The 288,358-nt window shown below is 41.0% G+C and overlaps 6 protein-coding genes, 2 non-coding genes and 3 pseudogenes across 47 annotated transcripts; 6 read left to right on the top strand and 5 right to left on the bottom strand.

Moving 5' to 3' along the window:
- The first annotated feature begins 18,614 nt into the window (after positions 1-18,614).
- LOC705919 (CKLF-like MARVEL transmembrane domain-containing protein 6 pseudogene) lies at positions 18,615-19,171 on the top strand (annotated as a pseudogene).
- Positions 19,172-92,061: 72,890 nt separating this feature from the next.
- On the top strand, positions 92,062-93,248 carry OR10AD1 (olfactory receptor family 10 subfamily AD member 1). Its single transcript, XM_015151566.3, is given in 2 exon segments — positions 92,062-93,037; positions 93,040-93,248. Coding segments are annotated over 2 exon segments (930 nt in total). The 5' UTR covers positions 92,062-92,178; the 3' UTR covers positions 93,111-93,248.
- Positions 93,249-109,554: 16,306 nt separating this feature from the next.
- Positions 109,555-111,902, bottom strand: CCDC184 (coiled-coil domain containing 184). The gene is given in 1 exon segment (NM_001194183.2): positions 109,555-111,902. A coding segment is annotated over 1 exon segment (585 nt). The 5' UTR covers positions 111,353-111,902; the 3' UTR covers positions 109,555-110,767.
- Positions 111,903-124,839: 12,937 nt separating this feature from the next.
- LOC705550 (prohibitin 1 pseudogene) lies at positions 124,840-125,646 on the top strand (annotated as a pseudogene).
- An 11,686-nt stretch (positions 125,647-137,332) lies between these two features.
- ASB8 (ankyrin repeat and SOCS box containing 8) lies at positions 137,333-145,383 on the top strand. Of its 9 annotated transcripts, none has more exons than XM_077952620.1 (6): positions 137,333-137,423; positions 137,590-137,725; positions 138,230-138,317; positions 139,702-139,859; positions 141,931-142,035; positions 143,238-145,383. In XM_077952620.1, the coding sequence occupies exons 4-6, from the start codon at positions 139,731-139,733 to the stop codon at positions 143,868-143,870; spliced, it is 867 nt and encodes a 288-aa protein (XP_077808746.1). In that variant the 5' UTR covers positions 137,333-137,423; positions 137,590-137,725; positions 138,230-138,317; positions 139,702-139,730; the 3' UTR covers positions 143,871-145,383.
- A 1,664-nt stretch (positions 145,384-147,047) lies between these two features.
- PFKM (phosphofructokinase, muscle) lies at positions 147,048-193,128 on the bottom strand. Of its 29 annotated transcripts, none has more exons than XM_077953980.1 (27): positions 192,461-192,792; positions 190,820-190,910; positions 190,056-190,178; positions 179,176-179,271; positions 174,197-174,304; positions 169,905-169,997; positions 162,353-162,426; positions 161,401-161,478; positions 159,783-159,972; positions 159,360-159,525; positions 158,564-158,608; positions 158,010-158,118; positions 157,801-157,896; positions 157,456-157,548; positions 155,289-155,414; positions 153,767-153,831; positions 153,208-153,271; positions 152,257-152,406; positions 151,727-151,797; positions 151,280-151,367; positions 151,041-151,193; positions 150,175-150,339; positions 149,302-149,363; positions 148,963-149,074; positions 148,017-148,116; positions 147,830-147,935; positions 147,048-147,585 (listed from the first exon to the last, which is right to left on the bottom strand). In XM_077953980.1, exons 1-27 carry the CDS (start codon positions 192,533-192,535, stop codon positions 147,441-147,443), a joined length of 2,844 nt encoding a protein of 947 aa, XP_077810106.1. In that variant the 5' UTR covers positions 192,536-192,792; the 3' UTR covers positions 147,048-147,440. The 29 variants fall into 29 exon arrangements, with proteins under 29 accessions (XP_077810106.1, XP_077810107.1, XP_077810109.1 ...); XM_077953981.1 differs by lacking the exon at positions 192,461-192,792 and adding an exon at positions 191,960-192,059; XM_077953983.1 differs by lacking the exons at positions 174,197-174,304; positions 179,176-179,271; positions 192,461-192,792 and adding an exon at positions 192,852-192,989.
- On the bottom strand, positions 159,973-160,040 carry MIR6505 (microRNA mir-6505). Its single transcript, NR_128334.1, has one exon. It is a non-coding gene; the product is annotated as a microRNA mir-6505 (primary transcript).
- Positions 191,991-252,721, top strand: SENP1 (SUMO specific peptidase 1). Of its 4 annotated transcripts, none has more exons than XM_015151558.3 (18): positions 191,991-192,243; positions 196,908-196,955; positions 200,332-200,462; positions 202,031-202,115; positions 207,940-208,099; positions 213,096-213,267; positions 221,623-221,726; positions 221,809-222,095; positions 224,698-224,752; positions 229,575-229,613; positions 230,825-230,909; positions 231,285-231,440; positions 232,671-232,802; positions 246,426-246,629; positions 247,533-247,612; positions 248,547-248,631; positions 249,154-249,249; positions 250,559-252,721. In XM_015151558.3, the coding sequence occupies exons 2-18, from the start codon at positions 196,952-196,954 to the stop codon at positions 250,619-250,621; spliced, it is 1,938 nt and encodes a 645-aa protein (XP_015007044.2). In that variant the 5' UTR covers positions 191,991-192,243; positions 196,908-196,951; the 3' UTR covers positions 250,622-252,721. The 4 variants fall into 4 exon arrangements, with proteins under 4 accessions (XP_015007044.2, XP_015007045.2, XP_015007042.2 ...); XM_015151559.3 differs by having other exon boundaries at positions 192,238-192,358; XM_015151556.3 differs by having other exon boundaries at positions 192,238-192,869.
- Positions 211,303-211,773, bottom strand: LOC107000847 (V-type proton ATPase subunit F). The gene is given in 2 exon segments (XM_077954000.1): positions 211,303-211,745; positions 211,747-211,773. Coding segments are annotated over 2 exon segments (360 nt in total). The 3' UTR covers positions 211,303-211,412.
- On the bottom strand, positions 215,116-215,224 carry LOC114671152 (U6 spliceosomal RNA). The gene has a single exon (XR_003721047.2). It is a non-coding gene; the product is annotated as a U6 spliceosomal RNA (small nuclear RNA).
- On the top strand, positions 239,536-240,089 carry LOC114670837 (large ribosomal subunit protein eL37-like; annotated as a pseudogene).
- Positions 252,722-288,358: the final 35,637 nt, after the last annotated feature.

Genomic DNA, 288,358 nt, shown 5'->3' with positions numbered 1-288,358 from the left:
ATTTAGCAGGAAGAAAAGAGGGATGAATAGGTGGAGGATGAATAGGAATTATTCTGTATGATACTACAATAGTGTATACATGCCATTATATATTTGTCAAAACACAGAAAATACAACACAAAGAGTAAACCCTAATGGTAAACAAGGGACTTTAGCAAATAATAAACTTATTGGTACTGATTCATCAATTATTATATCTCAATAAAGAAAAGGATTTGGGGAAAGTTTTCCATTACTAAACTATCTTTCCATCCTGCCTCCCACATAACTATAAAACCCTGGCAATGCCATATAAAATATTTATTAAATCCTATCAAATGCTTGCTGAGCTTTCAAGAAAATAAGAAAAGTCCTCAGTGGGCAAAAAGAGAAAAAGCTGAAAGTCAGAATGACAGGTGCTAACGCCATTTTGTCAGGAAATGTTTGCAGATTTTAACAAATAAGAGGTTACAGATGATTATGCTAGAAGAGGAGGCAAAGGCATAGACCTACATAATGTAAGGAGTTGAGATACTGAAGCTTGTACACTCAAAGGCTTATACACCCAATTAAAGAATGGCCAAAATTTGCTGGGCATCGTGGTTCATGCCTGTAAAGCCAGGGCTTTGGGAGGCCGAGGCAGGAGAATCACTTGAGGCCAGAAGTTGGAGACCAGCCTGGGCAACATAACATTTGTAGAGACCCCATGTCTACACATTTTTTTAAAAAAAAATTAGCCAGTTGTGACAGCATGCCTGCAGTCCTAGCTACTCAGGAGGCTGAGGTAGGAGCATCACTTGAGCCCAGGAGTTCAAGATTACAGTGAAGTACATTTGTGCCACTGCACTTCAGCCTGGGCAACAGGGCAAGATCCTATCTCCAAAAAAAGAAAAAGAGGCAGAAGACTGCCCATCTTGCCATTGACAGAGGGAAACAATGTGGAAACTTGTCCCTGTTGGCCAGTGTTCTGGGGAAAAGAAATTTCCCTTGAAAATGTATAACCAGAAACCTTCTCACATGAATTTACACTTTATGTATGGTCCCAGAAATGTTAAGCCAAATAATTATTATAAGGTAGTTCTGAGTTGGTGTCTTTCTGGGATAGTTGGCAGAAGCAAACATAAAGCCTCTCACAAAACAGACTGCACAGGACTTTTATATCTAAAGTCCAGCCAACCACAAACTAAGAATCCAGAGTTACAAAGCAACCACTTTGATCAACAGTTAAAAGAAACAAGAAGCAACAAATTAAACACCTCAGACAGCGAAAATTTTTGACTTAATTTTACAAAACAAGTAAGCTTAGGATGTTTCAAGAAAGCAAGACTGAAGTTGAAAGCATGAGAAAAGAACATGATACTACCAATGAAGTGAGGTATATTGAGAAGAAACAAATAGGACTTATAGAACTAAAATATAACGTTTGAAATAAAAAAACTTAACAGACATTTCAACAGTACATTACACATAGAACAAGAAACAATTAGAAAATTTCTAGTTGTTTCTAAAAAATTACCCAGCTGCAGCTCAAAAAACAGTGATAAAAACTAAAATAAAAGAGAGTCAAGAGATGTAGAAGATAGAAAAAGAAAAAATTAACACGTGGTAATGACCAAAAGAATGAAAAAGGAACTATTAAAAAAGATAATGGCTGCGTAATCTTTTTCAAGTTAATGAAAAACATTTGTCCTTAAATTTAAGAGGAACTACAAATCTTAAACAGGATAAATAAAAATAAAGAAACAATTTGGTAAAATTTCAAAATACCAACTATAAAGAGAAAACATAATTAGACCAAAAGAAACTTTTCAGTAGCAAAAATAGGAACCAAAATGGCTGGATTCTGGCTAGCCAAGGATAATGATGGCTACCTAAAACTGAATCTCTCCAAATGTACTCCAAAAGCAATATAGGATTGGAAGGAAGGAAGGAAGGAAGGAAGGAAGGAAGGAAGGAAGGAAGGAAGGAAGGAAGGAAGGAAGGAAGGAAGGAAGGACGGACGGACCAGTGAATAGATAAAAAAAGACACAAATTTCAAAATAGCTCTAAGTAGAAAAATAAATATCAAATCCAAACATATCTATCACTCATGCTCCTTTGGCAGCTTTTATGGTGCGTAAAGGCCATTTAGAAGAAGTGTGTGGAAAAAAAGAAGAGGGAAATTAGTGGAGTACCTAAGATTTATCTAAAATCACTTCCACAAAAGAAAGGCCACTCTAGGTTAGAAAAGACTGAAAAGGAGTTATGGGATTGTGGGAAATGCAGTTTGGAGACTGTTCTTTTCTCATTCCTATAATGGCTGCTTCTAGGAAGCAGGTGTCAAGTGGAACCTCTTAACCTCATATCCAGAGTTCCAGGATGGGAGTATTTCACGTCACGTAGAATTATACCATTTTTTTGGAACCTTAAGTTCTCAAGATCCCGCCACCTTGATATCCCAACGTTTTAACATAATTACTGTACATCCTCATTTCACATTTTTCGGTGCTGATTGTTGTTGAAGTAGGGGAAGTCAGAGGAAATCACTCTTGTTTGGTATGATTCTCAGCATTACAGGCAATTATGCTTATTTGAGTTTATGCATGAAAGAAAAATAGACAGATGAAATGTAAATATGTCACCCTAAAAGCCTTTGTACTGTTAAGGTTAAAACTGAGCTTCAGTGTCTGAAAGTTCCCAAGAAACAGCAAATGGAGCTAATTTCACATTCTAAGATGTTTCTCTATAAATGGGAACCAATTGATATACGTTAAATGGGGAAAAAGGCTTTCTTCACAACAAATGACGTGCTGAAAAATGCAACCTATAATTTATATTTGACAGTTAGAAAAGAGATCAAAAAGTAAGATGACTGGAATTTGCATAAGTAATATTTCATAGTTTTGAAAGCACATGAAATAGGAAGAAAAAAAGACTTCCTAAAATATTAGAAAATCACTACCGTTCAGTTATAATCACTGCCTACTAAATTGTTGAGAAGTCTTTTCTCTGTATTTTAATTAAATACTTGTTTTGTTATCTCCCAAGTTAATATTGTACTTGGATGTCAAATAGAGCCAGTCAAAAGTGGAAAGTTTCACTTCCTTAGAGACAAAACATTTAGAAAATGTATTCAATGTATCTATTAATGAAATAGAGAAAATATTTAATGTAAAAAACCTTTATATTAACATTGAAATGGAGAAGATATTTAATGTAAAACAAAAGCCCAAAACTAAAACCTTTATATTGACTAGCTGAGTAACATCCCCATGGTGAGAAATGCCATATTAAATATAAACTCATTGTGTTGTTGAGAGAGAGAGAGAAACAGAGAGAGGATGTGTGCTCTGATGGATCACAGCAATGATTACAAGGAAGCAACTCAAAAATGCATGCAATTGAGACTGACAGTCTTTGAAAGGCATTGCTTATATGGGAGAAAAGACCTTTTATAAATATGAGCAAAATGAAAAACAGATAAAAGGCAGAAATTTAGAGTCTCAAAAGACAAAAAAATAAAGAAAAGAAAAACCAAAATAAACAGAGTACTCAAACTCCTCATTTCCTCCCACCATGACCACCAAAAATAAAAATCTATCCATTTCAAAAACAAAAACAAAACTTATACTTTACTCCACTGATAGGAGAAGATGTTTTTCAGCCAGTAATCTTGTAAATCACCATAAATCCACAAAATGAATAGGTGAAGCACCCTAAATACAGACATGATTACTACAGGATAAACACAGAAAATAAGAATCAAAACATTTCAGCTTATAAAAAAGTAATTCCCTTCAAACAAGCAAAAAGCAGAAGAAAACTGTAGCACAAATTTTAAAATTAATTAAATAACCTCAAATGATCATTTTTTAATATTAAAAACCAGCTTAAATCAGAAGTTATAAAACTTAAGAAATGGACAAAAAATAGGGCTAAATGAAACTAGAACTAAGTGTACTCAGAAGAGGAATGTAAGAAAAAGGCAAAATCACTTCAAATACAGGGATAAAGTTACAAGTTGCCTTAGGTATAATAGATTCAAATAAAAACATAATAAAAGGTAAGACAAGAAAACAGCCAAGAAAATAAAGGTAAAATAAATACAAAGAGTTAGAAAAGTACTGAAATGGAAGGATGGTAAAGAAGATACAACATGCATATAATTGTAGTCTCTGAAAGAAAGAAAAATAAGACAATGAAATAGAACACTTATTTAAAATCACAAAGAAAACCTTATAGAAATTTTGAAAAATCTGAATTTACATACTGAAAGAACCTTAGAGTACCAATGGTCAGCTAGTAGAAAAAGTGTAAACTTTAAAGATCAAGAAGGAATACTCAGGGCCTCCAGCAGAAGGAAAGACTAAATAACCTGAAAAGACAAGAGAATTAGGCATTAAACTTCTCAAGAGCAACTTACAAAGCAAGGCAAAAATGGAGTGGCATTTTCGAGAAACTTAAGAAAAGAAACTGTGAGCCAACATTGATATCTAACCAAGTTGTACTTCAAGTATCAATGTTATAAAAAAGCATGTTGAACATGCAAAATCTCAGGGGATACAGTACATTTGAGTGCTTTCTGAGAGACCTACTAGGGGGGAGATTTATTCAATCAAGGATAAACAGTAAAACATCATCAAAAAAACCTGATGGGGAGTATTTAACATATTTAATTGTAAAACTAAGGAAAAAACAAAGGAAACTAGAAAGATGTAAGAATAATGCAAAAAAAAGAAGAAGAGAAAGGAGAAGGAAAAAAGAGTAGAATAGACTCACTAATAGTTGCATAGGCAACAGGTGAGAATCAGACTATCATTAAAACTGAAAAAATATAATAAAAGGTAAAATAACCTCTAAATAAAAGAACAAAGAAAACATTTACATACAGAAAAAAACATAATACTCATGAAAGACATATAAAATAATTGCTTATCAGCCTTATTTATAAATGTGAATGAATTTAAATTATCTATTAAAAGAAAAATATTTTAAAATTGGCTCACAAAGCAAGACCTAACTCTATGGTATATGTAAGGGACACACCTAAAACAACATGATTCAGAAGGGCTAAAAAAAAAAAAAAAAAAAAGGCTGGGAAAATATATAGCAAGCAAAGAAAAAATATATATATATATATTTATTAATATAACATTTATAAAGTAAAATCTGTAGGAAACATAGATTGAAACACATAATACAAGATTTTAACAAACTCTTCTCTAGTGGACAAAAAACAAGTAAGAATACGTATAAGACTTACTGATAAGTTTTGGATTTGTGTCCCCACCCAAATCCCATGTCAAATTATAATCCCCAGTGTTCCAGGGGGGCCTGGTGGGAGTTCCCCCTTGCTGTTCTTGTGACAGTGACTGAGATCTCATGAGATCTGGTTGTTTAAAAGTAGGTAGCCTTCCCGTTTCTCTCTCTTCCTCCTGCTCCAGCATGTAAGACATGCCTGCTTTCCCTTCACCTTCTGCCATGCTTATAAGTTTCCTGAGGCCTCCCCAGCCATGCTTCCTGTACAGCCTGCAGAACCATGAGCCAATTAAACCTCTTTTCTTTACAAATTATGCAGTCTTGGGTAGTTTTTTTATAGCAATGTGAGAAGAGACTAATACACTTACGCAACTTAACAAGTAAGTAGATCATATGGAGACATATTGGAGTACATCCTAATAATAGATACTACACCTTTTCTCTAGTAAAGAGGGAAATTCACAGAAGTTGATTATATATTAGATCATAAAGAAAATATTAAGTTAAATAAAGTAGAAATATTACAAAAATTACTTTCTGATCTCAACATAATAAAACCATAAATAAGTAACAATTTTTAAAAAGTTCCGCTAGAAAATTTTAAAACATTTTATTTATTTTATTTTATTTTATTTTTATTTTTAAATTTTTACTTTTTGAGATGGAGTCTTGCTCTGTCACCCAAGCTGGAGTGCAGTGGCACTATCTTGGCTCACTGCAACCTCTGCTTCCTGGGTTCAAGTGTTTCTCCTGCCTCAGCCTGCTGAGTAGCTGGAATTATAGGTGCCTGCCATGCGCCCAGCTAATTTTTGTATTTTTAGTAGAGACAGGGTTTCACCACGTTGGACAGGCGGATCTCGAATTCCTTACCTCAGGTGACCTGCACACCTCCATCTCTCAAAGTGCTCAGATTACAGGCGTGAGCCACCATGCACAACCTTAAAACATTTTATCCAACAATTCCAGGGTGACATACAACCAAAATAACAAGAGTTTCCAAAAAGTAATTATAATAAAAAACATGAAATTTAAGAATTTATGGAGTACATTTAAAGCAGTGATCAGAGAAAATTTTATGGCTTTAAACATATACATTAATAACAATGAAATATTGAAAATAAATCAATTAAATTTATAATTTATAAAGCTAGAATGATAAAGTAAAAGAAAAAGCATAACAAATACAGATAAATAAAAAGTAATGAAGAACAGAAAAGATATATTTACTTAATAAATGAAAATTCTGATTGTTTGAAACAAAATAAGCTATTTACCTAAACCAACTAAGAAAAAAAAGAGAAAGAATAAACATATCAAAAGAAACAATAACTGTTAAAACACAGGAAATTTAAACAATCTTTGGAGGTACATTGAAGACCTCAAGAAAATAAATTTGAAATATTAGATAAAGGTAGACTTCCTCGATCTAACCAAATAAATCTACCAAAAAATAAATAAACAAAACAAAGAAACACACATATATTTCACATCATACTTAAGTTAAAATGTTAAAAACTTTTTGCCTCAAATGTGGAATTTTTAAAAAGTATATTTCCACTCTTGCATTTTTTATTCAATATTACACTGGATTTCTAGCCAATGCAATAAAGTAAGAAAAAAGAAGCTGCAGTTGTGAAGAGTGTAAAGGAAGAATAGAAACTGTCTTTAACTATAGACAACCTGATTGCATTCATATAAAGTCCTAAGCAATCTACATAAAGCTATTAGCAGTAATGAGTGAATATAGCAAAGTCACATGATGCATTATTTATATATAAATTTCTATGGTATTTCTATGTTATAGCCACAAACAATTGGGAAATATTGGATAAAGAAAACATGGCGCATATACACCATGGAATACTGTACAGCCATATGTCTTTTGCAGAAACGTGGATGGAGCTGGAGGCCATTATCCTTAGCAAACTAACGCAGGAACAGAAGGCCAAAACCACATATTCTCACTTATAAGTAGGAGGTAAATTATGAGAACTCATGAACACAAAGAAGGGAACAACAGACACCAGGGCATGAAGAGTGAAGAGTGGGAGGAGGGTGAAGCATGGGAGGAGGGTGAGGAATGGAAAAAATAACTACTGAGTACTTGGCTTAGTACCTAGGTGACAAAATAATCTATACAACAAGCCCCCATTACATGAGTTTGCCTATATAACAAAGCTGCACGTGTACTCCCAAATCTAAAATAAAAGTTAAAAAAATTACAATCTCATCCAATAACATGATATATTTATATATAAATTTAACAAAAGATATATAAGATCTTGACATTGACCTATGAAACACTGCTGATATAAATTTAAAAGACCTAAATAAATGAAGAGAAATACATTGTTTAAGGATTTGAAGACTCAATATTATTAAGACATCAATTTTTCTAAAATTGCCCTATAGAATTCATGCAATTCCATTAAAAATCTCAGCAAGATCTTTTGTTGAAATGGACAAACTAATTTTAAAATTTTTGTAGGAAGCCAAAGAACCTAGAATGTTTAGAGTCATCTGGGAAAAGAACAAAGTTGGAGGAGTTACACTACAGTATCAATGGAACAGAATAAAGAATTCGGAAGTAAACCTACATATATGTGGTCAATTTATTTTCAACAAAGGTTCCAAGACGATTCATTGAGGAAAGGAAAGCTTTTCAATAAATGGTAGTAGAACAGGTTGACAAATGCATAGGAAAACAAATCAATCTTGGCTCAATATTGACATCCTTCTGAAAATAAAAATTAATTCAAGATGAATCATAGAAATAAATGTAAATCTGAAATGTTAAAATTTTTAGGTGTATACATAGGAGAATGTCTTGCAACCTTGAGGAGGCAAAGATTTCTTATAATAGACACCAAAATAATAACTAGAAATTAAAAATTGATACATTAGATATCATCAAAATTAACTTTTGTTTGTTTGTTTGTTTGTTTTGTTTTGTTAGAGTCTAACTCTGTCACTCAGGCTTGAGTACAGTGGCATAATCTCGGCTCACTGCAACCTCTGCTGCCCAGGTTCAAGTGATTCTTCTGCCTCAGCCTCCTGAGTAGCTGAGATTACATGCACCTGCCACTGTGCCTGGCTAATTTTTGTATTTTTAGTAGAGACGGGGATTCACCATATTGGTCAGGCTGGTCTTTAACTCCTGACCTCATGATCCACCCGCCTCGACCTCCCAAAGTGCTGAGATTACAGGCGTGAGCCACTGTGCCTGGCAAAAATTAACATTGTTTGCTGTTTGAAAGATACTTTCTTTCTTTTCTTTTTTCTTTTTTTAATTTTTTTATTTTAGTGGTTCTTTCCTTTGATCAACAGCTTTGATTTAAGATGTTATTGGTGTGGTAATTTTTTTTTTATATATATACTTTAAGTTCTAGGGTACATGTGCACAACGTGCAGGTTTGTTACATATGTACACATGTGCCATGTTGGTGTGCTGCACCCATTAAGTCATCATTTACATTAGGTATATCTCCTAATGCTATCCCTCCCCTATTCCCGCTACCCACAATAGGCCCCTGTGTGTGATGTTCCCCTTCCTCTGTTCAAGTGATCTCATTGTTCGATTCCCACCATTGAGTGAGAATATGTGGCATTTGATTTTCTGTTCTTGCGATAGTTTCCTGAGAATGATGGTTTCCAGCTGCATCCATGTCCCTACAAAGGACATGAACTCATCCTTTTTTATGGCTGCATAGTACTCCATGGTATATATGTGCCACATTTTCTTAATCCGGTCTGTCACTGATGGACATTTGGGTGGATTCCAAGTCTTTGCTACTGTGAATAGTGCCACAATAAACATATGTGTGCATGTGTCTTTATAGCAGCATGATTTATAATCCTTTGGGTATATACCCAGTAATGGGATGGCTGGGTCAAATGGTATTTCTACTTCTAGATCCTTGAGGAATTGCCACACTGTCTTCCACAATGGCTGAACTAATTTACAGTCCCACCAACAGTGTAAAAGTGTTCCTATTTCTCCACATCCTCTCCAGCACCTGTTGTTTCCTGATTTTTTAATGATTGCCATTCTAACTGGTGTGAGATGGTATCTCATTGTGGTTTTGATTTGCATTTCTCTGATGGCCAGTGATGATGAGCATTTGTTCATGTGTCTGTTGGCTGTATGAATGTCTTCTTTTGAAAAATGTCTGTTCATATCCCTTGCCCACTTTTTGATGGGGTTGTTTGTTTTTTTCTTATAAATTTGTTTGAGTTCTTTGTAGGTTCTGGATATTAGTCCTTTGTCAGACGAGTAGATTGTAAAAATTTTCTCCCATTCTGTAGGTTGCCTGTTCACTCTGATGGTAGTTTCTTTAGCTGTGCAGAAGCTCTTTAGTTTAATTAGATCCCATATGTCAATTTTGGCTTTTGTTGCCATTGTTTTTGGTGTTTTAGACATGAAGTCCTTGCCCATGCCTATGTCCTGAATGGTATTACCTAGGTTTTCTTCTAGGGTTTTTATGGTATTAGGTCTAACATTTAAGTCTCTAATCCATCTTGAATTAATTTTCATATAAGGAGTAAGGAAAGGATCCAGTTTCAGCTTTCTACTTATGGCTAGCCAATTTTCCCAGCACCATTTATTAAATAGGGAATCCTTTCCCCATTTCTTCTTTTTGTCAGGTTTGTCAAAGATCAGATGGCTGTAGATGTGTGGTATTATTTCTGAGGGCTCTGTTCTGTTCCATTGGTCTATCTCTCTGTTTTGGTAACAGTACCATGCTGTTTGGTTGCTGTAGCCATGTATTATAGTTTGAAGTCAGGTAGCGTGATGCCTCCAGCTTTGTTCTTTTGGCTTAGGATTGTCTTGGCAATGTGGGCTCTTTTTTGGTTCTGTATGAACTTTAAGGCCGTTTTTTCCAATTCTGTGAAGAGTCATTGGTAGCTTCATTGGGATGGCATTGAATCTATAAATAACCCTGGGCAGTATTACCATTTTCACAATATGGATTCTTCCTATTCATGAGCATGGCATGTTCTTCCATTTGTTTGTGTCCTCTTTTATTTCACTGAGCAGTGGTTTGTAGTTCTCCTTGAAGAGGTCCTTTACATCCCTTGTAAGTTGGATTCCTAGGTATTTTATTCTCTTTGAAGCTATTGTGAGTGGGAGTTCATTCATGATTTGGCTCTCTGCTTGTCTGTTACTGGTGTATAAGAATGCTTGTGATATTTGCACATTGATTTTGTGTCCTGAGACTTTGCTGAAGTTGCTTATCAGCTTAAGGAGATTTTAGGCTGAGACGATGGGGTTTTCTAAATATACAATCATATCATCTGCAAACAGGGACAATTTGACTTCTTCTTTTCCTAACTGAATACCCATGATTTCTTTCTCTTGCCTGATTGCCCTAGCCAGAACTTCCAACACTATGTTGAATAGGAGTGGTGAGAGAGGACATCCCTGTCTTGTGCCAGATTTCAAAGGGAATGCTTCCAGTTTTTGCCCATTCAGTATGATATTGGCTGTGGGTTTGTCATAAATAGCTCTTATTATTTTGAGATACATTCCATCAATACCGAATTTATTGAGAGTTTTTAGAATGAAGGGCTGTTGAATTTTGTCAAAGGCCATTTCTGCATCTATTGAGATAATCATGTGGTTTTTGTCTTTGGTTCTGTTTATATGCTGGATTACATTTATTGATTTGCATATGTTGAACCAGCCTTGCATCCTAGGGATGAAGCCCACTTGATCATGGTGGATAAGCTTTTTGATGTGCTGCTGGATTCGGTTTGCCAGTATTTTATCGAGGATATTTGCATCGATGTTCACGAGGGATATTGGTCTAAAATTCTCTTTTTTTGTTGTGTCTCTGCCAGGCTTTGGTATCAGGATGATGTTGGCCTCATAAAATGAGTTAGGGAGGATTCCCTCTTTCTCTATTGATTGGAATAGTTTCAGAAGGAATGGTACCAGCTCCTCCTTGTACTTCTGGTAGAATTCAGCTGTGAATCCGTCCTGTCCTGGACTTTTTTTGGTTGGTAGGCTATTAATTATTGTCTCAATTTCAGAGCCTACTATTGATCTATTCAGGGATTCAACTTCTTCCTGGTTTAGTCTTGGGAGAGTGTATGTGTCCAGCAATTTATCCATTTCTTCTAGGTTTTCTAGTTTATTTGCATAGAAGTGTTTATAGTATTCTCTGTTGATAATTTGTATTTCTGTGGGGTTGGTGGTGATATCCTCTTTATAATTTTTTATTGCATCTATTTGATTCTTCTCTCTTTTCTTCTTTATTAGTCTTGCTAGTGGTCTATCAATTTTGTTGATCTTTTCAAAAAAAACCAGCTCCTGGATTCATTGATTTTTTGGAGGGTTTTTTGTGTCTCTATCTCCTTCAGTTCTACTCTGATCTTAGTTATTTCTTGCCTTCTGCTAGCATTTGAATGTGTTTGCTCTTGCTTCTCTAGTTCTTTTAATTGTGATGTTAGGGTGTCAATTTTAGATCTTTCCTGCTTTCTCCTGTGGGCATTTAGTGCTATAAATTTCCCTCTACACACTGCTTTAAATGTGTCCCAGAGATTCTGGTATATTGTATCTTTGTTCTCATTGGTTTCAAAGAACATCTTTATTTCTGCCTTCATTTCATTATGTACCCAGTAGTCATTCAGGAGCAGGTTGTTCAGTTTCCATGTAGTTGAGCAGTTGTGATTGAGTTTCTTAGTCCTGAGTTCCAGTTTGATTGCACTGTGGTCTGAGAGACAGTTTGTTATAATTTCTGTTCTTTTACATTTGCTGAGTAGTGCTTTACTTCCAACTATGTGGTCAAGTTTAAAATAAGTGCGATGTGGTGCTGAGAAGAATGTACATTCTGTTGATTGGGGTGGAGAGTTCTGTACATGTCTATTAGGTCTGCTAGGTGTAGAGTTGAGTTCAATTCCTGGATATCTTTGTTAACTTTCTGTCTCATTGATCTGTCTAATGTTGACAGTGGGGTATTAAAGTCTCCCATTATTATTGTATGGGAGTCTAAGTCTCTTTGTAAGTCTCTAAGGACTTGCTTTATGTATCTGGGTGCTCCTGTATTATGGGTGCATAAATATATATGGGTGCATATATATTTAGGATAGTTAGCACTTCTTGTTGAATTGATCCCTTTACCATTATGTAGTGGCCTTCTTTGTCTCTTTTGATCTTTGATGGTTTAAAGTCTGTTTTATCAGAGACTAGGATTAGCAACCCCTGCCTTTTTTTTTTGTTTTCCATTTGCTCAGTAGATCTTCCTCCATCCCGTTATTTTGAGCCTCTGTGTGTCTCTGCATGTGAGATGGGTCTCCTGAATACAGCAAACTGATGAGTCTTGACTCTTTATCTAACTTGCCAGTCTGTGTCTTTTAATTGGACCATTTAGTCCATTTACATTTAAGGTTAATGTTGTTATGTGTGAACTTGATCCTGTCATTATGATATTAGCTGGTTATTTTGCTCATTAGTTGATGCAGTTTCTTCCTAGCATCGATGGACTTTACATTTTGGCATGTTTTTGCAATGGCTGGTACTGGTTGTTCTTTTCCATGTTTAGTGCTTCCTTCAGGATCTGTTGTAGGGCAGGCCTGGTGGTGACAAAATCTCTATGCTTTTGCTTGTCTGTAAAGGATTTTATTTCTCCTTCACTTATGAAACTTAGTTTGGTTGGATATGAAATTCTGGGTTGAAAATTCTTTCCTTTAAGAATGTTGAATATCGGCCCCCACTCTTTTCTGGCTTGTAGAGTTTCTGCCGAGAGATCTCCTGTTAGTGTGATGGGCTTCCCTTTGTGGGTAACCCGAACTTTCTCTCTGGCTGCCCTTAACATTTTTTCCTTCATTTCAACTTTGGTGAATCTGACCATTATGTGTCTTGGAGTTGCTCTTCTCGAGGAGTATCTTTGTGGCGTTTTCTGTATTTCCTGAATTTGAATGTTGGCTCTCCTTGCTAGGTTGGGGGAGTTCTCCCGGATAATATCCTGCAGAGCGTTTTCCAGCTTGTTTCCATTCTCCCTGTCACTTTCAGGCACACCAAGCAGACGTAGATTTGGTCTTTTCACTAATCCTATATATCTTGGAGGCTTTGTTAATTTCTTTTTACTCTTTTTTCTCTAAACTTCTCTTCTTGCTTCATTTCATTCATTTGACCTTCAATCACTGATACTCTTTCTTCCAGTTGATCGAGTCAGTTACTGAAGCTTTTGCATTTGTCACGTAGTGCTTGTGTCATGGTTTTCATCTCTATCAGTTCGTTTATGGACTTCTCTGCATTGGTTATTCTAGTTATCCATTCTTCCATTCTTTTTTCAAGGTTTTTAGTTTCTTTGTGCTGGTTACATAGTTCCTCATTTAGCTCTGAGAAGTGTGATAGACTGAAGCCTTCTTCTCTCAACTTCTCAAAGTCATTCTCCATCCAGCTTTGTTCCATTGCTAGCGATGAGCTGTGTTCCTTTGGAGGGGAAGATGCACTCCAATTTTTTGAATTTCCAGCTTTTCTGCACTGCTTTTTCCCCATCTTTGTTGTTTTATCTGCCTTTGGTCTTTGATGATGGTGACGTACTGATGGGGTTTTGGTGTGGGTGTCCTTTCTGTTTGTTAGTTTCCCTTCTATCAGTCAGGACCCTCAGCTGCAGGTCTGTTGGGGTTTGCTTGAGGTCCACTCCAGACCCTGTTTGCCTGGTTATCAGCAGCAGAGGCTTCAGAAGATACAATATTGCTGAACAGCAACTGTTGCTGTCTGATTCTTGCTCTAGAAACTTTGGATCAGGAGTGTACCCAGCCGTGTCAGGTGTGAGGTGTCAGTCTGCACCTATTGGCGGATGTCTCCCAATTAGGCTACTCAGGGGTCAGGGACCCACTTGAGCAGGCAGTCTGTCCATTCTCAGATCGCAACCTCTGTGCTGGGAGAACCACTGCTCTCTTCAAAGCTGTCAGACAAGGACTTTTACATCTGCAGACGTTTCTGCTGCCTTTTGTTTAGCTATGCCCTGTCTCCACAGGTGGAGTCTACAGAGGCAGGCAGGCCTCCTTGAGCTGCAGTGGGCTCCACCCAATTCAAGCTTCCCGAAGGCTATGTTTACCTACTTAAGCCTCAGCAATGGCAGGCGCCCCTCCCCCAGCCTCACTGCCGCCTTGCAGTTAGATCTCAGACTGCTGTGCTAGCAATGAGGGAGGCTCTGTGGGTATGGGACCCTCAGGCAGGCGTGGGTTATAATCTCCTGGTGTGCCATTTGCTAAGACCCTTGGTAAAGTGCAGTTTTAGGGTGGGAGTTATCCAATTTTCCAGGTGTTGTGTGTCTCAGTTTCCCTTGGCTAGGAAAAGGAATTCCCTTCCCCCTTGCACTTCCCAGGTGAGGTGATGCCTCGCCCTGCTTCAGCTCTCACTGGTTGCGCTGCACCCACTGACCAGCACCGACTGTCCGACACACCCCAGTGAGATGAACCCGGTACCTCAGTTGAAAATGCAGAAATCACCCGTCTTCTGTGTCACTCACGCTGACAGCTGGAGGCTGGAGCTGTTCCTATTCGGCCATCTTGGGTGCCCTGATACTTTCTTTTTTTGAGATGGAGCCTTGCTCTGTCTCCCAGACTGGAGTGCAGTGGCATGATCTCGGCTCACTGTAACTTCTGCCTCCCAGATTCAAGCTATTCTCCTGCCTCAGTCTCCTGAGTAGCTGGGATTACAGTTGCATGCCACCATTCCCAGCTAATTTTTGTACTTTTAGTAGAGATGGGATTTCACCATGTTGGCCAGGCTGATCTCAAATTCCTGACCTCAGGTATTCCACCTGCTTCAGCCTCCCAAAGTGCTGGGATTACAGGCACAAGCCACAGCACGCGGCCAAAAGACACATTCTAAAAAATGAAAAGGGAAATCACAGACCTGTTGAAAATATTTGCAATCTGTTTGTCAAATAACAGAATTGTATCCTGAACATTCATAGAATCCTACAATGACAACAGTTTCAAAACATTGGCAGAGGACTTGAATAGACACTTCACAAAAGATCTAGAGGTGGCTAAAAAAACATATAAAATGGTTCTCAATATTAGTTGCCAGCAAAATGCAAATTAAAATCATAATGCAACACCACTTCTCACCCACTCTGATATGTTACTGGTGGGAGTATGAAATGGTACACTCACTTTGGAAAACTGACAGTTTTCTGTAAAGTTAAACATACACCCACTATATGATCCGGCAAGTCTACTTTTAGGTATTTACCCAAGAGACACAAAAACATACATCCACAAATGTTTACAGAAGTTTAATTCACTATAGTGAAAAGCTGGAAACTACCCAAATGTCTATCAACAGCAGAATAAATGAACAGTTGTGATATATTCATTTCATGGAATACTATTCAACAATAAAATAAAAAAGCATACACATAACGAAATTAGCTGGGCATGGCAGCATATGCCTGTAATCCCAGCTACTTGGGATAAAAGGTTTTTAAAAAGATAAAATGAAAAATAATGAATTTCAAATACAAAAAAAGAAGATCTAACACAAATATAAGGATTCTTACCTGAGAGGCCACAAATTCTGAAGGGATACCTACTTAGAAAAAAGGGGGTCTGTGAACTTGGATGAACATTACATATTCATTTTCACTTAATCTAACTGAAATTTATCATTTTATTTAATTACGACCTTAGCTAATAAGCCACAGTAATATTAGCAGAACCTCTGACTTTGTCACCAGATATTTTTACATCACATTGCCAATGCTGCAGATGTTTTAAAATATTGTTTAGACTCATCACTACTTCAAAATTCTGGTAATTATGAGACTTGCCACTAGATCACATGTTACCGTAGATACCTGTGTGTAATCTTGTTATTAATACATGTAGTCTTTTTATTTAATACATATAAAGAAGCATACATGTTACATATACAAATGTGTTTTCTATTTTTTTAAATTGTGGTAAAATATGCATAGCATAAAATTTACCATTTTAATCATTTTAACTGTCTGTGGCACTAAGTACAACCTGTGTGCAAACATCTATCCAGCTCCAGAACTTTCTTATCTTTCCCAACTGAAACTCTGTACCCATTAAATAATAATTCTCCATTCCATCTCCTGCCAGCCCCTGGCAACCATCACCCTACTTTCTATCTCTGTGAATTTGACTACTATCGACTATTTGACTATTATACCACAAATAAGTGAAATCATACAATATTCATCCTTTTGTGATTGGCTTCTTTCACTAAGCACAATGTCTTCAAGTTTCATACATGTTGTAGCAGAATTTCTTTCCTTTTTAAGGCTGAATAATATTCCATTGTATGCTTATACCACATTTTATTTGTCCATTGATCTATTGATGGCCACCTGGGTTACTTCCACCTTTTGGCTATTGTGAATAAGGCTGCTGTTGAACATGGGTATGCAAATATCTTTTCGACCTGTGTTTTCTGTTTTAATAAAACTACATTGCAGCATATAATTGCTTTCCTTTCTAAATTTTGTGAATCCTTTTTTTTTTTTTTTTTTTTTTTTTTTTTTTTTTTTTTGAGATGGAGTCTCACTCTGTCACCAGGCTGGAGTGCAATGGTGCAATCTAGGCTCACTGCAACCTCTGCCTCCTGGGTTCAAGTGATACACCTGCCTCAGCCTCCTGAGTAGCTGGGATTACAGGCATGTGCCACCTCGCCCAGCTAATTTTTGTATTTTTAGTAGAGACAGGGTTTCACCAGGTTGGCCAGGCTGATCTCAAACTCCTGACCTCAGGTGATCCACCCACCTTGGCCTCCCAAAGTGCTGGGATTACAGGCATGAGCCACCGGCCCGGCCTGTGTTTCATGAATTTTAAAACACTATTTTTTATTTTTTATTAGTGCTATTCTTAGAGACAGGCTCTCACCCTGTCACCCTAGCTGGAGTGCAGTGGCATGATCACATGGCGTAAACATATTCCATGCAGTGTCAAACTCCTGGGCTCAAGCAATCCTCCCACCACCATGACTGGCACTTTTTTTTTTTTTTTCTGTAGAGATGGGTATGTTGCCCATGCTGGTCTCAAACTCCTGGCCTCAAGTTATCCTCCCACCTCAGCCTCCAAAAGTGCTGGGATTACAGGAGAGACTCACCACAACCCAGCCCTAAAAACATCATTCTAAGAAAGGGATTACAATCTTCAAAGGTGGTTCAAAAACTCCCTGGCATAACAGGAATCCCCAAAGTAGAAAATTAAAGCAATGGAACATAAGAAATCCTAAAAACTATAACAACAATAAAAAAAGTTTCCTAAAATAAAAAAATTACTTCAATTTCCATATAAGAAGAAAATACTGTGTACCTGAGAAAATGGATTCAGAATGGTCACTATCAAGACATAGTCTGTAAAATAATAAGATTTTTAAACAAAAAATTTTTAAAACCCTCTGGGCATCCATACAAATAGACAAAGTCACTTATAAGGGAAAAAAAAAAAACAGATTGTCATCACATTGTCAGTAATAATGCTGTACACCAGAAAACAATAGATTAACGTATTTTAGGCAGTCAAGATAGAAAAGGTGAGCCATGAATTTTTTATCTAACCAAACTGACCTTTAACTATAAAGATAACACACAAGCTCTTATGTATGCAAGAACCCAAGATAATTTTTTGCTGAGGAATCTATAACAGAATAAGCTTCAGACAATCAAAGTAATTGGAGAGGTATTGATGTAAGGACTGGTAGGTAATCAAATAATTGATGAAAGGAAGTTTCTCTCTAAAGTCAAAGCTGAAATAATAGAATTACAATATCAACATTTTACAGCCCATAATGAATTCCTGGACCTAACAAGAATTATTAATAGCTGATATCACAAAAAGAGAGAAAATCAGACATTATATGCTTCCTGGTGGAAGTATCCAACACCAATTATAAAGCAGTCTTAGAAGAAAAAAATCAAACATGAACCTGATAAGCCTCTAGATCTAATTGCCAATTTATAGAAAATACAGGGCACAGAATAATGTTAAACATCACCACAGAAAGGCAATCAGCAAAATCCCAAGTGTGTAACATCATTCAGGACAAATAATCTGATTTATTCAACAAAAGTTAGAATAATAGGAAAAAAAGATGGCAGAAGAACAATATAGATTAAGAGACTTACAGATACAGCAACCAATCACACTATATAAGATAATTAGGAAATATGGACATTGACTGGACTTGAAGTTATTAAGAAATTTTAAAGTATTTTTAGGATAACGGTGTGGTTGTGATGCTAATTTTAAGATTTCTTATCTTAGAAATACATACTGAAGTATTTATGCATGAAATTGTATGAAGAGGCCCAGGAAGTGATGGCCACCTTCCCGCTACCCGGGACTTCTGGCGTCTGAGAAGTCAGCCGCCCGCTTGCTGCGGCCGCCGTGCTCACCTGCCCGAGGTGATGGAGAACGGAGCGGTGTATAGTCCCACTACCGAGGAGGACCCGGGCCCCGCCAGAGGCCCCCGGAGCGGCCTCGCTGCCTACTTCTTCCTGGGTCGGCTCCCACGGCTCCGGCGCGTTCTCAAGGGCTTGAAGCTGTTGCTCTCTCTGCTGGCCTTCATCTGTGAAGAAGTTGTATCACAATGTACTTTGTGGGGGACTTTATTTTTTTTGAGTTTGTAAGCGACAGTGCCTTTCTTCTGAGTCTCCTTATACTGATTGTGTATTACACTCCATTTTATGAGAGTTGATACCACAAAAGTAAAATCATCATATTTTTATATTACTTTGGGAACAGGATGTGTGTTTTTGTTGGCATCCAAGATTTTTGTTTCCACACATGACAGGACTTCAGCTGAAATTGCTGCAGTTGTGTTTGGATTTATAGCAAGTTTTATGTTCCTACTTGACTTTGTCACTATGCTGTATGAAAAACGACAGGAGTCCCAGCTGAGAAGACCTGAAAATAGCACTAGGGCTGAGGCTCTCACTGAACCACTTAATGCCTAAAGACTCTGGGGAGCAGATGTTAACTAAGGTAGTGACTCTGCGCTGTGGTGCCTGAGCCCTGGCAGAAGCTCTTGTAAAATTTGTGTAATTGTTTAAACCACTTCTTTTGGAGAGCAAGAGGAAGGTCAAGAAGGCAGTTTTATCAATATTGTGTCAGTCACCACAAATTAGGCCAGATAAGTTTTTAAAATTTTTTTAAAAATGATTGAAACTTATCTTAAATGGAGATTTTGGTGGGAGGAGGAGAGAACAATTGTTTTTTAAATCACACAGCTCAACGGTTCATAAATGATTGTCATTCTGTTACAAGTCATTCTTTTACTAGGCTTAGCTTCCAAATTATGCTTTATAGCTGTATAAACATCATGATTATATTCATCTACTGAGAAATTGTTTTATTTTAAAATTAATTTGCTTAGCTGTTTGTTTTGATGCTTAGATTATGTTGTGTTAATGGGAATTTAACGTATTTAAGAAACCAATATTTAAAATGTTGGTCTAGGTTTTTTTCCTTAACATATATTACCAGGCTTTACTGTATTTCACTCAGCCTTAAATGTTACAATATTTTTGGATAACTGTTATTAATTCTTTCTGAGACCTTGGTTATAGCCTAAAAACGTATGGAGATGTTGGTATTTTGTGTGTATAAAAGCAACAATATCAGCAACTTCGTGTTTATACTGCACCTTGGTTGTTGATGTCAAGTGAGAAAGAGATTGTTTTGTAACACATACAAAAATGGAAGAAACTGATACCACACCTAAGTGCCGGAGATAAGAAAGACTTTTTGCCCAAGACAGTGAAAGTAATTATAACAACAAGCTTTGACCACTTACCAAGTATCTGAAGAGATGAGTTCATACTGTGATTTAGAAAGTGGTTCAATTCTCGTGTTGGCATATGATTATTTGTACTAAAATTAATACAGCTCTCTGGGTCTTCCTTAGCGTTTTCTTCGAAGCTCGTCTGTTTTTTTAGGACCCCAGCCTTTCGTTTTTCATAGTTCAAGATGCCTCTTTTCTGTCGCCTTATCAGATGGAAATGGAGCTATGTGCTGCTGCTTCATCTAGCAGAGGTTGGCCTCTGGCTCTGACGCTTACCTTTTGTCAGTTGTCTTTAGGTGGTCCTGAATCTTGGGCCCTTTTAATTGTGAATACTGTGTAGCAGGATCTTGAGAGTCCTTGTTCTTACATAGGCGTTGCTCTAGTTTGTCTTTGGCAAGGAACATCTTAAGAAAGTAAATATCCAGGAGACCCTGCCCAGACTAATCCTGTTGGTGACATAAGGGAGAATCAAGCCATTCTCAAGAGATAACTTCATAACCAGAACTGTCTGTTGGCTAGCAGCTATCACAGATAGGCAGGGCACTTGGGATACGACCTTTCTGTCCAGGTGTTTCACAGACTAGACCTTTCTTATCCTCCTCCTAGAGTTTTGACCTGGGACTCTAGTGTTAAGATCATGAGCCCGTACATCAGGTCCTTCTGCACTTTGGTAGAAGTCTCCCAGGGTAGGTTTCCTATTTGAAACAGTGGAATCATGTTTCCAGGAAAAAAGTTTAATGACTTCATCCTTTTTTTTTTTTTTCCTCATCTGGCATTTGTGTGTCGTAGATGGGTTTTAGTTTCATGAATGTGACTAATGTGGTTCTCAGAAATTGGTCAGTATGGCCTGACATAGCTTCTGCTCTGTCTTACTGACTCAATACCTTTAGGATTTGTGTCAGTTTGGATACTAGTGTTAGTGGTGATATCACCACTACTTAATTGGAAGATAATGAAACCAATCATAGATGCTGTTTTTATTGGGCATGTCATCTAAGAAAGGAGAAATAGCTGAGTCTTGGGTCTAAGAATAAGGACTGATTCAGAAAACTAGTTTATGATAGGTAGACTAGAGTTTCACATCAAACTGTACCATTGTGATTTTTAATGTCATCTAGACCTATCTAAAATTCAGAGCATATCATCTGGGCTACCTCAGGGTCACCACCCATGCATTGGGCTTAGTCAAGATTGACAGATACGTTCTCAGCGGGCCTGTCATATAGAACATCTTGTCATTGAGCTTAAGCTCTGCTTGTTCTGAGGTTTCACTTCCATGTGTTTCATTGGTGCAAAAATGGATCTCTTAGTCGGTCACTTAATTCTTTCTTTTTCAGAAAGACAGTATGTTCACTGGTATATTTGGTCACTCTTAGAGACTTCTTTCACATTGTTTTTTATGGGACCCATGAATGGTTAGCCTTTCTTTTCTATTGTAGAAGGAAATAGGAGTAAAATGACCATTGTAGTAAATACGTTCAAGGGGAACTTGGGACCAGAAACCACTGTTATGTACAAAAAATGGCAAACTCAATAAACTCAAATTTAAAATAATTTTTAAATTAATAGTTATAATACATTTAATTTTATATTTTATACAAATAGATTGCTTAGAATAGTTCTCAAGAATTATAAGGGAAATGAACTCACAGTACAAAAATTTTATAATTACTATACTTAAATTATGTTTTGTTTGGAAGCTGGGAAATGTATTTTTACATTGTAGCCAATCGTTTTTATATTTGTCAATTTAAATCTTATGGGTCTTTTTTAAATCTCTCTTGATGTCAAATTTTGTAGTTTTAAAAAATAAATCCATTTAATTAAAATGTTAAAAAAAGAAATTGTATGATATTTGGAATTTGTTTCAAAATAATTTGGTGGCGATTAGGGAGTGAGTGAGGGTATAGATGAAACAAGATTGAAGATGTGTTGTTGATCACTGTTGAAGCTGAATGATAGGAACATTGCAATTTATTCTATCTTATTTTTTGAATATTTGAATATTTCCATTAAGAGCATTATTTAAAATAAAATTAAAACATCAAGATAAAAAAGTTTTCTTGGAGAGATTGGGAATAAATTAAAAATAGATATGCAGAAAACTAACCAAATGAGAAAATTTTGAAAGTATACCACCCTGGACAACAAGGTGAAATACATCTCTAGACAAAAAATAAAAATAAAATAAATAAAATAAATAAAGTAAAATTAACCAGGTGCAGTGGCAGGCACCTGTATTCCCAGCTACTCAGGAGGCTTAGCAGGGAGGATCACTTGGTTTCAGGAGTTCAAGGCTGCAGTGAGCTAAGTTCACACCACTGCCATCCAGCCTGGGTGAAAGAACAAGACCCCGCCTCTAAAAAGGAAAAGAAAAAGGGATTTACTCCAGGAAAAACAAAAAGCTTTACAACCAGAGAATGTCCTATTCTATTTGGCTCAATTAGGATATACATTAACATAAAAACTAAATATTAATGTAAAAGAAAAATATTACTAATATATATAAGTACAAATTTTGTTATATTATTTTCCACAAAAAAGAAAAAATAGATAATTTGGTCTTTACCGTAGTTCATTGAAATCCATTTTTTATTATCAACAGTTCAAAAAAGATTTTTCAGCTTCATGGATCCAGTTATTATATCCAGTAATGTCATGTAAAATTTTTAAATGGATGTCAAATTTGAAAAAAACTCTCAATTTTTATGATATGTTGCACTATGAAATGTAAAGGCTTTGCAAGTTTTCTTGTGTAGTGACTAATATTTAACACTCTTTTACTGACATTGTCATTAATGTTCTTATTGTGGTAGTATAATGAGTTTAAAATTATCTCCATTGATGTCAATTTTTAAAATACTCTTTTAATATACTAAGAACATTAAAATACTTTTTAAATGTATTAAAATATTGCTAATACTTTTAATGACATTGTCACTAATATTCTAATTGAAGTGGTGTCATGTGTTTAACCTTATCTCCATGGACGTCAATATTTCTCGTCAAATTAGCAATATATTTCAATTATTTCCAGTTTGCTCATATGATTTTTTTTTTTTTTTTTTTTTTTTTTTGAGACGGAGTCTCGCTCTGCCGCCCAGGCTGGAGTGCAGTGGCCAGATCTCAGCTCACTGCAAGCTCCCCGTCCCGGGTTTACGCCATTCTCCTGCCTCAGCCTCCCGAGTAGCTGGGACTACAGGCGCCCGCCATCTCGCCCGGCTAGTTTTTTGTATTTTTTAGTAGAGACGGGGTTTCACCATGTTAGCCAGGATGGTCTCCATCTCCTGACCTCGTGATCCGCCCGTCTTGGCCTCCCAAAGTGCTGGGGTTACAGGCTTGAGCCACCGCGCCTGGCCATGATTTGTTATTGTGTTATCAAATAATCTAAAAGCCTAACTATTTCTTCTATTTGAAATTTGTCTCCTTCTGTTAATTCGTGCTATTGTATGATCAGAATTTTTGTTACAGTTAGCATCTTGATGTCAAGATAATTTCTATTGATTTCATCTTTCATCTTTCTCTCTTGTGTTTCATGGTCTTAATTTTTTTACTGAATTTCCCCTTGGTTCTTTAATTTAAAAATTTTAAGTTAACAGAATAAGAAATCCTTCATGTATTTCCATATCAGGAGTCTGTAATATTTCACCTTGCATTTTTGGAAATATTCCAAATTACAGTTAATTTGCTTTATTTTTTTAATTTTTAATTTTTGTGGGTATATAGTAGATATATATTTATGGGATAAAGGAGATATTTTGATACAGGCTTGCAATTTGTAATAATCACATCATGGAAAATGGGGTATCCATCTGCTCAAGCATTTATCCTTTGCATTACAAACAATCCAATTATACTCTTTTGGCTATTTTTCTTTTTTTTTTTTTTTTGAGACGGAGTCTCGCTCTGCCGCCCAGGCTGGAGTGCAGTGGCACAATCTCGGCTCACTGCAAGCTCTGCCTCCCGGGTTCATGCCATTCTCCTGCCTCAGCCTCCCGAGTAGCTGGGACTACAGGCGCCCGCCACCGCGCCCTGCTAATTTTTTGTATTTTTAGTAGAGATGGGGTTTCGCCGTGGTCTGGATCTCCTGACCTTGTGATCTGCCTGCCTTGGCCTCCCAAAGTGCTGGCACAGGCGTGAGCCACCACACCCGGCCTCTTTTGGCTATTTTTAAATGTACAATTAAATTGACTATAGTCTCTCCGTTATGCTATCAAATACTAGGTCTTATGTATTCTTTCTGGGTTTGTTTGTTTGTTTGTTTGTTTGTTTTGATAACCATTAGCCACCCTGACTTCCCCTATGTACCCCCACCCCCACTACCGTTCCTAGCCTCTGGTAACCATCTTTCTACTCTCTATCTCCATGAGTTCAATTGTTTTAATTTTTAGATCCCACAAATAAGGAAGAATATGTGATGTTTGTCTTTCTGTGCCTGGCTTATTTTACTTAACACAATAACCTTCACTTCCATCCATGTTATTGCAAATGACAGGATCTCATTCTTTTCACTGGCTGAATAGAACTCCATTGTGTACAAGTACTACTTGTTCTTTATTCATTCATTTGTTGATGGACACTTAGGTTACCTCCACATCTTGGCTATTGTAAATAGAGCTGCAGCAAACATGGGAGTGCAGATACCTCTTTGATATACTGATTTCCTTTATTTGGGGTATATACCCAGCAGTGGAATTGCTGGATCATATGGTAGCTCTATTTTTGGTTTTTCTGAGGAAACTCCAAACTCTTTTCCATAGTGGTTGTACTAATTTACATTCCTACCAACAGCGTACATCTTTCCTCCATATCCTCTCCAGCATTTGTTATTACCTATCTTTTGGATAAACACCATTTTAATTGGAATGAGATGATATCTCATTGTAGTTTTAATGTCCATTTGTCTGTAATCAATGATGTTGAGCATCTTTTCTTTTTTTTTTTATTATTATTATTATACTTTAAGTTCTAGGGTACATGTGCATAACGTGCAGGTTTGTTACATATGTATACTTGTGCCATGTTAGTGTCCTGCACCCATCAACTCATCAGCACCCATCAACTCGTCATTTACATCAGGTATAACTCCAATGCAATCCCTCCCTCCTCCCCCCTCCCCCTAGGCCCTGGTGTGTGATGTTCCCCTTCCCGAGTCCAGGTGATCTCATTGTTCAGTTCCCACCTATGAGTGAGAACATGCAGTGTTTGGTTTTCTGTTCTTGTGATAGTTTGCTAAGAATGATGGTTTCCAGCTGCATCCATGTCCCTACAAAGGACACAAACTCATCCTTTTTTATGGCTGCATAGTATTCCATGGTGTACATGTGCCACATTTTCTTAATCCAGTCTGTTCATATGCCTGTTTGCCATTTGTGTGTCTTCTATTGAGAAGTGTGTATTGAGAAATTCAGATCTTTTGACCATTTTTAAATCAAATTAGATTTTTTTCTATAGAATTGTTTGAACTTGTATGTTCAGGTTATTAATCCCTCAGCAGATGAGTAGTTTGCCAATATCTTCTCCCATTCTGTGGGTTCTCTCTTCAGTTTTTTAATTGTTTCCTTTGCTGTGCAGAAGCTTTTTGACTTGATTTTTGCTTTGGTTTCCTGTGCTTATGGGCTATTACTCAAGAAATTTTTGCTCAGGCCAATGTCCTGGAAAGTTTCCCCAACGTTTTCTTTAGTAGTTTCACAGTTTGAGGTCTTAGACTTAAGTCTTTAATCCACTTTTATTTCATTTTTTCATATAGTGAGAGATAGGAGTCTAGTTTCATTCTTCTGCATATGAATAGCCAGTTTTTCCAGCACCATTTATTGAAGAGACTGTCTTTTCCCCAGTGTATGCACTAGGCATCTTTGTTGAAAATTAGTTCACTGTAAATTTTTTTTCTGGGTTGTCCATTCTGTTCCATCAGTCTCTGTGCTTGTTTTTGTGCTGTTTTGGTCACTATAGAACTGTAGTATAATTTGAAGTCAGGTAATGTGATTTCTCCAGTTTTGTTGTTTTTCCTCAAGATACCTTTGGCTATTTTGAATCTTTTGTGGTTCTGTATAAATTTTACAGTTTTAAAAACAATTCTGTGAAGGATATCATTGGTATTTTGATAGGAATTGCATTGAATCTGCATATTGTTTTCAGTAATATAGACATTTTAAGAATATTGATTCTTCCAATCCATGAACATGGAATGTCTTTCCATTTTTAAAATGTCCTCTCAATTTCTTTTATCTCTGTTTTACAGTTTTAATTGTAGAATTCTTTTATTTCTTTGGTTAAGTTAGTTTCTAGGCATTTAATTTTATTTGTGGCTATTATAAATAGGATTACTTTTTTGATTTCTTCTTCAGATTACTCACTGTTGGCATATAGAAATGCTACTGATTTTTGTACATTGATTTCGTATCCTGCAACTTTACTGAATTTATCAGTTCTGATCATTTTTTGGCAGAGTCTTTAGGTTGTTCTAATTATAAGATTATATCATCTGCAAACAAGAATGACTTCTTCCTTTCCAATTTGAATGATCTTTATTTCTTTCTCTTGTCTAATTGTTCTAGCTAGGCCTTCCAGTACTACGTTGAAAAACAGTGGTGAAAGTGGGCGTCCTTGTTGTGTTCCAGATCTTAGAGGAAAGACCTTCAGTTTTTCCCCATTCAGTATGATACTAGCTGTGGGTCTGTCATATATGGCTTTTATTATGTTGAGGTATATTCCTTCTATTCCCAGTATTTTTAGGGTTTCTACCATGAAGAGATGCTGAAATTTATCAAATGCTTTTTCAGTGTCAATTAAAATGATCATGTGTTTTTTTGTTCTTAATTCTATTGATATGGTGTATCACATTGATGTTTGTATGGTGAGCCATCCTTGCATCTCTGAGATAAATCCCACTTGGTCATGATGAATGATCTGTGTAATGTATTGTTGAATTTGGTTTGCTAGTATTTTGTTAAGGATTTTTATATCAATATTCATCAGATATACTGGCATGTAGTTTACTTTTTTAATGTGTCTTTGTCTGGTTTTGGTATCAGGGTAATACTGGCCTTGTAGAATGAGTTTAGAAGTATTCCCTCCTCCTCTACTTTTCAGAATAGTTTGAGTAGGATTGCCGTTAGTTCTTCTTTAAATGTTTGGTAGTATTCAGCAGTGAAGCCATCAAGTCCCAGGCTTTTCATTACTGAGGATAATATTTATTATGACTTTGATCTCATTACTTGTTATTGGTCTGTTAAGGTTTTGGATTTCTTCATAGTTCAATCTTGGTAGTGGTATGTGTCTAGGAATTTATCCATTTCTTCTAGATTTTCCAATTTATTGGCATATTGTTCTTCATAGTAGCCACTAATGATCCTTTGGATTTCTGCAGTATCAGTTGTAATGACTCCTTTATCATCTCTGATTTTATTTATTTGAGTCTTCTCTTTTTTTTCTTCATTAGCCTGGCTAAAGGTTTGTTTATTTTATCTTTTCCAAAAAAAACAACAAATTTTTGTTTTGCTGATCTTTTTTGTTGTTTTCTTCATTTTGAATTCATTGATTTCTGCTTTGATCTCTAACATTTCTTCTAGTAATTTTGGGTTTAGTTCTTGCTTTTATAGTTCTTTAAGATGCAGTGTTAGGTTCTTTATTTGAAGTTTTTCTTCTTTTTTGTTGTAGGCACTTAGAGCTACAAATTTCCTTCTTAGTACTGCTCTCACTGTTGCATCCCATAGGTTTTGGTGTGTTGTGTTTTCATTATCACTTCTTTCAAGAAAATTTTCAATTTCTTTCTTAATTTCTTCATTAACCCACTGGTCATTCAGCAGCATATTACTTAGTTTCAGTTTTCTACTTATTTATTTTCAAAAATTCTTTGTAGAGAGGGGGTTCTGTCATGTTACCCAGGCTGGTTTTTGGAGTTTTGTTTTGTTTAAGACAGGGTCTCACTTGCTCAGACTGGCGTGATCATGGTTCACTACAGCCTCAAACTCCTGGGCTCAAGCAATCCTCCTTCCTCAGTTTCCCAAGTAGCTGGGACTTAGATTCACACAACCATGCATGGCTAATTAAAAAAAAAAAAAAAAAACTTTTTGAGATAGAGTCTGGCTTTGTTGTCCAGGCTGGAGTGAAATGGCACAGTCATGGCTCACTGCAACCTCCACCTCCCAGGCTCAAGTCATCCTTCCACCTCAGCCTTCAACGCATTTGGGACTACAGGCATGCACCACCATGCCAAGCTAACTTTTTTGTATTTTTAGTAGAGATGGGGTTTCACCATGTTGCCCAAGTTGGTCTTGAATGCATGAGCTCAAAGCAATCCAACTGCCTCAGCCTCCCAAAGTGCTGGGATTACAGGCATGAGCCACCATGCCTGGCCCATATTGTTGAGTTTTCATGTGTTTGTATAGTTTCCAAAATTCCTCTTGTTGATTTCTATTTTTATTCCATTGTGGTCAGAGAAGATTATTGATATTATTTCAAATGTTTTAATGTTTTAAGACTTGTTTTGTGATCCAATATATGGTTTATCCTTGAGAATAATCCATGTACTGAGGTGAAGAATGTGTATTCTGCAGCCTTTGGATGAAATGTCCTATAAATATCTATTAGATCCATTTGTTTTATAGTGTGGAGTGAGTCTGATGTTTCTTTGTTGAGTTTCTGTCTGGGAGATCTGTCCAATGCTGAAAGTGGGGTGTTGAAGTCTCTAGCTATTATTGTATTGGGATTTATCTCTCTCTTTAGCTCTAATAATATTTGCTTTATATATCTGGATCCTCCAGAGTTGGGTGCATATATACTTACAATCATAATATCCTGCTGCTGGATTGACCTCTTTATTGTTATATAATTACTTTCTTTGTTTCTTCTTACAGTTTTTGTCTTGAAACCTATTTTTGTTTCATATAAATATAGCTACTCCTGCTCTTTTTTGGTTTGCATTGGTATGGAATATTTTCTTCCATCCCTTTATTTTCAGTCTGTGTGTATCTTTCTAGGTGTAGTGTGTTTCTTATAGGCAACAGATCACTGGGTCTTGTTTTTTCATCCATTCAGCCTCTTTGTATCTTTTGATTGAAGAGTTTAGTTCATTTACATTCAGTGTTATTATTGGTAAATAGGGACTTACTCCTTCCATTTGATTATTTTTTTTCCAATTGCTTTGCAGCCTTCTCTTCCTTATTTCCTTCCTTCCTGTCTTCCTTTTGGTGAAGGTGATTTTCTCTGGTCGTATGATTTAATTTCTTGCTTTTTATTTTTGTGTATCCATTGTATGTTTTTTGATTTTAAGTGACCATGTGGCTTGCAGATACTGTCTTATAACCTATTATTTTAAACTTATGACAACATTGATTGCATAAACAAACATGCAAAAAGAAAACTAGTCAAATCTTTACATTTTAACTTAATCCCCCTACTTTTAACATTTTGTTGTTTCTCTTCACGTCTTTTGGTACTGTCTATGTCATGAAAATCTGTTGCAGTTATTCATTTTTGATTGCCTCATCATTTAGTGATCTTTTACCTAAGATAAAAGTAGTTAACACACAATTACAGTGTTATACTATTCTGTGTTTTTCTGTATGCTTACTATTACCAGTGAGTTTTGTGCCTTCAGATGATTTCTTCTTGCTCATTAACAACCTTTTCTTTCAGATTGAAGAACTCCCTTTAGCATTTCTTGTAGGACAGGTTTGGTGTTGATGAAATCCCTCAGCTTTTGTTTGTTTGTGAAGGTCTTTATTTCTCCTTTGTGCTTGAAGGATATTTTCACTGGATATACTATTCTATCATGAAAGTCTTTTTCCTGCAGCACTTTAAATATATCATGTCACTCTCTCCTGGCCTGTAAGGTTTCCACTGAAAACTCATTTAATCTTCAGAATAGCCCTATGAGGTAGGTTCAATTATGCCTTCCATTTTATAAATATACAGGGGTACTAAGAGGGGTAGTTACTTGTCACACAGCTATTAAGAGGCAGAGCTTTGATAGCTGAGGATCATGGCAGATGGGAGGCAGGACTAGATTGCAGCTCCCACACAGGCAGACAGAGCAGTGTGTGGAGATTCGCATAATGAACTTTTGCTGCAGAACTACTGCAGGAATAAACGAGGAAAGCCGAGAGAACCCACAGACCCTCTAAAGGAAGTGGATAGCTCCTACAGGACCTGGGAGACACTTCAAATACTGGGAATGCTCAAGCTGTGGAAGTGAGAAAGGGGTATTGTTCACCCTCGAACACACACCCTCATTGGGGAACCTGAAGACCTAGATCATGGGAGAAAATTCTGACCTTACACAGAGCTGCGTCAATTTAGAGAATTGAATGAACTACAAGTGTAGAGGAACCAGCAGGAAAATCCCTGTGGGCTCTGTGGGTCCCCTGGGAAGCCATTTTGGTCTTGTCTCACAGGGGTTCTTGGGGAGGGCTGCCAGAGGTACTGGGAAAAGACCACAGGGAGAAGGAAACCTCCAGCTGAACTTTGTAACAATTCCAACCAAACGTGAAGTCTCCTGGTCAGAAATCAGAGCAAGGCATGAAGCTGACATGCAGACTCCTCAGGCGGGGAGGCACGAAAGCCCTGCCTTCTTTCACAGCGGGGAGACTGGTTGCCTGGGGCAAGTTCTCAGCCCTGTTTGCCCACTGCCTGGAAACAGACTCTGTGCTGTTGGGAGGTGGGCACAATGGGAGTGAGACCGGCCTTTTGGGTTGTGTGGGAGCTGGGTGAGGCCTGTGATTGCCTGCTTTCTCCCACTTCCCTGACAACTTGCATGATGCAGCAGAGGCGGCCATAATCCTGCTGGGAAAATAACTCTATTGACCTAACAACCAGACCCCCATCCCCAGCAACAGCCACAGCAAGACCCACCTAATGAATGTCTGAGCTCAGACACATCTAGCCCTGCCCCCACCTGATGGTCCTTCCCTACCCACCCTGGTAGCTGAAGACAAAGGGCACATGCTCTTGGGATTTCTAGGGCCCTGCTGACCATCTGATCCTCACTATACTATCACAGCTGATGCTCTCTTGAAAGTGCCACCTCCTGGCAGGAGGCCAACTAGCACAAAAAGAGTATTAAACAACCAAAACTAAGTACCTTCACAGAGTCCATTTCATCTCCCTGCCACCTCCACTGGAGTAGGTGCTGGTATCCACAGCTGAGAGACCTGCGGATGGTTCACATCACAGGACTTTGTGCAGAGAGCCCCCAGCACTAGCCTGGAGACTGGTAGACCTGCTGGGCAGCTAGATCCAGAAGAGAGATGACAACCACTACAGCTTGGCTCTCAGGAAGCCACATCCCTAGGAAAAGGGGGAGAGTACTACATCAAGGGAACACCCTATGGGACACAATAATCTGAACAGCAGCCTTGAGCCCTAGACCTTCCCTCTGATATAGCCTACCCAAATGAGAAGGAAGAAGGAACCAGAAAAACAATTCTGTTAATATGACAAACCAAGGTTCTTTAACACCCCCCCAAAAAAATCACACTAGCTCACCGGCAATGGATCCAAACCAAGATGAAATCCCTGATTTACCTGAAAAGAAATTCAGGCCGGGCGCGGTGGCTCAAGCCTGTAATCCCAGCACTTTGGGAGGCCGAGGCGGGTGGATCACGAGGTCAGGAGATCGAGACTATCCTGGCTAACATGGTGAAACCCTGTCTCTACTAAAAATACAGAAAACTAGCCGGGCGTGGTGGCGGGCACCTGTAGTCTCAGCTACTTGGGAGGCTGAGGCAGGAGAATGGCGTGAACCCGGGAGGCGGAGCTTGCAGTGAGCCGAGATCACGCCACTGCACTCCAGCCTGGGAGACACAGCAAGACTCCGTCTCAAAAAAAAAAAAAAAAAAAAAAGAAATTCAGATCAGTTACTAAGCTAATCCAAGAGGCACCAGACCAATTTGAAGAAATTTTTAAAAAATGATACAAGAAATGAGAGAAGAAATCTTCAGTGAAATAGCATAAATAAAAAACAATTGAAACTTTGGGAAATAATGGATGCACTTAGAGAAATACAAAATGTCCTGGAAAGCCCCAGCAAAAGAATCAAACAAGCAGAAGAAAGAACTTCAGAGCTCTAAGACAAGGTTTTCAAATTAACCCAATTCAACAAAGACAAAGAAAAAATGAACAAAGCCTCCAAAAAATTGGGATTATGTTAAATGACCAAACCTAAGAATAATTGGCATTCTTGAGGAAGAAGAGAAATCTGAAAGTTTGGAAAACATATTTCAGAGAATAATCAAGGAAAACTCCCCTGACCTTGCTAGAGACCTAGACATCCAAATGCAAGAAGCTCAAAGAACACCTGGGAAATACATTGCAAAAAGATTATTGTCTAGGCACATTGTCATCAGGTTATCTAAATTTAAGATGAAGGAAAGAATCTTAAGAGCTGTGAAGCAAAAGCACCAGGTAACCTATAAAGGAACACCGATCAGAGTAACAGCAGATTTCTCAGCAGAAACCCTACAAGCTAACAGGAATTGGGACCCTGTCTTCAGCCTCCTTAAATAAAACAATTATCAGACAAGATTTTTGTATCCAGTAAAACAAAGCTTCATAAATGAAGGAAAGGTACAGTCTTTTTCAGACAAACAAATGCTGAGGGAATTAGCCACTATTAAGCTAGCACTACAAGAACTGCTAAAAGGAGCTCTAAATCTTGAAACAAATCCTAGAAACATATCAAAACAGAACCTCTTTAAAGCATAAATCTCACAGGACCTATAAAACAAAAATACAATTTAAAAAACCTAGAGTATGCAGGCAACAAATAGCACAATGAATAGTATAGTACCTCACATCTCAATACTAATGTTGAATGTAAATGGCCTAAACGCTCTACTTAAAAGGTACAGAATGGCAGAATAAATAAGAATTCACCAAGCATCTGCTGCCTTCAAGGGACTCACCTAACACATAAGGACTCACATAAACTTAAGGTAAAGGAGTGGAAAAATACATTCCATGGAAATGGACACCAAAAGTTAGAAGGAATAGCTGTTTTTATATCATACAAAACAAACTTTAAAGCATCAGCAGTTAAAAAAGATGAAGAGGGACATTATATGATGATAAAAGACCTTGTCCAACATGAAAATATCACATTTTTAAATATATATGCACATAATACTGGAGCTCCCAAATTTATAAAATAATTACTACTAGACATAAGAAATTATATAGATGGCAACACAATAATAGTGGGGGACTTCAATACTCCACTGACAGCACCAGACAGGTCATCAAGACAGAAAGTCAACAAAGAAATAATGGATTGAAACTATACCCTGAAACAAATGGACTTAACAGATACTTACAGAACATTCTACCCAACAACTGCAGAATATACATTCCATTCATCAGCCATGAAAGTTTCCCCAAGATAGACCATATGATAGGCCACAAAACAAGTCTCAGTAAATTTAAGAAAATTGAAATTATATCAAGTACTCTCTCAGAACACAGTGGAATAAAACTGGAAATCAACTCCAAAAGGAACCTTCAAAGCTGTGCGAATACATGGAAATTAAATAACCTGCTCCTGAGTGATCATTGGGTCTAACACGAAACCAAGATGGAAATTTAAAAATTCTTTGAACTGAACAACAATAGTGACACCACCTATTGAAACCTTTTGGATACAGCAAAGGTGGTCCTAAGAGGAAAGTTCATAGCCCTAAATGCTAACATCAAAAAGCCTGAAAGAGCACAAACTGCCATTCTAAGATCACACTTCAAAGAACTAGAGAAACAAGAACAAACCAAATCCAAATCCAGCAGAAGAAAGGAAATAACCAAGATCAGAGCAGAACTAAATGAAATTGAAATATATATATATATATATGTATATATAAAACAAAAAGCTGATTCTTTGAAAAGATAAGTAAAATTGAAAGACGATTAGCAAGATTAAGATTAACCAAGAAGAAAGAAAATCCAAATAAGCTCAATTAGTATCAAAATGGGAGATATTAAAACAGACACTACAGAAATACAAAATATCATTCAAGACTACCATGAACACCTTTACATGCATAAAGTAGAAAACCTAGAGGACATGGATAAATTCCTGGAAAGATACAACTCTCCTACTTGAAATCAGGGTGATATCCTGAACAGATCAATAACAAGCAGTGAGACTGAAAGGGTAATAAAAAAAATTACCAACAAAAAAAAGTCCAGGACCAGATGGATTCACAGCTGAATTCTACCAGTCAAAGAAGAATTGGTACCAATCCTATTGACGCTGTTCCACAAGATAGAGAAAGAAGGAATCCACCCTAAATAGTTCTATGAAGCCAGTATTACCCTAATACCAAAACCAGGAAAGGACATAACAAAAAGAAAAAGAAAACTACAAACAAATATCCCTGATGCACATAGATGCAAAAATCCTTAAAATACTAGCTAACTGAATCCAACAATATGTCAAAAAGGTAATCCACCATGATTAAGTGGGCTTCCTACCAGGGATGCAGGGATGGTTTAACATACACATGTCAATAAATGTGATATACCACATACACAGAATTAAAAACAAAAATCACATGATCATCTCAATAGATGCAGAAAAAACATTTGACAAAATCCAGCATCCCTTTGTGATTAAAACTATCAGAAAAATCTGCATACAAGGGACATACCTCATTGTAATAAAAGCCATCTATGACAAACCCATAGCCAACATAATACTGAATAGGGAAAAGTAGAAAGCATTCCCTCTGAGAACTGGAACAAGACAAGAATGCCCACTCTCACCACTTCTATTCAACATAGTACTGGAAATGCTATCCAGAGCAATTAGACAAGAGAAAGAAATAAAAGGCATCCAAATCAGTAAAGAGTAAGTCAAACTGTTGCTTTTTGCTGATGACATGATTGTATACCTAGAAAACTCTGAAGACTCCTCCAAAAAGCTCCTAGAACTGACAAATGAATTCAACAAAGTTTTAGGATAAAAAATTAATGTACAGAAATCAGTAGCTTCTCTATATACCAAGAGTGACCAAGCTGAGAATCAAATCAAGAACTCAACCCCTTTTACAATAGTTGCAAAAAGCAAAACAAAACAAAAACAAACAAACAAAAAAACTTAGAAATATACCTAACCAAGGAGGTGAAAGACCTCTACAAGGAAAACTACAAAACACTGCTGAAAGAAATCAAGATTAGTCCAGGACTTAAATCTAAGACCTAACACTATAAAAGCTCTGGAAGATAACATCAGAAAAGCCCTTCTAGATATTGGCTTAGGCAAGGATTTCATGACCAATAATCCAAAACCAAATGCAATATAAACAAAGATAAATAGGTGGGACTTGATTAAACTAAAGGGCTCATGCACGGCAAAAGGAATAAGAGCAGAGTAAACAGGCAATCCTCAGAATGGGAGAAAATCTTCACAATCTATACATCTGAGAAAGGACTAATATTCAGAATCTCCAAGGAACTCAAACAAATTAGTAAGAAAAAAACAAATAATCCCATCAGAAACTGGGCTCAAAACATGAATAGACAACTCTTAAAAGAAGATATACAAGTGAGGGGGCGCCCAAGATGGCCAAATAGGAACAGCTCCAGCCTCCAGATCCTAGTGTGAGTGACACAGAAGACGGGTGATTTCTGCATTTTCAACTGAGGTACCAGGTTCATCTCACTGAGGTGTGTCAGACAGTCGATGCAGGTCCGTGAGTGCAGCCCGACCAGCGAGAGCTGAAGCAGGGCAAGGCATCGCCTCACCTGGGAAGTGCAAGGGGGAAGGGAATTCCTTTTCCTAGCCAAGGGAAACTGAGACACACAACACCTGGAAAATTGGATAACTCCCACCCTAATACTGCACTTTACCAAGGGTCTTAGCAAATGGCACACCAGGAGATCATATCCCACTCCTGCCTGGAGGGTCCCATACCCATGGAGCCTCCCTCATTGCTAGCACAGCAGTCTGAGATCTAACTGCAAGGCGGCAGTGAGGCTGGGGGAGGGGCGCCTGCCATTGCTGAGGCTTAAGTAGGTAAACATAGCCTTTGGGAAGCTCGAATTGGGTGGAGCCCACTGCAGCTCAAGGAAGCCTGCCTGCCTCTGTAGACTCCACCTGTGGAGACAGGGCATAGCTAAACAAAAGGCAGCAGAAACGTCTGCAGATGTAAAAGTCCTTGTCTGACAGCTTTGAAGAGAGCAGTGGTTCTCCCAGCACAGAGGTTGCGATCTGAGAATGGACAGATTGCCTGCTCAAGTGGGTCCCTGACCCCTGAGTAGCCTAACTGGGAGACATCCCCCACTAGGTGCAGACTGACACCTCACACCTGACACGGCTGGGTACACTCCTGATCCGAAGCTTCCAGAGCAAGAATCAGAGCAACAGTTGCTGTTCAGCAATATTGTATCTTCTGAAGCCTCTGCTGCTGATAACCAGGCAAACAGGGTCTGGAGTGGACCTCAAGCAAACCCCAACAGACCTGCAGCTGAGGGTCCTGACTGATAGAAGGGAAACTAACAAACAGAAAGGACACCCACACCAAAACCCCATCAGTACGTCACCATCATCAAAGACCAAAGGCAGATAAAACCACAAAGATGGGGAAAATGCAGTGCAGAAAAGCTGGAAATTCAAAAAATTGGAGTGCATCTTCCCCTCCAAAGGAACACAGCTCATCGCCAGCAATGGAACAAAGCTGGACGGAGAATGACTTTGACAAGTTGAGAGAAGAAGGCTTCAGTCTATCACACTTCTCAGAGCTAAATGAGGAACTATGTAACCAGCGCAGGAAATGAAAAACCTTGAAAAAAGAATGGAAGAATGGATAACTAGAATGATCAATGCAGAGAAGTCCATAAACGAACTGATAGAGATGAAAACCATGACACAAGAACTACGTGACAAATGCAAAAGCTTCAGTAACTGACTCAATAAACTGGAAGAAAGAGTATCAGTGATTGAAGGTCAAATGAATGAAATGAAGCAAGAAGAGAAGTTTAGAGAAAAAAAAGTAAAAAGAAATGAACAAAGCCTCCAAGAAATATGGGATTATGTGAAAAGACCAAATCTACGTCTGCTTAGTGTGCCTGAAAGTGACTGGGAGAATGGAAACAAGTTGGAAAACACTCTGCAGGATATTATCCGGGAGAACTTCCCCAACCTAGCAATGAAAGCCAACATTCAAATTCAGGAAATACAGAGAATGCCACAAAGATACTCCTTGAGAAGAGCAACTCCAAGACACATAATGGTCAGATTCACCAAAGTTGAAATGAAGGAAAAAATGTTAAGGGCAGCCAGAGAGAAAGTTCGGGTTGCCCACAAAGGGAAGCCCATCACACTAACAGGAGATCTCTCGGCAGAAACTCTACAAGCCAGAAGAGAGTAGGGGCTGATATTCAACATTCTTAAAGAAAAGAATTTTCAACCCAGAATTTCATATCCAACCAAAAATTTCATATCCAACCAAACTAAGTTTCATAAGTGAAGGAGAAATAAAATCCTTTACAGACAAACAAAAGCATAGAGATTTTGTCACCACCAGGCCTGCCCTACAACAGATCCTGAAGGAAGCACTAAACATGGAAAAGAACAACCAGTACCAGCCATTGCAAAAACATGCCAAAATGTAAAGTCCATCGATGCTAGGAAGAAACTGCATCAACTAATGAGCAAAATAACCAGCTAATATCATAATGACAGGATCAAGTTCACACAGAACAACATTAACCTTAAATGTAAATGGACTAAATGGTCCAATTAAAAGACACAGACTGGCAAATTAGATAAAGAGTCAAGATCCATCAGTTTGCTGTATTCAGGAGACCCATCTCACATGCAGAGACACACAGAGGCTCAAAATAAAGGGATGGAGGAAGATCTACCGAGCAAATGGAAAACAAAAGAAAGGCAGGGGTTGCAATCCTAGTCTCTGATAAAACAGACTTTAAACCATCAAAGATGAAAAGAGACAAAGAAGGCCACTACATAATGGTAAAGGGATCAAATCAACAAGAAGTGCTAACTATCCTAAATATATATGCACCCATATATATTTATGCACCCATAATACAGGAGCACCCAGATACATAAAGCAAGTCCTTAGAGACTTACAAAGAGACTTAGACTCCCATACAGTAATAATGGGAGACTTTAATACCCCACTGTCAACATTAGACAGATCAATGAGACAGAAAGTTAACAAAGATATCCAGGAATTGAACTCAACTCTACACCTAGCAGACCTAATAGACATGTACAGAACTCTCCACCCCAATCAACAGAATGTACATTCTTCTCAGCACCACATCGCACTTATTTTAAACTTGACCACATAGTTGGAAGTAAAGCACTACTCAGCAAATGTAAAAGAACAGAAATTATAACAAACTGTCTCTCAGACCACAGTGCAATCAAACTGGAACTCAGGACTAAGAAACTCAATCACAACTGCTCAACTACATGGAAACTGAACAACCTGCTCCTGAATGACTACTGGGTACATAATGAAATGAAGGCAGAAATAAAGATGTTCTTTGAAACCAATGAGAACAAAGATACAACATACCAGAATCTCTGGGACACATTTAAAGCAGTGTGTAGAGGGAAATTTATAGCACTAAATGCCCACAGGAGAAAGCAGGAAAGATCTAAAATTGACACCCTAACATCACAATTAAAAGAACTAGAGAAGCAAGAGCAAACACATTCAAATGCTAGCAGAAGGCAAGAAATAACTAAGATCAGAGTAGAACTGAAGGAGATAGAGACACAAAAAACCCTCCAAAAAATCAATGAATCCAGGAGCTGGTTTTTTTGAAAAGATCAACAAAATTGATAGACCACTAGCAAGACTAATAAAGAAGAAAAGAGAGAAGAATCAAATATATGCAATAAAAAATGATAAAGGGGATATCACCACCGACCCCACAGAAATACAAACTACCATCAGAGAATACTATAAACACTTCTATGCAAATTAACTAGAAAACTTAGAAGAAATGGATAATTTCCTGGACACTTACACTCTCCCAAGACTAAACCAGGAAGAAATTGAATCCATGAATAGACCAATAGCAGGCTCTGAAATCGAGGCAATAATTAATAGCCTACCAACCAAGAAAAGTCCAGGACCAGATGGATTCACAACCGAGTTCTGCCAGAGGCACAAGGAGGAGTTGGTACCATTCCTTCTGAAACTATTCTAATCAATAGAAAAAGAGGGAATCCTCCCTAACTCATTTTACGAGGCCAACATCATCCTGACCCAAAGCCTGGCAGAGACACAACAAAAAAAGAGAATTTTAAACCAATATCCCTGATGAACATCAATGCAAAAATCCTCAATAAAATACTGACAAACCGGATTCAGCAGCACATCGAAAAGCTTATCCACCATGATCAAGTGGGCTTCATCCCTAGGATGCAAGGCTGGTTCAACATATGCAAATCAATAAATGTAATCCAGCATATAAACAGAACCAAAGACAAAAACCACATGATTATCTCAATAGATGCAGAAATGGCCTTTGACAAAATTCAACAGCCCTTCATGCTAAAACTCTCAATAAATTCGGTATTGATGGAACGTATCTCAAAATCATAAGAGCTATTTATGACAAACCCACAGTCAATATCATACTGAATGGGCAAAAACTGGAAGCATTCCCTTTGAAAACTGGCACAAGACAGGGATGCCCTCTCTCACCACTCCTATTCAACATAGTGTTGGAAGTTCTGGCTAGGGCAATCAGGCAAGAGAAAGAAATAAAGGGTATTCAGTTAGGAAAAGAAGTCAAATTGTCCCTCTTTGCAGATGACATAATTGTATATTTAGAAAACCCCATCGTCTCAGCCCAAAATCTCCTTAAGCTGATAAGCAACTTCAGCAAAGTCTCAGGATACAAAATCAATGTGCAAATATCACAAGCATTCTTATACACCAGTAACAGACAAACAGAGAGCCAAATCATGAATGAACTCCACTCATGACAAACAGAGTCAAATCATGAATGAACTCCCATTCACAATAGCTTCAAAGAGAATAAAATACCCAGGAATCCAACTTACAAGGGATGTAGAGAACCTCTTCAAGGAGAGTTACAAACCACTGCTCAGTGAAATAAAAGAGGACACAAACAAATGGAAAAACATACCATGCTCATAGATAGGAAGAATCAGTATCTTGAAAATGGCCATTCTGCCCAAGGTGATTTATAGATTCAATGCCATCCCCATTAAGCTACCAATGACTTTCTTCACAGAATTGGAAAAAACTGCCTTAAAGTTCATATGGAACCAAAAAAGAGCCCGCATTGCCAAGACAATCCTAAATCGAAAGAACAAAGCTGGAGGCATCACGCTACCTGACTTCAAACTATACTACAAGGCTACAGCAACCAAACAGCATGGTACTGTTACCAAAACAGAGAGATAGACCAATGGAACAGAACAGAGCCCTCAGAAATAATACCACACATCTACAGCCATCTGATCTTTGGCAAACCTGACAAAAACAAGAAATGGGGAAAGGATTCCCTATTTAATAAATGGTGCTGGGAAAATTGGCTAGCCATAAGTAGAAAGCTGAAACTGGATCCTTTCTTTACTCCTTATATGAAAATTAATTCAAGATGGATTAGAGATTTAAATGTTAGACCTAAAACCATAAAAGCCCTAGAAGAAAACCTAGGTAATACCATTCAGGACATAGGCTACTTCTGGTGGGAATGTAAACTAGTACAACCACTATGGAAAACAGCTATGGAAAACAGTGTTGGGAAAGTAAACTAGTAAAACCGCTGTGGAAAACAGAGATTCCTTAAAGAACTAAAAGTAGAAGTACCATTTGATCAGGCAGTCCCACTACTGGGTATCTAGCCAGAGGAAAAGAAGTCATTATACGCAAAAGATACTTGCATACGCATGTTTGTAGCAACACAATTTGCAGTTGCAAAAATGTGGAACCAACCCAAATACCCATCAACCAATGAGTGGATAAAGAAACTGTGTTATATATAGAGAGAGGGTAATACTACTCACCATAAAAAGGAATGAATTAATGGCATTTGCAGCAGCCTGGATGGAACTGGAGACTATTATTCTAAGTGAAGTAACTCAGTAATGGAAAACCAAACATCATATATTCTCACTCATAAGTGGGAGTTAAGCTATGAAGATGCAAAGGCATAAGAATGATACAATGGACTTTGGGGACTCATGGGGAAAGGGTGGGAAGGTGATGAGGGACAAAAGACTACACATTGGGTTCAGTGTATATTGCTCATGTGATAGGTGCACCAAAATCTCACAGATCACCACTAAAGAACTTACTCATGTAACCAAATACCACCTGGTTCCCCAAAAACCTATTGGTAAAGAGGATAAACTAGAAATCCTAGAGGAGATGGATAAAATTTTTTTAAAAATTAAGAATAAATAAATGCTTATTGTAGAAAAAAAGAGGCAGAGCTGGAACACAGCTGTTAATATGCAGCTCCCTAATAGTTCATTTCAATTCAAAGATAACATATAGGTTATTTGGAGGAATATAAGGGTTCAATGTTAAGATGATGTGGGTGAGAGAAATGAAAAAATATGACAAGAATAAGCGTATTGAAAGATTATGCAAAATTATTTGAAAAATATACTTTGCTAAGATGACTATAATGAGCAGACTGTAAGTTATCCACGCCCTTTCTTGGTGCTTCTCTTGGTGACAACACAGTCCAGCTCTGAACACCAACCTTTTCCCCCAACAGTGCAATATTTTCATGATCTTATGCACTAAAAAGCAGTACATTTTTTGCTCCTCCTTTCAATGCCAATTTCTTTCACCTGCACCTGGCATCATGGGTAACACTTCTGTGAAAGAGATCTCCATTTTAGTAAAGAAGATGGAAGGAGGGACTACAGAAGAAAGGGCTGGAAGAAATATTAAATATTTAATATTTTATCAAAATATGATGACAGATTTTTCCTTTTTAATTCTTATTTTACAAAATGAGTATTGGACTTTTAAAATTTTATTTCAGTTACTTTTATCCCTAGCCATGCTCTAGCCATAATCTTGGGGCCTGTCATCGTTCCAAAATTTCCTAGGGATGAGGAAAATGTGTGGAGAGGACAGGTAAAGAACAACTAAATGACAAATGATCAGGGAGACAGGATGCATGGAAAGGCACTAAAGAGAAAAGACTTGGGGTGGGCTACAAGAGTGTGTTGAGCAGTGAGGGTTGATCTCTCATTGACCTTTTCCAATTTTCAAGAGATTCATTATTGTGAAGAATTCAACTCAGGTGAAGCAAGCATTTCTCTTGAACATCTGCTCAATCTCAGTCTTTTCCCAGACCCAGCCACTGTTAACAAAACACTGGTGTGTGTTCTTCCAGGTCTTTTGCATGTGTTTAAATACACATACAAAGTAGACAGAGATGGCTTTGTATTATTCATGGGCTCTCTTTTATACACGTGATATGATTTGATATGTATTATTCTGCAACATGCTTTTTCACTTAGCAGTCTGTCTTAAGAGAATCTTCTCTGCCATTCTTTTTCATGCAATTAATAGAACATTCTTTAGTATAAACAGGTAATTCATTCAACAATTAATGGTGATTTCTGTGGTTTCCAACGTTTTGCCTTCAGAAACAGTGCTGAGTAAAAATGTTTGTGAATACTTTCTTACACACTTGTGTAGGAATTTCTTTAGGGCAAATAGTCAAAGTAAAATTCTGGGTTGAAGGGCATGTTCTTTCTTTAATTTTAGTAGATATTGACAAATTGCCCTCCAAAAAGGCTGTTTTAATTTACTCTCCTACCAACAACGTAGACTTTTGCCTACCATTGCTATTATCAGTCTTTTTTCTTTTTTCGAGACAGAGTCTCCCTCTGTCGCCCAGGCTGGAGTACAGTGGCGCGATCTCAGCTCACTACAACCTCCGCCTCCCGGGTTCAAGCGATTCTCCTGCCTCAGCCTCCCAAGTAGCTGGGACTACAGGTGTTCGCAGGTGTCTGTGAACACGCCTGGCTAATGTTTTGTATTTTTAGTAGAGATGAGGTTTCATCATGTTGGCCAGGTTGGTCTCAAACTCCTGACCTCAAGTGATCCTCCTGCCTCGGCCCCAAAAAGTGCTGGAATTATAGGTGTGAGCCACCGCACCTGGCCTTATTATCAATCTTGATAATATTTTCACATCTGATGAATGAAAATAGTTTCTCGTTTTAGTTTGCATTTCCCTGATTACTTGCGGGTTGGGGATCTTTTGATATGTTTACTTTCTATACATATTTCATTTTTATTGAATATTCTATTTAATTTCTGTTGCTTATTTATATTAAGTTGTTTCTTCTTACTGACTGATAGATATTCATTGTATCAATCTTACATGAGTTACATATGTTGCAAATACTTTCCCAGCCTACATCTTGTTTAGTATTTTGATTATGATGTCTTTTGTGGTACAGAAGACATTTCATTTGACTTAATATATTGTCTTAAACCTTATGGTGTTTGCATTTTGTACCTTAATTAAGAAGATCTTTCTGACATCAGGGTTAAATATATTTTCTCTAATACTTTAAGAATCTATTTTATGTTTGGTTCTTTAATTCACTTGGAGTTTGCCTTGCAAATGGTAGAAATGCTACCTACAATGCAAATGGTAGAAATTGTTCCTAATTGAATAGCCAATTGCCTTGATATCATTTGTTGAATTAATCATTTATTTCTCCATTGATTTGAAACACTACATTCTCATATGCCAAATTCCTATATATACATAGATCTGTTTCTGTACACTCTATTCTGTTTCATTGTTCTACCTCTTTGCCAGTGCTACACTGTTTTTATTGTTACAGCTTTATGTGTTTTAGTACCAGGGAGGGTAAATGCTTTCTAACTGATCTTTTTTTAAAAAAAAAAAAAAAGTCTTGTTTATCCTTGCATGTATGCTTTTCCCAATCCATTTTGAAATTGGATTACCAAGTTCTAGAAAAAATCTGGTGATATTTTAATTTTGTTTATTGCATTCATTATTATAATTTCAAGAGGATATGGTATAGTGCTCTATTTATGCGTGCCCTTTATGACCTTCAGTGAAATATATAGATTATTTCCTGTGGGTCTTACATATTTTACATTAAGATTATTCTTAGATATTTTATAATTAAAGTTCCTCCTTTGTAATGGGATCCTTTTTATTATATTCTAATTGCTTTATTTCTGTTGCATATTACAGTTCTTGATATTGTTATATAAATCTTTTATCTGACTATCCTACTGAATTCTCCTGTTTTGGCATTTTTAATTGATTTTCTAGGCTTTAGCAGGGCAAATAGTTTTCATGCTTCCTAATTCATTTATCTCATATTTCTTTCTTCTTGTCTTATTGTGTTGCTTAGGATCTCAAATACAATATTGAATATTAACAGTTATAATGGACATGCTTGCCTTGCTTGTCTTATTTCTAATTTTAATGAAATTTGTTCTGTTTCCAGAGTATGGTTTTATTATTATTTTTTCTAGTAGGTATTCTTTATCAAGTTAAGGACTGTTTTTTCTATTTCTGATCTGCTGAAAGCTTTTATCACACATGCCTATTGAATTTTACGATGTATTGGCATTTATCAGCTATGCTAGTTATTCTGTATATATATATGTGTATATATACATACTAATGGCATATGTGTATATATTTGTGTGTGCCATGAATTACACTGAAATATTTACTACTGTTTAATTATCTTTAAATTCATGGAATTAAATCTACTAAATCATGATGTATTTTTGCATCTATGTTCATATGGTTTTTAAAATAGATTTCTTGTGCAGTTCTTGTACTGTATTATAGTAGCCTCATATAAGATAACTTTTCATCTTATTATGGTGCTTGTAACAGTGTATTAATACGTGAATTCCTATGTCTTAAAGCTTTTCTAGAACTTCCTCCTAAAACCATCTGTGCCTGGTATCTGTTTTAGGAATATTTTACTACCTTTTCAATTTCTGCTGTGATTAACGGGCTATGTAAACTTTCAAATTATCCTTGAGTTCATGTAGATCATTTACTTTTTCTCAGAAAAATTTGTATTCAGTTTAGATTTTATTAAGCTTTCATGTAAGTACTGGGTCTGCATCCCGCCAGTTTTGATATGCAGTGCTGTCATTGGTCATTCATTTCTGAATATTTGAAAACTTTATTTTTATTACCTTTTTTGGGCAAAATATTAATTTCATTTTTGTTATTGTTTATTTTAAACCACTTTATTGAGTTATGACTGACATACAAAAAGCTGTACATATTTAATATATACAACTTGATGAATTTTGGAGATAAGTATACACCCACAAAACCAACCACAATTGATGCCATAAACATATCCATCTGTTTTTTATTTTTAATTCTTTTATTTTTGTGTTTTAATTGTATTGCATTGTGATCAGCAGATGTGACCTGCTTGGTTTCTGTTTTGGGAATTTGCTGATACATTCTGCCTGGTACATTCTCTGAGATTCTGATTCATGAGTTCTGAAGCTGGACCAGAGAATCTACCTTTTCAACAAGGGTCATTGTTGGATCCTGATGCAGATAATCCAAGTAGCATTCAGAAAAATAATGCTACCTAGAAGATACTAAAATAAGTTGTGAATGCATCTTTCCTGGCAACCTCTGAACAAGGAAGAAAGGGAAAATTAGCCAGATGTAGTTGAAAGATTATGACCCATGGCCAACCTGGGTGCAAAGCCTTGCTATGTCTCCTCTTACTCAGCTGTATGATACTAGGCAAGTTACTTGATCTTTTTGAATCTTGGTATGAAGATTAAAAGAGATATGTAAGGAAACTGGTACAAAGAGGATTTAATCAATAATTTTTTCAAAGACTTTTGGTAGTTCCAAACAGCTAGAAAAGTTTGTCTGGAGCAACCTAATGGGAAGATGAAAGAGTTGGTATGGATTATTCAGATAACACAGCCTCCCAAGTTCCTCTGCTCCTTTTTCATGTCCAGAGAGAGAGAAGCACTACATGGTAATGTATTAGTAAATTTACTATCCTTTGCAATTTCTGGAGTGCCATGTTAGACTACATCTCCCTAAATGCCTTGAGTTGGGGATCAGGGTGATCAGTTCTAGGCAGGTTCTAATTCTGCAGATGGGAGTTTTTTGTCTAGCATATGGGGGCAGGAAACATGGAAATAACCTGAATCACGGTTCTTTCAAACAGCAATCTTGGGTTGGGAAAAGATTCTGCCTGGGAAATCTGAAACTATCTCAGAAATTCCAAGGTCCTTTGCCAATGGACAAGTCTCCCTGAGGATCCTAGGGTTGGTCTAATCTGCTTGCACCCCTGAGATCTGGTCATACTAAGGTGGACATCCAGAAAGGATTGTTCATCTGTTCTAGTCACTTTCCTATCAGTGATCAATGAAAGGCATCTTCTACCTCCCTGCTGGTAAGAGCACATTGGATGTCTTGCTGTGTGTGTGTGTTGTGTGTGTGCAGGCACTCACACCACTATAAATGAGCAGCAGAACTCACTGCACCTTCACCCTGAGTCTGACGTCAGCACAACCAATGTCGTCACCAGCCTGTGCAAAAGCTTGTGAACAAGGTCAGTGAATGTGCTCGCTGCTGCAGTGAAAGCTGATCCTGCATCTGTGAGCAACCCATGTGATGAACACTCCCTGGCTCCCTCAGCAGCCACCTGTGTTCAGATCACACCAGGACTCTGAACACTGTGACCATGGGGGAGATGTCACAGATCTTGACACTGTTGACCTCCTCACTTGCTCTATTTCTCCCTGTCTGCTGTCCCAACTCTCTCTGGTTAGTTGCTTCTGCCTCTCTATCTCCCCTCTGGGTTTCCATCAGGATCTGTCCCACCACTTCCCCTCCTGTCTCTGGCTGAGGGTAGATGGCTTGGGTGTGACTGAGAGGGCCAGTCTGGTTTTGACCTATGTACAGGGTAGAAAGAGCCTGAAAAGACCAAGTGTTCTCAGAGCCACCTGGCTGAGGTGAGAGGATTCCCGACTCCTGGATTGGGAAGCTGATTCCTCATGATCCAAGGACATGTGCCATTATGCTCATGTGGGCCTCTCAATCTGTCTCCTATTTGGCTTTTGCCTTTCTGGTTTTTTGTTTTGTTTTGTTTTGTTTTCTGTCTCTTGTTATAGCTCTCTGTCTGCTTTTCCCATGTCTCTCATCTCTCTAGACACACCCCACCCCCGCCACCATTTCATCTTCTTTCAACAGGAATAGTAAAAAGGGCACTGTTCTAGGAGCCAGGTAATTTCTTTTAGTTTTAATAATTTATTCTTAAATAGCCTTGATCCACAGAGGTTTTGATACTAAAAAGCCATAATTAGAGTCTTGCCTCTGTCCCCCTTTAGTTACTTGACAAGTTGCCTGAGGTGCCACTTCCCTATCATGAAGACACATTAGTAGCACCTTTTTAGAGCACCAACTCCTTCACAGGTTGTCATGAGGCGCATATGGGAGGATATAAACCTTGGAGAGTCACAGAAATGGGAAAGATTGTCACAATTATTATGTTTTTCACAACCTAGCCTTGATCTCCTCTTATTTCTAACTTTCTCACCTTATTTCTCTTTTACACTTCTTCTGTTTTCTGCTCACCTGTTTTATTTTTTCTTTTTATCTGCCTCATGGTTTCTTTGTTCTCCTTCGTTCTGTCTTTCTTTTTTAAATTTGTATTTTTTATTTGACTCCAGAAGAGAAAGTGAGACAAGCCAGACCCCTCCATAAAGATACTATAGTTCCCTGAGAATTCTTTTCCTTTTTCATTTTTAAAATTTTGTATTTGTCTTTTTCTCCTTTCCCATCTGTACCTTTCTCTCAATCCATTTGCCTGCATGAATAGTTTTCCTGTTTATGCATTTTCCTTTCCTGCTCCTTTCAGAAAAGATGGCTGAGGTGTCTCAAAGAGGTTTGTGGATATACGACAAAATAAGATAAATAACGTGAAGGTCTAGTTGTTCCTATTTTCTATAAGATATAAAGAATAAATAGAATTAAAAGGAAGTAGGATGAGGAGTGGGAGAAGGGACAAGAACTTAATCTGCTACATAAAAGAATTTCCTGATCTGGAAAAGTGATCTCTTTAAAATCATAGTTTCTACCCAGTAATTTTTCATGAAGTAGAATATTGGTCAAGACCTTAAAAGATCTTTTCCAACATGTGTGGTGCAAAGAAGAAAAGAAAGGAGAAAGGGGGTAAAGGAGAAGGTAATGAATACGAACCAAGCAATTACGGCTTGTCAGTCACATTAAGTGTATTATTTCCATTATCAGTTCATCTTTACACAAATTGGCAGATGAAAGAGGTTATCCCAAAGTGCTAGTAGTAACTGGTAAAGCCGAGACAGTACTGGTTTATCTAATTCCAAACCTTGAGCTTTTTCTACACATCTGCCACATATATATGGATTTCAAATGTAGATGTTAAGTCTCAAAAAAGTATAGGCATACCTTATTGCACTAAAGCCAATATCTCAATAAAGAGTCACACACATTTTTTGTTTCCAAGTACATATAAAAGTTATACTTATATTATAGTATTTTAAGTGTGCAATGGTATTATTATTAAAAATTAATGCAGATACCTTGTTTACAATATTTTATTGCTAAAAAGTGCTAATGATCATCTGAGCCTTCAGCAAGTAGTAATCTTTTCGCTGATGGAAAGTCTTGACTCAATGTTGATGGCTACTGACTAATCAAGGTGGTGGTTCCCAAAGGTTAGTGTGGCTGTGGCAACAAAGTAGTTGGGCATGGTGATGCATGCCTGTAGAGTCCCATCTGCTCAGGAGGCCGAGGCAGGAGGATCACACAAGCCCAGGAGTTTGAGGCTGTAGTGTCTATGATAGCATAGGTGAAAGCCACTGCACTCTGGCCTGGGCAACATAGAGAGACCCCTGTCTCTCAAAGAAGACAACAAAGTTTTCTGCATCAATTGACTCTTTGATTCACAAAAGATTTCTCTGTAGCATATGATGCTATTTGATAGCAATTTACCCACAGTAGAACTTCTTTCAAAATCGAAGTCAGTCCTCCGAAACCCTGCTCTACTTTATCAACTAAGTTTATGTAATATTTGAAATCACTTGTTGTCATTTCAACAATGTTCACACCATCTTCACCAGGTGTGGATTCTATCTCAAAAAAACCTGTTTGCTCATCCATAAGAAGCAACTCCTCATCCATCCAAGTTTGATCATAAGATTGCAGCAATTCAGTCATATATTCAGGCTCCACTTCTAATTCTGATTCTCTTGCTGTTTGTGCCACATCTGCAGTTACTTCTTCCACTGAAGTCTTGAGCTCCTCAAATTTATCCATGAGGATTGGACTCAATTTCTTCCAAATTCCCATTAATGTTATTTTGACCTCCTCCCATGATTTGCAAATGTTCTTAACGGCATCTAGAATGGCAAATGGCTTTCAATTTTCTTTGCCCATATCGATCCAAGGAATCACTATCTATGCCAGCTATAGCCTTATGAAATGTATTTCTTTTGGGGAGTGGGCAATTTTTAAGATACTTTTTAATTGCTATGAGACTGAAGTTGAAGAACAGATGATTTAACTGAAATGTTTTACTAAAACGGGGTAGATAAATCAAATACCCTGAATTCCCTTAATATCTGTTATCATTTTGAAATCTTATTTTTAAGAAATTGCTGAAAATTTGACAAAACTAATGTGGATGGCTACAATTGAACTTAACAATATCTATATGGAGGAAGAGGTAAAATTTACATATTTAGAAATGAATGCTCCCATCCCACCCCAACTACATATTCAGGTGAAATATGTGCACCTCCTGTTAGCTAGAACCTGTTTCTTTTCTTTTTGTTTTGTTTTTGTTTTTGTTTTTGTTTTTTGGTTAGGGTCTGATTCTGTTGCCCAAGCAGGAGTGCAGTGGGGTGCAATCTTGGCATACTGCAACCTCCACCTCCTGGGCTCAAGCCATCCTCCCACCTCAGCTTCCCAAGCAACTAGCACGCCACCATGCCCAGCTAATTTTTGTATTTTTTCTAGAGACAGGGTTTCACCACATTGCCCAGGCTGGTTTTGAACGCCTGATCTCAAGCAATCTGCCTGCCTTGGCCTCCCAAAGTGTTGGGATTATAGGCGTGAGCCACCGCACCCAGCCTGGAACATCTTTTTCTAGCTTGTTGTTCCTCTTGGCTGTTTTTCATTTAGATTTCCTCTATCAGGTCCCAGGCTTGTCACCATAGCCAGGGTCTGTTAACCATCAGCACTGATTCTACATTAGGTAGGACATTCCCGGCTAAGCTAATAGCTCACCTGCTTTTCTGATTGATTACAGTGATGCTCTCTGTGGCCACTTATCATGCAGCATCATTTGAGACGGTGCTGTTCTTTGTTTCTATCTTGGGGTGGAATTGGTTTGTTTCCTGTCATTCCTGGAATTGCATGTGAAAAGACAGGGCTTATTATCATTTCTATGGAGCAGCTGTGCGATGCTTTGCCTATGCATCCATTGGACAAAGAGACTGAGTCTCAAACATGAAATTCGCTGTGTCCTTTCTGCAGGAACTCTAAGTATGGTATGTGGTGATTCTCTTCTTCCTCCACTCTTTCTACTGGTTGTGGCAGCATCAGATAAACACCCCAAGAGAAAGAGAAGCAGAGAGTCCTTGGAGTGATTTCAAGTTTAAGGCTTCTTTGTAGTCTTCAGAAGCCATCCTTCTGGAACTTGCTATGCTGTTAGGTGTGAATTTACTTTACCAGCTTACTATCAAGGATATTACAAACAATATCAATGAGCACCAAATGAAGAGATGAATAGGGCAAGGTATGTGGGAAGAGGCATGAAGCTTCCATACCTTTTCTTGGGGTAGTACCCTTGAAGGACCTCTGTGTGTTCAGTTGTCTGGAAGCTCCTGAAATACATTTCTTAAATAATAAGACCTGAAAGTCTAAATGACTCCTTGATCCAGGGGCAGCAGCATGGATATTGTGTTAGCAGCATGAAAACAACATTCATCTCCTTGTACATCTCCCTCAGAGCTCTTGGATGACCAGGTGCATCATCAATGGGTAGTAATATTTTGAAAGGAATCTTTTTTTCTGAGCAGTAGGTCTCAACAGTGGACTAAAAGTATTCCGTAAACCAGGCTATAACAGATGTGCTGTCACTTAGGCTTTGTAGTTCCATTTACAGAGAGGACAGATAGAGCAGATTTAGTGTAATTCTTAATGGCCCTACGATTTTCAGAATTGGCTTCAACTAAAAGTTACCAGCTGCATTAGCCCTTGTGAAAGAGTCAGCCTGTCCTTTGAAGATTTAAAACAATGCACTGACTTCGTTTGTATAGCTATGAAGGTCTTAGATGGCTTCTTCTTCCAATATAAGGATGTTTTGTCTATATTGAAAATCTTTTGTTTAACATAGCCACCTTCATCATTGATCTTAGCTAGATCTTCTGGATAACTTGCAACTTCTCCAACAACACTTGCTGCTTTCCCCTACACTTTTATGTTTGTTCTTCTTTTCAGGCCATTAAAACATTCTCCCTATTAGCAATAAGGCTGTTTCACCTTTTTATCATGTGTCCACTGGAGTAGCACTTTTAATTTCCTTCAAGGACTTTTCTTTGCATTCACCACTTGGCTAACCGGTGCAGGAAGCCTAGCTTTCAGACTTTCTCAGCTTTCAACACGCCTTCCTCACTAAGCTTAATCATTTCTAATTACTGACTTAAAATAAGAGATGTGTGACTCTTCCTTTCATTGGAACACTTACAGGCCATTGTAAGGTTATTAATTGGTCTAACTTCAGTATTGCCATATCACAGGGACTAAGGAAGCCAAGGAGAGGTAGAGACGGTGAGCAGCTAGTTAGTGAAGCAGTCAGAACAAATACATTTATTGATTAAGTTTGTCTTCTTAGATGGTTGTGGTCCATGGTGCCCCAAAACTATTACAAGAGTAACATCAAAAATACTGAAGGCAGATCACCATAACAGATAACAATAATAGCAGTAGAAGTTTGAAATATTGTGAGACCTACCAAAGTGTGACACAGAGACACAAAGTGAGCACATGCTGTTGGAAAATGGTGCCAATAGACTTGCTTAATGCAGGGTTGCCACAAACCTTTAATTAGTAAAAAACACAATATCTGTGACGTGCAATAAAGCAAAGCACAAAAAACAAGGTATGCTTGTAACAATTTCACTTCCTAATACTATTTGTGTTGTTGATCAGGTAACTCTTTAATGCTTTTCAGGATTTCCCATATGATTACAGTATCTTATCCCCTTATCTTTGTTTCTTATTTTTACCATCACTAAAATTTTTCAAGACAACATCAACAGCACTGTAGTTCACATTAACTATAGTCCTGCTAAGACTATTGAAAAGATCCAATCTAATGCTCAGTCTTGCCATCATCAATGATAAAGTCCTTCTGTACAATTTCCTACAAACCCATCTTGTACAAATAACCACATTTTTAATATACAAGTCCTAATCTATGTGTGGATTAACTGGTCACCTTTCAACTACGTTTTCTCTATACGTTTTAGGGTGTTTTTTTCTTTTTGGTGACAGAGTGGGTATTTTTTTGTTTTTTCAAATTATTTAAAGCACCTTCTAGGGGTGGCTATTGTCAGGAAAAGGAATCTTGGGGTTTGTTTTATTTTTAATTTATTTGTAATTTGGATTGGGACTCTGGAGGGGAGATGATAAACAACTATCAAGTATTTGGGTGGAAAGAATAAGTGGCTATGAGATCCATAAGCTTATCTGCTGTCTCCCACTCATGTGGATGCTGGAGAAGTTTCCTTGTGAACAGAGCATGTGCTTTTGTCTTGTCTATAGTAGTAAAAATGTGTCATGCCAAGCAAAAGCCCTCAGAGTGTCAGTCAGATCATCATTAAATGTGAAATGTAGTTCAGGGCTCCTCAGTGGCAGAGATACGGAGAATCTGCAGTGGAAGGAACTACAAAAGGGAAAAATCTAGAATTGATGGAGAAAAGGGAAAGAAATCATATTTACCTCAAAAAAAGATCTAGATGATACAATAGAAAATACTATTATAAATTGACAAACTTGCCAAATTTGTCCATCACATGGTAAACAAAAAGTTAAACATAAATATCAATCTTTGGTGAGGCTGGGACAACATAAATAAGACCAGAAGAAATGTAGGCTAGACCTAGTCAGATATTTGATACCAGTATCCTTTTAATTTCCATAACAATCGCAAAAACTATTTAGATATTAATTCCATCAAGGCCTAAAGGGAGCAAAGTATCCTAAAATGAATCCTCTTGTAAGCCTAAGTGATTAATGTTTCAATATGTATATAATTTGTGTATAAATATAAAATCACACTTATTAAATTCATTACATCTTATATGTGATTAGATTATTTCAGTTATTTTAGAGTTTTCTATTTTTGCTTTTTTTATTATTCATTTCCTTATTATGAGGGCTAATGTTCAGAGTGTTAAGTACAATATATGCTGAAAGAAGGTAAAGGAGATGTGATTTTCAATTAAATACATAAAGTATGTTTAAAAACCACTGGCATGATCTTAGTTATTATTTTTTTAAATTTTACTTTAAGTTCTGGGATACACGTGCAGAACATGCAGGTTTGTTACATAGGTACTTTTGCATCTGCTTAAGAGCCTGTCTTTATTTCTCTTAATTTTAATATTTAAAGAAATCATCTCAGAATGTGACTTCCAAAGTTTGTATATCTAAGAATTATTAAATTTGATGTATTTTGGTTAATTATACCATGAGTTTAAGCCTTCCAAGTCCTTACATGTAATATCACTTTCTACCTTAAAAACGTGAATTAAAAAGTATACAAAACCAAAGAATGCTGAATTTAAAAACAAATAGAAAAGAGAGAAGAACATTAAAAAATAAATCATTTATACCTCCACTATCTTCACATTTTGGCTGACTTCCTTCCAATCCTTTATCTAATCTTCCTTCCAAAGCAAAGGGAATTTCTTTTCAATTATTGTAATCATGAATATACCAAATATACTGGTATATATTTTGCTTTTTATTTCACTTAAAATTATGATTTCAGCATTATTACACAAAGTTCATAAACATAATTTTAATGACTGCATCACATTTCATTAATTTCATTTTCTATGAAATAGCTAATCATTATTATAGCTCTTAGTTTTTTGCTATTATAGATAATACTATAATATGCAATTTTGTGCATAAATCCTTTTCTCATCTGGTAGCTTCTTCAAGTAAATTTTTAAAACAGATAAATCTATTCATTTAGCAAACTTATATTGCACCACTCTTTGCTAGGCACTGTTCCAAAAAGTCCTATTATTTATTTAATCATCATAATAATCCAATAATGTAAGTACTATTATGATTATTCTCATTTTAGAGATGAGGAGATCGAGATGTGCTAGTTTACATTACCCCTGTTTACACAGTCGATGAATGGAGGAGTAGGGATTTGAATCCAGGCCCTTGGACTCTGGGATCTGTATTAGTATAGGGACTCCACATTAAAGGGAATAAACATTTTGAAAGCTTTTGGTACATATTGCCAAACTACTTTCCAGCCAACAATAGAGTATTAGCATTGATGTTATAATTTAATTTTTTAATTTAATGGATCAGAAATTATATATAATTGTTTTAAAACTACTGCTTGATTACTAATGAGTTTGAATGCTTTTGGATGATGTTTCCTCTTCTATCAATTCAGTTCTTATCCTTTTGTCCCTTAAGATATTGGTGTTTTTGATGAACTCTTGATATCATAAATTTAATATATGGTTGACTCTTGTATTTGCTCATTTTTCTTTTACTTGTTAAAAATAAGTGAAGTGGCTTATTTTTATATACCAAAGTTTTCCACTTGAGGTTAGTCAGATATGTCATCTTTCTTTTCATGACTTCTATAATGTAGACAAAGTCCACAAGCTCAAACTCCTACAGTGGTCAGAGAGATAATACAATGGGCTGATGTGGGCCTGATACAAGACAATAGGGAGTCTTGAAACTGGGAATAACTTGCAGCTTGTCCAAACAGGAGGAACACCACTAAATTCCAATTTGTTGTTGATAAGAATAGGCCCACTGTGGCAAGATCTGAATTTTTCCAGAATCCAGATTATTACATACAACATCTTTCAAAGGAAACACTGCAGGCTTAATAAAACATTGGGGTGGGACAGAGGGCTCATAACTTATCCCATTTGCCTCAGAAGTTCTCCTTCATTCAAAATTTTAAATCAGCATTTAATTATATTTCCTTCCAGTTTTTTTAGTGAGTTTTTTATATATTCAAATTTTTATACTACTTGTACTTAGTATTGTGGTGTGAAGCAAGCATCTAGTTGCTTCTATAAAACCAAGAAAAGGAAAGAGATGGATTTATGTTTCTCAGTTCTCTTCCCTTGTCCTCAAACTTTTTTCCTTCTCAGAAAACAGAAGGATCAATGAAATGATGGAGAAATATTAAATGTTATTATAGTGATTTCTCTAATTTTGAAGAAAAAGTTGTCTCTTTTTCTCTGTATGATTGACTTATACTGAACACTCTCGTTTCCTGATTAATAGTATATAATTTGCTTGTTTGCTTGAAATTAAGGCAGAAGGATCCATAGGTACATTGGAGTTTAAAACTCCTTGAAATGCTCAAAAGAAAACTAATAGAAAGGGGAAAGTACCCAAAGTAATGCAAAACTTTCACAGGATTAAAACAATCAATCTAATCTTGCATTAAATATTGCAAATTTGATAAGTGTGAATTTCAGGCAGATTTTAGTTACTGGGCTTATAGTTAGAAAGTGATTAACAAACATCACGCTGTTTAAATATTCATTTACTTTCTCAAAAATCATTAATCAAAAGCTTACTCTGTGCTGGAGCAACAGTAGATGTTTTTGTCCTGCTATTACTATTTTGTAGTTTTTTTTACCCTCACTTTGGTCCTGGGAGCACTGTGATTCTGTGTTAATGAATACAAACATTAAAATTAGAATTATAAAACTGAGGGGTCAGTTTGGTCAGGTCTGCCTATCCTGCTTGCTTTTGGTCGCTTGCTTCTTGTTATTTTTTCCTCTCCCCTTGAAGTTGAAATCTGCAATTGCTGAAGGGCATGCCACTGAATGCTGAAACATAACCTTCACCTGCTACTTTATAGGTAACATTCACAGGTCACCATGGTAACAGTTGCTTCCGTTGTTTTTCAGAAACCTGGACCCGCTTCCGTCCAGTTCAAACTGGTTGAGACCACTGACCTTTGAACTGAGTCTGCGCAAGTGCTGGAGAGACGGCCTTTTGATATTGGAGGGTCAAAACTCCATCCTCAGTCCATGCTAATGCTGCCATTTTCTGTACATAAGTGCTGTGGAATGCCACGAACTCCAGCTAGGCTGTTGCAGAATGAAACTGTTACTTCTTTTTTCCCCACTAGCAACCACCTTTCCCCAGCCTTAGACCACCTCACTTCCCTAACCCATAAATACCCTTAAGCTTTATCTTTGGGGAGGCAGATCTGAGAGCTGTTCTCCCACCTCCTCCTGGCTGGGTGCCCTTTCGAATAAATCTTTTCTCTTTTGCAAAACCTGAATCATAGTGATTGATTTACTGCTTGAAGGTAGAACAGACCAGAACCTGGCCCGTAACAATTATACCAGCACCAAAAGTTGTTGATGAGAAATTACTTTCAACAATTAATTTCATTAACCCAAATTAATTCCTTGATCAGTTTTCTACATAGCACACTTCAAACATTTCCAATTTTGTCATGTGAATAAAAATACTATTTATGTTGTCATAAATAAACATGAATAAAATGTCATGATTAAAATTGCTAAAATTATTTTGATCCAGATGAATTCATTTATGTGTAACTTATCAACACAGTTCTGTTTTAACAGTCTTTTGTTCAAATCAAATTTTGCTATAACAGCTTCTACTACTATGAGTTTTCTTTTGGGGGCATTATTTTTATGGAGTTCTATTTTCCAAGGTCAAAATGTGTAGATCTACATTTTGCCACATCCAGTTTTTACCTATTTTCAGTTTTATTTTAACTGCCCAACGGATTCATTGTGCCCCCTGCCCAGATAAAGCCGATTCATCAAGACAGAGGAATTGCAGTAGAGAAAGAGTTTAATTCATACTCAAATCAGTTCAGCTGCCTCTGCCTGAATTAAACTCTTTCTGGAAATTCAGAGACTGGAGAGACTGAAAATTAAGAGACTGGGGTTTTTTAAGGATAATTTGGTGCATAGGAGGCCAGAGAGTGGGGAGTGATGATTGGTCCCATTGCAGATGAAATCATAGGGAGTTGAAGCTGTCTTCTTTGTGCTGAGTCAGTTCCTGGGGGGGGCCCACAATAAATACCAGATAAAGGACCTTATCCATCTGCGTGGTGGCAGCTGATCCATCAAGTTCAGGGTCTGAAAAATATTCTGAGCACCAATCTTAGCTTTACAATAGTGATGCTATCCCTGTTGTAAATGGGGAGGTTTGGAATCTGTGGCCTCTACCTGCATAACTCCTAAACCATAATTTCTAAACTTGTGGCTACTTTGTTAGTCCTACAAAGCAAGATGAGGGTTTGTTTTAGGAAAGGGCTGTTACCAGCTTTGTTTCAAAGTTGAAACTATAAACTAAGTTCTTCCCAAAGTTAGTTTGGCCTATGCCCAGGAATGAAGGAGCACAGGTTGGAGGTTAGAAGCAAAATGGAGGCCAGGCGCAGTGGCTCACATCTGTAATCCCAGCACTCTGGGAGCCAAGGCGGGTGGATCACAAGGTCAGGAGATCAAGACCATCCTGGCTAACACGGTGAAACCCCATCTCTACTGAAAATACAAAAAATTATCCGGGCATGGTGGCAGACACCTATAGTCCCAGGTACTCGGGAGGCTGAGGCAAGAGAATGGCATGAACCCGGGAGGCAGAGTTTGCAGTGAGCCGAGATCGCGCCACTGCACTCCAGCCTGGGCCACAGAGTGAGACTCCATCTCAAAAAAAAAAAAAAAAAAAAAAAGAAAAAGAAGCAAGATGGAGTCGGTTAGGTCAAATCTCTTTCACTGTCATAATTTTCTCACTGTTATAATTTTTGCAAAGGTGGTTTCATTATTTTATATTATTTCTAGTTTTTAAAATTATTCGTTATAGTTAGTATTTATTTCTCAACTAATTCATGATAAAATTGTTAAATCTCTCAGTATTGGTCTCTTGCCCAGAATCATCTGTTACAAGGCCAATTTAATTCTTCTGTTTATTTTTTGGACCTTGTATAAACTGTCCAGGACACTTGTGGCCCAAAGAGCAAATATGCGGATAAAAGAGATTGCCTCTAAAAAAATAAAGCTGTTTTCTCTAAAAGAAAGGGGGAAATGCTAGGTTGTGGGAGAAGGCTTTCTTGAGAAGGTAGCATATGATCTGCATCACAAAAGACGAGAAAGAATTCACCAGGTGCCCATAGAGTCAAAGGACATTCCATAGAAAAAGCATGTGTAAAAACACGGAGGCAGGGAGAGGAGGACACATAGTAGCACCAAATAAAAACCGAATGAACAAATACATCATCACTTCTAACATGAGGTTATAGAAAAAAAAGGCAAATGAATGAATGTGTGTGTGGTAAATAGTAACTGGATTGTAGGATGCATGGGAAGGGTGAAGGCAGTTTTAAATGATAGCATGAAAGGCTATGGAGATGAGTGAGGCAGAAGTGGAAGAGGACATTCAGGCTCCCACTTAAATGAGTGGATGTGCCGTGATACTATTAAACAAGACAGAAAACAGAAGGACATGAAGGCTCCGGTGCATTCATTCCTCTGGACTATCTTGCCTTGAAAGATCTGACACATTGGAATCTGTTTTTTTCCAAAGACCCCAGGAAAAATTTTTCACTGCTCCTTTGTTCAGTCATTTTGATGCTTTTAAATCCCTCATTAAAATCAGCAAAGGCCAGGCGTGGTGGCTCAGGCCTGTAATCCCAGCACTTTGGGAGGCCAAGGCAGGCAGATCACTTGAGGTCAGGAGTTCGAGACCAGCCTGGCCAATATGGTGAAATCCTGTCTCTATTAAAAATACAAAAAAAAAAAAAAAAAAAAAAGTAGCCAGGTGTGGTGGTGCATACCTATAGTCCCAGCTACTAGGGAGGCTGAGGCAGGAGAATTGCTCGAACCCGGGAAGCCAAGGTTGCAGTAAGCCGAGATTGCGCCATTGCACTCCAGCCTGGGTGTCGCAGCAAGACACTGTCTCAAAAACAAAAACAAAACAACAACAACAAAACAAAATCAGCAAAATATTCCTGTTGTCTAACCGACTAATACTCTTGCTGTATTTACCTCTATTTCCCATTCTGTTTTGAAAGAAATGGAGAACAGATAATTACCATATTTTAATAGGGGTATTTCCCAGGATGTTTTGTCTTAACCTCTCAAATCTCTCTTTTCTGTATTCTGATTCAATCCCCTCCATAACATATAACTCTTTGTTTCAGGGATTATTTGATCAGCCTGTTGGCCAGTGGTATTGTAGCCACTGAATTTTTTAAAAATGCAAAATGTACATGTTTACTTAGTTGTTCTTACACTTTGCTCCATGTCTTCCATTTCTTCTTTAGTTGATTCTTTTCTTATTTTGTGGAAACTTGAAATTTAATGAGGAAATAAGGACAGCAAGTTATGGTAAAAGAGACCATGAATATTTTGCCTGAGGAAAAACACTAAAATGGTTAATCAGTGTCTTCAAATCTCAAAGGGGCTCCTTCTACCGCGCCATAATAAATAATTCTTTACCATGGATTAAGTTCAAAGAGTGAGGAATATAACTATAAGGAAGTGTGAATTATAGTGTGTGTGTGTGTATGTGTATTCCCACCCAAGTGGAATATTAATGGCATAACCTACCTTAGGAGGTTGTGGTGTCTGCCCTAGACATCTTGGCGCAGTGGACGAAGTGCTCTAAAAACTTAGAAGAACCTGATATGAGTCTCATCACTTTCATTTACTAGCTACATGACTTTGGGGAAGTTACTTTATCACTTTGAGGCTCAGTTTCCCCATCTGTAAAATGGAGATAGTATATATTTCATATAATTTTATGAGTTAGATGGGATCATATATAGGAATATGCTTTGTAAACCATAAATTACTATTAATAGGTAAATAACCTTTATCTGAGTAGACATGCATCTGGAATGGCTTGAGAGATTTCATGTGGGATTATATATGCTTCACTTCCAAAGAGGGTGCCAACATCAGATGTCCTGCCTGGGCTAGCTCATCTTCAAGCTCCGTGAGTCCTCTGGCACCTGTTGCAGTGATTCTGCAACAAACAGATCATTCCCAGTCAGAGCAACAGAATGAGGTAAGACATGATTTCCACAAAATTGTCCCATTTTGTGTACATGCCATAATATATGTAACCAGTGCCCAATTTGAGGGATATGAAGACTATTTCTAGGGCAAAGATGAACAGTAGGGTCAGAATTGTTACCTGTTATTTCCTCCTGATGTGAAAAGTTTAGGTAGAAATTCTGGCCTCCCTACAGGCTGAGGCAGAGATGTGAAGAGAGGGGCAGAAATGCACCCTATTCCCATAAATATCATCTTCAAATAATAATTTTGCCTGTTCATTTTCATTCCAAGTGATGTAGTGGAGCCAGGTGGTACCAGCTCTCAAGAGCCAATTGTTAAATTTCAAGAGTTTTGATTGATTGTTAAACATAGCCATTATTAATATTTTAAAACGAAGGTAATAAATACTTAAAATTCATCACTTCCTAATTTTGTCACTATATTTTACTATTATCTGTACTCTCAAGATTATTTATGTCTATTGTATCCGTACGGTAGGAAAACTGTATAATAGTGACCTAACTAATATCTCTTCCCAGCTCTATGATTAGTGATGTCTCATCGGTAACTTGAAATAAGTCATTGTGGGAGTGTTTATACCATGAAAATTGGCAAATGCTACAAATAAGGTACCTCCACCAAGAGCCATTTGTTAAACACTTAACCAGCACACCACTCATTTAATTCATTCGTCTAAATGCTTTGGCTAGTACTTGCAGGGCGCCCAGGAGCTTAAAGCAGTGTGAAGAGTTAGTTGACAATGCAGCCACTGGAATCAGACCCCTGAGGTTTAAATTTGAGCTTTACCACTTACTGTGTGACCTTGGACAAGTTACTGACCCTTTCTTTGTATCTGTAAAATGAGGATAAAAGAAGAACTCCTACCTCATAGGATTACTGTGAAGCTTAAAAGGATTACTACTAATAACACACATAGAACAAACAATACCTAACACACAGTATGTAATTATTTTGATTTAGATTAGTTACGTCAATTTAGTTTTAATTAGGACATGGAAGCATCTTTCTAGTCCTATTTTACTAAAAAATTTTTAAGAACTGGGTATCAACATCAAATTTTATCAAATGCCTTTTAAACATCTATATAATTAATTAGATGTTTTTCATCTTTGATATATTAATATAGTGAGTTGTATTAGTGGGATTCCCCCTATTAGAAGAAACTTTAATCCCTCAAATGAATTTAACTTGGTCATGATGTACCATTCTTTGAATGCAATGCTGAATTCCATTTGATAATAACTTATTTAGTCTATTTCACCATTATTAATAAATTATCTTAGTTATAATTTTCTTTTGTATACTTTTTCAAGTTTTAGCCTCACTGGTTTCATGACTTTGTGAAAGTAATCAGCGATCTTTATTTTTTCTGTCCTTGCAGTTTCATTAGCCTTGAAAATATCCAACTGCTGGCCGGGCGCGGTGGCTCAAGCCTGTAATCCCAGCACTTTGGGAGGCCGAGACGGGCGAATCACGAGGTCAGGAAATCGAGACCATCCTGGTTAATACGGTGAAACCCCGTCTCTACTGAAAAGTACAAAAAACTAGCCGGGCGAGGTGGCGGGCGCCTGTAGTCCCAGCTACTCGGGAGGCTGAGGCAGGAGAATGGCGTGAACTGGGGAGGCGGAGCTTGCAGTGAGCTGAGATCTGGCCACTGCACTCCGGCCTGGGCGACAGAGCGAGACTCCGTCTCAAAAAATAAAAAAAAAGAAAAAAGAAAAAAAAAGAAAATATCCAACTGCTACAAGATTTAAAATTTACCTATGGAGCTATCAGGGCCTGGAGCTATTTTGAGGCAAAGCCTTTTGTTAACTTCCTCTATTTGAATGGCTCTCAAACTTGGTTGCACACTGAAATCACCTGGGGAGCTTTTAAAAATACTGATGCTATTGTGAAAGACAGTGTGGTGATTCCTCAAAGAACTAAAGACAGAAATAGCATTGGACCCAGCAATCCCATTACTGGGTGTATACCCAAAGGAATAGAAATCATTCTATCATAAAGACATATGCACATGTATGTTCACTGCAACACTGTTCACAATAGCAAAGACATGGAATCAACATAAATGCCCATCAATGGCAGACTGGATAAAGAAAATATGGTACATATACACCATGGAATACTATGCAGCCATAAAAAAGAATGAGATCATGTCCTTTGCAGGAACTTGGATGGAGCTAGGAGCCACTATCCTTAGAAAACTTACACAGGAACAGAAAAACAAGTATCACATGTTCTCACTTAAAAGTGGGAGCTAAATATGAGAACTCATGGATACATAGAGGGGAACAACACATACTGGGGCCTATTAGAGGGTGGAGAGTGGAGGGTGGGAGGAAGAAGAGGATCAGGAAAAATAACTAATGGGTACTAGGCTTAATACCTGGGTAATGAAATAATCTGTACAAGAAACCCCCATGACGCAAGTTTACCAATGTCACAAACCTGCACAGGTACCCCTGATCTTAAAATAAAAGTTAAAAAAGTAAAAATAAATAAATAAATAAATAAATAAAAAATACTGTTGCCTATGTGATGTGGTAGATACATTAATTAGCTTGATTTAGTCATTTTGCTAACATATCAAAACATCACATTGTTTTTCAGAAATATATAATTATTACTTGTCAATTAGATTTTCTTCAAATATTAATACCTGAGTGTTTCTTTCCTTTTTTTTTTTTTTTAACAGATGGGGTCTTCTTCTGTTGCCCAGGCTGGAGTGCAGTGGTGCAATCATAACTCACTGCAGACTTGAACTCTCAGGGTCAAGTGATCCTCTCCCTTCAGCCTCTTGAGTAGCTGAGTCTGCAGGCATGTGCCACCATGCCTAGCTCCAATGTTATTTTAATTGGTCTGGTATGCATCCTGGGGATGGGGATATTTAAAAGCTCTCCAAGTGACTACAGTGTGAAGCCAAGGTTCAGAACTACTGTATTATATTCATTTCACTCAATATATTTGTTTAATTTGTTTCTATCTTTTATTCAATGAATTTTAGTGACTCATATTAACCCAGAAAATTACCTATTTCCTTCTGGCTTTCAAAGTGATTGCCATAGAGTCTCGCAAAGTACTGTTGCATAATTATTTTTATTTTCTCTGTGGCTGTGATTATTTCACCTTTTAAAATTTGTGTATTTTTGCTTTCTTTCTACCACTTCATTTTTAATTATTAGATAGACAGTAATCTGTCTATTTTATTGGCTTTTTTTTTTTTTTTTGAGACAGAGTTTTGCTCTTGTTGCCCAGGCTGGAATGCAATGGTGTGATCTCAGCTCATCGCAACCTCCGCCTCCCAGGTTCAAGCAATTCTCCTACCTCAGCCTCCTGAGAAGCTGGGATTACAGGCATGTGCCACCACGCCCAGCTAATTTTGTATTTTTAGTAGAGATGGAGTTTCTCCATGCTAGTCAGGCTGGTCTGAAAGTCCTGACCTCAGGTGATCCGCTCACCTTGGCCTCCCAAAATGCTGGGATTACAGGCATGAGCCACAGCGCCCGGCGTTTATTGGCTTTTTCCTAGGATCAATTCTTGAATTCATTTATTGATTCTATTCTATTTCGGGTTTTTTTTTTTTTTTAATTTTGGGGAAGAGGTGGTATTTGGTTACATGAGTAAGTTCTTTTGTAGTGATTTCTGAGATTTTGATGCACTCATCACCTGAGCAGGATACACCACACTTATTTGTAGTCTTTTATACCTCACCCCCGCCCACTCTTTCCCCTGAGTACCCTAAGTCCATTGTATCATTCTTATGCCTTTGCATCCTCATAGCTTAGCTCCCATTTATGACTCAGGACATGCAATGTGTGGTTTTCCATTCCTGAGTTACTTCACTTAGAATAGTAGTCTCCAGTTCCATCCAGGTTGCTGTGAATGCCATTAATTCATTCCTTTTTTTGACTGAGTAGCATTCCATTTTATATATATATATAAAGTGAGATATATACGTGAGATATATATGTGATATATATTTGAGATATGTATATGTGAGATAGATATTTGATGTATATATGTGTGTATATATATACACACACACACATATATATATATATCACAACTTCTTCATCCACTCATTGAATGATGGACCTTTGGGCTGGTTCCATATTCTTGCAATTACGAATTGTGCTGCTATAAACATGTGTGTGCAAGTATCTTTTTTGTATAATGACTTCTTTTCCTCTGGGTAGATACCTAATAGTGGGATTGCTGGATCAAATGGTAGTTCTACTATTAGTTCATTAAGGAATCTCCACGCTGTTTTCCACAGTGGTTGTACTAGTTTACTTCCCCACCAGCAGTGTAGAAGTGTTCCCTTTTCACAGCATCCATGCCAACATCTATTATTTTTTTATTTTTTGATTATGGCTATTCTTGCAGGAGTAAGTATCACATTGTGGTTTTGATTTGCATTTTTCTGATCATTAGTGATGTTGAGCAGTTTTTCATATATTTGTTGGCCATTTGTATATCTTCTTTTAAGCCAACATTTTTATGGGACTCTTTGGTTTTTTCTTGCTAATTTGTTTGAGTTCTTTATAGATTCTGGATATTAGCCCTTTGTCAGATGTATAGATTGTGAAGATTTTCTCTCACTCTGTGAATTTTCTGTTTACTCTGCTGATTCTTCATTTTGCTGTGCAAAAGCTCTTTAGTTTGGTTAAGTCTAAGCTATTCATCTTTGTTTTTGTTGCATTTGGTTTTGGGTTCTTGGTCATGAAGTATTTGCCTAAACCAATCTCTAGAAGTGTTTTTTCCAAAGTTATCTTCTAGAACTTCTAAGTTTCAGGTCTTAGATTTAAGTCCTTGGTTCATCTTGAGTTGATTTTTGTATGAGGTTAGAGATGGAGATCCAGTTTCATTCTCATACATGTGGCTAGCCAATTATCCCAGCATCATTTGTTGAAAAGGGTGTCCTTTCCCCATTTTATGTTTTTGTTTGCTTCGTAGACGATCAGTTGGCTGTATGTATTTGGGTTTATTTCTGGGTTCTCTATTCTGTTCCATTGGTTGATGTGCCTATTTTTATACCAGTACCATACTGTTTTGGTGACTATGGCCTTATAGTATAGTTTGAAATCAGTAATGTGATGCTTACAGATTTGTTCTTTTTGCTTAGGCTTGCTTTGGCTATTCAGGCTCTTATTTGGTTCCATATGAACTTTAGGATTTTTTTTTCTAGTTCTGTGAAGAATGATGGTGGTATTTTGATGGGAATTTCATTGAATTTGTAGATTGCTTTTGGCAGGATGGTCATTTTCACAATATTGATTCTACCCATCCATGAGCACGAGATGTGGTTCCATTTGTTTGTGGTGTCTATGATTTCTTTCAGCAGTGTTTTGTAGTTTTCCTTGTAGAGGTCTTTCACCTCCTTGGTTAGGTATATTCCTAAGTTTTTTTGTTCATTTGTTTTGCGGCTATTGTAAAAGGATTTGATTCTCAGTTTGTTTGCTGTTGCTGTACAGCAGAGCTACTGATTTGTGTACATTAATTTTGTATCCTAAAACTTTGCTGAATTTATTTATAGGTTCTAGGAGTTTTCTGGATGAGTCTTTAGCGTTTTCTAGGTATATGATCATATCATCAGCAAACAGTGACAGTTTGACTCTTTACCAATTTGGATGACCTTTATTTCCTTCTCTTGTCTGATTGCTCTGGCTAGGACTTCCAATATTATGTTGAATAGAAGTGGTGAGAGTGGGCATCCTTGTCTTGTTCCAGTTCTCAAAGGGAATGCTTTCCACTTTTCCCCATTCAGTATTATGTTGGCTGTGAATTTGTCATAGATGGCTTTTATTACATTGAAGTATGTCCCTGGTATGCCAGTTTTGCTGAAGGTTTTAATCACAAAGGGATGCTGGATTTTGTCAAATGCTTTTTCTGCATCTATTGAGATGATCATGTAATTTTTGTTTTTAATTCTGTTTATGTGGCATATCACATTTATTGACTTGTGTATGTTAAACCATCCCTGCAACCCTGGCATGAAACCCACTCGATCATGCTGGATTATCTTTTTGATATGCTGTTGGATTCAGTTAGCTAATATTTTGTTAAGAATTTTTGCATCTATGTTCATCAGGGATATTGGTCTGTAGTTTTCTTTTTTGTCATGTCCTTTCCTGGTTTTAGTACTAGGGTGATAGTGGCTTCGTGGAATTATTTAGGTAGGATTCCCTCTTTCCTCTTTCTTGTGGAATAGTGTCAATTGGATTGTTACCAATTCTTTGAATGTCTGATAGAATTCAGCCATGAATACGTCTGGTCCTGGACTTTTTTTTCCTTGGTAACTTTTGTATTACCATTTCAATCTCGCTGCTTGTAATTGGTCTGTTCAGGGTTTCTAATTCTTCTTGATTTAAGCTAGAAAGTCAACAAAGAAGCAGTGGATTTAATCTATACACTAGAACAAATGGACTTAACAGATATTTACAGAACATTCTACCCAACAGTCACAGAAAACACATTCTATTCATGAGCACATGGAACTTTCTCCAAGACAGACCATATGATAGGTCACAAAACAAGTCCCAATAAATTTAAGAAAACTGAAATTATATCAAGTACTCTCTCAGAACACAGTGGGAAAAAATTGGAAATCAACTCCAAAGGAACCTTTGAAACCATGCAAATACGTGGAAATTAAATAACCTGCTCCTGAATGATCATTGAGTCAACAATGAAATCAAAATAGAAATTTGAAAATTCTTTGAACTGAATGGTAATAGTGACACAACCTATCAAAACCTCTGGGATACATCAAAGGCTGTGCTAAGAGGAAAGTTCACAGCCTTAAATGCCTACATCAAAAAGTCTGAAAAAGTACAAATACATAATCTAAGGTCACACCTCAAGGAACTAAAGAAACAATAACAAATCAAATCCAAACCCAACAGAAGAAAATAAATAACAAAAATCAGAGCAGAACTAAGTGAAATTGAAACAAAAAAATACAAAAGATAAATGAAACAAATAGCTGTTTCTTTGACAACATAAACAAAATTGATGGACCATTAGCAAACTTAACCAAGAAAAGAGAGAAGATCCAAATAAGCTCAATTAGAAACAAAATGGGAAATATTACAACTGACACCACAAAAATAAAAAAGATTGTTCAAGGCTACTATGAACACCTTTACACACATAAACTAGCAAACCTAGAGGACATAGATAAATTACTGAAAATATGCAACCCTTTTTCTGTTTTCTTACTCAACAATTTCTGCTTTGATCTTTACAAATTTTCTGTTTCTGGTCTTCCCTTTGTTAATGTTGTTTATATGCTTCTAATCTCTTCGGCAATTTCATTTTGTTTTGTTTCATTTAAGTTCATTTATCCTTATTATTTTCGTTAAGTAACAGAAGTATTTCAGGCTATTAAGTTTTCCTACAATAAATATCTGTGTACAGTATTCATTAATATATGATACTTTTATCCAATTTTTTAAAGATTTCTTACAATTGTTTTGAGTTCCTGTTTAATGTAAGAGTTATTTTTGAATGACTTTTTAGTTTTTCAATTTTCTAGTAGGTGGGGTTGTTTTCATAATCATGTCAGTTTTATTATTGTCATGGAATCACTTCTGAATTGAACAATCCTTCTAAAACATGTCCTTGGTAAGACTTAATTGAATATGTTTAACACTAGAAACTTACAATAGGAAAAGTAACTGATCTATTGAGTTTTACAAGCAGAAGAAGAACTGGCACCAGATACCCTTCCATCCCAAGCAGACTGATCTCCTGGCTTGAACCTTCTTGGGAAGGGAGTAGTTAGGATTCAATGCATCAGCTAAAAGGATGGATGGTGTCTGTCAGGTACAGAATCCCAGGTGTGCAACCAGGAGTGAGGCTTTTTTCATTGCTTCCTTCCATGCTCCGTCAGAAGCAAGTTCACTCTAAGGTCATTATGGTAGACAAGGGTCAGCAAATTTGTTCTATGAAAGGCCAGATAGTAAGTATTATAGATTTAGTGTGCTGGGTTACTAATATTGCATATGGGACATACTCATAATAAAAAAAAGTTTATATTTATCTCAAACTCAAATTCAACTGGGTGCCTTATATTTTTATTTGATAAATCTGGTTGCCCTACTCATAAGCCATATGGTCTCTGTGGCAACTACTTAGCCCTGCTGTTGTAGTGGGAAACAACCATAGACAATACATGAATCAGTGGGTGTGGCTCTGTTACAGTTAAACTTTATAAAAATTGGCAGTGAGCTATATTTGGCCTGAGGGCCATGGTTTGTCCACCCCTGCATGTTTTTTTTTTCAACATTTAATGTGCATCAGAATACCATGGAGGGTTTGTTAAAACACTGATTGCTGAGCCCCATCCCTGGAGTTCATGATTCCCTAGATTTGGGGTGAACCTCAACAGATTGCATCTCTATCAAGCTCCCAGGTGAGGTGGCTCCTGGTGGTCTGTAGGCCACACTTTTGAGTATCATTGCATGCCAGGAAATGCCTTATTGCCCTTTTGTTCCTAAAACCCACTTAGAGTAACATAGGCATTTTTATTGTTATTCAAAGACTTCATCAATCTTATGAGACAAAAACTTTTAAATGCTGAAATTGAAATATTCTCATGTCCAGAACTTCCTAGCCAGCAAGGCTTCTCTAACACATATGGAAACTTCGGGCTAATTACAAAAAGTCACTCCCACTCAGGGAAGAATCAGAAAAAAGGCACAACTTTTTTTTCCTTCAACTTTTATTTTAAGTTCAGGGGTACATGTGCAGGATGTGCAGGCTTGTTACATAGGTAAAGGTGTGCCATGGTGGTTTTCTGCACAGATCATCCCATCACCTAGGTATTTAAGCCCAGCATCCATTAGCTATTCTTCCTGATGCTCTCCCTCCTGCCAGCCCCCAGTGGGCCCCAGTGTGTGTTGTTCCCCTCTATGTGTCCATGTGTTCTCATCATTCAGTTCCCAAATATAAGGGAGAACATGCAGTGTTTCGTTTTCTGTTCCTGAATTAGTTTGCTGAGGATAACGGCTTCCAACTCCATCCATGTCCCTACAAAGGACGTGATCTTGCTCCTTTTTATGGCTGCATAGTATTCCATGGTGTATACGTACCACATTTTCTTTATCCAGTTTTTCACTCATGGGCATTTAGGTTGATTCCATATCTTTGCTATTGTGAATAGTGCTGCAATGAACATACACGAAGGCACTGCTTTTTCTGTACTCACATAGCCCCTCGCCAGGATACACAGTTTGGTCAGCTGAGTGCAGGCCAGATTTCAGCATCTATTCTTCCCTTCAGGAGCCTCTATGCAGTGCACAGACTGCATGACACTGCTGCCTGACCAGAAAAATATTATCTACAATTTACTTAATCAAAACAACACATTCTAAATTTAAAATACTCCATATGAATGTATTTCTTTTCTTGCAGTGAAAAGAAAAACATGAAAGAATATTCTTAAGGAAAATCCCATACACAAGCTGACACCTGCTCTCCTTTCCTCATATCTCAAGGGGAGAAAAGAAACAGAAGTTTAAGAAGTGTTTAAGAAAATTTAAGAAATAAACAGAATTTTAATGTCTAGTTTTAGTGTAGTGAATATAGTCTGAACTGTTTTAGCTTTTTGGAATTCATTTCAGTTTTCTTTATAGTCTAATATGTCAACAGTAGTATTTTGTAAATGTTCCATGACCCTTCACAAGGAGGTATATTCCCTACTTGGAGATGATAGACTTTAAAATATTTCTACTGATAAACATATCCTTTTCTGTTAGTAATGTCCATATGTCATGGATTCTCTATATTCTTACTTATCTTCCTGATATAAGGATGACTTGGGATGTAAGAGAATCCCAATAAGGGAAGGGAGAGAGTTTCCATGTGTCATTTTGTATCCCTGCCACATACCACAATACTTACAACATAACAGGCACCCACCTATTAAATGAATAAACTCTTTTTGGCTGTAGAGTAGGTGGAGTGCAATTGGCCCCAGTGATCCATTCAAATAAAAATGGATTTCTATCTTCTTTCCTTTCTCCCTGCTGGGCTTGTAGTATATTCCCTAAACTGGAGTCAGGTATAATTGGTGCATTTTAATTTAAAAAATCAGTTAATTTTTTCTCCTATATTTCTTCTCTTTGGTTTTGGCCTTATTCATTGAGGTTACACAGACAAAGTAAATTCTGTCTTCTAAATGGAAAACTCGTAAATATCCATGTTTGGCTTTCAGCAAAAGAACTATAGCAAAAATTAGAAAAATTTGTGAACCCCAAAATAACAATGAAACTACACATAATTTTGTGGAATATAGCTAGGGCAGTCATTAGGGCAGAACTTTCTCTTAAAAGAAGTTAAAATTTTAAAAATTAGCAAACAACTTAATCACAGAATAAAATACATTATGCAAGGAAAGTGAAAGGAAGAAAAAATGCACATGATAGATGGATTCAATGAAATTCAAAGATTAAACTAATAAAGGTCAAAGAAATTAATACTTTGACAGTCCTCTGGCATGACTTATGTTTTAAAAAACAGGCTTAAATAAACAATATTAAAAATGAAAGGGGCACAGATGTTGCAGACTGATTTATAAGGGGGGCTTCTGATTCTAATATTTATAGACCAGGTAATTTGGATCAACCATCTCAATAAAAACAACCAAAAGCTCGACACATTTTAAAATATCTACAATAAGATCATTAAAGAACTAAATATGCAGTGAAGAATTTTAGGGCCAAGATCCAGGAGCATTCACTATGTATTTAGGCACATTAGAAATAGCTGATGTGGCCGGGCATGGTGGCTCACACCTGTAATCCCAGCACTTTGGGAGGCCAAGGCAGGTGGATCACCTCAGGTCAGGAGTTCGAGACCAGCCTGGCCAACATAGTGAAACTTGTCTCTACTAAAAATACAAAAATTAGCTGGGAGTGGTGGCGGGCCCAGCTACTAGGGAGACTGAGACAGGAGAATCACTTGAACCCGGGAAGCAGAGGTTGCGGTGAGCCAAGATCATGTCATTGCACTCCTACCTGGGCGACAGAGCAAGACTCTGTCAAAGAAAGAAAGAGAGAAAGAAAGAGAGAAAGCAAGAGAGAAAGCAAAGAGAGAAAAGAAAGAAAGGAAAGAAAAGAAAGAGAAAGAAAGAAAGAAAGAAAGAAAGGAAGGAAGGAAGGAAGGAAGGAAGGAAGGAAGGAAGGAAGGAAGGAAGGAAGGAAGGAAGGAAGGAAGGAAGGAGAGAGAGAGAGAAAGAAAGAAAGAAAGAAAGAAAGAAAGAAAGAAAGAAAGAAAGAAAGAAAGAAAGAAAGAAAGAAAGAAAGAGAAAGAAAGAAAGAAAGAAAGAGAGAAAACAGCTGATGTAGCTGATGAAAGAACTGGTAAAGTAAGTGACTCACGCCTGTAATCCAGACATTTTGGGAGGCTGAGATGGGAGGATTGCTTGAGCCCAGGAGTTCAAGACCAGCCTAGGCAACGTGGCAAAACCCTGTCTCTACAAAAAATACAAAAAATTATCAGGGCGTGGTGGTGCAAGCCTGTAGTCCCAGCTACTCAGGAGGCTGATGTGGAAGGATAGCTTGAGCTCAGGAAGTCAAGGCTACAGTGAGCCATGATCATGCCACTGTACTCCATCCTGGGCAACAAAGCAAGACCCTGTCTCAAGAAAAAAAAAAGAAAAAAAGAATTGGTAAAGTGGAAGGTATGTCATAAAGAAGATGAAAGAAAGAATGGGTAGAGCAAAAGCAGTATTTGAAGAGAAAACAGCTTGGAATTTTCCAAAACTGAAAAAGACATCAGTCCACAGATTAAAGAGGCCTTAAATATCTCCAAAATATTTTATTTATAAAAAGAAAGCCATAGCTTGACACATCACTAGAACTTCTGAAAATGAAAGGCAAAGAGAAAAACTTAAGAGGTGCCTGGGGGAAAAAAAAAAAAAGGCAGGTTACCTTCAAAGGAACACAATGAGGTTGACAGTGTTTTTCTCAATGATGCAAGTCAAAATATAAAATGTTCTTGTCACACACTGGGGCCTATCATGGGGAGGGGGGAGGGGGGAGGGATTGCATTGGGAGTTATACCTGATGTAAATGACGAGTTGATGGGTGCAGCACACCAACATGGCACAAGTATACATATGTAACAAACCTGCACGTTATGCACATGTACCCTACAACTTAAAGTATAATTTAAAAAAAAAATGTTCTTGTCTAAAACTCCATTGTAGCAGACTAGAGAAGGGTTGTAAGTCACAGTGATATGCTCCTGCTGGCGTGAGCAAACATCCATGCTGTTAACTGCCTGTGGGGGCTGCGTGGCCAGGAATTCTAGGAGCTGAGACCAATCCCCAGATGACAGCTAGTAAGTCATACGACTGCAAAGAAATAATTCTGCCAGCAACCAGTGAGCCTGGAAGAAGACCAATGCCTCAGATGAGAATGGCAACCCCAGCTGACTCCTTGATTTCCACCTAGTGAGACTGAGCAGAAGACTCAGCTAGTTCATATCCAGACTCCCCACCCATGGAAATGGTGAGATAATTTTCACTTGTAATAGTAGAGAAAAATTGTAAGCTAAACTTTAAGATATTGTAAGATAAGATAAAGCAAAAAACCATAAGGTACATTTTACTATAAGCCACTAAATTTGTGGTAATGTTACACTGCAATAGAAAACTAATATATGTTTTAAATATTTTTAAGAAAATACTATGGAAAGTTTCATGCCATTAAATCTGATACTGTAGATAAATGAAACGTTAATAGAAAAATATAATTCTCCAAGTTGAAGAACAGAAAACATAAACACACATATAGGCATGAGATTAAATGAATAGTTTAAAAATATTTCTATAAATAAAAAGCCAGACATGATTTTAGGGCAGATACTACCAAACAATTAAGGAAAAAAATGCTAATTTTGAATACAGTAGAAAACAAGGAAGCACCTCAACTTTTTTAGTGATGCAAATATAACTTTGATACTAAAATTTGCCCCACCCCACCAAAAAAATATAATTTCACTCTTGGACATAGTTGCAAATTTCCCAAGCAAAATTTTAGCAAATTGTATATTACAATATATTTAAAAGATAATACCTTATATTATGACCAAAGTAAAGTTTATCCCACTAATTCAAAGTTGATTTTTTATTTTTATTTTTTAATTTAATTTAATTTTTTAGAGACAGGACAAGGTCTCTCTTTGTCACCCAGGCTGGAGTGCAATGGTGCAATCAGCCTCAACCTCCTGGGCTCAAGTGGTCCTCCTGCCTCTGTCTCCTGAGTAGCTAGGACTACAGGCGTGAATCACCATGCCTGGCTAATTTTAAAAAAATTTTTTTAGAGATGGGGTCTCGCTATGTTGCACAGGCTGGTCTCGAATTCCTGTCCTCAAGTGATCCTTCCACTTCACCCTTCCAAAGTGCTGGAATTACAGGCACGAGCCACTGTGCCAGCCTTGAAGTTGATTGATTTAACATTAAAAAATGAATTAATATAAATTACCACAGGAAGAGAAAATGAAGAAAAATCACATAATCATCTTAAGAGATGCAGGAAGACCATCTATTTTATTGAAAATTCATGTCTGCTTGTAATTTTTTTAAAAAAAATCTCAGCAGACCAGGAATAGAAAAGAACTTCCATAAGCTATTAAAGTGATTTTAAATCAAAACCGCATAGCAAACATCATCTTTAGTAGTGAAACATTAAAAGCATTATCTATAAGATCATAAACAAGCCTAGGTAACCATTATCCCTACTTTTATTTAAGATTATATTAAGGATCTTAGGTGGTACAGTAAAGCAGGAAAAGAAAAAATAATGTAAGAACTAGAAATGAAAAATAAAACTCTATTTACAGATGATACGATTGTCTTCATAAAAACTAAAAGGATGCACAAAAAAATTATTAAAATTAATAGAATTTAACAAAGTTACTGGAAACAAAATCAATATGCAAAAATCTAACTGCATTTCTGTTACCAGCAAACAAAATAGAAAATGTAATTTTAAGATACCATTTTAAATACTATGCAAAGTATATAAAAAATGAAAACTATATGATCGTCTCAATAGATGCAGGAAAGCTTTTGATAAAATCCTGTATCTCTTTATTATTTTAAAAAAAAGCCCTCAATAAACTAGGCATCAAAGGAACATATCTCAAAATAACAAGAGCCATCTATGACAAACCGACAGCCAACATTGTACTGATCGAGCAAAAGCTGGAAGCATTCCCCTTGAGAACTGGAACAAGACAAGGATGCCCACTCTCACCACTCTTATTCAACAGAACTGGAAGTGCTAGCCAGAGCAATCAGACAAGAGAAAGCAATAAAGGGCATCCAAATTAAAAAAGAAGTCAAACTATCATTAGTCACAAATGATATGATTCTATACCTAGAAAACCCTAAAGACTCACCAAAAGTCTCCTAGACTGACAAGCAACTTCAGTACAGTTTCAGGATACAAAATCAATGCACAAAACTCAGTAACGCCACTCCACACCATAACATTCTAGCTGAAAGCCAAATCAAGAATGCAATCCCATTTACAATAGCTGCAAAAAAATAAAATACCTAGGAATGTATCTAACCAAGGAGGTGAAACATCTCTACAGGAAGAACTACAAAACACCACTGAAAGAAATCGTGGATGACACAAACAAATGGAAAAACATTCCATCCTCATGGATTGGAAGAATCAATATTATTAAAATGGCCATACTGGTCAAAGCAATCTATAGATTCAATGCTATTCCTATCAAACTACCAATATCATTTTTCATAGAACTAGAAAAAACTATTCTAAAATTCATATGGAGCAACAATAACAAAAAAAAGCCCAAGTAGCCAAAGCAATCCTAAGCAAAAAGAACAAAGCCACGGGCATCATACTACCCAACTTCCAACTATACTACAAGGCTACAGTAATCAAAACAGCATGGTACTGGTACAAAAACAGACACATAGACCAATGGAACAAAATAGAGAACCCAGAAATAAAGTTGCACACCTAAGCCATCTGATCTTTGACAAAGTTGATAAAAATAAGCAATGGGGAAAGGACTACCTATTCAATATATGAAGCTGGGATAACTGGCTAGCCATATGCATAACAATAAAACTGGACCCCTACCTTTTACCATACACAAAAAGTAACTCAAGATAGATTAAAGATTTAAATATAAGACTTCAAACTATAAGAACCCTAGAAGAAAATCTAGGAAACACCATCCTAGACATTGACCTTGGGAAGGAATTTATGACATTCCTCAAAAGCAATTGTAACAAAAACAAAAACTGACAAGTGGGACCTAATTAAACTAAAGAGCTTCTGCATAGCAAAAGAAACTATCAACAGAGTAAACAGACAACCTTCACAATGGGAGAAAATATTCACAAACTATGCATCCAACAAACATCTAATATCCAGAATATATAAGGAACTTAAGCAATCCAATAAACAAAAAAACAAAAACCCTCATTAAAAAGTGGGCAAAATACATGAATAGGCACTTCTTAAAAGAACACATACAAGCAGTCAACAAATATTTTAAAATGTTCCACATCACTAATCATCAGAAAATGCGAATCAAAACGATAATGGGATACTATCTCACATCAGTCACTATGGCTATTATTAAAAAGTCATAAAATAACAGTTGCTGTTGAGGTTGTGGAGATACCTCAACAACTGTTGGTGGGAATGCAAATTAGTTCAGCCACTGTGGAAAGCAATTTGGAGATTTTTTAAAGAACTTAAGGGGCGGAGCAAGATGGCCGAATAGGAACAGCTCCAGTCTCCAACTCCCAGCGCCAGCGAGCAACACAGAAGACAGGTGATTTCTGCATTTTCAACTGAGGTACTGGGTTTATCTCACTGGGGAGTGCCTGACAATCGGTGCTGGTCAGCTGCTGCAGCCCGACCAGCGAGAGCTGAAGCAGGGCGAGGCATTGCCTCACCTGGGAAGTGAAAGGGGGAAGGGAATCCCTTTTCCTAGCCAGGGGAACTGAGACACACAACACCTGGAAAATCGGGTAACTCCCACCCCAATACTGCGCTCTACCAAGGATCTTAGCAAAGGGGCACACCAGGAGACTATATCCCATACCTGGCCGGGAGGGTCCTACCCCATGGAGCCTCCCTCATTGCTAGCACAGCAGTCTGCAATCTCGAGGCAAGGCAGCAGCAAGGCTGGGGGAGGGGCGCCCGCCATTGCTGAGGCTTAAGTAGATAAACAAAGCAGCTGGGAAGCTCGAACTGGGTGGAGCTCACAGCAGCTTAAGGAGTCCTGCCTGTCTCTGTAGACTCCACCTCTGGGGACAGGGCACAGCTAAACAACAACAACAACAACAACAACAACAACAACAACAACAAAAAGCAGCTGAAACCTCTGCAGACGCAAATGACTCTGACAGCTTTGAAGTGAGCAGTGGATCTCCCCAACACGGAGGTTGAGATCTGAGAACGGACAGACTATCTGCTCAAGTGGGTCCCTGACCCCTGAGTAGCCTAACTGGGAGACATCCCCCCCAGGGGCAGACCGACACCCCACACCTCACACGGTGGAGTACACCCCTGAGAGGAAGCTTCCATAGCAAGAATCAGACAGGTACACTCACTGTTCAGCAATATTCTATCTTCTGCAGCCTCTGCTGCTGATACTCAGGCAAACAGGGTCTGGAGTGGACCTCAGGCAATCTCCAACAGACCCACAGCTGAGGGTCCTGACTGTTAGAAGGAAAACTAACAAACAGGAAGGACACCCACACCAAAACCCCATCAGTACGTCACCATCATCAAAGACCAGAGGCAGATAAAACCACAAAGATGGGGAAAAAGCAGGGCAGAAAAGCTGGAAATTCAAAAAATAAGAGCGCATCTCTCCCTGCAGAGGAACGCAGCTCATCGCCAGCAATGGGTCAAAGCTAGATGGAGAATGACTTTGACAAGATGAGAGAAGAAGGCTCCAGTCCATTAAACTTCTCAGAGCTAAAGGAGGAATTACGTATCTAGCACAAAGAAACTAAAAATCTTGAAAAAAAAGTGGAAGAATTGATAACTAGAATAATTAATGCAGAGAAGGCCATAAACGAATGGACAGATGAAAACCATGACATGAGAAATACGTGACAAATGCACAAGCTTCAGTAACCGACTCGATCAACTGGAAGAAAGAGTATCAGTGATTGAGGATCAAATGAATGAAATGAAGCGAGAAGAGAAATCTAAAGAAAAAAGAAGAAAAAGAAATGAACAAAGCCTGCAAGAAGTATGGGATTATGTAAAAAGACCAAATCTACGTCTGATTGGGGTACCTGAAAGCGAGGGGGAAAATGGAACCAAAGTGGAAAACACTCTTCAGGATATCATCCAGGAGAACTTCCCCAACCTAGTAGGGCAGGCCAACATTCAAATTCAGGAAATACAGAAAACGCCACAAAGATACTCCTCAAGAAGAGCAACTCCAAGACACATAATTGCCAGATTCACCAAAGTTGAAATGAAGGAAAAAATCTTAAGGGCAGCCAGAGAGAAAGTTCGGGTTACCCACAAAGGGAAGCCCATCAGACTAACAGCAGATCTCTCGGCAGAAACTCTACAAGCCAGAAGAGAGTGGGGGCCAATATTCAACATTCTTAAAGAAAAGAATTTTCAGCCCAGAATTTCATATCCAGCCAAACTAAGTTTCACAAGTGAAGGAGAAATAAAATCCTTTACAGATAAGCAAATGCTTAGAGATTTTGTCACCACCAGGCCTGCCTTACAAGAGACCCTGAAGGAAGCACTAAACATGGAAAGGAACAACCAGTACCAGCCATTGCAAAAACATGCCAAAATGTAAAGACCATCGAGGCTAGGAAGAAACTGCATCAACTAATGAGCAAAATAACCAGCTAACATCATAATGACAGGATCAAATTCACACATAACAATATTAACCTTAAATGTAAATGGACTAAATGCTCCAATTAAAAGACACAGACCGGCAAACTGGATAAAGAGTCAAGATCCATCAGTCTGCTGTATTCAGGAGACCCATCTCACATGCAGAGACATACATAGACTCAAAATAAAGGGATAGAGGAAGATCTACCAAGCAAATGGAGAACAAAAAAAAAAAGCAGGGGTTGCAGTACTAGTCTCTGATAAAACAGACTTTAAACCATCAAAGATCAAAAGAGACAAAGAAGGCCATTACATAATGGTAAAGGGATCAATTCAACAGGAAGAGCTAACTATCCTAAATATATATGCACCCAATACAGGAGCACCCAGATTCACAAAGCAAGTCCTTAAAGACTTACAAAGAGACTTAGACTCCCATACAATGATAATGGGAGACTTCAACACCCCACTGTCAACATTAGACAGATCAACGAGACAGAAAGTTAACAAGGATATCCAGGAATTGAACTCATCTCTGCAGCAAGCAGACCTAATAGACATCTACAGAACTCTCCACCCCAAATCAACAGAATATACATTCTACTCAGCACCACATCGCACTTATTCCAAAATTGACCCCATAATTGGAAGTAAAGCACTCCTCAGCAAATGTACGAGAACAGAAATTATAACAAACTGTCTCTCAGACCACACTGCAATCAAACTAGAACTCAGGACTAAGAAACTCAATCAAAACCGCTCAACTACATGGAAACTGAATAACCTGCTCCTGAATGACTACTGGGTACATAATGAAATGAAGGCAGAAATAAAGATGTTCTTTGAAACCAATGAGAACAAAGATACAACATACCAGAATCTCTGGGACACATTTAAAGCAGTGTGTAGAGGGAAATTTATAGCACTAAATGCTCACAAGAGAAAGCTAGAAAGATCTAAAATTGACACTCTAACATCACAATTAAAAGAACTAGAGAAGCAAGAACAAACACATTCAAAAGCTAGTAGAAGGCAAGAAATAACTAAGATCAGAGCAGAACGGAAGGAGATAGAGACACAAAAAACCCTCCAAAAAATCAATGAATCCAGGAGTTGGTTTTTTGAAAAGATCAACAAAATTGATTGACTGCTAGCAAGACTAATAAAGAAGAAAACAGAGAAGAATCTAATAGATGCAATAAAAAATGATAGAGGGGATATCACCACCGACCCCACAGAAATACAAACTACTGTCAGAGAATACTATAAACACCTCTACGCAAATAAACTAGAAAATCTCGAAGAAATGGATAATTTCCTGGACACTTACACTCTCCCAAGACTAAACCAGGAAGAAGCTGAATTCCTGAATAGACCAATAGCAGGCTCTGAAATTGAGGCAATAATTAATAGCCTACCAATGAAAAAAAGTCCAGGACCACATGGATTCACAGCTGAATTCTACCAGAGGTACAAGGAGGAGCTGGTACCATTCCTTCTGAAACTATTCCAATCAATAGAAAAAGAGAGAATCCTTCCTAACTCATTTTATAAGGCCAACATCATCCTGATACCAAAGCCTGGCAGAGACACAACAAAAAAAAGAGAATTTTAGACCAATATCCCTGATGAACATCGATGCAAAAATCCTCAATAAAATACTGGCAAACCGGATTCAGCAGCACATCAAAAAGCTTATCCACCATGATCAAGTGGGCTTCATGCCTGGGATGCAAGGCTGGTTTAACATATGCAAGTCAATAAATGTAATCCAGCATATAAACAGAACCAAAGACAAAAACCACATGATTATCTCAATAGATGCAGAAAAGGCCTTTGACAAAATTCAACAGCCCTTCATGCTAAAAACTCTCAATAAATTCGGTATTGATGGAACGTATCTCAAAATCATAAGCGCTATTTATGACAAACCCATAGCCAATATCATACTGAATGGGCAAAAACTGGAAAAATTCCCTTTGAAAACTGGCACAAGACAGGGATGCCCTCTCTCACTACTCCTATTCAACACAGTGTTGGAAGTTTTGGCTAGGGCAATCAGGCAAGAGAAAGAAATAAAGGATATTCAGATAGGAAAAGAAGAAGTCAAATTGTTCCTGTTTGCAGATGACGCGATTGTATATTTAGAAAACCCCATTGTCTCAGCCCAAAATCTCCTTAAGCTGATAAGAAACTTCAGCAAAGTCTCAGGATACAAAATTAATGTGCAAAAATCACAAGCATTCTTATACACCAGTAACAGACAAACAGAGAGCCAAATCATGAATGAACTTCCATTCACAATTGCTTCAAAGAGAATGAAATACCTAGGAATCCAACTTACTAGGGATGTAAAGGACCTCTTCAAGGAGAACTACAAACCATTGCTCAGTGAAATAAAAGAGGACACAAACAAATGGAAGAACATACCATGCTCATGGATAGGGAGAATCAATATCGTGAAAATGGCTATACTGCCCAAGGTAATTTACAGATTCAATGCCATCCCCATCAAGCTACCAATGAGTTTCTTCACAGAATTGGAAAAAACTGCTTTAAAGTTCTTATGGAACCAAAAAAGAGCCCACATTGCCAAGACAATCCTAAGTCAAAAGAACAAAGCTGGAGGCATCACGCTACCTGACTTCAAACTATACTACAAGGCTACAGTAACCAAAACAGCATGGTACTGGTACCAAAACAGAGATATAGACCAATGGAACAGAACAGAGTCCTCAGAAATAATACCACACATCTACAGCCATCTGATCTTTGACAAACCTGACAAAAACAAGAAATGGGGAAAGGATTCCCTATTTAATAAATGGTGCTGGGAAAATTGGCTAGCCATAAGTAGAAAGCTGAAACTGGATCCTTTCCTTACTCCTTATACGAAAATTAATTCAAGATGGATTAGAGACTTAAATGTTAGACCTAATACCATAAAAACCCTAGAAGAAAACCTAGGTAATACCATTCAGGACATAGGCATGGGAAGGACTTCATGTCTAAAACACCAAAAGCAACAGCAACAAAAGCCAAAATTGACAAATGGGATCTAATTAAACTAAAGAGCTTCTGCACAGCAAAAGAAACTACCATCAGAGTGAACAGGCAACCTACAGAATGGGAGAAAGTTTTTGCAATCTACTCATCTGACATCTACTCTCTGTTTCCAAGGCTGACTTTTTAACATTCCACATATAAGTGAGATCATGTGGTATTTGTCTTTCTGTGCTTGGTTTATTTCATTTAACATCACATCCTCCAGGTTCATCTATGTTGTTGCAAATAACAGAATTTCCTGCTTTTTTTCTAAGGCTAAATAGTGTTCCATTGTGTATATATTCCACATTTTCTTTACCCATTTGTCCATTGATGGGCACTTAAGTTGATTCTCTATCTTGGCTACTGTGAATAATGCTGCAATGACTGTGAGAGTGCAGATGTCTCTTTGACATACTGATTTCGTATCCTTTGGATATATCATATGGTAGTTCTAATTTTAATTTTTTGAGGAACCTCTATAATATTTAACAAATGACAATACCAATTTCCATTCCCACCAACAGTGTGCACTTATTCCCTTTTCTCCACAGCCTCACAACACTTATCTTTTGTCTTTTTGCTAATAGGTGTGAGGAAATATCTCACTGTGGTTTTAATTTGCATTTCCCTGATGATTCGTGATGTTGAGCATTTTTTTCATATACCTGTTGGCCATTTGTCTGTCTTCTTTTAAGAAATGTCTATTCAAGTCCTTTGCCTATTTTTAAATTCAGTTGTTTTCTTGCTATTGAACTATTTTGAGGTTTTGAATCTCATAAATACATAACTATTTGCCTCTTAAAAAACATCTATTTCATAGTCCAGGACGCTCAGTGTGTTTCAAATTTTTCTCTTCTGTAACTTATAGCTATAGATGATAGTACTAATTCTCTCTGATAGGAATTCTGTCTCTCTCTCTCTCTCTGTCTCTCTCTCTCTCCTTCACTTTCTGTGTGTGTGTGTCCTCTTTCTCTCTCATATCTCTCATTCTTTCCCTTTCTTCTCTAAGCTGTTTAGAGTTAGTCCAATTTTTTCAGGCATTTAAAATAGCAAAATAGCTCAGATTAATCAATGCCATGGAACAGCTGAAGTTATTATCCAGTCCACTGATGTATCGTGGTTCTTCTTGATTACTAAGTTCTTTTGAACATACACACAGAGGAGCATTATCATGGGTAGCTTGGCATATCATTTTCTCTGTCTTTCCCTTAGATTTCTGGTTGTTTTACTCTTTGTTTAAATCTCCATATTGAAGGTGACTGTGAGAAGGGGGAGGAGCAGCAAGTCTAATCTGGTTTTGTTATAGCTTTTCTAATGGAATAGTAGATTCACTTTAGTGCTCAGCTGGAGAAAGAAGGGATAGGGACCATGGAAGGTGATCATGTCTTATGATATAGAGGGAGGCACAATACGGAATTAAAACCTCCACTATAAAATTAGGATGAGGTTATTTTTGGTATTTTCATTATTTATTATGTCTTCTGTGGAGTCCTAATTAGGGAAAAGGAGTCAGGCTGGCAGGACCAAGGGAAAACAAAAAAAGAAAGCAGATAAGCTATAAGTCTGCCTTTCTTCATGGTCCAGGACATATAGCCCTCCTGCACAAATAACTCACAATCTTCCTGTACCCAACTATCACCAGACACCCTGAAGTTAGCTCACTGCAACCTTGGCATTATCAGCACTGCACAAAGCTCTCTTAAGCATACAGCATAAACTCTATTCTATAATATAAACTCTCCAGCAAGCCTGTTTTTTTTGCAGTCAGCTTCTCTCGTGCTGATACTGCCAGTTGCCTCTCAGCCAAAATATTTTCCTACTTTCTCTAGTAAATCTGCCTTTCTGCACCTACAATTTGCTTGGTAAGTTCTTTTACCCCTGCACCATCAGCTCAGATAGTTGTTTCTTCCCAGTAACATCTCCCTTTAATGCAGTAAGTAACCTCCCTTTAACCAATAAGAAGGACCTTCCAGGACAGTTTGTGCCCTACACTTACCTCTTGTAGATCACAGGGATCTGTCTCATCACAGGGGTCTGGCATGCCAAGTCTGGATATATTCATAATACTTGGCCTTGGCTAGGTGTCTTCAGGGGCTGCAGGTACTTCAGAGATCCTCACTTTCCGAGGGATGTGGAGAAACTGAAGTGGATATGGTAGCAAAGAGGTGAAAGAAGCAAAGTGAAGGCAGAAAACATGGGGAGGGAAGCAATGAGAGAATTTAGAACACTTCTACAATTTAACTTAACAAATCTGTTGCAAGGTGTGGCACCATGAAAGGCAAACTACTCACTGTCCATCTTGCTGAAGAAAAGGGAAATGGGAATCAATTTAAAATGGAAAAGAAAGGAAATGGACAGGCCTGTAGAAGCACTTCTGAAGTGAGTTTGTGAGACATCGGAATGAGTTGCTACATTGCAACAGAGTTGTAAGCAAAGGCCTCCAGGAACTCACACTAAGGCTTAGTTGCCCTTCATTAAAAGTCATTTACATCTATCCTCCAAATGTCTCCCCAAACGTGGGTCTACATGCTTTTGTCTCTACAACTTCATTAGGAAATACATGGCAAAAGTTTATTGTTTGTTGTTTCCTGATTTTATTCCTAGCAGATAGGTCTTAGTGAAAATCACAGAGTTCCGAATTCTCAAATTTTAAAATCTTTAAAAATGCCATAATTACAGGGCTTTCTGGGTTATATGTAAAATCAGATGGAGAAACAGCTAGTTTTTTTCTGGCCATTTAAGGATAGAGTAAGGCCTGACCTTGTGTTTCTAATGGGGGCTGGTGCTTGGTCAGAGAGGTCTGGCAGACAAGGGCTCTGATTTTTTTTTTTAAACATAGTCTGGTTCTGTTGCCCAGGCTGGAGTGCAGTGGTGCGATCTCAGCTCACTGCAACCTCTGCCTCCTGGGTTCAAGCAATTCTCTGCTTCAGCCTTCCCAGAAGCTTGGATTACAGATGCCCGCCACCATGCCCGGCTAATCTTTTTGTATTTTTAGTAGAGACGGGTTTCACCATCTTGGCCAGGCTGGTCTTGAACTCCTGACCTCGTGATCCGCCCACCTTGGACTCCCAAAGTGCTGGGATTACAGGCGTGAGTCACCATGCCTGGCCAAAGGGCTCTAATCTTACAGGGACTTTTGCTATGGGCTGTTCTTTTTTGATTTCTCTCTTTTTGCTCCTGGTGAAGGGTCTCAGTGTAGTTTCCTCTCTTTCTAGCATTCCTGATGCAAAACACCTACCCAACCAGATGCAATTACTTGGTTCTCTCCTTGCACAAATAGGCAGCTGAGTCTTACAAATGACACTGCAACTTGTGCATTCTCCCCTTCTCTCTCCGGTTCTGGGTAACCCTGGTCTCACTAATAAGGACCTCTGGAAGATCCTGGTTGTGTTTGTATTTTAGCAGGGCTACTTCCAGGGCTCATTCCTCGTTGATTTCTAAAGCTAGTCATCTTATCTGTATTTTAGAATGACTACAGGTCTTTGCTTTTATTAGTCTGATTTCTAAATTCTATTAGTTTTCCCATTTAATAAAAACATATGCATTCTCTTAGTTAACAAAGAGAAATTGACTTACCACTTTAGGGCAAACTATGTGCTCTCTGGGCTAGAATCAGGAGGGTGGATGGTTTTGCCTTCTTCCTGTAGACTGCCTGTTGATTTAATCTTATTCGACCAGGGAATTTTCACAGTGGGAAGAGGGAAGAAAAGTCCTGTAAATCCTAAGTGCTGGCTCTAGTTCTCTGCCTTGAGTAGCAAAGAAAATGTCCATTCAATTTTCAAATAAGTCCTAATTTAAATCTTCTATATATTCAATTTCAAAATGATTAAGCATTGGCCATTATAGGATTTACTACCTCCAATCAGTCCACTCATTATCAAATTCAGGGACAGGAATCTCTGTTGTTTATCTTCCTTAATAAAGATGAAAGGGAAACTGCTTTTCCTCACTGAGTGTATGTTGTATACCACAATAATCACACATCCACGAACAATTCAATTACCAAATGAACATTTTTTGTGACTACTTTCTGCCTCTTAAGGCATTCCTCAAAGTTTAGGTACAATTTCAAGTTTATACCTAAATGGAAGACTTTCTGGACTTAATTCTTGTTCTCACTTAGATTGGTCATATTTTGGTTGTTATTAAAAAACGTCTTTTTCCATGAACAAGATTCTTTCAATCTGTCAGTTATTAGTAGAAATTTTCTCTCATACCTATTTTTAAAAATTATTTGTGCATATTTTTCCTATTTTATTGTCTCATTACTGTTGGGATCCACCAGTACTTTATTGAAGCCCTATTAGAGAATACTGGTGGTAGACGGCTGCTCAACTCTCTCTCAATCACTCTCCATTGGAGACACTTTTGAGGAAACAAACAATTCAGCAAGATAAAAGAACACTTTTTCAGACCAAATAAATCTGTGGGAACTTTGTGACTTCAAATCAGAAATTTTTAACCCTTCATGGGCTCCAGCCGCCTTAGGGAAGTTGATAAATTGTAGACTCACCAGGAAAAATGCTCTATTGCTCACAACTTTTCCTACAACATTTCAGAGATGCACGGACATGTCGATTGATTCCCTGGGGAGTCCATGAACACCACATTAAATGTATCTACTATAAAGTTTATTCACCCAGAAAAAAACAATGTTTTTCTGCATCGTAAAATGATGCATTTAATTTAATCCAAAAAGTAAGAGATTTAAGTATGCATTGGATAAACCAGGTTTTAAGTGGTGTAAGGTTTGAAATTATGAGAGGCACGTTTTATTTAAAGCAGACCTACAGAAGATAGTCAAGCCTCACACAGGCTGAAGTTTTCTAAGAGAAGACTTACATGATTTAAACAAGGTCGATGAGTTCATTTACAATGTAAGTGCACTAACCCCATTCCTAAAACAGATTCCATAGAATAAACCATAAAATATGTATTATATTTTATTTCCTGTGTTTATAGCATGCTAAGAGAACAACAGAAACACTTTGCTGTTGAATGTATTCAATACTGTCCTGCCCCTCTTAGGTAAATACGACAAGAATCAGAGCCTTACATTATAATAAGACATTTTCCCACCAGTCTAGTCTACAATGGGATACTTTGTTCATTGTACTCCTGTGGTCATGGAATGTAGACTTGTGTCCCTTAATTCACCCACATTGTACTTTGAGAATGCAAAATATGTGTATCACCAGCATCCTTTCCTTCCAGGACCTGCTAGACATTATTATGACTGAGTTTATTTTAATTATAACCAAAACTCTATTGTTTTCTTTGTTTGCAATTTTATTTCCACACATATAATAATATCACTTAAAATAATTGTTTGGGACCTTGAGGGGGATACAGTAAACAATATTACTCTTCCCATGTGGTTCTGAATCAACTGAGAAATAAGACAATGAGTCTGCAGATGGAGGTCAAAATATCACCTTTATTAATAAGCAGACATGGACTTCCTCATACAGAAGCACAGAGTCAGACAGACAGACAGACATACTCATTCCCCTGTCATTGGCAGCACTGGCCAACAACAGAGGCTTCCCAACAAGGGGCAGAGCCTGCCCTGGAGAAGTCCACTCACTCCCAAGAGGAAGGGGAGAAGAAAGGGATAGAACACATGTACTCAGTTTCTCCTTCTAAAATCATCAATCAGGTAAGCCACTCCACCTCCTGTGGAGAAGAGAAAGGTCAGGAGTATTATGTTATTACAATTTCCTTCAAAAAGAAGGAGACATCAAGAGTATGGAAGAAGTTATTTCTCACTCTACCACACCCCTAACAGTATCCAGCATTTTATTCTCTTAGCCGATGAAGTCTATGCCTAACCAGGAATGCCATAATTAAAACAGTTCTAATTCCATTCTCATGTCGCTGCTCCCCCAGTACCAATCACCGCTGTTTGTACCAATCACCGCTGTTTCGAGAGGCTCTTGGAACTGTTGGGCCATTTTGATTTTGCCTGCAGATGGTTCTAATATGGGTCAGAATCATAGGTTAATTAAATCAAACATGACACCACTCTAGATCCACAGCTGAAAATTAATTCCCTCTTTTTTTCTCCTTGCCACACTGTGTTCAGCTACATAGTCCAACATATCTTATCAGAGGTTCTTCACTGAGATTAAATCACATCATTTAGATACAGTAACAAAATGGAGACTCAAATGTTGTTATGTATATGAGCTACTTTGTAAACTACTGTTAATTTAAGAAAGATTACAGACCCTCAACTCTTTAAATAGGAAACCCAAGGAGTCATGGTTGACTTTTTATTTTATCTCTACGCACCTGTGATTAAAAAAAAAAAAAAAAAGATCCTCTTCCAGTTTAACAAAGAAATTTCATAAGTATATACTGTTTATCTTTCAGAAAACAGAGATATCTTTTTAAATATTACTATGGCCATGAATTAAGACAACCAATAAAAATTACATTTTAGAGTTCAAGATTTGTTGTAGAAGACCTAGCAACAATGTCTGAAGTCCATTCTTCAACGATTCTTTGTTAGAAATGGTGTGGTGGCTCACGCCTGTAATTCCAGCACTTCGGGAGGCCAAGGCGGGCAGATCACAAGGTCAAGAGATCAAGACCATCCTGGCCAACATGGTGAAACCCCGTCTCTACTAAAAATACAAAAATTAGCTGGGCGTGGTTGCACACACCTGTAGTCCCAGCTACTCGGGAGGCTGAGGCAGGAGAATCGCTTGAACCCAGGAGGTGGAGGTTGCAGTGAGCCGAGATCATGCCACTGCACTCCAGTCTCGTGACAAAAAATAATAATATGTGCAAGGACAAATTTTATGTTACAGAATGACATGTGTTTATCTGCTGTTACAGGAATAAAGACATGAGTGTTTTTATTTTCTTGCTGGTGTTTCTTCAACTAACGGGGGGAATGTCATTTTCAAGTCAAGGTGCTAGAATTCAATTCATTAGCACCGAGACAGAATTTTTAAAATCTGAGAAGGTCCAAATATACCATCTGAAAAAGATGGGGCAGAATGAGATTTTTAGCAAACGGTATATGGGGTGTCATGGAGTCAGAGATCACCTTTAACCCTCCTTTTAGATCTTAGTGAGCTCTTTAGCTGGATTTAGAAACCAAATTGACACTAAGCAGATTAATAAAAGTATACAAATTATATTAGTTTTATATATACATGAGGATCTTGACAAGAGAGTGGTCAAAGCAAGGCGTTTTGTATTGTTTTAGACAAAGAACAATGATTTTGAGAAGAAATGACAGGACAAAGAAAATCTGGCTAGAGGCAGTAAAATGTTTTAGGAGAGTCACTAGGAGATATATGGGAGGGCGTGTGAAGCAGGTGGAAGGTGGGGTTACTTTGTTCAGTATGTTTATTTAGGTTTATTGTAGTCTTTAACTCTCTGGTGATAAGGGCTATTTTTTCACCCTGGTATGAAGAAAGTACCCCTGCCAGTGGAATCTTTATGGCTCGATGTAAGAGACAGGTCAGCTCTGAGACTACAACTTTTTCCTTTTTTTTTTTTTTTTTTTTTTTTTTGAGATGGAGTCTTGCTCTGTCATCCAGGCTGGAGTGCAGTGGCGCAATCTCAGCTCACCACAACCTCCGCCTCCTGGGTTCAAGCGATTCTTCTGCCTCAGCCTCCTGAGTAGCTGGGATTACAGGCATGCACCACCACACCCAGCTAATTTTTAGTACAGACGGGGTTTCTCCATGTTGGTGAGGCTGGTCTCGAACTCCCGACCTCAGGTGATCTGCCTGCCTCGGCTTCCCAGAGTGCTGTGATTACAGGAGTGAGCCACCACACCTGGCCTTCAATGTGTTTAACTCAAAATAATCAATATTTGGGAGGCCAAGGCAGGCGGATCATGAGGTCAGGAGTTCGAGAAAGCCTGGCCAACAGGGTGAAACCCCGTCTCTACTAAAGATACAAAAAATTAGCTGGGCATGGTGGCACGTGCCTTTAATCCCAGCTACTTGGGAGGCTGAGGCAGAAGAATTGCTTGAACCCAGGAGGCAGAGGTTGCAGTGAGCCGAGATCATGCCAATGCACTCCAGCCTGGGTGACAGGGCAAGACTGCATCTCAAAATAATAATAATATACCAGTCTGGCATATTTGGGGATGGCACATCTTTCACTCCTTCAAGGGGCATGTAAGTTTTCACGCCTATACTATAAAGTGTATACACATGCAACTTATCAATGTCATTTAAGTAGACATTCATCTCTAAAAGTATAAAAGAACAAAGTCATCAGACACACCTTCTCTTCCAGAGTGGCCGGCCAGGTCAGATGATCCTACCTGGACCAGCTTCTCTTCAAACACTATGAGATGTTTTCTGTTACTCATTACTTGATTCAGTGACAAACATCATTATCAGCCAAGAAACAGAATGAGGTAGGATGTGATTTCCATGATATTGTCCCATTTATTTAGACAAATCCTTCACCGATTAACCTCTAATGGTAGCTAACAAGGCGCTAAATGCTGGGTATCACAGAATTCTTTCTGGCACAATAAACCACAGGCAAGCATTTATCCTCCAGTAGGGCCTAGTAATTCCTCAGGTCAAATCTCAGTTTCTTCTTAGACAAATCCCAGGCTTCTCTGGAGTGTAGCTCACTGACTTGTTTTGCCCAGACTGTGACCTAAGCCCCAACATGTCCACTGAGCACAGGCTTCCAAGAAACATCTTAAACAGTGCTTTCTGCCCTTCTCTTCCTTTTCTGGGCCCCCAAGAGAAGTCCTAGGCACAAGAAAAGTATCCCAAAGTAAAGATGATGGGAGTAGCCTACTGCCCAGTCACTACCTTGACCTAGCATCAAATCACAACTGGAGGGAATCTAGAGCTGCAAGGAGTGGCAGTGAGAGGGTAGGTAGCTCTAAATCCAGATCGAGAATATGTGAGATTGAGAGACATGGAGAAGACAGGGGAGTTTGACCAGAGTAAGATAAACGGCAGGCAACCATCACCACAAATGGGAAAAGGAGAGGGAGAAGAATGAGGATTGGAAGTAGATTGAAAAAGGAAAAAAGACTAACAGAGTGTAGCGTGAGAGTGTATAGAAAAGGGAGTAGGAGAGGAGAAAATGAAGAGAAATGGCTCGCAGAACTGAAAGTTAAGCAGGAATATAGTTATCATCTATAGGCATCTGAAGGTGAGGAGGCTGGGTGCAGTGGCTCACACTTGTAATCCCAGCACTTTCGGAGGCCAAGGCAGGAGAATCACTTAAAGCCACAAGTTCAAGACCAGCATAGGCAACATAGTGAGCACCTGTCTTTATAATTAAGTTAAAAAAAAAAAAAGTATAAGCATCTGAAGGGAAGGGATCTGATACATCCTAACCCCAAAACAAGATGAAAAGCATAAGACAGACTTAATATGAACATAACAACTTCCTAAAAGTTACAATAGAGAGATAAGAGCATAAGAATTGTGACTGCTCATTCTCTGAAAATGGAAAAAGAACAAGAGTTATTGCCAGAGACAAAGGGACAGCTGAAAGTTCTCTGAAGGTCCATTCCAGAAAGGTTAAATATATGCCCTGCTCATAGCTTCCCTTTTCACACAGGGATAGTTGGATCCTTTCCACCTAATTGTGTGTAACCGTAAATTCCAACCCCAGGAGGAAAACTGTCTCCTGTTAGGAAGGCATGCATGAGCGCCCACCCAGTCCCCAGCTCCAGCACGCACAGCATGGGTGGCTGCGGTAGCAGCAGCAACTGCTGGGCGAGTGAGTCTGGAAATAGGTGGGTGACTGGGAAGAGCTTGACATGTCTCCAGAAAAGGTGCAAATCACTGTTAGCTGAGGGACAATCCTGAGGATTAGAATGTTTTTATTTTCCCTGAAACTTCAACCCATTCATCATTTTTTTTAAATTATTTATTTATTATTATTATACTTTAAGTTGTAGGGTACATGTGCACAACGTGCAGGTTTGTTACATATGTATACCTGTGCCATGTTGGTGTGCTGCACCCATCAACTCGTCATTCACATCAGGTATAACTCCCAGTGCAATCCCTCCCCCCTCCCCCCTCCCCATGATAGGCCCCGGTGTGATGTTCGGCAGCCGGGCGCGGTGGCTCACGCCTGTAATCCCAGCACTTTGGGAGGCCGAGGCGGGCAGATCACAAGGTCAGGAGATCGAGACCACGGTGAAACCCCGTCTCTACTAAAAATACAAAAAATTAGCCAGGCGCGGTGGCGGGCGCCTGTAGTCCCAGCTACTCAGGAGGCTGAGGCAGGAGAATGGCTTGAACCCGGGAGGCGGAGCTTGCAGTGAGCCGAGATCATGCCACTGCACTCCAGCCTGGGTGATAGACCGAGACTCCGTCTCAAAAAAAAAAAAAAAAAATTAGGCACACAGAGATTCAGCATTTTTTTCTTCTAGAAAAATACACCTTCAAATAGCTCAACTATTTCCTAAATACAATCTTCTATAAGCTGATAGCCACCATCCCTTTCCCTCACACACTCCAATCTTCAATTCCTAAAACTTTTCCTCATTTGGCATGGGCCCCAGACCCAATTATTTTATTTTTTCACCTCTGAACACATCCTGGTTAGTGGCTAATCCTTCAATATTGAGGGTTCTGGAGCAGATGCAATACTTCACTTGATGCCTGATCAAACCAGAGTAAAGCACATTACAACCAGCACTTCCTTCATGTTTTGATATTATGATTCTATGTATGCAGCCTGTGGTGACCCTGGCATTTTTACCACCCCATAACACTGCCAAATTACTAGAGTTTACTAAGTTCCAAAAGGATGACCACCATTCATCTATCCTGTTTTATAACTGGGCTTCTGGGACCAAGTTGGTACCTTCTGTTACCCCACAGCTATATCCTTGTGCTTTTCCCATCTTCCCTCCTCAAGCAGGCCCCAGATGCTAAGGAATGGCAGCACAGTGACAGAATTTATCCTCGTGGGCTTTCAGCAGAGCTCCACTTCCACATGAGCATTGCTCTTTGCCCTCTTCTTGGCCCTCTACAGTCTCACCATGGCCATGAATGGCCTCAACATCTTTATCACCTGAACAGACCCCAAGCTCAACAGCCCCATGTACTTCTTCCTCAGCCACCTGTCTCTCCTGGATGTCTGCTTCATCACTACTACCATCCCACAGATGTTGATTTACCTCGTGGTCAGGAACCACGCTGTCTCCTTTGTATCTTGCATGACCCAGATGTACTTTGTCTTCTGTGCTGGTGTGGACGAGTGCATCCTCTCGGCTTTTATGGCCTATGACCGTTACGTTGCTATCTGCTACCCACTTAGCTATGTCCAGAGCATAAGCTAGAAGGTCTGTCTCAGGCTTGTGGGAACTGCCTGGCTCTTTGGACTGATCAATGGCATCTTTCTTGAGTATGTTTCATTCCGAGAGCCCTTCTGCAGAGACAACCACATAGAAAACTTCTTCTGTGAGGCCCCCATGGTGATCGGCCTCTCTTGTGGGGACCCTCAGTTTAGTCTGAGGGCAATCTTTGCCGATGCCATCGTGGTGCTGCTCAGCCCCATGGTGCTCATTGTCACTTCCTATGTGTGCATCCTTGCCACCATCCTCAGCAGAGCCTCCTCCTCAGGTCGGGGGAAGACTTTATCTACTTGTGCCTCTCACCTGACTGTGGTCATCTTTCTCTACACCTCATTCTCTTACATGAACCCCCACAGCACACACGGGCCTGACGGAGACAAACCTTTCTCCCTCCTGTACACCATCATTACCCCCATGTGCAACCCCATCATTACAAGGAAATGAAGGAGGCCATGGTGAGGGCACTTGGGAGAACCAGGCTGGCCCCGGCACAGTCTGTCTAGCAGGAAGGCCCTGAAAGGAAAGCTCCTTCACCTGGGGTATGGGAAAGTTACCCCTTCCCCAGCGCTGGCAGAGGAGTAACTCTCCTATGCTGAAAAGCTCCAGGAAAGAGCATGGCTTCCTTGGTTCATGGCTTCCTTGGCACTAGAATCAGACCTGAAAGTTCCTCCTGATGTCCAATGTCCTGATGTTATCTCTCTGACTTCACTTCCACATTGTTTTTTCTTGGACCTTCCTCAGGTCCAAGAGGAAAATTTCAGATTTTCCTTAGTTTCTTTTCCTCTTAAGTTCTCACAACAGGATTCAATAAATAAGCATACTTAACTCCGTTTTTATTTGTATTTACATGCTAGTCCCCCAACCTGAGTTGCGTACATACATTTAGAAGTAAACTTTTTTATTTTTCAGCTTTTCATTTTACTGTTTTTCTTTCTTAAATTTCACTCTCACTTCCTGAGTCTACCCTCATCTACCCAATTCCTATGCAAAGTAGGTAAAGAAGCAAGAAGAAAAGAGCTGGGTGCAGTGGCTCATGATTGTAATCTCAGCACTTTGGGAGGCTGAGGAGGGAGTCTGAGACCTGCCTGGGTAACATAGGGAGACCCATCTCTACAAAAACTTTTCAAAATAACTGGGCGTTGTGACACATGCCTGTAGTCCCAGCTACTGAGGAGGCTGAGGTGGGAGGATTGCTTGGGCCTGGGAAGTTAAGGCTGTGTGAGTAATGATAGCACTGCTGCACTCCAGCCTGAGCAACACAGCAAGACCCTGTCTCATTTAAAAAGAAAAAAAAAAAAAAAAGGAAGGAAGGAAGAAAGGAAGGGAGGAAGGGAGCAAAGGAGGGAGGGGAAGAAAAAGAAACTAGGGATAAGTATTCACATAAGAAAAGTCAGAGAAAAAAAAAAGATCAGCACCCTGAACTTCATCTTCTTAGCTTCCACCAGTCGTGGGGGGAGAATGATACTAAATGGCAACAGTGCACTCAATTTGTCTGTGTAGTGTGTTGTCAGGGAGGGATGGGTGACACAGGCCAGTGTGCCAAACCCCTTCTCCTAAATCCTCTAGCTTCCTTTAGCAACAGGACCGTCTGCATATTTCCCTTCCCATGTAAGTGGTAAGTGCCTCTACCAAGCTTCTCAGGTTACCTATTTCCTTCCCTGTTATCCATACCCCAAATTAACTCCCCTCTTCCCCTACTGCCTTCCTTTTTCGTTTCCATCTTTCAATTCATTCCACCTCAATCCTACTCCACCTTACCTCCTCATCTTACACGGATCCCTGTATTTTAAGGAACCCTTCTGCATACTACCTCCACCATTGCAGAAGTCTTTTGATTTGTAACCCTGCCCTCTGTGGCTTCCTCTAGCTTCTCACCTTAACCAAATATAGCTTTCTTTGAGAAGGTACTACATTCTCAGCAGTTCTCTTTCTTTGAAAATTGCATTTTTCTCATACCTCTTCATAATAAATAAACAAAGGGGTAGTCCTGTTCTTTATTTCCCAGTGCACTTCCATAATATGAATGGATCTCATTTGGGATGCTCTCAAATAGATGTACCGCCCTTTTCACTCATGCACATCACACATTACCCTTTGCAATGATGACTTAAAACAGTAGCTTCTGGCAGGGCGTGGTGGCTCATGCCTGTAATTCCAGCACTGTAGCAGGCCAAGGTGGGCAGATTACTTGAGGCCAGGAGTTCAAGACCAGCCTGGTCAACATGGTGAAACCCCATCTCTAATAATAATACAAAAACTAGCTGGGCGTGGTGGCGTATGCTTGTAATTCCAGCTACTTGAAAGGCTGAGGCGGGAGGATCACTTGAACCCAGGAGGCGGAAGCTGCAGTGAGCCGTGATTCCACCACTGCACTCCAGCCTGGGTGAGAGAGTGCGACTCCATCTCAAAACAAAACAAAACAAAACAAAAAAACAAAGCAAAACAAAAACAGTAGCTTCACTCCACAAAACTCCAATCTTTTGAGTCCAAATTGATTTCTCTAGAAATTAGAGGATGTAAGAAGCTCTTCTTAACAAGGAGAAAGGAGAAATCACTGTAATTGGGAAGAAACAATAAATGCAGAACCTAAAATTTCCATTGTCAAAATTTGCATCAAAGTTAAACAGGCAAGAAAGACCTTAAGACTACTGCAATATGAGATTAAACTCAATGCTTCTGAAACAAAGGTCTGGGAAGTTTTCAAGAGCTGCTATGGGGGAAATCACATGACTTCTATGTTTGCTAATTGCAAAGGAAAAGGAAACTTTCTTGTATCTTCAAAACAAGCTGTAGTTTTACAATTCCAAACAAGGCACCCACAGGTTAGGCTCCCACCCTCCCACAGAGACTGAGAGGGGTGCTATCTTCCTTGATAATTACATTTCAAAGGGATGGCTCCCAGGTCCTTGAGAAAGGCATTCCCTGGGTCGTAAAACTGGCATAAGCTTCTAAGGAGATTTATATACATTTCAAAGGAGCACAGAAGAATTTGCAATCACAAGTTTTCTAAAGTTAACACTCAAAGAAAGGGGAGGTCAGGGGCCTCACGTCCAGAAGAAACCTGTCTAAAGTTGTCAGACTGGGGTGAATGTTAAGGCTCTTTTGGTCACCATGGAGAAAAACAACAAAAGGTCCCAATCTTTCCCCCTAGGGTCTCAGCTTCTTCTGTAGGTTTGAAAATTCCTATGTCAAAGAGGAAAAAGTGAAGGAAAGGAAGAAAGGGAAAGGAGAAGAAAGACTGCTTTTAAAAAGTTTTCTAAGAAATCATTTCTTAGCTTTACATTTGCCCAGCACTGATAGATGCTGAGATTATAAACAAGACAGTTCCAACTTTTGAGAATCTCAGTCTAGTAGGGCAGACAAGAACAAATAATGGTAATAGAAAGGGCAAGAGTTATAAAAGGCCTACACCAAAGTACTTTGGAAGCACATATGATAACATACTTATTAAGCACTTGTTGTAAGAGCTTTCCATTTAATCCTCACATAACCTTATGAGGTATTAGTATTATCTCAATGCTAAGATGCAAAAACTGAGGCTCATAGAGGTCAAATACTCAAAACCCACAGCATTTACAATGGCATAGAGGCCTGCGCCTATAATCCCATAGGCTGAGGCGGGAGGATTGCTTGACCCCAGCCTGCAGTAAGCCATGATACCGCCACTGCACTCTAGCCTGGGCGACACAGCGAGACCCCACCTCTCTAAAAAATGAAAAATAAAAGCAAAATTAAAATAAAGAAAAATAATAAAACGGCATAGCTCCTGTTCCTAAGCTAGCACGGCGCAGGCTTTATACCAAGGAGGTGATATTGGCTGAGCCGTTAAAAATACGCTGGAGTTGTAAGGTAGAAAATTGGGGCAGAGGGTTCGATACCAGGGACGAGTGAAATTCCAGGCAAGAGGAATCGCTCGCTTCGTCGTAGAACTGGTGCTGTCAACACGGATGGCAGAAGGCGAGCTGGGGCCCGGAATGCTGGAAAAGCAGGTCGAGTGACCTAGAACTGCTTTTTCAAGGGCGAGCACTGTCTCATTCAAGGACCTGGGCTGACGGAGGGACGGCCGCAAGGCGGGAACGGACGCGAATGGAGCTCGCACAAGAAGCGAGCTCGCACAGCCTTGGCTGCGTCTCCCCTGCCGTAGCTTGGGCCCAGGTCCCTGGTCTCTGAAGGACACAAATTGCCCCCAGACTCTGCGAAAACCCATGAAAATGTAATTAACCAGAAACTACCCTGAAACTAAACGGCACTTTCCAGTCCCCTTTCATGTCCTAATGCAAAGACACTTCTCGCCGGTGGGCACGCAACTAGGCTCTGGGGTTACCACGGCGCAGCCCAAAGACCGAAAATGTGGGAAGGGTACCCAGGAATTGCCCCCCGCAGGGTTTGGCTGGGCCCTCGGCTCCCTCACACCAAAACCTGAAGTTGACGCCATATTTCCAGGGCCGGCTCCGCGACGCACTTCCAAACTACCCAAGAGGCTGTAGGGCCACTGACCTAATTAGAACCTGGAGAGGAGATAGGAGTGGCCTGCGCAGACAGCCTGTGACGAATCAACCTTCCTCCCCCTCTCGGACTGGGGCTGTGGCAGCCAATGAGCGCCCTCCCTTTGGCCGCCTTGCTTGCGCCGAATTGCGGTAACCTGACAACCTCTGGGGAACAAGATCTATTCTGGGACACCAGTGCGGCTGCTCAGTCCCTCCAGCGGGAGATGCGGACCTTGAGGCTTAGGATCCCCTGCTAGCCGAGTGGAATGGTTGGGATACTGCGCCCCATTGGCGCAGGATGGGATGGGAGCGAAGCAAGACTTGACGCAGACCTGAGCAGAGGTGTCTGCCAATCACATCCGGCCTCCATAGCTCCCAGCCTTGACCGCGGATCCGAAGCCAAGTTCTTTCGCAGTGATAGCCCCGACTCAGCGAATTGCATAATTGTTGAATCCTCTTCCCTCCATTGAACAAGTGTCCTTTGAGCTGCCTTACCTCCCCTTTCCAGGTACCCACTCGGTGAAACCTCCCATAAGCCCTAGCCCTTTCTGGGTTTACTAGACTTTCTTTGAGTTCCCTTAATAATCTGTGCGTTTTTCTGTCACTGTACTCCCTTATTGTTTTAGAGTGTATTTACTTTCCTATCTTCTCCACTCGTCTGTGATTTATTTTGTAATTCTTCGCACAGTATCTGGCCAGAGGAGGTACTGTTGTGCTATTTCCTCAATGACCTCTTAAGCAGAATCCTGATATATTAACCAAATAAAAACAGAGCTGTTCTGATAGGAGTGGAGCGGTAATGTCCAGGGCCCTGAACCCTCACGGAAGCCCCCAAGGCACCTATTATTGGTGACTTACTTTGAAATATTCAGTTTAACATATAGAAATATGGTTTATCTAGGAGATGAAAAATATATTTAGAGCCTCAAGGAGCACTTGGTTTGGTTCAGCCTTGAAGACCCAGCTGCATTCTTACTCTTGGGTTCTGTGAAATAACCTTACGCCCATATAACAAATGCTTTTTGTTGTTGTTTGACTTAAAGCTGTCTGAAATGGATTTCTGTTTCTTGCAACTGAAGAGTCTTAGCTGAAGAGTCTTAACTAGGACAACGATGTTTCAGTGTGGTTATGAGGATTAAAAACATAAAGATTTCAAGCACTTCAATTAGCACCTCAAGAAATGTTTCTCCCCTCTTCCAACTGTTAACAGCATCCCATGTGCCCAGAGCATCAGACTTACCTGTGTTTTGTACATGATCAAAATAACAAGTCCAGTTTTTGAGACAGAGACGGAGTTTCGCTCTTGTTGCCCAGGCTGGAGTGCAATGGTAAGATCTCGGCTCACCACAACCTCCACGTCCCGGGTTCAAGCGATTTTCCTGCCTCAGCCTCCCAAGCAGCTGGGATTACAGGCATGCGCCACCAATACCTGGCTAATTTTGTATTTTTAGTAGAGACGGGGTTTCTCCATGTCGATCAGGGTGGTCTGGAACTCCCAACCTCAGATGATCCGCCCCCCTCGTCCCCCCAAAGTGCTGGAATTACAGGCGTCAGCCACCGTGCCCAGCCAGTTTTCTTTTTTGCAAGTTTTTCCTCATTCCAGCCTTCATCTTTCAGGTGTTGTTATGATTTATGTTTGCTTTTTTTTTTTTTTTGGCTATGTTTTGAAGTTTTGTTTGTTCCTGAAAGGATTGAGTTGGTCATACTCCTCAGTTCATGGCACACTATCATCGGACCCTGACAGTAAGGCCCTCTTGTTTTATTTTTTTTATTTATACCCTTCAAATCCCACTTTCCCCTATAATAGGCAATTTTCTAATGTGCTTAATGTGCATATTTCCATTTATGTGTTTTCTAAACATAGTTATTATTTCATGGGCATGCATTATTAAATGTACTCCAAAGCTACTCAGATATTTGTCTCATTCCATGTGTTTGTTTAACCTAAGCACTGTTTTTTAGCTCCATCCACATTGCCAGATGTTAATATTTAATCTGTTACTTCACATTGATGCCTAATAGTCCGAGGTATGCATCTGTCCACTCTTCCATTGATGAGCTCCCATGCTGCTTCCAACTCGATGCTACTACAAATAACCCTGCACTGAACATCCTTGTATTGGTCCCCTTGTGAACTCGTAAATAATTTGCTTTATGTTACTTAGGGGAGGAATTGCTGCTGGGCTACTGGGTATGAATCTGTTTAATGTGTCCAAGTAATGCCATATTGCTTTCCAAAAGTGGTGGAACCAATCTTGCAGCAGTGCAAGATTCTGTATTTCCACGTCTGACAACACTTGCAATTTTTCTTTTTCTTTCTTTTCTTTTTTTCTTTTTTTTTTTTTTTTTTTTTTTTTTTGAGACAGAGTCTCACTCTGCTGTCCAGGCTGGGGTGCAGTGGTGTAATTATGGCTCACTGCAGCCTCTCAGCCTCAACCGATCCTCCTGCTTCAGCCTCCTGAGTAGCTGGGACTATAGGCACATACCACCATGCTCAGCTAATTTTTAAAATTTTTTTGTAGAAGTAGGATCCCACTGTGTTGCCCAGGCTGGTCTCAAACTCCTGGGGTCAAGAAGTTCTCCCGCATTGGCCTTCCAAAATACTGGGATTACAGGCAAGAGCCACTGCACCCAGCCAACACTTGCTATTTTCTAGATTTCTAATCACTGGTTTGATAGGAATAAAGTGATATCTCATTATTTGTTTAGTTTGCATTTGATTACTAATGTAAATTTCCATATACTTATTAGCTTTCTCCTCTGCAATTAACTGCCTGTTCATATTCTTTGCTCCTTTTTTAAAAAAAAAATTGGGTTGCTTTTTCCTGTTCATTTGCAGGAGTTCCTTATATATTTTAGAGTGATATTACACCCTTGTCAGTTTTAGACAAAGCAAATGTATTCTCCATCCTGCCATCTGCCTGTTAACTTGGTTAATAATGCTCTTTGTGGAACAGAAATCCTTGATTTTTTAATAATGAAACTCCCCAGCTTTTGCTTTATGACTTGCACTTTTAAAATGTTGAAATATGGGTACCACTTTCTTAGTTGTGCTTATTCTTTGTCAGATATCTCTCAATCTGAATTCACTGGTGAGGTCTCTCTAGGCATTCCATTCATTCCTCGTCACTGAACTCCAAAGTCACTGTTCTGACTGAATTTTTAACCCTCTTTGAACCTTTTCCCTCATACAGTCTCAAGCTATGAAAATCATAGCCTTTAACTATTTGAAGTCAAGTTTTTCATCACCTTAGACACATATTTCACCTTATTTCCTTGGCTACGAGAAACTCAGTGACATGGTTACTTTCTCTCAAAGAGTTTTCTTCACTTCCATTTCACTAATCAGTTCCACCTTTGTGGGTCAGAATTAGATCCAGAATAGCAATCTGTACTATGTCACCTCTTCCTTCTGAGGAATGACATTTACGTCAAATAACATATCCTCCGATTCTGGAACTTGGTTTTGTGCTGGTTTCATTATTTGCTTCTGGGATCTGTAATCCAGTTTATATATCTGTTTTGTTAGCCTTGGCACATTTTAAAAACAACGTGACTTATTTGCTCTCCTTTATATTTACCTAAACGATTCCTTTCTTGCTTCCATGCTCAAGAATATAAAAAGCCCACACAAGACTCTACCTTCGTGATGTAAAGGGCTACTCTGACTTTCCTTCTATCATTTTCTTTTGTTTTTATTTCATTCCTTGCACTTATTTTATCTCTTTCTTTCCTTCCTTCATCCCTTACTTGCCCTTTTTTTCCCTCTTTCCTTCCTGAATTTTACAAATGCCGGGGCAAGGGCTAATTTTCTGCAGATCACAGCAAAGCAGCTGCTTCTTATCCAGAAGCAGGTTTCCCACAAACACATGGTATGTGTCCCATAACCTGCAACCCTTTTTTAGCTGCGCATCAGAACTTAGTTATGTTTCTATGGAGCAACATACTGTACCTTTTTCCCTGCCAGGTTCCAGGTGTGAATCCCATCCTACCATGTTTCTGTATGAGATTTTCTTTTCCTCATCATATAAAATCTAAAATTCTATTGTTTTATTACCTGTATTTTGTGCATTGGTGTGGACACCATACATAGGTTTTTTGTTTTGTTTTGCCAACTCCATTGTACTTACTTTTTCCAGAAAATTACTAGGATCCTGCCTCTGCCATGGCTCTTCCTCCAGTGTCATACTTGATGTCCTCTGTAGCATAAAATGTTGTGGCTTTTCTGAGCATTTTTTAACTTGCTTTTTTTTAAAAAAAATTATTTTTACAAGCCCACAGCTAACATCCCACATTTTTTTAAATTTCTTCTCCATTTTACCTTGTCCCACCTGCATACACACCTGTGCCTCCCACACACACACCATTCCCATTTTAAAACTGAAGTGCTTTCAATTTAGTGGGCAATACTCATAGAAAACAGATTTTCCCTTTGATCTTCCGAGAAGCACCCTGTCCTGATTCAAGAACACTCTGTCTCAATTCAATTATTCTCTTATAATTAGACTGTGAGCTTCTTAAAGGCAGGGACCATGACTTCCTGGAGTCTGCTGCAGTGCCCGCGGCCTTCAATGACACATAGCAGGCAGTTGGTAAACACTTGCTGACAAATTCACTCAGTCATGGTTCTCTTTTTGGATGTATTTTTCCATCATGCTGATAAGAATTATTCACCCACTGTAAAAAAATTTTTGATTCTTTATTCTTAAAGCTGGATTCAAATCACAATAAGCTTTCCTTAGCATATTGTAACCATTTATAGCAGATTAAAGTGTAGTACCATTTAATGGGAAAAAAAAATTCTTCTATAGTTCAGGTGAACAGGCTTCTGTTCCTAACACTGTCATTAACTGTGTAACCTTGGGCATATCACCCATTTCCTTAGTTATGTACAACGACATAATTAATATTTGCTCACCGGCAATTCTCTTAGAAGGAGGCTGTACTTTTTAATGAAGTACTTGGGGTAAAAATAAGATAAATTTCCCCTACCCGGGGGGCTACGTGTGAAAGAAACTATTTTTCTCAAAATATGAGAATGCACTGGTAATGCTGAGCAAGCAGGCAGGAGCAGAAAGAAAGGAAGGAAGGATGGGGTGGAGGAGCCTGTTAAAGGCGTAAACTTCTTCATGGGACTTTCCCCAGGATCCCTACCCCACCCACCTCCATTTTCCTATTCAATCTACTGTAAAATATTTTAAAGGCCTAGCAGGATTATGTAATAGTTCTTCTTGAAACCAATGAAAGGGTTTTTATGAGTCCTACAGTTGATAAGGAATGAAACTGAGGCAGCCTGCATGGACTCAGGGGTGTGGATGCGAGGGATTGGGGATGGGCTGATTCTCTCTTTTTGGAATCCAGGATCTGGTATAAAAATGAGACCCTTAAGTTCTGGAAATCTGTTTTTCCTTCCATCTCTGTCTGCTTATTAAGCCATTAAAAACTGCATGCTTTAAAGAGAAACTTAAAAACTGGCAAATGAGAAACCTTACAACTACAGGATCTTCTGTCTATTTATATGTATTGTGTGTGTAATGTTTATATAAAAGAGCTCTATTAATTGGCTTAAAGAAAAGCACTTAAATATTTTCTCAGAAAAATTAAAACTAATGCTTTTTAGTTCATGTGACTATGGTAAACTTTCAAAAATAAAGACAGTTTTAAAGACTATTGGTAAAATAAAAATGTCTTCAAAATTTAGATATTTGGTCTAAATTAGGTCAGATATTAGGTTTTCTAAGTGTTTTAAGGTCATAAACTGCTTCTTTGACTTTTGGAAATTGTTCAATGTACCTACCTTGAAGCAATTAAATTCTAGATAAAGCCTGGGGACATGTGGAATTAGCCATGCCCCCTAGCTATGCAAAGAAGGTTATAAAGAAAAGAGATTTTATATAAGAAGTGATCTTGTATGGTAAATTATTATCCTAAAGCAAAATGACTGGTTGTTTAAAAAAAGGGATGTTTAGGGCAAGTAAGATAGTCCAAGCATGTGGTAGGTGATCTGTGTGAGTCATGAAAGGACTTGTGAAAGGGAATTTATGCAAGAAAAGTTGTACAATTCAAAGGTTGTTAGACCCCCTAAATCCTTCGTAAAATGCCACTATGACTCTTACTGTACAACTTGCCTAGCTTTACAGTTAGGTAAGGCCTGAGACATGTGGAGAATCAAGAGGAAAATAAACTATGAGACACTGCAGAAATTGTATGGAATGCTTTGGACTTCCCAGGTTTGGAACTGAAATTTGGGTCAAATTTAATCAGATTCTTAACAGACATGGGTACTCCCTTCAGACGTCTGAGTTACATACAAAATGGCTGTATGAGGCCTGGCGCAGTGGCTCACGCTTATAATCCCAGCACTTTGGGAGGCCAAGGTGGGCAGATAGCTTGAGGTCAGGAGTTCAAAACCAGCCTGTGCAACATGGTGAAACCCCATCTCTACTAAAAATACAAAAATTAGCCGGGTGTGGTGACACATGCCTGTAATCTCAGCTACTCGGGTAGCTGAGGCAGGAGAATTACTTGAACCTAGGAGGCAGAGGTGCAGTGAACTGAGATTGTGCCACTATACTCCATCCTGGGCGATAGAGTAAGACTGTATCCAAAATAAATAAATAAATAAATAAATAAATAAATAAAATGGCTGTATGATCATCACTAAAGTTTATTTCACCAATAACATTTTCTAAGATTCTAAGGGATGGTAACGTGTGTTTTTTTATTCCCAGCTCTAAAATCTTGTAATTCTTTAGATGTTATATACTTGTTTCAATTATACACATTTTCTCCCTATTGTAAGAAAGATCCCTTACTACTAATTCCAGACAGACTTCCCCGGACCCCACGTTGTAACATCTCTGAAATGGAATGTGTCTTACAATTGATGGCAGCCTTCAATTACTGTTGGCCACGCAACAGTCATGACACAGTTGTCATTGCATATACATGCCTGATCCTAGTTGTTATCCTAAGTGGCATGACTGCAAATCTATAATCCCTTGATGTTTCAGTTAATCAACCATTTAATGACCATTTGAAGGAATACTAGTCCTAGTTGTTGTCTGAACACCTTCCCTGAACATGTTCTAGCAAGATCAAAAAATGTACCAGCATTAAAACTTGCACACTCGGTATTGTAGCCTGGAAGAAATTCCCATAGCCAGTAGTAGAGGACTTTTTTTTTTTCTTTAAGAAATGCCACTTCATGAATATTCAAAATGGCCCAGCGAATAGAAATGCATGGGAAAATGCATCAACAATTCTGAGTCAAAAAGTAATTCAAGTGTCAGACTCAATGTGAAAAAAATTAAATAATACCATAATGACTTAGTTATTTCAGTGCATAGTAGTGATTTTTTTTAAGTTCTATTCCTAAACAGCTCTAAAAGAGTTATTTAAATAAGAATGAAACTTTAAAATATAAATGATAAGAAATCATAGTGATAGTTTGACAGTATTTTTTCCTTTCTTAATGGTACCTAAAATAGGATGCCATACAGTCAATGGTGCCTTAAAGTCAATAAAATAGATACTTCAGAGACTATAAAAATGAGAAAGCAGTTCCAGCTCTCAAGATAACTGATAATCCAGAAGGGAGAACGTAAAAGCACATAAGGAATAATAGAAGTAAGGCAAAATGCAGTTACCATCCCCCAAATAGGTACAAAGAAAAAGATTTGGACATTTTAAGGAGGAAGAGAGCACATCAGGAAAGGCTCCACGAGGGAAGTAGCATTAGAGAAGGGCTTTAGAGAACCGATAGAATTCTAACTAACAGACATGATGGAGCAGGAAAGTAAAGAGAATGACCAGAGAACCAGATGCAGGAAAATAAGGGGCATTTCTGGGAAATGGTGAGTAGCACATTTTGACTAGAGTTAGTTACCCTTTCTGACTTTACAGGCTTCTTTAATAATTTGATGAAAATTATGAACCCTACTTGAAATAAATGCACAAATTCATAGTCAAAGTTTTGCATGCTATTTCTGTGGATTTCCCATTCACAGGTAGCGTGAGAGAGGGAAAAGGGGCAAGGGGAGGTGGGGAACACCTCTGAGAGGCTCGTGCAGGTGGCCCAGCCTGCAGAAGTCCTTTTTCTGGAGGAGATGTGCATCCGACTGCACTTGGAAAGAATGAGTGAGAGATACGGAATTGAGGCCAGAGGGCGCTCATTTAGACAGCTCACTCAGGGATTAAAGAAACTGGGATACCCTTGGGAATCATTTCCAGCTTTGACTTGTATGATATGGGCTTCTCACCTGGTGGGATGGTGTCCAGAAGATGTAGTTGGGAAATGAAATATACAGATTGAAAAATATTCCGGGCCTAATTAGGGAGGACCTTGACTCTCCACGCCCACTGGATTTTAAACTTAGCTTAGGAAGCACTAGGGACACACAGATTTCTGAGAAGAATGAATGTTCAAAGCTCTGGTTTAGGAAGATTAACCTTCGGATGAATGGTATGTGAGCAAGGCCAGGGGAGACCAGTCAAGAGTTTATGGCAGTTGCTCTTTTACATTCTTCAAATACATTCTATTTATTTACTTTCCCTTCTCTCCTCGCCACCCACCATTTGGCAGAGAACCAGGCCTTTAGCAGGTATCTGATAGTGCTTGCTGAAGTGAAAGCCATAAATTCCCTTAGAGGCTCCCCTTGTAATGTCCCTGTTCCCCGACAGGTGGCACCATTACAGCATTATTTACAGAGCAGGATTCCTTCTACAAGCACAGTGCTTCCAAGCAGAAAGAGAATTCACTTTCTGGGGACAGTCTAAATGTGAGGGGGAAATGGTAGCTGGAATAAAGGATTCAAAAACATGTCTTTTGTTCAAAAACATTTCTTACCATAGCAAAGTATCCTGGCTGAATTTATTCTTCAAGGCATATAAATGAGGAAGATGCTTTTGAAAACCTGCCTTTTCAAAGATGCAAGCAATTTTATGTCTTGCAAGAAGTATACATCTAAATATATTTGGGTAAGGACTATTCCTTAGTTCAGGGAAAACTACTAGGTGAGCCATTTCATCATACATATCAAACAGAGACTATCATTTATGGTGATCCTGAGATCATGTAAAACTAAGCGTTCATGTTGGAGGCTAGCTTACATCTCTTAGGGAAATAACAGTTTCTCTAAGAGCAGATTTTAGCCCTACCAGGATAAAATTGTAGCTTACTTCTATGAAGCTATACATGTTTTCATCTTGAGAATAGGAGCTAAACCCTGAGGGAGGCGCCTTAAACCAGTGTGAGACGGGAGTGCCAGAAACTGAAAGAGTTGTGATGAGTTACATGCAGCACAGCATGTGCTGGCCCCAGACATAAAATGGTATGAAGCCATGGCGGGGTTCATTTCCTCACCTCCACATCAGCAGTGCTCCAGCAAACTCCAAGTACTAGCAGACTTGGAAGTATTGGGAGACAGGATTTTTAGCACATCATGGGTGTCAACAAAATTTGAATGTGTTGATTAGATGGTGAGTAATCAGATTTCTGTAAAAATTTCAATTCAGTGTGGAAAACTCTGGAGGAAAAGGTGCCAAGAGTACCAGGTTCAGGAAAAGTCATTTCCCCTAGGGTATTTCTCAAGTTAAAAAGTCTCATTATCCTTTATCTCAGTGATTCTTACTTTTTTTAACTTAATTCTTATTTTTTAAGAATAAAGTTGAAACAATGTACCTTTCTCTAGAGAATGTATATACTTAAATGACTTTGCATTCAATTTCAAGGGGTTGTGGCCCTCTGGAGTTCAACTGTGACCCTTGCCCATGAGTCTGCACTTAGGAATCCCAGCTGACACTCACTCATCAGAGAAAAGAAGAGGCCGGGAGGCATTACAAAGGAGAAATGCAAGAGAAGAGTGGGGAATAGGAAGAAACAAGGACCTCCTACCTGTGCTGGATCCTTGTGAGATGCTGGGGGCAGGTGACTGAATAAGGTTGAAGGATTGCTTTTTCTGGAGAGATTTTCGTCTATCTGGGACTTGAGGGGCAATGGTTAAAGAACTTCAAAGAGGCCTTAAGGGACTGAGGACAGTGGGCATAAGAAGGGGAACTGGAGTCAAAGGCTAAAAGACTCTGCCAGAATGTTCTACAGAGGCTAAAGAGCTAAACTTCCCTTGGCTTTTTTTTGAGACATGGTCTCACTCTGTTGCCCAGGCTGGAGTGCAGTGACACAATCATGGCTCACTGCAACCTCAATCTCCTAGGCTCAAGTGATCCTCCTATGTCAGTCTCCCAAGTAGCTGGGATGACAGGTGTGAGCCACCATGCCCACCCTAAGTTGCCCTTGGGATTCATGTCAGACTCTGGAGAATCTGAGATATAGAGAGCAGGAAAGAGGCACAAGAATGGAGCTGTGTGAGAGAACACTTGGGAGCATCGGCTTCTTCCTCCTGGAACAGGTCCAGGAGGCTGTCTTCTTGGTGCTATTATTATATTACCACCCACTGGACTCTGGGAAGGGTCGCTAACCAAAATCTGAACTGCAATTTCTTTTTCCAACTAAGAAGATGAAAAGTAACCAAAACTAAGGTTATTTCCTTTTCAGGATTCGTTCAGGCTCTTGATTGGAGAAATACCCTTATTTCTCCAATATGAAGATTCCTCTCTGAAGATCCAAATAAAAGAGCAATTAGCAAAGTGGTTCCATCTAGGGCTTTTTAAGTCAGACAGACCTGGGTTTAAGTCCTGGCTCTGCCAAGTACTAGCCTGTGACCCTGAGTGTCTTAGACTCTGTTTCTGAACTGTTATATGAAAATAATAATAGTACCTATTTCATAGGGCTGTTGAGAGATAAAATTGGGTACAGTGTCTGGCACATAGTAGATGCTCAATAAATGACAGTTATTATTGTTTTTCTTAGTGCCTACTGCTGGAACTATAATAGGAACCTATCTCCCAGTCCTCAGGGACACTTTCCCACTTATATACTTTAGCAGCTCTCTCTAGGGCCCCCAATACACATTCTCCAGTCACTGCATAACTCAAGATTCCTCTGGCCAGCCTATGTGTTCAGGGCTGGCTGCCCCCAAGACGTTTTTGGCCCATAGTTACATGACATTCATGATGACCCTTTCATTTATGATGAAAAGGTCCATGCTAGCTTAGGAATCTCACCATTCCCCTTTCCTTAGCTCCATCTAATTCTAAATAACTAGAATTCTGTAGATAGAATCAGATAAGTAGAATTAGATAGAATACCTAATATCTAATTCTAAAGAAGGATAAGGGATCTTTTGTTTTTTTGTCTTTTTTGAGACAAAGTTTCACTCTTGATGCCCAGGCTGGAGTGCAATGGCACAATCTTGGCTCACCACAGCCTCCGCCTCCCGGGTTCAAGTGATTCTCCTGCCTCAGCCTCCCGAGTAGCTGGGATTACAGGCATGTGCCACCACGCCTGACTAATTTTGTATTTTTAGTAGAGACGCAGCTTCTCCATGTTGGTCAGGCTGGTCTTGAACTCCTGACCACAGGTGATCCACCCGCCTTGGCCTCCCAAAGCGCTGGGATTACAGTTGTGAGCTACTGCGCCCAGCCTCAAGGATTCTTTGGATAGGAAAAGATTATATAAAAAGAAAGTTTCTAGAGCCTTCCGTGGGTAGCTTTGTTTTCCCAGAGGAGCCAGTCACCACCCCCCCCCCACTCCAATAAAACTATAAGGAAACTAACATTTGCACAAGACTTCTTAGGAGTCCTATATATTTTTCTCCCCAACAACTTTTTGTTCCCATTTTACATATCCAGAAACTAAGCCTTGAGCACTCAATTCAGTGTTGGAACTGAGATTTAAGTCCAGATCTGTGTCTTTAGTGCTCTCTCTTTCCACCACTCCACAGCTACCAGCAGCAAGAAAACACACACACACACACACACACACACACACACACACACACACACGGCACCCTAGCTCATTCTGCTCTCAGATTTTGTTCAGGGTCTCCATTGCCCAAGGGAGTAGACTAGAGCTGTCAGTTAAGCCCTCTGGGGAACACCTTCCCCGGGTTCTCCACTAGAGGCCTGAGGCAGTTATTGTGGTTTCCCTTTGTGATGTGTCACTCTATTTCCAGAGATCCCAGGTAATCCCTCCAGAACAATACCCCCACCCCACTCCCTCCACAGAACAGGTGCAGTACCTGCCATTCCAGGACGCAGATTTGGAAATCATCTCCCAGGGGCCAGATGCTTCACTGAAAAGTCTCCTGCACATTTGGAGTTCTGGCTACTAAAAACTCATGTTAGCATGGGAGTCTCAACACTTACCACCTCCTTCCCCAGGGCAGCTTGAGGTCAAGGTCCAGGACAGAAGGGAAAGCAGGCGGAGCTGGCAATGCCTGTCCCAACCAGGACAGGAACAGTCAACTCCTTGAACTGGAGGCAAGGAGAGAGGAGGGAAGGTATGGTCCCTGCAGTTCCCACTAAGCCCAACCCTGATATCCCTCTAGTATCAGTCAGCAAGGAGGGGAGATGACGCCTTTTTATTAAGGTTAACACCAAGGAAAGTATTGCGAAGGAATACAGAAAGGAGGGGGAGGGCACACAAAGTCACCACTTGAGGAGGTGGGAGGGCGGCACATCAGTAAAAGAACCTCAGGACAGCCACATGCTCCATGCCCTGATTGGGAGAAGAGGGAGGGAAAAGCGCCATGATAGCTTGGAGCTCATAGAAGGGTCTGAAGCCCCCTGAACCTAACATCAGAGCCACAAGCCCTGACCCTGAGGGCTCACACACTACTACACAAGTAGACACACATAACACACACAAGACATGAAGGCAACACCGAGAGGCAGCGGGCAGGGACATATTGACAGAAAAAGGAACTGAAGTTAAGCAGGTGTAGCCAGGAGAGACAGTTTTTGGCTGCGGCCCAGAGTCCCTCAAATGTCCCCTAAATCTGGGTTGCTGCTGAGCACCCCCGAGTCTCTGCCTGTGAACCGGGCTCTTTGTTCTGTAAGCCCCAGTGAGTGGAAAAGCAATCCCAGATGAAGTCAGTGACAAGGCAGGATCCGCTCTGCATGCAAAATCCTAGAGGTTGAGCTATTATGTCTTCATGCACATTCATAGCCAGCTCCTCCCAGCCCAGGGGCCCTTGGAACCCCATTCACCCAGATTCCTAGGGCTGCAGTTCCCTCCTCAAGCTTCCTTTACCAATCAGCAGCCGCAGAGATCTGTGAGGGGGAGAGGCTTCTGCAGAGCACTGAATATCTTGGATTTCAGCAGAAGGGTAAATTTCCTGTTGCCAGAACAGAATACCCCCAATTCCTTAATTTCTAGGTAAATTGTTAGAGATTATTTGCCATGGTCCTAGATAAGTCCTTTTTCAGAATAGAAAAAGCAGAATTTTATTTACACATTTCAGGGGTTCTCCTGTTGTCTGGGGAGGGGGAAAGGACAGGATAGGGATGGATGGGAGTCCAGAGATGGGCGCTTCCTCTCCCGGAGCCTCACCTTTCCGCAGTTTGCTATAATTCGCTTAGTTGGGCAGAAAGAATTCTTGATGCTCCCAAAGTCCTTCACCCTACAAATCCTTCCTCGAGGGAGTCTCTCTCTGCCTGACCCACAAGAGCAGCTGTCCAAGGGAAGCATGCCGCACCGCGCCGTTCAGTCCCCTCGCGTCATGCACTCGGAAACCCAAAGACAGCCCGAGAAGGTAGTGCCCCACGGAGTCCCCTCACAGGGAGGCCTCGCCCTCCAGTTGCAGCAGGGTAATGTCGGGCATGTCAAGGGGCTCCATAGGTGGCCCGTCCCCCGCAAGGAGACCAGCACAGGGACTCTCCGGACGCTCACAGTGACTGGTGGGTGTGGCGGGGCTGGGCATCTCCTTCTCTTCTTCCTCTTCCTCCTCGTCCTCGGGATCGCGACCCAGTAAGCCGCTGTCCCCAATTCCAGGTGAAGGAGTCTCCGGCTCTTGGGGGTCGCTCGGGAAGCTCCCCTTGCCGCTGACCACGCCCAAGCCGCCCTGGCGGGGCGCAGTGGTCATAATCTGGCACATGGAGACGATGGCTCGCTGGTTGGCGCACACGTCGTCCGAGAGCACCTGGATGTGCGAGGCCTGCTCGTCCAGGGCCCCCCTCATGGCCCTCACGTCCTCAAACAGGGCTTGCAGCTGGGCTTTCAGGTGCTCCATCAGTTCCTTCATGCCGCCGTTGTACTCCCCGGAGATCACGTCCCCCACGGCCGGCACGGTGGACACCTCCAGGGGCGCCGGCATGTCGCCGCCGTCCTTGGTCATGATCTCCAGCAGACCGTCCTCCATTGAGTGGCAGAAGCGGGTGGCGGCGGCTCTGGGTCGGGTCCAGCCCGGCCTCCGGGGTGGGGGAGGGGGTGGAGGGGGAGAGGTCCCGGAGGGGTGGGGAGGAGCGGAGGGAAGCAGAGGCTCCCGAGACTGGCTGGGAGCGGACGTGAGAGACGAGTCCTGGGCAGAGGGCGCGGGCAGGGTCGCGGGCAGGGTCGCGGGAGGCCGAGAAGAGGCGGCGGGACGAGAACCCGGAGAGGGTCCCAGAGCCGGCGTCTCTTGGGCTCGCCCCGGGACGAAAGTGCCCTGCCCTGCCTCACCTCCCGGATTGCGCCCGTGTCAGCGCCGCCCCTGGGCGCCACAAGCAGAGAGCGCCTGCCGGTTCCGTGGGTCACAGACGCGCTCGCGGAGGGGTCCGGGTCCGGGCTGAGGCCAGCGGCGCGTAGCACTCGGGACTCCCCCAGGCCATTAACTGGCAGCGCCCGCGAGTGTGGCAGCAGCAGCTGGGGCGGGTCTCCCGGCGGCGCCGCGGATGCTCCTCTGTTTCCAAGGCGACGCACGGCACGTAAATGACGTGTGTCTCCATGGTAACCAGGAAGTGGAGAAGAAAAAGGGAGGATGGCTGGAAGCTGCAGTGGGGCTGTGGAGTCTGGACTAGCGAGGTGGGGGGAGGAGAGGGGACGCTGCAGTGGCTTCGGCCGAGGCTAGAAAGAGTGTGTGGTTGCAATGTTTAATAGGGAAGCATGAGAGAGCCGTTTGCTGCATAAACCTCCAAGTCCGGGAGAGATCGTCCCTCCCCTAGCCGGGGTATGAGACCCAGCGCGACTGCCCTGGAAGGATTTTTCCAGCCCGCATTCCTTTCTCAGAGGATGGCGCTAAAGTCGAGTCCTGCCTCCCTGTCCTCCAGCGGTGCGCAGGAAAGCGGAGAGGGTAGAGAAGCTGATGCTAATCATCCCAGAGTTGAGCTGGGGCACGGTGGCGCTCTGGAGCCGGCCCCACCGGGCCTGGCGGTGCAGAGGCAGGAGGAGGAGGGCACTACGGAGGTTTCTGCAGTAAATCAGCCCTCTCGCTATAGAAATCACCGGAGCTGGGAAAGGATGGGACTCCCTCCTTTACGAGACCCTACCGCTCCTACCCAGGTCCCTGGGAGTTTGTCCCGGATGGGGAGGCCAAGTACTTAAGTTTTGGCAATGAAAGCTCCATAAGGGCAGAGATTTTTGTCTCCCCTGCATCCTTCATCACGGAATCCCCAGCTCCTAAAATACTGCCTGGCACCTAGTATGTAGACGCTTAATATAGTTATTGAATGAATAACAAAAACCACCAAGTCCCATGCTCTCATCCGGAACTCTCCAAGCCAAACGTACTGGGTTTTAGGAGACCTGAATTCAGTTTCGTTTCTGCCACGTATTCATTCAGAGACCTTGGCCACATCATTTTCCTCATCTGTTAGGGAATTGAACTGGATAGTCTATAATATTATTTCTAATTCCGAATAACACTCTGCATCATCTCACAGGTGAAAAGGTAAACTGTTGACGGTTGCATGGAGGGGATGGATGGGATGACTGTGTGTTAGAGTAATTCCCGCTCTCTCTTTCAGTGCCCAAGTTCAGACATACACTGAGTATCCACAACCTTTGTGACAACCCCTTTCCCTATTTAAGGGGTGGAGCAGGAAGGGCGGAGGAAGAAAAACATTGTCTTTAATATATGTAGATGATTCCAGATTGAGAAGGAATCAGCACCTGGGCAGAGCACATTAATAATGACCCTAGGAAATTAGGGAAGCCAAGTGATCAGAAACCAAAAATGAAGTTCACAAGAATAAATCTGGGGAAGAGAAACAAACCATATCACTTCAAGATAGAGAAGAACTAGGGAAAGGTGTTTTGTAGACTGGCGGTTCAGTTACAGCAAATGTGTTACCTTTGGGTTTCCCTGATTATGTGGTTGGTGATGAAGAGTGAGACTGGCACAGGGAAACTTTTGTGACACTAGAGGACTGTTTGGCCTATACCAATCTTACTGCTATTAAAATAGAAACAAGTGGGGACTATCCTAAATGACCAGGAGCAGAATGTTTAAATAAACTAAGGCAAAATTGCTCATATATAAAGTATTATGCAGCCATTAGAAATTTGATTTCCCAAAACAAATATATGAACAAATTTTAAAAACACAGTATCGTATTTTCTGAAACTAATGATTCAATCCTATTTGCTTGCTTATTTCTTCCTTCATTCTACAGATTTCCAGCACTCTTATCTTGGTTAGGACTCCTACCTCTACTATGTACCCCATAAGTGGTAATGACACCTTAAGTTACTCCTGAAACTCTGGCTCAGGAGAGGACAGAAATGTTTTTCCTTGGTTTCCATAAGCACAACTGAAGTGGGCTGGTATTTACAAAGAGACTTTATTAACAACTATAGGAAAATTAGAAATAGAGACAGGACACATGAAAACAACTGAGCTTACACAGCATTAGTTTCTGATTATACTACAGCAAGCATGTTCTCAGGGCTTATGGGTTCAACCCTGCTTTCATCCTTCCCATCCTTCCCAGGAGAGCTCAGCTATAGCCAGAAAAGACTGTCATGGCTTTCAGGCTTTCTGTCTGGGTCTGTTACTTTACATCTCTTGACAAGCACTTCACATGGAAAATTTCATCTTGCCAGTTCAGGCATGTCCCTGCCTTCTACCTACAAAGAGTGACTCTGTCCCAGTGGGGGACCTCTCATCTTTGAAATCCCATAAGCTTACATTAAGCATAGCCCCCATACAGGAGGAGCTGTGGCATGTCATCATACAAGGCCTTTTGCCACTATTGTTGAGGATACCATTTATGTCAAGGCTTTCAGCATAAGATTACATCATGCTGTCCAGAGGTGCTGGCTATGAAGTCCACTGAGAGTACAAGGGATCTGAGCCCAGAGGGAGGGGAAATTATTGGAGAAGCACAAAAGACCATGGGAAACATATGCAGAGATCAAGCAGTGTGGCTGGTCCAGTCAAGTTCCAGGTCAAACATTTGAGAGTCAAGGGTAGGTGGGAACTGGGGGAGTGGACCAGTAGCAGAATTTGAAAATATAGGAAGGTGACTGGGTACGGTGGCTCATGCCTGTAATCCCAGCACTGTGGGAGGCTGAGGTGGGTGGATCACTTGAGATCAGTAGTTTGAGACCAGCCTGGTCAACATGGTGAAACCTGTCTCTACTAAAAACACGAAAATTAGCTGGGCATGGTGGTGGGCACCCGTAATCCCAGCTACTCCAGAGGCTGAGGCAGGAGAATTGCTCAAACTCGGGAGGCAGAGGTTGCAGTGAGCCAAGATCACACCACTGCACTCCAGCCTGAGTGACAGAGCGAGACTTCGTCTCGAAAAAAAAAAGAAAGAAAAAGAAAAGAAAAGAAAAAAAAAAGAAAGAAAAAAGAAAGGAAAAGAAAATAAAAGAAAAAGAAAATATAGGAAGGAGACATTGGTGCGTCTGATAGAAAACCAGATCATTTCAGGAACTCTGTGTGAAAATGAGACAAGGTAGAAAGGTCTAGTCTCAGGAAAATAAGGAGAACAGTGGCAGAGCCTCAGTCAGCTAGCTGGGTTACAGGCCTGGGCCCTCTGGATCCCTGTGCCCTATAGTTAGTTGCATGGGTCCATTTCTAAGCAAAAGGGGGCAGATGTGTACCCCAGCTATCCTACTAGAATATTCAGAGGAACTGCCACATAATAAGAGAATATAACCCCTACACGGCTTCTGCTTCCTGCTTTTCTATTGTCCTCTGGGAATCACCTTAGCTGTTCTCTTTCTTCATCCCACTGTCATCAGTCTGTGGTGGGGAGAGACCCTCATGCTGCCGACATACAGGTTTCCATCAGGTGCACCTAGTTTCAAACATCATATTCTCACTAAAATTAGGATTCAGAAGAGGCTCTGCCATTTACCTCTGTCTAGTATCTAGTATATCTCTAGTTTATACTTTATATGGCTGGTGTATTTTTTGCACTATAAATCCGATAATGCTGGCTAGACTCAGTTCTAGAGCAATGATCTAAAACAAGGTACAGTTGACTGCTGTACCTTAGGCCCCAAATCCCAGACAATATCCCCCAAGTATAACTTTTATGAAGCTGAGCTGCTTTGTGGCCCATGGCAGCATGATATCACATTCAAAAGAAACATATCCAATCGCCAAAAGCATTAAAAAGCAATTTAGATTTTTATTACAGTCTCTGGGAAAACTCTAAAGGTGTTTACATTCTTAGTGCACAGCAAAACATCTGAAACTTGTCTTCCTTCCTTCTCTATTTGTTCCACACATTATGGCATAGCTGTTGCTGCTGGTCTCTCTCCTTTCTCCCCAAACACCCTCAAACTTTCTCTCAAGCCTGACCCTTGCTTTCTCACTCCCTGGCTCTCTTCACTTCTTGGATGTATTCTTTTTCTCCTCTCCAAGAAGAAGCTTCCTGTCCTTCTCACGTAAATCAGGCCAAGCTTATTTTAGCTCTTTTGATTCTGTCCTTTATTCCCCCAATCTGCATGAGTACTGAGAACTCCAGCTATCAATTACAGAGGTCTTCTCAGAGCATAGAAAAGATGGAGAGGCTGAGAATATTTGCATTGTTGTGGGTTTTGCCTGTCACATAGACTAGTGTTTCTCAGCACCAGAGAGTGGTTTACCTGGCATTACAGCCAATCTGCTTTGTTCATCTCCCCAACGTTCGCACAGCAAAATGGACATGGTGGTTTGCAAAGACCCTAGGCCTGTATGAGCCTCTGACTGGAGAGGTGATCCAACTGTCCACAACCTCAAGATTATTTAGCGTCATAGACATGGTCATGTGGTGAGCCACCTACCCACACCTCATGTAAGGTCTGAACTACACTTCCAGTTGCTTGCTCTGTGACCTCAAACTGTTTTTAGGAGTATTTAAGGCCACCCCTAACCCCTTATTTCTCTTCCATATTAACTTTACTCAGAGCAAGAATTCCAGGGGACCTTCCAACTTCTCATGCAATATGAATCTCCACTGACAATAACCCTCCATTCCAATTAAACCTGTTTTGCCAGTGTCATCCCATCTCCCCTTTCTGCACTGCCCCCTGCAGCAGCTTCTCTTAGATCAACACTTGCAGAGGCTTTTCCCCCTCTCGGTGCATATTCAAACATGTATTCGGTGTCACTGTGATGTCACCAGTTCCAACCCAAGTCTCTAGGTAACTGGCCATGGACACAGAAGCATATGGAACGCCAGAGCCACCAATGATCCCTGGTGCATGGCCTTAAGCACCTTCCATCTTCTCCATAAATTATTTTGCCCCTAGAAAGTTGCCATTTTTGCAACAGCTCAGAGCCTGATTTGGCCCCAAGTCAGGCACTGATAGTGCTGCACCACCCAAAAAAGCAATTTCTAGTTCAATGGGGGCAATTTTGTTTGATCAATTGCCTCTCCCAGAGTATCAGTCCAATTTGAAGGAAATCATGTCCAAATATTTATGGTAGGATAGGGACTATGGTATGTGTGCCATAAACTTCCCTTTCATTAAAGATATTTTTAGGAATTTAATGTCCCTCATAGCTGACTTATGCAAACTTTCAGGCCCTTCCTTGCCTGTCATATCTTGAGGAAGCCTGTGCTATCTATCCTACGTAATTCTACAAAACTTTGTAGGTCTCACTCTTACTAATACGTCTAGTTATAGTAAGTCCATCTCTCTCAGAGGCCCCCCAAATAGTGTCAAAAGTTATTTCTAACACATTCTCAAGGACCAGCAAGGCACTATCAGTTACAGTTTAGCAGCCACTACAAGGGTGCATTCTGTTTCCATTGCCCAGACACAAATGGAGACTATACTAGTATTTGTGAAGATACCATGGACAGGGACCCCAAAATGTAATCCATGTCTTCAAAGAACTGTAGAAGTGCTAGATCTTAGGCAAAAGTGAGGAGAAGGACCCTTTCTCCCAACTTTTTCACCTAGAACCCTGAGGCTCCTATTTTAAGAAGTCTTGCATGAAAATAGCTCCATCTTCTATGGTTGACCACAGTTCATAGGCACAATGCCTGCTCTTTTGTTTGTTTTAAGGCACCAGGATTACTTTCATCCTGGATCTCTAATCCTTTTCTTTGCTTTATTCTTCTCCACACCAGTTATCAATATCTGTTATCCTGTATTTTTGCTTATTTATTTTATGTATTATTTATTTATCTTTTACTCCCAACTAGGGTGTAAGGTCCATTAGGGCAGGGGGTTTGTTTTCTTCACTGCTGTGTCTAGCACCTTGAATAGTGCCTGGCACATGGTAGATGCTTAATAAATATGTGTTGAATAGCTGAATCTCCAACTCTGCCTTTTCTTCAAGAACATTTTAGCTTTTTCAGTTTCAGCCATCTACTTTGGTAACCTACGGCTTATGGTCACACTATTAAGTGGCCCCGTTGGTGGCCTTTCTTGAACAAAGGAATACTTACTTCAGAGACAAATGGAAGTCTCCATTTCTTACAAAATAGAAAAGTGCTTGCAGCTTTGAAATGACAGCTGTCACCTACCTACCCCTCTAACCTCCCTTGGCATATTCCACCACTATCCCCATCAAAGTCTCAAAGATACCAGGCCAAGTTTTGTCAGAACTCAGGGTCAAAGAAATGCACGTTCTCTGCTCCCCTCAGCATTATCAGGGAATGGGATGATGTCAAGCCTGTATCTTCATACTGCATATTAAGGAGAACTCCTGATTTATATTCTTATTCTGCTGGAGGCAGCCTCAAAAAAAAGTACCCTGTTTCTGGTTGTAAGAGTAGTAGCCAACTGAGAAAGGGACATTATGAACATAGAGATTACTATGCTTTAAATCTAGTGTACCTCTTCTCTTCATATTCCTAAACTGGTAGACTATGGTGATTTAGGGTAGTGTTAGCACCGAGTTACACGTTTTACTATAATAAAATTGAGTCCTTTTTGTCCCTTGCTGCCTGCTTTCCTTGCTTCTGTTTTAAAACCAAACCAAACAAAAACTCCCCACATTGATCAAATATAACAAAAGATATATAAGGATCAGCCTTCCCAGGATAGTAAAACTAAATTAAAACCAAACAGCAAACATGGATCGGAAAAATAATATTCCAGAAATTGAGGTTAGTCTCTAAACAACCTAAGTGAGACATTTTTAGTAAGGTCTTGTTATTCTCCACAGTGTTGTCTGGGTCTCTAAGACACAGAAGGGAACGGTATGTGAGATTTACTGGTAATTGCCTGGATCAAATGAATTAAACCGGGATAGATTCTCCTCAGAGGATGATCCCGAGTCACATATCCAATCTCCCATTCATCCCAGTTCATCCATTGCCATATCACACACTGGCTTCCAGCTGCTTCTTATACTATTAAAAACCAATTCCCTCTTACCAAAGGCATTAGAAGCTTTTGCTCCTCATTAGAACAATGAGTATCATCCAAGACACTTCCAGGTATATTAAATAATAAACTGCTCACAATTTCACATATTCACATTGAAATCACTGATGTTTAAATTGCAGGGAGATCTGTGGGACATAAGCTTCTCTGGTTCATACTTGTGGACTTAAACTAGTGTGTTAGGGGAGATTCTCTTCCTAGAAAGGAGAGATTGTGGAGAAAGATTCTAAGAGATGGAGATAATGTAATTTGAAACTTACTGCCGTAATTTGAGATCTAAGACCTAATGGAAGAAAGCAAATAGTCAACAAGCTCCAGCCTGGGCGGCACATCAAGTATTTTAATGTAATGCAACTGACATTTCAGAAGAGCCATGGGCTAAGAAAGTATATTTAAAAATATGGCAGGGCGCAGTGGCTCACGCCTGTAATCCCAGCACTTTGGGAGGCTGAGTCGGGTGGATCACCTGAGGTCAGGAGTTTGTGACCATCCTGGCTAACATGGTGAAACCCCGTCTCTACTAAAAATACAAAAAATTAGCCAGGTATGGTGGCAGGCGCCTGTAGTCCTAGCTACTTGGGAGGCTGAGGCAGGAGAATGGTGTGAACCTGGGAGGCGGAGCTTGCAGTGAGCCGAGATAAAGCCACTGCACTCCAGCCTGGGCGACAAGACCAAAACTCTGTCTCAAAAGAAAGAAAGAAAGTATATTTTTAAATAATGGCTAAGCCTGGGCACGGTGGTTCATGCTTGTAACCCCAGCACTGTGGGAGGCTGAGACGGGTGGATCACAAGGTCAGGAGTTGGAGACCGACCTGGTCAACATGTTGAAACCCAGTCTCTACTAAAAATACAAAAATTAGCCAGGCATGGTTGTGGGTGCCTGTAATCTCAGCTACTAAGGAGGCTGAGGCAGGAGAATCGCTTGAACCTGGAAGTGGAGATTGCAGTGAGCCAATATTGTGCCACTGCACTCCAGCCAGGGAGAGAGAGTGAGGCTCCATCTCAAAAATAAATAATAACAAACAAAAAGCTAACATTTTTCCAAATTTGAAAGCTCAATAAAATCCAGGCAGAATAAACAAATAAACCCATTCCCATGTACATCATAACCAAGTTGCTACAAACCAAGCATAAAGAAAAAAATTCTAAAAGCAGCCAGATGAAAAAGATACATTATAGGCCAGGTGCGGTTGCTCATGCCTGTAATCCCAGCACTTTGGGAGGCCGAGGCAGGCGGATCACCCGAGGTCGGGAGTTTGAGACCAGCCTGACCCACATGGAGAAACCCTGTCTCTACTAAAAATAAAAAATTAGTGGGCGTGGTGGTGCATGCCTGTAATTCCAGCTACTCAGGAGTCTGAGGCAGGAGAGTTGCTTGAACTTGGGAGGCAGAGGTTGCAGTGAGCCGAGATCATGCCATTGCACTCCAGCCTGGGCAACAAGAGTGAAACTCTGTCATAAAGAAAAGAAAAGAAAAGAAAAGAGAAGGAAAGAAAGAAAGAAAGAGAAAAAGAAGGAAGGAAGAAAGGAAGGAAGGAAGGAAGGAAGGAAGGAAGGAAGGAAGGAAGGAAGGAAGGAAGGAAGGAAGGAAGGAAAGGGAAGGAAGGAAAGAGAGAGAGAGAAAGAGAGAGAGAGACATATTACATACACAGCAGGGGTTGGCAAACTATGACCCCTGGGTCAAATCTAGATTACTTCTTATTTCTGCAAAAGGAAGTTTTAGTGGAACACAGCCATACACACTCATTTATGTATTTGCTATGGCTGTTTCTGTGTTACAATGGCAGAGCTGGTAGTTGCAACAGAGACCATATGGCTTGCAAAACCTAAAAGATTTACTGTATGGACGTTTACAGAAAAGTTCGTCATCCCTGATGTAGAGGAATAAAAAAATAAGGCCAGCAGATTTCTTATAAAAGCTGTGTAAAGTGAAAGACAAGATTGAGCCAGAATTTTTTCTACCTCACAAAAATGTCTTTCAAAAGTAAAGGTGAAATAAAGACTTTTAAAAATACCAACAAAGGTGAAGTGTTAAAGGAAGTTCTTCAGGCGAAAGAAAAATAATAACAAAAATTTGACCAATATAAAAAGATAAAGAGTGTGAGAAGTGATAAATATAAGCAAAATAGTTAAAACATTTTCTCACTATTTATTTATTTAAAAAAGAGTCTTGCTCTGTCCCCCAGGCTAGCGTACAATGGTGCAATCATGACTCACTTCAGCCTCAACCTCCCAGGCTCAAACAATCCTCCTCCCTCAGCCTCCCTGGTAGCTGGCACTACAGGTGTGTGCCACCATGCCCAGCTAAGTTTTGTATTTTTTTTTTGTAAGAACGGGGTTTCACCATGTTGCCCAGGCTGGTCTTGAACTCCTGGGCTCCAGTGATTCTCCCACCTTGGCCTCCCAAAGTGCTGGGATTACAGATGTAAGCCACTGCACCCAACCTCTCACTTTTTGATCTCTTGAAAAAATAAATGACTATTTAAAGTAGAAATAATAAATATCCAGTTGGGTTTTAGCATACGTAGAAGTAGTATGTATAATAAAAACAATAAAAAACATAAGGGAGAAACTGAAAGTAAATTGCTATAAGATTTTTACACTATTTGAAAGTAGACTATGATATGTTACAGGTGTGTATTGTAAATCCTAGAGCCGCAGTGTCCAATCTGCTAGCCTCTAGACACAGGTAGCAGAGGAATAGTCTTACAGGCAGGAGATTGCAAGGGCCTGAGTATGGCATTGCTTGGGGAAATAGGGAGAAAGAAAAGGATTCGAGAAGCATCTGTGGTTATTAAGAGACTGTGGTAATCTTCCTATTGTGAAAAACATGCAATCATTTCAGGATTCATTCAACTTTTGGTTTGGAGTTAAAATGTGGGTGGTAGAATTGCTGAAATAGCACCGAGCTGGTCTCAGGGATATGTAAATCTGTTTCTTCCCAAGCTAAACTCAGACAAGTAAGACTCTCTTCTGGTATTTAAGGCTTCCTGGAGAGGAGATGCAGGCTCCTTCCTCTCTCACACATCCATCACTCTCAAACTTTTAAATAAATCTAACCTAAATGCCTCATCCTGCATATTGACCTCACAGTGGAAGTGGGAATAATGCTAGTTTGTCTCAGAGTTAAAAATCCTTTCAGAAGTTCTTTCTAGCTTTTCCTTCTCTCACAGTGAGCTCCAGCCTGGGCGACAGAGCAAGACTCTGTCTCAAAAAAAAAAAAAAAAAAAAAAATTTGATACTCCTAATTTTATTCAATATTAAACTTTAAAATTTGTGCCACATTATTGAAGTATTACTTACTTTGACCTACAAGAATTGTATAGTTAAACTAAACATAATTTAAAAATAAAACTATTTACTTAAAATAATATAATTCTCCTTTAGTAAAGGTAACTTTATATAAAGAGTTTGGCTTCAAACTGTCATTGCTGTTTATTGCTGGATGAAATTCCTCTCTTTGGCCTTCATTCTCCAGAAACAGGCATATTTCAAATCATATTTAAATTAATAATTTGCAACAAGTTCCTGATGTTTTACAATTCTTTCACACTTGTGGAAATTCTTCCAAACGCATTAAGCAATACTACTTTTTGTCTGGTTAGATGGAATTCCTAATTGGGCCCACTTTCTGGCACGTGTGTTATCAATTTCTTTGAAAACAAGATCTTGAGAGCAGTGCCAAATCCTGAGCCTAAAGCTTTCCCCACGGTTGACATTTAAACCAACCAATGCAATCCCTATTTTTTGAAACACTTCTATAATGCAGCCTAAAATCTGTCTTTAGTTACTTTGCTGCTTTTTCCATCTCAAGCCAAAAACATTTTTAAAAGAATTCCATTGGCCGGGCGCGGCAGCTCACGCCTGTAATCCCAGCACTTTGGGAGGCCAAGGCGGACGGATCACGAGGTCAGGAGATTGAGACCATCCTGACTAACATGGTGAAACACCATCTCTACTAAAAAATACAAAAAATTAGCCGGGCGTGGTGGTGGGCACCTGTAGTCCCAGCTACTCAGGAGGCTGAGGCAGGAGAATGGCATGAACCTGGGAGGCAGACCTTGCAGTGAGCCAAGATCATGCCACTGCACTCTAGCCTGGGCAACAGAGCGAGACTCCATTTCAAAAAAAGAAAAGAAAAGAAAAAGAATTCCATCAAAATACAAAAGAAATGATTTGACTTCCTAAAATATTTCCAGAAATAACTTTTTGTTTTCTGAATCTTGAATAGCTGAAAATCTGGATGCTCAGAGAGTGGTTGCATTTTAGATTAAAATTAAGGCCTTATATATTCAGCGTCAGGGTGTGCCGTATGACATCAGCTTCACAGACATTGTCTGAGGAGTCATCTTGTTTGGTCCACTGAAGAATAGTCTTTTGTGTTTTCCAGCTCAGAGATTTATCCACAGATCCAAGTTGTTCAGCTTGTCCATAGTCTTCAGTGAGATTATTGGCATCTTCAGAACACTTGTAGCTTGCAGTTTAAACACTAGATGTTTACTTATTTGATTTCACATTTTTATTGCTTCTTACACTAAACTTGCTTTATCTTATAAAATACACAAAATAGTTTTACAATACCACTATTAGAATAATAAAATTACAGAATGAAACTTAAGAGTTCTTTGTAGTTTGTGTTGATCCTAGAATATATTTCACTAAGAAAAGACAAAGTCTTGTGTTTAAAAGTCATTTGAAATAAATCTTTCTTTTTGGTTATGTTATCAACCTTGTAAACAGCTTTATTTCACTTGCTTCAGTTTTAGGGATTGTTCTTTTTTCTCTTTTTGGTTTAACTTAATTTTTGAATATATTAAATGATTATATGATTCTAAAGTTGAAACTACATAAAAAGGTATACTCAGCTGTATCTCCTTTACATTCCTTTTTTTTTTTTTTTGTGATGGAGTCTCACTTTGTTGCCCAGGCGAGAGTGCAGTGGTGCAATCTCAGCTCATTGCAACCTCCACCTCCCAGGATCAAGTGATTCTCCTGCCTCAGCCTCCCGAGTATCTGGGATTACAGGCGTGCACCAACATGTTCAGCTAATTTTGTATTTTTAGTAAAGGTGGGATTTCACCATGTTGGCCAGGTTTGTCTCGAACTCCTGACTTCAGGTGATCCGCTCACTTCGGCCTCCCAAAGTGTTGGGATTACAGGCATGAGCCACCGTGCTGGCCTCTCCCTTCCATTTTCATCCGTTTTCCTTCCCTACTCTGTGTAGATAATCACTTTTATTAGTTTTATATTTACTAGTCTTTTATTGCTTTTTTCTTTCCAATGTTTCATTTTGCACTAAAGTAGCTTCTTATAAAATATTATGGCTATCATTCTAGAGCAACACATACAGATACACCTCATGTTTATGGGTTCATAGTACTCCACTATATACTACAGTTTATTTAACCACTCAACTGCTCCCCTATTGATGGATATTTGGGGAGTTTCTAGACTTTTGTCACTCAAATACCACAATGAATACTAACCTTGTGTTTATAATATTTCAAATTTGTACAGAAGTACTTTTAGTGTAGAGTCCCCAAAAATATCATTGCTGGGTTAAAGGACAAATTAATCCATTTGCAATGTTGCTAGATCGTACTAAATTTCCCTCCTTAAGGACTGTATCACTCTATACTTCTACCAGTAGCATATCACTGTGTCTCTTTTCCCTATAGCTTTAGCAATAAAATGTACTCTCAAACTTTTGAATTTTTGCCAACACAATAAGAAATGCTGTTTCAATGTAATGTAATTTGCCTTTCTTTTTTGAGTACGTTGTGCATGTTTTACTATTTTAAGGGCCACTTGCATAAATTATTTCTATCTGTTCACGTCTTGGGCTCATTTTTCTACTGGATCTGTGTCGTTTTATTTCTCAGAGCTCTTGCATATTAGGGAGATTACTTTTTATTCTGTGGTAAAAATTGCAATTGTTTTGTCCAGTGACTCATTTGTCTTTGGCTTTGCTTATGGTATTTGGGCCATACATTTTTTTTAAAAAAAAATATGTAATAGAATTTGGTGGCTGGAGAATTCATGTGTAGATCAGAGTGGAAGCAGGTGTGAGAGGGTCCAGCAGAAGAAAACATGGCAGCCAAAGTGTTTGAGTCCATCAGCAAGTATGGCCTGGCCTTAGCTGTTGCAGGAGGCCTAGTGAACTCTGCCTTACATAATATGGATGCTGGGCACAGAGCTGTCATCTTTGACCGATTCCGTGGAGTACAGGACATTGTGGTAGGGGAAGGGACTCACTTTCTCATCCCATGGGTACAGAAACCGATTATCTTTGACTGCCTTTCTCCACCACGTCATGTACCAGACATCACTGGTAGCAAAGATTTACAGAATGTCAACATCACACTGCGTATCCTCTTCCGGCCCGTCGCTAGCCAGCTTCCTGCATCTTCACCAGCATTGGAGAGGACTATGATGAGAGTGTGCTGCTGTCCATCACGACAGAGATCCTCAAGTCAGTGGTGGCTGGCTTTGATGCTGGAGAAGTAATCACCTAGAGAGAGTTGGTCTCCAGGCAGGTGAGTAACTACCTTATGGAGCAAGCAGCCACCTTTGGGCTCATCCTGCACGACGTGTCCTTGACACATCTGACCTTCAGGAAGGAATTCACAGAAGGGTTGGAAGCCAAACAGGTGGCTCATCAGGAAACAGAGAGGGCCAGATTTGTGGTGGAAAAGGCCGAGCAGCAGAAAAAGGCAGCTATCATCTCTGCTGAGGGCGATTCCAAGGCAGCCGAGCTGATTGCCAACTCATTGGCCACCGCAGGAGACGGCCTGAGCTGCGCAAGGTGGAAGCTGCGGAGCGTAACAGCTCTCATGCTCTGGGAACATAATCTACCTGCCAGTGGAGCAGACTGTGCTCCTCCAGCTGCCCCAGTGAGGGCCCGCTCACCCTGTCTGCACCTCCGCGGGCCAACTGGGCCACAGCCCCGATGGCTCTTAACACCGCCTTCCCCGCCGCCCTCCACCCCAGAAATCACTGCGAAATTTTGTAAAACAACTTTAAAAAATACATACATGTATATGTAATAGAATTGACTGGTCTTTTATTGATTCTGGGTTTTGAGACATGGAAATGCTTTGCCCACTATTCCCAGGGTTGCCTAGGTAGATTACACGGAAATCTACACATGCTTTCTTCTAGAACTTGTAGAGTTTCCATGTAGTCATGTTTAGCTAACCAAGCCACGTGAAGTTTTTCTTGGATGTGCAGTATAAGCAATGGATCCAATGTTACCTTTTTCCACATGGTACCCAGTTGTCTCAACAGCATATATTTTTAAAGTCCATTTTTCACATTGTTTTATAATGTCTAACATACATTAAATTTTTATATGTACTTGGATTGATGCCTAGACTTTCTACTATGTTCCATTAGTGTGTCTGTCTATAGGCACCAGCTTTATACTAGTTTGATTATGAAGGTTTTATAATATCTCAAATGTCTAATAAGACTGGCCCCTCCTCATTGCTCTTCCTTTCAGGACTTTCTTGGATATTCTTGTTTATTTCTTCCATATGAACTTAAGAATCAATTTGTATAACTAAAAAACAAAGTGAAACCAAAAAATCCTTGACTTTTTTGTTGGAATCATGTTAAATTTACAAATTCACTTAGAATGTCTTTCATTTTTTCAGATCTATTTTATGTCTTTGAAGCTATTATATTAACAGTTTTCCTCATAGGCTTTACATATTTCTTTTTACCTTTATACCTAGGAGTTTTGTAATTATGGTTGCTATTACCAATTGGCTCTTGATTCCATATTATTTTCTAACTGATTCATCCTTGTATCTTATGTATGAAGCCTGTTGTCTTCTGTATATTGCTTTTATATTGTGCTACCATATAAATTCAACTTTTTGTGTGTGTAGTTTATTCATTGATTTGCTTTTGTTATCTAGATATAGTTATATCATCAACAGTTTTCACACATCCAATAGGTTTCTTTTGTAAAAATGTGTTGACAAATACCTCCAACATTATGTTAATGTTATAGTGATGGTGGGTATCCTTGCCTTGTTTCAGACATTACCAGGAATGCCTCCAGTGTTTTCCTATGAAAATAGTAAGATGATGATAAACAAGATGGTTTATGATGTTAAGATAATTATCTTCCACCCCTCTTTTGTAATTTACTTTTATAGGAAATGCAACTTTAATTTTTTCAAATGCTTTTTCAACCCTAGGAAGATAATTACAGGATTTTCCTTCTTAGATATAATAATATTAGTTATATTAATGAATTTCCTAACATTGGACAATCTTTACATTCCCAAAACAGTTTCTACTTTGTCATGACATACTGTGCTGTCTGATTCAATTTGCTAATTTTTCAGCATTTCTGCCTATGATATTCATAAATGATATTGGTTTGTAATTATCTCTTTTGTATAATCTGTATCAGGTTTTGGTTTCAATGTTATATTTATGTCATTAAAATTTTTTGAGTTGGGATAAGAGGTCTTCAAAGAATATAATTTTAAACAATCTTGGATACTTTTAGAAAGATATATGCTGGGCATGGTGGTTCATGCCTGTAATCTCAGCACTTTGGGAGGCTGAGGTGGGTGGATCACCTGAGGTCAGGTGTTCAAGACCAGCCTGGCCAACATGGCAAAACCCTGTCTCTACTAAAACTACAAAAATTAGCTGGGCAAGATGGCATGCACCTGTAATCCCAGCTACTAGGGAGGCTGAGGCAGGAGAATTGCTTGAACCCAGGAGGCAGACATTGCAGTGAACTGAGATGGCGCCACTGCACTCCAGCCTGGGTAACAGAGCAAGACTCCATCTCAAAACAAAAACAAAAACAAAAAGGAAAGAAAGAGAGAGAGAGAGAGATACATAGGTTGTTTGTTTGTTTGCTTGCTTGCTTTTTGAAACAGAGTCTCTCTTCTCTCTGTCACCCAGGCTGAAGTGCAGTGGCACCATCTCAGCTCACTACAACCTCCACCTCCTGGGTACAAGTGATTCTCCTTCCTCAGCCTCCTGAGTAGCTGGGATTACAGGCACCCATCACCACCTCTGGCTATGTTTGTATTTTTAATAGAGGTGGAGTTTCACCATATTGGCCAGGCTGGTCTTGAACTCCTGACCTCAAATGATCCACCCACCTCAGCCTCACAATGTGGTGGGATTACAAGTGTGAGCCACCGTGCCCAGCCTAGGAGTCTTTCTTGACCACAGTACCCCTCATCTCCAGCTTGTAACCAATCACCAAGTTCTATCAATTCTAACATTAAAATATTTCACATTCACCCCCTTCTCTCCCTTTCTATGGCCACCACTCAAATCTAAGCCTGCTTGACTTTTTGTCCAGATCACTTAGGCTGCTGTTTTCTCTATTTTAATCCTTGCCATGGGTCCACTATAATCCATTCTTCTTCAAAAAGTCAAAGTGGTCCTTTAAAAACACACATGGGGTCATGTCACTTGAATAAAACCTGTTGATAGACTTCTTGTTCTCTTGGGATACAGTTCAGAATCCTTAACATGTCCCCCAAGACCACACCTGATCTGGAGCCTCCCTACCTTTCCGGGTTCTTGTCTCTTTCTCATTCTCGCCTCTTCCTTGTCTTCCAGCTTCCTAAACTCTTTCCTCCTCAGGGTCTTTGAATATCCTGACCCTGCTCCATTGGCCAGCCCCCTCCCACTCCCCACACTTCCTCCACACCTTTGACCTGGTTGTTTCTACCCATCTTCCAGGTCTATGCTTAGGGAAGCTTTTCTTGGCCTCCCAGTCTGAATTAGGTCCTCTATTGAATTGTCCTATTACCCTCCCTACTATTTATCTTTGTTTATGTGGGCACTATAACAAAAGTACTGTAAACTGGGTGCCTTGTGAACAACAAAAATTAATTTCTCACAGCTCTGGAGGCTGGGAAGTCCAAGAAATCCCAATGTTGGTGTCTGATGAGGCCCCATTTGCTCTTTCTTACTGTGTCCTCATATGGTGGAAGGGGCAAAGGTCCCTCTTTTAGAAAGGCACTAGTCTCATCACAAGGGCTGTGCCCCTATGACCTAATAACCTCTTGAAGGCCTCACTTCTTAATACTATCACGTTGGGGGGGTTAGGATCTCAACATATGAATTTTGAGATGACATAAATATTCAGTTCATTGCACTTTTCCTTTATAGAAGTCATCACTATTGTGATTATTTAGGCATTGAGGTGACTATCTAATATTTGTTTCTCACATCAAACTGTAATTTTTCTGGTGATTAGGACCATATTTCTGTTGATCTCAGCTGGCTGGATCTTTAGTGTCTATCACAACAAACATCACAGTGACAAAATTTAATAAGTATTTGTTGGATTAATGGATGAATCAGTCAACCAATTAATGATATAATCAAAGACTCAATGGATGAACCAAAAACGCATCATTCAACTTTGGGCAAGAAGCAAGAAGGAGCAAATGCTCTACTTGCCCTCCAGGGGGAGACACACTCCCATTAGAAATAGCATAGGCCCAGGTGAGCAGAAAATTCTGACATCGACTGTAATTTGCTTCTCAAATGGATTCAGAGAACCAGATCTTTTCTCTTTTCCTTTCTTTTCTCTTTGTCTTGCTTGTAGGACTCTCCAGATTAGTCTGGATCACCCAATTGTACCAAGCAAGTAGTCATTACCTCTGTAATTTCCCTCCCCTGGGTGACGTTAACTGTCCTGCCAGAGTTTGTCCACTTCAGTCTGGATTTGCTAGGTAATTTAGCTATAAATGCCTACATTCTTGGAAAAATAGTATCATGTATATACAATTTCTGTATTATCATTAAAATTGTTATATGTATTTTTACTGTATTTTTTTTTCCAAAATCCTTCAGGCAATTTTTCTCTATGAAGACTAAAAATGTTTTATAATTGCTCTGATAGTGGAAAATATTAGTAGAACTATGTGACCAAAAATAATAATAAAATATTGATTAAAAGCTAATTTTCTAAAAATAGAAAATTCATAAAATTTCCCAAGCCCTGGGGAAAGTTAAAAGGAAAAAAAAAAAAGAGAGAGAGAGAGTAGGGTTTGGCTATTGAGCGCATGTCTGCCTCTGAGCAGTTTCTGAAAGAAATCCTTGTTTAATCCTGATGGCATGTCTTGGGAGAGTATCCCTGCTGCACATTAATACTGTTCTTTTCTTTGCTGAATTACTTTCTCTAGTACAAGGTTTAAGCATATGAAAAGTTTCATGAGACTTACATTATGTTTCCTCTGAACTTTCTTTTTCTTTGCTCTAGTTCCAAAGCTTCCTTTTCAATTTTTCTATGTCAGGGACTAGGACATAGAGGCACTCCACTATTCCCATTTTTGGGAGATCTGTTCACTTTAGTTCAATTCCATTGTATTTATTAAATAACTATTTTGTGTTTAGAACTGTGCTATGACAAAAGAGATGAGTATAAGAAATCTAAATCTCTGCTCTTTCAAAGGTGCCACAATGTAACTGGAAGGATGAGACATTTGGTAACCTCCTTGAACAAATATAAAATCCTATAAAGATGACGTGTCAACATTTATGTAGTTTACAAAACCACTTTTCACAAATGTGGACTAGGTTTTATGAAATTAACTTTTGGAGTAGGTGTTAATACTTTCATCCCATTGTACAACTGAGACTCAGGTAAAGTACTACTTACTTTAGTCAGTAATTTTACTTTTACTTATAAAAGTACTTACTTTTACAAGTAAAGTAACTAGAGCTACTATCAGAACTGGAATCTTGGTCTTTATGAAGTTTGCATAATATTACATTATTTCTAAATATGAGGAATATGCTAAAAGGGATAGTCCTAAAAATTGAACAAATTCAAAGTAAAGTAAAATATTCCATTATTGAGAGAAAGCTATTGTTTTCCAACTAGCCAACTAGTCTGACACTTGGATCTTATTTTTTTACCCTATTTTGTAAACACTGACTGATTCCCTCTCTTTCCTTCACTCTTAGGGTATCTCGAACTCCTTTTCGGTTTGTTTCTTTTTCTTTGGTGATGGATAATTTATTTGAAAGGGGTCCCTTCTTCTTACTTAACTTGCTTTTATCTAAGAAAGGTGTCAGGGAAACGCTGCCATCATTAGCCAGGCAGCCCCTGATGGAGAAGGATGAGGCCTTTAAGACAAGGGAGTATTTGATAATTTCTGGCCAGAGATTTTAAAAGCTGTTGTGAAAGACTTCATGTTACCACTCAGAAGCTTGTAATGCAGAATTACTCTCCCCCAGCACACTGTCATTCTGAAAGATCCACTCAAAATCAGGAAAGGGTATGGAGGCAGCCAAGTGAATAAAGGAGTTTTTACTCCAATTAGGAGTTGCTCAAAAGCCTGTGGCCATTTAGTACTGGCAAGACTCAAAGGGCAAGACACCCAGGTCTGCAACCTGGGATACCCTGTACCCACAGAGCCTGGATACTAATACCGTTGAACAGTGATAGCAGCAATCATTACAGGCAAAACATCATTATCAAATTTCCAGATCAAGTTTATGCCAAGGTCTGAAAATAGGAACATTAGTCATACTGTTGATCAACATCATCTAATGAGAACTTCTTTTTTTTTTTTTTTTTTTGAGACGGAGTCTCGCTCTGTAGCCTGGGCTGGAGTGCAGTGGCCGGATCTCAGCTCACTGCAAGCTCCGCCTCCCGGGTTCACGCCATTCTCCTGCCTCAGCCTCCCGAGTAGCTGGGACTACAGGCGCCCGCCATCTCGCCCGGCTAGTTTTTTGTATTTTTTAGTAGAGACGGGGTTTCACGGTGTTCGCCAGGATGGTCTCGATCTCCTGACCTCGTGATCCACCCGTCTCGGCCTCCCAAAGTGCTGGGATTACAGGCTTGAGCCACCGCGCCCGGCCCTAATGAGAACTTCTTGAGAGCAGAACTGGAATCAGGAGGGAAGGGAAGAAAAAATAATGACCTAAAAGTCTTATGGGAGACACAGCATACTAAAACACAAAATTCATGGAATTACTTGTAATCAAAACATCAAGAACAGAAATAACCAACTAAAATATGCAGAGATGGAATCTGAATAGTGAATGCAAGATTCATGGGATGTGATCAAAATACAAGTTCATTTTTTGTCTTTTTCCACTTTAAAAATGTTTTTGTCTGGCTGGGCATGGTGGCTCATGCCTGTAACCTTAGCACTTCGGGAGGCCAAGGCAGGTGGATGACTTGAGGTCAAGAGTTCGAGACCAACCTGGCCAACATGGTGAAATCCTGTCTCTACTAAAAATACAAAAAATTAGCTGGGCGTGGTGGCGGTCACCTGTAATCCCAGCTTCTCAGGTGGCAGAGGCTCGAGAATTGCTTGAACCTAAGAGGCAGAGGTTGCAGTGAGCCAAGATGGCACCACTGCACTCCAATCTAGGTGACAGAGCCAGACTCCATCTCAAACAAACAAACAAACAAAAACATTTTTTACTGGAGGATAATAATCTTCTCCTGCTCCTGAATAGAAAATTGGGAAGATTCCCTGACTTTTTGATTAACTCTTTGATAACTGGCAATCCTTTAAGTAATAGTCACTTTAAACCAAATAGTCTTGGCGGGCATGGTGACTCAGGCCTGTAATCCCAGCACTTTGGGAGGCCAAGGTGGGCCTTGAGGATCATGAGGTCAAGAGATCGAGGTCATCCTGGCCAAGATGGTGAAACCTCTTCTCTACTAAAACTACAAAAATTAGGCAGGCATTGTGGTGCCTGCCTGTAATCCCAGCTACTTGGGAGGCTTAGGCAGAGGAATCACTCGAACCTGGGAAGTGGAGGTTGCAGTGAGCCGAGATCGCACCACTGTACTCTAGCCTGGTGACAGAGTCAGACTTCATGTCAAAAAACAAAAAACAAAAACAAAAACAGCTAAGGAGATAGGGCAGGCTTTTCTTTCTTGGTAGGGTAGGTCTGTACTACCTGGGTCTTGCACATGGTTAAAGCTGACTCTTTTTCTTAAAGCGTGCTTTTAAAGGTTCTTTGCAAATTCCCATCACCAGAGACATCTTACTTGAGTTCCTTTGGCCAAAACCAGTGCAAGTGGTTGACTGTGACAAACTGTGGATTGTAGCACCCCTGTGTTCATTTCTGGCTTCTGGCCACTGGGTCCCCCCATACCTCTAGACAGCCCATTTGGATGGACAAAAGGTAACCCCAAGTTGGCTGTCTTCATGTGGCCCACATCTGGTCCAGGTAAACATTTATACATTTGTCATCCCTGCTGAATCTGGGTGTCCAGACAGATCCCAATGCAGCCACATGTACTTTGTGGCTGCAGCCCTCTTTAATTTATAAGTAAGTATTGGTGCAGTTTTTGTTTTACAATTATGGGGAACAATCTTCAAGCTCTCTGATCCCACAGAAGCCCCTCTTCAGGCAACATCAGTACTTCCTTTCCCTCTGGATAGGAGGAGAGTGGGGACTCAGCACATACAAATTGCTCCCCAAGAAGTCTCTTCACAGACCCTTCCTTCACTCTCTTGAGCTCACCATAAGGTAGAACCATTTGTCAACAGTGACTTTGGACATAACAACGTTGTTGAAATAATCATCTTTAATTGCAACTGAGGACGTTCATATCTGTCTCCCAACCCTTGATGATAAGAGACTGTCTCTCTCCATTTCTGTCTTCCCTGGAGAGTTGAGCACAAAGCCTGGAACAAAGTAGGTGCTCAGTAAGTGTTTGATGAAAGGATGGTTGAATGTATCTGAAACCAACTTTCATTGTGCATTGAATTCTCAGAGACACTTCAAAGTAACCAGTATGGGGCAACTTTGGCGCCTCTTGCCTGGCTGACATGAGCTTTGGGGCCCAGCCAAGTAGACAGTGAGAGTGTTGCCAAGGCAATTCTGCATGCAAGAGGAAGTGTGGCATGACTGGAGGCTCGCTGGTAGCTGCCTGGGAAGCCGGCCCCTCAGGCAGTGATACCACCAACCACCCTTGAGGTGGTCAGGGCCTGAGCAGAAGGACTGTAGAGACTGCACATGCCCCTTGAAGCCCAGGCCTATTTCTTGGAAGTCTTTAGCATTCACATTTGCTATGGGAGGAGGTTTACTGGCTGGAGTGAGGTATTCAAAATAGAAAAGACAGAAGCTAGAGAAGAAAAAGCAGTGAAGCATCAACAAGCCTTTATTGGGGGACCATTTTCCCTCACAACACATTTGGAGAGCCTAAAACTGACAAAGACTGCCTGGGTCAGTGGCTGTTGATTTATTCTTGTTTCAGTCATTACTGGTATCTTTGCAGAAGAACTAGAAAAAATGATTCAAGTTGTGGATGAGATAGTATTCCAACTCTGCCAAATTTAACTTTTCATCACCATTGACCCAGAGAGGGACACAAAAAAGGCCATTGCAAATTATGTGAAAGAATTTTCTCCCAAACTGGTTGGCTTGACTGGCACAAAAGAAGAGATCAATCATGTGGCCAGAGCATACAGAGTATATTATAGCTCTAGCCCCAAGGATGAAGATGAAGACTATGTTAGTGAATCATACAATAATAATGTCTTTGATTGGGCTAGATGGTGAGTTTCCAGATTATTTTGGCTAGACCAGGAAGAATGCAGAAATTGTTAGCCAGTTCAATTGCTGCACACATGAGGGCACACAAGAAAAAAGAGCTAGCCAAAGCAGTGATGCTGGGTGCAACATTCTCTTGTTAAAGAGGAAGGAAGTGGCCAGGCGCGATGGCTCATGCCTGTAATCCCAACACTTTCGGAGGCCAAGGTGGGTGGATCTCCTGAGGTCAGGAGATCGAGACCAGCCTGGCCATCATGGTGAAACCCCGTCTCTACTAAAAATACAAAAATTGAGGCCGGGCGCGGTGGCTCACGCCTGTTATCCCAGCACTTTGGGAGGCTGAGGCGGGCGGATCATGAGGTCAGGAGATCGAGACCATCCTGGCTAACACAGTGAAACCCCATCTCTACTAAAAAATACAAAAAAATAAGCTGGGTGTGGTGGCGGGTGCCTGTAGTCCCAGCTCCTCGGGAGGCTGAGGCAGGAGAATGGCGTGAACCCGGGAGGCAGAGCTTGCAGTGAGCCAAGATCGTGCCACTGCACTCCAGCCTGGGTGACAGAGCGAGACTCTGTCTCAAAAAAAAAAAAAAAGTACGAAAATTAGCCAGGCGTGTAATCCCAGCTACTCGGGAGGCCGAGGCAGGAGAATTGCTTGAACCTGGGAGGTGGAGGTTGCAGTAAGCCGAGATCATGCCACTGCACTGCAGCCTGGGCAACAGAGTGAGACTTTGTCTAAAAAAAAAAAAAAAAGAAGAAGCTTTGTCTTCCATATAAATATATATATTTATATGGAATTAGAATTTTATATATATATGTATATATATATATATATATATATGCAACCTACAGAATGACCTTTGTACCATTGTACCATGAGAACACTTCTATTGTGGATTGCCATGTTACTCTTGGGTTCAGTCAAAACAGACTCTTGGAACTGTAAGATAACAACTCAAAGTCTCCCAAGTAGCTGTGGTGAGACCAGAGGACCAAGTCAAAATGAAGTCAGTAAAGAGTGGAGGAAGCTTATGGAAGGACACAGCATAGGGAGGCACAGCCAGTACATCTCCCATTATGAATGGGCCCTCCCAGCAGCTTTGTTGGCTCTCCAGTGTTTCGGACCCTTGCTCATACAGGCTGTGGAACGGAATTTCACAGAAAAGAATAATTTTCATAGTGCTTTGGCTTCTCTCTCCTTGAGTTATTTGCTCTTCTGAGTTCTTGGTGGCTGATGATAGATTAGGCTCTCTGCCATTCAGAGTTGATCTTTATACCTGAAAGCGTAAGTTTTGTCTTCTTTGTTAATGAATATCACTGTCAGCTTTGCTCCACTGCACTATCAGCAGATGCTGATTTGACTAATAAAGATGAGATCTACTGTTTGGGGGAAAAAAGTTAGTTTGATTTCTCTAGGGGTCTTTCATGTGATTTTTAGCTTAGCGATGTGCTAGGTTTTCAAAGACACGCCAAATGGAAATAAGAGGATATTGATCATGAGTGTGACATAGAGTACTTTTCTGCATATACTGAGTTGCACGCCATGTAAAATAAAAGTGTATTCAGTGTTTCAATAAATAAGTAGAATAACCTGTATTGAGAGCCTATTTTATCACTCCCTGGGAGACTCCACTCATTCTTACATTTGTAAGATGCTGATGGTTTCCCAGAATTTATATACTTCAGCATTTCCCAACCAAGAAATTTGAGAGATGTGGTCCAGCATGGTGACTCACGCCTGTAATCCCAGCACTTTGGGAGGCCGAGGAGGGTGGATCACCTGAGGTCAGGAGTTTGAGACCAGCCTGGCCAACATTGTGAAACCTCATCTCTACTAAAAATACAAAAAAAAAAAAATTAGCCGGGTGTGGTGGCAGGTGCCTATAGTCTCAGTTACTTCGGCAGGAGAATCACTTGAACCCAGAAGGCTGAGGTTGCAGCCAACTGAGATCACGCCATTGCACTCCATCCTGGGTGACAAGAGTGAGACTACGTCTCAAAAATTAAAACAAACAAACAAACAAAAAAACACTGCCAACATTTGCAACTTGGAAGAGTTCACTTTTTTAGAAAATCTGTATTTCAGCTTCTTTTGAAAAAAATGGACAATCTCACCATGGTGCAGTGGCAGGAAGTGGAGGGCATATTCCTACCTGGCAAAATTCCTTTGAGTCTGGAGCTCAAAGGAGGCTCACTCCTCAGACCAGGTCATGAACTTTCAGTTCACCATCCTCTCAATGATGTACATGAACTGTCTGGGCCTGCTTTAAATCTCTAATTGGTTAGATTTGGTTGCTTAGAACAAGCTTTGGGGAGTAAGTGTGGGGCACTCTGGTTAAACAGGCTGCTGGGCAGACCACAACTCTTGCAGTCTGCCTGAATGGGCTGCTTCACTCCTTCCATGCACCACCACCACGTGCTGCTGACTTTAAAATGTTTATACTTTGCACAGAAAGTCTGTCACTCAGAGGTGTCATCATGTCTCTGCACAGGAAGGTTCATTAACCCTCATAAGAGTTATAAATAAGGGTCATTTATTCCTCTACATTCAGAATACTATACCTCTTGGGTAGTTGAGTTTGTCTTTGATATGGTTTACTTGAAGGAGAGTGGACAATGTACAGGAGGGTTCTAAGGAGTATAGATTCGTTCCACCATTATGAATAATGCTGGAAGTATTTTTATTTGTCACAGACACTTCTTATTAGGAGTTTAGTCTCCTAAGTAACTGAACCATTGTGGATGGACCCCCTGCTGGCCTGGTCCACGCAGGTGCAACCATATAGAATCGGCCCAACGCCCAGGGTTCCTGAGCTTTTTTTTCCCCACTGCAGGACCAAGACCCGAACCCTGCCGCTGTGGCCGAGAACGCCGCATTGAGCCTGCGCACAAAGCCTCTGTGAAAAGGAGAAAGTAACCCCCTAACTAGGCCTAGTGAGGACGGAAGCTGCTGCACAAGTCTGCGCAGGCGCGCCCCAGTGACGAACACTCATCAGTACGCAGGCGCCCATCTTAGTTGGTCTTCTTGTCCTGTAAACAGAGGGGCCTGCCCCCGACAGCTTCTGCTTCCGGGTCACGCCTTGACAGCGGCTTTCAACACCCACCTCAGCCCGGCAATTGGGTGAGTGCGGTCCTTGGTGCGGGTCTACAGCCAGGTGTCCTAACCCAGGGTACCACGCCCAATAACGCTTCCTCTGCTCCCCAGTGGAAGTGCTCTAGCTCTCGAGGCTGAGACTTAGTTCCGGGCCTTAGGGGGCAGATCCGGGAGGGGTTGGTTCGCGTCTGAGGCTCCCCAGCGCAAACTGCGTGATTCTCTTTCAGTACCAGACCTGCCGGGATTGCTGCGATCTGCTGGGAGCCCGTGCGGAAAGTGACACCGCACGTCCTTGCATTTCGTACCCTTGCCCCCCGCCCCCTAGCCTCAGCTAGACAGCTGCCGCGACCCCTCCCGCAGCAGGTGCGGTGGGATTAGGGGCGGTGCGGGCTCCGCCAAGGTTCTCCTGGGGCGGGAGGGGACGGGGCCGAGGCCTCCTCGCATCAGAGCTGTTGTGTCTTCTTTTCCATTTTGCGGTTTTTTTGTTTTGTTTTGTTTTGTTTTGTTTTGTTTGAGACGGAGTCTCACGCTGTTGCCCAGGCTGGAGTGCAGTGGCGCGATCTCGGCTCACTGCAAGCTCCGCCTCCCGGGTTCCCGCCATTCTCCTGCCTCAGCCTCCTGAGTAGCTGGGACTACAGGCGCCCGCCACCGCGCCCGGCTAATTTTTTGTATTTTTAGTAGAGACGGGGTTTCACTGTGGTCTCGATCTCCTGACCTTGTGATCCGCCCGCCTCGGCCTCCCAAAGTGCTGGGATAACAGGCTTGAGCCACCGCGCCCGGCCTTGGTTTTTTTTTTTTGTTTTGTTTTGTTTTGTTTTCCCCAGCTTCGCAGTAAATGCCCTTTGGTGTTTTCTCTGGATCCCGTAGCAAAAGAAAACGAGGGAGACAGGGCTTTCAGCTCTAGCAGAGGAAAGGGCCTTCCAAGGGAATCAAACCGTACACGGGCTGCTGTCTGGTGAGATCGAATTTAGATTTCCTTGACCCATCCTCACAGTGAATGCTGTCATTCTGCCCTGAAGTTTCATTCCTTTACCGGGAGCTTCCAGGCAGCAGCAGACCGCTGACCATACTCTCAGGAGTTCTTAGGCCGGAGTCCAAGAGCGCCTGGAAAATGAGTGTAGAGTTTAGTTTCATCAGATTATCATGGCCCAGAAATGGTTAACAAAACCACTTTTTAAATTTATTTTAATTTTTGAATTTTTTTGTAGAGACGGTTGGGTTTTGGGGTCGTCTCGCCATGTTGACCAGGCTGGTCTTGAACTTCTGGGTTCAAGAGCTCCTCCTGCCTTGGCCTCCCAAAGTACTGGGATTACAGGCAGCAGAACTACTTTGGTCCAAGCCTCCTGCTTTAGATGCTCTGTCTTCTGCTGCTGTTCTTGGAATTACCAACTCAAAGGCACCTCTGTATTTTTTTTCCTTGAAACAAAAAAGTTATAAGATACAGACACTTGTCTCAGAGCAGTTTTGTGGCTACTGGAGAGATTAAAACCTCAGGTGATCCACCCACCTCAGCCTTCCAAAGTGCTGGGATTACAGGTGTGAGCCACCACGCTCCGCCTTTAACTCATTTTAAAATCTTCAAATTTTCCTAAAACTGAAAGTATATTTTATTATTGTGAACTTTAATTTTTTCTTAGTTTTATATAGATGATTCTAGGGTAGTTATACTTTCCTTTCTTATTTTAGACTATTACCTCAAATATTTCTTTTATCTCTTCTGAAGACATTTGAAAATATTTCAGATGCCTTTTCATTATTTAGATATATTTGCTCCATAGCCTTCTTCCTATCTTTTCACAGATGACAATCACTTCTATACTGTTTAGTCGTAACCAACCAATGTTTGTTAAATACCTACCTTTTGTGAGATTCGGTGGCTGGCCTTACATGGATGAAAGAATAGAAGACAAAGTCCTTGCCTTCCAGTTGATTACAGTATAGTTGGAGAAACAATATGTACATAACGATATTGCAAGGCCCAGTGTTATAAATAACTTAATGGTGGTGCTGATCATAAAAACCACAAAATTCAAAGACGGAAAATAATGTTTTGTGACCTCCTCAGCCTTTTAAAAATCCTATTCCTTGCCTAGTCTTGTTTGTAAACCACACAGAGCTCCATGGGGGTCTTAGTACCTCTTGGGGAAATCTTGTGTCCAAGTTTATCGAACTCCCTAGGCAACTATTATCCAATTCCTTATGATTATGAAAATAGTATTAATCATTCCTTGAAATCTGCTTTTAGTATTGGGAAGGGAAGGCCTCAGAGCACACCTAACCCTAAAGACAGGTGTGCTCAGTAATACTGTATATGCCGAAAACTTCTTTGTTTCAGGCAGTTTGGAGCATGTGAACACCCTGAGCCTTGATGAGTTCCAGTATGTGGTATATTATGCAGAGCATTCAGAGCAAATACTCTCTCTCAGAGCGCTTAATCCGAACAATTGCTGCCATCCGTTCCTTCCCACATGATAATGTAGAGGACCTCATCAGAGGGGTGAGTGTGCTGGTATTGACAGGAGAGTCCTTGCGATGTGAAGTGGGAAAGCTCTGTAAATCCTCATGGATTACAGATTTGCAGCTTTGTCTCAACCCAAGATCACAGGGAGTTTTTATATTTTGCTAACTGCATTAACTTGATCATTAAAATGTATTTCCCCTATGTTTGCTTCGCTTCCCTTCTCCCTTTCACTTTGTGTATCTGACATTTTTCTTCATGGAATATGTTCTCAATAACCCTAGTCTCATGTTCTTTGTAAAATATCTAAGTATGATGCATATGTAATCCATTGAGCTCAAAGTCTTCTATACATGTTTTATTAAGAGAGGAGGTGAGCAAAGCAGAGGTGGTTTTTATTTTTATTTTTTGAGACAGGGCTTCACTTTTGTCACCCAGGCTGGAGTGCAGTGGTGCAAACATGGCTTACTGCAGCCTTGACCTCCTGGGCTTAAGCGATCCTCCCACCTCAGCTCCCTCAAGTAGCTGAGACTACAGGCACATGCCACCCATGTCCAGCTAATTTTTTTTTTTTAATTTTTTGTAGAGACGGGGTTTCACCATGTTGCCCGGGCTGGTCTTGAATTCCCAAGCTCAAGCGATCCACCTGCCTTGAGTTCCCAAAGTGCTGGGATTAGAGGTGTGAGCCACTGTGCCTGGCTACAGGGGTGGTTTTTAAATCCTGTGAGCTTTTCTTCATACCTGGGTTATAATAATTACATGGAGAGATTTGTACTTACATTCTATGTTAAAAGCAGCTACCACTTCTAGCTCTGTAGAGGATATCAACCTCTAAAATGCATGGTAATTATAGTTTAAGAAAACACCTTAACCATCTGATGTTTAATCACCGCTCTTCAATAATTGTTATATGACTGGTATCCTAGAAGGTCTTTACTGTCCTCTTCTATTTATTTTTCTTGTTGAAGAGAAGTTACAGAGTAATTTTTTGATCACCAGAAAATGCATCCAGATGGTTACTTCTGTATATTCTAAGACTTAAGGCTCCTCATTTACAGCCTGGATCTCTGTAGCTGCTTCAGAGTTATTGGGCACAACTGGAGAAGGAAAAGTCATGCAGTGTTAGCTTATTCTCTGCAAAAGTGGTGTCAAAAGACTCCGCGGTGGAAACCTTGTCACATTCTAATTCTAGCTCTGCTGCTGAGTCATTCAGTGACTTTGGTCTGACTGGTATCTCCATCTCCTTTGATTTTTTTTTTTTTTTTTTTTTTTGAGATGGAGTTTCCCTTGTCTCCCAGGCTGGAGTGCGGTGGCTCAATCTCGGCTCATGGCAACCTCTGCCTCCCAGGTTCAAGCAATTCTCCTGCCTCAGCCTCCCGAGTAGCTGGGATTACAGGCGCCTGCCGCTGCACCTGACTAGTTTTTGTATTTTCAGCAGAGACAGGGTTTCACCATGTTGGCCAGGATGGTCTCAAACTCCTGACCTCAGGTGATCTGACCGCCTCAGCCTCCCGAAGTGCTGGGATTACAGGGGTGAGCCACCGTGCCCAGCCTGTCCTTTGATTTTGAATAGAAGCACCAGCAAAGGCTAGGTGGTAAAGAATGCTGATACTAAGAGGCTACTTTGAAGATGTTTATAAATAAGGAAAAATAGGGTTAATATGATGCCACTATTAGTGATGGTCATTTGCTGAATGGCCAAAAATGCATGCCAGTTCTGGCCTCAGTCTGACAGACTCACTTTCCTACTTTTTCAGAGCATAGTGGCCATAGAAAGTGGATTGCTGGTCCAGCTTTCCTGCCTGATAAGATTTCCAGTGCTTTGACACATAAGATTATGTCTTCAATAATGTCCAGATGACCATCTGGCAGGCTCCCTTGTGGAGGAACTTAGTAACTTGATCTAAGGAATTAACAGTTGTTTTCCTTCTTCTTCAATGTACTCCTTTAGTTTGGACATTGGCATATTAATTAATAGAAAAGGAAACAAGGAACTAGCAGTGTACCTATAAAATAGAGAACGCTCTGTCCCCTGGACTCAGTTCTGAATTCTGTCCTGCTGGGCAAGCCAGAACTGAGCACACTGACTGAAGTTGTCTTCTGCCCACAGGGAGCAGATGTGAACTGCACTCATGGTACACTGAAGCCCTTGCACTGTGCCTGTATGGTGTCAGATGCTGACTGTGTGGAGTTACTTCTGGAAAAAGGAGCCGAGGTAATGTTTTTAACACATTCACATTAATGATTCACTAAAACTTGAGCTTCATGCTTTCTTAGAATTTGTCCCCATCACTCCTCCATCTCTTCCCTCCTCCAGTCTGAAATTCTAACTCAAGGTAATGTTGGCACAGCCAATATTAAGGAAAATGTAATGGTAAATATATAAAATGATCTAAGGATTTCATTCCTTTGCCTTTCTGTCCCCACCCTGCTTGCCCCATTTTATAGTGCTGATACTCTGCTTTTCTTTCTTCTCCTTAACTTAAGCTGTCACTGGCCATCACTTCAGGAAGCTTACCTTGTAGGTGCTGTTTATATTGCCATTTAATCTTCTCATTGCTTATTGTCTATCCAGGAAATATAAACGCAGAGATCCCTCAACTCTAATTAAATCTAAAGTATCCTTAAAAGTACTTAAAGTACTTAAGAAGTGGTACTTAAGATAGGTTTTAGCCAAAAGAAGGTTGAACTTACTTAAATGTTTCAGGGTTTTTTGTTTTGTTTTGTTTTTTTCATTGATGAGGGAATATGCTATTTGGAAATGTGAAGAAAAAAACTGCAAGTGATACTGACTGTCAGCAAGCCAGCTGCTTTTCCAGCACTGGGAGATTTGTGTTCTTCCTATCACATACTTTCATTTGGGTTCTCTCGTGAACCCACAGCATATTTTTGGAAAGGTCTGACTTACATTCTAACATTTTGAACTTCTCTGTATGGTTAAAGAACATAGCAAAAGCTGTGTTTTTCAGTTTGATTGCTACATTAGCCACAGGGTACAGAAAGGGTCAGGATAAGTAAAATAATCCAAAACTCTGTGTAGTCAAGCAACTTTCCAGTAAATATCTTTCTGAGCAGTTACAGGGACTTAGACTTCCTCTATTCCTGCCTTACCCTTTACTCTGTGGTAGAGTTTCTAACGAATAAATGAACATTGCAGCAAAAACCGAAATAATGCAGACCAGCTAGTCAATGCACATAATAGTGTTGACTGTTTGAGGACAGTTCTTTTCCATTTTGCTCCTAAGCTCCTGTCATATCTTCATCTTTATCACCAGCACTCCCTGGGAGTTGCTTGTTGACCCTCTTGTTCAGAGCACTGCATAGCAAAGGTAGTGGGTAACCATGTAAGCTTCTTTGCTGCTGTCCTGTCTTCCTCTCAGTAGTCTGTCTACTGTAATAGTTCCTCCCTTTTTACAGGTGAATGCCCTGGATGGGTATAACCGAACAGCCCTCCACTATGCAGCAGAGAAAGATGAGGCTTGTGTGGAGGTCCTATTGGAGTATGGTGCAAACCCAAATGCTTTGGATGGCAACAGAGATACCCCACTTCACTGGGCAGCCTTTAAGAACAATGCTGAGTGTGTGCGGGCTCTCCTAGAGAGTGGGGCCTCTGTCAATGCCCTGGATTATAACAATGATACACCGCTCAGCTGGGCTGCCATGAAAGGAAATCTTGAGAGTGTCAGTATTCTTCTGGATTATGGTGCAGAGGTCAGAGTCATCAACCTAATAGGCCAGACACCCATCTCCCGCCTGGTGGCTCTGCTAGTCAGGGGACTTGGAACAGAGAAAGAGGACTCTTGCTTTGAGCTCCTCCACAGAGCTGTTGGACACTTTGAATTGAGGAAAAATGGCACGATGCCACGAGAGGTGGCCAGAGACCCGCAGCTATGTGAAAAACTGACTGTTCTGTGCTCAGCTCCAGGAACTCTAAAAACACTTGCTCGCTATGCCGTACGCCGTAGCCTGGGACTCCAGTATCTCCCTGATGCAGTGAAGGGCCTTCCACTGCCAGCTTCTTTGAAGGAATACCTGTTACTTTTAGAATAGCCCGGAGAAGATGTTTGCACCATCATGCAGGCAACTCTGGGTGAGGTTGTGCCTGCAGTACTCTTTGTCACAGAAAACAGAAAAACAGTTGTTCCTGTTGTGTGGTTTATAGATTTTGAAGCAACATGTCACAACAGTAAACTCCATAGCACCTCCCCTTCCCAAACCAAACAACCAAACAAAAAAAATCCCTCACTTTTGTTTTCTGTTTATTGCTTACTTGGCTTTTTATATTGCACTTTGCAGAAGAAGTCTCCCTCAATCCTCCCCCTTAGGGAAGGAGTCAACAGTGCAACTAAATTTCTCTGGGAAGATGGAAAGTACTTAAAGAATGTGTGTATGGTTTTCCTTTGGGGACATGGTTAATGGTCCAGAAGAATCCCTTCTAGAAAGCATTTTAGGCCAGGCATGGTGGCTCACACCTGTAATCCCAGCACTTTGGGAGGCTGAGGCAGGCGGATCACCTGAGGTCAGGAGTTCGAGACATAGTGGCATGCGCCTGTAATCCCAGCTACTCAGGAGGCTGAGGCAGAAGAATTGCTTGAACCTGGGAGGCAGAGGTTACAGTGAGCCGAGATCACACCATTGCACTCCAGCCTGAGCAACAAGAGCAAAACTCCGTCTCAAAAAAAAAAAAAATTTTTTAATTGATCTGTGAAAAAATTTAAGAAAATCACAATTTCAGCTAACAGCAATTGCGTCCCAAAGATGAGGATACTATAACCTCAAATGATGCAGATCCAGAACTGGGCTGGATGACATCCCTAGTGTGCCATGTCCTGGGGCATTCAGAAGGGACTGGACCTCTTTCCCCTCATCAAAGGAAACAGCAGTCTTTGCCTCTTTCTCTTGGTTGTGCCCAAGGGCTACACAGTAGCTCTGAAATAATAAGAGCTCTGCAATAACAGTAATAAATAGCTCTGAAATAACAGTCCTAAGAACTCCTAAAGCCCTGAGAACTTCTCTTGTAATGCAGCTTTTTCTCTTCCTGATAGCCAGTGTGTTCTAATGAGCTTCGCAGGCAGTTCCTACACCTACAGTGTGTGTGCCAGCAGGGAGGACTTATGGGCTGGGCTGCCTCTTCCCATGGGTCTTCATTCCCAATGGAAAGCTCACTCTGCTTAGTTTGGAATTATTTTTCTTTCAGTTGTTCTGGAACCTTTGCTTTTTATTGATTTATACAATACAATTGGCGGGAGGGTGGACTTGGGATGGGAGTGGGAAAAGCATATAAGAGCTTCTTTTGTGATGGTCCATCTACCCAAAAGAGATCTGCTTTAGTGAACAATACTCTTTCATTTCATGTTTCTAAACTAGATCAAGTTGTTACTGATTTTAGATGACTTGTATGCAAATTTGAAAAACTTTTTTTTAAAGCTGATTGGGATCTACAAACAATGAATGGAATCTACTGACACAGCTAATTGGAAAACAGATGTCTTTTGTCCTATTGATGCTGGTGTTTAAAAAACACCATTAAAAAAAAAAGAGGAATAAATAGTTCTAAAAGCAAGTTTGGCAATTTCTACTTTTCCTACTTTTCTCCAACCCCCCTTAGAAAAAGTTCTTCTTTTACTGCCTGGCTGTTCAATGTAACTTTTCATCCCAACCTTTCTCCCATTAGCAACAGTGATTCTGGGCATTGCTGGAGTGAACAAGAGGGCTTGGGCAGAGTATCTGAAGAGCTTCCCCTTCCTTTATACCTTCTCCCATCCCAAATTTGGAATTACTACTTTTATGTTCTCAACTCCAGCTGCACATAAAATTACTAAGAAGGCTTTTTAAAAACACTGGTGCCAAGACTTCACCTCATACCAATTCTTTGGAATTTTCTGGTCTCTGGGGGCTTGAGTGCTTCAGATGTAGCCAGGAATGAGATCCCACTGCGTTAGTCAGTGGTTCTCAAGTCTAGTTGTTAATTAGAACCACCTAGGAAAAATTTTAAAAATACTAAGGCCCAGGCTCCACCCCCACAGATTAATTTAATTGGTCCAAAGCAGACCTAGTAGGGCTGGCCGCAGTGGCTTATGCCTGTAATCCTCACGCTTTAGGAGGCCGAGATGGGAGGATCATTTGAGACCAGGAGCTGAAGTCCCCATCTCTACAGAAAAATAAATAGACCTGGGCATGAGTATGTTCAAAGGCCTCAGGTGATTCTAATATTCTGGTAGATTTATAAACTGCTTTAGATGCTATTTCATTTCTCATCATAGATACTTAATATTCTGGAAAGAGAAAGTTTTGTCCATGTGGGAAAAAATGTCACCTGTTTCTCAGTTACTTCATAATCACTCCTGGTTGGTGGCTAATAACTTCTGCTTTACTTCCACTTAAGAGTTCAAACACAATTTCACTTATCTTTTTAGCTCTGGGAAAATAGCATGTACCTTCACAGGTTTTCGTTTTTTTGTTTTTAAGTGGTCTTCACTATGCCTTTTTTTTTCCCAGATCGTATCATCATCCTAATTTTTTTAGTCTTTACAGAGTGACATTTTCCCTCTGATTAGCTTCCCCTGAGCCATCCTTCCCTCTTCATTTTCTCGAGGAAACAGCTCTTAAGATTAAAGATAGGAAAGAGAACCTATAAATCAATGGCAATTAGCATTTAAAATGTTCTGAATGAATGCCTGCACTTTCCCTTTCACTTCATTTTCATAGGCCTTATGGCTCTGGGGATTTGATATGGCATGGTAAGGAAGCAGAGGAATGGGGAATGAGGATGAGGTTTGAAGTCAGAACTGAGTTTTGAGTTCTACTTGAATAATATTGAAGGAGACATTATGTAATCAATCATCTTGAGCTCCAGTGTCCTCCTTCCTGAAGTCAGGCTGTCACTATTGCCCTCCAAAAGCTACGAGGCTTCAGTGATGAAATGCCTACCACAGTGCTTGATATATATTGTTAATTTCTCTTCCCACTGAAGAACTGTGCAAAGAGTATCTGGCTGCCTTAATCCCTGACTCCAGCAACAAACATTCTCAGTCACTATTTAGAACTGTTTTTAGAGTTTGGCAGTGATAATTTTTCAGACAGCCAGCAAGTAGTGTACTAGAGACAATCCCTTCCTCCACCCCCTGTGATACCCTTAACATTTTTACTGCTTCATCAGGCAAGTGTCTGATACATGGGGCTGACAGTATTACATTCCACTTGGGAAGATAACAGGAGAAGCGAAAGCACAGTGACCAGTTGGCATTTATTAGTGTAGTTACAGTTTGTCACTGTAGTAAAAGTAGTAGAGGAACCAAGACTCTTTGTTATCACAAAGAAATAAATAAAGCTTATTTTTAGGAAAATTCTAACTGAGCAAGTGATATCTAGCAGTAGCACTAGAGGTGCCCAGCCTTGTGTAACAGATAAAGCTGGGGCAGAAGTCATGTTAAATTCTACCTAAAAGGAGCTCCCACCCACTGCCCCCTCCAGCTCCTGGCCAGGACTGATCATGGCTGCAAGGTACAGAATAAAAGGAAACCTAATGAAAAAAACAGCTAAAACACTGAGAAGATGTGTACTTATCAGGGGGTGAGCTGACCATGATCAGATAATCTGTTCCCCTCACTCCAGAGAGGTTTAAACAGCCCCTTCCCCAGACCGCTTCCGGGTGATGTGCTCCAGGTGGGCATGGTCTGAAGTGTCCAAGTCAATCTCGTACTTGGCTAGGATTTTGAGGATGGGCCTCAGTTTCAGCCACCACTGTTCCTTGGGGATTCGATGCCTACGGAGGAATGAGGTAGATGATGATATAATCTTTTAGTACCCTAATCAACTTCTACCAAAGGTTTATAGAAAGTAGTTGGACAGAAGAGGTTAGATTTAGGACATGTGCATCACATCTGAAATGGGTAAGAATACAGGTGTTACTCCTTAAAAAAAAAGGATTAAAGACAGTGAACAGGTTGAGGACAGTAGAGCTTGAAACTACCAGGGAGAGAACCACTCCAGAAAGCAGAGGTACTCACTCAAAATCTGTCTGGCCCTGCAGCTCAGTCACTGGTTGGAAGAGCAGAGCCCTCTTACGCATCCCCAGAACACAGCCCGAGTCTGGAGTATTGGCGAAGATCCGCCCTGCAATAAGGGATGGTCAATCAGCTTCTATACTGGGGAACCAGCCTCTACAGAGGGCACTCGGTCTCTCACCCCACCTACCATTACGGTAACTCTCTTTGATTTTCCCAGACATCCAGTTCATAGCCTTGGCACCCATCTTAGTGGCAAAATTCCTATCAAATGGGGTTGGGCTCCCACCCTGGAGAAAGAAACATAAAAATTACAGAGGGAAGGACTCTAATAAACTGGCAGAGATATCGAGACACACAGAGAAAAAGGAAAGATGGGCCCCAGGTTTACGGCCCAAAACAGGAATCCAGAAATCAAACTATGAAAGAGTGTCCTGAGGCAGTGCCAGGATCCAAGGCCAGGCTGGCCCAGCACATTTGGCCATGCATCAGATATAAGAATAACTAAAGAAGATGATTGGCCCCACAATCCCCTCTTTTAGCTCCACAGCTGCCAGATCCTGTTTTAGTCTTATTGGCCAAAGGGTCAGCTGCCTGCCCCTCTTCAGCCCAGCAGCTTTTGTTGGTCACTGTCAATGATGACATAAAAGTGTTTTTTGTGGCCCAATCTGGCTGCCCTTGGTAGCACCTCAGAATAATACAAAATATCATACAGATTTCCTTTGAATTAAGAGGAAGCAGGTGGGAAAGTGGGAATGTTTGGAGACATTTTTGTTACAATGGGGAGTGAGAGGGAGGTGCTACTGGCATCTAGTGGGTAGACACCAGGGATGCTGTGCAACTGTCCTACAGTGCATAGAACAGCTACCCATAACAAATCATCATCTAGCCCCAAAAGGCAAAGCTGCCAAGGTTGAAAACCCTCCCCTAAATGAAAAGGATAGACCATATAATCTCTAAAGTCATTTCCAGGATAAAGATGTTTTGATTCTATGACTGTAAGAGACTGCAGGCCCATGCTCTATGATGGCACTAACAGGCTCCTCCAGAAGACTGGAAAAGGCCAGTGGAAGCCTCAGTGGCTGTTGGCAGGTACGGCTGTCTGATGAAGGGCATGACTAGGGTGTCTTCCCTACCTGCTGCATGTGACCAAGCACATTCTTCCTGCTGTCGAAGATGCCCTTCCCCTCCTCAGAGTACAGGTTGAAAATGAAGTCAGTGGTATAGTTCTCATTGCACTTTTCATTCCTGCCAGGTGGAGACCAAAAGCCTGTGACTCTGTGGTTGGCTTTCCATCCCCCCTTTCTGCCTTTGTTCTTTCCTTTCAATTTTTGTCTCCTCCCAGGATTCAAGGGATAGGCTGGCCCCCTCCCTTTATATCTACAGATTCCTCAGGGTGTCCCAACCCTGGCCATTCTATGAGTTTGAGCCAAAGCTTATTTTTCTTCTCCACTTAGGAACCATGGATGAGGTACCTTAACACCAAGCCCCTTTTCACAGTTGTTTTCATCTTTTGCACCAGGTGTTCAACATTTGCCTGAAAATGAAAGAGTAAATCCTAAGCCTAATCGGGAGTGGGTAAGGTTGGGTATAAATCTCTCTTCTTCCACACCACACCTCTCCAGGAAGGAAGAGAGACATGGAAGAGAGTTGTTTACAATCCTGGGCCTCAACTGGGCCTAATTCCTTTAAGAACCTCAGTGTGGACTAAAATTTAAACAATGACTCCAAATGAGACAGAACTGGAAGAGGGAGCACTACAGATAGCTGCAGTAACTGTCAGTGTTCAGCCCCTCGCCCTCTCCAGTCTCCCTTTCCAAGCCTTTCTGGTTCCCCTTGCCTCAGAGGGCTGACTTGTGGTCCCAGTGTCAGTTTTGACACTTTATGTCTCTGTTTTGAGACAGCATCTCTCTCAAAAGCAGAACGGGAGTAAGGGAAATCTGAAGGGGAGACATGATATAGTAAAAAGATCACTGACTTTCTCAATCAGTTAAACCATCTGCTCACTTAGGAGTTTAGAAAAGTTTTTTAGCCTCTCTAAACCTTTCTCCGTTATATGGAGATAGTATCTTCTTTGCATGTCTATTGTGAAGGTAAAATGCAAAAATGCCCACAAAGGGCTTAGCACCAGGCCACCTGATTCAAAATGAGCATTCCAACAATAGTAGCTGCGGTCATGCCTGTGAGGTGACACCAGAGAATGCCTGCATAGTGCTCTTTCTGGTCTTCACAGGATTCCACAGACCAATCAGCTCTGTCCTCAACCTGAGCTCTCATAGTTTAGATCACTGTGGAAACAGTCTGGAGACAGGGGAGAGCTACCTAGCAGGCTCTGGGTGGCCAGCTACCTGCAGGTCTCGAATGGTGAAGGGCTCCTCAAAAATGTAGGCAGCATCGGCCCCAGCTGCCAGTCCAGCCATGGTGGCCAGGTAGCCACAGTAGCCACCCATAGTCTCAATGATAAACACCCGACGCTTGGTGCCAGCTGCTGACTGCTTGATGCGGTCACAGGTCTGCAAGGACAATGCGTTATAGTTAGAAAGACATGATCAGGGGCCTGATTCTTGTCACTCTTTAATCTTTGTCACTAATTAAACTCTGGAACTATATTCTCTATAGGCTGGCAGGGCCCCTAGAGCAAGTTCTTGCATTTAGGGTAACAGGCATATTTGCCAACCACACTGCAGAACATCTCTCCTGGGAAGGAAGCTGTACCTATCCTTTCTACTGCTCAGAAAATTAGACTGCACGATCTCAGAAAGAAAACACAAAACATTTGGTATTCAGGGTATTGGTGCATTTCCAGGTGAGGAAACTAAACACTTTGTCACCCAGGCTGGAGTAAAGTGGCACGATCTCTGCTCACTGCAACCTCCGCCTCCCAGGTTCAAGCAATTTTCCTGCCTCAGCCTCCCAAGTAGCTGGGATTATAGGTGCCTACCACCACACCCAGCTAATTTTTGTATTTTTAGTAGAGATGGGGTTTCACCATGTTGGCCAGGCTGCTCTTGAACTCCTGACCCCAAGTGATCTGCCTGCCTCAGCCTCCCAAAGTGCTGGCATTACAAGTGTGAGCCACCACACCCAGCCAAAGAATCGTTTTCAAACATTCCCATTTGTTTGGTACAAAGAGAAGCTCACTTTTCAGGACCACACTCAGTTGAAGGATTACAATCCTGGCCAAAAGGGATGGGAAGTGGTGGTGGGCTCTCACCGTGCAGATAGTATTGAGTGCTGTGTCAGCCCCAACGCTGAAGTCTGAGCCAGGGACGTTGTTGGAGACTGTAGCAGGAATGACCACAAATGGGATGCAGAGCTCATCAAACTGCTTCCTGCCCTCCATCAGTTCCAGGCCACCTGTGTAAGCCTAAGAAGAAGAGAGCACAAGGGCAGGATTGGGGAGAGGGAGAGGAAGTGGGAGGGAGAGAGGGAGACACGGTGGCGGGCACTCACCTCAAAGCCCCCAATGATGACAAGGCCCTGAATGTTAAACTTAGTTATATTGGCACTGATCTGTTCAAAGCTCTTCTTGGGTAGAGTCCTAGTTGACCAGTGATGGGGGGGACAGGAATGGGAATTTGTGGAAGAGACAGGAAAATTGAGGGAGAGAAAAGCTAGAGTTAGAGGCACTTTATTTTTAATTTCTTGACCTGTGCCCCACTCCCTAGCCCACCCTCTCAGTCCTATCCAAGGATACACACTGGAGTTCTAAATTGCCAGAGCTGCTGAAAGATGTTGAGATGGGCATGTCTGCCCTCATGGCAGCAACTGTGAAGTTGGGGGTGGAGGACCCAGACAACAGGGTGGTTGAAGCAGACCCTGGCATAATGAATTGACACCCAAATCCAAGGGCAACTTGAAGAGGTCACTGGGAGGAGGTGCCTCTGCAGTACTACTTACCTTTTAGTCCCAAGTTTAGAGCCACCTTGGCCAGTCCAGCCCCCAACATAGCTCCAGCCAGCTTCCTCTATCTGTGGGGAAAAGCCACAGAGCTCTGCTCAAAGCTAAAGCACTAGGAGGCCTGTGTGGGACTGGTGCCACTGCTTGAGTTCTAACCCCACCCCTGGATCCCCCTTGGTTGGAAGAGGTACACCAGGTATTAGCTTTTCCCCATGCACTGAACTTCTTCTACCCTTACTGCTCATTCACCAATATTAAGCATCTACCTATGCCAGGCACTGTGCTGAGCTTTGGGATAGAGAATTAAATAGAACATGTTGTTTGCAATGGTGCATTCCAGTAATTCCTGCCTGTTCCTACTGCCCTAACATTAAATATCTACTTCTGCCTGGACCCTGAGAGAGGAGAGAGAGGTAGTGAGGAACAGAGGAAGCCAAGAGAATGGACAGGTCATTCTTGCTACACTTATCTTCCCTATGACTGCTCCTGGGTCCTAGAATATGTGCCCTTCTTCCTTTTAGTCTCCATACCTGCCCCTTGGCCAGGCCCTCGAAACCATCATGGACAACGAGCACTCGGTTGCCCTGGATAAGTCCAATCCTCACAGTGGAGCGAACAGCAGCATTCATGCCTGCAGCCGGAGCCCCCACATTCATCACAGCCACTGTGTGCGAACCACTCTATACAGGAGGAAGCAGGGGAAAAAGGAGGACAGAAACCCAGTGTGGGAATAGGGAGGAGGTCAGTAAAGGAGGCAGAGCTCTGAACCCTTGTCATCCAGGGATCAGGACATCTGCCTGAGACAACACACACCCCTCTCCCAAGGAATGCCAGCACAACTTGCTACCACATACTATGGAAGCAAAATTCTTGATCACAGATCAATAAACAAAGCTGCTGTCCCCCATCTCAGATATCAACATTATACAATGAGAGACCTTCCAGAGCAGCACTTACCAAAGTGTGATCCTTGGATCACCTGCATCAGAATCCACTGGGGGAGCCTGTTAAACCTGCACATTCCTGGCCTCTACCCAGATATGAATCTCCTCTGAGAGAGGGGCCCAGGAGTTTGCAAGTTTAATAAGCAACCCAAACAATTCTGATAATATACTCAATAATGACAACCACGACTCCAATGGAAGAGGTGGCTCAGATACACTTAGATGTGATTATTCCTAGATATTCCCAGAGAAAAAGTACATAAGCTCTCTTTCCCATTCTTTGCATGCTATCTTGCCAGTCCTGAAGTGGGCATGGGTCTTGTGTTAGAGATATCCAGGATACACTAAAAAGGGGGCTGGTATCTGGGGTGGTTAAGAGAAAATCATAATAATAGGGCCAGGGACCCAGCACTGAAGATCAGAGTGGGGCAGAGAAGTTGGCAAGGTTTACGTTGTATGGACTGTGGTAGCACTTTATGAAGAGAGACTGGGGGAGTGAGAAGCAAAAGGGGAGAGGGCAAGTCAACTTGCCAGTACCTTAGATACCGGGGGTCTGACATGAGCTAGAAGCTTGTATACCTCCCAGTTGTTCATGAAGCTCCTGTAGGAAGTACAAATAGAGAAAGGTGTCTTCAGGCCATTCCCCACAGCCAGCAGCCATGGGGATCCTGGTCTGAAGTTTTGCTCCCAGAGGGAAGTTCCATAGGGCAAACCTCTGAGGACAGAACTGGGGCAGAGCAGGGACAGGGCAGGGTCTGCAAAGGGGCCACTAGTTCATCCAACACTCGCTCAGTACTCTTCTCCAGGCACTGTGCTCGGCACAAGAGACTGTCCCTTGCTTAAAGGAACTTATCATCTAGCTGGGGCTCACATATAGAAATAACAGATTATAAAAGGTTGATGCCAGGGACCACATCCCTGAGATGAACTGATCCTTCCAGACACCTGACAACTAACTTTCTTGGGCAAGAACTTGCTGCAGAGAGAATCAGAAAAGGAAGCAGCAGAAGCTTATGTTCTGGGCCTGGAGTCATGGAGATCTTTGACTTCAGGCATCTGATTTCTGTAGCTAGTGAGCTTCCCGTCGTTTCCTCACCGGCCTCTCAACTTCAGGGCTTCATCAAATTTCTTCTCTTCCATGGCCTTGGTCACATCTTTGGTCTGAGGGGGGAGCAGTGACAGTTTCAACTCCAGGGTCACAATTCTGCACAGCTGAATTTCCATCCCACAGTCAAACTCTGCCCATCTCTGGGATTGTGACTAGATTCTGCCCATTCTATACCCCACCTTTCCTATGCCCCCAAACTTTCACAGAAGTATTTTTGTTTTTTCCTGAGTTTTCTGAGTAATGAGCAGCAAAAGAAAAGAACTGATTCTATGCTCTGTTTATTTTATTTTAATTTTTATTTTTTTGAGACGGAGTCTTGCTCTGTCGCCCAGGCTGGAGTGCAGTGGTGCGATCTTGGCTCACTGCAACCCCCTGCCTCCTGGGTTCAAGCGATTCTCCTGCCTCAGCCTCCCGAGAGGCTGGGATTATAGGAGTGTGCCACCACACCCAGCTAATTTTTTTTGGTATTTTTCACCATGTTAGCCAGGATGGTCTCGATCTCCTGACCTTGTGATCTGCCTGCCTTGACCTCCCAAAGTGCTGGGATTACAGGTGTGAGCCACTGTGCTCAGAACTATGCTCTGTTTATTAGAAGTATGGGTAGAGTGGAAGAATGCTCACAGATAAATAGTATCTTCCATTCCACACCCAGGTCCCCAGCCTTAAAGCAGCCTCTAAAGTCATGAGTAAATGAAGATCCTACAGGTAACCAAGTTAGGAAGAAGGACTGATCCCTGCTGTGTGCTTCTCAACTACTGATTTCAGCTCTGTGGGCCAGTGCCTTCGCTTTGGAGCTTTCACAGATACATTTCCAAGCAAGGCTGCAGGTCACTGGGACTCCTGGGTCTCAGAGAGGAGGAGGCCAGAAGAAGCGGAGCATTTAGACCAGCCCTCAGAACCAGGCCAGATACCCTAGCTCTCGCTCCCAGCCTCCCAGCCACCATGTTCACTCTGTGGTATCAAAGGAGTGATTCCTTCATAATAAAGGCCACCATTTCCTGAGCACTCAACATTTGCTAGGTACTGCATCACATGCTAATATAGTTTATCTCCAATCCTTACAATAACCCTCAACGTGAGCATTAGTAACCTCATGTTGGTTCAGAGAAACATGTTCAAGATAGAAATCAGAGACAAAAACTACCCAGCTAGAATTTAATAATATTCTCCTGCTCTTAATAAAGTTAGGAGGAATATTGCATTCTTCTTCCAATAAAGACATGATAAAAATGTTTGAGGTTGTATATTATGAGATACTGGGTTTCATTACTAAGGAGGATGTAGAATCTCCCACCTTCCTTAGGAACATTTTACTGATGGGAACACTGAAGCTTAGTTAAGAGCTCCTATGCAAAACCCACTGTGTTCTTTCCCCATATGTCTCTTACTATACCATCTTGCCTTTCCACCTGCTCCTACACCAGTGGCCTTAGATGTTGGTCTCATGCCCCATGAACTCCAAGGCAGGGGCTTGAGACTCTTAAGAAAGGGGTTTAGGATCAGTACTTACCACCTGGACACATTCCATGAGGGGCAGGCGCACAGCTTGGTTACCAGAGAGGCTCACTACACAGGCTGGGGTATCTGGGGTCCCCTCCAAAAGTGCCATCACTGCTTCCACACCCATTCTGCTGCCCTGCAGGAGTCCAGAGAACAAAGACAGTCTGGCTCAGGCTGCCTCATCTTGGCTCAGCCTAGAGAGTCAGGATACTTGAGGCCTTTTCCAAATCACAAGATTGAGTCTCACAATTAAGAACTGCAGCAAAGAACTTACTGGGCTTTACCTCCCCAAACAGATTCCATCTAAAGCTTGATGACTCTGTATTCTTGCCATCAGAACCTCAAGGATTCTACTTAGTTCTAGAGAAACATGCCCACTACAGTAACCAACAGGATTACTGGGGCTTAATAATGTTCCCTTGTTATTGACAAAACAAGGTAGGAGATTGCTTTGCTCTTCCAATGAAAATAGGATAAGAGGGTTTAAACTGAGTGTCTAAGGTTGGGATTACATGCCCGTAATTCCAGTATTTTGGGAGGCAGAGGCAGGCAGATCACCTGAGGTCAGGAATTCAAGACCAGCCTGGCCAACATGGTGGAACCCCGTCTCTATTAAAAATACAAAAAGTTAGCCAGGTATGGTGGCATGTGCCTGTAATCCCAGCTACTCAGGAAGCTGAGGTAGGAGAATCCCTTGAACCCGGGAGGTGGAAATTGCAGTGAGCCAAGATTGTGCCGCTGCACTCTAGTCTGGGTGATAGAGCAAGACTCCATCTCTAAACAACAAAAAAAAGACTGGTCCCGGTGGCTCATGCCTGTAATCCCAACGTTTTGGGAGGCCGAGGCAGGCAGATCACAAGGTCAGGAGTTCAAGACCTCCTGGCCAACATGGTGAAACCCCATCTCTACTAAAAATTTAAAAAATTAGCCAGGTGTGGTGGCAGGCACCTGCAATCCCAGCTACTTGGGAGGCTGAGGCAGGAGAATCCCTTGAACCCAGGAGAGAATCCCTCCACCAGGAGGTGGAGGTTGCAGTGAGCTGAGACCATGCCACTGCACTCCAGCCTGGGGAACAGAGCAAGACTCCATTTCCAAAAAAAAAAAAAAAAGAAAAGAAATACCACTATATACCTATCAGAATGGTTAAAATTTAAAAAAATTTAAAAATAAAAAAGTGACAACCCCCAAATGCTGATAAGGATGCAAACAAAACAGGTTGTTCATAAATTGCTGACAGAAATTAAAATGGTACAGCTATTCTAGAAACAGTTGGGCAGTATCTTTGAAAAAAAAATTTTTTTAAGAAACAAAAAAACTACCATACAACCCAATTGAACTCCTGGGCAATTACTCTGCAGAAATGAAAATTTAAGTTCACACAAAAAGCTGTACACAAATGTTCATAGTTGCTTTATCCCTAATAGCCAAAAATTGAAAACAACTCAAATGTCTGAATGATTAAACAAACTGTCATACGTCCACTCCATGGAGTACTGCTCTGTAGAAAACTGCAAACTATAGAAACAAACAACACCTTTGATAAATATCTAGAGAATTATGCTGAGTGGAAAAAAAAAATCCTAAAGGGTTGCATATTATGCAATTCCATTTATATAATATACATGAGATTAAAAATTACAGACAAAGAGACAGATTAGTGGTTGCCAGAGTTTAAGAATGAGGAGGGATGGGTGGGGGTAAAGTACATGTGGCTGTAAAAGGACAACATGAGACATCCTGTGGTAATAGAAATGTTCTGTAGCTTGACAATATCAATGTCAATATCCTGGTGATGATATTGTACTACAATTTTGCAAGATGTTACCATTGAAGGAAACTGGGCAAAGGGTATGTGGGACTATCTCTGTATTATTCTGTACAATTGAATGTGAATCTACCATTATTTCAAAATTCTTATTAAAAATATACGAAACAAAACAAAACAAAAAGATATTGCTCCTCACCATTAGGAAGGCAAAGTCTCTCATCATTTTTGTAACAGAAGAGGACCCTCAAGTGTATGGGAATGGGTCAGTGACCAATGCAGCCCAAAGGCTGGTGGAGAGGCAACACAACCAGTGGTGTAAGTCCCTATCTGGTGAAGTGCAGCCCTGAGGAGGAAGGACTACAAGGTTGAGGGTTTTAAGGCATGAAGGCCACAGAGCCCAGTGACTTACCAGAATTCTGTCAAAGGCCGATGGCGTCCCACCCCTCTGCACATGCCCCAAGACAGTAACCCGGGTGTCATATCCCAGACGCTTTACCACCAGCTGAAGAGACCAAGAGAGGGACAGAGAGAGGGTTACGCAGAGTCAAAGAAAGAAAACAAGCAGAGACTTGGGTGAACCGTGGACAGCTCAGCCTCTTGTCTTGTAATGGTTCTTTGTGGGAGGCAACCAGGGGCAGGGACCCAGGGAGTGATGCGCAGAAGGACCAAGGGGAGAAGCAGTGTCAGGAGACTCAGAAGCCAGAAGGGAATGGGCTATGGAGTCTAAGGCCTATCTGGTTTCATTCATACGAACATTCTTGATGTCTTCTGAGGTGATTGGTTTTCCATTCCTGTCAATTGCACCCTCAGCCACAATGATGATGTTGAGACGAGAACCACGAGTCCTTGTCTGGTTGAGAACAAAGGGTAAAATGATCAATGGAATGAAGCTGATGGGTAGGAAACAGATCATCAGTGGAACAGGGTGAGGGATTTCTTAAGGGCAAAATAAAGTGCCAGTACCTCGCTGAGTCGGCGACAAAGGTGCTCCTCCCAGTCGTCATCTGGTGGACATTCAGGAATAAAAACCCAGTCGGCCCCACAGGACAGAGAGGTGACAAGGGCCAGGTATCTGAGATGAGGGCCAGAAGCATCCTGCTAGAAGTTGTATTCTACAAATAGCCTCATCCATACCCAACAAGTTCTCCTAGTTCTCATAGTTGATAAAAGGTCTGGAGAGCCTCCATTTTATTCTTGGGGCAAGTGTAAGAGCACCAGGGCCCCTCAATGAGATTCTGTCTCTAACGGACACCTTCCACTTATGTTCACCTGCCACAGTGGCTTCCAGCCTCAGAGCACTGCCCACTCTTTACACCAAGCATGTGCCTGAGCATGTACACACATGCATGTGTGGGGATGTAATGGAGAGGGATGGAGGCAGGAAAGGGAACCACAGCACAAGGAGCATGTGCACCTCCAGATCTGCTGCTACTGAGAGACCTCACTGGACTACCTGGGGAAAAGGAAAGGGCTATTGCTAGGTCCACAGAATAAATGGGTCAGAATGAGGATCTTACCCACAGTGGCGGCCCATCACTTCTAACACAAATGTCCTCTGGTGGCTGCAAGAGATACACATAGGACACAGTCCAAGAGACCGTATGGCCAAGATCAAGCCACCACCCACATCTAGGCCAGTTACCCTCTCTGGGAGATACATGTATGCTGCCAGGCCTTCTAGCAGACTTCCTGAGACCAGGAAGACCTAGGGGAAATACTTTAGCCACAAGGTATCCTTCCCAGGCCTGAGAAAACACAGCAGTAAAAGGTATCTATACAGAGGTTCTGTTCCAGAGAGGAACCGGGTCAGGGAAGGAAAGGAGAGAAAAGGATAAGAAGTGAAGGGAGGACTGGACTAACTGGAATCCTCTAGGATTACCCTGGGGTAAGCGATTACCCTTCTATCCTCCCATTCTACATTGCCTCCCTCCAGGTCCTCTTCTCTCTGAGCCATGGTGGTCATAGCAGCACTTATACTTTCTATGATATGGTGGGAAAGTGTAGCTCATGTCTGGGCTCCCTAGATTTGCCCAGTCTGAAGAATAACCATTTAGCCCAAAGATATGAAAGACCTCAGAGCTGCATATTTGGACAGTGGGCCAGACAGTGGCAAAAGGCAAATCATATATCATTAAGGGAGCAGTGCAATTTCAGTGCTCTAGATAATTTTTAGTTAAAAATAGTGTTCTAGCCCCAGAAAACTGGTCATTATAGTCACCATAGCTCAAACACTTCAGTCTTCAGCAGCCTCTAGCCCTTTAGCCTGTCCTAGCTGCCATCTTCTCACACTGCCTACCTCCCAAGTCCCCTTACCTCTGGGCAGTGGTAGTGATGGCATCTACAATTTCTATGATCCGGTGCAGGGCAGAGTCAGTGCCAATGGTCATATCGGTGCCACAGAAGTCATTGTCAATTGACCCAACCAGGCCCACAATGTTCAGGTAGCTGGACTTCGTAGCCTCCTCATCTGTGATCTTACCTGACAATGAGAAGCAAACCAGGAGCCACTGGGTGAGGTACCTGGCATGCCTAAAGAGGAGATATCTAGAGAGAGAAGAAACTCTAGCCAAAAGGAATTGTAGACAATATCAGAAAAAGGGGGCAAAGACTGCCTATTTGTGTCTGGGTAACATTTTTCTCCAATGGGAGGTAAAAGGGGGGCAGGGGTGATGTGTGTGTGTACACGCGTGCACATACCCACACAAATAAGCAATACTATTGTGAAAAATCTCTTACCTGCTTTCTGGAGGTCACCCAACAAGTCACTCCACTCAGAACGGAAGGTGTCAGCCCCAGTGAGGCTGCCATCACCCCCAATGACACAGAGATTGGTGATCCCACGCTTCACCAGGTTGTAGGCAGCTCGGAGTCGTCCTTCTCGTTCCCGAAAGTCCTTGCACCGGGCACTTCCAATCACCGTGCCTCCCTTTGGAACAGGTAGAAGTCAGCTCTCCAGAGACAGGGCTCAACATGCTGAGATATCCCCTATTCCAACGCTGTGATGGCCTAACATAACTGTGTGAGTCCCTAGAAAGTTCCTTGACATCCTTAAGAGTGATCTGTCCTTTCCAAAGTAAAGGGAAATGATGCTGGCTGAGGCATCATAGGGTCATTCTCATATTTTGCTATACATCTTAGAAGACTGCTAAGAACCCATTTCATTGAAGGTTTTGTCATCTGTGACTATCCTAAAAAGAAAAAGTGAATACACACATATCTGTTGGCTTCTCAAATAATCTCCAACTTTCACATCTTAGAAGCAGTGACTTCAGTCTTTAGAAATTCTCCCTAATGGCCTGATATTAAATTATTATTAGGAGTTCATCCCAATGTGTTTTGTAGTATTTTTCCTCTCTCTACACTGAGATTTCTAACTGTACCCAGGTACTGCCAATCCTTTCCCCTCAGCTCCTTGCAATCCATGGTGCCAGTAGCAGAAGCTGCAATATCCAGGTATTCACAGGAAAAATAGCTCTGGGTAAAGAAAGCCTTACAGATACCCCAAGAGAGGTATCTGTAAGTCCCTGGGAAATTAAGGCTTTCTATCCCTGATTAGGTTTTCATATCTTATGCCCTCCTGTGCAGCCATGACTTTGGGATACTGGTGGAGAATTCTGGTTCATTCTCAGACCACTTTATGGCAGGCACCATTACCTAGCACCTAGGTAGAGCCTTCACTAGATACTGCATATTAAATTTTTGCCCATGGATTTTTAGGGAACTGAGCTGAAAAAAGGGGGATACAAATGTAATTTACAAATTTTCAGTAAACCAGCAAATGATTGTATTTCTCTCACTCGCTGTAGGCTAGCCCACAGTGGATACACATGAGAAGCCTAACACAACATGGAGCAAGTAGCATAAAGGACTGTGGAAATCCTCAGGATATTCTTAGGATTTTTTTGAGACTCCAAAAGTCTGTCTCAGTTCCTTCGTCCTTTAAGTGGTCTGGTTTCAGGTCACCTCATCTCCATCACATGAGGACTGGCAAATTTCAGCTCCACTTCTGGCTCTGGCTCCAGTCCTCTGGTAAGGTTATTTTCAGGGCCAGACCTTCCCCGTGACCCTAGAGTAAGACCTGCTTATGTGTCAGTCCCCATAGTCTTGTTTATGACCTTTCCATAAAGAGCAAAGCATCCTGTGATCACTCCTCCACCCTCTCCCTGCCCCAGGAAACCAGTGTGATATTTTCAAATGCTAAGAGTAAAGGGCAAATAGGGTCCCTCTCTTGTCACTGAATTCCTTCCCATGAAACCACATGACAGGGAATTTGGGAGACCATGAGCCCAAACCAGAGTGGGATGAAACAAGGACAGAGCAAATATGGGACAGGGAGTTCTCTGGAACAACATACCAGCTGAAGCATCATCGAAACGCTCTCCCAGGTGGCTTCCTTGATGTTATCTCCACCATCCACCAGGCCTTGATAACCCTGTGGGACATATTATAACTGTTAAGCCCTTGACAGGCTTCTCCCTAAATTCCCAGGATTAAGACAGGATCCCTGGGAAGAGGTTCTCTGAGAGTCAAGCCACCTCCTCCCACTAGTGAGTCCTGGATGCTCGTGAGACTATATTTAACACAGTCCAAAGAAGGAGACGTCAACTTTTGCAATACTCTCTTCTAGTTTCTCCCATTCTTTAAATATCGGGATGTGGATATCCTTCCGAATAATCTTAATTCTTATTTTTGGCTCACCCTATCTCCTCCAACCTGCTTCACAGGGGACCAATGATAACAGATGGTCTTGATAACCATGGAGAAAAGGAGAAGGGGAAGTTGGTGGGAGGGAAGGAAAGAAATGTGACTTGCTCTAAGAGACTATACAATCTGATAGAAGAAAGCGGGTGGACCTTATAAAAAGAAGAGTGGGTAAAGCATGAGAGAGTACTGGGAGAAGGGTGCAAAAGAAGAGTGAGAACCTCAGGAAGTTATGCAAACTACAGAAATACAGCAAGGCTCTTCCCTCCTGGGGCTCTTCCCCTGGATATACTAAATTTGCTATAAATACTACCCATTTCCATTTCTTTCTCTGTTTTGAGGGAGATGAAAGAAGAACTGAGAGTTACTTTTTCCTTTAAATTGAACAGGCAACATGAAGACCCAGTTTGTAGATGCCCGGGTCCCACCATCCCTATTGAGTCAAGAGTAGGAAAGAGTGACTCATGAAGATAGGGAGCCAAGGAAAATCAAACATAGCAATGTAACTAACTGGGAGGTAAGGACACAGAACGTGGGAAGGGGATAGAAGGCAGATTTAGAAGAGGGCAGAGAAAGAATGATGAAGAACAAAGTACAGAACTAACCTCATGGACAAAGAAGACACGGGCACCGGTGAAAATACCAACTCGAACCACAGCCCTGACAGCAGCATTCATACCTGAAAGGAGGGACAAAAGAAGTCATGGAGGGGTTGCTCCTAAGAAAAGGTGCCCTGGAATCCACATATATTACATTTGGCTAAAAAAAATGAATCAGTACTTTACTTAGTCTTTTCTCTGAATCTAGAATAATCCTCTCATCAAAGTCTTCTGACCTCCCCATTCCCAATTACTGCAGTCAATGTTACCGGAGCTTCAGATAATCTGCATTCATTGCTCCTCAAGCCCCGCAAAAATCCTGCCTTTCCCAAGACCTTTCCTTGATAGGACCATCTGGGAAATAATAACAACTAGAATAAAGCATTTTCCTGAATGTGTATTGTGGGCTAGACACTGCCAAGAGCTTGTCAAACATCATCTCATTTAATCCTGTCCACAATCCTGGAATTGTCTCCATTTTAAAGATTTGGAAACTGAAACTCAAAAAGGTCAAGGGGCACAAAGCTAGTACTTTTAGAAAGTTCAGATTAGAATTCAAGTTCTCAAATGCCTAAGTTAACACTATCAGCCTCTAAGGTTTGTCCTACTAATCTCAATGGCTGTACTAGGTTTTTCCTTGCTTTCTGCACTATATCGAGACATCAGCTTTTAGTAGGCATTTAAGAACAAGGACATGACTCTATATGGTTCAGTAACCTGGCAAGTCACAGTCTATTCACAAGTTCACAAGTATATCTGTTACTGGACAGCTGATTCTCTCAGTCTACACACACACACACACACAAATATACCCCTTTTTTGTGTCACTTGAGTTGGTCTATGTTCCAATGTGTGCCACACAGTTGTGATTCACTAGTTCCCACATTGCCAGAAGAGGCTGTGACCAAGTGTGCAGGAAGAATTGGTGGGGACTCTATTCTCTCACTGCCTTCTCCTGGCATTTCCTCAATTAGTCAACGAATATTTGTCACAGGAATATTTCTTCCTGTGGCCCTGTATATAAGATGTTTATGGGGAACTCAAAAAGTATGCTGTAAATCATTCTCTCTCTGCTTCTACTGGAAGAAAAACTTAGGACTAGGACTGGGCACGGTAACTCATGCCTGTAATCCCAGTACTTGGGAGGTCAGCTGGGAAGATTGCTTGAGCCTAGGAGTTCGAGACCAGCCTGGGCAACATAGCAAGACTCCATCTGTAAAAAAAATAAATAAAATTCAAACAAAACAAAACAAAAGCTTAGGACTAAAATACAGAGGCAATCCTTTTCCCTTTTTCACAGATGAGTATTATCCCTCTCCTAGTAGTTTTTCAGTGAAAAGAACTCTCTTCCAGGAGCACTGTGAAAAAACTAGCCCTTCCCAACACACAGCAGGTGTCCCATATGTGTGTTTCATATTAGGAACAATGCACTGATCCTGTGCTAAGCATGGCCTTATTGGTGACAGATGGGAGACATTCCTTTCCTACCATGTAATGTGAGGAGGAGCACATGGTGATGCACAAGGAATCTTACAGCCATGATGGGTCAACTTCTTGTGAATCATTTTAGCTACCTTCTCTTAGATATTCTACTACATATTTTTGTTTCAATCTAAAATCTGTTCATGTTGTCCTTAACCCTGCCTGGAGAAATGTAATATACCAGCAAGCACCAAGAGAGCTAGTAATCGGGAAAACCTGCAGCACCAAACTAAAAACCATCACAAACTTTTGAATAATCCAAAGCTATCAGGAATAGGATGGAATAAAAAAGATCAAAATGTTTCTTTTTTTGCAGGTTGGTATTACATGGCTATTAGCTCCAAACTGAAGGTTCATTTGTTCACTTAACAAATATTAACTGAACACCTATCATGTTCCAGGCACTGTGCTAGGCACTGGGGGGTACAGCAATGACCAACACAGAATCTGGGAATACCAAGATAAAGGACTTGGTAATGGTCCTCAAGATATGTGGAGAATTACAATATGGTCTATTGGTCCCTATAAAAGACATGAGCCAAGCACAATGGTGCATGCCTATAGTCCCAGCTACTTGGGAGGCTGAGGCAGGAGGATCACTTGAGCCCAGGAGTTAAGCCTAGTCTGGGCAACACGGTGAGACCCCATCTCTCAAAAAAGACAGACAGAGGGAGAGAGATACAAAGTACAGTGGAAACAGGGACAAAGAGTATCTAAGCCTGCCAGAAGGAAGTCAGAGAAGGTTATACAGAAAAGACAACATTTGTCATGGGACCTAAAGGACAATTTCCTCTAAAATTTTTCTGTCAGGTGGAGAATTTGAGGGAGAGTGTTCTTGGCAGAGGGAATAGCACAAATAAAGGTGAGGGTCAAAAAACAACCATAGGTAATTTGGTATTATAAAGAATATAAACTAGGAAGTGGTGAGAGATGAAGCTCTACAGGTGGGCAGGCACCTATGTGCCATGAGAAGTTTGAGTTGTATTCTACAGGCCAGGGTTTAATTGGAGATCCATGGGTGATGGGTTTCGGGGAATCCAGGAACCCCACAAAACTGTATGAAAAGTTCTGCGGGCATGGACATTTCTTTTGAGAGAAGGTCCACAGCTTTCATTTGATTCTTAAAGGGGTCTGTGACCCCCTCCAAAAAGAAAAGTTGCAGACAACGAAGAATCCCTGAAGAATTTAGCGGGCAGAGGGACATGATGAGATCTGCATCTCAGAAGGATAACTCTGGCAGCAGCGTGAAAGACAGCTTGAGAGAGGGATTTCTAGCGTTAGGAGGCTACCTGGCATCCTAGATAAGAAATGTGGAAGACCTGGACTGGAACAGTAGCATTTGGGACAAAACAAATACTGGATAGAAGACATCTAGGAAACAGAAGCAATAGGACTTATATCCAGTTGGCAATGTGATTACATTTTAAGGGTCAGAGAGGGAGAAAATGTCCCGTGATTGATTTAGACAAAGGGTAAAAGTGTGGTACCATTAACTCAGCAGAGGCAGGTTTTGGTTTGGGCAGGTTGGGGTGGGGGTGATACATTCATATTTGGATATGTTGAGTTTGAAGTCCTTATGGAGCATCCATGTGAACACAGAAGAGACTATCTCAAGAGAATATGTGGAATTATAAGAGAAAAAGGCAAGGAATGGAACCCTGAGGAAAACCAACATTGAAGGAACAGGAAGGGGAAGGGAGGTTCCATGATGAAAACTAATAAGGGGCAGCAGGAAATACAAAAGAACCAGGACTTAGCGATGTCTCAGAAGTCAAAAGGGGACAGTTTCAAGAAGTGGGAACAGTGCCAAATGCTTCTGATAACTAGTCTAAGGTAAGGCCTGAAAGGTTGGACTTGTCAACAAGAAGTCATTGGTGAGCACTGATGTCAAAGCTCACTTATGACATCACTAAGGCAAAGCCCCATGAAGTCTAGAAGCCTAAGTTCACACCCTTAAGTGGAAGGCATCAAAACCAAAAAATCTGTGAAGAGAGGGGCTTTTCAGTAGCTTGAGAAACAGCCTATGTGTGTGAAAGGAACAAGGTCAAAAGTCAACACAAAGTCATCAATGCTTTAGGAAAGACGAATAAAGTCAGCTCAATAAGATCAGAATAGATATGAAACTAAAGTTTGTTTTCCAGCCTGTCACAAGGCCTATGGGATTCTCTTCTGGATACCTGGAGTTCTGGAGTATGAACTTGTAATTTTAGGAAATAAGGGAAAAACTGTTCTGAAATGTATAGGTTAGAACATTGTTTCTTGCTCCCAAGCTGAGTAAATGTTCCTGCAAAAACTCTAACTTAATGCAATCCTGTTGGTATACCCAGAGTTAAGAGAGACAAATGACTCAAAGGTTTTCAGTACAAAAGCAAACAACAGATGGTGGACAGGGACTATCCAAATCAGTTGGGCATAAGAAAAATCTCACAATAAGGAAATTATCTTCTCCCTCTGCCTTCTTCTTACCTCAACCCCACCAACTTCCAGAAGTCATTCATCCTGTCTCCAAACTGAACATCTGAGTGTCTTCCTAGAAACCAAATTTTAGGATGTTCTTTGTGCACCTGGTACCTGCGCCTCAAACCCCTAGTTCCCTAAAAATCACAAACTTTGGGGTACACAAATAGTTTATACTAAGGAGCCCCAGTAATTCTTTGAGCTCTCCCAGCCAATCTGACCAGCCTAGTCTGGCCCCAAGCCAGTCCTGGCCAGAGTCTCCTTGGCTGTTCCATGTTGCCCTAAATAAACCTCTATGGCAGCTGTCTGACTTATTAGAAGCAAGACGAAGGATAAGATTACAGGCACCATCCAATAGGTATTCTGGGTATAGTCAGGAGGGGCTCTGGAGAACATCATAAGCACGTAGTTTGGAGTCTCCAATTACGGCATATTGGGAAGAGGTTTTAGAAAGAAGAACTGTGGGTGATGGGTCTCTATGAGACTAGACAGAAAAAAATCTAATAAATGACTTGAGCATGACTTTTTTGAAAGCTGACACTAAATAATTTCTTTCTGTCTTAACTTTCATAAGATTTTTTAAAATATATGAGGAATAAACATTTGTTAGAGATGAATTGCACTTTCTAATGGATATCATAAGTAAAAATTATAAACCCTAGAATAGCAAGCCAGAGAGGTAAAGGAATCTCTGTTCGCGCGAACCTTTAAAAATAGAAAAGGCCAGGTGTGGTGGCACATGGTCTGTGGTCTCAGCTACTTGAGAGGCTGAGGCAAGAGGATTGCTTGAGCCAGGAGTTCAAGTCCAGCCTGGGAAACATAAAAAGATCCCTTCCCATTTCTTTTTTTTTTTTTTTTTTGAGACAGAGTTTCACTCTTGTTGCCCAGGCTGGAGTGTAATGGTGTGACCTTGACTCACCGCAACCTCTGCCTCCCGGGTTCAAGCGATTCTCCTGCCTCAGTCTCCCAAGTGGCTGGGATTACAGGCATGTGCCACCACGCCCAGCTAATTTTGTATTTTTAGTAGAGACAGGGTTTCTCCATGTTGGTCAGGCTGGTCTCGAACTCCTGACCTCAGGTGATCTGCCTGCCTCGGCATCCCAAAGTCCTGGGATTACAGGCGTGAGCCACCGCACCCAGCTGATCCCGTCCCATCTCTTAAAAAAAAAAAAAAAAAAGGATAAACATACATTTGTAATGGCTGGCTATTTGGAGACAGAGGGCCAGAGCAGATGACTGACTGAGGTCCTTTCCAGGGTTAGAATATGCCAATGTTTATGGCTACTAAAGGTAGCATAGTTTTGGTGGCTGAAGCCATTCCTAGGCTGGAAAGGGAATTAGGATTTGGTACGGCATCAGCCCAGCATCCCAGAGTTCTTCGTTTTTGAGCTCAGGATATCCGATTCCTGGCCATTTTTCTACCTCAAGAGATGATTAGCTTCGCTGAGTTCGGGGAATGACAAAGCTGTGACCTCTATGGATTTTAGACAGCTCAATCTCACTTTTCCATGTGGCCCACAAACCCTCAGGGGAAAAAAAACAAAAACATTTCTATGTTTTCTCCCTGGGAGAACTAGAGTCCATCAAACTCAGCTCTGGGCAGCTGACTTCTGAATTTGAGCTTCTCCTTCAGCTGGGACCTTTCAGCTCTATTTTGAGTTTTCTGTTTTGCCTCCTTGCCTCCATAGAATTTTAGTTTCTATCACTCTCAATCCCTAGTGATATGCTGCTGTGATGTTATGGGGATTTGCAGGTGGGATATTTCCCTGGATACACTATGCCTATCAGCTGGGTCCTTCAGAAATTAGCTTATCTATAGTCCCTGCCTCCATAAAAGAGGGTCTTTCTCTTATAGCAGTGAGTTATGGCCATCACTAGATTCAGAGGGCCTCACGGCTCAGGATCAGAAGGTGGAAGGGCTCTGCTGCTCTTAGACCCAAGTTAAATCCTAGGCTGACCTTTTTTTCCCCTCTTTCCCTCTCTAAAAATATCTTCTTCATTTTATAACTCTGTGTATCTCACTTGGATTGTTTAGCAGGCTTTCTTCTCTCTTCCCCTGATCTGACAATCTGGGTCCACAGACCATTCTACCAAGGTTTCAGGATCAATGCTCAAGTGCATGTTAAAGAATTCAGTATTGGCATGGTACTCTGCCAGCAGAGAAGAGAGATGCAAGAAAAGCCAGGTCTGTGGTTTCTGCAAACTCAACTATGACTCTGCATTCCTAATCTGGTCACTATTCCTAAACTCAGACCTCCATACTCTCCTTCCTCAGTTTCTTCATTCTAGCACTTTCTGATTCATAACCTATATCACAATTATAACAAATATTAGTTTAAAAAGTCTAGCTTTACTAATATACTAATAAGTATCATGAGAACAAAGATTGTGTCAGACTTTTTCACTGATGTATCCCTAGTGACCATCATCCTGATTGACACAGCAGATACCAATTCATTTTTAATTAATTAATGATACATGTATTGAGTATTTATGATGTGCCTGCTACTGTTCTAAGCATCTTACTTAAATAAAGAGTTCAGTGTCTTGAAATCTACCTTCTCCATGAAGTTTTCCCTGATTAATTCAATCAGGGACTATCATTTCATTATATAAGTAGATTCCACTTGGTTAATGCACACTTGCTTGTTTTCATTTATGTGCCTTATGTAAGAATTCTAGTTTCCTCATTAAACTATAAATTCCTAAAGGAATTCAACTTCTTCACAATATACAAGACAGGGCTCTATACAAAGTGGTCCTTAGCACAAAGTCTAAAAGAGCCTAGGGACAGTGGTGCTGAGGAGGGGAGCCTAGCTGAAATTGCTTTCCTTCTCTCTTTTTTCCATAATTGTCTCCATGTCCTGTATCCTTTCAAAGAAATTCTTCCTCTTTTCAATGTATCAGAATATATCAGAAGATCAAATGAGAAAAAGTTTTTTTTAAAACAAAATCACATATTCTCTCTCTCGCACTCCGTGTTTCCTATACACCTAATTTTCATGACTCCCAGGTTTCTTAAATTCAATCTAGAAAAAGGTTTTTGCTGGCTCATTTTCTGCCCCTCCACCTCATAGCGGATCTGTATTGATTAACTGCTGCTATTCCTATTTTTTCAAGGGGTAATGAAATGGAAGAGGAGGAAAGGCCAGAGAAAACCGAGTGCCTGACTGACCCTGGTCAGTACAAGAACTCTCCAGACATCAGAGTTAATACCTGAAGACCTCGTTGGGACCCACCAAATACTAATTCTGGGTCTCCTCCCATCCCCCCCATGACCAAATACACGAGTTAATCCACTTACTGCCTTCTCAATAACTTTCTCTCTTTAGTTTCTTTCCAATGCTGCTTGAGAAAACACCACTCTTTCAGGTTTCCAAGGACCAAAAGAGTCCCCAGTCTTCAAAGAAACTTTGAAAGAAGTTTTATGAAGATGTGGGTAAATAAAAGCAAGGCAAATAAAATTCAAATGCACTTGAGGACTTAGGCCTCACAGAAATTTTTAGGAAAGCCCAAAATTCCAGTGAACCTACAGAAGAATAATTCTATTGTAAATGCCAACGGAGTCAGTAAATTCCAAAAGCCCCAACAGTCGTGTTTTTCGTCCCCTCCTCCTTACCTTGGGCATCTCCGCCAGAGGTTAAGACGGCGATGGCTTTGCCAATCCCCAGGGTTTTGGCTGCATGGTGCTCTTCATGGGTCATGATCCACTCTAGAATTTAAGACAATGGCCAGTTAAGACACAGCAGGAATCAAGATGCCACTAGCTCAAGAAACGGCAGTTAGACTGGCTAGAGCCACCTCAGTCAGGCTCTCCCACTATACCAAGTCTGGGCTTTGCAGCCTGAGAGCTTTGGGCTTCTTCCAGAGGAGAGCCACACCCTTGTAGACTGACAAGCTGAAATGTCATGTAATCAAGCCCAAGACTACTAAGGTTCTAACTAATCCCTCTCTGATCCCTCCCACCCCAATTAGAACCTATGTGGGGAATAAACTAAGGTCAGGGAAAAGAGAAGTTGACTGAATAGAAATGAGAAAGGGAGGAGAAAAGTTGAGTTAGCTTCAAGGATACCTCCCGTTTCAATGAAGGCATAGGTTATTGCAGAGAGCTGGAATCAGATGAGGTTTAGGGCACTGATGACAATCAGCAAAGTAGAAGTAGGAGAGCAAGGGTACGTTGGATTATAATTAAGATTAGGGTTGGGTGTTATGGAATTGTGCTATTGGAATGGGGTTAGGTGATATGGAGTTGAAACTGTAGTCTGAGGTTATAAAGGCACATCAGAGTTAGGCAAATTAATGGTGTCAGTCTCAAGAGTGGTCAGGGACTTTCTATGGCTCTTCCCTCTCAGGCTGTCAGCCTCCTGAGCATCTCTTGATCCTTGGTCTTTGGGTCTTGCCCCTCACATTACTACCTGCTATGAAATGAGAAGATTAATACAAAGTCACTGCCATATATACACAGATGTGTACATATGACATGGGAACACCCTCATATTTTGTTCTTTAGGGATCACCTCTCTCAAAGGAACACATAAGAGGACATACTTTTGTATCCATAAAATGCCAGTGGAATTATCACTCTCCCAGTTTTCCAGGCTAAAACCTGTTATTTTTAATTTATCTCCTCCCTTCCTCTCAGATTCAAAACAGTAACTAAATCCTATTATTCTCCCTTCTTATTATCTTCCTTTATACATCCCCTCCTTTCTATCCTCATTGCCATTTTCCACCTGAATTGCTTACTACAATAGCTAGTCTCACTGTGCTTGTGTTCCTTTCTTCACTCTATTAGACACACAAAATAAACCTTTATAGGAAGGTCATAGGTCCCTAGGCTTCAGTAGAGATGTGTATTCATTCACAGGAACCCAAGTTTTAAGGGCAGCTTGTGCTTGCTTCTACCCTGCATTTGGAGAACTCAAGGTAGCTGCCTATAGAAACATAGGTCACATAAACACACAAATCCACACAAATAATAAAAGAATGCAATGAGACATATACGAAGACATACATTCACAAACATGCATTGTGTTAAGAGACAGAGATTAATGAACATACTACATATAATCAGTACTGACAGATAAGTTCTCAACTTGTTGGGTTGGCATTCGAAGCTTCTACAATCTAGCCCTTGCATGTAGCTTCAACTTTTGGTCCTACAGATCCTCTGCTCCATTGTCACCTGAACATTACTTTGCTGTTCCCACTTTTGTGCCTGGGCATACTGCATCCCTTGTCCTGGTGGCTACCCTGGCCCTTTCCACAGATTCATACCCCATTCCATCATTTAAGGCCAGTGATAGTTGTACCCTTATTAAACCTTCACTGATTACCACAGGTCAAGGAAGCCTTCTTTTGGACTTCCTCTAATCACATGTTGTCTAAACTGGATCACCGCCTCCCAGGTTCAAGTGATTCTCCTACCTTAGCCTCCCGAGTAGCTGGGATCACAGGCATACACCACCACACCTGGCTAATTTTTGTATTTTTTATTGAGACGGTTTTCACCATGTTGGCCAAGCTGGTCTGGAACTCCTGACTTCAGGTGATCCGCCCACCTCGCCTCCCAAAGTGCTGGGATAACAGGCATGAACCACCACGCTAGGCCTGCTTTATGTGGCATTTTAATTGTTTCTTATGCACTGAAAAGAGGGTTGGACTAGATCAGGGTCAGCGTACAACAGTCTGTAGGCCACATCCAGCCCTTCTCATGTTTTTGTATGGCAGTAAGCTGTGAAAGGTTTTTATATTTTTTAGTGGCTGCAAAAAGTACTTCATGACATGTGAAAAATGTTAAGTTCAAATTCCAGTGTGTGTACCACCTTCATTCATTCACGTACTGTCATGGATGTTTTTGTGCTACAACAGTAGGATGGATATTGTGACAGAGACTCATGAGCCGGCAGTCTAAAATATTTACTATCTGGCCTTTTACAGATGAAGTTTGCCAACCACTGGACTGGATGGCTATTAAAGTCATTTTCCCTAAGTAGACTGAGAACTCCTCCAGGGCAGGGATCATGATCATTTTTAAAAACTCTCCCACAGCCCACTAAAGACTCGCAAAGTCTATGCACATTACAGGACCCCAATAAATACTTGTTGAAAACAATGAACTGATGAACTACATGAAATACAAATGTATGAAAAACGTAAAATAGGCTTGGATACAGATATACCTCCATATTCTACTTTAAAACACACTCCTAACTTGGACTTCAGAAATCATATAGTGGCAAACAGTGAAAGGAACATACAGACACGCGTGACTAGAGACACTCTTATTTAACTGGAATGTTCATGTTCAAATTTCTGCTGTTTTCAAAAAAGAAAGATTAAGTGACTAGGGCAAACAGGAAGGAAAAAAGATGGAAAGAAAAGAACAAGACATCTGGGTATGCTGATCCCTTTCCTCCCGTTTTTTTTCTCATTCACTCTTGGAGCTCATGACGGGGGTAGAATCCCACACAGAGCTCTTCTACCCCTGGCAGCGTCAGTGAGGGAGAAAATTCGCCATAACAAGAGGAGTTTAAGAGTGCTGACCTGTAAAAACCAGCTCATATTCTTCTACTGAAATCTCTAAGGCAGTTACAGAGGCACAGGACACAGAAATTCATGCAGACTCATGTATAAGCATCCCTTACAGACCCACAATGACACGCACGTAGAGAGAAACAGATATTAAAACATATCTCTGAAATCACGTGTGTATATAAGCACGCGGCAGGGAGAAACAGACAAGCAGCATCACAGGCGCACAGATTTGAATTGGGTGAGTGCCAGGGTAGGGTCAGGCAGCCAAGGGCAACCCGTCCGAGCCCCACCCACCCATCCCTGATTCCCGGGGAATGCAGCTGAGCCTGCAAGCGGAGGGGGCTGGCCAAGGGGCTAGGATTCTTCACGACTGCCCTGCCCATCCCCCTCTCGGCTCGGCTTAGGATGCCGTATCTCCTCTTCTTTTCCTTTCTGCTCCTTTCAGTTCTCCCTACCGCCTACTCCCGGCCCATACCTTCCCGCCTCACTCCCAGCTCTCCCCCTTGCTCTTCACTCAACGGCCCCTCTTGCCTTTTAGTCTTAGCTCTCCTCCGCCGCTGCTTTCTTGCAGATTGTCCTTGGGAAAGGGGGGAGGTGTGCTGGACGAACACGGGGAGGAGCCAGGTGGAGGGAGGGGGAAGGAGGAGGGGGAAAGGAGGAGAGGCTTCCCAACCTCCACTAACAGATGCTGACAAGAAGGCTCCGCCTCCTCCTGCTTGCCTTTCTCCTCCTCTTCCTCCTCCCCTTAAGAATTCGGCTCAGATATGGCAGCGGCTTAGTTTCTTCACTCCCCACAGCCCTGGGGTCCTCATATCTATCTAGAGAGCCATCAGCATCTTTATTTAATGGGAATAGGAAATTGTTTCGTTGCTTCTCTTGTTTTCAACACATAACTTTTTCCTAGTCCAGACTCCCTGAGACACCTTGCAGTCCAACATGTTCAGCAACTGATAATAAAACCTGCTCCTGTGGCCCCCATCCGTCTTTAAGCAAACATTTATTGGGAGTCTGTGTGCTAGATTTTGCATTAGGTGCTGAGATATTTTTAAAAAATAAAGAAATATAGTCCCTGTCTTTGAGGAACATTGAATTATGACATCTTCTATAGAATAGCCTCAAAAACTTCTTTTACATTTACATTACCTTTCTCAGAGAAAGTACAGAAAAGCTAGCTACTTGGAATGGAGGTGTCAAGAGGGAAGGGCGTGGCTGTGACAGCCACTTCTCAAGCCTGCTGTAGGGAGGGATGGGGGCGGGATTCTGGCAGTGAAGCAAGCATGTAAATTAGGCTTCACAGCAAACAGGATCCACCCTGGAAAAAGGGTCAGATGCTCCCAGAGCAAGAGGTGCATCCATTACTCAAGTCTCACCTACCCTTGCTCCACCTATGCGTTTGCTTCATTGTCTCCACAGTCAGGTCTCCTCTTGCTTTTACCACTGCCCTCTTCCTCTTGCTTACTTTTATCTCTACCCCTGCACATTCTGGCACACACAATACAAATGCAAGTGACTAGGAGATAAAACCCCATTTGACTACACAAAATAAAAGCATTTGTGCTCCAAATTATACCATCAAGAAAGTGGAAAGACAACCCACAGAATGGGAGAAAATATTTGCAAATCATGTCTCTGATAAGGGGCTGGCATCCAGAATAAAGAAAGAACTCATTTGCAACTCATTAAGAATGTAAACCAAAAATAAAATTCTAAGCCCCTCAACCATCTGAATAGACTCCTCCTCTCAGTCAAGGGTATTCCAAAATTAATCTGAAAAACTAGTTCAGACCTTGATGGAAAGGGGGAGCCAGACATGCTTCATTATATGCTCCTCCCTTTTGGAATTACTGATAGAACACACTCTTTAAGTCTGATAAAAACCATTTACAATCTATTCTCTGAAACCTACTACCTGGAGGCTCTGTCTACCTGATAAAACCTTGGTCTTCACACCCCCTTATCTTAACCCAGACATTGCTTTCTATTGATTCTAAGTCTTTGGACAGTAACTTAACTCTTTTCACCAATTTCCAATCAGGAAATCTTTGAATCTACCTATGACCTGGAAGCCCCGCTCCCCACTTCCCACTTCCAGTTATCACGCCTTTCCGGACTGAACGAATGTACATCTTACATATATTCATTGATATCTTATATCTCCCTAAAATTTATAAAACCAACTTGTGGCCCGACCACCTTGAACACATGTTCTCAGAATCTCCTGAGGGCTGTGTCATGGGGGAGCTGTTGGTCACTCATATTTGGCTCAGAATAAATCTCTTCAAATGTTTTACAGTTTGACTCTTTTCACTGACAATAAAAAGAAAACAACTCAATTTAAAAATAGGCAAAAGAGTTGACCAAAGAAGATATATACAGGTGGCAAATAACCATGAAAAGATATCAACATCATATGTCATTAGGGAACTGCAAATTAAAACAATGAGACATAACTACACACCTATTAGAATGATTAAATGATTAAAATTCAAAAATCCAAATGCTAATGAGAATGTGGAGCCACCGGAACTCTCATTAATTATTGGTGGGAATGCGCAATGGTATAGTCACTGTAGAATACAGTTTGACAGTTTTTTACAAAGCTAAATATTGTCTTACCACATGATCCAGCAATAGCACTCCTAAGTATTTACCTGAATGAGCTGAAAATTATGTCCACACAAAAAACCTGCACATGAATGTTTATAAAAGCTTTATTCATAATTGCCAAAAGCTGGAAGCAACCAAGATGTCCCTCAAAAAGTGAATAAACAAACTGTGATACAGCTATACAATACAATATTTTTCAACAATAAAAAGAAATGATCTATCAAGCCATGAAAAGACACAGTGAAACAGGCCAGTGTGAAAAGGCTGCATACTGTATGATTCCAACTGTATGACAGTTTTGAAAAGGTAAAACTATGGAGACAATAAAAATATCAGTTGTTACCTGGGGCTTGGGATAGAGGAGGAGAGATTAATAGGTGGAGCACAGGGGATTTTAGGGGCACTAAAATGATTCGGTATGATGCTATAACAGACACATGACATACATTTGTCCTGACATTATGCATTTGTCAAATTCATAGAACTACACAACCCAGAGAGTAAACCCTAATGTAAACTATGGAACTTAGCTAATAATAATGTATAAATATTGGGTTATCAATTATCATAACTGTATCACACTAATGCAAGATGTTAATAGGGAAAACTGGTCGGGTGCAGTGGCTCACCCCTGTAATCCCAGCACTTTGGGAGGCCAAGGCAAGTGGATTGTTTGAGCTCAGGAATTTAAGACCAGACTGGGCAACATGGTGAAAACCTATCTCTACAAAAATACAAAAAGTTAGCCAGGTGTGGTGGCGCATGCCTATAGTGCCAGCTACTTGGGAGGCTGAGGCATGAGAGTGACTTGAGCCTGGGAGGCAGAGCTTGCAGTGAGCCAAGATTGCACCACCACACTCCACCCTGGGCAACAGAGTGAGACCCTGTCTCGAAAATAAAAAATAAAAAAATGAGCAAAGGCTTGAATAGACAGTTCTCTAAAGATGATGTATAATGGCTAATAAGTACAAGAAAAGATGCTCAACATCAATAGCGATTAGGGCAATGCAAATCAGAACTACTTCACTGAAGTGAGAATACTACTTCATACCCATTAGGGTGGCTATTATCAAAAAAGAAAAAAGAAAGGAAGGAAGATAGAAGGAAGGAGGGAGGGAGGGGTGGAGAGAGAGAGAGAAAGGGAAGGAGGGAAGGAAGGAAGGCAGGAAGGAAGGAAGGAAGGAGGGAGGAAGAGAGGGAGGGACACAAAGAAATAAAGGAAGAAAGGAGAGAGTGAGGGAGAGAGAGAGGGGAAGGGAGGGAGGGAGGGAGGGAAAGGAAAGGAAAAAGAAAGGAAAGTGTTAGAGTGGATGTAAATACATTGGAACCCTTCTGCATTGCTGGTAGGAATGTAAAGTGGTGCAGCTGCAGTGGACATTTGGTAGTTCCTCAAAATGTTAAACATAGAGTTGTCGCATTAACTACCAATTCCACTCCTAGGTATATACCTAGGAAAAATGAAAACGTGTTCACACAAAATCTTGTATACCAATGTTCATAGCAAAATTATTCATAATGCTGGCAAAATGTGGAAAGAACCCAAAGTCCATCAACTGAAGAATGGATAAAATGTGTCATATCCATATGACAAAAAGTGTCAAAATTTGTAAAATATTTGAAGATATTTATTCTGAGCCAAATATGAGTGACCAATGGCCTGTGATACAGCCCTCAGGATATCCTGAGAACATGTGCCCAAGATGGTCAGGCCACAACTTCATTTTATACATTTTAGGGAGATACAAGTCATTCATTAATACATGTAAGATGTATTTGTTTTCCTTAATTCTCTCAGCATGCAAAAATACATGTAAAATGTACATTGGTTTGGTCTGGAAAGGTGGGACAACTGGAAGCAGGGGTTTCCAGGTCCTAGGTAGATTTTCTGATTGGCAATTTGTTTAAAGAGTTATTATCAATAGAAAGGAATGTCTGGGTTAAGATAAGGGGTTGTAGAAACCAAAATTTTACCATGCAGACGAAGCCTCCATGTATCAGACTTCAGATAGAATAGATTGTAAATTTTTCTTTTTTTTGTTGTTGTTTTTTTGAGAAGGAGTTTTGCTCTTGTTGTCCAGGCTGGAGTGCAATGGCACCATCTCTGCTCACCACAACCTCCGCCTCCCGGGTTCAAGTGATTCTCCTGACTGAGCCTCCCGAATAGCTGGGATTACAGGCACGCACCACCATGCCTGGCAAATTTTGTATTTTTAGTAGAGATGGGGTTTCTCCATGTTGGTCAGGCTGGTTTCAAACTCCTGACCTCAGGTGATCTGCCTGCCTTGGCCTCCCAAAGTGCTAGGATTACAGGCATGAGCCACCACGCCCGACCAATTGTAAATGTTTCTTATCAGACTTGAAGGGTCTGTTCTATCAATAATTCCAAAAGGAGGAAAGGAGGAGGCATGTCCAGCTCCCCCTTCCCCTGATGACCTGAACTAGTTTTTTAGGTTAACTTTGAAATGCCTTTGGCTGAGAGGAGGGGTCTATTCAGATGGTCAGGGAGCTTAGACTTTTATTTTTGGTTTATAAAACATAAAAACATTATGCTACATAGAATAAGCCATTCACAAAAGACCACATATCATATGGTTCCATTTATACAAAATGTCCAGAATAGGCAACTCTGCAGAAAGAGAAAGTAGATAGCAGTTGCCTGGGACTGAGGGAAATTGGGGAATGACTGCTAATGGGTACAGGGTTTCTTCTGGGGTTGATGAAAATGTGCTAAACTTACAGTGGTTGCAAACTGTATGAATATAGTGAAAACCATTGAATTGTACACTTTATTTATTTATTTATTTATTTATTTATTTATTTATTTTTGAGATAGAGTCTAGCTCAGTCACCCCGGCTGGAGTGCAATGGTGCAATCTTGGCTCACTGCAACCGCTTCCTCCTGGGTTTAAACGATTCTCCTGCTTCATCCTCCCAAGTAGCTGGGATTACAGGCGTGCATCACCATGCCCAGCTACTTTTTATATTTTTAGTAGAGACGGGGTTTCACCATATTGGCCAGGCTGGACTAGAACTCTTGACCTCAAGTGATCTGCCTGCCTTGGCCTCTCAAAGTGCTGGGATTACCAGAAAGAGCCACTGTGCCCAGCCAGAATTGCATAAATAGGTGAGTTTTATGATATTGGATTATATCTCAATGAAGACATTAAAAAACATTTAGAAAGAAAAAGCCTGAAAAGTTCCTGTAGGAAACTAAAATATGCTATTGTAAAATACACTTTGGCATATTTTAAGATAGCTATTCAGAGGCTGCGACACAGGAAGGGTTCTGTAAAGCTGTCCTTTGTGGGGAGATTTGCATTTGTAGACAAAATCTACATGAATGAAGTAAATAGTGGATGCAAACAGGCTTTCTCTTAGGCCCCATTATCTGCCTCATCCAGATCTAGGAAAGATTAACTCATAGGAAAAAGAGACTAAAAGTCTGACACTTGTCAATGTTCGATGGATAAACTTTTACTACAGGCTGAAATTTGAGAGGCAATGCATTCCTTTCTCTCTTTACCCACTACCAACTCCTATGTCACCATTAAAAGTGCTTTTAATGGGCTGGGCACCATGGTTCAAGCCTGTAATCCCAGCACTTTGGTAGATGAAGGTGGGAGGTTGCTTGAGCCCAGGAGTTTGAGACCAACACAGTCTATGTTGGTTTATGGGGCAACATAGTGAGACTCTGTCTCTACAAAAATAAATGAATAAATAATTTGGCTGGACATGGTGGCGCGCACCTGTAGTGGGAGGACCACTGGAGCCCAGGAGGTCAAGGCTGCAGTGAGCTGTGATCGGACCACACTGTACTCCAGCCTGGGTAACAAAGCAAGGCCCTGTCTCAAAAAAAGAAAAAAGTATTCTTAATGAATTATTGCACTAATAAGTCTATCTTAATTAGGTGAAGGCAAGGAAATGTCACTCATTTACTCACAGCCTTATCCCGAGACATTTAATCTTTTTTTTTTTTTTTTTTTTTTTGAGACGGAGTCTCGCTCTGTCGCGTAGGCTGGAGTGGTGCAGTGGCCGGATCTCGGCTCACTGCAAGCTCCGCCTGCCGGGTTTATGCCATTCTCCTGCCTCAGCCTCCTGAGTAGCTGGGACTACAGGCGCCTGTCACCTTGCCCGGCTAGTTTTTTGTATTTTTTAGTAGAGAAGGGGTTTCACCGTGTTAGCCAGGATGGTCTCGATCTCCTGACCTCGTATTCCGCCCATCTCGGCCTCCCAAAGTGCTGGGATTGCAGGCTTGAGCCACCGCGCCCGGCCGACATTTAATCTTTTAGATCCCTTTTTCTGTTCAGGGTGTTTAAAAAAATTATTCGATGATACTTGCTAAATCACTGTAAGGGGCTGGGTGCAGTGGCTCACACCTGTAATCCCAGCACTTTGGGAGGCCAAGGTGGGCAGATCACCTGAGGTCAGCAGTTTCAGACCAGCCTGGCCAACATGGTGAAATCCCGCATCTACTAAAAATACAAAAATGAGTCAGGCATGGTGATGCGTGCCTGTAGTACCAGCTACTTGGGAGGCTGAGGTAGGAGAATCGCTTGAACACAGGAGGAGGAGACTGCAGTGCCATTGCACTCCAGCCTGGGTGACAGAGTGAGACACCATCCCCACTCCCCCCGCCAAAAAAAAAAAAAAAATCACTGTAAGAAAGACTTTATTCAGGACCATCGTGATAGGTATAGGGACCACACCAATGGGATTTTGCAGTGGAGAAGACAGATTGGGTTCAACTCCAATTACAGCATGGGCAAGTGGGAATTTATGGCAGGGTCAGGGTCAGAAATTACTAGGAGGAAACATCAGGGGAAAGGAGGATTCTGGCTAAACCAAGCTAACAGGATTCTTGCCGAAGACAGACGAGGGTAATAAGGCATCCCCTGGCGGATGGTGGAGGGAGAGAAACTTGATCAGATATTGAGGATGACCATATATTGAGTTTGGGGGGGGGGGGTTCTTGATAAACTGACTTAGCAGGGTTCTTTGCTAAAACTGGATTTTACAAGAAAGTGCATGGATAGGTCTAGGAGAAGGTTCAGGAATCTGACTAAAGTCTTGCCAAGCAAAAAATCTTTGTCAAAGGCTCAATCATCCCCAGGAGTTCCTGAGAAACTAAATGAGCACAAATTAAGAAAAAGAGGACACAAACAAATGGAAGAACATATCATGCTCATGGATAGGGAGAATCAATATCGTGAAAATGGCCATACTGCCCAAGGTAATTTATAGATTCAATGCCATTCCCATCAAGCTACCAATGACTTTCTTCACAGAATTGGAAAAAACTGCTTTAAAGTTCATATGGAACTAAAAAAGAGCCCACATTGCCAAGACAATCCTAAGTCAAAAGAACAAAGCTGGAGGCATCACACTACCTGACTTCTACGGTAACCAAAACAGCATGGTACTGGTACCAAGACAGAGATATAGACCAATGAAACAGAACAGATCCCTCAGAAATAATACCATACATCTACAGCCATCTGATCTTTGACAAATCTGACAAAAACAAGAAATGGGGAAAGGATTCCCTATTTAATAAATGGTGCTGGGAAAATTGGCTAGCCATAAGTAGAAAGCTGAAACTGGATCCTTTCCTTACTCCTTATATGAAAATTAATTCAAGATGGATTAGAGACTTAAATGTTAGACCTAAAACCATAAAAACCCTAGAAGAAAACCTAGGTAATACCGTTCAGGACATAGGCATGGGAAGGACTTCATGTCTAAAACACCAAAAGCAATGGCAACAAAAGCCAAAATTGACAAATGGGATCTAATGAAACTAAAGAGCTTCTGCACAGCAAAAGAAACTACCATCAGAGTGAACAGGCAACCTACAGAATGGGAGAAAATTTTTGCAATCTACTCATCTGACAAAGGGCTAATATCCAGAACCTACAAAGAACTCAAACAAATTTATGAGAAAAAAACAACCAACCCCATCAAAAAGTGGGCAAAGGATATGAACAGACAGTTCTCAAAAGAAGACATGCATACAGCCAACAGATACATGAAAAAATGCTCGTCATCACTGGCCATCAGAGAAATGCAAATCAAAACCCCAATGAGATACCATCTCACACCAGTTAGAATGGCAATCATTAAAAAGTCAGGAAACAACAGGTGCTGGAGAGGATGTGGAGAAATAGGAACACTTTTACACTGTTGGTGGGACTGTAAAGTGGTTCAACCATTGTGGAAAACAGTATGGCGATTCCTCAAGGATCTAGAACTAGAAATACCATATGACCCAGCCATCCCATTACTGGGTATATACCCAAAGGATTATAAATCATGCTGCTATAAAGACACATGCACACATATGTTTATTGCGGCACTATTCACAATAGCAAATACTTGGAATCAACCCAAATGTCCATCAGTGACAGACTGGATTAAGAAAATGCGGCACATATACACCATGGGATACTATGCAGCCATAAAAAAGGATGAGTTTGTGTCCTTTGTAGGGACATGGATGCAACTGGAAACCATCATTCTCAGCAAACTATGGCAAGAACAGAAAACCAAATGCCGCATGTTCTCACTCATAGGTAGGAATTGATCAATGAGATCACTTGGACTCTGGAAGGGGAACATCACACACCAGGGCCTATTATAGGGAGGGCGGGGGAGGGATGGCATTGGGAGTTATACCTGATGTAAATGACGAGTTGATGGGTGCAGCACACCAACATGGCACAAGTATACATATGTAACAAACCTGCACGTTGTACACATGTACCCTAGAACTTAAAGTATAATAAAAATACACAGACCCACACACACACAAAATTTAAAAAAAAAAAGAAAGTAATCATCATCTCAAAGGACACCTAGGCAACATTCAGGTAAGTTAGGGGTTGGGGTCCTAGTGAAGGAGAATTTTCTCAGAAGCACTTACGTCTTGCCTATGGTCATCTCAAGGCAATCCACAAACTGAAGATGTTGTTGAGTTAAACTAGTAAAAACCAACACAAAATAGAGTAGCTGATGGAAGAAACACTTCATATTAAGAAATGGCTGTAAATTTCTTCCTGACAAGAATCTTGAGAAACTCCTATTTGTTATTAATTCATTCATACATTTAACAAATACTTATTGAGGACTCATGTGCCAGCCACTGTGCCAGCTACTAAGCTATATAATAAGCTCCCAGGGAGTTTATAATCTAGAGGGATTATCAAATGTTCGTAGGAAGTTTACATGTCATTGGACGGGGAATATAATTGAAAAAAAACAATAACCCCATTAACATTAATAATGTATCATATTTTAATGACATGAATATATTAAAGCAGGAGTAAAAATAAGTGGTACTTGGATAGTGGGAATTTGTCAGTGTTTACTCAGTACTGTTTATGGGAAAGATACCAGTGGATATGTTTTCCAGCATTAGAGATGAATGATATGATGAAACAGGAATAGTTCCTTAAAAATGGATTTTCTTTCCTTTAATCCTAAACTCCAAGACCATGCATTTCCCTTTTTTCCTAATATTCTATCCATCAAACAACTTTTGAATTTCAAATATAGCTTCCCAAGAACTTTAACAAATTGGACTCAACACTTTAGCTAGCTATTGTTGACTTGCCTTATTAATAAAAATTGGATTCATAATTCTATGATGGATAGATGTTGGAAGAAAATGTCTGAGATCTAAGCAGTTCTAGAAAATATGGTATCTGTCCAATTGACATTCCAAGGAGTGGGAGTGAGGCTGAGAAGCATACATTAGGACAGAGTGTTGGTGCATGAAGCCTACAGATGAACACAGTGCGGTGACTAAGGAAGAGTGGGCTGAGGAAGAGCTCTAAGCATTATCATACAAGCTAGGGTGACTACGGAAAGTGTTGGGAGTAAAGTGCACAGCTCAGCAATGTTAGAGGACCATGGACAACAAGAGCAAAGAAGCAAGTTACATAGTCAAATAAGAGATGGCACCAACAAACTCTTGAGGCAACCAAACTAAGCCAGTAGCTAGATTTTCACTCATTCCAAGATTATTTTCATTGCTATTATGGTATAAGGGGGCTGGAAAATAACACCTTGGACCCTTCCTCCAGAGCAGAAAGCTGAAATGTCCTGGGTTTGTGCTGGAAAACAACCTGGGGCCCTCTGATAGGCCTCTCAAGAGGGCTTATGTCTATTCCAATGATTAAACTATAGGAATTTGCCATGATACTGCTGGAAATCTAGAACTTTGTCTAGAATACACCCAGCTTTCTTCAGCTGCTGAGGCTCGTAGCTACAATTCAGAATTTAGGGTAGCTGGACCTGGGAGGAAGCGAAAGAAAAAAAAAAAGGATTGAATGCTTAAGAGGGAGGTCAGTTGGAGCCAGAAGACCATGAGATTAAAGCCCATCATTCCCTCTACCTTCAATTATCTGCTGGTGGTTTTCCTATTTTCAGCATTTGAGATAAAGCTGATGTGGACAGAGGAGAGCCAAATGATAATCTCGTATGAGGATCAGCATGAAGAATATGCCTTTCAGCAATTGCTTTATGCTGATCCTCAGTGCAAAGGAAGACATTAAGAAGGTCCTCAAGCTTCTTAGAGCTCTCCAAGTATCAGCCAGCCATTGGCGTGTTAGTGAAGTCCAGTCACATAGTAGGGTCAAAAATTATAATTATTATGAAAGAAGGAATTCTGGGGGAGATAAGTATGAGATGTTTAAAGAAAATTCTCAGCTGGGTGCAGTGGCTCACACCTGTAATCCCAGCACTTTAGGAGACCGAGGTGGGCAGATCATGAGGTCAAGAAATCGAGACCATCCTGGCTAATACGGTGAAACCCCGTCTCTACTAAAAATACAAAAAATTAGCCGGGTGTAGTGGCATGTGCCTGTAGTCCCAGCTACCCAGGAGGCTGAGGCAGGAGAATTGCTTGAGTCCCTGAGGCGGAGGTTGCAGTGAGCCGAGACGGTGCCACTGCACACTCCAGTCTGGGTGACAGAGCAAGACTCCCTCTCAAAAAAAAAAAAAAAAAAAGAAAAGAAAAGAAAAGAAAAGAAAAGAAAAAGAAAGAAAGCAAGAAAAAGAAAATTCTCCAGCAGCTAGTTAGGTAGTACCCTTGAGTAGAGCTGCAGTGGTATTCTAAAATACCTAATACATATCCTCTGTCTGACCATTAACCCTGTATGTCATGGATAGGTAAATGAAGACATGCAGAGCTTTGGGCAATGCCTTCCAAACCAGGATAAAACCAAACATTACTGCCAGGCAGTTGAGTAGTTCATGTAGATAGAAGATCTCTTTGACAATGATTACCAGAGGCTGACACGGGGTGGGGGGCAGTAAGAGGATGCTGTATGCCATATACATGAATACATTCACCACCATGAGGATAGTATCATGGCTATTAAATGAGTACAGATCTATGTTAAGACCACTGTGATGAAAAAATGAAGAAGATGCTGCTACTGATGGTGTACCAGGACATTTGGGAATGAGAAGTAGGTATGGCAGTCACGCAGGTGTGACTCTAACCCAAGAGAAAAGCAAACAGCATATAACAGGTTTCATGTATCCATTCAACAAATACTGTAAACCTAGTACATGTTAGGCACTGTTCTAGGCTCAAGGGGATCCCGAATTGGAAAAACAAAATGAAACAAAACAAATACCTCTGTCTTCATGGAGCTTACATGCTAGTGAGCAAAGCATATAATAAACAAATTAGTCAAGTGGTGATAAATGCTATGAGGAAAAATAAAGCAGGGCAGAGAAGGAGAGTGACATGCATGCTATTTAAGTAGGGTGAACTAGAAAAACCTCGCTGAGGAGATGATATTTAAAAAGAGGTCTAAATAAACAAGGGAGAAAACCATGCTAAGTACGATATAGGGGAACTGCTTTCAAATAGAGACAATAGCAAAGGCAGAGATCTGAGACAGGGAAAAGTTAAGAACCACTAAGATTCCTTTGGACTGGAATCAGAATTACACATGGGCAATAATGATTCGGCAGGTTGATGTTGTGAAACACTTGCAGCAATTAGGTATAGGTCTCTCTCTGGGTTGAAACAATTATATATCTGGCCCTCTCACCACTACACAACCCATGGAGCTTATCTAGTCATTACCTGACGAATATACTGCTTGTTATCTGCTTTTCCCCACTAGAATGTGGCTCCATGATGAGAGACCCTGGGCACAGGCATGAAACCATTGTCTGGAGAGTCATCTTTAGCTCCTGGGATAGGATGATTCCTGGAGACAAAGCAGACTCCACAAGTCACTAATACTGAGGTTCCTGACACAGGGCACTTGTTTGGCTATTCCACCTCACCTAGCAGGGACAGGCTGAGTTTCTTCAGGTACCCTAGTTGGTTTAAGACAATGGTTCTCAGTTGACACTAGTGGAATCAGTATCATCTGGGAACTGGTTAGAAATGCACATTATTGGGCCCTACTTGGGATCTACTGAATCAGAAACTCTGGGGGTGGTATACAGCAACGTGTTTTAACAAGCTATCAGGGTGAGTCTGACACAAGTCAAAGTTTGATAAGAATTGTTCTAAGCTGTGGAGGTCCAAGAACACCATCACTTGAAGAATGAATCTGTCAGCCTCAAAGATCTGGATGGCTCTTGTGGGGTCACTTACACCAACTACAATCAACTTACTGAGAGAGACAGTTCAGGGAAGAGGTCACAGGAGACAAGATGATTCCCATTATAAACTAAAGCTACCACTTTCAAGATTTGATTATGGCAGAGGTAAACAAACTTCAGCAGAGGAATGTAGCCTCAATCTTGAGCCAGATAAACTTTTTCTTTCCTTAAAAAAGTAAGCTTTTGGGGATATCAGAGCAGAGAAGACAAATAATTATTGTATAACACAATCCTGGGAGTCTTCCTCTTCAGATCTGCTAACCCCTAATCAAACACAACGTGGAAGCCTTAGCTGTTTAGCAAGTACATAGTCCATGGAATATACCTCTAGGCCTGTAAAAACACGTCCTTGGATAACTGAGAGGTAGTTTAACATGGAACCACCCAGAGAAGGGTGGTCCAAGTGTATATATACAAAATGATAGAAGATGAAAGAAGTGTTCCATAGATCTATTGATATCCTTGCATACTTGACTGAAAGAAGAGCATTCGTAAGGTGGTATTTCCCACTCAATGACTTTCCCAATTCAGTTGGCAATGTAAGAGCCCTGAAAATTTTAGCTCCAGGAGAAGACTCAAGTTCTGTGGAACTGATTCTGGAAGTCTGGGGTCAGGAGGTCAATGACGAATGGTGACTATGTTGAGATTAAGGCAATCTTGATAGAGGCAGAACTCCCATTGATTTTCCTTCAGCAAGGGTCCAGCTTCTTGGATTGCTACAACATAGCATGTATAGAGAGAATCTTGCCTCTGATGCAGAAAGCAAATACACCTGCTTGAAGGGAACTTGGATCATGGACAGCAATTGTAATCTCTACATTTCAGTTGCACTCACAACATTGGGGTAACTGCATCCTTGTCTGCATAATTCACCTAGGTGTGTGTGTACAGAATACCCAGGTACAGAGAATCAGAAGGGCAGCAGGGGGCATGGGCAATGCTGATGATAGATGGCCTAGATGAAGTGAAGAATATGATAGTAAGGTCTTATCTTCCAGGGAGAAGCTGTGACACAAGAAGCAAATGGGTGAAGCACCACTCCTTTGGAATGCTTCCCCATTTTCAGGTCACTAAAAGTAGTCTTGAGAGTCACTAGTTACCTAGGCAGGTTGCCCATCATCGAAGTCTTTATATACAGGAGAGGCTTTATGTCTAGTGGGCAGCTGGATCTGCTGGATCAGAGTCTGTACCACAAAGATGCCTGCTACCCCTGAGCTTTTGTCCTGGAGGTAGTTGTCCCACACTCTTACCTATCTTACCTATCTTGAAATGCTAACTACCTTTCTTTACAAAGCCTAGGGGTCAGGACATAGGGGTAAAGGGTACAGCCTAGGTGACTCACACCCTTGCTACGCCCCAGTGCAGGATCAAGTGGCTTTCTTATGTCAGGAGCTGATCCTCTACGGGCCACACACACACACAGCCTGCCTCATTATAGTACAGGCAGAGCTGCTTATACTGATAGGCAAGATGTTGGAAAAAACAACAGCTGCTTCCCTGCCAGGTATGAGACAAGAAAGAAATATATTCCATTTTTCTTAAGGACTAGAGCACAAATCTCCATGTACAACTGCACTTAGAACAAGGAGCAGAACACCCTGGAGGGAGTCCCTGTGAATTTCTTGGGCTGGCAGAAGCAGAAAGACATCAGGCGAGGGTTTTTTTATGTTTGGGTACCAGTAGCTCTGTGCTCATCTCTGCTGTTTGATGACATGAGTTCCTCACCATTTCACTGGTGCCCTAGAGTGATGCATTGCCTAGAGGTAAGAAATGGAGCAAGGTAATGGCATTCATCTCATCAGAGCAGATAACTACCCTTGTACCTCTCCAATCCATCCCCCACCCAGGAGCCAGAAACATGTTTTAAAAGGCAACATGATCCTATCATTCTTCAGTGATTTCCCAGAGCTCAGAAGTGTCAACAAGACCTAGAAGGCACTGCACAGTCTGGCTCTTACACCATCTGTACAGTTCACTCTCCCGCTATTCCTCCCATCATCAGGTCGCATTGGCCCATTCTACTCTTTCCCATTTCACAGTCTATTGTCCCCTTTTCTGGAAAGCTCTTCTCTCTTTACCTAGCTAATGCATACTCATCCCTCAGGCCTTCCTGAGAAACATTTTTCTGACTTCTCAGGCCATATTACATCCCCTGTTTTATCCTCTGATTACATGGTATTATTTTCTTTCATTGCACTAGCACCATTCTAGTTATATAACCATGTGTGTGATTGTGTAATTACTGTCTTAGTCCCATAAGACTATAAACTTCATGAGAGCAGACAATGTACCTGTTTTGTTTACTACTTTATTCCCAGTGCCAAGTACAGTACCTGACATAGTATGTGCTCAACAAATTCTCTTGGAAGTCAAAGGAGGAAGAGTAGGAGGGAGGAAGGAAGGGAAGAGGAAAGGATGAGGAAGGAAGCAGGGAGGCAGGCAGAAGAGGAGGAATGGAGACCTTATTGGTGCTGGGAAAATACTGGATTTCCTTCTCCAGTAGGAAAGCTGAAAGGGTTAAGAGTGGCCACTTACCTGAGCCGCACAGACCCCAGGGTTTAAAGGTAGAAGTTGAACATCAGAATTTTGTCCATGAGACAATGCTGAGTTCAAACCACAGAAGCAGGTCCAAATGAGTCATCAGAGCAAAGGGAGTCTGAGGTGAGTATTAGGTACATCAGGGAAAAGGAGAATCAAAAAAGCAGGAAAGATGAGGGCAAATAAGAAATAATCTGTACAAAGTCAATAAACAATAGGAAAAAGCTATCAGCTGGGTTTATTTCTTGCTGCTTTCTATGCAGGGGCAAAGGAAGTCTCATTAAAGGGATGTAGACCACAAACAGTTGCAAAACGAAGAAAAAAAAAGAAAAGAAAAAAGGAAAGAAAAGAAAAAGAAAGGAAGGAAGGAAGGGAGGAAGGAAGGAAAAGAAAAGCTGGCTCTGAGCAGTCAGCTGGTTCTTCCCTTCTCTATATATCTATGACTTCTTATTTTGAACCAATTCAACATTTTGAACCAAAGTTATTAAGTTCTTAACTTACACATTGTTCCATATTATCTCCCCTCCTTAATCATAAGATCATAGGAAACAAGGAAAGTGTCTAGTTCATTTTCTCATTTCCTAGAGAGTCTAGTCCAATGATTTCAAATGTGAGTGCCCAAAAATATGGCTAAATACTGATATATATATTTCATAAGTGCTAGGAGTTGTTACTTTAATGAAATTATTAACTTTCCGAGGAAAACCTTTTAGTCCTGAGTTCCTTCTGAAAATATAAGAGAGTTGAGCTAAATAATCGCTAAGGTATTTCCAAACTGTAAGCTACTGGGGCAATGGCAAGGATATGTCTTATACGTATGTTTTATAACCTATCATTTCTAGTATATTATTGGGCAAATAGTGGGAACTTGATAAAGATTTGCAGTGAATTGACTCCAATATAGATGTAATTAAGTTGAGACGAAACATACAGATGTGTTTCTGAAGCTTCGTATAAATTGCTTGTGAATTGAACATTATTTAAAACATACATGAGAAATCTATTATTAAACGGTTTCCTAAGATGAAAATTTTTTACAATATTTGGAATCATTTTGTAAAATAGTAACTCTTTTAGTCGATTTTTTTAAGTTTCACATATTTATATATCAAGGATGCTGACAATAGGATAAACCAGATTAGTAGTTTACAGTTATGAGCCAACTGATTTAATATTGATCAAATTAAGTTATTCTTCATAGAGAGAAATGTCCATTTCCCTACAGTTTCCCAGATGATCCATTCCCCACTCTCTCCCTTTTTCCTTTCCCTCCCCATCCCTCTTTCTCTTTCTCTCTCTCTCTCTCTGTTTCACACACACACAGATTTTCCCCCTTGGGTCTTAACTTGTATTTCAGCTTTACTTCAGTAGCTCTACCCTGATTTATAACACTATGCATACAACTTTCACTTTCCCATATTCCTTTGCACATTTCTTGCTGTTTACCCACATGCCTCACCAGTTTTGAAAACAGGTATGCTTCTCACGGTGTCTGGATCATCCAAAGTATCTAGACTCTTCAAGGTGTCTGTCTTTGTTGGTGGCTTTGGTATGAGCATGCTGGAAGTAGAAGCTTCCCCAGCTGAGAAACAATAGTTTTAGGTCACCCTCAAGGTGGGATTCAGGGAAGGGAGTGTTTCTTACTCCCTTTCATTTTTCCTATGACTCTGAGCTGTTCAGGTCTTTCTTTCCAAAAATCCAGTGAAAAATTAGAGAAGCGATGACTGTTCTCAACAACTCTCTTACCTCAAAAAGATTCCATTTCCTTGACATACATGGGGGAAAAGCAGAACATATAACTAGATACTTTGAGGTGGGGTGGATGAGAAGGCCATTTTTCCTTAAGGCTTGATTTACTTGATAGTTTTGGAGTGTCAGTTATAATGACAATAAAGATTCCCACAGATGAGCCCAGACTGGTCAAAGTAATTCACATAACAACACAGAAATCAATGAACAACTCATGGGGTAAATTTTGTTCCCCCCTCAACTCTCAAGTCCTCCTTATCTGCCTGGTGACTATCACAACAAACCAGGTCAAAAATCTTACCTGGAAAATACATGACTCAGTGATCAATATTTTATCAAAGTGAGAATGTGATAAACTAGTCAGTTGACCCCTAAAATCTGTATTTATACTAGAAAGCTTCACATCCTGTATTGAGACTTCTTGTGAGAGAACTCATTCTCTGTCACTGGAGTATGATCAGGAGACAATGGTACCTGTTCTCTGAGGAGTCCTGACTAACTGGCGAGATTGAATCACACACATGAAAAATTTCAGATGAAACTCGTCTTTATGCATGGCTCCCTCCTAGAAATAGAGACAGAGTTTAATCCAAATGAACAGAGCTCTGGAATAAGATGTCAATGACTGACAGACCAGCTATGCTCACTACTACTAGGCCTTAGGACTTGACAATATAAAAGTATCAGCATATGAGGCAACACAAATAATCTACTTTGATGTATTTGACAGGGCAGGATCCCCTGAACTCAGTAAGCTTCTGAGAGTATCAGAAAGGCTGGGGGCCTCCACAAACTACCCTTCTTCAAGTCTGAGCTCAGATTGTGCCTGTGGCTGTGATCTGAGTATAAAGGACCTACTAAGGGGGCATTTCTCTAAGACTTCTACAGGGCCTGGGTCCAGAGGCCTGCCAAGCTGAAGTGCTTGACAAACAGCCTGGATGAACAAACATATTTCTTCCCATTATTTTATTTTAAAAAGTATGTCAGATTCCAGGCTAATCAATGTGTCCCAGGAACAACAAAGCCCTTCAGAGGTCAGAGGTGATTCCTGGGTCCTTCTCTATCTCTACCCAGAAAAGCAGATCTCTAGTGGGCTCCCAAAAGCTTTCCTCACAGCTCTGCCTGTCTTTCAAATTCCTCCAGAGTTCTCGAAGTTTCTACATCTTGCCAGCGTCTAGCCTAATCCATCCTCAAGATGCTTTCTTCTTCTTTTTTTTTTTTTGTTTGCTGAATGGTCAATCAAGCATGAGGTGGTGCAGAGTATAGGACTGCAAATTAAGAAACTTGTTTCCTAGTCTTAGATGGGCCGTGCACTTAAAACCCTTGGGAAATCCCTTCACTTCTCTGATCCTGGTAACACTAAAATATCTCCAATAACCTCTACGAGCACTAACGTTCTGTGATTCTCAATAAAACACGAGATAGCCTGAGATCGATTTAGATCTCAGGTCCCCATCTGTCGGGGGAAGCCACAGGTTTCCGCAGATTTAGGGCCACAGCAAAAAGCTGCCATGGAAACTGGAACCCAAGCAAAACTCGCCGTGCGGAACCAGAAGGCGGCGAGTAAAGGAGCTGAGGGAACACAGAAAAGCATAGGACGAAGGGCACACTAACAGTATTCCGAGTACGAGAAAGCGAAAACGCCCAGACTGAAAAGGGTACTGAGAAATTACAACAAGTCTTAAACGCTCCCTTGGCTTCTCGGGCCTCGCCACACCGCGCAGGCGTCCCACTGGTCCTTAACTCTGTTCTTCGACCTCCTGCCCCAGACCCCTCCTCTGCAGCCACCTAGCGGCTCTTCCGGTGCTGTGAAGGCGGTTCCGGTTCGCGGCGGTTCCCGGGTTTTGCGTTCCGCGCCCGGCCGGAAACCCCTTCGCATGGCAGCCGGTTCCGGTTCGGTGAGTGGCGGCGGGAAGCTGGGGGAGGGGTGAGGATGGAGGGATCCTGCTCCAGGAGACTGTGTCGGACCCGGTGCGCCGGCCCGGGCTGGACTGGGCGGAAGCGGGGAGCACGGTGGGGCCGGCGCCTTTTCCTCTGCCCCGCCCCCTGGGACCACCTCCCCTCCCCCCTGCTGTCCGGTGGCCGCGCTGTGGCCGCCGGTGGCCGTTAGGCTACCTGAGGCCGTTCCCTCTGGTCTCTCTCTCCTGGGCCGCGGAGAGGCCGTCTCCCTGCCGTTACAGCAGGCCCCATCCCAGCGCCCAGCGGTACTTGGGAAAAGGCCGGTTGCGATTCCGGGGCTTTCCCGCCAGAGCAGGGTCTTCTCTAGGGAGAGCTGTTTTCACCGGGAAGCTTGGCTTTCTGTGGTACCGGCTTCATCTCCCGCCTTCCTTGAGACCCCAGTGATATTTCTCGACTACTTCTGCGTCTCACGTAAACATTTCTCCAACTCTCTTACTCTGTGGTATCTCCCTGAGATGTGATATCGCTAGTGCCACCACCAGAAAGAAACGTCTGGACCCTCCTGCTCAGGTTATGAAAATCCCCTTAACTACCACAATTTGCTTACCTGGCTCATCGCCTCCTGGTAATTCCCTTGAACCGTCTCTTTCTTGGTGTACCCTAACGTGATCTCTGGATCGTTTCTCTTTCCTTGAGCTTGGTGATTTCTGTTTATCGGTGCCTGTGCAGTATTTCCACTATCTGGTTGGCAATAACTTGCTCCTTTATCACTTTCAAGTCAGCCTTGTTAAAGTCATTTTACTTCATATTTGGTACACTTAGTATATTTGGAGTGGTGGTGATTCTTGTAATATTCATATAAAGCCTTTTATCTACTACCAACTATTTGACTGACGGTCTTTGTTATAACTGGTTATTCTGGATGGATTAGATCACATCATCTCCTAAATCTTTATTCTTCATAAAAATAATTTGTGTTAAGGACTCATGTTGAAATACAGATTACCCTGACTTTGAAATTACAGTTACAATGCAACTTTAAGCATCTCTTTAAGCATGATCCCTTAACTTACTTCCAGTTTACATCTCCCCCCGCCCAACCACCCTTTATTTTTCCTCTCTAGTCCCTTTTAGGAAGACTTTTTCATTTTTAACTGACTTCAATTAATTATCCCAACTGCAAAGATGGTCTTCATATCACTCATCTAATGAGTTGTCTAGAGGGAGTGGATGGATACAAAAACAGGTTCTACTACTTCTGCCTAAGGGAATGCAGTTTTTGACTATTGCTTTGGACCTCTGTCCTTTTCTTCCCAACTTCTACATCTTCTATCAGTTGTACCACCTCTACTGTCTTGCTGTACCTGTTTATGGATCTGGCTTTCCCTACTAGACAGTGAGCTGCCCAGTGGCAGGGACCCTTTCTTAATGCACATAGTTGGTGCCCGGTAAATGAATGTGTATGGAAGAATTTGAATACTTAGGGTTTACGGCGTTAGAGTATTAAGGTGTTTAAGGTGTTAGAGTCTGATTGGGAGAGATTACATGTAAAAATAGAGGGGAAGAAACCTCAAACACATGACGATATAATACACACTATTGTACACATAATTGTTTTTCAGAACTTGGAAAAGGGCGATTTCACGTGATTGCTTTCACACCCTTCTTATAAATTGTTCTAACCACATCTTGGTCCTGGATAAAGCTAACATTGCGTGTTTCTCTCTCTCTCTCTCTCTTTCTCTCTCTCTATGTCTGTATATAGATATATATAGGTGAAATTATATCTATCTATCTATATATTTTGAGATGTAGTCTCGCGCTGTCGCCCAGGCTGGAGGGCAGTGGCGTGATCTCGTATGCCAAGAAAACTTTAAGCAGCCTTCCTTTGTGTGACTTTCATTATTGTGACCAGAAAGAAGGCCTATATAGATATATATAGATCTAAATATATATATATATAGAGAGAGAGACATAGAGATACAGATATAGATATAGATATAGATATAGTGTTTTTTTTTTTTTTTTTTTTAGACAGAGTCTTGCTCTGTCACCCAGGCTGCAGTGCAATGGCGTGATCTCGGCTCACTGCAACCTCTGCCTCCCAAGCGATTCTCCTGCCTCAGCCTCCTGAGTAGCTGGGATTATAGGCACCTGCCACCACACCTGGCTAATTTTTGTATTTTTGGTAGAGACAGGGTTTCAATATGTTGGCCAGGCCCATCTCGAACTGCTGAACTCATGATCCGCCCTCCTCGGCCTCCCAAAGTGTTGGGATTACAGACGTGAGCCACCACGCCCGGCCTCAATACATATTTTCTAGTGACTTCCTTACAGCACTAAACATTGTCTTTGATAATCCCCTCTTTGCGTACGTGTAAGGTTATAAATGTTTCACCACAGTTGTGAAGACTGTGATCTTTTTTGTTCTTTCAGATTTCCCATTACCTTGTGTTCCTCTACTAACCTGACTTCATCTGAATATTTGTAATGGTTTATGTTCTTTCAGTAAATTACATGACCAGTGTATACTAGGAAATGAATTATTAGAATCATTTCTTAAAAAAGAAAACATTTTTACAGTTGCATGAATTTGGTGGCATCAAGGTTCCAGATCCAGCATTTTCATGGAGAATCTTGGGGTGAAATATTCCTTCTCCCAATGTAACTGCAAGTGGCTAAAAGAATGTACCGTAAGCGCACTGAAGAAGCTGGATATATTTGTATTAAAATATAAATGTTGGGTTTTAATTATTTAAAATTATAAATCAGTGTGGATTCCCCAGGGTTAGTGAGGGATTACTTTTAAATTGCCAGTGTGTATGAATCTTTGAGGTTGTGTTAAAGGATTTGAAGTTGTATAATGTTTGAAATGTGCCTTTGCCCTGGAGTCAGGATACATGGATTCTTGTCCTTTTTTTGCCCTATCTGTGTGATTTCAGGCAAGTCATTTAACCTCTCTGGATATGATCGGTAAAATTCTTTGAATTTCTAGCTTCCTTTTCTCTTCACATCTATCTTAACAAAATGCAAGGAAATTAACGTGGGATTATTCTTTTGGGCACCAAGCTTTTAAGTTGGCATTCTTCTTAGTAATAATTTTAAAAAGGCTAGTAATGACAATTATGAAGCAACTTTAAAATGTCAAAAAAGTGTTGCTAATGTATTGGTTGATAAGATTTTTTCCCCCTTAACCTGGAACCAAAGGGAGTCTACTCTATTAAAGAAGAAAGAAGGGGAAAAAATAACCTGAAGAATTTTTAGATAAAGAAGTCTTTTAAGTTGAGCATTTAGAAATACATTTGAAGCCTAAATCTAAGGCTTAAATTCTTTAGGGATCCTTCCTGGCAATACTAGGTAATCAGATAATTACTCTGCTTAGTCTATAGCTCTGCCAAGAAAACTTTTTTTTTGAGACGGAGTCTCGCTGTGTCGCCCAGGCTGGAGGGCAGTGGCATGATCGCATATGCCAAGAAAACTTTAAGTAGCCTTCCTTTGTGTGACTTTCATTATTGTGACCACAAAGAATGCCTATTATCATCATCCAGCCTCATGAATACATTGAAGCCCTAGTATTGCTATGTGGTTGATGAAGTGCTTAATATTTTAAAAAATATGGTTATAAGATTATAAATATATATAGGTGTGACTATTACCATCCCTAGTAGCCTCCTCCTCTTGGAAATCTGCCAAGACCGTATGTGCTGAGGATATGTTTATTAACCTAGTTCCAAGCAGTTTGGTTGTGGTTTTTTTTTTTTTTTTTTTTGAGACAGAGCCTTGCTCTGTTGCAGTGGCGTGATCTTGGCTTACTGCAACCTCTGCTTGCTGGGTTCAAGCAATTCTCCTGTCTCAGCCTCCCGAGTAGCTGGGACTACAGGCACGCACCACCACACCTGGCTAATTGTTGTATTTTTAGTAGAGATGAGTTTTCACCATGTTGGCCAGGCTGGCCTCCAACTCCTGACCTCAAGGTATCCGTCCTCCTCGGCCTCCCAAAGTGCTGGGATTACAGGCGTGAGCCACCGCACCCGGCCAGCAGTTTGGTTTTTAACATCTTTATTTTGTGGAAAAAGTGGATATATCAGAGGAGACAGTAATTTTTATATAGGCAAAGGGGCTTTGGTTTGTAGCAGTTTGATTGATGATGTTGGGGGAAGTACTTTGTACTCCTCCAAAGTAGTCCTTGATTGTCGTTAGAGTATCAGGCCGCTGAGTAAGAGATGGAAGAAAAGTCTTAATAGGACCATCACAAAGTCTGTCACTTGTTTGTGAAGTGATTTAGCATGAGGTAATAGAACAATGAGTTGGGAAGAATTTCTAGGTTATAATTTTGGTGTAGTTGCTGACATTATGACTTTATGCAAAGCACTCAGTCTCTTAAGGGTTGGCGCTCCCAGCTTGCTTCTTGCTTTAATATTCTGTGATTCTGTGGGTAGTCTGTAATTGCTGTTTAATGTAGCACAGGTTGCAGAAATGTTTGGAAGCACCTCAAGCTAGTTTTAGTTTTTACCCTTTTCCCATCAAGTCAACTCTTTACCACCTTAGATTTTTCTCCACTAAGAACACAAACAAATGTCACTTCTAGTGGCTGCACCTTCTAAAATTAAGTGAAGTAGGCGTTTCAGTATGTAATTTTTCTGTTTTGTGTCTTCTTTTATAGGACTTTGTATCTTTGCTAAAGTCAGTGATGTGAAAAGACTTGAAATGGGTAAGACTAACTAGTTGTTGAATCCTTTTAGCTACTCTCATTGGTTAAGCTAGAGTGAAAGAATGGGTTTTCCTAACATTTTCAGTATTTGTATCTTTGTGCTTAATAATAATTTTAAGAGAAATCTTAATCCTAATTATGTAATACTATATGCCAAACATAATTATTATTATTATTATTATTTAATTTTTTTTTTAAATTTTTTATTTTTTTTTTGAGACGGAGTCTCGCTCTGTCGCGTGTAGTGTTGCTCTGTCACCCAGGCTGGAGTGCAGTGGCACCATCTCTGCTCACTGCAGCTTGTGTCTCCTGGGTTCAAGCAATTCTCCTACCTCAGCCTTCCAAGTAGCTGGGATTACAGGCATATGCCACCATGTCCAGCTAATTTTCGTGTTTTTAATAGAGACAGGGTTTCGCCATGTTGGCTAGGCTGGTCTCAAACTCCTGACCTCAGGTGATCTGCCCACCTCGGCTTCCCAAAGTGCTGGGATTACAGGCATGAGCCACCGCGCCCGGCCCACATAATTATCTTTTGGTTAGAACATTGTTTATGTACTCATTTAGGAGTATTATCTCATTGATTATATTGAAAAAGCCAAATATACCCTGGCAAACATTTACTGTGTACTAGACACTGTTCTAAGTATTTAAAATATATTAGTTCATTTACTCCTAACATCTTACAAGGGTACCTAATAGCACCTACCAAGTAGGTTACTGTTATTATCCCTATTATATCACGAGGAAACTGAGACACAGAAGTTAAGAAGCTTGCCTAGAGTCATGTGCTATAACTGGCAGAGCCAGGATTTAAACCTAGGCACTCTGGTTCTAGAGTTTTCTAGAGTTCTTGTTCTTTTTTTTATTTTATTTTGAGACGGAGTCTCACTCTGTCACCCAGGCTAGAGTGTAGTGGTATGATCTCAGCTCACTGCAACCTCTGCCTCCTGGGTTCAAGCAGTCCCCGTCTCAGCCTCCCAAGTAGCTGGGATTACAATCGTGCGTGTGCCACCACATCCGGCTAATTTTTGTATTTTAGTAGAGATGGGATTTCACCATGTTGGCCAGTCTGGTCTTGAACTCCTGACCTCACATGATCTGCCTGCCTTGGCCTCCCACAGTGCTGAGATTACAGGGGTGAGCCACCGTGCCCAGCCGAGAGTTCTTGTTCCTTAGTACTATGTTATACTGACTTATAAATGACAATTTGATTAATGTAAATATTTTATTTCATTTAGCTAGTGTTACTGAGAATTGTGATTAGGACATTTTTCACTATTTCATTTATAGTACTTTTATGTCTGTTAAGGCGATCAATATAAGATCAGGACTAGTAGCTAATTTAGAAATAAGTTGAAAAATCTATACACTTAGATTTTATAATATCCCTATGTTCCTTTTAGATTCACATTAGCTTTCTCTCTATTCTGTGTTTTCCTTTTCCTTAGTCTGCCTTCTCCTTCCCTGTTCATTTGTTTGCATTTTCTCTCATTGCTGATACCAGTGTAAGTCATTGAATTCTGTTACCTTTATTGCTTCTATTCTAGCTCTTCTGTATAATAAAGTTATCAAAAATGGTTCAAAAGTAAAATTCTGCCCTAATGTTATAGTTATTGAGCTGATACCTATTAAGAGCAATATGAATAAAATTATGCTTCTAAAAAATTTCAGGCAGATGATGATGATGATGATGATGATTCTTATTATTATTAGAGACAGAGTCTCACTCTCTTGCCTAAACTGGAGTGCAATGGTGTTATCTTGGCTCACTCCATCCTCCGCCTCCTGGGTTCAAGCGATTCTCATGCTTCAGCCTCCCAAGTAGCTAGGATTACCACTATGCCTGGTGTATTTTTAGTAGAGATGGGGTTTTGCCATGTTAGCCAGGCTGCTCTCAAACTCCTGGCCTCAAGTAAGTGATCCACCCACCTCAGCCTCCCAAAGTGCTGGGATTACAGGTGTGAGCCACCACACCTGGCAGGTGGATTATGTCTTAAAGCACTTTTTTGTGTTAAAACAGGAAATGAACCAGTGTTAACAGTGTTTATTACTGAATGGTGAATTTTTTGCCCCAATCTTTTATATTTAAATTTTTTTCTGTAGTTAAAATGTTTAAAAAGTTTCTTTTGGGAGCATTTTTGTTTTTTGTTTGTGTTTTTCTTTGCTGTTTTCTGAGATGGGGTCTCACTCTGTCGCCCAGGCTGGAGTGCAGTGACTCTGTTATGGTTCACTGCAGCCTTGACCTCCCCACGCTCAGAGGATCCTCCCAGCTCAGCCTCCTGAGTAGTGGGGACTACAGGCATGCACCACCACGTCTGGCTAATGTTTTGTTTTGTTTTGTTTTTTAATAAAGACGAGATTTTGCCATATTGCCCAGGCTGGTCTCGAACTCCTGGGCTTAAGCCATCCATCTGCCTCAGCCTCCCAAAGTGCTAGTATTACAGGTGTGAGCCACCTTGCCTGGTCTTGTTATTTTTAAAACTTTAAATTAAGCTGTTTTTATATGTGTACAAGTTTTGAATTGTTTTGAAATTAACTGAGGCCATCTACCAATGAGCCAATTTCTGTACATGGACCTCTGTTGACAATGACAATATGAGATTTTTGCCTTTAGTTAGCTATTAAAGAGGCATTTTATTTTATTGCAGAGTTGTTCTTCAAGTTCTTTTTTTATCTTTTTTTGTTATTATTGTTAGACACAGGGTCTCTCTCTGTCACCCAGGCTGGAGTACAGTGGTGTGATGATAGCTCGCTGTAAATTTGAACTCATGGGCTCAAGGCAATCCTCCTGCCTCAGCTTCCCAAGTAGTTGAGGCTACAGACATGTGCCACATTGGCTGGCTAACTTTTTTTATTTTTTATTTTTTTGAGATGGAGTTTTGCTGCTGTTGCCCAAGCTGGAGTGCAATGGCGCGATCTTGGCCCACTGCAACCTCTTCCTCCCAGGGTCAAGCAATGCTCCTGCCTCCACCTTCTGAGTAGCAGGTACCCGCCACCATGCCTGGCTGATTTTTGTATTTTTAGTAGAGACGGGGTTTCACCATGTTGGCCAGGCTGGTCTCGAACTCCTGACCTTGTGATCCACCTGCCTCGACCTCCCAAAGTGCTGGGATTACAGGTGTGAGCCACTGCACCTGGCCTGCTGGCTCATTTTTTAATTTTTTGGAGAGACAGGGTCTTGCTATGTTGCCTAGATAGGTCTTGAACTTCTGGCCTCAAAAAATCCTCCTGCCTCAGCCTCTCTAAGTGCTGGGATTACAGGCTTGAGGCACCATGCCTGGGTGGGAAGTGTTTTTATTTGGTGAAAAGATTGGTTCATAGGGGAAACATTATTGAAGAATTATGTGACTTGAACTAATCCAGACTCTCTCCCTAGATGATATTGCTGATAGGATGAGGATGGATGCTGGAGAAGTGACTTTAGTGAACCACAACTCCTTATTCAAAACCCACCTCCTGCCACAAACAGGTTTTCCAGAGGACCAGCTTTCACTTTCTGACCAGCAGGTTAGGAGCAATTTTCTTCCTTTAATTAATTAATTATTTGGGCTCCTCATACGTTTTCATCTTATGTAGTTTAAATACCACACTCAAAAATATAAGCATGGATATAAACTTTTTAGAATCAGTAATTTTAGTGTTTGGAATTCTGCTCTATATATTAAAATTAAGACAAGGAAGTTAAGACAAAATAGGCTATGTATGAGTTCTTTGAGAACAGTACCTTTTAGAAAACTCATTGTTTTCTGAATTTTAAAATTACTTATATGCAGATCGGTGTTCTTTTAAACTAGCGCTTAAAATTGCTGAGCATTAAATGGGGGAGAAATGTGAAAATATAGGGCAGCTCTGAGATGTCTGTGCCTGGTTTTCAAGGTCTGGTTCAGGACCAACAGCATCAACATTACTTGGGAGCCTGATAAAAATGCAGACTCTCAGGCTTTACCTCATATCACTGAATCAGAATTTATATTTTAAAAACATCCTCATTTGATTTATATGCACATGAAAGTGTGGGGAGCACTATTAATAAAGCAATCTTTTTCAATAGGAAAGCCATTAGTAATTTGGATGAGATCATTCTTTGATGTGTGAATCTTTCCTAATAGGATATTTAGCATCTGTGAGCCCTAGGCACTAAATACCTGTAGCATACGCCTCCCCCCCCATAATCATTTTAATAGTTAATGTATGTCCACACATTTCCAGATATGTACCCAGGGTACAGCACCACCTCTGATTAAGAGCTATCTCTGTAAAGTTAGCAAAACAACCAAAACCAGATTGATTTTTCTCAGCCTTTTTAATATGTGTTATAACTGGCTTTCAGACAGGATGTACTAAATACATACTTACCTTTTAGTGAACATTCTTTGAATTAAGTTGTATAACAGATATTTTGCCTGTTTTTTTTCTTGAAGCCTGAATTATTTCATTAGATTGTCTACGTGTTTTCCTTTCTTATTAGTATGTAGTACTAATATGTATAACATGTAAATATAATTATATTGAGTTCTGAAATAGTCTTAGTTCTGCTATAGTCTTTATTTATTTAGAGACGGGGTCTCTCCGTGTTGTCCATTGCTAGTCTTGAACTCCTGAGCTCAAGTGATCCTTCTGCCTTGGCTTTGCAAAGTGCTGAGATTATAGGCATGAGCCATTGCACCCGGCTTATAGTCTTGTTTAATTATTTATTTTTCCTAATATATGCTTTTATTTTATTGTTAAAAAACATGACATGGCCAGGCATGGTGGCTCACGCCTGTAATCCCAGCACTTTGGGAGGCCAAGGTGGGTGGATCACCTCAGGTCAGGAGTTCAAGACCAGCCTGGCCAACATGGTGAAACCCTGTCTCTACTAAAAATACAAAAATTAGCCAGGTGTGATGGCACATAATCCCAGCTGTAATCCCAGCTACTCAGGAGTCTGAGGTAGGAGAATCACTTGAACTTAGGAGGCAGAGGTTGCAGTGAGTAGAGATCATGCTGGTGCACTCCAGCCTGGGCAACAAGAGTGAGACTTTGTTTCTAAAAAAAAAAAATGTGACTTAAGAAAAATCTTCTGCTTTGTTTAGATTTTATCTTCCAGGCAAGGACATTTGGACCGATCTTTTACATGTTCCACAAGAAGTGCAGCTTATAATCCAAGCTATTATTCAGGTATGACACATTACTTGGAGTCAAGGGACTTTATACCTTTTGGATTTCTTTATAGCATATCTTTGATGTTTATCATCTCCAAAAGTAAAGACATTGTCAAAAACAAGATGGTATTTTCTTCACTAGAACATCATTTGAATGGCTTTTCCTGTGTATGTGGTTGCTATGATACTTTACTGATTTTGTCTCATCCAAATACTAGTTTTCTAGTGGGAAAGTGTTTTGAGAATCTAATCTAACTGTCCATTATGCCATTGTAAAAAGCAATACAACTTTGTTTTTGACTTTTTTTGGGGATATGTGTATGTGATGTGTGAAAAGGGTGTTTGTTTTGCATTAATTTAAATCACAGAGCTAGTTTATTTCTGTTCTACTTGAAACCATGAAACCTGAAAATTTATTTATTCCTGAGCTTGTCCTTCTTTCAGGGCAGGAAATGTTAACTGTGTGTTTCTGTCTAGCACCTGCCACAGCCATATGCTTGCATATTCAAGGGCTTGCCTATTTAACTTGTGATCCATGACAGAAGTCAGCATTCTCTAGGCTGTTCTTATCCTGTGACCTGCCTGACTTATCTATCATCTGCCCTCTTACTAGGGTTTGAGATCCTCCCACCTCAGCCCCCTGAGTAGCTGGGACTACAGGTGCATACCACCATGCCTAGCTAATTTTTGTATTTTTTGGTAGAGACGGAGTTTCTCTGTGTTGTCCAGGCCAATATAGTTTTAGTTTTTCATCTGTCGACGTGTTCTTTTTTAATCATTTTCTGCTCATTTCTAATTCATGAAATTGATACGCACATCCACAATCCCTTCTGTGCAATTCCAAATCCAAAAACCTCTGAAAACCAAAAATTTTTTTTCACAACTCATTTGGCTTCAAAACCTGACCTGAGGCTGGGTGCAATGGCTCAGGCCTGTAATCCCAACACTTTGGGAGGCCAAGGCGGGTGGATCACTGGAGGTCAGGCATTCGAGATCAGCCTGGCCAACATGGTGAAACCCTGTCTCTACTAAAAACGCAAAAATTAGCTGGGTGTGTTGGAGGACACCTGTAATCCCAGCTACTTGGGAAGCTGAGGCAGAAGAATCGCTTGAACCCAGGAGGTGGGGGTTGCAGTGAGTGGAGACTGCGCCATTACACTCCATCCTGGGCAACACAGTAAGACTTCATCTCCAAAAAAAAAAAAAAAATACCTGACCTGAATTAATTCCTTGGCAAAACCTACTTGAACTGACACTAAGCTGTTTATATTTTTTTCTTTTTTAAAATCTCTGTAAAAATGAGTATTTTCACATTTTGCTGCAGATAACATGTTTGATTACGGAGTGCTGTTACAGATTATACTTGAAGGTGTTACCTAATATGCCAGGTTATCTTTCTAAAATTCCAAAAATTTTAAATTTGGATATAGAACTGGACGCAAGCATTTGATTTGGGATAATGGGCGTGTGCCTTCATTTGCTTCATTATTTTCCCTATGGTTTAGGTGCACATTTACCCTTAACCATTTTCAGCTGTTGTTAATAACATGCCCTAAAAGCATTGGTATATAGAGCTTTTTTTCTTCTAAGTTTCAGTAAACCCTTGATACTCACAAAGAATATAACTAAGGTTATCTTAAGTTCTAATATAATATTTGGCCAGATTCCTTGGCTTTCTACTCAGTTACATAATTGTTGAGAGTTATATTTTTCTTATGTTTATCCTCATACCACAAGTTGATTCCTATATCAACAGTCTTACACTAAAAGCTTCATGTCTCACTTGAGTACCTTTTTTTGGAGAAGAAAATAATTACAACAGTTGCTATATATAGATGATGAATAGAGAATAACAATAGTGAATAATAAAGTCATACTGAAATGGGGATGCTAAATTACTCACAGCTTGAAGCAGAGTACTCAAATTTGTGTCTAACAAATCTCATCTAGTCCCTGATGGAACAAGCTTATGGCATGTCACAGACATCAAAGGTCACTTTCTAAAAATCAGTATTTTAAATCTGTGAACGTCAGTGGTCTTATATATACTTTTTTCTTATAATGAAGTCTTTAATTAAAACCTACTTTTTACTATGGACTTTAAAAAAACTTCTTCCTCTTTCCATACTCGTTCCAATTATGCTCTCTCCTCTGGATACTTTTCTAATAATCCCCACATCGATTGCAGTGGTTATCACCTTCTGCCTTACCTCTTGATTGGGCTAGACACGGACCCTCAGTTTACCTGCCTTAATCTGCTGATCCTGATTTTACTGGTATTTGTCTTCTCTCTCACCCTGCTGTCTCCTCCTCCACCAGGATGAAAATGAGCAGGAAGGCCCAAACTTTAGGATCTAGGATCTGGAACTTCTCCTTTATTGCTTTATTGGGTTAACATCTCTAGATCAAGCTTTTTAAAAATCTACCTCTCAATCCACTTAAGATTAGAGTATTTAAAATATTGATTTTTTTAAAAATAAAGTATTAAAAACTTTGTTACAGTTTACTTTGTTACAGTAAAACTTTATATGCCTGTACTCCCAGCACTTTGGTAGGCCAAGGCGGGAGTATCACTTTCGCCCGAGTTTGAGACCAGCCCAGGCAACGTACTGAGACCCTGTCTCTACAGAAATAAAAATAAATTACCTGGACTTGGTGACATGTACCTGTAGACCCAGCTACTGAGGAAGCTGAGGTGGGAACATCACTTGAGCTTGGGAGGTCAAGGCTACAGTAAGCTGTGATGGTGCCACTGGCACTCAGCCTGGGGGACAGAGGGAGGCCCTGTCTCAAGAAAAAGAAAAAGTTAGGCCGGGCGCGGTGGCTCACGCCTGTAATCCCAGCACTTTGGGAGGCCGAGGCGGGTGGATCACAAGATCAGGAGATCGAGACCACGGTGAAACCCTGTCTCTACTAAAAATACAAAAAATTAGCCGGGCGCGGTTGTGGGCGCCTGTAGTCCCAGCTACTCGGGAGGCTGAGGCAGGAGAATGGCATGAACCCGGGAGGCGGAGCTTGCAGTGAGCCGAGATCGCGCCACTGCACTCCAGCCTGGGCGACAGAGCGAGACTCCGTCTCAAAAAAAAAAAAAAAGAAAAGAAAAAGAAAAAGTTTAACCGTAAACAGAGAAAAGTAGGATGAAAAGAAATGATTTTGCTCATGCTTAGAATAATTACCAATGTCTTCTCTTTGGAAAATATGTTAAATTAGGTTACCAGAATGATACTTGGTAGGTAAGATTATTTAAACATCCTGCTATTATTTTAACTAAAGTTAACAGGAACAACTGGTAGTTACTTTCATAGTAAGTAGTTACCTGACACATTCTTTTTTTTTGGAGACAGAATCTCACTCTGTTACCCAGGCTGGAGTGCAGTGGCATGCTCTTGGCTCACAGCAACCTCCATCTCCCGGGTTCAAGTGATTCTCATACCTCAGCCTCCCTAGTAACTGGGACGACAGGCGTGTACCACCATGCCTGGCTAATTTTTTGTATTTTTAATAGAGACGAGTTTCACCATGCTGGCTAGGCTGATGTCGAACTCCTGGCCTCAGGTGATCCACCTGCCTCGGCCTCCCAAAGTGTTGGGATTACAGGCATGAACTACCACACCCAGTCTTGACACATTCTTTTTTAATATGAAGTTTATTATATTCATAAAAGTATTGCTTGTCCCTGCAGAAAATTTGTACAGAAAAGTAGAAAAATACCCATCACTCTATCATTAGAACATAACCACAATTAAATTTTTGGTGTATTTTCTCCTAGTTTTGTGTGTATGTATGTACACATAATAGGTAATCTTTTTTGTGGTGTTTGTAACTCTGATTTCTTACAGAAATCAGTGATGACAGACTATCATGTTAAACTCTTACTATATGTGGCCAGGCACAGTGGCTCACCTGTGTTATTTCAGTACTTTGTCTTTGGGAGGCCCAGGTTGGAGTATCACGTGAGGCCAGGAGTTCGATTCCAGCCTGGGCAACACAGTGAAACCCTGACTTTCCAAAAAAATAGAAAAATTAGGCATGTATGATGGTATGCACCTGTAATCCCAGCTACTTGGGAGACTGAGGCAGGAAGATTGCTTGAGCTTAGGAGTTCGAGGCTGCAGTGAGCTATGATTGTGCCACTACAGTCCAGCCTGGGCAACAGGGTGAGTCCCTGCCTCAAAAACAAACAAACAAAACAGTATCTGTAGTTTCCTCTTAGTCTGTCTCTAGCTTTGCTTGATCCCATCAGCAACAGAACACCATTCAGCGATTGATTTCATTAAGTGTAGTTGGAACCACCTTTTTCTGTTTAAGCAGACTGCTGCCTGATCTTCTGCTTTTCTCCTTGCATTTTGAAGCTGCCGTCTCTGTCACATGCCATTGAGAATGCTACTCTGACTTATCCTTGGTCTCAAATTTCACACCTGTTAGGGTAACTTGTATTTTTGACAGACCGATTCCTCAGACAGATATCTCTATTTAGATCATGCCCTAATCAAATTTTAGCCAAAACGTGTGAGAGACAAATATTTCTACTGTTATGACTTTAAACTTAAGTCTAATAATTTTCTAGTTTTTTACTAAGACTCATTTTCATTAGCCTCATGTTTCTGTCCTCAAAGTTATAGTAATAGATGCTAAGCATAGATACTGATTACAAAGGAACAAAGTTACAATTCATTTTAAAAGTAAATTAGCTTATTTTAATTATCAGACTAAGGTCACCAACTGTTGAATTAATTAGTACTAATACCGCCCTGACTGCTGCTTTTTTCTTGTCTTATTTACCCTACATCCTGACATCTTGATTAGCTTACAGAAACACAAAATTATATTTTTGAAGGCTGCCTATTTGGATAGAGTATCAAAAGATACATTAAATATTTTTAATAGCATACATTTACAATATTGTGAAAAGTTCTATAGTAATATGCGTTAAAAGAATATCTTCAAAATAATGTCAGCACTAGAAAAAAATTCCAGAAGTAGAGAATTATTATTCTTGTGTTTTCACTGGAGCTCCTTAGAGTTCCGTAACTTAATGTCTGAAGTTATTTTGAGGGAGCTGTTTTAAATTGTCCAATTCTGCAGATAGGGAGAGGAGGGTATAGAAATTATTCTACCACTCCTAGCTGAAACTTCAGGAGGTTTTTGATATCCCAGATTGTAATCCATAAGTTAGAAAATTCAAATAATAAGTAATTCTCAATTAATCTGATTGTAGTAGCAAACACTGGAGTAATAATATGTTTGATTATGGCATTAAATGACTGAAGATTATTATACCAGAACCAGATATATGTGATGGGTCATTCCTTGCCATAAGCCAACCAGAATAAGCAGCAATTAGGTTGTCTCTGCTCTTTGAGAGAGTACCTGAGTCTTGAACATGGTAACTAAAAAGAAGAAAGTGACACTAGCTGCTTAGTAAGCAATAACTGTTGTTCATTTGAATTACAATTCTCATTGGCCCCCCACCTGCTTTCTTACTGGTCTGGCCTACCTTCTTTCAGGCCCAGGCCTGGGAGTGCTTGCAAGATATAGTTGGGGTAAAATGTTGACTTTTGGTGGACACCACGGAGTCACATTGATGCAGATAAGGCACATGGCTGTGGCAGGATTCAGCTCCTTCATCAATTTTCAGGTTAGTATGGCTGAATCAATTATAGTTTGTAGAAGTTCCCCTACTGCAGACTTTACTGGCAGTTGAGACTGGGATCTTTCTTCCATGAGAGACATGGTGATATGCCACATTACTTTGGAATACAATAGTTGGTCATGGTTGCAGTCATAAGGAGAACCACCTGTAGAATTTGTTTAATTTATTCAAACTTTTATTTTTTTAGATAATCCTTCCTCAGACAGTTTTCTTGGCTCAGGCGACTTAAGAACCTTTGGCCAGAGTGCAAATGGCCAATGGAGAAATTCTACTCCATCATCAAGCTCATCTTTACAAAAATCAAGAAACAGCCGAAGTCTTTACCTCGAAACCCGAAAGACCTCAAGGTTGGTATTTTGTCATCTTAGTTCTCAAGCCCTTCCTCAGATACAAGAGAAAGTGACTAAAAGGTAGATAGTTACTACATGGGGATTTTAAAAGAGTAACACCATCTTTGGACTTTAAACCTTAAGGATATGAACAAATCCATGTTACATTTTCAACTTCTCATTTACTTAGTGCTGAATTTTGATGATAGCTAAATTTTACTGGAAGAGAGAATTTTAAGTAAATCTTGGTGGATATGAGAATATTGGGACCCTTAAAGATCAGTATGGCTCTTGCAAATCTTAAAGTGAAAATCAGTCAATCTCTGCAATTTGAGCGGAAAGAAACACATTTTACAGCTGTCATGTGAGCAGAGACCTGACTTAAACTAAAGCAGTTCTCTACCTCATGACATTAGTCAAGTAGATGAAGCTACTTCTATATATTAGAAAATAAAGAGTCACAGGCCAGGCACGGTGACTCATGCCTGTAATCTTAGCACTTTGGGAGGCCGAAGCAGGTGGATCACCTGAGGTCAGGAGTTCCAGACTAGCCTGGCCAACATGGTGAAACCCCGTCTCCACTAAAAATACAAAAAAATTAGCCATGCATGGTGATGTGTGCCTGTAGTCCCAGCGACTCGGGAGGCTGAGGCAGGAGAATCGCTTGAACCTGGGAGGCAGAGGTTGCAGTGAGCTGAGATCATGCCACTATAGCTGCAGCCTAGGTGTCAGAGTGACCTCGTCTCAAAAAACAAAAAAGATAGTCATAGAGAACTTTATCCTAGTTATTCCAACTTCATAAGCTCTACCTAACAAAACTTACATGGATTATTAAAGGAAGATGAAATTTGGCTTAGAAACTTTTTCCCTCAGGTATTTTATTATATTATTATTTATTATAGTATTTATTATATTAGTAAATATCTCTTTTTAAAAATAGTATTTATGACTACTTAAATTCTGCCCTGGTGTATTTTAGGAATGTGGGATCATTTAATGTACTGTTTAGTCAAGTTTGAGCTTTGTGGTGTTGATAGAAGCCAACAAGATGGCTTTTATTTTATTATACACATGGACTCCAGGAACATGTGTCAGTACTCCCTGGGATCATGTTCCTCACTTAACTTTTAAAAAATTATACAGTAATTCACTCATACACTCACATTGTAGAAATCAATATGTTACCAACAAAGCTGAAGATCCCTTGACTGCTACCCACAATCCCAATCCCTTCTCCTTGGTGTGTTTCCTTCCAAACCTTTTCCTATACCTGTTTCTTTCTTACTGTTTCTTACTCATATATAGTATGATATATATGTTATGTATACCATTAAATGTATGATATTATTTTGTCTTCATTAAAGATTTTCTCTATGCATCATTTTACAGGTGGCTTTTTTAATGCAATAAAGCCATACTGTTATTTAAAAAAAAAATGTTATTACAGAAATAGTATAAATACTTTGGAAAAATGTAGAAAACATAGTTAAGAAAAATAAAAAATAAAAACATCATATTGCCACCAGCCTGAGATCAACTCTGTAATATCTCAGTGCATATCCTTCTACATACTTTACTTTTTTCCAAAATGAGTTCATAGTGTACATATTCTTTTGTAAATTTTATTTTATACCCTAAGTCATATTTAAATTTTCTCAGTTGACCCAGTTAGTTTGGTTTTGCATCTGGAAGTTATTGGCTTTGTCTCTTATAACTAGAACAGCCTCCTTTTTTTTTTTTTTGAGACGGAGTCTCGCTCTGCAGTAGTGTGATCTCGGCTCACTGCAACCTCCGCCTCCTGGATTCAAGCGATTCTCCTGCCTCAGCCTCCTGAGTAGCTGGGACTACAGGTGCCCACCACCACGTCCAGCCAATTTTTGTATTTTTAGTAGAGACGGCGTTTCACCATATTAGCAAGGCTAGTCTCGAACTCCTGACCTTGTGATCTGCCTTCCTTGACTTCCCTTCCTGGGATTATAGGCATGAGCCACCATGCCCGACCTCAGCCTCCTTTTTTTAAATGACATGACTTTTCTGTATCATGTTCTAGTTTTTGGATTTGACAGGTTGCTTCCACATGGTATCATTATTTTGTCAAAAAATCACATGTATTTTTTATAAGCTAGGTTTTTGATGTGACTAAAAGGTGATGCTGCGTTTATCACATTTGAAAAACAAACAGTATCTTGTTTTGGTTCTATTATTCATGATACTAGACTGACCTCTGGATTGAGGAACTGACAATCTGGTAGTTAATTGTACAATTAGGTTTTTCCCCTGTGACTTGAATGTAATCTAAATAATGTTACTTTGGCATTATATGAATGATGAATTTCACATCAGCCATCACCTAATAATTAATATCATTTGATAATACTTAACTGAATAGTTTTATTACAGTTAATGAAATAATATTTTTCTAATTTTATCACTTCTACACTTCCTAATTGGCATTCTGATTGCATTTTTCCTTTGCTGGAGCTATTAGAGTGTCTGAAATGTGTTTCCTATGGGAAAGGCAGGATAAATGATTAGATTTTACTTTTTCATTACCAGTTTTCAAAGCAAGGTTTTTGTAAAATAGACACTTCATATGTTTCAAATGAATTTGTCTGTTCCTTTTTTAGTGTCATTATGGATTCAGTGTTTTGCAATCCACTATAATTGTTATACTTTTAATGCTCACATTCTCAGAAATTTGGCTAGTGGAAGCCCCTTAAGCTTGCTTCTCTGTCTGTTTGACCTTAGCTTATTGATTTTGGGTAACACCCTTGCTTTCTGGCATTGCAGGATGCCCTTGTACTGTTTCTTTAGAAGAGTAATATTTTATGTTAAAAAGCATGCATAGGTGCACACATACTCTGGGAAACACAAATACAGAAGACATTGTGGAGAATCCATCATGTGTTTACCAAACAATTACACTGCCCTTGCCATCTTTTCCTAGCTGCATCCACTCATCCTAAGAAAACAAGCCTGTTCCTAAAATTTTAAGTCCTTGCTCGTTTCCCCCTTCTTTTTTTTTTTTTTTTTTTTTGAGAGAAGCAAGAATATGAGTTTAATTTAACGTCAACAATGACACTGTGTAACAGCACAGGGAAGAGGTAGTGGAGAGAGGTGGTCAGGCTTCCTGTTTCTTAACCAGCCTTGATTTTAACAGCAGAGCCCCAGCAATCTAGAAGTGCCTCACCTAGCCTCTTAATGGAGTGGGAAGGGGCAGGGACTTGGAAATTAGAGGCTCAAAATGTAAAGAAGGCTGATGGCAAGCCTGAGGAGAGGCCTGGAAATGAGGGAAGGGCTGAGGGCTGTGAGGAGTCCTCACACGAAGACCCTAGTGCAGATCTTCAGCAGTGAACATGCCCCTGGCCCTGCGCAGGATGGAGTCCTTGGTGGCATCATATGGGTGCTCCTTGGAGGGGGTCTCCAGGACAGTGGGGATGGAGTGCTGGTGGGCGTCTAGGGCCTGCCGCACCATTTCTGCTATGTACTGGTTGATGAGGATGATGCCGATGTCATCCTGGTTTAGAAATTGCCAGAAAGTGTCTTCGATCTCATGAATGGTTGTATCCTTCTCCATCACCAGGAAATTGGGGTGGCAGTTCTTGTTAAGCTCCCCTATGCCGCCCAGCAGGAAACGAGTCACTGTGTCCTCGTCTCCCATCACTTGTGATGAGCTTCCCTCTTTCCGCCATCCTCACAGCCGGGCAGAGCTCACCCCAGAGCACCAGAAGCCACTCTCATTTCCCCATTCTTAACACATGTACAAACCCAAGAAGACTTAAAGAGAATTGTGCACTTTTTGATTTTCTTTAGATCTTGTCTGATTTGGATTCAGAACACATATAATGATTTTAAAGAGTTGATTTCATTGAATTTAGAATATTCAGCTGTGTTTCTGTAGTCTGAGTCTTGAAGAAAAAAGAAAATTTATTATGCTAAGAATAAGTACCTCAAACTTTCCAGGTAATGATAGATGAAAAAGAGCACATAGAAAAACTCAGAATTGGCTGGGTGCTGTGGCTCACATGTGTAATCCCAACACTTTAGGAGGTTGAGGCAGGCAGATCACCAGAGGTCAGGAGTTAAAGATCAGCCTAGCCAACATGGTGAAACCCCGTCTCTGCAAAAATACAAAAATCAGCTGGTTGTGGCGGTGGGTGCCTGTAATCCCAGCTACTGGGGAGACTGAGGCGGGAGAATCACTTGAAGCCAAGAGGTGGAGGTTGCCATGAGCCGAGATCGTGCCACTGCCCTCCAGTCTGTGTGATAGAGCAAGAATCCATCTCAAAAAAAAAAAAAAAAAAAACCTCAAAATTAGTAAGCCTTGGATGTGAGACAGGGTTTTTGAGTTCACAATATTCTTCATGCCAATTTGCCAGTTCTTCCCTTTAGATGGTATAAAGAGACAAAAAATTCTTCAGAGGAAGTAAATAGGCCAGAAGGAGAATTTAATGACACAGCCTAATAGTTGTTTTTAATGAAGGACGGGAGCCCTCTGTTGGGCTTTAAGGAAATTTTAAAATTCAGTTTAAAAGCTTAGTTGAGAGGCTTCAGCCTTTATGCATTTTTACATATTTAATCTTAATTTCCTCCAATAGGCTGAGTATCGGGTACAGGGAATAATAGAAAATGTATTTTTTTTTTTTTTTTTTAGCATACCTGGAACCCAGGTCTTTTGAAGACATCTAATCTGTTATGCTTTGTCATACCACAAAGCTATATTGTTCCTGACCAAAAGAAATTCTAGATTGTGGATCTAAAAATACAGTTTTAAGTATTTGATAATTTTGTGTTTTGACAATGTAAGATCTTTTAAGTGGCAGAACCTGATGCAGCATCCTTATATATCATTTATTCATTTATCATATATTTCCCTCAAATGGTACCACCTATTGTTTTACCTGTTTTGTTTGGTTGGTTTTATATTTTGAAAGTGAAAATAATCACTAGATTAGATTTATTTTACTTATTGTCTGTTCTTATCTTTCTTACAAACTCTTTTTTTTTTTTTTAGTGGATTATCAAACATTTTTGCGGGAAAGTCAAACCATCACTGCCATGTATCTGCATATGAAAAATCTTTCCCTATTAAACCTGTTCCAAGTCCTTCTTGGAGTGGTTCATGTCGTCGAAGCCTTTTGAGCCCCAAGAAAACTCAGAGGCGACATGTTAGTACAGCAGAAGAGGTAAGGAAAACCTGTGACAAAAGCTACTAAAAGTTAGGATCTTTCCCTACGTTGAGCCGTTTGCTCCCTATTAATAATTAGATGTTTAAGAACCATTCTATTTTATCCTTCCTGTGCTTTTTCTGTCTGAATTACTCTTTTTGAGTATTATCATCTATTCTAAAGAGATTAAAGAGATGTTTTATCAGGACTTCATTATTTGTCTTACTTTTATATTTTCTATTCCTGCTGTACAACTGACTTGACTTAATCTTTAGTGTTGCCTGAATGGTTTCTCATACATCAAACTCTCTCTCTTTGATCTTTGCTAGACCCTTCCTAAACCCTTGTCTTCTGTGGAAAAACTGTTAGTCTTCCTCAGCAGTTTTTGATAAAATTTGATTTTGGTCCAGGTGAGGTGGCTCACGCTTATGATCCCAGCACTGTGGGAGGCCAAGGCAGGTGGATCACTTTAGCCCAGGAGTTCGAGACCAGCCTGGGCAACGTGGAGAAACCCTGCTCTACAAAAAATATAAAAATTAGGCAGGCTTGGTGACTCATGCCTGTACTCCTAGCTACTGGAGAGGCTGATGTGGGAGGATTGCTTGAGCCCAGGAGGTTAAGGCTGCAGTGATCTGTGATTGTGTCACTGCACTCCACCCTGGGCATCAGAGTGAGACCCATCTCAAAAAAAATTTTTTTGTTTTAATTTGATGAAATACCTGTTCTTACTAGGAACAATTTTTCTTCAATATAAGAGAAAAATCAAGAAGCTAGTTAAACAATTTATATCCTTTTATTATGAGTAAGACCTTTTTTGAAGTTACAGACTCCTGAAAAGAAAGATGTTCTGTTGACACTTGGGTTGTTATATTCATTCAGTAAACCTAAAAGAAAAGTCAATTTCAAGAATATAATATAGCATATAATTCGCATGACAGAATGTGTGCACATGTCTGTTAGATTACATATTTAATGTACGTCTAATTGCTATGGTTGCTTGGAGATACATATGAATAATAATTACTTTATATTTAAATAGCATTAGTGCTTCCAGTGTATTTTCCATGTGTATTATTGTTTTTAATCCTTTTAACTCAGCAAAATAGGTAGAGATGAGGTAATAGTCATGTTTTACAGATTTGGAAAATAAGAGTCATAGGTTACATGACTAATAAATGACAGGCCTAGAACCGAGAACTTCTGAGGAGGTTTGGTCAAGTATGCTTTCTGTTGTCCAACACAGCAATATGGTTCCTGCCCAATGAAGCTTACTGAGTATGGAGTCAAGAATACAGCATTACATGCTAAATAATTACATAATTTGGTAATCAGTGATCTCTTAGGTGTCAAAACTCGATTATTTGTGATATGGTTAGTAAAAATGCTGTTCATATTTTTGGTTTAAAGTTTGTATTGAATCTAAAACGTTTGGCTGGGCACGGTGGCTTATGCTTGCAATCCCAGCACTTTGGGAAGCCAAGGCAGGAGGATTGCTTGAGGCCAGGAGTTTGAGACCAGCCTAGGCAACATAGTGAGATCCTGTCTCTACAAAATAAATTAGCTGGGCATAGTGGCAGGTGCCTGTAGTTCCAGCTGCTCAGGAGGCTGAAGGAGGAAGATCATTTGAGCCCAGGATTTCAAGGCTGCGGTAAGCTGTGATTGTGCCACTGCACTGCAGCCAGGGTGACAGAGCAAGACACTGTCTCAAAAAAAAAAAAAAAAAACCAGAAAAAACCAACAATCAAGTGGAGCGTGGCAGAACTACTAAGTCATTTAGCAGGGTAAGGGATAGACAAGAAACTGGCAACATTTGCCTTTGGTGGTAAAGCTGAACAACAATGATAAAAAGGAGATTTTTTAAAAAATAAACATTTTTTTTTTTTCATTACACAAATTTTCATGTCATCTTTGTACAGGGACCATGCTAATCTTTATATTGTTCCAGTCTTAGTATATGTGCTCCTAAAGTGAGCCCAAGATTTATTTTTCATTATACCTTTTATGCTATTGAATTTTATATTATATTTAAATTATTTTATGCATAAATAATTACCGGAGTTGTGGGGTTTGTGATTATGCTGGAGTCTAGACAGCCTAAAGGGTACAGAGAGACTTTGTGGAGGAGACAGCAGCAGCATGACAGCTGGGTACAGGGCTCCTAACTCTCCCCTGCCCCATGTTTCTGTTGCTCAGTCTCACCAGGATCCTTTAATTCTGTGTTCATTGTAAGTTTGCCATTCACCCACCAGCTCTGTGGACTGTCAGCCTTTCTTCCTTTTGCCTCCTCTGCCAGCCTGAGGACTGGGGGTTGCTTGGGCAATTTTACCCTTCCAAACAGCCCTCCAGGCCACTAGTCGGGTCAATGGAGAACATGAAGCTGGAGTTTGCCTTCCTCCTGTAGTTCAAAGAAGAAGCTAAGAATCTAATCTATGAAACAAGTGATGCAGGAAATTTTGCCTGTTTTTAGTTCTATGTTCTCCTAGTATGAAAGTCGAGCCACCTGTACTACAGAATAAGCCATATAACATGAGTAATACAAAATACTGGGCCAAACTTTATTATCAAACTTTCAACAAATTTATTTAGATGTTTATTTTTGGATATTACAAATAATTCAGATATAATACTTTTTAACCCTGGGACTAAATTTATTGATGGGAACTTACAAACTGGATGAAAAGTCACTTTCCATGAAACGTTGGGATCCTCAACAGAGGTACATTTGGTTATGTTAAAGGAAGATGTATTAACCTTAATGCCGGATTTGTCCGTCAACTTCAGGAATATGAAGTCTTCTACAAAATTAACAATTAAGATGATGTCACCACTGCACTGCTCAGTCTTGCAACAGAGGTTTGAAGAGAACACATGAAGAAGAATTTAGGTATATGCAAGCAGTGGCTGTGCAGAATGGCTGACTCAAGAGGCAACATCAAAAAGCTGTGCTATTCAGTAGGGTAATGGCTAGCCACCAGCACTGTTTAAATTAATTCAAATTCAAATTTAAAATTCAGTTGCTCAGTGACACTAGCCACATTTTAAGTATTCATTAGCCACATGTAGCTGGTGGTTACCATATTAGACAGGGCAAATATAGAACATTTCTATTATTACAGAAATTTCTGTTAGACAGTGCTGTTATAGAGGATATAAAGTTCTGTTTGGAAAAGAGAAAATACTTGTGACAATAAAAATGTAAAATGGCAAAAACACAAGTAGTTTCTTTTCATTTACATGTTGCTTCTAGATATGCTTCTTTGCAAATTATTGAGCAACGTTTTAAGATACTGGACTTTTGTAATAGGTGACAGTGATGGTTTTATACTTTTCTTAGAAATGCTTTACAGTTTTGTCATAAGTCAAGCATTTGGGACTCAGAAAATTATTGAAATTTGCACTTTTCATATTTTATATGGTATAAAGTTATTACTTTAAACAAAATGAAAATTAGGAGGAGCATTTATAAAGTTATTGGGGGTAATTTATAACAAAACAGTTTATCAGTGTCCTAAAATTTATTTGTGCTCTCTATTAAAGTTTTATAATTTTACAGTTCTTTTATGATGGAGCCTTTTTTTTTTTTTAATTATACTTTAAGTTCTAGGGTACATGTGGATAATGTGCAGGTTTGTTACATATGTATACCTGTGCCATGTTGGCGTGTGCACCCATCAACTCGTCAGCACCCATTATGATGGAGCCTTTTATAGAAACATCACCTAACTGCAGGACTCTGTCCCTTTTAAAAAATATAATTCAGCACCTTAATTAATTATTTTTATACTTCAAAACACTCGTCTTAGTATTTTTTCAGGTTTTAAAATGTAACATTAGCTAGCTTCTTTAACTTTATCATGCTATGCAATTATTGCTTCCTTTCCTCTTAAGATCCTAATTTTCTTTTTTTATTTGAGACAGAGTATTGCTCTCTTGCCCAAGCTGGAGTACAGTGGCGCAATCTTGGCTCACTGCAACCGCCGCCTCCAGGGTTCAAGCGATTCTCCTGCCTCAGCCTCCTGAGTAGTTGGGACTACAGGCGGGCACCACCATGCCCGGCTAATTTTTTGTATTTTTAGTAGAGATGGAGTTTCACCATGTTAGCCAGGATGGTCTCGATCTACTGACCTCATGATCCACCCGCCTCGGCCTCCCAAAGTGCTGGTATTACAGGAGTGAGCCACTGCACCCAGCCCCTAATTTTCTTATTCAATAAAGAACAGTTAGGGCTTTTTAAAATTTTAATTTATTTTATTTTATTTTATGAAATAGAGTCTCAGTGTGTCACCCAGGCTGGAATGCAGTGGCGCAATCACAGCTCACTGCCGCCTCAACTTCCTGGCTCAAGTGATTCTCCCTCTTTTGCCTTCTGAGTAGCTGCAACTACAGGCACACGCCAGTATGCAGCTAATTTTTAAAAATTTTTGATGTAGAAACAGGGTCTCACTTTGTTGCCCAGGCTGGTCTCAAACTCCTGGGCTCAAGCCTTGACTTCCCAAAGAGTTGGGATTATAAGTGTGAGCCACTGTGCTTAACAAAAAGAACAAAAAACAGTTTAACAAGTAATTTAACAGAGAAAGATGTTTTCTTTTACTGATAGTACCAGATGGTCCAAAAAAGATTTTTGTTTAAAGTTTTAGGTAACTTTCATTTTGGCAAAGCGAAAAAAGTTACATGTGTTATTTTGGGAAAGGAAGAAATAAGATTGTCACTGTTTGCTGACAACATGATCTTATATATAGAAAACCCTACAGATGCCACCAAAAAACTGTTCAAACTATTAAATGAATACAGTGTATATATGTGTGTGTATATATATAGTATATGTATATATGTGTATATGTGTGTGTATATATATGTGTGTATATATATAACCCTACAGACTCCACCAAAAAACTGTTAGAACTATTAAATGAATACAGTATAGTTGTAGGATACAAAACAACACACAGAAATTAGTAGTGTTTCTATGCACTGTTAACCATGAACTGTGCAAAAAAGAAATCAAGAGAACAATCCCATTTACAATAGCTACAAAAAAAAAATCAAATTTAACCAAGGAATTAAAAGACCTATATACTGAAAAACATACATTGTTGAAAGAAATTGAAGATACAATTAAATGGAAAACTATTCTGTGTTCATGGATTGGAAGAATTAATATTGTTTAAATGGCCATACTACTCAAAGCAATCTGCAGATTCAGTGCAATCCCTATCAAAATTTCAATGTTATTTTTCATAGAAAAAAATGGTAAAATTCATATGAAACCACATAAATCCCTGAATAGCCAAGGCAATTATGAGCAGAAAGAACAAAAAAGAAGCTACCACACTAGCTGATTTCAAACTATACTACCAAGCTATAGTAATTAAAACGGCATGGTATTAGAAATAGACATCAGCCAATGAAACAGAATAGGAAACCTAGAAATGAACCCGTTATGCCTGTCTTGGCGGGGGGAGTGGGGAGGGATAGCATTAGGAGATATACCCAATGTAAGTGACGAGTTAACAGGTGCAGCACACCAACATCGCACATGTATACATATGTAACCTGCATGTTGTGCACATGTACCCTAGAACTTAAAGTATAATTTAAAAAAAAAAATGAACCTGTTATATGGCTAGTTAACTGATTTTTGACAAAGGTGCCAAGACTACACAAAGGGAAAGGACAGTCTCTTCACTAAATGGTATTGGGAAAATTGTATTTCCATAGAATGAAATTAGGTCCTTATACCATATACAAAAATCAACTAAAAATGGAATAAAGACTTTAAGACTAGAAACTCTAAAACTGCTAGAAGAAAATGGGAAAAACTACACAACAGTGGTCTTGGCACTGATTTTTTTGGATTTGCATGCAAAGTCACAGACAACAAAAGCAAAAGTAGGCAAATGTGAGTACATCAAACTAAAAAGCAAAGGAAACAATTAACAGTGTACAGAGACAACCTACAGATTGGAAGAAAATATTTGCATCCATTCTATAAGGGGTTGATATTCAAAATATATAAGGAGCTCAACTCAATACCAAGAAAACAAAACTGTTAAAACATAGGCAAGACATTATCCTAGGCAAACTGATGCAGAAACAAAACCAAATACCGCATGTTCTCACTTATAAGTGGGAGCTAAATATTGGGTACAAATGGACATAAAGATGGGAGTGGTAGACCCTGGCAACTACAAGACGAGAGAGTGGGAGGAGACCAAGGGTTAAAAAAATACATACTGGTGGCTGGGTGCTGTGGCTCATGCCTTTAGTCTCAGCACTTCGGGAGGCTGAGGGGGGTAGATCACGAGGTCACAGATTGAGACCATTATGGCCAACATGGTGAAACACCATCTCTACTAAAAATACAAAAAAAATTGGCTGGGCGTGGTGGTGCACACCTGTAGTCCCAGCTACTCAGGAGGCTGAGGCAGGAGAATGGCTTGAACCAGGGAGGTGGAAGTTGCCACGAGCCGAGATTGTGCCACTGCACTCCAACCTGATGACAGAGACTCCGTCTCAAAACAAAACACACACACACAAAAAAAAACCCCTACATATTGGGTGCTGTGGCTCATGTCTGTAATCCCAGCACTTTGGGAGGCCAAGGTGGGCAGATCACTTGAAGTTAGGAGTTCGAGACCAGCCTGGCCAACATGGTGAAACCCTGTCTGTACTAAAAATTAAAAAGCCGGGGTGTGGTGGCGTGCACCTATAGTCCAAGCTATTCCAGAGGCTGAGGCAGGGGAATCACTCGAACCCGGCAGGTGGAGGTTGCAGTGAGCCGAGATGGCGCCCCGGCACTCCAGCCTGGGCTGGTCAGGAGATCAAGACCATCCTGGCTAACACGGTGAAACCCCGCCTCTACTAAAAACACAAAAAATTAGCCAGGCATGGTGGCGGGCACCTGTAGTCCCAGCACATATTGAAATATCATGGTACAAGATGCCGCTAACCCTGACATAATGTTTAAAATTATTTTGTGAGGATTGGTGGTTGTATTAAACTGTATATAAGATTAAAAATAAATTGCCAGGGCATATTACTAAGTGCTAGTGAACACAGCCCATTGAGTCATGGGACCTGTATAGAATTGATGCTTTGCCAGAGTTATAAGTTCTTATATAATCTGGTTCTCTGTCAGGTGATCTCATTTCTTCCTACTCTTCTGATTCACATGGACCTTACTGTTTTTGGAACGCATTAAGCACCTTCCCCTCTCAGGGCTTGGCATTTGTTGTTCCTCTATTTGGAATATTCTTTTATATGTTTCTAGGACTGACTTCTTCCCTTGGCTTTAGGTTTCTGCGGAAATACCACCTTTTTAAGAGAAATCTTACCTGTTCCTGCTGCTCTCCTTCCATAACTTTCCATTCTCTTACCCTTTAATTTTCTGCTAATTTTTTGTTTAATTCCTTTCACTGCAATATAATCTCCATAAATACAGGAACTTTATTTTATTCGATGCATTCATTATCTTTAGTGACTGGAGCATAGTAGGTGTGCATGACAATGAATGAATGTTATGAAGTATATGGTTTTCCCTAAATGTAGTATTGGGGCTTAAAGGAAAAATAAATAAATAAATGTTGGAGATGAAAATTGTCTCTGGAAAGTAACTGCACTTAAATAAAATAGGAAACTGTTGGCAAGATATTCCACTCCAACTGTTTTGGACTATTCTGGTTACTTCCTTGTGATTTTTCTAACAGGTTTCAGGAATCAAGGGATTTGTTGGAATCCTAATTTAGAGGCCCTTTATTTCTGGGACTCTTTTTTGACTCAGAAGTGATTACCTGCTGCCTTTCTGGTTTTATAACCTATAGCTTCTCTGCACTATTATTTAAATATATATTCCATAATTTTTCAAAGTATATTATCTGATATTTACTCAACCTCTCTTTTACACATTTGATAATTTTATATATATATATTTCTTTTTCTTTTTCTTTTTTTTTTGAGATGGAGTCTTGCTCTGCCCCCGGGCTGGAGTGTAGTGGCACGATCTTCGCTCACTGCAACCTTCGCCTTCCAGGTTCAAGTGATTATCCTGCCTCAGCCTCCCTAGTAGCTGGGACCACAGGCATGTGCCACTACAGCCAGTTTTTTTTAGTTTTTCTTTTGTAGAGTTGGGGTCTCACTATGTTGACTGGGCTGGTTTTGAACTTCTAGCCTCAAATGATCCTCCCCGCTTGTCCTCCCAAAATGCTGGAATTACAGGCATGAGCCACTGTGTCAGGCCCGTAATTCTTAATTATCTTAAGGATTCTGCCTGAGCTTTGGCAGAGCTAGGATTCCATTTACATGCTGGTTTGAGAAGTACTTGCCTTATTGCATGTGTTTAAACTGTTTTTTTTGTTTGTTTGTTTGTTTTTATAGACAGTTCAAGAAGAAGAAAGAGAGATTTACAGACAGCTGCTACAGATGGTCACAGGGAAACAGTTTTCTATAGCCAAACCTACCACACATTTTCCTTTACACCTGTGAGTCACAGAAGCATATTTCAGATGAATTTAATTCTACAATTTATTATTTGATATTGAAACAATATTCTTCTCTTGCTAGGTCTCGATGTCTTAGTTCCAGTAAAAATACTTTGAAGGACTCACTATTTAAAAATGGAAACTCTTGTGCATCTCAGATCATTGGCTCTGATACTTCATCATCTGGATCTGCCAGCATTTTAACTAACCAGGAACAGCTGTCCCACAGTGTATATTCCCTCTCTTCTTATACCCCAGATGTTGTTGCATTTGGATCCAAAGATTCTGATACTCTTCATCAACCCCATCATCACCACTCTGTTCCACATCAGCCAGATAACTTAGCAGCTTCAAATACACAATCTGAAGGTAAACATGGTATCATATAACTACATTTTTAGTCCTAATAGCCAATTAACTGTTTATTAGCTCTATTACAGGCAACATTGTAATATACATATAAATAAACATACACAGTTTGAGCATACCGAATCTGGAAATATGAAATCCAAAATGTTCCAAAATCTGAAACTTTATGAATACCAACATGATACTCTAAGGAAATGCTCAGTGGAGCATTTGGGATTTTGGATATTTGGATTTGGGATGCTCAAATTGTATAATGCAAATATTCAAAAGTCAAAAAAATCCAAAATTTGAAACTTCTGGTCCCAACCATTTTGGATAAGGGATATGGAACTTGTAAGACATGTACTTCCATACTTTAAATACATATGATTCAATTAACCATGCTATGAGTAAATTAAACCCACAAATAGGATATTCTTTTTTTCTTACCTCAAGATGCAAATGATTTGATACTTTTTATTTAAACAATTAACTTTCTAAGTAGAGGCTAGAGTCAGAGTATATATACTCAGCCCAATTGCTTCAGCACTTTCTCTGTTTCTATGACTTTACAGTGGTAAGTAAGAATTCTGAAGTTGTAGGAGTTTTGAAACATCAGATAAATATTGAAGCTTAAGTATTTAGGTTTGTGCGTTTTAGAATGATTGTCAGCATTGGAAACAAAAAGCTTTCTACCTAATTTTCAACTAACTGAAATATTCACTCTCTTTGCATTCCAGTTAATTAACGTTTTGTTGTGATAGATTTCTTTGTTTCCTTAATTTTCCCCTTCTTTAGGTATGTATTATGTATCAATTTATGGTACGTACTTAGGTATGTAACTTAAAACAAGTTTTAGGTTAAATGGTTAAACATCAGGGATTTTTTGATAGATGGAGCACTAGTCGTTCCCCTCCTTTCTCAGGTTGAGTTTTGTTTTTTTTATCTACTTGTCACTTTATGAGAATTCTCACTCAGGATTAAACTTTTTGGCAGCATCATTATATAGCTACACATATCCATGAAGACTCTTGTTATATTTTGTGAGGTGATATACTGAGAACTGTAAAGGGAAAAAAAAAAGCCAAAAAAAACAAACTCCTTTAACCTCAGAAACATACATTGTGTTGCAGATATTATACAACTAAATTGAAACAAATATACTACATTGCACTGTTTAATTACTTTCCTTGTACCATTTAATAAATACTCTGAGGATCTAATCATAGCACTTTAGAAGAACACGATTCCTGCCTTTGAGTAGTATTCAACAGAGAAAATACATAATAGAATGATAAAATTTGTACTTTTTAGATACCTCCTGGGGTGATATTTCCTTCCCTGTCCCCCTTCCCTCCTTCTTCCAGTTTCCTTCCCTCTTCCTTTCCTCCACCCCTTTCCTCCTTTCACCTAATTCAGTCTCATTGTAGATCATGAACTACAGTAGTTCCCCCTTATCTGTGGGGGGAGGATATGTTCCAAGACCCACCCCCAGCCAGTGGGTGCTTGAAACCATGGAGAGTATACTATATATACTATACCTTATACACATAATATACATACATACTTTTGATTATAAATTAGGTGCAGTAAGAGATCAACAATAATAACTAATAATAGAAAAATTATAACAATACACTATAATGAAAATGTTACTTTTTTCTTATTAAATCAAGAACTTTCACCCTTTCACTTAAAGGAAGTAGGTTTTTTGTTTTTTTGTTTTTTTTTTGAGACTGAGTGTCACTCTGTCGCTCAGGCAGGAGTACAGTGGGACCACCTTGGTTCACTGCAACCTCCATCTCCTGGGTTCAAGTGCTACTCCTGCCTCAACCTCTTGAGTAGCTGGGATTACAGGTGTGAGCCATCATGCCCAGCTAATTTTTGTATTCTTAGCAGAGACGGGGTTTCACCATGTTGGCCAGGCTGGGGAAGCACTTTTTACACCTTCTCTTTGGCATACCTGAATTGCCAGCATCATTACTTTTGCCTTTTGGGGACGTTATTAAGTAAGGGTTACTGAACACAAGCACTGCTATACTGAGACTGATGACTGAGGTGACAACTAAATGACAGGTGGTGCATACAATGTGGATATGCTGGACAAAGGGATGATTTCATGCCTGAAATAGAGCTGGATAGAGATTTTTATCACATTACTTGGAATGGCATGCAATTTAAAATTTACTAATTATTTCTGGAATTTTCCATTTAATATATATGTACCATGATTAACTACGAGTAACTGAAACCATAGAAACCAAAATTGCAGATGGAGGACTACCATGAAGACTTTTAAGGAATCCTGCCATTTTCTTGTTCTCCTGAAACAGACAGGAAGCACAGGGAGCAAGTGCAGCCTAGGAGTAGATGCTGAAGGGCCAATATGCTTGTATTTCCCAGGGACTTTCTTATTTGTGAAGCAAGTTCTTCACAAAGACCTATTTCTGTTCTCAGTGACAATGGACTTACCTCTCTTTCTCTCCCATCTGACCTTTGTTCTTATGTTATTTTTGTGGAAATAAAATACAGCAAAGTATGGAAACTTAAACTAAGATATCTAGAAAGTATAACTTTGTGGAGTTTTATTACTAATGAAATGCTCTTGTGTTTCTTTATTTAGGATCAGACTCTGTGATTTTACTGAAAGTGAAAGATTCCCAGACTCCAACTCCCAGGTAAACTTTGGAAAAAGCTTGTTCTTTATTAATTAATTAATTAATTTTTTTGAGACGGAGCCTCGCTCTGTCACCCAGGCTGGAGTATAGTGGCGCAATCTTGGTTCACTGCAACCTCCACCTCCCTCGTTCAAGCGATTCTTCTGCCTCAGCCTCCCAAGTAGCTGGGATTATAGGCGCACGCCACCATGCCCAGCTAATTTTTGTATTTTTAGTAGAGATGGGGTTTTGCTATGTAGGCCAGGCTGGTCTCGAACTCCTGACCTCAAGTGATCCACCCGCCTCGGCCTCCCAAAGTTCTGGGATTACAGGTGTGAGCCTATGCCTGGCCTAAAAGTTTGTTCTTAACATTGTTTTGCCTTTCTTTAATCACAACTTTTTCACTAAAAGTTACACAATGTAAAACTACCTCAATTCAGACCTCTGTCACATATTACTTGAATTATTTCAGTGGCTTTATAATTGTTCTTCCTTCAGCCTCTATTTTGTTCTTCATTCCATCTTCCACCATACCATGTTCTTGAAACAATTCTTCTGCCTTGCTCTTTTTTCATTTGTTTTTGTTTTTGTTTTGAGACAGGGTCTTGCTCTGTCACCTAGGCAGGAGTGCAGCGTGGTACAATCATGGCTCACTGCAGCCTTGAACTCCTGGGCTCAAGCGATTCTCCTGCCTCAGCCTCCTCAGTAGCTGGGACCACAGATGCTTGCCACCTTACTTGGCTAATTTTTAAATTTTTCTTTTGTAGAGACAGGATCTCGCTATGTTGACCAGGCTGGTTTTGCACTCCTAGCCTCAAGCGATCCTCCTGACTTGGCCTTCCAAAGTGTTGGAATCATAGGTGTGAGCCACTGCACCTGGTCTACTTTGTTCTTTAGTCCATCTTCCATACTGCAGTCAGAGTGATCTTTCAGAATATGTGTCTGATCATTCATTAAAGGGGTTTAATGATTATTTGTTAACCTCCTTCAAGGGTGGTTTATTAGACATCGAATTAAGCCAGGCTCCTTACTATGCACTTACAAAGCACTTCTTTCACAAGCCTCACTTTCTCACTTTAACAAGTATTTACCAAGAGCCTACTGTGTGCCAGGTACTAGTATAAATATTGAGGATAATAGTGAACAATGTGAAGTCCCTATTCTCAAGAAGCTTGCATTCTACTTGAGGGGAAGGATGAAGGACAGATAGTGAACAAATAAACAAACGTATATGCCTTGAAGTGATAAGTGCTATGAAGAAAATTGAAGCAGGGTAATATATAGAGTAGGATTGGGAAGATACTATTTGTATAGGGTGGTCATGGAAAGTCTCTGATCAAGTGACTTGAGCAGAGACATGATGGAGGTAAGAGGGAGCCATATGGAAATATGGGACTCTTTCATGTGTTTTTATAAGCTGGACTATTTTCAGTTTGTAAATACAGTAAGCATTTCTTGCCTTCACATTCAGTGTTCTTTTTGCCTGGAATGTCCTCCATACCTCAGCTTTGTCTGTCAGTAGTGTTTTATCTTTCAGGTCTCAATTCACATGTGAACTTCTGCATGAAACTTTACTTATCTGGAGGTATCAAATACTTCTTGCTCTGTGATCCAGTAGGTTACTATGATTGGTGTGCCTTTGCCATATATGGCTTTGGGAATTCAATTGCTAGGATGAGAATAACATCAGTTTTCTATTGAGAAGATTAAGGGTAATGAAATATTCTTTCTCATCTTAGTTCCCCTACTTCTTTGCAGCTCCCCGATGTGTTCTAAGCTTTAAATATTTCTTAAAATTCTCTATTTGTTAAGTCTTTGGGGGAGACTTCATAGTTTAGATTCTTTATTTCTTATATCTTTTTTTGGAGTCAGATCTGCCTTCTGATTTTGGGTTGGAAAAGGCTTCACGTAGCTTTGGACAACTTACTCTTCTGAACCTCAGTTTCCTTATCAATAAAATGCCAGTATTGATACCTTACACTTAATCGTGAAGATTAACTTACAGATAAAACACTTATTTTTATATGTGCTTCATGTGAAATGCCACAAGATGTGTGCAGCTTTCTTGGGAAGAAGTTGATCTCTCAGGTAAAGAGTTGATCTCAGTTCCTTAGGTTCTTTACTAAAACTGCCTTTCATTTACGGAGGATTTCTCCTAATGATGACTAAAGAATGAGTTGGCAGGAAAAATGGTCTGTAGGGTAAGGCTGTTTGAGTGATGCTCTTTGTCAAAGTTGGAGCCTACTCTGCTGATGCTTGGTTTATTGGCTCTCTACTCTTAATTCTCCACTACTGCCTCCCAGTTAAGTTCCAGTAATGAAGATCTGCTTTTATTTCCCAGAATATGCTATGCTGTGTCATACCTCTTTGCCGTTATACTTTCTGTTTGTTCCGTCTGGATGTCCCTTTGTCTCTCTGTCTACTTGATAAGCTCTTATTTTGCTTTCTCTTCTTTCTTTCCTTCTTTCTTTCTTTCTTTCTTTCTTTCTTTCTTTCTTTCTTTCGTTCTTTCGTTCTTTCGTTCTTTCGTTCTTTCGTTCTTTCTTTCTTTCGTTCTTTCTTTCGTTCTTTCTTTCTTTCGTTCTTTCTTTCGTTCTTTCTTTCGTTTTTTCTTTCTTTCTTTCTTTCTTTCTTTCTTTCTTTCTTTCTTGTGTGTGAGACAGAGTCTTGCTCTATCACCCAGGCTGGAGTGCAGTGGCACAGTCTCTGCTCACTGCAACCTCTGCCTCCCGGGTTCAAGCAATTCTCGTGCCTTACCCTCCAGGGTAGCTGGGATTACAGGCATATGCCACCACACCCAGCTAATTTTTGTGTTTTTAGTAGAGATTGGGTTTCACCATGTTGGCCAAGCTGGTTTTGAACTCCTGACCTCCGGTGTTCCACCCACCTTGGCCTCCCAAAGTGCTGGAATTACAGGCATGAGCCACCATGCCTGGCCTTAATTTTGCTTTTCCAAATCTCACCCAGGTGTTATTTTTTTTTCTCAGAAGATTTCTTTGACTTCGCCAGATAACATTAGTTTTTCCTTCCATCCTTCTACCTTGTTTGTTACTAATACCTTTGTACCTGTCACCCATTGCTGGTCATGGTGCTTGGCATATGATGGGTGCTTAGTAAATAAATCTTTGTTAGATAAATGAATTTCCTAGGTAGGCTGAAGTGCTCTCTTGAGTAGCCCAAGTACTCATTTCCCCCCGGCTTTTTTTTTTAATGCTTTGATCTATTGAAAGGCACAGTCGAAAGAATACAGTCTTTGGAATTGGACAGATAAGACTTCTAATCCTGGCTTTTCAAGATAAATAATCATTTTGAACCTCCTTTCTCATTTCTGTACAGTATGAGTAATAATTCTTTTTTATATATTATGTTGAGGTTTAAATAATATGGGCATTTTCATTAGGCTTAACTAATACATAAAACATCTAGAGTAGAGTTTTACATGTAGAGCACTAAGTATGTGCTCAAACACAGTTGTAGTTATTATTACTATATGCCTCAATTATATGAGAAATAATACATCTCTTTGGAAAAGCAGATTTTCCCTGCATTTTGTTTTCCTGAGCCAGTGGATACCTTGATCCATTGAAGAAAACTGCTGGCCCCTACATTACTTGTTCATTCAAGAAATACTACATGGCTGGGCATGGTGGCTCATGCCTGTAATCCTAGCACTTTGGGAAGGCCAAGGTGGATGGATCACCTGAGGTTGTGAGTTCAAGACCAGCCTGGCCAACATGGTGAAACCTCGTCTCTACTTAAAAAAAAAAAAAAAAAATTAGCCGGGTGTGGTGACGGGTGCCTGTAATCCCAGCTACTCAGGAGGCTGAAGCCAGAGAATCTCTTGAACCCGAGAGGTGGAGGTTGCATTGAGCTGAGATTGTGCCACTGTACTCCAGCCTGGGCAACAGAGTAAGAGTCAAAAAAAGAAAACTAAATGCCTACTATGTGCCAAGCACTATTCTAGTTGCAGAGGATTTTGTTTTCTTTTGTTTTGTTTTTAAGAGACAGAGTCTCCCTGTGTTGCCCAGTCTGGTCTTGAGCTCTTGGCTCAAGCGATCCTCCCTCCTCAGCCTCCTAAAGCACTAGGATTACAGGAATGAGCCACCATGCCTGGCCTCTGATCCAGGTCTCTTAACTCCCAATTTGATGCTGTTTACTTATTCTGTATATTTAAAAGTTTTCTTTGGAAAAGTGTTCACTCTTTTTCTTTTTGTTTCTGTGATAGATCCTGCCTAGTTAGAAGTTTGTAGATAAGGAAGTTTGAAATAAACAAGAGGCTCTAGGACAATTAATCATGCCTGTGGCTCTGCTCAGCATATCACTTGGGTTGTCAGCAAGAGCCACATGGACCTAGAATTGACCTGTCATCTTTGGAATGAAGTTGTGTTGCTGATTCTCTGCTTTGGCTCATTGGCTTGTTAGCCATTTGATGTAGATTATTTTGTGGGTGGGGATTTTTAATAAATTTTTCAATCTGAATCATTTGGGAAGAGCAATGTTCTAGCTTAATGTATTATTTTGAGAAGTGATGTCCTCTTTCACGTAATGTTGGTCTCTCATGCAAGTAGGGAGCTATGCCAAATATAATATCTCTGCTGAACTTTGGGTCACCTTTTTAACTAATATGTATCCATATGATTTTAACTAATATGTATGCATAAGGACTGTGTCTCCTTATTTCCTAATTACAGTTATTTTATGTCATTTGGATTCCTTTTACTTATTCCATACTTGTAAAGCATTCGTATAAACTATTTAAATTATTGTTTTTATTGATGAAAATATTTTCATTTTCTCATAAGCCTCCTGCTCATTTGTCAAATTTTTCTTTTCCTACCCATAGTTCTACTTTCTTCCAGGCAGAGCTGTGGATCAAAGAATTGTAAGTTATTTTTGGTATCATTTTTCCTTCTCAATCACTTTGTTTTTTGCCAATAAGAAGTACCTGTTTAGGCTGGGTGTGGTGGCTCACGCCTGTAATCCCAGCACTTTGGGAGGCCGAGGTGGGTGAATCATCTGAGGTCAGGAGTTCAAGACCAGCCTGGCCAACATGGTGAAACCTCATCTCTACTAAAAATACAAAAATTGGCTGGGCGTGGTGGCACGCGCCTGTAATCCCAGCTTCGTGGGAGGCTGAGGCGGGAGGATTGCTTGAACCTGGGAGTCGGAGGTTACAGTGAGCCGAGATTATGCCACTGCACTCCAGCCTGGGCAACAGAGTAAGACTCCGTCTCAAAAAAAAGAAAAAAGTACCTGTTTATACTTTTAAGTTGATGAGTTTTCAAAATTTTGTTGGAGTTGGAACATTTCTACACTTACGTTTATTAAATCTATAACAATTGTTGAAGCTAAATTAAATTGGAAAAATAGAGTTAGCTATTATGTAGTAGGGACAATAAACGATCCTATTTTGGCATTTGTAAAACTAATTTATTGAATAATTCATATTTCTGGACTTTGCAAAATCACTGAAAGCATTTAGTCTTGTTTAAGAAACTTACTTTATTGAGTTATCCAAACCCCTTGGTCTCGGTAATTTTTAAAAAGTCTATCAAAAATATAGTATTTGAATTAAACTTCAGCAATATCTTGTATTAGTTTCTCCTTTGGGGTTCCATCCCATTTTTGGATTTCCAGACTGAAGTTTTGCTTTCATTATAATCTTAAAAGCATGTTAAGAAAAGAACTATGTGTTTACAAATGTTAACAAGTCATCTGTTCACATTTAGCAATGCACTGATATTTTTAGTAATTTCAGTAAAAATAGTTCGGGTGTGGTGGCTCACATCTGTAATCCTAGCACTTTGAGAGGCCAAGGTAGGGGGGTCGCTTGAGCCCAGGAGTTTGAGACCAGCCTGGGCACCATAGTGAGACCCTGTCTCTATAAAAAATAATAATAATGTCCGTAAAAAGAGTAGAGTAATTTCAGTAACATGTGGTTTCACTCTATGTCTTAAAATAAGGATGATAAGTTAGTGTAAGGATTTTAGACTTTCTTTGTGAGGGTTCTGTATTTAATACTCAGTGTACATCAACAATATGTTTGATACTGAGAGTGGTCTACATTTGGTCACATTCCTTTTCATTTTCTAGAACTAGTGTTTATGATTCTCGAGCACGAGAAAGATTGCGCCAGATTGAAGAACAGAAAGCATTGGCCTTACAGCTTCAAAACCAGGTAAAAAAGAAAATTGGAATAATATTGCAAATAAATACTACATCGAAATAGAAACTATTTTGGAAAGTTACCCAGATTTGGGTAATTGCTGTTGTAATTCCAAGATCGTATGGTAGCATAGCATGTTATGATATGTGGTAAATGTTCTCGGTCTGTTCAGTCAGTACTACTCATTGTACATAAGACAAATATACATAGTCCCCTACTTGTGATGGTTTGACTAATGATTTTTTGACTTTACAAAAAAGCGAAAGCAATAGGCATTTCAGCATGCTCCTTGACTTATGACAGGTTTATTGGGACATAACCCTATCGTAAGTCAAGGAACAGCCACAGATTTCTTTATCCTGCTTATTCTGAAGTTTTATCTTTCAGAGATTGCAGGAGCGGGAACATTCAGTACATGATTCAGTAGAACTGCATCTTCGTGTACCTCTTGAAAAGGAGATTCCTGTTACTGTTGCCCAAGAAACACAAAAAAAAGGTCATAAATTAACTGATAGTGAAGATGAATTTCCTGAAATTACAGAGGTAAATTACATACACTTAATTTCTACACTACCAAGTATTATGTTTAGAAAGAATCTCTCGGACGAATTTCAAACATAAAAGCAATAGTGGTCAAGCACGGTGGCTCACGCCTGTAATCCCATCACTTTGGGAGGCTGAAGCGGGTGGATCACTTGAGGTCAGGAGTTCGAGACCAGCCTGGCCAACATGGTGAAACCCCGTCTCTACCAAAAATACAAAAATCAGCTGGGCGTGGTGGCAGGCACTTGTAATCCCAGCTACACAGGAGGCTGAGACAGGAGAATTGCTTGAACCCGGGAGGCAGAGGTTGCAGTGAGCTGAGATCGTGCCACTGCACTTTAGCCTGGGTGACAGGCCAAGACTCCATCTCAAAAAAAAAAAAAAAAAAAAAAAAAGCCGTAGAACACTTGGTATTTAAGTTTTCTTGTATATTTCTGCTTTCACTTATTTTACATACCAATCTGGGCTTTATTTTTAAAATATTGAAAATTTATGAAAGAACTGTTGGTGGCTTTTAACAACTTCAGTGGAGAAGCATTTAATACATTTGTCTTTCCTGTCATGTGCATTTTTACTTACTGCACACATACAATAGTTTGATCCTAAATTGTAAGCTGAGGTTTGCTCTTTTTTTAAGTAATAAAACCCATTATAGAAAATTTAGAAAATACATGGAGGTCTGTGTACATTTTTAGATAATCCGTTTCTTTATCCATACGTCTCTTTGAAACCTACCTTGTAGCTAGTGAGCATAACACACTTACTATAGTTGTACTGAATTCTGTATTTTATATTTTAAAAAAGATCTCTAAGAAAGTAATTTCTAAAAGATACTGCCTTTACTCTCTTACTATAACCTTTCATTAAAAAATCTGTTTCTCAGGAAGTTGTTTGGACCAGAGATATAAAATATAGTTAATTTTTCTCATGACTTAGAAAATTTGATAGCAGAAGGTTATTTCAGATTTTAGGAATTAATATGGAAACAAGGATCTGAATGTTGTGCTGAAAAAGAGAAGGGAGGACTAGATGAAGTGTAAAGAAGTAATCAGGGATTACTGGGAAGGAATAGAAACCAAAATGTTACATAGAAGTAAACTAATTAACAGTAAATTTATAAACAATCGAATGGTGATAAATATAGTCTGAGGATTTCATGGGGCTTGGTGAGAAATATGGTTTTCCTGAAGCCACGCATGTTTGATGTCTTGACACCTTTTGTTTTCTTAGGAAATGGAGAAAGAAATAAAGAATGTATTTCGTAATGGGAATCAGGATGAAGTTCTCAGTGAAGCATTTCGCCTGACCATTACACGCAAAGATATTCAAACTCTAAACCATCTGAATTGGCTCAATGATGAGGTAATATTGCATCTATTTTTACATACAAATAACAAACATTAAGTGGCAGTTAAATTAAGGCATTATCTCACTATTTCTCAAAATGTGGTCCATGGATGACCCGCATTGAAATCACCTCTCATAGGCCTCTTCATTCTTGTAACCATGAGGGAGTGTGGTGGAGACAGGCATTTTTAACAAACATCTCAGGTGTATTTAAGAGTCTGAGAACCACTGAATTTACCTTTTCTTGTATTGAAGATTTGAACACTGAAGAAGACATTCACTCATTGGTATTCTCACTCTCTTTAAGGCTCTTGTTCTGCAGTTCATCTCTTCTGAACAAATAAGTATTAGCTGACCGTTTTGCAGCATGAAGGAATACTTTGGGATTTCTTTATAGGAATCCAGTTTTACTTCCCTTTCTACCTAAGTTCTACTCATTTTAGATCGCTTACAAAATGAATGATAAGATTTCCAAAATAGCCTCCATTTATGTATGATATTTTTTAAATGGACATTGACAAAGTTATTATTAAATATTTGAGGTATTGGGAAAGTTACGGTCTTCACCTCCTAACTCCAGTTTATTTTAAGTATATTAATTACACTACAATTTTTAAACTGATCTATTCCTAAACCTAAACCTGTAAGTAGCTATTTTATTTTAGAAGGTTATTTTTACAGCAAAGGAAAACTGGGTTGGGTATCTTTTCCTAAGTACCTTCTTTCTGTGAGCATCCCTGCCTAATCTGGGTATACTCAAGCTTCACAGCTGTGGAGGATCTTTAGTTTCTCAGTATAGTAATCATTAAATATTTTAGATATCCATATCCTGTTTTTGCATGATCAAGACCTTCCAAATAATATTTGCTAATAACTATTGATCATTTACCTCATTAGGTACGATTCATGTTTTATGTGTTTTATTCTTGTAATAGTCATCATATCTTTGGAGGTAGATATGATAGTTTTATCATCTCCATTCTACAGATAAAGAAACAAGGCATAGAAAGATTTAAAAACTTGCAAGGTTATACAGCTAGTAAACAGCAGAGCCAAGATTAAGACCCAAGTATTGGGTCTTATCTACTATATCTTACCACCTCAGAATCTTAAATTGGATCCTGGTCTTAAGATCAGATATATAGAACTTAGGAGCCATGTATCATGTCCAGGATGCTGGGTTTCTCTGGGGCCAGCCCCATTCTTTTTGCCACTAGTTGGTTTATAAGATAAAAATTTCAGGAGCTCATCACTCCCTGAATAATATCTGTGACCAAGAATAATAAGGAAGACATGGTTTGTTACTATCTTTCTTTAGAAGAAACCCTCTTTGCTTCTTTTGGCTCAGATATTAGAACATTGGTTCAAATAATAGAAAAAAAGAGTTCACCAAATCAAAGGAGGAAATGAAAATCAAGGATAGTTATAAGTATCCACTGTTACGTTATTTTTGATCTGTGGTCTTTTGCCATTTTTTTTCCTGCCATTGCTGGTGGGGAGAGGTCAGTTATTCTAAAGGGATAGTAGGCTTTAGTTTGTTGTAAATCATGGAAAACCTCCTAGAGGGCAGCAATGAGTAGGATATGAGCTGAGCTCTTGCGATTTACTGTGGCATTTACCTCAGTGAGATTCCTTACAGAGACAGCATTCATCAGGACATATTTTCCATTCACTGGGCCCATCAGAGGCTGGAGTTTTAGCAAGCTAAGTTAATGGAAATTACATTATTTTAGAGGAGATGAGAGGAAGGAAAGATTCTTTGTCTGCTTTATCCCTACCACACCTAGCCACAACTTTTGTAGAAGGAGTGCATTTCTTTTCAGTTCAGAATAATGTTATCCTTGAAAGTGAGTGCCAATTCACGTCCATAATAATGATGGGAGCTATCTTAAAAAGCACCATTTTCAAAGTACCATGCCTCGTAGGCTTTCAAAGTTACTGCCCTTGAGAAGCTAACATCCTGATGGAGTATTAGTAGATATCCTTAAGTATTGATACTCATTGAAGAATACTGAATTTTGGCCAGACGCAGTGGGTCATGCCTATAATCCCAGTGCTTTGGATGGCTAAGGTGAGAGGATCACCTGAGGCCAGGAGTTCAAGAGCAGCCTGGGCAACATAGCAAGACCCCATCTCCACAAAAAAATTAAAAATTAGCCAGCCATGGTGGCATGTGCCTGTAGTCCCAGCTGTTCAGGAGGCTGAAGCAGGAGGATTGCTTGAGCTAAGAAAGAAGGATTGCTTGAGTTTAGGAGTTTTAGTTTATAGTGAGCTATGATCGAGCCACTGCACTCTAGACTGGGTGACGGAGCAAGACTCTGTGTCTTAAAAAGAAAACAAAACTTAATTCTGTTTCTCAGTTGTGAACTATCAGTCTTCTTTTGCAAATGATTTGTCCTCTGTTCAATTCTCTTCTTCCCTCAAGTGGATATTTTCATTAATAATCATTTCTCTTCTTTTTCTGTTTCCTTTTTTATAAGATGTATTAAAACTTTGTCCAAAATAAGTGACTGATATATTGTTCTTACCATTTTATAAACAAAGTACCATACTTCGTAGGCTTTCAGAGTTAAAAAGGAATATAAGAACCAGGAAGTAAAAGGAATCAGATTCAGTTTATAAGGAAATTAAAACCCAGAAATCCTATTTTTGGAATATGTATGGAAAGCCGTTAGGATACCCTGTTCCTAAAAGAAAAGAAGACCACAGTACCTATTCATACAATAGGTTTTTAAAAAATTTTCATAAATGGATTTCTCTATAGGTGAGTTTGGTTAAATTCCGTACAACTTCAAAGGACTAATGATTGACAGGATTAATATAATGAATGTGGGAACTGGCTGCCATATAAAGAATACCAAAGGAGGCAAGAAGACTGTTAAAATCAAGGCACTGTAGATGGGGATTTCTATATTGGGTCAGGAGATTAGTTATTAATAGAAATATCTAATTAAGGAAGGGAGGATGGAGTTAAAGCAAGGAGAAATTACGCTGGGAGCAGTGGCTCATGCCTGTAACCCCAACACTGGGAAGCTGAGGTGGGAGGATTGCTTGAGCCAGGCTGTCGAGGCTGCCGTGAGTTATGATTGTGCCCCTGCACTCCACTCCAGGGTGGGTGACAGAACAAGACTCTGAGACCCTGTCTCTTTAGAAGAACAGAGAAAGGAAAAATAAGTTGCAAAAGTAGAAGTAGATTGAAACAGTCAAGAAACAGAAGGAAATATTTTCAAATGGGTGTCATTATTAGAAACTATGCATTAATTCCTGGAGATTGAATTGGGTGACTTCTGGAATCCCTTCCAACTTTAAGATTCTAGGTTTATTGTCCTGAGTACTGCTTTAGGCTTTGTGTTTCTCTTTATGGCCAAATGGTTCTCCTTTGAGGGACTAAGGATTGTTTTAAAAGGCATCAGATAAATTTAGAAATACATGGATATAATTTAGGTATACAAGTAAATAAAACTGACTTTTGCTTCTGGTCATGATAAAGGAAACAAGATTTACCCTTTCAGCTTAACTAGAAAATTAGACAAAACATGAAGCAACAATTTTCAGACACTGGGTAACAGGTAGTACCAGGCAGTGATCCCTGAGGGAAGGGAAATAAAAGGGATGCATGCTATAATATCCCCAGCTTTCTAGGGTGGGGTGTGTGTGTTGTGAAGGAGGGACTGGTAGAGCCTGTGCAGGGGGGCTTCCCTCCAGTCTTTGGCTGAGTACCAATTTGTGCATGTATGAGAAGAAGCTACCGGAGGCTGGGGAAAGAACCACCAGAAAGAAGGGATCAGCACAGTTTTAGAGCCGGCACAGGTGTCAGTAGTTTATGTTCCAACCAGTTAGAGTAGAAAAACCTCCTAAGTCACAGGGCATTGAATAGAATCCTCAGAGGGGTATTGCCTCAGAAATAGGGCGAAACTGACCCTAGAATAAAACTGACCCTAGAATAAAACTGACGCTAGAGGATCACCTGAGGCCAGAATAAAGGCTGCTCTGGACCCACCATCACAAAGCCTAAAAACAAGCCTCAAAAGCCTGAAACTGATCCAGATAACCTATATCCCAGAGAAAAGCCTAACAATATTTAAAGGAATATAACAAATTCCAGCAACAACAAGGCCCAACATAAAATTTGCAATATCCAGCATCCAACTAGAAATGACCAGAAATACACGAGGAAGGAAAGTACAATTTATGATGGGGGAGAAAAGAAACACCCAGAAATGACCAAAATAATAGAATTAGCAGACAAGGATATTTAAAAAGTTACTATAAATGTCTTCCACATATTCAAGAAGTTAGAAGAAAATGGACATCATGAGGAGAGAAATGGAAGATATTTTTAAACAAGACCGACATTGAATTTCTAGAAATGAAAAGTATATCTGAAATAAAAATACATAAGGTAGTATTAATAGTAGATTAGACACTTCATAAGAAAAAATTCGTAAACTTGAATAGCAGTAGAAACTGGAATATGAGACACACAATAAAAGAAAGATGTCAAGAGCATCAGTGAGCTGTGGGATTATACCAGACAGGTTAAGCATGTAATTGGAGTCCCAGAAGGAAAGGTGGGGGCATAGGTGGTGTTAGAAATTTATTTAAAGAAATAATGATGGAAGATTTTTCAAATTTGAAAACTGAACTGACAAGTTTGAGAAGTTCTCTATACCCCAAGTAGAAGAAACATCATGCTAAAATACATAGTAATCAAGTTGCTGAAAACTGGTGATAAAAATACTAAGTGCAACCGGAAGGAAAAAGGCACATTAAGTACAGAAGAACAAAGATAGGTATAACTGTCAGAAATAATGTAGGCCAGAAGACAATGTAGCTACATCTTTAAAGTACTGCAGAAGAAACAAATTTGTCAGTAGAAATTCTATACCCAGCAAATATATCTTTCAAAAAATAAGGCTGTACTTTTCCAGACAAACAAATGCTGATAAGAGTTCATCACCAGCAGACCTGTACCAGAAGAAATATTATGTGTTCTTCAGGCAGAAGAAAAATTGCAAATGGAAATGTCAGTCTACACAAAGGAATGAAGAGGAGTGGAGTTGCTCTCATTTTTTTATATGTCTAGAAGAGAGGTGACTAAGCAGAACTAAAACAACATACTGTGGGATTTATAACATATAGAAGTAAAATATAATCACAGCACAAAGAAGGAGACAAAATGGACAAATATACTATTGGAAGATCCTTATACTCTACATAAAGTGGTATAATGTTATATGAAGGTAGACTATGATAAGTTAAAGGCATAGTAAATCATAGAGTAACCACTAAAACATAAAAATTAAAAGCAAGATATATTTACTAAGCCAATAATGGAGATAAAATGGAACTTTAAAAATCCAAAAGAGTTGGAAAGAAGAAAAAAGATAAAAAGAACAGATAGAGCAAATAGGAAAAAAAAGCAAGATGGTAGATTTAAACCCAACCACATTGATGTTAAATGTAAATTACCTAGGTCAGCATTGTCCAACAGAAATATAATGTGAGCCACATATTTTAAATTGTCTAATAGTTACTTTTAAAAAAGTAAAATGGGCCGAGTGCAGTGGCTCATGCCTGTAATCCCAGCACTTGGGAGGCCAAGGCGGGTGGATCACTTGAGGTCAGGAGTTTAAGACCAGCCTGGCCAACATGGCGAAACCTTGTCTCTACTAAAAATACAGAAAATTAGCCCGGCATCATGGTGTGTGCCTGTAATTGGGAGGCTGAGGCAGGAGATTCACTTGAACCCAGGAAGCAGAGGTTGCAGTGAGCCGAGATCGTGCCACTGCACTCCTGCCTGGGTGACAGAGCAAGACTCTGTTTCAATTAAAAAATATACACATATATAAAAAATGTATATTTAATATATGTTATATATAAATAATATATTTTTATATAAAAACATATAATATAGACCGGCCACAGTGGCTCACGCCTGTAATCCCAGCACTTTGGGAGGTAGAGGCGGGTGGATCACCTGAGGTCAGGAATTTGAGACTAGCCTGACCAACATGCTGAAACCCCATCTCTACTAAAAATACAAAAATTAGCCAGGTGTGGTGGCAGGCGCCTGTAATCCCAGCTACCCGAGAGGCTGAGGCACAGAATCGCTTGAACCCGGGAGGTGGAGGTTAAAGTGAGCTGAGATCACACCACTGCACTCCAGCCTGGGCAACAGAGTGAGACTTTGTCTCAAAAATATATATATAAAATATATAATATGTTAATATATATTGTATCACATATAAAAATATATAAAATAATATATTTTATATATGTAATACATATTTGATATATGTATATGTAATATGTAATATATAATATATATCAAATATATATTTTGTATATAATATATAAAAATAACATTATTTAACCCAATATATCCAGAATATGTCATTTTGGCATGTAGTCAAAATACTATTGAGATATTTTACCTTCTCTTTGAATGTGCTATGCAGTTTACACTTATAGTACATCTCTAGTTGAATTAGTCACATTTCAAGTGCTCAATAGTCACATTTGGCTAGTGGCTGCCTTACTGAACAGTAAGGTAAATAAACATCCAATTAAAAGGCAGAGATTGGCTCTCCTTGGGGAGGCCAGCAACTTTCCAGATAAAGGGAGCTGGTGGGCAGGAAAAAGGCATGCAGCGGCCCTCTTGAGCCAGAAGAATAGCTGCTGACTGATGCCTGGGGGACCAAGCCCATAATTGTGGAGCTGAAGCTGCACTGTGTCCCTTGCTTCAGTCTGACCTTTGGGGAGCCTGCACAGTTCTGACCTCAGTTAGGAGCTGAGGGGAGAAATTTGAGAATGTTTGGCCCTGTGTAACAGCAAAAGGATTCATTGGTGAGGGTGTCTGGCAGGTATCTGTAAAGATAATAAGATGAAGGGAACATCGCTGTTTGGAAAGTGTCGTGATACGATACACAAGTTGTGCTGCCTCTGTGGCTGTAAGGCCTACCGCCTTCAGAAGTCAACCTGTGGCAAATGTGGCTCCCCTGCTAAGGGCAAGAGAAAGTATAACTAGACTGCCAAGGCTAAAATAAAATACCACTGCGACTGGTTGAATGAAGCACCTAAACATCGTATACTGCAAATTTAGGCATGGACTCTGTGAAGGAACAACACCTACACCCAAGAGGGCAGCAGTTGCGTCATCCAGTTAATCTTAAGAATTTCAGTGATTAGTCATGCAATAAATATTCTGGTTTTTTAAAATGTATATATGTTAAACATATGTTTATATGTATATGTTATATCTATATTACATATATGTGAAAGGAGGCAGAGATTGTCAGATTGGATTAAAAAGCTGTCTGTAAGAAACCATTTATTGGCCGGGCGCGGTGGCTCAAGCCTGTAATCCCAGCACTTTGGGAGGCCGAGACGGCGGATCACGAGGTCAGGAGATCGAGACTATCCTGGCTAACACGGTGAAACCCCGTCTCTACTAAAAAATACAAAAAAAAAAAACTAGCCGGGCAAGGTGGCGGGTGCCTATAGTCCCAGCTACTCGGGAGGCTGAGGCAGGAGAATGGCATAAACCCGGGAGGCGGAGCTTGCAGTGAGCTGAGATCCGGCCACTGCACTCCAGCCTGGGCAACAGAGCAACACTCCGTCTCAAAAAAAAAAAAAAGAAAGAAACCATTTATTTATTATTTATTTTTGAGATGGAGTTTTGCTCTTGTCACCCAGGCTAGAGTACAATGGCGTGATCTTGGCTCACTGCAACCTCAGCCTCCCAGCTTCAAGTGATTCTCCTGCCCCAGCCTCCCGAGTAGCTGGGATTACAGGCACCTGCCACCACACCCAGCTAATTTTTCTACTTTTAGTAGAGATGGGTTTTCACCACGTTGGCCAGGCTGGTCTTGAACTCCTGACCACAGGTGACCCACTGCCTTGGCCTCCCAAAGTGCCGGGATTACAGACGTGAGCCACTACGCCTGGCCAAGAAACCATTTTAAATGTGAAGACATAGGTTTACAAAAGTTAAAGGACAGAAAAAATATACCCTGCAAACATGAATCAAAAGAAAAAGTGACTTTTTAGCATTATACAAATTAGATTTCAGAACAAGGAATATTATCAGTAATAGAGACATTTCTTAATGATAAAAGGGTCAGTTCATCAAGAAGGCTTAACAACCTAAATATGTACACACCTAATAACAGAACTTCAAAATATGTGAAGCATAATCTGATAGAACTGAAAGGAGAAATAGACAAATCTATTACTATTGGAGGTTTCACTGCCTCTGAGTAATGGATAGAATAAGTAGAAAATCAGTAAGGATGTAGAAGACTGGAACAGTTAGATCGATCCTATGCACCCAAATATTTGTACACCAGAAACACTTTTTCCTCTACTCAGCCCTCTATGCCCTATCCTACGTGGAGAAGCAGGATAACTGGAGCATTTCCTGTCTCTCTATTATTTTCCCTCCAAGACCCTATTCTCCCTCTCATTCCTTGCTGTCAGTTTACATGGATGAATTGGAAAAATAGCAAGCTGACATGTCTCTTTTTTGGGGGATGGGTTCTACTCTATAAACACATATTAGTTATTACCAGTTGTTTCCAATTGGAAAAGCACTGGACTGTTGGAATACGGTATTTCCAACTTCACCAGCTAGTGAAAGGCCAAAGAGAACCAAACTCATAGGAAATATGGGGGACAGGAGGATAGTGAAGGAGGAATTAAGATAGAATCTACATAGCAGACTGTAATTACATTGAAGCCACAGCTAACCAGGCAGACTAATTACCTACTTGGTAAGCTTCATCTCTGAAAAGGAAGAGATGTCTCGGCTGTTCAGCATCACAATAGCCTAGTGTATAGAGAGCATATTCGTACTTGATTGGTAGTATAAAATAAGAAGTAAAACTTTATAGTGAAGTACCAAAGTCACCTGATTTTTATTGCAGAATCAGAATCTGGAACCAGAGCACTTGCATTTTGATGAACATTCTTTTTTTTTTTTTTTTCCAAGTCAGGGTCTCACTCTGTAACTCAGGCTAGAGTGCAGTGGTGTGATCATAGTTCACCGCAGCCTCAAACTCCTGGGCTAAAGTGACCCTCCTGCCTCAGCCTCCCAAGGAGCTGGGACCACAGGAATGTGCCACCATGCCTGGCTTTTTTGTTTATTTTTAGTTTTTAGAGAGAAAGTCTCACTATATTGCCCAGTCTGCTCTCGAATTCCTGGCCTCAATTGATCCTACCACCTTAGCCTCCCAAAGTGCTAGGATTGTAGGCAGGAGCTCACGCCCAGCTTTGTCTAGCATTCTAACTTTCAGAATATATATATATATTTTTTTATGGGAATGGGGGGAATTGGTAGTGGTCATAGTTTGATAATTGTTTCCAAGGAGTAGTTAAATTTGAGTGATGCTCAGTAAAGAGAGGAAACAGCTTGCAAAACATTTAAGTTCAACTAGACAAACCTAGCCTTAGGAATCGGTTTTCCTTAGAGAATAAAAGCTGATTGCATAAGAAGGAAAAAAACTAGGCAAAATGAAATAAATTAGTTAAGTGAATATGATGAATCCACCATGTGCTTGTACACTTATGTGTGGAATAAAATGATCAGAACTAAAGTTTTTTTTTTTTTTTTTTTTTTTTTTTGAGATGGAGTCTCGCTCTGTCGCCCAGGCTGGAGTGCAGTGGCTGCATCTTGGCTCACTGCAAGCTCCGCCTCCTGGGTTCACGCCATTCTCCTGCCTCAGCCTCCTGAGTAGCTGGGACTACAGGCACCCGCCACCTCGCCTGGCTAGTTTTTTGTATTTTTTAGTAGAGACAGGGTTTCACCGTGTTAGCCAGGATGGTCTCGATCTCCTGACCTCGTGATCCGCCCGTCTCGGCCTCCCAAAGTGCTGGGATTACATAACTAAAGTTTTCTAACATGACTCTTTGGCATCCAGATTATTATGGTTTATCTCTTTGAAGTGTTTCTCAATAGAACTAGCCTTGATTAACCAGGGATTTATGGAAGGTCACATGGAGAATAGTAGTTATTCTCCATAAATGACTCCATTAACATGTTGCTTGCCTTTCTCTAAAATTTTAGCTATAATTCTGATAATTTGTTCCTTGAATTGGCATGTGAGAAAAATTCTGTGTGCATGTTCGCAGTGAGGGAAACCTGCCTTTCTGGTTTCTGTAATATGACTAGGTTAACTCCTATGAGTGAATGACCTGACCCACTATCAAATGCTGCTGTTCAGTTAGTCTTTTGGACTTTGTGGTTGACAAGGGTAAATTTAATTTGAAAATCAGAATGGGGAGGTCAAGGTGAAAATCTAGAGAGGTAAAATTGGAAAAATGGCTTTTGTCCCCCCAAAAGTTGTCTTAATCTCTGCTCAGAAGTATTGTCATGCGCAGGCCTTTTAGAACATTTTTTCTCAAGCTGATTAGACGGGTTCAAAGTATAAGCATGAGAATGGCTAAAAATCAAGACTTTACTGGTAGTGAAATATTTCTAAAAACATGAGAAAACAATAGTTTGGCTGGTTTACTGGGGAAGAGGGAAGATGCAAATAGCATTGGTCATTTATGTCATTGTGGTAACATACAGGAAAAGGGGATTGAATCCTTAATTTGAAAACATTGTAGGCGTTTCTCTGAAAGAAAAGCTTTTTTCAGCTTCAGCCTGGCAGCTCTTCAAATAAAATCTCGGAGGAACAAGGCACTATAAACAACCCACCCATCCCTAAACATGACTGCATAGACAAGTAGATGCTTATGGCCAAGCCTGCGAAGGCAGCAGGAAGGGCAGCTCCTTAAGCACCAAGAGCCACAATGAGCAAATAGAGGCAAGTGTGGGTCCCAGAAAAGGTGACAGGTGGACTAACGTTGACAGTAGTCCTCAGATTGTGGTATATTGGCGAGACAAACAGCAAGCACAGGGCTGATCTACTTTTAGCTCCTTATTTCAAAGGGAATTTAGGATCTGCTGGTGCTAAGAGAGTCTTGTTTGAGTAAAGGGCTGTTGCCAACTTGGCGTAGGGGACCGTTGTCTTCACAAAATGCAAGCAAATGCTGTGACCATCACTGCTCCTCTTTCATCTTGAACACTGTGATCCCTTCTCTCATTTCTTTTTCCTTCATTTTCAGCCCTCCTCTGTGAGATGACATGTAGGACTTCTTTGTTCTCTCTTAGCTTGTTTTTTTGGTATGATGGTGTGTTGGCTGAACTGTGGCAATTTTCCTCATTTGGATGGAGTAATAGCTAAAAAATTGAGGAGAAAGACTTAAATCTAAATTCTGTCTCAGATGTCAGATTTACATTCTCAGCTAATGTGGGGAGCATTGAGGTCACCAAACTCCCTCCTACTGGGATCTAGGGGAAATGAAAAAGAACCCAGATCATTCCTTAGAGCTAATTAACTAGTTGACTTTGGAGGAGGCCTTTTCCCTCTCAGTTGAGAAACTTTGGTTGGGTGCAGCAATGGAAGAGGAATTCTCAAAGGGAACAGATACCGTGCTGTCTGATCACTGGGGTTCTCTGTTCTTGTTCAACTGTGTTGGTCCTGAGCTTTCTAGTGAACCCTCTCTAGTTGAAAAAACAAGCAAAACTCAGGCTGTGTAAGTCCAGCTAAGCTTCCTTGGTTTCTGGAACTCTTTCCTCTTGAAAAATAGAATAGTGATGTATAGCATGACACTCATTTATGTCATTCTTTTTTTTTTCACTTCAGACTTACAATTCCAGAGGTAATCTCTGATAGACACCTAGGGGAGATGTATCTCCGTGGCTGTCAGGTGCTTCACCGTCCTTATCTGTCTGCCTGGTCCCTTTCATCTCCTGCTTCAGTCGTTATTTCTTTTTGGAGTATGTAAGCTGTCTGCCCCATGGAAGGTTTCACTTACAGTGACTGGCAGGTCATTTGCTTATGTCTTGGGTTGAAGGGCTTACCCTATAACGTGGCCAACATTATAAGATGGGTAGAAGGCCAGAGGAATCAGTGAATTCCTTCTTGCCAATTTTTCCTCATTAGAGAACATAGTTTACAGCCTAGAAATCTGTACTTGCTGAGAAGATCCTACTGCATTTGTGGCTGCCTTTAGAAACCTAGAGGCATCCTTTAGCACCATTATCCTGAGGGGCGGAGTTAGATTGGAAACTTATAGTTGAGAAATACCTGATTCTAATTGTGTCTTGATTAAGTATCATTATCTATAACAACTGAGCTCCAGTTATCTGTTGGGCATCGCACTAGGCAGAGAATAAGCCATAACCTGAGTCCTTTGGGCTGACTGGGCCTGTTGCTCAGTCATCAGAGCTGCAGAGAAAACAGTGTCTTTCTTCAGTCCTAGCCTTTCCCACCTCAGAGTTCTGCCTCATGGCGAGTGTGGTTTCCCGCAGCTGCCTAGGCATCCTCATCTATAGGCCCTTTCTCTGGTCTAGACCATGCTCCGGTGTGTTCCTGGCAGTGTTCACTGCTGCCTACCCAGTATGTCGTTGCTTACTGTTGGGCAGTAGCTCACTGTTCTGGCATCCTGGTGTGTAAATATTTGTCAAAGAACAGGGGCATTTTCCCATTCCCCAAAAAGCATTCTGAAAAATGTGCCTGTTTTCTTAGTCATATTTCCAAGCCGTGGATCAGTTAGCCCATTCATTCCTTGCAGTTGACAGACACTGGCGTGACCTCAGCTGGCCACATAAAGTAAGTATGCAGTAACTTCCGGCACAATAACTTTCAGGTTTTAGTACCAAGAGTCCTGGACCTAATGGAACCATACACAACAAAGTCACTATTGGAGAAGATGTTGTTTCATTAACAGAAAGAATCACACATCTCCCCACTCAGGCATTGTAATTTCTTTCCACACTTGATAGTGAAGGCATAAATGGAATCAACAAAGATGAGAAAGCTAACCATATAGATTCTGGGGTAGAACTTTACTCTTCATGTTTGTGACTTGACTTTTAGGTCTCATATAAGGTAGGTTTTTATGCTTCCATGTGTGCCTTTATATAAAGGTGACGTTGCTGAGCTACTATCAGTTTACAGGTGTTTTTCTAATATAATTGATGGCTTCTCCTGTCACTTAGTTCTACTTGAGACCAAAAGAGTTTGCCTCTGCAGGATGGGTTATTAAGTTGAAAAGGCAGTCTCAAACCGTGGAGCAGAGTTTTCCATCTTTGTGCAAAACCATGTGGCTCTAATATAAAGTGTGAATTCTTGATTTTAACTTGACTAACACTAGGCTCTAACTGAGCTCAGTATCTACTTAAATTGCTATCACAGTTCCAGTAGGTAAAGGTAACTGCTAATGTACCTTGTTAAACTGTTTGCATGCCTTCCTTTCCTTTTCTATAAGCCTCACCTTCTAACATCCCTGTCTTTCTGCAGTCTTTTGACCTAACCTTCAGTCTTCTTCAAGCCTCGCCAGCGTCTGCCCATTTGTACTCCCAACCCCATAATATATGTCAGCTTTTTCTCTTTTCACTGTTTATAGCACTTCAGCCTTCCCCCTTCTAGTCAGAATTTGATTTAGAGAAATGAGTCTGTTGGATGTTGAAGACTTAATTCAGTTTATTAGGAAACAATTACATATGCTATTCAATACAGCAACTGCAACTGCTTTGAAAGGCTAGGCCTGAGTGTCTATTCTAATAGGTATAACTTCTTCCCACAGATCATCAATTTCTACATGAATATGCTGATGGAGCGAAGTAAAGAGAAGGGCTTGCCAAGTGTGCATGCATTTAATACGTTTTTCTTCACTAAATTAAAAACGGCTGGTTATCAGGCAGTGAAACGTTGGACAAAGAAAGTAGATGTATTTTCTGTTGACATTCTTTTGGTGCCCATTCACCTGGGAGTGCACTGGTGTCTAGCTGTGAGTACCCCTTTCATTTTTGATAAAATGTAAAAGCTATGTAATTATAGAACACACAAAGGGTAGTGAGTAGTAGTTCTACATTTTCCCTTGATTGTTGAGAGAGTGTTTAGTAGTAGGTTGACTAAAATCAGATAGATCAATGAAGTTCCTATCAAGATTGGGATATAGATTTTGAAGAAAGCTATGGAATTTCCTTTTCTGGAAATATTTAAAAGAGAGTTATAGGGTGTCTAAGCAGTCTTAAAGGAAGGCATGGGGGGAAAAAGTGACTTATTAATGATGCTGCCACTCGGATTCTGTGACTGTTATTTTCAGCCTAATCGTGACTTACCTTGCATACTTGGTAATTTAATATTTTTATGACTCCGTGAGCATTAGCTTAATGTGTTAATAAAACTATTTCACATAAAAAATAAAAAAAAAAATAAAAAAAAATTAAAAAAAATTAAAAAAAAAAAACTATTTCACAGTCTGTTTTGGATTACATTTGAAAAGCATAAAGCTAAAAGGAACTTCTCAATATAAAGAAATAAAACCCAGAATCTGCTCACCATCTTTCTGAAACTGTGGAAATGATTTTGAGATACTCACCTTATATTCCCTGAAAATCATGTAGTTTCTTCACTGTTGCCCACTTTGCAGAGGGAGAGAATGAACATTAGAAAAAGGCTTCACAGCAGTAATGGGGCCACCCGTTGATCAGTGCCATCATAGTTTTATGTGAATAACCCCTTCATTTTTTTTCTCTGCAGATTAAGCATAATATAATGCAAAGTATCAGTCAAACTTACCATGATTTTGTAGGAAGTCTGGCAGAAGGTTCCAAAGGGCAAGAAAGGGAAAAGCTTAAACCAATTTTCTTCACTTCATAAACACCCAGATTTTTTTTCTTATTCTCAGGTTGTGGACTTTAGAAAGAAGAATATTACCTATTACGACTCTATGGGTGGGATAAACAATGAAGCCTGCAGAATCCTCTTGTAAGTAGGGAGTTGAGGACAGAAGAGTTTGATATCGGGTATATGTGGTGTTTTTCCAGTAATAGAACTCAGTTGTTTGATACCTTCAGTGGAGTGATTGATAAAATCTTCATATTAAGTAAAAATGCATATTTTGTGTCTAAGTAAGTTTAGTTTAAAAACAATACCAAAGTAAGCCCTAATGGGAGCAATTACTATCCTAATGCACTAAAATATAGACTAGATATAAAGATATAGATGCTACTTAGAAATCATTTAATCCGACCTCCTCATTTTTCAAATGAAGAGACCAAGGCCCATAGAGGTGCCTTTGATTTGCCCAAGTCCTATTAGTTAGTGGCTCAGGTGGAAACCAGAATGCAAATCTCTTTATGCTCCACCTGTTTCATTTTCCAAAACACCTATTCCTCACTGTACCACTCTGATGGCCAGGAGGAAGTAGATTCCACAATGGTAAACAGTTTGCACTTAAGAGTGCTCTATTGAAGGTATTCTCAATACATTGTTGATTTGGATTTAATTTTTACATAGGAGAACCAAGCTAACAATAGTAAATAAATACCTCAGTAGTGCCAGAAAAGCACTTTTCTTCCATTAGATTGAGTTCTAAAGGACCATATAAACTAAGGAAAAGATAAAAAGAATCATTCCTCAGAAGGAATGGTAGGTAGAAGGAGCTTAACTATTATAGGCAGAGGTCATGTTCCTTTTGAGTTGACAGAGTGGACATCAGAAGAGGCAAGCTAGAAGAGGCAAGCTCAGCTCTGGAGAAAACTGAACAATCCAGGGATTCCTTGCCCAGCATTATATACTCTTTTCCTCAGAAGAGCAGATGAAACAAATTTGTTCCTAGGGATTGTCAGCTGCCTTCTTAGTGTGGCAGCTGTCATCCATGTTCTCCACTGCTTGTCTCATTCTCTCCTGATACCTTTAGGCAATACCTAAAGCAAGAAAGCATTGACAAGAAAAGGAAAGAGTTTGACACCAATGGCTGGCAGCTCTTCAGCAAGAAAAGCCAGGTACTTTTCATCTTGATGAAATAAAAATCCTAAGAGTAGGGTATCTGGGGAAGAAAGAATTTTACTGCTTAATTCCCATGGACCACCTGTCTTAGTGTCTAGCCTGACTTCAGCTTGGTTGGTTGGTTTCTGGGGGAGGATAAATTAAGCTATCCGTAGGAAAACAGTGTGTTTCTTATGTAGAACTAGGTTTGCTAAATGCCCAGATATTTTCCTAAGCTTTTCACTCCTAAGGGGAATGTTTGCTGATTATTTGGCCTCTGGGGGAGGGAGCAGTTTTTATACCTTTAGGTGCCATGGAAGTCTGAGATAGTCTCCAGTGTGATTACTATGAAGTACATAGACCTGACTGGAATGTTATATTTTGTTTCTTTGAGCCTCTGTTGTCCTGACTGAGGGGGCCAGAGTCATCTGTTTATAATTTAGAGAAACCTGTATAATTTATATCGTTTCGTTCTTATTTTTAATCTAAGAAGGAGAGAAGCTTGGAAAGATGTCATTTTTTTTTTGTTGGTCTTCCAGGAAATTCCACAGCAGATGAATGGAAGTGACTGTGGGATGTTTGCCTGCAAATATGCTGACTGTATTACCAAAGACAGACCAATCAACTTTACACAGGTGAACTGAGCCTTCCATAGGGAGCTCTAGGATTACCTTGTCTCCAAGCTGCCCTGTAGATGTTTTTCTCTCCAGTTCTCTTTAGGAGCCTCTGCCCTAACCTTTAGCGTGCTTCAGCCCATGATTCATAACACTAATGGTTACTGCCTGAGCCACATCACAAAAGAAAGAAAATTAGTGATAAGCCACGTCCTGGGTTACCACACCTCAGTTATTGTAGTAAAAGTTTCCTGGTCAAGAGCAGAACCTTCTCTGCCTGTCTCCTCTACCTACTGTAACTTCTAAAGAGAACTGGGACCATAGCAAGTTTCTTTAGTTCCCTTGCATTCCGTTAGTAGTCAGGTTTGGGAATAGGCCATACCTCAATCTCTTAGTGTAATTTGTTATGCTGCCCCCTCCCCTGACCCCTCACTTGATGAATCTGGTCAGTCTTCACTTAGAGAGTGATTGGTCATTTCTGTCCATGTGGTCCCTCAGACCAAAGTGGATTCAGACTAGAGATTATGGTTTATTCTGATGTGTTCTCCACTTAAGTCTTTTACTTCTGTTTGAATCAGTGGCTTTACCAGATTTTTCTACCATAGCCCTTTGTCTAGACCAGCCTGAGCTGACTCTTGAAGTTCCCTTAATTCTTCTAAAAAGTGGATTTTTTATTTTTAGGCCTAGGCTCGTATCCTCTTAAAAGTTCAACATAGAGGACTTATTAGACACCATTCTCAAAATTCTTAGAGACATGTGGGCATAGCCTGGGGATTCCTGGAGATACCCAGTGTAACTTCTAAGGCTATAACAATGAAAAATAGCAATAGAAATTACAATAGAAAAAACAATGAAAAGAAAAAAACCACATGTAATCAAGAATGAATAATTTAAAAGACCAGAAATACAACTGAGACTGTTTGTTGAAAACCTTGCAAAAGAAAGAAGTATGGGGAGGCCGGGCGCGGTGGCTCAAGCCTATAATCCCAGCACTTTGGGAGGCCGAGACGGGCGGATCACGAGGTCAGGAGATCGAGACCATCCTGGCTAACACGGTGAAACCCCGTCTCTACTAAGAAATACAAAAAATAGCCAGGCGAGGTGGCAGCGCCTGTAGTCCCAGCTACTCGGGAGGCTGAGGCCGGAGAATGGCGTGAACCCGGGAAGCGGAGCTTGCAGTGAGCTGAGATCCGGCCACTGCACTCCAGCCTGGGCTACAGAGCGAGACTCCGTCTCAAAAAAAAAAAAAAAAAACAAAGAAGTATGGGGAGAGGAGTATTAGGTCTAGACAAAAGCATTGAAAATTAAGGGTGTCTCTGTGTCTCTACAGCAACACATGCCATACTTCCGGAAGCGGATGGTCTGGGAGATCCTCCACCGAAAACTCTTGTGAAGACTGTCTCAGTTAGCAGACCTTGACCATGTGGGGGACCAGCTCTTTGTTGTCTACAGCCAGAGACCTTGGAAACAGCTGCTCCCAGCCCTCTGTTCTTGTAACACCCTTGATCCTGGACCAGGCCCTGGCGAGATGCATTCACAAGCACATCTGCCTTTCCTTTTGTATCTCAGATACTATTTTTGCAAAGAAACTTTGGTGCTGTGAAAGGGGTGAGGGACATCCCTAATCTGAAGAGAGAGACTGCTTTTCACTTCTTCAGTTCTGCCATCTTGTTTTCAAAGGGCTCCAGCCTCGCTCAGTCCCTAATTACGGGACTGAGAAAAGCTTGGAAAGAATCTTGGTTTCATATAAATTCTTGTTGTTAGGCCTTACTAAGAAGTAGGAAAGGGCATGGGCAAAAGGTAGGGATAAAAACCACCAGCATATACAGGACATACACACACACCCACACACACACACAATTTTCACGATGTATAGTCAGGAATGTGACTGTAAACTGGATTTTGGGGCACAGGCATAAGTCCCCTCCTCCAGGACCTTTCCTATTTATATGTCCCTATACAAAATCCACCTGCTTTTATACGTAGCTGTTTTATCATCTGTAGCTTCATCCTATCCGGAGGCACAGCACATGAGCCCTGGACAGGTCCCAAAGTTCCAAGCAGTCCTTTCCTTAAAAGCAGGGGTTTGCATGTGCTACCAACACATGATATGGGGAAGACCCACCCAGGGAGCGGTTTCAGTGGCGCAACAAAGCACCACTTTTACTGTTGCCTGCTTCTGACCAAGAAGAAGAAGGACCTTAGTATTTAGCATAAAATTCCAGCGTTGGATGAATGCAGGTCTAGTTTGGTCTGTGGCTAGTTTAAATATGTTTCTAACCACAGAGAATTTCATATGTATACATATATATATACATATATATGTATATATATGTATAAAATTTCACAGGGATATGCTATTTTTTTCTTTTTTAAAGACTGAATGTGTTCACCATTTAGCCTGTAGATTTATTTCCATTTTCCAAATTCCAGCACACAGAGATCCCAGCCCCTATGAGTAGGGTGTTTGTGGACTACCTAATGGAATATTTTGAGGCCTGGATGAACTTTGCCATATGGGTAGAGGTTACAGAGGGGGATGATATTTTCAGCTAAAAAAAACGGGTGGAGCTTGGACTGATCAACTTGAGATTTTAAAACTGCTATTCCTTTTCTTTCTAGCATCTCTCCCCACCCTCTGAGAGCTCCTCAGGCTTAGATAGTGAAGTGATCAATGCCAGTGTCATTTTGTACTTAAGTTCCAAAGTAGGAACATTTTATACTTTTTTCTGTATTGTAATAGGTAGTTTTGTATGAAATCTTTTCTCCTCTCCCCTTGTACCGCATTCTTTCCAGCATTGTGCTTTTTCCCTGGGCTTATTTGAAAATTTTACTGTTTTATACAAGCTTGTTTAGTACATTTTTCTATGTTTTACCACAAGTTACAATTTGAAAAGAAAACTATTTTTTTTAAATATTCCATTGTTAACTGAATGTTACTGTTTCCACTCCAGCAACTACATGTCCTACCTTCAACTGCCTGCCTTTTGGGGAAAGACCACCTTTTGTGTGCTTGTTTTCTCTCTCTCTCTTTCTTTCCCTTTCTGTTTCTGTCTCTCTTTATTTTTCTTTCTTTTTCTTTGTTTTGAGTTTTCTGTAGGAAATAAATAGCTTTCTATATATGAGTTGCTGGGGACCTTCACATTCTCTTTTAGAAAGCTGTGGCATGCAGGCTCATTGCAGGACTCCTGGAATATTGTCTAGTTCTTGGTATTTACTGTATGTAAGCAACAACTTGAAAGGTGGCAATATGGTATAGATTTGGACTATAAATCAAAAGACCTTTTTCAGGTTCTTTCACTATTGTCTGGGGGACTCAGAACAAGATTGTTCTCTGTATTTATTGTTTGTCCATTTAGATAACATCTGTCTTACCTTCCTCACAGACTTTGTACAGACCAAAGCAACAAATATTTATTGCCATGTATAGCAGAAAATGAAACATGCAACAAAAGCACTTTGAAAAATATATAAGGAATTGTTGAGCCTGTCTGAATTTGGGCCCCCTTTCTGACTAATGCAGTTTTGCACAAGGTAGAAGTTAGTGACCCTGAGACCATCTTACCACCCTGGACCTGGTCGAAATACAGACTTACACAGTGGACCATTCTTTCCTGAGCTAGCCAACAAGATCAGGAGTAGTATCTGGAAACTTTCCCCTTTGTTTAGGGGTAGTCTTTGATGACCAGGAAAAAAATATATATTTCTGCATTTTATGGCCCAAAGGCATGTTATTAATGTCTTATGTAATTTGCTTTAAACTAAGTAAGACTTTTTTTCTCCTGTCTTCCCCTTTCTCCTGTGTTCAGTGCTCATATTCACCTGCCTTCCCTAAGAAAGGAATATTTAAGGGATGATACGCACTAGATGCCAGCTATAGAGATCTCAACAGAAACCATAGACCCAAGAATCACTCTGAGACCCTGAACAGAGAATACCAGATAGACCTTTCTTATCCATTTGAGAAACACATGGTCTGAGGCACAGAGGATAGTTACATCCCATTTGTCACCTGGGACCCACCATTGCTCCAAGGAGTCCTATTTAGGGTTGAATGTAACAGTACTTTTCCCTCATCCAGCCTGGGGAATTTGTGTCAACTGACTCCTCTATATGAGATGCTTCATACTTTTATGTGGAATTAATTTCTGTATTCTTTAGCCACTGTAATCATGCTGGCATCTTCTACCCACTGCCCCCAGCAATGTTAGCACCAAGATCCTGAGGTAGAAACACAGATAACCTAGAAAAGCACTTCATTACTGCCTGGTTTTACATGGCCCTTAAGCAGCTCTAGTGGGTAAAGGGGGAAGAGTTCACTTAAGAGCCCCAGCGTTTTTAATGTTGCAGCTTCTGGTCCTGTGCCATCCCTCTGGCTTTTAAATATGTCTTGCTGGAGTAAGAGAGAGGACTGACACCTGCGGTTTCTTTTTGTTTGGTCCACCTGGATGGACCAACATGAGGTGGAATATGATGCTTTCACCCTGGGAGTTCACGTACCTAAGAGAGTTGGAAAAAGAGGTGTTAGATTATTAGGCCCTATTGTTAAACAGGCCACGTGCTAAACTCCTGGGAAGGGTACCTTATTTCCCTGCCCAGGAGCAATGCATCCACAGCTTGGAATTTCAAAAATATGGGAAGGGACAAGGCTCATCCCAGCATCCTTTATTATAGTCTAGGGCCTTGTTTTACCTGTACTGACTCCTAACATCTGTCTACTAAGAAAACACACTACTATTCCCAGCTTTGAGGTGGAGAAGGAAACGGGACAGAGGGTTATGCGGGTCACCTGTTAAAATAAAGGATACTTACACATACTTCCTTTGTGGGAGAGAAAAGAGTGGCTAGGAGGCTTTGAGCTGGAGAGGGACCTTGAGGAAATGTTATTGCGGGCTGTCTCTCTGGCCTGTCAGGGAGATGGTAGGGATAATTCCAATTGTGTGAATGGTTGGACCAGGTGTCCGGGGGCCTTATCAAACTCTTAAGATTCTGGAATGGTATTAAGCGCCACAATGCTGCTGGGAAAAGGAAGTCAAGGCAGAGATTCAAAGTTAAATTTTTAAGGCCACTGGCTTAACACTGGCTTGGTTTTAGAGTTAAGGCGACAAGACCTTAGCTGCAGACTTTTCTCCATTCCAATCTAAGGAGTAGCCATCAATTCCTTCCTTCTGGAGATTGCCTTATCCTTTGCAGAACACAAGTGCTAGGAAAGGAAAAAGTGTGGGAGAGTGGCACACAAGAAGTCCGGAGTTCAGTCCACTGGAGACTCCTCATTCAATTTACTTTTATTCTTTTCACAAATACCTACTGAGTAATCATATGCAAATCCCATCTCTTTGATGCCTTCCCTGATAACATGATAACATCTCTCATCTGGACATCTGCAGCCCTTATAATCAGAAAATAATATAAGTCCACATTGTCTTTGTATTGTAATTCACCGTTTGCATCATGAATGGACTGAGACATATAGCCACCAAGGGCAGGTAAATGATTTAGTGCTTTTCTTTCAAACCAGGAGTAAAAGCTGTTTCTTTCTGGCCTGCCAGTGATGAGGTAGAGGTAATTATTCAACATTTATTTAGAAAGACAACATCGTAGGCCAGGCACAGTGCCTCACACCTGTAGTCCCAGCACATTGGGAGGCTGAGATGGGAGGATCACCTGAGCCCAAGAGTTCGAGATCAACCTGGGCAACACAAAAAAAATTAAAAAAAAAAAAAAAAGTATTGTGGAGGGTGGAGGAAGGAGGACTGCTCATGGCAGCCTGCAACCTCCTTTGTGGTCCCAAATGGTTCATCTCTGGCCTCAAACCTAATGCCTCACTCTACCCTTAACAAAAACACCTTCCTCAGCATTTAGCATGCTCTTTGGGGTGGGTGGGTGTTCTCAGTCTCTATCCCAGGGTCCTCGTGGAAGTATTTTCTCTAACTACACAGCTTTCTGTTAAATACAGTTTCCTCCATCCTTTTTATTTCCGGTGATATTGTGCATCCCTCATAGATTGAGACTCTGAGTCTCTTACTTCTAGGAAGCCCCTTAGGCTAGGTATTTTACAAGCATGTGTTTAAGCACTGGGCTTAGAAACCCTGAAGGGTAGAGTGAAAAGATGGTTTGACTATGGAAATAAAAGGCACCTTGTCCTCAGGGTTTTATAGCCTGCTGACCTTGTTCTGAGGATCTTAGAGTCTGTATTAGAGTCTGTAGACCTTATAGTTAACTAATTTAGGAGGCTAAGCAAACACCAAGCAATACACCTTATCAAGAAGGCAGACTCATAGCCTTGTAGTTCCATACAAAGCTAGAAATAGAGGATGAAGGGGCAAAGGTGGAGATTAGTCAGGGATAATGTTGCCTTTATCTGCCTGTCTATATGATTCTTCCTAATTTTTAAAAAGTTGACTTATTTAAAATAAACTGTGGATCTTGCTTTCTTGCTTTGACTGGAAACTCCATGGTAAAAAGGACTTGGTGGTGTTTGTCTCTCTGTCCCCCTGTCTCTATGACTGTTTGCTCTGTCTCTGTGCCTGTGTCTCCTGATCCAAGCTGGACCAGTGATTGGATCCTCGGTGTGGTCTGGATTTCTGAGTCCACCCCTTACCCAGGAGTCTGAATACTGTTCATTCATTTATTTCATCCCATATACCTGGAAGTGAAGACTGGAACGCAAATAACATGCAAATTTGTGGCTCTTTGGCACTTTTAAAAACCAAACCTGTCTGTGGAGCCTGCCAAAGAACTTTCCTGAGGCCAAACACACCAGTCAGGACTTCCAACTCACCCTGCTAACTGTGGCCTTGTATTCTTGCTCCTCTCCTGCACCCCTTTCTTCTCAATATAACTTCAAAGTGAAGTGCTTGCCACTTTTCTACCTGTAAAACTCACACTCATGACAGTAAAACATAAGAAAGCACCAACTTCTCAAAAATCTATTATTTTGGGGGAACAGTTTTCTCTATGTTGGGTTAGAAGATCATCTTCTGGTCCCCAGGATGTTCTCAAATTCTAAGGTTTTCTTTTAGTCATGGTTAAGATTTTGAAGCCAATTGAATATGGAGTGAGTAGGGAAATCTTCAAGCCACGTTCACTCTTCTGATTCCTGAATGTGGTTAAAGATAGCTGTCGAATGCCTGGGCCTGCACTGGGGTATCACCAGGCAGGCAATAGACTGTCCCTGAGAATGGGGACCTGGACCTAACCATGAGTCAGAGTCAGCCTTTATCCCAAACCACTCCCTGGGTACCTGGTCTGGTCTTGGGCTCTGCAGAAAGTTACAAAGGGAAGGGGGTGGGGTGCGTGTTCCTTGAACCCTAGGAAAAATATTTCACTTCCTCACCTTCCTGTGCCTCATTTTTCCGTTGTCCCATCACTAGCCAATCATCTCTGCCTGTAAGAGTCAACCCACCGCTTTTCCAGTAGCATCTCCTACCACTCTCCCCTGTCCACTCTGCCTCAGCCACAATGGCCTCTTTGATGTTTGTCTAAGAAGCCAAGCTTGCTTCTACCTCAGGGCCATTCTACTAAAGGCTTCCTCTGGGCTCTGGTGGAATGTCACCCTATACCCCAATTCTCACACCCCATAGCTTTCGTACCCTCAATTTTTCCCCACAGTACTTAACAGCATCTAACTATATTACAAGTTGACCCTGCCTTATCTGAAATGCTTGAGACCAGAAGTGTCTCAGATTTTGGAATATTTGCATTATACTTACCAGTGGAGCATTCCAAATCTGAAACCCAAAATGCTCCAATGAGCGTTTCCTTTGAATGTCATGTCAGCACACAAAAACATTCAATTTTGGAGCATTTCAGATTTGGGATGCCCAACCTGTATTAAATGATTTGTTTTATCAATCTCTCACTAAAATATCTGTTCTGGTCATTATGTATTCCAGGTGCCTAGAATAGCTGAATGAGAGAATAGTTGAAGGGACGAATGAACTCCTGTTATTTAGCATCTTTGACCTGTGCTTCACTTCCGTCATGAAGCCTCCACCCTATTCCAAGTTCTCGCCTCTTTGTGTCTAGTTTATCATACTTCCTACCTCAGAGTCTCTGCCTTCAAGTTCTCGTCGTCCATTTGTCAGTTAAGAGTTGTTGTCTTCAAATAGTGTTAATGATAATATAAACATTTATTGAGACCTTGGCCTGAGACTTATATGTGAATTACTTTATATGTATTACTTCATTTAATCTTCACAAATCTATGATGTAGGTGTATTATTATCCCCATTTCTCAGATGAGAAAATGAGGAGGATAAGAATTGAATAATTTCCCCAGAGTCTCACAGATTTTCAGTGACAGAAACAGGGAGCATATGACTCCAAAACCCCTAAAAGTGCAGGAATCTGCTGCTTCCACATGGCCACACGACTTCATCTCAACAGGAAAAACGCCTGACCTAGACTCCATGGGGACTCGACCAAAGTGAAACCAAATAAGATAGGCATCTCCACACCACCAAAGCCAGAGCTTGGTTCTCAAAGTCATCTGCTTTTCTCTTGTGAGCAGGATTGAGGTCCTTATTTGTCTTTTCATCATAGTTTGGAGATCAAGGGGAATGAGAAGGTCCCTCTGCCATTGGGTTTATTTTCTCTTGGCTTCTCCAGACAGGGATAACAAGGAATTCTCCTCACCTCTCCCACGACAACCCTTTCCCGTCTGTTCTTTTTTTTTTGGCTCCTACTTTCATCCTCTGCTCTTGGCTGCGCACATTAGCAAACCTCTTTTCTCTCGAGGTCTCTAGTCTGAATCCAGAAAGGGGAAGCCTAGGGATTGAAGGTGGTGAGGTAGGGAGATACCAAGTGGATTCAGCCTGTCCCCACCGAGGGCCTCAGCAATCCAGTGTGCCAGGTGGTGGCCCTCTCTGGGGATGACCTGGGGACCTATACTTGTAGGAATTTGGAAACATTTCTAGTGCTCCATTTTATCTTTTTGCCTGGGTCTGTGTCTCCCGCTCTGTCTCTTCAGCAGGGAGTTTCCTCGGCTATTCCTACTGGTTTGAGAATGTCAGGAATGCAGAGGCTTGTGCCCTCCCTCTCCTCCACCTCCCACCCCCATACACAGAGCCCCTCTGCCCTGAAGAGGCGGAAGTTAGTTCAGCTAGAGGCTGAGGGGGAGGGGTGCCGCCCTGTTACCGGAGAAGGAAGACAGCACACACTCTGGCTCAACCCTTCCTCCCACCCTCTCTCCTATTTCATCCCCAAAATCAGTCTGCCACTTTCATCTTCCTCTTCAACAGACAGCCTTTCCCACCCTCACCCCTCACTGGAGGCCTCTCTTGATGGTAATTACTCCTAATTGTTTTCCCTTGGCTCACGAAGCCTTTCCTTGCCTGCCCTGAGCCAACAGCTCTCCTGTGTCTGCTCAGAAAATGGGCTCAACTCGCACGGAAAGAGAGGCTAGCCTCTTTGGGCCTCAAAACCCTGGCTTTCTAGATCTAAATCAATGGGGAGGCACCCACTTGGGTTCTCTCAAGGCAAACTGCAACAGAGAATAGTGACCAAAACCCCAGCAGCAAGGTTTCCTGAGGAGCTCTGAGCATTTCCCTGAAGATCTCAGCACCAGAGAAGGTCCTTTGGGTCTGGCTAGGAAAGGGAACTACAGGACTCTTGAATGAAGTCTCCAAGCCCCACAGTTCTGGCCTTGGTGATGTGGAGATGCCTCTCTCTCATCAGCCATTCCCCTCCTCACCAGAGGACCATCCTCCACCTCCCATACCCCTCAGTTCCATGTGCCATCCTACACCCCAGCCAATAAGGTGAGGAGGCCTTTCCCCAGAGCTTGAGACCATCTCACATCCCCTCACTCACTTGGTCATGCACACACAGGCTGGCTTTATGTTGCTCCCTCCTGGTAGCCCCTGCTTCCTTATCGACACCACAGTAACTGGTGGTCGGAGGAGGGTGAGGATCATGGGTAGTGGGGTGGTGAGGAAGTATATACACTGTCCCTTTCTCTTTCAGCAGGGCTACTGATCCTGATTCATTTTACCCTCAGAAGAAGGTCCCTAGTGGTCTAGGGCTCTTGAAAATCCTGTCTACCCCCAGAAAAGGATTTTGTGATATCACTGAGAGAGAAGAGGACATAGAAATATTTTATTTATTTATTCATTCATTCAATAAATAAATATTTAGTGAATGCCTACTGTGGTGCAGGAAACTTTCTGCATCTCTTGGCCTAGGCATGTAACACTTTGCTCTAGCCCCAGCCTAAAATATCCTGTCCCAGGGCTCAGTTTCATGGCACCTGGCAGCCTGAGCCACATCGCCTTCCACCCACCTCCACCCCAACTCATTGCTGCTTTGTGAAGCTATAAAGCTTCTTCTAGTGGGCAAAACAGCTTCTGCAAGAAGAGGCCTGAGACGTAGACATAAGAATGTAGGAAAAGCCAATTTTACCAAATCCTAGACCTCTAAGGAGTCTCGAAGACACACCATAAAGGGCCTGAGCTGAGAGATTTCCCTTAGACTCAAAGATAGCATGGTTGGACCTTCTGAAGCTGGGTCTCTTCTTCCTTCTTTCCTATATTGGGGCCACGGAATCACATTCAATTTTTATCAGAATGTTTACATGAATCTAAGAGTCTTTATTTATTTATTTACCCATCTCTCCATTCATCCTTCTATTCATTCAACTGCTTACTCACTATTCTAGGAGCTACTCTGTGCCAGGCATGGGGATAGAGGGAGGAATGTAGTATGGTCACTGGTCTATGGGCCTATCCTTTGGTCCCCAAGTTCTCTCTCTCAGCCTTGGCTACCTCAGATCTTCCTTCTCTCCTTGTGTAGGGGACCAGACTCCAACCCAGGAAGTCTCTCAGTGGGTAACTGGAATTCCTGCATCGAAGGCCACTGGTAGTCAGGGCCAGCCAGGGGAATAGAGGCCGGGCTGGTGATAGGAGGAATGAGGAAGGTGCTGCCAGGCCACTGAGCCCATCACTGTGGTTTGGCTCCTCTGGTGAAAAAATAGCAAGCCTGGACAACCATCTCCCTGTGTCCTGAGCTCTGGGTTGCTCCCAGATGGGAGTCGCCCCATTAAACAAACCACAGCCAAAGGCAATAGGGGCCCAGGCCCAGAGAGCACTAGAAAGGGGAGTGGGAACATGGGGCCCAGGACAGAATGTGAGCCAAGCCTGTCCATCACAGGCATAGTGGTGTGAGTGAGGCCCATTGGCTGGAGGAAGAGATGAGCCCACGTAGCGGGAGCTGCAGGTGAGTCAGGGAATGAGTTGCCACTCCCAGACTCAGGCACAGGACAAATCTGAGACGGCCGCAAAGCAAATAAAGTCAGCTTTCTAGAGTCCGATTTAGGAATTAGCTGAAGATTCTTCCCCCAAAAGTGCCCAGCTGGGTAATAGGTTGAGAATAGGGTTGAGAAGAGAAAGTTATGACCAGACACCAGTGGGGTGGGGAGCATGTGTGCACATGTGCATGTGCTATTTTGAGTTTGGGTCTGTGTAATTTCTTTCTCCTGTGTCTTCTACTTCAGTCTAAAACCAGAAGAACTCTGAGTGGTTTGGGCTTCCCCAGGCCTCTCCTCCCCTTTCCACATGTGGCTGAGGGTGAGTTAATGGGACCTGCACACACAGAGGCTCACAGAGCTTTGCAGACAGAGGCCCATTCATACCAGGAGTGCGCGGCACCTCTCTCCCGGGCTGGCCTGCAGTGCTGGTCCTGTACCACCAGCATGTGAGTGAGGGACGTGCGCCCTTGCACATGCAGCCTTGCTCTTCAGCACACACACACGGCCACACTAAGCTCTTTTAACCCTTCACCACCATGTGCAGGGCGGCTCTTGGCACGTGACTTGGGCTCTGGTTTTGCCTTTTTTAGTCTCTTTTACCCAATCCGGGACCCACCTGAGTTAACCCTTAAACAAGCTCCTCAGAACCCCAGGCAGTCCACCCTGGTGGCACTTGCTAACCTTCCAGTGCCCGGGTAGGGGAGTGAACACAATTTCAGCCAAACAGCAGCACGGAGATGCCACCTTCCAGTGCAGGGAGAGAGAAGACTGTTAAAATCTCGACGTAAGCCACAGCCAGGCCACTAGCCAGCTGTGGGACCTCAAGCAAGTTATTTGACCCCTCTGGACTTCAGTCTCTGAACTGTGAGGGGAGAGAAGAGCTTGAGGAGGGGTAAACCTGAGGGCCACAGATAACCCCCTGAAATGATACACAAAACATATCGAATTCTACATTTTGCTGGAAGGTTTCATGAGTTTAGCCAGCTTCTTCTGGGTCCCTTGAAGCCCCTCAAAACCTGAGAACCAGTGAACTTGAACATTCCAAGACTCTGTATGAGTCAGTTTCTTTGTAAGTGATGCGGATATGGCTATTAGAGTGCACTCAGTCATCTAAGGTCAGTGTCAACGTCACCCTGACCCTAGTGCCTGAAGTTAGTTCCCCTACATGATCCCAATCCTATACCCCTAGGTTGTGGAACCACAGGCCCCTGTCACATCCAGGAAGAGCTCAGCTCCAGGTCAGACTGATGCTTTCTCATCAAATGGACCCCTTTGTTGATTGGGGTCCAGTCTAGCAGGAGCCATGGGGCAAGATGGAATGGAGGATGGGTGAATATCAGGAATAATACCACGATACTGGTGTCTACTGAGTGCTTACTATGTGCCAGGCATTGTGTAACAAACCACTAAAGCACATAATACCATTATTTCCATTTCACATATGAGGAAACTGAGGCTCATGGAGATTGTCAGTTGCTTGGGAGCACTCAACCAGCAAACAGAAGACACTAGCACTGAGAGAAGATCTGTCTGACTCCAAAGTCTCTACTCCTAGAAGAGAAGGAATGAGAGGACATTGCGGGGATGACCCCATCTCTGGTAACATTTCAGATGCGTTGGGCACTGTGGTACAGCATTTGGGGCACAAAGCTCCATGAGGGATCTCTTTGGGGAGAAGAGGCCAGAGCCAGCAGTCTACCTGAGCCAGTCCTTGGGGGTGTGAGGGCAGCTGGGATGCTGGCTGAAGGCACTGGCTCTCCAGAGCTTTCGCCGAGGCCGCACTCAAAAGCCTCTTTGTTCACTGTTCCAGCTTCCACGAGAAGCTCTCCACCCTGGGTCCTCAGGGACCTTGGGCTGCTCCACCAGCATACAGGGGTCTCCAGTCCCTCCCACCATCGGCCAGAAAACAGCCAGCCCTCATCACCCCACAGGATTTTTAAAAGGATGGGTGGCTCAGGGACAAGGGACAGGACTGCTAGGGAGATAGGGTGGGCAGGAGGGACTGTATTAGGAAGAATCAGTGGAAGGCCTGTAAGCCAACTGCTCACCAAACAAACATTTTACTTCTTTCAGAGGCCAGGAATGAAAGATTTATTAGCCGTTTATATTACTTTAAAGAGTTTGCAAATGCTTATTAATTTGCAGTTATTAATAATAATTATTACTGATTATTAAAGGACTCAGAATCCACTTGCTAACACTGTTTCTCTGTCTTCTTCCTGTAATCCCTCCCATTGCCCCCTTCCAGCCTCTGTGCTATCAGAAAAAGTGAGGAAGACTGGAAAATATGCCAGTGGGATACTTGAAGGGTACCCTTGAACTGAATTCTAGCCTTCTTCATCCCCAGACTGGCATCTAGAAGAAACCAGAGTATGCAGGAAGGAGTCCCAGCCCGAAGGTTCTGGAGGGTAGAGTCAGCTCCACTGGGAGCAGGGAATCAGGGCATCTCTAGTGTCTTTTCTACTCCTTTTACTGGACACTCCTAAGACTGGTTTTCTTCCACTTTTTGCTATGGCCCTTCTGAGGTCTGTCTCCTCCTGAGGGTAGGGATGGTGGTCATTGTTGCATTTCCTAAGCTCAGGAAGAATATGATTTACAGCTCTGTGGGAGCCTAACTTTCTGTGGCTCCTCCTGCTTGCCTGGGCCCCACTCCTGAAACCCCTCCTGCTCCCTGCTCCTGCTCAACAGTCACCTTCTGCTCCGCTCCAGTACAGCCTGTCTTTCTGCTCTGCGGCTTGTGGTGGTAGGAGGTCCTCGGGACTAGGTGGGCCAAGGACAGACTAGAAACTACTTAAGACACAGGAAGGCAGGGGTACTCTATAAAAAATTAAGATTTGATTTCTGATGTTTCATATTTTTAAAGCATCAAAGTAATCCTCATGGCAAAAGTTAGAACTTCGTCAGACTTCTTTATATTTAATCGTTAGAATTGCTTTTATTTTGAAGACCAATCGTTTCAAAACTTGGTATTTGTAAAGGTTTTAATCCAGCTCCAATAGTTTTGCACTGTCCCTAAACAAGAGAAAAAGCAGCCTGGAAAAATCAGCCCCGCATGGCCCCAAAATGGAGGCAGAGGGATGGCAGCGTGCTATGAAGAGCACAGCATTTGGGGCCGAAAGGCCTGAGTTCAAGCCTCAGAGCCATCATTTGCTAACTGAGGGCCTTTAGAATTACCCTCTCTGATTCTCCATTTTCTCCTAAGATGGGCATAATCTCATCTATCTACTACCTACATAATATTAGCCAGTTACTTCGCATATTGTAGTGAAGGCCAAATGGGACTGCAGGTGTCTAAGCACGTTAAAATAGTCACTGCATCAACATTAATCTTCATTAGAGCAAAGAGTGGAAGGAATGTCCCATAGCGACCACTAGAAACTTTACAACAGCATCTTGTCTCCTTCCCAGCCTCCAGTCTAACTCAAACATATCCAGGGAGTAGATCCCAGCCCACCTCACTCTAATTCTGGGCTCAAAACTTAGGAAGGTCTTTCTGTTGCTGAAATAAACACCTCTTGGTCACACGAACAATCGTTTAATTCAAGGCAAATTTCTAAAAGTGTTCCCTTTGCTTTACGAACACCACCTGACCAGGCCTGCAAGGGAAGGGGAACCATTTTAAGGAGGTCCCACCATGTAGGGCCGCTTGATCACTGTGCTGTCGATGGGGACATCATCTGCAAGATCACTGTTTTCCCTCTGGCCGTGGTCGCATGAAGCCCAGTGTGCTGTTCTCATTGTTTGGACACAGCATCACAGGCTATGAGTTGAAAACTGGCTCTCCTTGGACCGTCCTCAAGCACTGCATTTTTTTCAGTGACTCTCACCAGACCCACAGATGAATTTATCTTCTCTGCGTGTGCCTTTCGACTGGTTCTGTTTCAGGGAACTGCAAGCTCAATGAGCTCCACTCTTCTACCAGGCTGGACAAACAGCCATGTCTCTGTTCTCTCTGCCAGACCCTGAGGCCTGGAGCCCTGCCTTCGGGATTCCAGAATTCTAGGAAGTTAGAGCTAGACAAGACCTCAGCCTTCATCTAGTCTTGCTCCAACCACTGTATGTATGGGGAAACCGAGGCATGGACTGGGGATGACTCAAGGAGTATAAAATGTTGGGCTTTCTTTTGTCAAGCCCAGCATGTGCCTCCTATAGGCACCAGTGGTCTTTGCAAGTCCTGGCCTGCTGGCCTCGCAGCCACAGAGGGCTCGGACTCTCTCAGGCAGCTCACTTCATTGCTGGAACAATAGCAATGTTCTTCCTAATACTGGGCGAAAATTGGCCTCCCGTCTTCCTTTAATGCGCCTGCTTATGCAGTCTCCAAGGATAGATAGGTCTGGCCTGCATAGAACAATTGGAAATTAATTCATCCTCAAAGGAAGTGGAGCAGACTGTCCCAGGTCATTCTTGGGCAACCTCTGCCATCAGATTGGAGAAAACGCCCAGCACTCTGGGTCTACACAGATTCTGAATATAGAGACCTGGATTCATGTTCTGTTGCCTAAGAGCTATTAATACATGATGGTGAGCATGTTACTAACCTGTTTAAGCCTCAGTTTCCTCATCTGTGAAAACAGAGATAATAGGAGTTTCCTATGTTGGGTCATCCTCAGTATGGCTCACCCATGATCCTAAGATGGCTACCCAGAGAAACATGGCTAAAGGAATGGGTCATTCCCTCTTGTCTTGCTGGCACCATACAACTTGGAGAGCCTGTTCAGATATGCTTCCATAGATTTGCTCCATAGCCCTGGCAGGTAGACAGGGAGGTTTACTATTTATGGTTCAGATAAGAGAACCAGGCTGGGAAATTTTAAGTGGTTTGTACGAGATCACCTGACTAAAAAGCAGGAGAACTGGGACTTGAATCCAGGCCTCCTGAATCCAGTGTCAGTGCAGACTCGCTCCTTGCCATCAGGCCTGGCTCCTGGGAAGGAACACATTGAGAAGCCTTAGTGGGGCCTGGTCTTGTGCCTCACCCAGGGCCCGGCCATAGTGGGTGCTCAGGGGACCTTTGTCTTTTCTGCCACAGCCTGAGCCAGAGTGGAAGCTGGACTGTGCAGCAGAGCAGGAACCCAGCAGGTGGCAGGGACAACCCGGCTGTGCCTGCCTTCTCCCTTGGTGGTGGGGACCACATGCTAAGCTACATCTGTAAACATGGCCACAGCCTCTTTCTGATCCCTTGAGCTCTGTGTCTCTGCATACACGTCTCTTGGTGTTCTTTCTCCTTTGGCTTCACTCTCCTCCCCACTCTCGCCATGCCCCTCCTCTGTCCTGGACTTGATCTTCTGTCTCCTGGCCTCCTCGTCTCTCTCAACATCCAGTGTATCTTGGTTTTCACTCTTGTTGACTTCCTCTTTCTCTCTCTCTCCCTCAGTTCCTCCTTTGCATCTTCCCGGGTCGAGCAGACAAGTGAGAGGCTTCTGCTGTGCTCAGGGCGAGAGGCTGCTGAACTGCCCTTCCGTCCCCTCCTCCTTCCCCACGCATCCCTCTCCCTTGCCCTGGCCCCTCATCACCTTAACTGGCTCCTCCTTGATGCATGGGCTGAGGCGAAGGTACAGGGAGGCAGTTAGAGCAGCTTCCCTGGATACAAAAGCTTCTTTCTACCCCTCGGAGATGAGGTTTCCAGGCAGGTTATTTTTATAGCAGGGCTCAGGCAGGATTCTTCAGAGAAAATAAACAAAGTCATACACACCAGTCCTTCACACCCTTCAGCCCCTTACCTGGAGAGGGGCCCAGCCTAGCTGTGTCGACACAGGGATGCCCACCACCCCAGAGGGGCTGTGGGGGCTGCTGCCAGGTTATCAAGAGGCCAGGGGTCTGGGATGGGGGAGGGGGCACCAAAGGGGGAGACTGCCAAAGGTCCCCTGCAGCCCCAATCAGGCCAGGAGGAGACGGCTGAAACGTTGGGGTCCCTGCCTCACCCCTGGGGCCAGAGTCTTGGGTCCGGCATCTGTAGGGGAGAATCAGATTCAAATGCAGGCTTAACCCAAATGTTCTAAATGCCTACCAAGTGCCAGGCACTGTGCTTGCAGTTTACAAACACATTTTACTTATTCTTTGTCACTGAATTCACTGAATTCAGTAGAAGTCAGTTCTACAAATTGCCATTTAGTATTGGTCTCTATGTGCCTGGCACTCTGTTAGGTGCTAGGGAGACAAGATTAAATGACACGTGGAGGGCTATTCTCAGACAGCTTTCCAACTGGTGAGGCATTGATTAAATCCCTTACTGTGAAGATTTCAAGGTGGATATTTTTATGCTCATTTTGCATATGAGATAAGAGACTCAATGAGGTCAAGTGACCTGTCCAGGGAAGCTTAGACCTTTGATGTCAAAGGCATAAGGGATCAGGGACTCAGAGATCTCTTGGGACAGGTTTCTTGGGGGTAGAAATGTCAGCTAAGAGGGTGTAAAGGGCAAGAAGCCTGAGATGGGTTAGGCGAACAAAGTACAAATCCACGTGCAGTTTTCCTGGGTTCTCGAGCCATTCCAGACCTAGGGTGGGGCACACATGGTCCCTCATTCTTGAGGGCAGGCAGTCAACAATACCTTGTCTAGCAGATCCCAGAAAGCAAGGCCTTTCATAAGGAGGTTTGCTGCAGTCTTCTCAAAGCTCCTTTATGAGGAAGCCTCAGGTTAAAACAACTTCATAAATCATGTGCATTCCCCGTCGGGCATGACAAAAATACATGGCCCCTGCGGGTCCCTGCCCAGTGAAGGCAAACAGCTCACTGAAGCAATGCTGGGAGTGCACACAGGCCTGCCACTGTCCTCCACCTCCCTCAGCCGAGCATGTTCCCCAGCTCAGGGCAGCCCCCGTCATCCTTGACAGGACAGGGAATTCCAGATACCAGACAATCATTCTAATGACCCTTCAGGAGTGAGTTTCAGTGTGCTGCCTCAGCCTCCACAGGCATTCGGCCTCTTTTTTCTTTTTCTTTTGAGACGGAGTCTCACTCTGTCACCAGGCTGGAGTGCAGTGGTGAGATCTCAGCTGGCTGCAGCCTCTGCCTCCCGGGTTCAAGCAATTCTCCTGCCTCAGCCTCCTGAGTAGCTGAGACTACAGGCGCGTGCCACCATGCCCAGCTAATTTTTGTATTTTTAGTAGAGACGGGGTTTCACCATGTTGCCCAGGATGGTCTCCATCTCTTGACCTCGTGATCCGCTTGCCTCAGCTTCCCAAAGTGCTAGGATTACAGGCATGAGCCACCACTTCCGGCCTCATTCAGCCTTTTTATGACTAATTCTGGAATGAAGGAATGTGTCTGTTTCAGAAGTTCCAAGTATCAATAGGTAGAGTTCTAGTGAATTCCCAGAATCTGGGGAGCCCCAAAATAACACATTCTAGTGTCTACATTTCCTTAGATTTAAAAGGGAGCTAATAATACGTCTTGGGGTACTAAGAGTTTGCAGACAAGCAGTGCTGAGCCCAGCGCCTAATGCATGACGAGCACTCCAGCCGCCTCCTGCGTGCCAGGCTCAGTCTCCACTCATTCATCAGGTGCGCGCCGAGTGCCTGTGGTGTGCTGAGCATGTGCTGGGAGTGGGGTTCAGAGTCTCCTGGGGCCCAGTCCCTGTCCTCCAGGAGTTTACACAGAACAGCCTCTGGGACTCCCAGCATCAGGCAAAACAAGCTGGCGGCCCTCCCCAGCCTGAGTCAGGGGTACCCCCCTCAACTCCCCAGTTACCTTCCCACCACTCTCCAAGGTCTCAGTTTATTGTTTTCTCATTCTACCGGGGGCTGACCTTAGTTGTGGTTTAATGGCCTTTTCCTCCTGCGGCCCCTCTTAACTGACACCTGGAATGCCTCTCCGAGCTGCCTCTCGCCTGTCTCTGCTAATGAAGTTTCTGACAAAGCCATGTGTCACTGGAAGTCTGCTCATAGAGGGACTGCTGGACTGTAGCCTGGGGCCCCGGGCTCTGTGGGAGGAAGGGGATGTGGCAAAGTGGGAGAGCCAAGGCAACACAACATTTCTTTCAGAAAAGTCTGAGGCCTGGGGCAAGGGAAGGCAGTTTCCCTCTGAGCATGCTCCAGGGTGGCCACCAGCTGACAGCTGGAGAACTCGCCCCAACCCCCAGGCTCTAGAGAACTCACCCCAACCCCCAGGCTCTGGAGCTGTCTTGGTAGCCACCTGAGCAAGGGCTGAAGGACTAGGGCCTGGACCTTGTAGGGTGCACCTAGCTTGGTGCCTGGCACAAGGAGACTCTGGGTGTGTGCTAGTGGCTTCTCTCTAGTCTGTCCACATGGGTGGGCTTCAGAGAAGATGGCCTTGAGTGTCCCCAGGCACTGTCCTCTCTGTGCTGGGGAAGGTCTATGTGCATCCCCAGCCAGGCCTGCTTCTGGAGGATTCCATCTCCTAGGCCAAACTTGACGGAGGAAGACAAGCTCCACGAAGAGCCCTGGAGACCAGACCTTCCAGAGAAGAGACGGCTGTGCGATAGGCCAGGAATAAGTGCTCTCCAAGTCTCCACAGGGCTGTTACATCCAGAAAAGAAACTCAGCTCTCAGGCTCAGGGATCAAGAGATTGTATGTAGAAAACACATCCGTAATCAGCCAACAGATACCTATCTAGCAACTACTCCCTGGACAATGAGTGCTGAAAGGCTGCTCTCGGCAAGAACTAAACTCTAATGAAGGCACAGCCATGCAGTGTACTTGCTGTTACTGTGAATCTGGTACTGTCTTTTCATTCAGTTCTCCCAACAAACCTGGGAGGAGGAAGATGTTGCTGCCATTGCCCCCATAACAGATGAGGCAACTGAGTAACAGAGAGGTTAAGCAATTGGCTTAAGCACACACAGCTGGCAAGCAGTAGTTGGAAGATTAGAACTCAAGCCTGAACTCGAGCATGATGCTGTACTAGCTGTCCCACTGGCAGGGAGGGGGAGGTTTGGGAGCCTGGGGGAAGGTGGGGGAGCACGAACAAGTCAGAGGCCAGTGGGCGATTCGTGTCAGCAGAGCAGTCTAAGCAGAGGGGAAACCAAAGGGAAGAGCCATGCCGTCCTGGCCCTGAGTACACTGGGCCTGGTGGAGAGGCCAACCAGGGACAGAGACAGGAAAGCTGGATGAGAAGGGCCTTGGGTGCTGGTCTGAGGAGCTGCCCCGTGCCTGTAGACAGTGTTTCAGTAGAACAAGTCTGACTGAGTGCAGACTGGTGAGGGACAGGCAGAACCATGACCGAGGGAGCCGGGACAAGTCACTAGAGCTCTCTGGATAAGGAGCAGGTCCTCTCTCTGACCAGCCTGGGACAGGACCTCCCTGTGTAGATCAAAATTGTGTCCATCAGACTGCTGTGTCCAGACAGCTCTAGGTGAGGGCTGAGATCACATGCAGTGTTCCTGGATGGATTTGCCAGATCTGAGGGTCACCTAGACTATGACTGTTTTTATGGTTTCCTTAAGTCAACTTTCTCATTCTCTTTTACTTTACTCAAGTTTATTTGAAATGAAAACTCGGTAACATGGGATTGATATTCTACCTTTTCCTCCAATACTTATTAAAATAAATATATTTTACAGGTTTGGTCTCTGCCAAAATACATATACATGTACATTAAAATACAGATACTATATATAACACTATTAGAATGCAAAACTTTCATCCAAGTTCTACCTAAAATCACCCAGGGACCTTTGCACTTAGGAAACATTGCCTTGTGATGTTGCTCTCCAGTTGAAGTGACTTCATTCAAAGATTTCACACTTGGAAAAGGCAAATCAGAAAATCACTCAGAGCCAAGGGAGGAAAGGAGGCCGGGCTTGGGCTGGGGGCGGGGGCTGGGGGGCACCCTGGTGGGCTTGAGACCCAGGGGGTAGGGGCAGGCAAGTGAGCTGCCTGGGGCCATGAATGAGGCCTTGTTGAGAGCTGTGGCAGCTCGGCAGTGTGCAGAGACCGTGCTGCAAATGTAAAGTTTCCAATAACTTTTATGGGTGGTTTCTTAATAAACATCTGAGCAGCCTGTCTGGACTGAGAGCTGTGTTGTCCCAGGTGCCCAGCAATGGAGCTGGGTGAGGGGCTGCTGTCTGCAGTGTTGGCCTCTGCACCCCACCCACAGCCTCCCATGGCACCCCCTCCCCATCTCCCCTTTGTCCTCCTCTGTCTTCCTTTTTACTGTAATGAGAACAGCTTCCATTTGCTGTTTGTTGACTGAGTCCGGCACTGCACTAAGCTCTCTCTACATTTTGTCTTAGTGCTTGCAGGCACTTTATAAGGTATATGTGAGTATTGTGCCCCTTTTACGTATCAGGGAACGTATGAACACATCAGGTTGCTCAGCAATGAAGTGGAAGAGCATCGATAGCCCTTTGGGCACAGATCTGTGTGCCTCCAAAACCCATGCTCTGAGCACTGGTAACCTCTACCCCTCTTCTTCCTCCCCTTGTCAGCATCAGCACTCCACCTTCCCTTTCCTCATCCGTATTGCATCTCAGAGCCAACTTCAGCTAGTGCCTCTCCCTTCAGAAACACCTCCGGGAAATACCTCCTCCCAGATCACGCCTGCCAGAACCAGCAACACCCATGAGTACAGCACATGGGTCTGCAGGTCAGTTGACTTGTCTGTGATGGGACTGATTAATCGAATGCTGAGAAACCTTTGTAGCCATTTGAAAGCCATTTGGATTATTGGCCCTGGCTTCAGATAAACACATTCAGATACCCTTTCTCAGAATTTGGCACATCAAAGTGAAGTCCTAGATGGAATGGTAAACTTCTCACAAGCACCTTCTAGTGGAGTCCCTTGCTTTGTTTAGTTGACTTTTCACTAAACATATGGGCTGTAAGGATTGATAATATGTTTTGTAAAAAGGGCAGATGCTCAATGGCCTTATTGGGCCTATCCAAAGATAGAATGCTATGGGAAAGGAAAACACCTTAAGAAGAAAGGTTCTTGGGCGAGGTGCGGTGGCTCAGGCCTGTAATCCCAGCTCTTTGGGAGGCTGAGGTGGGCAGATCACTTGAGACCAGGAGTTCGAGACCAGCCTGGTCAACATGGTGAAACCCCGTCTCTGCCAAAAATACAAAATTTGCCAGGTGTGGTGGTGGGTGCCTGTAATCCCAGCTACTCAGGAGGCTGAGGCAAGAGAATCACTTGAACCCGGGAAGTAGAGGTTAGAGTGAGCCAATATCATGCCACTGCACTCCAGCCTGGACGACATGGTGAGACTCTGCCTCAAAAGAAGAAGAAAGAGGAGGAGGAGGAGGAAAAGAAGAAGAAGAAGAAGAAGAAGAAGAAGAAGAAGAAGAAGAAGAAGAAGAAGAAGAAGAAGAAGAAGAAGAAGAAGAAGAAGAAGAAGGAGGAGGAGGAGGAGGAGGAGGAGGAGGAGGAGGAGAAGGAGGAGGAGGGGGAGGGGGAGGAGGAGGAGGAAGAGGAGGAAGAGGAGGAGGAGGAGGAGGGGGGAGGAGGAGGAGGGGGGAGGGGGAGGAGGAGAGGGAGAGGGAGAAGGAGAGGGAGGAGAAGGAGGAGGAGGAGGAAGAAGAAGAAGAATAAGAAGGAGAAGAAGAAGAAGAGTTCTCAGATGTCAGGAGACAGAAATGGTGACCTTGAAATGTAAACACTCAACCCTTGACTTCAACCCTGTATTTCTTGGGTCTGAAGCCTTTTGTAGGGTTCTATGGGTGTGTAAATATTCTGCAAACTCCTAACCTGGAAGCAGTCATTTAGTGGCTCTAAGCTGTGAGCAAGAAGTGCTCCAATTATCTGTCCATTAAGATTATTCAGAACTCTGGGTCACCAATGCATATATGTGTGATGCTGAAGCACTGCCTTCCAGCCTCTCTTTGGTTGTGTTTGTCTGATAATTATGAGATCCATGAGGACAGAGGCCACAGATCAGGGATGTCCTTCTTCCGAGATGGAGACAAGGGCAGAGCAGGTGGCAAATTGTGGCCTTGGGTTCCAGGGGGGCGTGTCTACACTTCACACTCTGATTGTGCATCTGGCTTGCAGTGTGGCTGGGCCTCTCGGGTTGGAGCACTCTCATTTGTTCTACCCTAACACAATCAAGAAAGATAAAAAAGAACACTGTAGCCAGGGAATCTCAGCTGCTGTGCCAATCACCAGCCATTCATTGTGTGGGACTGAAGACCTAGCTGGGAGTCAGGCCTAAGAACTGGTTCAGCTCCTCCCCTTGCCTCGTCTGTGAAGGCTGCTCAGAGGAAAGGAACGTGCACCCAGGCTCTCAAAGCCTTCACTGAAGGACAGAGAGTGCTTGTTACAGGCAGTTCCTTCAGGGTTGAAATTCCATTTCAGGTCTCAGCACCTAAAGTCATTTTTCTTTCTTATTTATGTTTCCTGTGGAAAGTCTGAAGAAAACCTGTGGAGCATCTTTTGAGTTTGCATTTGGAAGGGAGAAAATATGCTCCTTCTCTGCTGGGCAAACATTGCAAACATTGGTGCTTTCACAAACCAAACACAAGCTGGTTTTCAAAGCCTCCGCTTGGCGACCCAGGGAACTGGGTGGAGGGGAGGAGAAGGATGCAGCCACCTGAGCTGGGGAGGTTTGCTTTGGGAGCAGAGCTTGGAATTTGTGAATTTTCTACCCAGGAACATCCAAATAGTGCAACCCCAGCCCCCTCCTGCGTGAGCTTGCTCAGGCAATAGGGGTTCTACCTGTCTGGGGTCTGGATGGAGAGCCAGGGCCTTGGATGACCACCTCCTTGCCCCTTTGCAGCCTGGGGTGAAGTGGGGAGGGGAAGGGTGAAGAGGTGTAGGAGAGACGGTGCAGATGAACCAAGATGGCCTCAGGGATTCTAGTCCCTCCCTCTGGGTGATGCTGAGGATAGAGAGCAGGGGTGAGAGTGAGAAGAACACGGCTCTGCACCCTCAAATTTTCCAGGCTTTCAAACACTGATCAGGCAAGCCACTGGGCAGTTGTTCCTATAAAGCTAGAACTATGAGAATAGCAGATGTATACTATGGTCTGGTTCTTTCAGCGTAGTCTGTAGCAAAGGTTTCCTCCCTCCCTCCCTCCCTCCCTTTCTTCTTCCTTCCTTCCACTTCTTTCATGACAGAATAATATAAATTCCCAAGCACCCATCACTAGCTTTAATAACTATCAACTAATGGCCAATCTTGTTTAATCCATAACTGCACCTACTTCACCCACTCTTTGTCCTCCAACTGAAATGTTTTGAAACAAATTCTAGACATCATATCCTTTTATCCATAAATATCTAGATTTTAAAAATATTTGATATTGAACTCTGATGATACAGGGAATCTCCTTCCCCATATCTTAGGGAAAAAATGCCCTTCATAAGTCTACATATACATTTTGCAAATCATTGTAGGGGTTCAGGGAACCCCCGAAGCTCATCCAAAGACCTTAAATTTAAAACCTTGGTATATAGGATAATCACTAGCTCCCATGGAACACATTCCTTTTGGTAGCCTGAAGCTATTAGCTGTTCCTTTGAAGGAGATTTACTTTCTTGTTTTATTTGCAATAGGTATGCACTGAGTGCATTGCGATCATGCTGGGTTATTGTGGGTAAAGGTGAGAGGAGGCAGGGCACTCAGGGCAGATGATTACATTCCTGCCGGGAGGGCTGGGGAGCCCTTGGAAAGCAGCAAGCAGCCTGCAGACTGAGGAAGCAGGGACTCCGGGATCTGCCCTCAGGGGCTACAGGAAGGAGGAACCATTTCTGAATAAGCTTTCCTGGTGGTTTGTTTATTGGCCAGCGTTAGTTAGGTCTCTGAGTGGTTGTTAATGTGTTTGTTTAGGGTCCATTGTAATGTCTTTGAGATAAAGACCTGCTCAGTTTACAGGCAACTGTCAAGTACTGGGCTTGGAGCCCAGGGAGCCAGTGAGGGAAGCATTTCCAATATGGCGATCAAAGCCACACTCAGGGCCTTCTTAAGCTCCTGAAACAACCTTAGAAGGTACTCCAGGAGAGGGTCAGCAGCAGGCACAGGGTTAGACTAGGGCGCTCTTTCAGGCTCGACAAATAGCTGTTTAATAAGGAAACGGACTTCTTTGTTCTCTTTTTGTTTTATTTTGAGAGAATGTATAGGAGCAAAGCCGTTTTAGATGCTAGAGGTTATTTGGAGAGAGCCCAGAAGCTTTCTGATCTTCATATCCAACTCTTTTGCTATTTCCCCTACCTCCTCATCCCACCTTGGGGTCAGCAAATCTCCATGTCTGCAGACCCAAGGACCTGTAGTCAAGTTGCATGGAGCCAAAAAAAAAAAAAGGGGGACTGTGGTGCTGGTGCTTGGATACACACGGCAGGGGACACAGAAGTACGGAGATGGGCACAGACAAACTCTGGAATTTATAGTAGAGCGAGGATGGCATTTCAACCAGTTAGGAAAGATAGACTTTTCTTGCTGTCTCCCAGGCTCGAGTGCAGTGGAATGATCTCGGCTCACCACGACCTCTGCCTCCTGGGTTCAAGCAATTCTCATGGCTCAGCCTCCCAAGTAGCTGGGATTACAGGGGCGTGTCTCCATGCCGGGCTAATTTTTGTATTTTTAGTAGAGACAGGGTTTCGCCATGTTGGCCAGGCTGGTCTCGAACTCCTGACCTCAAGACATCTGCCTGCCTTGGGCTTCCAAAGTGCTGGGATTACACATGTGAGCCACTGTACCCAGCCAAAATAGACTTTTCAATAAATGTCCCAGCACAACTGGACAGACATTTGGGAGAAGAAACAGTAAATTCAGATGTATATCTCATACCTTAAAATGAGATCAATTGTATGTGGATCAAAAATTTAAATGTAAAAATTTAACCCTAAAAGAACTCAAAGGAGCCAGGAGAAAAAAATTAAAATCTATGAATGAAACCAGAAACCATAAAATAAAATAACAATAAATTTGACCATATAAAAATAAAAAGTGTTTGCATGGCAAACAAAAAGAATCATCATAAACAAAGTCAAAAGCCAAAATGAGGCCAGGCACAGTGTCTCATGCCTGTAATCCCAGCACTTTGGGAGGCTGAGGCAGGCGGATCACTTGAGGTCAGGAGTTCAAGACCAGCCTGGCCAACATGGTAAAACCCCGTCTCTACTAAAAATACAAAAACTAGCCGGTCATGGTGGTGCGGCCTGTAGTCCCAGCTACTCAGGAGACAGAGGCAGGAGATTCGCTTGATCCTGGGAGGTAGAGGTTGCAGTGAGCCGAGATTGTGCCACTGCACTCCAGTCTGGGCAACAAGAGTGAGACTCTGTCTCAAAAAAAAAAAAAAAAAAAAAAAATCGAAATGAAAATCATCAAGAATTACTTGCAACTCTTATTATAGGCAAGAGGTAATGTTGTCTATATAAAGATCTCACGTAAATCAAATAAGAAAGAGAACAACAGTTGAATAGAAAAGCAAGCAAAGCATATGAACCAACAGTTCCCAGAAAATGAAACAAAACCAATACAAAAAAAGGAAGGAAGGAAGGAAGGAAGGAAGGAAGGAAGGAAGGAAGGAAGGAAGGAAGGAAGGAAGGAAGAAAGAAAGAAAGAAAGAAAGAAAGAAAGAAAGAAAGAAAGAAAGAAAGAAAGAGGGAAAGAGAGAAAGAAAGAAAGAAAAAGAAAATACAAATTAAAACCACACTGAGGTAGCATTTTTCACTTTTCAGATTGGCAAAGACCAAAAGAACTGATTTCTATACAAGGAGTGGCTATGGTGGTGAGATTTTTCCTCTGTAAACCATGACAGTGGTAGCTGGCAAAGGTTTGGTGAAATAGGCATTGGCGTACATTGTTGATGGGAATGGCGCATGCAGTGTTAAAGGGAATTTAACAATATCTGTAAAATTTTTTTAAATATACTTCAATTTTGACCCAGCAATTCTGCTTCTAGGAAATTATCCAACACATAAATGTGCATGTGCAAAATGACATATACACAAATATTTACTGCAGCGTTATCTCAGCAAAAGGCTAGAGATAACCCAAATGTCCATCAGAAGGGGACTGGTTAAATTAATTGTGGTATATCTGTACAATGGAATATTAAGCAATCTTAAAATAATGAGGACTTCCAAAACGTGTGGGTGTGGAATCTTTCCAGGACACAGAAAGTGAAAAAGTCCTGTGCAGACCAGTGTGTGGAGTACCATTTGTGCCAGGAGAGGAGAGGGGTGATTTTTACCATTTGAGACGGGAGTGAGGGATGATTTTTAAACACAGTTGCTTGCATATGCTTGGAATCTCTCTGGAAGGAGACCTGAGAACTAGTAATATTGGTCCCCTATGGGGAGGGGAATGAGTGGAAGCAGAGGAGACTTCACCTTTTGTACCTTTGGAATTTTATTTATTTATTTATTTTATTGAGACAGGGTCTCACTCTGTTGCCCAGGTTGGAGTGCAGGGGTGTGATCACAGCTTGCTGCAGCCTCAATCTCCCGGGCTCAAGTGATCCTCCCACCTCAGCCTCCCAAGTAGCTGGGACTACAGATGTGTGTCACCACACTCGGCTAATTTTAAAATTTTTTCTGTAGAGATGGGGTCTGCACTATGCTACCCAGGCTTGACTTGAACTCCTGGCCTCAAGTGACCCTCCTGCCTCAGTCTCCCAAAGTGCTGGGATTACAGGCATGAGCCACTGTGTCTGGCCAACTACTGGAATTTTGAATTGTGTGAATGTATGTCTATTTTAAAAATAATATTAAAATTATGATTTTCTTGTTTTAAAAAGAGAAGAGTAAAGGAAAGACTATGACACAATAAAGGAAGAGGAGACAGGCCAAATGTCCGTTCCTTTCTTTGCAGCAGACGCAAAGTGGACCCCGCTTAGTTCTTGGTGGCAGCTGAGCCTCGCTTCACTCACTTCCTACCTTTCTCCCTCTTTATGGGATTCTTAACAGCCACACTCACAGAGATTTTTAAGGAGTGTGTTCCCTGCAAAATCTCAATACCAAATGATGATTTCCGTAAGTTTCCATAAGTTGGTAAGTTCCAAGCCTTTCCTCCAAAGGAGCATGGTCATCCCCATAGATACAGGACGTGAATGGCAACAGCGCTGATGTTGGGCAGGGAACATGTACTTGCTCTGAGAAAACTGTGTGGGAATTACATGACTCTGCAGTAGAGAACCCTGGAGAAAAAGGGGGCCAAAAAAGATAAGAAAAGAGAGAACAAGAAAGAGAGAGAACAAAAAGAAGCAACCGAAAGTCCATCAATAGACAACTTGTACATCCATACAGAAGACCATGTCATGCAGCCATTACAAAGAAAAAGGAGCAGGATCCTTGGTGCCCAGTTGTTGAAGATTGTTCACCCTCTGTGTACCTGGGGCTGTGTTCTACGCCCTGAGCACCAGGTGAGTGGGAGAAGCACAAGTGTAGCGAAGCCTGATCAGAGACACAAAACTCTTTGGAAGGATGTCAGCTGGATTTGGAAGGAAAGTAAAGGGTTTCCGAAGCAGTGCAGGTGAGAGAGGATTGAGCTGGGGCACTGGTCCACATTTTGACGTTTTCCTAGATCTCTTATCTCACTGCAGTATCAATATTTTGATACTATCTCAACAATAGTGCCTTATTTAAGGAATAAATCTGCAGTTTCTGGAATTTTCAAATACAGTTGCTTCTTTGGCTGGGCAAAAACCATGTGAAAGTGTTATTATTCCACAAGTTCACCACCCTGCCTGCTGGAGCTCTCTACTTGTTTGGAGAAACAGGACTTTGTACTTGAAGCTGACAGAGAAGAAGGAAGTGGACAAGTTGGAAGACCCAAGCTCTCTTTTAACCTCTTGATCAAAACTAGTGTCACCTTGGGCAACTCCCTATTCTCCCTGTCAGGGCCAGGCCCAGGATGCACACTTTAAGAGGCACCAAAAAACTCAGTCATCAAGATACAGACTAGTTTAATGCAACATTTTAAAAATAAAAATTAATGCAAAAATCTATAATGAACAAAATACCAGACATTTAAATAAATATAGGATCAATATTACTGCTTCTTCCTTTTGCTGTGGCTCCATTATGGCTGGACACAGCATTGTCCCCAAGGCCTCATTTTCCGCATCTCTAAGTCAAGAGGGTTGGACCATTTGACCGCCCAGGAACCTGCTGGGCCCCGTTGTTTTATGGCTCAGTAATGAGGTGCCACTGAAGAATGAGAGAACATTTAACAAAGTGCTAATTGTACAGCCCAGACAATAGTGCGGGTGGGGTGACGGGGAGTCTTCATGGGGACAAGGGATGGCAATAGAGTCCAGGCAGCTGGGGGAGATAACAACATTTGGCCAGCTTTCTCTTTGTTTCCACTGGACACAAGCTCACCTACCAGCGACAGGAGGGGGACAATGCTCCGGAGCCTCCTCCCTCTTTCTCCCCTGGAACTGTGCTCAGACCTAGTCAGGGGACAGGGAGAGCCTCATTCACATGTGGCTTGTGGCCCAGCGACCTGCTGGCTAACACAGCTTTCTAAGGATATCTGAGAGAAGCGTGGTACTCCATAGGAGGAAGGGAGCACAGCAGAGGTGCCCTGCCTGATATCCTGGGACCCAACCAGTGCCGCCCTCTTGCCTCATCCCAAGATGGGCAAAGCAGCACGGCTTGCTCTCTTGTAACCTTCACGAGGGCACCATTGTCTTGACCGAGTCCTCTAAGGCCCCCATAGAATGAATGCATGAGAACAGCTGTGAATACAAAGGTTAGGAAATTCTGTGGACATGTTGAGACAAAGTAGCTAATAATCATATAGTTAGGGAATTCCATTTCCAAAGTGAATAACTTGCACCTCCCCATCACCCAAGTCAAGGATAACATTTCTCAGTGAGGCTTCAAACCCATGTTCCACATGGGGCTGCAGCTCCACCCCTTGGGGCAGCCTTGCTGCTCGTGGCACCCATTTCCTGAAAGGCGGGTTTCAGACTGCTTTTCCCAAATCCTTACCAGCTCAGAGACGAAGCTTCATCTCTGCAAATGTCATTCATCACTAGAAAGTGGCTGGGGCCTCTGATGTCCTGTTCAGATCAACAGGATGAGAGAATCCCGCTCTTCAGGAAAACCCACCTCTTCTCTTTGGCCCCAGTGCCCCTCGCATTCTTGCCGAGCTGCAGGAGGGCAGCTGAAGACAAGTGACATTGGAAAAAACAGTGGCCTCCACCCTGGACAGGAAGAATGGCTCCCTTCATCGGGACTGCTCCGGGATGCCAGGGTTATCCAGGTCCCCGAGTGAGGAAGTGAATCAACTCTTCCCAGCCTTCAGTCATGCAGGCTGCTTCTGTACCCTTCAGTGGTGTGGTATTTAGACATGTTTTGTCAAAAACTAATGAACATCTCACTTAGATATTGGAAACAAACATAAGCCCTAGCCAATTCTTACACTTGCTGAGGATGAATAAGTCCCTTTGGCTTCCCAGCTAGCTGGGTCCAACAAGTGAATTTAGAGGCTGAGAAGTGAGTTGTTGGCCCTCACATGGACTTACCATCTGAGTGTGCCCTTGGCTGGCTGCACAGCCTGAGAGCAGCGGTTCTCAACCTTAGGCACAAATTGGAATCACGTGGGGGGCTTAAAAAACACTGACCAGGGTCCCCCCACCAAAAAAAAATTCTGGTTTAATAGTTCTGGGGTGCAGTCACAACATTGGGATTTTAAAAAGCTCCCCAAGTGATCGCAATATGCAGTCAAGACCGAGAACTACTGCCCCACCCGGACCAGTGCTGAAACCTTCACATGTAAACAAATGACCTCAGGATCTTGTTAACATGAAAATTCTGATTCAGCAGGTCTGGGGTGGGACCTGAACTTCTGTACTTTTCTTTTCTTTTTTTTTTTTTTTTTGAGACGGAGTCTCACTCTGTCACCCAGGTTGGAGTGCAGTGGCGCAATCTCGCCTCACTGCAACCTCCACCTCCCGGGTTCAAGTGATTCTCTAGCCTCAGCCTCGTGAGTAGCTGGGATTACAGGTGCATGCCACCACACCCAGTTAATCTTTGTGTTTTTAGTAGAGATGGGGTTTCACCATGTTGGTCAGGCCGGTCTCAAACTCCTGACCTCGTCATCTGCCCACCTCAGCCCTCCAAAGTGCTGGGATTACAGGCATAAAGCACTGCACCCAGCCAAACTTCTGTACTTCTAACAAGCTCCCAGGTGATGAGATGCTGCTGGTCTGCAGAACACACTTCAAGCAGCAAGAGCACACTGCATTGTCCAACATGGTAGCTAACAGTCACACATGTTGCTGCTTAATTAAAGTTTAAAACAACTTAAACTTTAGAAATTCAGTTCCTTCACTGTGTTAGCCACATTTATGTGCTCAGTCAGCACATGTGGCTAGTAGCTACCATAATGGATGGCACAGAGAGACTCTCCATCATCACAGAAAGTTCTTTGGGGCAGTGATGTCTTAGAGCATCTCCTTGTCTCTAAACTTCTGTTCAAGTTGCCATCTCTTGAAATGCGGATTGAAGCTTCCTTGGTGGCAGGGACTATGAAACAGTCCCTTATACTCCCCATGTTGTGTCTGTGAACTAGAAATGTAATAGGTGCTCAGTTAATGCTTGCTTTAGTTAGGGTACTTGTGTCTTTGTCCAAAGACTACCACCATATAAACACTGACTGATTAATGTCTACTTGGGCATCAATGAGCAGTCTTATGGAGTTGCATCCAGTGGTTCAGTGGACATGTCAGCTTGGAAGAGGTCAATGATCAGGTTGCAATAGGAATGCTTCCTCTATCCCTGGTTGGCCCATGGTTCATGACAAAAAAACACAAAAAAGCACGGCTCCAGGTGGCCTCTGTCAGAGCATCTGTCCATCATTAGTCATTTAGCCTGGGAGATGGGCTGAGATGCTCAAGTTTACCTAACAGGACCTTTCATCTTTCAAGCCCAATTCAGAGGAGACAAATCTGGATATATTCTCTCTCTGGGCATTTTTCCTGGGCCTTGGGGAAAGGGAAGTTCCTGGAGATTGCCTGCTTCCTATTCCTGCATAGCTGCTCTGTCTTTCCTTGGGCAGCTGTCACAGACACAGGAGGCAGAGCTGGGATTGGGGTGCTGGGTCCCAGAAGCAGAGGGAGTTTCCATCTGCCTTAGCCACACCGGGTGGGTAAGTTAAACCTTCAGCTAGGTGCACTCTTGTTTTAGCTTCACAGCAATTGATTTTCAGAGTTAATTGATAAGTCATTGTTCTGCTAGGAAAAAGCGGTAGTGGAAAAGAAACTGGAACGGGAACCATCACAGAGCCATGTGTGGCCACCTCATTTCACCGCTGAAGCATCTGAAGCCCACAGAGTACAGCACTTTGATTGAAATCACACAACATGTTAGACACATGGTTAGGTGTAAAATGTAGGTTTCCTGACTCCCAGGCCAGTGTTCTTTCCACTCCTTCATGTCCATGAGGTTTGCAAGAATGTATAAGCCACTCAAATAGAATAGAAATAGAATATTACATAAATATGTATCTCTAGTACAATACACAAGGTAGGTGTTCTTTAGTACTTTTCTGGAAAGGATGATAATAAAATTGCTTTTTTCCTACTTTCTCACTTACACTCACCACATCCTACTGCTGGATACACATTGCATACTCCTTTGGGGAAGGCTAAACCTTCCTTCCACCCCCTGCACATATCTCAGCAATAAGGCAACATCTTTAATGAGTAACTCACCATGAGTAAAGAAAGATGAACCGGCTGGGCGTGGTGGCTTACACCTGTGATCCCAGCACTTTGGGAGGCCAAGGTAGGTGGATCACTGGAGCCCAGCAGTTTGAGGCCAGTCTGGGCAACATGGTGAGACCACATCTCAAAAAGAAAGAAAGAAAGAGAGAAAGAAAGAAGAAAGAAATAAGAAAGAAAGAAAGAAAGAAAGAAAGAAAGAAAGAAAGAAAGAAAGAAAGAAAGAAAGAAAGAAAGAAAGAGAGAGAGAAAGAGGAAGCTGTAAGCACTATAATCATAGGAAATGTTTCCAAGTGGGTAAAGAAGAGAATGGTAGCTTCTTTTGCAGGTCTACAGACACATCACACTGGAAATTTACAAGCCATGCAGCCCCAGACACCAAGGTGGTCATCAGTTGGCTCTTAATAAATGCATGAACTTACATCAGCCAACATTTCTCAAAATCGTCTTACTGCTTCTCTACCCCAGTACTGATCACATTACTTGCTAGTTTTCAGTCTAGAAAACCATGCCAGTGTTACCACTGAGTGTTATCTCCATTCATAATCTGTACTACACAAAGGTACTGCCTGCTCTTTAATGCCAAAGACAAACACACAGAAGTGGACAGATGCAAGGCATTAATATTAGGGGAAACTAACATTTCCTAAATGCTCTCATTTAGTAAATATCAGTAGTTATTACCTCATCAAGAGCAAAATACATTCAGTATGTTCACAAGTACATGTAAGATATTTACGATGCTTGTGGAAAAGGAGAATGACATGATGTTTGCAGTTAGGTTGCATTTGCCAAGTCAGCACTCCTGGGCACTTTGCCTGCAATTGTGACCCTCTGTCACAGGTGAACTCTGCTTTAACTAAGGACTGAGTCTGAATAACCTGGCACATGTACTTCTCTTTCTTTCTTTTTTTTTTTTCAATTAAGATTTCTTTCTTTTTTTCTAAGACAGGGTCTTGCTCTATCACCTAGGCTGGAGTACAGTGGTACAATCACGGCTCACTGCAGCCTCGACCTCCTGTGCTAAAGCGATCCTCCTGCCTCAGCCTCTCCAGTATCTAGGGCAACAGACATGAACACCACACACAGTTAAATTTTTAAAGGTTTTTGTAGAGATAGGGTCTTGCTATATTACCCAGTCTGGTCTCGAACTCCTGGGCTCAAGCGATCCTCCTACCTCAGCCTCCCAAAGTGCTGGGATTACAGGCGTGAACCACCACACCCAGCCTCACTTTTCTATTTAAATACATCTTCCCTACAAACTAGAAACCTTAATTAATACACCTAAGTACAAAGATCATGGAGAATCAGGATAGGTAATTTAGAAATAAAGTTACAAAATTCCAAGCAAGATTTAAAGAAACAGAAACACCTATATACAATCAGGCATCTTTTTCACTCCCTTTAAACTGTTTCTGACTACAAAATATAGTATAGGCACTATCCACACGTGAGAAGGACCAGCTTTTCCCTCTTATTTCTTTGAGTTAGATCCTTTAGAGCTTCTTATCAAACCAAATTTAAAAGGCCTTGCAGACAGTTTTTTCCCAAATAGTAATCTTTCCACAGTTACATCATACTTGTCTTTTTGTTTAAGATGATAACTAATGAGAAGGCCAATACCTATCAATACCTATGATAAATTGAGAAGTTCCTGTTCTTCTTAGGGAAAACTTGTGCTGAAGAATTGGGGCCACTTATCCTCTGTGCCAAGTTTTTTTTTTTTTTTTTCCAGGTAATATTGAAAGTTTCTTAATCTAATTTTTATTCCTAACTGATTTTAAAACAATTAAGATGTTTTCAATGCTATACTTTAAATCCCAGGATATTCGTCAATCAACCTAGATCTATCGGCTGTAATCCAAACTCATGCAAACATAACTGTTAAGACAAAAATTTTTATGAGACCCAACTAAATTAAAAACAGATAAATGATATTGTCCCTTTACGGTATGGCAGGTGTGTGCAGGAGGGTAAGTTGGATGCAGACCAAGGAGAGTAGTACTAGCAATAATAAACATTTATTCTAAGCCTCCCATGTAAAGCACTTGCCGAGGTTTCATGTTTGTTACTTCATTTACTGCTCACAACAAGCCCATGAGTAAATTACTACTATCCCTGTTTTACCGATTACTTCCATGATGCTCAGAGAAGCGAATTCACTTGCTCAAGAGGACAGAGCCAGGAAGTGCAGTTGCAGTGTCTAATCTGGGGAAATATTAAAAGGAAACAACCCTCACTTCTTTGTATTTTTACCCAGAGAAGCATTAGGAATGTGGTGAGTTTCTAGGCACTTTTTCAACACCCCCCCCGCCCGCCCCCCGCTCTTGTTTCCCAGGCTGGAGTGCAATGGCGCAATCTCGGCTCACTGCAACCTCCACCTCCCAGGTTCAAGCAATTCTCCTGCCTCAGCCTCCCGAGTAGCTGGGATTACAGGCACCCGCCACTACACCCGGCTAATTTTTTGTAGTTTTAGTAGAGACGGGGTTTCTCCATGTTGGTCAGGCTGGTCTCGAACTCCTGACCTCAGGTGATCCGCCCGCCTCGGCCTCCCAAAGTGCTGGGATTACAGGTGTGAGCCACCGCGCCAGGCCTTTAGGCACTTTTTCTTTTCTTTCCTTTTTTTTATTTTTTTGAGACGGAGTCTGGCTGTGTCACCCAGGTTGGAGTGCAGTGGCACGATCTCGGCTCACTGCAAGCTCCGCCTCCCAGGTTCATGCCATTCTCCTGCCTCAGCTTTCCAAGTAGCTGGGACTACAGGCGCCCACCACCACGCTCGGCTAATTTTTTTTTTTTTAATTTTGTATTATGCTTTAAGTTCTAGGGTACATGTGCACAACATGCAGGTTTGTTAGATATGTATACATGGGCCATGTTGGTGTGCTGCACCCATTAACTTGTCATTTACATTAGGTATATCTCCTAATGCTATCCCTCCCACCTCCCCCCACCCGACTACAGGCCCCGGTGTGTGATGTTCCCCTTCCTGCATCCAGGTGTTCTCATTGTTCAATTCCCACCTACGAGTGACAACAGACGGTGTTTGGTTTTCTGTTCTTGCAATAGTTTGCTGAGAATGATGGTTTCTAGCTGCATCCATGTCCCTACAAAGGACATGAACTCATCCTTTTTTATGGCTGCATAGTATTCCATGGTGTGTATGTGCCATGTTTTCTTAATCCAGTCTGTCATTGACGGACATTTGGGTTGATTCCAAGTCTTTGCTATTGTGAATAGTGCCGCAATAAACATACATGTGCATGTGCCTTTATAGCAGCATGATTTATAATCCTTTGGGTATATACCCAATAATGGGATGGCTGGGTCAAATGGTATTTCTAGTTCTAGATCCTTGAGGAATCGCCACGCTGTTTTCAATAATGGTTGAACTAGTTTACAGTCCCACCAACAGTGTAAAAGTGTTCCTATTTCTCCACATCCTCTCCAGCACCTGTTGCTTCCTGACTTTTTAATGATCACCATTCTAACTGGTATGAGATGGTATCTCATTGTGGTTTTGATTTGCATTTCTCTGATGGCAAGTGATGACTAGCATTTTTTCACGTGTCTGTTGGCTGCATAAATGTCTTCTTTTGAGAAGGGTCTGTTCATATCCTTTGCCCACTTTTTGATGGGATTGTTTGTTTTTTCCTTGTAAATTTGTTTGAGTTCTTTGTAGGTTCTGGATATTAGCCCTTTGTGAGATGAGTAGATTGCAAAAATTTTCTCCCATTCTGTAGGTTGTCTGTTCACTCTGATGATAGTTTCTTTTGCTGTGCAGAAGCTCTTTAGTTTCATTAGATCCCATTTGTCAATTTTGGCTTTTGTTGCCATTGCTTTTGGTGTTTCAGATATGAAGTCCTTGCCCATGCATATGTCCTGAATGGTATTACCTAGGTTTTCTTCTAGGGTTTTTACAGTTTTAGGTCTAACATTTAAGTCTCTAATCAATCTTGAATTAATTTTCGTTTAAGGTGTAAGGAATGGATCCAGTTTCAGCTTTCTACATATGGTTAGCCAGTTTTCCCAGCACCATTTATTAAATAGGGAATCCTTTCCCCATTTCTTGTTCTTGTCAGGTTTGTCAAAGATTAGATGGTCATAGATGTGTGGTATTATTTCTGAGGGCTCTGTTCTGTTCCATTGGTCTATATCTCTGTTTTGGTACCAGTACCATGCTGTTTTGGTTACTGTAGCCTTGTAGTATAGTTTGAAGTCAGGTAGCGTGATGCCTCCACCTTTGTTCTTTTGGCTTAGGATTGTCTTGGCAATGCGGGCTCTGTTTTGGTTCCATATGAACTTTAAGGTAGTTTTTTCCAAGTCTGTGAAGAAACTCATTGGTAGCTTAATGGGGATGGCATTGAATCTATAAATCACTTTGGGCAGTATGGCCATTTTCATGATACTGATTCTTCCTATCAATAAGCATGGAATGTTCTTCCATTTGTTTGTGCCCTCTTTTATTTCACTGAGCGGTGGTTTGTAGTTCTCCTTGAAGAGGTCCTTCACATTCCTCATAAGTTGGATTCCTAGGTATTTTATTCTCTTTGAAGCAATTGTGAATGGGAGTTCACTCATGATTTGGCTCTCTGTTTGTCTGTTATTGGTGTGTAAGAATGCTTGTGATTTTTGCACATTGATTTTGTATCCTGAGACTGCTGAAGTTGCCTATCAGTTGAAGGAGATTTTGGATTAAGACGATGGGGTTTTCTAAATATACAATCATGTCGTCTGCAAACAGGGACAATTTGACTTCCTCTTTTCCTAACTGAATACCCTTTATTTCTCTCTCCTGCCTGATTGCCCTAGCCAGAACTTCCAACACTGTGTTGAATAGGAGTAGTGAGAGAGGGCATCCCTGTCTTGTGCCAGTTTTCAAAGGGAATGCTTCCAGTTTTTGCCCATTCAGTATGACACTGGCTGTGGGTTTGTCATAAATAGCTCTTATGAGATACATTCCATCAATACCGAATTTATTGATAGTTTTTAGCATAAAGGGCTGTTGAATTTCATCAAAGGCCTTTTCTGCATCTATTGAGATAATCATGTGGTCTTTGTCGTTGGTTCTGTTTATGTGATGGATTACATTTATTGATTTGCATATGTTGAACTAGCCTTGCATCCCAGGGATGAAGCCCACTTGATCATGGTGGATAAGCTTTTCGATGTGCTGCTGGATTCAGTTTGCCAGTATTTTATTGAGGATTTTTGCATCGATGTTCATTGGGGACATTGGTCTAAAATTCTCTTTTTTTGTTGTGTCTCTGCCAGGCTTTGGTATCAGGATGATATTGGCCTCATAAAATGAGTTAGGAAGGATTCCCTCCTTTTCTATTGATTGGAATAGTTTCAGAAGGTATGGTACCAGCTCCTCCTTGTACCTCTAGTAGAATTCGGCTGTGAATCCGTCTGGTCATGGATTTTTTTTTGGTTGGTAGGCTATTAATTGTTGCCTCAATTTCAGAGCCTGTTATTGGTCTATTCAGGGATTCAACTTCTTCCTGGTTTAGTCTTGGGAAAGTGTATGTGTCCAGGAATTTATCCATGTCTTCTAGGTTTTCTAGTTTATTGGCGTAGAGGTGTTTATAGTATTCTCTGACGGTAGTTTGTATTTCTGTGGGGTCGGTGGTGATATCCCCTTTATCATTTTTTATTGCATCTATTTTATTCTTCTCTCTTTTCTTCTTTATTAGGCTTGCTAGCGGTCTATCAATTTTGTTGATCTTTTCAAAAAAACAGCTCCTGGATTCATTGATTTTTTGGAGGGTTTTTTGTGTCTCTATCTCCTTCAGTTCTGCTCTGATCTTAGTTATTTCTTGCCTTCTGATCGCTTTTGAATGTGTTTGCCCTTGCTTCTCTAGTTCTTTTAATTGTGATGTTAGGGTGTCAATTTTAGATCTTTCCTGCTTTCTCTTGTGGGCATTTAGTGCTATAAATTTCCTTCTACACACTGCTTTAAATGTGTCCCAGAGATTCTGGTATGTTGTATCTTTGTTCTCATTGGTTTCAAAGAACATCTTTATTTCTGCCTTCATTTTGTTATGTACCAGTAGTCATTCAGGAGCAGGTTGTTCAGTTTCCATGTAGTTGAGCGGTTTTGAGTGAGTTTCTTAATCCTGAGTTCTAGTTTGATTGCAGTGTGGTCTGAGAGACAGTTTGTTATAATTTCTGTTCTTGTACATTTGCTGAGGAGTGCTTTACTTCCAATTATGTGGTCAATTTTGGAATAAGTGTGATGTGGTGCTGAGAAGAATGTATATTCTGTTGATGTGGGGTGGAGAGTTCTGTAGATGTCTATTAGGTCTGCTTGGTG

The sequence above is a fragment of the Macaca mulatta genome, chromosome 11 (genome assembly GCF_049350105.2).
Source record: "Macaca mulatta isolate MMU2019108-1 chromosome 11, T2T-MMU8v2.0, whole genome shotgun sequence".
Lineage (NCBI taxonomy): Eukaryota > Metazoa > Chordata > Mammalia > Primates > Cercopithecidae > Macaca > Macaca mulatta.
This window is presented reverse-complemented; position numbering and strand designations above follow the sequence as displayed.

What these genes read in the sequence shown, in the direction of transcription:
- ASB8 (XM_015151483.3), top strand. Translation starts at nt 139,731, where the DNA reads ATGAGTTCCAGTATGTGGTATATTATGCAGAGCATTCAGAGCAAATAC. An exon ending in TAGAGGACCTCATCAGAGGG is followed by an intron (nt 139,860 to 141,930) that starts GTGAGTGTGCTG and finishes TTCTGCCCACAG; the next exon opens with GGAGCAGATGTGAACTGCAC. An exon ending in TTCTGGAAAAAGGAGCCGAG is followed by an intron (nt 142,036 to 143,237) that starts GTAATGTTTTTA and finishes CCCTTTTTACAG; the next exon opens with GTGAATGCCCTGGATGGGTA.
- PFKM (XM_077953980.1), bottom strand. Translation starts at nt 192,535, where the DNA reads ATGGGGCCTGCTGTAACGGCAGGGAGACGGCCTCTCCGCGGCCCAGGA. An exon ending in CGGCCTTTGACAGAATTCTG is followed by an intron (nt 155,415 to 157,455) that starts GTAAGTCACTGG and finishes GGACTCCTGCAG; the next exon opens with GGCAGCAGAATGGGTGTGGA. An exon ending in TCATCATTGGGGGCTTTGAG is followed by an intron (nt 151,194 to 151,279) that starts GTGAGTGCCCGC and finishes TCTTCTTCTTAG; the next exon opens with GCTTACACAGGTGGCCTGGA.
- SENP1 (XM_015151556.3), top strand. Translation starts at nt 192,818, where the DNA reads ATGAAAATCCCCTTAACTACCACAATTTGCTTACCTGGCTCATCGCCT. An exon ending in TGTGAAAAGACTTGAAATGG is followed by an intron (nt 196,956 to 200,331) that starts GTAAGACTAACT and finishes CTCTCTCCCTAG; the next exon opens with ATGATATTGCTGATAGGATG. An exon ending in GAAGCCTGCAGAATCCTCTT is followed by an intron (nt 247,613 to 248,546) that starts GTAAGTAGGGAG and finishes TGATACCTTTAG; the next exon opens with GCAATACCTAAAGCAAGAAA.